The sequence below is a fragment of the Erinaceus europaeus genome, chromosome 2 (assembly GCF_950295315.1).
Source record: "Erinaceus europaeus chromosome 2, mEriEur2.1, whole genome shotgun sequence".
NCBI classification, from domain to species: Eukaryota; Metazoa; Chordata; class Mammalia; order Eulipotyphla; family Erinaceidae; genus Erinaceus; species Erinaceus europaeus.
Window position 1 is genome coordinate 149211920 of NC_080163.1, and position 288358 is coordinate 149500277.

The window sequence follows — 288358 nt, forward strand, 5'->3', positions numbered from 1 at the left end:
TAACCATAAAAGATTTGGAACTATATCAAAAATGTTATTGCAAGCCCCCACACCTATGGACATCTAATCTTTGACAAAGGGACTCAGACTATTAAATGGGGAAAGCAGAGTCTCTTCAACAAATGGTGTTGGAAACAATGGGTTGAAACATGCGGAAGAATGAAACTGAACCACTGTATTTCACCAAATACAAAAGTAAATTCCAAATGGATCAAGGACTTGGATGTTAGACCACAAACTATCAGATACTTAGAGGAAAATATTGGCAGAACTCTTTTCCGCATACATTTTAAAGACATCTTCAATGAAACGAATCCAATTACGAAGAAGACTAAGGCAAGTATAAACTTATGGGACTACATCAAATTTAAAAGCTTCTTCACAGCAAAAGAAACCACTACCCAAACCAAGAGACCCCTCACAGAATGGGAGAAGATCTTCACATGCCATACATCAGACAAGAGTTTAATAACCAACATATATAAAGAGCTTGCCAAACTCAACAACAAGACAACAAATAACCCCATCCAAAAATGGGGGGAAGACATGGACAGAATATTCACCACAGAAGAGATCCAAAGGGCCGAGAAACACATGAAAAAATGCTCCAAGTCTCTGATTGTCAGAGAAATGCAAATAAAGACAATAACAAGATACCACTTCACTCCTATGAGAATGTCATACATCAGAAAAGGTAACAGCAGCAAATGCTGGAGAGGTTGTGTGGTCAAAGGAACCCTTCTACACTGCTGGTGGGAATGTAAATTGGTCCAACCTCTGTAGAGAACAGTCTAGAGAACTCTCAGAAGACTAGAAATGGACCGACCCTATGATCCTGCAATTCCTCTCCTGGGGATATATCCTAAGGAACTCAGCACACCCATCCAAAAAGATCTGTGTACACATATGTTCTTGGCAGCACAATTTGTAATAGGCAAAATCTGAAAGCAACCCCAGTGTCCAACAACAGATGAGTGGCTGAGCAAGTTGTGGTATATATACACAATGGAATACTACTCAGCTGTAAAAAATGGTGACTTTACCGTTTTCAGCCGATCTTGGATGGACATTGAAAAAATCATGTTGAGTGAAATAAGTCAGAAACAGAAGGATGAATATGGGATGATCTTGCTCTCAGGCCGAAGTTGAAAAACAAGATCAGAAAAGAAAACACAAGTAGAACCTGAAATGGAATTGGCGTATCGCCCCAAAGTAAAAGACTCTGGGGTGGGGGTGTGTGGGTGGGGAGAATACAGGTCCATGAAGGATTCAGAGGACCTAGTGGGGGTTGTATTGTTATATGGGAAACTGGGGAATGTTATGCATGTACAAACTATTGTACTTACTGTTGAGTGTAAAACATTAATTCCCCAATAAAATAAATAAATAAATAAATAAATAAATAAATAAATAAATCTGCAGCATGGATTTGAAGTAATTATAAACATGACATGTGCAAGCAAAAAAATGTTATTACAAATTATTAAAATTACTATATATTTTTTAAAAAGGTGATAACTGAATATATAGAAGTGTAAACATAGAGAGATTTTAAGGGCTACACATAGTATTTTCCATTTCTATTTTCACAGAACGAAGATTTATCTGTAAAGGAAGGCCTACTCAGTTGACAATATTAAGACCTAAAAATTAAAATTCAAACATTTACTTAAACTTTTTAGGGGAAAACTGAGTACATTTTTCAGCACTTGTTATTCACCAATTATTATTATTTTTTAACTTTTTTATATCTATTTAGTTATTTTCCCATTTGTTGCCCTTGTTTTTTATTATTGTTGTAGTTATTGTTGTTGTAATTGATGTTGTTGTTGTTAGATCGGATAGAGCGAAATGGAGAGAGGAGGGGAAGACAGAGAGGGGAGAGAAAGATAAACACCTGCAGACTTGCCTCACCCCCTGTGAAGTGATCCCTCTGCAGGTGGGGAGCTGGGGCTCAAACCGGGATCCTTATGCTGGACCTTGTGCTTCGCACCACGTGTGCTTAACCCGCTGTTCTACCGCCCAACTCCCTCACCAATTATTTTTAAAGATTTACTTACCAGGGCCACCCGGTTAAGCGTACACATTACAATGTGCAAGGACCTTGGTTTAAGCCCCCGGTTCCCCACCTGAAGCGAAAAAGCTTTATGAATGGTAAAGCCGCGGTGCAGGTATCTCCCTGGGTCTTTCTTTCTCTATCTCCCCCATTCCCCTCAGTTTCTCTCTATCAATCATAAATAATTTTTAAAAGATTTATTTATTTATCTACATGGGAGAGAGGGAAAAAATAAGAGAATCAGAGCATCATTCTTGCACATGTAATGCTGGGGATTAAATCTGGGACTTCATACTTTTAAATTCAGTGCACTAGACAGTATGGCATTTTCATTCACTAATTCTGGAATCTAATTCTTTTATCCAGCAAAAAGAAAGCCCGCTGCCTTCTTTAGAATAAAATACTGGAAAGACATTTTAAGACATTCTCTTGAAGACAGTCTTAAGGAGTTAGGCTGAAATGTTAAATTTTATGCTCCGTCTATCTTTGATGGACAGTTTTGAGAATCAGTAATATAGGAATTCAGCTGTTCAGAAGAAGAGAGAATCTACTGTAAAATTTTAAGATCTTATTTAAAATAGTCATGGGGCATAATAATCAGAAATAAAGAAGAGTATAGTACTGATACATGCTTCAGTCAGGTGGCTTACCAAATAGAGCTGACATGTCACCATTTATAAGAACCTGGGTCCATGTATCTGCAAGGGAGGAGTTTTATGAATGGTAGAGCAGTGCTATCTATATATGTTTCTCCTCCTTCCTTCTGCCTCTCATGGTTTATCCAAAAAAAAAAAAAGGACGGTAGGGAGGATTGGGAGTGCTGGTGTCATGCAGGCTCTTGAGTCCTGGAGTTAAGCCTAGCAACAACAAAAAATTAACACAATAATAGCATAATCAACTCAGATACAAAAGAACATTGTGTAATTGTATTTTATTAAAAGTTCAGAATATCAAGTCTATAGAGACAGAAAGTACATTAATAGTTTCCTTTTTTAATTTTTTAAAATACTTATTGATTGATTCCCTTTTGTTGCCCTAGTTGTCTTCTTCTTGTAGTTATTATTGTTGTCGTCATTGTTGGATAGGACAGAGAGAAAAGGAGAGAGGAAGGGTAGACAGAGAGGGAGAGAGAAAGATAGACACCTGCAGACCTGCTTCACCACCTATGAAGGAATTCCTCTGCAGGTGGGGAGCCGGGGCTCCAACTGGGATCTTTAAGACAGTTCTTGCACTTTGCGCCACATGTGCTTAACCCACTGTGCTACCACCGGACTCCCCTACATTAATAGTTTCTTAGGTGACTAGAATAAAGCTCTACTACAAACCAGTATGAGAGATCTTTTTTGGATGATTAAAATAAAAAACTGGACTATGATGATTGAATAAGCAAGTAAATATGTTACCAAAATTGGCAGCTTCAACAAAGGCAATAATAATAAACATAACAAGGCTACAACAACAAGGGCAACAAAAGGGGGAAAAAATGGCCTCCAGGAGCAGTGTATTCATGGTGCAGGCACCAAGCCCAGCAATAACCCTGGAGGAAAAAAAAAAATTGGCAGCTTACACACTTAGATTTAGTAAATTTTATAGTAAGTAGACTGTATCTTAAAATACTTTGTTTAGGGGAGTCGGGCTGTAGCGCAGCAGGTTAAGCGCAGGTGGCGCAAAGCACAAGGACCAGCATAAGGATCCCGGTTCGTACCCCAGCTCCCCACCTGCAGGGGAGTCGCTTCACAGGCGGTGAAGCAGGTCTGCAGGTGTCTATCTTTCTCTCCTCCTCTCTGTCTTCCCCTCCTCTCTCCATTTCTCTCTGCCCTATCCAACAACGACAACAACAATAATAACTATAACAATAAAACAACAAGGGCAACAAAAGGGAATAAATAAATAAAATAAATATTTAAAAAATGCTTTGTTTAAAATTAAAACTAATGCATGAGGGATTTGGGCAGTATTGCAGTGGCGCAAAGCACAAGGACCGTATCCCAGTTCAAGCTCCCGGATCCCCACCTGCAGGAGGTTCACTTCACAAGCGGTAAAGCAGGTCTGCAGGTGTCTGTCTTTCTCTCCCCTTCTCTGTCTTCCCCTCCTCTCTCCATTTCTCTCTGTCCTATTCAACAACAATGACATCAATAACAACAATAATAACTACAACAATAAAAAAAAAAACAAGGGCAACAACAACAACAAAAATCTAGTGCATGAGAAACATAGGTTAGAAAGTCAATGAATACCTTTTTGATGAACCTTAGAGAAGAAATTGTGTTACTTATATAAGAAATAACAACCTGTAGATTCAATGGGCTTAGACCTCTAATTAAAGATCCCTTTCTCCACCATCACTGGACACTTCCATCAGGAACATCATTATAAGCCCTCTTGTGGACTTCTTCAGATCCTGTGTTCACTATGAACTACCAATGGTGAGGGCTGCCCCATTCTCTGAAGGGTGGCTGGGTTATACTACTCTTCCACTCGAAGAAAGCTGGTCCTGAAATGAGTGCAACCTAGAATGTTCCCATTTGTGACCATGGACTGAAAGCACAGACTGATAGGAACTCAAAGGTTATATGCAGAGACTCATGCTAAATATGAATAGATAAGAACCCTGGGTCAGATTGATGTCGTAAATAGTTAATTGTACTTTTTTCAAGTTTGGGACTTACTCTCTGACCTGATCCATTTTCAACTCTGACACCATCTTCCCGGACAATATTTTTAGTCCACCTACAGGGTAGCTATCAAGATTTAGCAAAAATTACCATAGTTATGGGCCCCTAGGAACATACCTAAAATTGACTTCCTATCTTCTATCCACCCTAAAATCCATATTCCCATCTGCTCAATTCCTATTTTATGGTTCTTGTTCAATAAACATTTTCTCCTGTTTTATATCCTACTGCACTTCAGTCACCAAGTTGAAGATGCTACTATGATTTCATTCTGAACTCCCTGGTCAGATAATCTCACCAGTGCTCACCAATGTGTTCCTGAACCTCACCTCTTTAGAGCCCTAAGCTACTAGGGAAAGATAGAAACAAGCTGGGGGTATGGATCGAACTGCCAATGACCATGTCTAATGGAGAAGCAATTTCAGAAGTCATATCATCCACCTTCTGCATCCTCTAAAAAATTTTAGTCCATACTCCTAGAGGGATAAATGTTAGAGGCAGATGACCAGAGGGCTCTGAACTCCACTTCCATAAGAACCAAATAGAGAAGGCAGGGGCGGGGGTGGGCTTAGCACTCAGAAGTAGTTAGGTGTGCCTTAGAAATTAGAGAAGGCTGGATCATAGAAAAAAATTGGAAAAACTACAGATAGTTATAGTAATACTAGTCAACCCATATCTGTGACCTTAGGAGAACTAATATGGTTTCCAATGGAGGAAATGGAGACATAGAACTTTAGTGGTTGAAAAGGTGTGGAGTTACACCCCTGTAATCTTATAATTTTGTAAATCAATATTAGATCACTAAGAAGAAAAAGAAAAAGAGATGACAAGATTATGTTTGTCATAAGCAATTCCCTTTTTCCTTCTATACAAAATGATTTATTCTTATTATTCTATAGTTTATGGCTACCTTGTTTGAACTGCTGTTTTTGGGCAATTTCCAGAGTGAAGATTTTCTGTTTTATTTGTCAATTAACTTTTTAATTCTTAAGGTCTTGACAACGGAAAGTCAATATGTGGTAAAGATTCAAAATCTTTTAGGTGAGACAACTCTTTGATGCTAAATTTCAATGAAATCAGAGCTAGGTGGATTTAAGGTTAATATTGCTACAAGTTAAAATTGAAAAGAGTGTCACTCAATGTTTTCTCTAAAGTAGTTAAAACATTGCATGGCTTATCCTTTTATCTTTCAGGCACAAAAAAACTAGTGGGCCCACAGCATTATAATAATACTCTTATGCTTTCTAAATAAATCTTAAGGCAACACCAAACTACAGATAGCAAGTCCAAGGGGGACAATGTCAGGGAAATCAGCTCAGTGATTCTCAATTGGGGATTCCAAGAGAAGTAGCAATAGGCTCCCGTGGGAACACATTCAAATGCAAATTATTTGGCCATACTCAAGATTTAAGAATCATAAACCACAACTACAAAATACTTAGAGAGGAAAATACTGGTAGAACTCTTTTCCATTTAAATTTCATAGGCATCTTTAATGATACAGACCCAATTGCAAGGAAGATTAAAACAAAAATAAACAAATGGGATGACATCAAATTGAAAAGCTCCTGCACAGCAGAAGAAACCATCACCCAAACAAAGAGACACCTTACATAATAGGAGATCTTTCTTTACATGCCATATATCAGACAAAGGCTAATAACTCAAATATATAAAGAGCTCACCAAACTTAACAACAAAAAACAAATGACCCAGTTCAAAAGTGGGGAGAGGATATGAACAGAATATTCACCAAAGAAGAGATAAAAAAAATTCAACAGACATATGAAAAACTGCTCCAAGTCACTGGTTGTCAGACAAATGGAAATAAAGGCAATGATGACATAACACTTCATCCCTGTGAGAATGTCATACATCAGAAATGACAACACCACCAAATGCTGGAGAGGTTGTGGAGAGGATAAAGAATCACTCCTGCATTGCTGGTGGGAATGTAGGTTGGCCCCACCCCTGTGGAGAGCTGTCTAGAAAATCCTCACAAGACTAGAAATGGACCTTTCTTAAGACCCAGTAATCCCTCTCCTAGGGATATATCCTAATCTCTACTCCTATTACCTTGTAGTCTTACAAATCACTGTTTATTCACTATGACAGTGAAATGAAAAACCCGTGGGCTACTGGTGGACCTCCACTTCTACATATCAGTATCTCTAGTGGCAGGCTCTGATTGTAGCCAACATGTTTTCATCTCTATTGTCAACACCTTGATGGACTCTGTAATCAATCAGCTTATATTGTGCCCAGTTTGAAGCTGATAAAATCTGGGTACAGTGGTACAAATGTGTACGGGTTTGGTAACAACTGGCCTAAAAATCTACATAAAATAAATGTAACTCCCTGCCCTCCATAATGCCTCAGGTCTCATTCTTTAGTTACTTTTGAGTTATATTATGGATTTTTTTTTAAATTACTACAACAGGGGGAAATATAATGAATGTCTCAAGTTCTTTAAATTTGGAGATTTTAGTTCTGAGTATGTATTTCTTTAGTCTAAACATTTAATGTTTTGGATTTTTAAACTGGCTAAGTTCTGACATTGGGCTTAACTTGTTAAGGCATTTGTAATAATAACTTTTTAAATATTTCATTTATTTTAGTTTTTATATATTTTTATATTTATTTATTTTCCCTTTTGTTGCCCTTGCTTTATTGTTGTAGTTATTATTATTGTTGTTGTTATTGATGTTGTTATTGTTACATAGGACAGAGAGAAATGAAGAGAGGAGGGGAAAACGAGAGCAGGAGAGAAAGACAGACACTTACAGGCCTGCTTCACTGCCTGTGATGCGAATCCCCTGCAGGTGGGGAGCCAGGGGCTCAAACCAGGATCCTTACGCCGGTCCTTGCTCTTTGCACCACCTGTGTTTAACCCACTGCACTACCTCCAAACTTCTTCTATTAATAACTTTAAAAAATATATTAAATCACCTACAATCTTAGACCAGAACTAATTGGTCCTGTCAGTATCTAAGATACAGTTATTTGTAAATAGCATTAAATGAAATAAATCATGGTGAGACGGGATGCATTGGATCGACCTTCCCGTGGTGCATCCCGTGAGTACCCATTCATTGGGGAAACTGACGATCCTTCCTAGCTGACTGAATCCACATGGATCCCAGTCACTTTCAAAGCCAGCATTTTGACTGGCTACGGAAGAAGGGCAAACGCTAGAAGAAGAATGGTGAGGTTATGTATGATACAATAAATCCTAACCATGGGATTTTCAAAATAAACCAAGCTCCCAAGTAACTTGGCTGTAATAATAATTATCTGTTGCCTTCTTAAATTCTAAGACAGCAAGGAACCTTTCTCATTCTCTATAAAACTCCTATTTCTCCCAGTCTCGGGACCTCTGGATCTTTGCTTGTATTTCTTCATGCCTCTTATCTTGATCCCCTACCATGTGATACTGTATCTGCTGGCCTCAATGAAATCAATACAACCACTGCCACCATGCCACATTTCACTTCAGATTGTATCCAGAGATGACAAGCCTGAGATGTCACCCTTCCAACTCCAATAATCTGGTAACACCTTTCCTAACATATGGGACTTCCTAGTTTTCAAATGGCACATTCCATAACAAAGTTACAGAACCTAGATATAGACCAGGGCTTAAGGGGCAGGGTACATGTGCACATGTAGCCATAGTTAGGGGAAAATATATAGCTTAAAGTAAAAGTGTATAATACACTTTTTACAGTGAGTAGATTTAGACTCAACAAGTACAGTGAGCAAGTAGAAAACCTAAATAAGACACTATAAAGTACTTAATCAACTGAGGCCTAGATACCCTCCTCTCCTAACCCCTAGTTTACTTCCCTCAATCACTCTAAATCTAACCTTGTTAGATAAAGTACGGACTACAAAAGCTGGGTAAGGGCAAGAGACTGGCACACTTTAATGATGGCCATTTTTGGTCATTACCAGGCCACCCAATCATCTGGGACACCAGTGAGGGAATACTTGTATTCCTACCTAGATATTATGGACCTAGACTTCTAACAGATCTCTTTCTCCACCATCAGTTATCACTTTTTTTTTTTTCTGCCTCCAGGTTATTGCTGGGACTTGGTGCCTACACCATGAATCCACTACTCCTGGACGTCATTTTTGTTATTTATTATTATTATTGTTGTTGCTATTGCTGTTGTTGTTGCTGGATAGTACTGAGAGAAATCAAGAGAGGAGGGGAAGATAGAGAAGGAGAGAAAAGGATAGACAGGTGGGCTGTCTGGGCCTTGAACCGGGATCCTTACGCTGGCCCTTGGGCTTTGCACCATGTGTGCTTAACCCGCTTCATTACTGCCTAGCCCCAGTGGTCACTTCTATTAGGAACATTATCATAAGCCTTCTTGTGGGCCTCTAAAGGACTTGTCTTCAATGTAGAACAAGAGTGGTAAAAATTGCCCCACTTTCTGAAGGGAGCGTGGGTCAACATACTCTGCCCCTTGAGGAAGACTGGTCCTGAAAGAGTACACCCTAGAATATTCCTAGCTATGATGAAGGAATTGTGTGCTCAGACTGACAGGGATGCAGAAGTTACACAGGCTCCTGTACTAAATATGAATATATATGGGCCCTAGGTTAGATCAAATGGGGTTTACAGTTAATGGTATAATGACTTCATCATTCTTAACATCTGATAGTACCTTGTGTATATATACCACAATTTTCTTAGGTATAGAGATATATAGGAAGGAATGGAGTACAGGAGCTGATTAAACACCAACTTTGTGGTTCCTTGAGAAAGGCAGTAAGAGACTAAGAATTGTCTTTCCCTAAAGCATTACAGAGAAAACCTCTTTGGGTAATTAATATGGCCAATCTAATTCTCGAAGTTCAAGATCCATTAATTTCTTATCATAAAATCTAGAGGTGACTATAGCTGGACTCACTATGGCTGGATCAAAGATAGTGTCATAACAAAAAATGAAATTTGTTGTTGAAACTGAAGGATAATATTATAGGGTACAGTCATGGGTGAGATGAAAAGACCCATAACTAGTGTTTTTTTTTTTTTCTTTTATCAGAGTTAGATTTTCCCAGGCCACTAACAAAAGATGACTTGACCTGAATGTCTGTGTTTTGCACTATCCAGCCTCTCATAAAACTCAGGCAGATCTGAGGAGTTATTTATTGACAGTGGAAACAATTTCCTTTGCAATCTTTTAGTTTACATTTACTCAATACAGCACACACACACACACACACACACACACACAAATACACACACATGAATAAATATTAAAAGTAAAATATAAAATGAAGACCATATTGTAAAATAGAAAAATTTGCATCATATATAGCTATATATATATATATTCATTATATATATAATTTAAAAATAATATGTAAAATAGTGGATTTTCACAATCTACTAGCTAGATATATCCACTCCAGGGGGAGTCAATACTACTTTTTTTTAGACAACTATTTTTTCTGATTATTATTTGCAAATTTATTTTTAAACTCTCAAGTCATATACTCACAGATAAAAGTGAATTTCCTCTCTGGGATATGCCCCAAGGGTCTTATGTCTCCAGTCCTTTTAAAATTTTTGGCAAACTATGTCCCCTTTGTCTTGTTATTACTTTCTGTTTTTAAACATATTTAATACATTTACTACCAGAGAAATTGACAAAACTTCTCTTTTATCTCAAATTTAAAATTATGATTTGCTTGTTCCATTATTACATGTATTAAATCTTTTTTTTTTTAGTTTTTTTTTATTATTGGATAAAGACAGAGAGAAATTGAGGAAGGAGGGAGAGATAGAGAACGAGATGCAGAGACATCTGCAGCCTTGTTTCACCACTCATGAAGCTTTCTCCTTGCAGGTGGGGACCAGGGGGCTTGAACCCAGGTCCTTGTGCACTGTAACATGTGCATTTAACTCTATTAAATATTTTATTTGCTGTATATGACACTGGAGAATGAACTGCAGATCTCACACATGTACTACATTGCTGAACAGAGTATGGATGCAGCTTCTGTGTTCCTTTTGTCAAGGAACACAGACAGCACCATTCCACTAGCCTTAATGCCCACCATTTGTTGCCAGGATTCAAACAAGGTGCTTGCAAATGGAAAATTGCTGTGCTTTACCAAATAAGTCATCTACCAGTCTCTAAATGGACTTCTATTGAAAAATTTCAATGGATTGCTATCATTTCATAGGTGTGCGTTTTACATAATTTATGCAAAATGGATATATGCATTAAACTCAAAAATGCATTAAACTTTGAGGCAAATATAGAAGAGTAACATACACTTGGAGTTACGTTATTTTCTAACATTTTCTCTGTGTGTGTATGATTTATACATCTTTCTTCCTTTTAAAACTGACACTGTGAAATTGTTATAGTTGTTACAAATGTTCATTGAACATTTAAGTATGTTATACCTTTTTGCTATAGCCTTTTCTAAGCATAAACATCTAATCAAGAAAGAATGAACTTTTTGACTTTGTGAGGTTTATGCTCAGCACCTGGAGATGTCATAATATCATAGGAAATAGACAAACAAGAACACCAATTTTTCTTGTAATTGCCTGACTCCTCATTTTAGCCATTTGCAAACTTGCCATTCATCATTGGGTTCTTACAAAGTGATTAATCCTGTATTGACAGGGCGTAGTTAATTCACAAGAGCAAACCTACAAGTTTGGTTTTGGTACATATGCTGGTACTACTCCAGGCAGATTGCATTTACCAAGTAGTACATTCTTTTTTTATTTTTATTTTTTTGAAATTTCTTTATTGGGGAATTAAATGTTTTACATTCAACAGTAAATACAATAGTTTGTACATGCATAACATTTCCCAATTTTCCATATAACAATACAACCCCCACTAGGTCCTCTGTCATCCTTTTTGGATCTGTATTCTCCCCCCTACCCACCCACCCCAGAGTCTTTTACTTTGGTGCAATACGCCAATACCAGTTCAGGTTCTACTTGTGTTTTCTCTCTGATTTTTGTTTTTCAACTTCTGCCTGAGAGTGACATCATCCCATATTCACCAAGTAGGACATTCTTTTCTCTATTTAAAAAAATGAACACTGAGTCAATCATATAATTTGGAAGTCCAAGATGATCTATTTTCCAATTTCTTGTCTGTTGCCTCTGTCAGGACTTAATGAATCACATCGTTGAATACATATTGCTATACTTACTTTAACTGAAGAGTATCTAGATATAACAGAACCAAGGACTGGAAAACCTCTTCTCTAGCTTGGGACCCTGAAGAGGTTATTCTGGGATTAGAGCAGGAAAGATAAACTGTTTTCTACATTGAATGAATTAATCTATTTTATTGAATGAATAAAGTCCTTACTAAATAAAAGCCTTATTTCAATCCCAGTGCTCCCCAGGAAGGTAAAAACATCTACAGGATGGCCGAGAAAGGCCACTTGTTAATGATCAACTCTTACAATTGATGAGGCTTATTTCTCATATGCATTAAAGTATTCAGAATTGCATTGCTCACTACAGGTTTATTTAGTGTTCCCACACTGACTTCGCCAGAACACCTAGATATGCCAAGATAGCAAGTCTGGGGAACTGACCTATTGAAATGAGGAAAATACACTCTCAAGTTTCCATAAATGACAAATCACAAATTTTTCATTTATTCTCTGTCCCCTTTTCAGCTTTCATTTAATATCAGAGGAGCGTCCCATCAGTGCTTGAGATCCATATTGATGATTGCAGAGGTACATTGCGTGCTCTGCTGCTTCTTGATTATAATTGAGTCACTTACACAAATCTGAGTAAAGGCAGGAAATCAACCATTTGTGATGAATAATTCCTTGAAAATTGGAAGCAAGACTACGTTTTATAAATGCAGATTAGATAATAGTTCAAATTCTCAAGAAGAACCCTACAGGTAGATAAATATATTATATGATCTCAATAACACATTCATTATATACTGTAAGGGTAACTGCATGTTCTGATTTGTTAGGAACAGACTTAATTCAAACTTGCCCCATTTAGTATTTGTTCTGGGCAAAAATATCTTGCCTAGGAAGGAAAATTATGTGGTTGTCCTTACTAAAAACAATGTATATAGTACTCAAAAGGCAGTACAGCCTTTTATAACTTGCTGAAGTTTCAAAATTGGGCAAACAAAAGTTTAAATTTGATCTCTTTTAATTATTAATTATAGAAAAATTTAACTTCTTTGGAGTTCTGCCTCTTTATAAGTAGAAGGTAAAAAGCTAGCTCTGACTTCCATATTTAGATTGAGATAAAGAATAATTAAATTCTGCATGTACAATGTCTGAAATATAGCCTGATATATTTGGCTTTCAGTAAAAGGTAGGTATGCACATACAAATACATTAAAAATTTAAACATCATATATTTACTATTCCCTCTGCCTGTGGCACTTGATAAAGTGTTGACAAGTCTCCATTGCCTGAGATGGAGGAGGCTATTCGTGGATAGGTTTAGGCTGAAAAACATGCTCTAGTGTTACCTTGTTAAAAGCATTTTCCAGAGTAGTACTCATTACATCTTAGCAGGTGAAGATATGAAACACCAGAATCTCTCCTTCCATTAAGATATGTAGCTCCCATAAGGTAGGAAACTAGATTCCTTATGGCCATGCCATTAAAGTTTAGAATACATCCTGTCATAGAGTAAGTGTCCAATGACTGTTAAATGAATAAATGTTGGCAAGAGACTCAAGTAATAATAAAGTAATAAGAGGTTCAGTGCATCATTCAAAGTTGCGTTGCGAGGAAATGGTAAAACTGTTATCTGAAGTCACCAATTCTAGTTTATTATTTTTTAATTTAAACATATTTTATTTTTTAATGAGAACAACTGAGAAAAAGAGAAAGGGGGGAGAAAGAGAGATACCAGAGCAATGCTTAGCTCTGGTTTATCGTGGTGTGGTACTGGGGATTGAATTTGGAAACTTCAAACCTCAGGTATGAAATTCCATAATAATATTGTCTTCAGGCCCTACTTTATTTTAACTTCTACTTTTCTTTTTAAAGATATATAGAAAAAGAGAATCAGACAATCACTCTGGCACATATGATGTCAGGGATTGAACTCTAGACCTCATGTCTGAGAATCCAACACTTAATCCACTTCACCATCTCAAAGGTAATCCAAATTCAGTTTCTTAACCACTACCCTATTGTAGTTGTAACATATTTTTGGTTTTGTGTTAATAATAATAATAATAACAATTACTAATACTATTATTATTATTACTATTATTATTATTATTATCCCTATCGCTGGAGATTCCACCACTATGGGCTGATAGAGAAACACACACACACACACACACACACACACACACACACACACACACACACGCCACATCACTGAAGCTTCTTCCAATGCAGTAGAAGCTGGTTTGAAGTCTGAATCTCAAGTAGGCACACTATCCAAATGAGTTATTTTGCTAATCCTTATTTGCTATATTTTGAGTAGAAAATACACATTTCTTCCCTCTTCTGTCTAGATCTTTCTTCTTTGCCTATTTTCCATGAAAAACAATCACTATTTCTCTAGAACTTATAAATTATATTTTCTTTTTTTTTCATCCTTACTCCTTGTACAATATGCTGTTTACTTGATAGTCCTCAATTTTCTGATAATTTGAACGGATTAAAATAAACAAAACAGCAATGAAGACAGACATTATACTTAGTGTTACATTAACAACAACTTAAAATCCAACTATAATAACCTACATTAATGTAAGAACTGTTATGATAGTTAACTTGTCCCACAAACCTGCAGAAACTCATGAGAATAAGGAAATAAGAGAATAATGGAGGAAAGCATTAGTCTAATTCCATAATCAGAATTTCTGAAAGTAAACTATTAGACCAATTCATACTATTATTTCAAAGTCTTCTAATACAAAGCTAGAATATTCATTTACCAAGTGAAGGGATTTAACTTATTCTTATACATCTGAACTTTCACAATATCATCAGTTAACACTCCTGCACTCATCCCATAAAGGTACCTGATTGGTGCTAGGCAGTCCTTTTCTACCTAAACAGCTCCTGAGAGAGGAATCTTGAGTTTTCTTTTGCGATATGAATGCTGATAATACATTGCAGTCTTTTTATTTAAAATGTTTATTTATTCCTTTTTGTTGCCCTTGTTGTAGTCATAATTGTTGTTGTTGGATAGGACAGAAGGAAATGGAGGGAGGAGGGGAAGACAGAGAGGAGGAGAGAAAGACAGACACCTGCAGACCTCTTCACTGCCTGTGAAGCGACTCCCTGCAGGTGGGGAGCTGGAGGCTTGAACTGGGATCTTTCCACTGGTCCTTGCGCTTTGCATCACCTGCGCTTAACCCATTGCACTACCACCCAACTCCCACATTGCAGTCTTTTATTAATCATATTTTGGAGTCATAATGATAAGAGCTTAAAAATAATATTTTTATCATTTTACTGAAGACCATAAAGTTTTCTTAATCACTGACAACAAAGATGAGTATCCCTGGTTTTCTACTGTCTATACATGGTTATATTCATTGAGAAAGTGAAATTCAAGCAAATCAGATAAAAGAAATTCCCCAAGGAACTAAAAATAAATATGATGAAAATTCATCCTGATATATCCTGACAAAGAAAGTGATATTTTGTTATAAACACAGACTTAAACACATATACCCACTTACACACACACACACACACACACACACACACACATCCTAATTTATATGCAAGAGGCTGAAATCAGAATAAATAAATTTAGTGAGAAGAAGCAAGTAAAATTATCCTATGTGAGGATGATATGATAGTTGCTTTTGGTGCCCCTCTTGGATCATTTTAAATGAATGTACCTATCACATGATATCTTTAGAAAGTATGAAACATAATCTATAGAGAACACTTTGCAAATTTCTTTACATATATCTCATCTATAGTAATTAGTAACATTGCTGGGAGCCAGCCCCAGCAGGTTATTAAGGTATCCTAGAGGAGGGGCATCGGCAAAGAATGAATGAGAGATGAGTGAGTTGCTGAATCAATGTTGTTGAGCCAGATGTTGTTGTGCGCGGGCTGCGGAGAAGAGAGAGGGGGTCCGGAGCGAAGAGGAAACACAAATCTTTATTTGCACTGGCACCTCAGAGTTGGGTGCTAGAGAAGCAGGTTGGGCCACGTGGAGGTAGCGAAAATGGCCGCCTCACGCAGTAACCTTTCCTGCGTCTGAACACCGGAGTGAAGCGCTGGCAAGAGAGCGAGGTGCGGAAAAAGAAGGGTTTTTATAGGAGTAGCTTTCACGAGAATGGGAAGGGGGAGAAGTAACCATAGCACTCCAGGATAGGATGATAACTCTCATGAGAATGGGAGGGGGGAGGAGTGACCAAAGCACTCCAGATATCGCAGGGATATAGACAATGTCCTGAGGGCATAACATGGCGGAACAGGCACTCCGAGAATGTCCCAACTCTCGTGGGAACTAGCAGTAGCCTGAGGGGACAACATGGCAGATGTGACTGCATTGGCACAATTTCCCAGCAAATCAAGCTCAAGCAGGCATCTCTGACAGACTTAAGCAGAACTTTATTATTATAGTCTCATAAGGCTTAGATCATTAAAACAAAAATCACCAAGATATAGATTACTAAAACAAAAATCACCAAGGTTTTGGTCACTAATACAAAAATCACCAAAGCTTTACTAATACAGAAATCACCAAGTAAGAACAGCACAGGTAGGGAACACCTCCTGCATTGTGGAACATTCACATTCCAGGGGCACTTTTCTTCCTAGAGATCACATCACAGTTTCTATGTCTTTTGTTATTCCTGTACCTGTGTGCTAGGCAGATGTCCTATTAATTAAGATTAATAACCTACCTATATGTTTATGCCATTCTCTTGCCCCTATGCATCAGAAGCCAATTGTTCTTAGAAAGTTCAAGCTTGTTATGTTTCTAGGGGCCTTAAACAAATTGAGCAGTCCATTTTTCATAAAATCTGTTCCATTGTTTGATCAAGGAGTTTTGTTTTGTTCTTTACTGAGAAGTCACCAAGGTGGTGCTGACCTGGCCAGCCTCTCCATACAGGTAAGCTCTCTAGCTGGAATCCATCTTCTGTGTATGCTCACTATGTGACCTAGGTTCTCATGTGCTATTCCTGCATAAGGAAGTGGGAGTATAGTGGTGGGTGGTAGATTAAAAGGCCCATTGTATCTAGGCAGGTACCATAACTTTCCATTTATTAATTATGTTATGTAAGGTGGCCCTTCCACTGTGGGAACCACTGATATTTCTTTATATTTTAGGGGGAATACTAAAGAAAGTGGTGTAGATAAAGGGGAAAACTTTTTTCTTATTGGAGCCTCCTGAAAAATTCTGTATTACTGATATTGCTTGCTCCATTATGATAATGTTACACAGTGCAGTGCAGGTTTTGTCATTATTTTTGTCATTGGTCAGGCTCTGAGCCTGGCCAAAGGTAAATATTACTAAGACCACACAGAGCTTAATCCCAAGCCTTATACATGGCAAAAGGCAAGATGGTTTGTTTCAGTTTGGCCTGGAGACCCCAGCCGTGCTGAACTTCCTGAGAAGCTGGTATCATGTCAAGCAGCTCGCATGGTGGTGCCTGCAGCATAACATAGTGTTTTTTTTTTTTTTTGTATCCTACTATGACATTACAGTTTTGTGTGAGTGTTGTTACCAGTTCTGATTCTTATAAAGCTCAAGGTTTTACTGCCTATGTCCTTGTTGGCATCTAATTCTCAACTTCTGGCCTCAACCATTCATGGTTTGGTAATAGCATGTATTATCATTATATGTAATATATATAAGGCTCTAGGGATTCTTAGCACATGCTACACCATTTTAGTATGCTTATAAAGATAGTTGTGCACTAAGATTTGTCCTTTTAAAAATGACATTTTAGAGTTGTCCCCTCTTGTCCTATGGTTTTGTTAATGTCTCCTTTTTAAAATAAATGAATAAATAAGTAAAAAAAATGACGTTTTATTTTTATTTATTTTTTCTTGATAGAATAGAGAGAAATTTGACAGTGTAAAGGGAAATAGAGAGGGAGAAAGAGACACCTGCAGTGCTGCTTCACTGCTTGTAAAGCATCCCCCCATGCAGGTGGGGATCAGGAACTTGAATCCTGATTGTGCACAGTAACACGCATACTCAACTGGGTGCACCACTACCTGGCTCTGTGTTTTATGCTTTCAAATGACAAGTTCATTCTTTTTTTTTTAATATTTATTTTATTTATTTATTCCCTTTTGTTGCCCTTGTTGTTTTATTGTTGTAGTTATTATTGTTGTTGTCGTTGTTGGATAGGACAGAGAGAAGTGGAGAGAGGAGGGGAAGACAGAGAGGAGGAGAGAAAGATAGACACCTGCAGACCTGCTTCACCGCCTGGGAAGCGACTCCCCTGCAGGTGGGGAGCCGGGGTTCGAACCGGGATCCTTATGCGGTCCTTGTGCTTTGAGCCACCTGCACTTAACCCGCTGTGCTACAGCCCGACTCCCGACAAGTTCATTCTTTAAGAAACTGAGTGATTAGTATTGGATTTCAAGGGTGGGAAATCCCCCCCCCCCATGCTAGACTAGTTTAAATTTGGTTTAATAAAAGTATGTAATATAAATATATTTTTAATCTAACATCATCAGACTCATATGTAGCAGGAAATCCTAGACATAAGAAATGATACAGCAGGGAGTCGGGCGGTAGTACAACGAATTAGGTGCACATGGCACAAAGCGCAAGGACCAGCGTAAGGATCCCAGTTGGAGGCTCAGGGTCCCCACCTGCAGGGGAAGTCGCTTCACAGGCGGTGAAGCAGGTCTGCAGGTCTGTCCTACCCAACAACGACGACATCAAAACAACAATAATACCTACAACAACAATGAAAAACAAGGGCAACAAAAGGGAAAATAAATAAATATATAAAGAAAATATATATACAGCAACAAAGGGACTTTCTTCAACAAGGCTAGAAAAATAAACAAGCACCCCTAGAATTCTGAAAGCAACAACAACAACAACAAAAAAGTGAAGTTGAATAGAAGAAAAATGTTAACAATCCCAGCTAGGCCAGGTAGTTTTGGTAGAAGTTGTTGTTATTGTCTATCATATTAAAACTGAAGTTTGTAAAGTGAATTCAAGATGAATCGACTTTGGACAATGTATTAGAATTCTATTACCTTTTATCATAATTCTAATGTTAAGAGTTCCTAAAATATAAAACACGATTTTGGAAAGACCTGTCTTGGGATGCTTGAAGTTTGCACCTATATCCTTACATTCACATTACCAAGTTGTTTCAGATAGGTTCCACTTGCCACTCTAGCCTCATTTCCTGTGTCACCTCTTTTTCATACTTTTTTTTTTCTTTTTTTTTTTATTTAAGAAAGTATTAATTAACAAAACCATAGGGTAGGAGGGGTACAACTCCACACAATTCCCACCACCCAATCTCCATATCCCATCCCCTCCCCTGATAGCTTTCCCATTCTCTATCCCTCTGGGAGCATGGACCCAGGGTCCTTGTGGGTTGCAGAAGGTAGAAGGTCTGGCTTCTGTAACTGCTTCCCCGCTGAACATGGGCGCTGACTGGTAGGTCCATACTCCCAGTCTGCCTCTCTCTTTCCCTACTAGGGTGGGTCTCTGGGGAAGCGGAGCTCCAGGGCATATTGGTGGGGTCTTCAATCCAGGGAAGCCCGGCCGCCATCCTGATGACATCTGGAACCTGGTGACTGAAAAGAGAGTTAACATACGAAGCCAAACAAATTGTTGAGCAATCATGGACCCACCTGCATATCAGATTTAAGGTTGAAGGGAAAAAGAGAAAAAAAAAAAACTAGTATAGCCACAGACCCTTTGGAATATAACTAAAATTTGCCTACTAGCTATCTACAAATGGAGGACCCCCCCCCCCCACTCTTCACCTGCACTATTCCAGCCTTTAGGACCATGACTGTCCAACAATTTGTTTGGCTTTGTATGTTAATTCTCTTTTCAACCACATGGTTCCAGATGCTAGCATGATGCAGACCAGACTTCCCTGGACAGACAACCCCTCCAGTGTGTCCTGGAGCTCCAATTCCCCAGAACCCCACCCCACTAGGGAAAGAGAGAGACAGGCTGAGAGTATGGATCAATTTGTCAACGCCCATATTCAGCGGCAAAGCAATTACAGAAGCCAGACCTTCCATCTTCTGCATCCTACAGTGACCTTGGGTCCATACTCCCAGAGGGATAAAGAATAGGAAAGCTATCAGGGGAGGGGATGGGATACAGAGTTCTGGTGGGGGGAATTGTGTGGAGTTGTACCCCTCTTATCCTATGGTTTAGTCAATGTTTCCTTTTTATAAATAAAAAAAAATTAAAAAAAAGAGAAAGAGAATCCTTGAACCACTAGATCCAAATACTTTTCATATTAAATTTATTCTATTAAGGTACAGCCTTTACATAATTATGGTTGGAGACAATTTTTGAAGAAGCTTATAAAAGGGACAAACTCCTTTACTTGTGAAGTTGTCCCAAACTCATAGTTTCTATTTCTATATGCTCTTCATCCTTGGCTGACACCAAAACTGTCATGAAATAAGGGGACTAAGGTTCTGATAACTTTGCTTTTACCAGAGTAGTGCTAAACATATCATTTTCAGTTTAATTTAGGCTTAGGAATATGAAGAGATACCTCACTGGACTGCTTAAGCACAATTCATGTTTCCCTGAAAGCATTACATAGCAGCAGTTAGCTAAAATATTGTAAACTTTCTCTTCACTGATTTTCTGTGTCACAGCTATGAAGTGGTACACATGGACATAGCACTGAGCTGTGTTAAACACTATTTATTTTGATAGATGGAGTTCCCATTTGGACTTCCATACATTCAAACTCACAGAGCCTAGATTTGGGGAAGTATCAGGATGTCCTAATATCTCAAGTGATCAATGGAATGGATGATGAAAGTAGTTAGCCTATTCTCAAGCCTTATTTTCCAAGTCTATTTTTCTACCTATTGAAGTATCTGTCTCAATTTACATTCTGTTTCCTGAAAAATACAGTTCATTCAGTGAGTGACATACTCACATTGATACCTGTGATGTATAATTTTCAGTTCATTTTTTCAAGGCCAAATCCCTGGGTGGTGTAGTAAGAGCTATAACAGAGAATTTCTAGGTCATGTTCCCCAAGCTGTTTATTATTTGGCTTAAAATGGGTTTCTCGGTCCAAAGAAAGATTATATAATTTACCATGTCAATAGGTCAGAAACTGAATATTTTATTATTGCTTAGGCACTAGAACAGGAAAAACACACATGGAGAAAATATTCGTACTGATTAGGGTAAGACATTGCCTTTCTTGTAATAGAAGTCCACTGTCATCAACTTTCCAATAAGGGACTTACCTTCCTTGAAATATAATGCTATATTAGGAGCACAGGGTGGGCTTCCTTTGCTGACAGTTTTAACATTTTATCATAGAAGGAGCAGAATCAACTTCACTTTGGAGAACACCAACATAAAAAAAGACAGAAATAAGTGCTAGCAAGCTTAAGGAGAGAAAGGAACCCTTTTATGCTGTTGGTGGGAATGTAAGTTTGTGTAGCTTCTGTGGAAAAACAATTTGGAAATTTATGAAAAATTAAAAATGAACTTATCATATGACTCACCAACTCCTCTATGCATCTATTCAGAAAAAAAAACACATGAGAAGATTATTATAGTAGCATTATTTGCAATAGCTGGTATTTGGAAACAACTCAAGTGTCGAACAACAGATGAATGAATAAAGAAGTCCCGCTATCTACAAACACAATGGAATACTGCATAACTATAAGAATTTACAACATAGTCTCCTTTTCTACAACATAAATGGAACTGGAAGGAATTACGATAGAGAAAATAAGCCAGAAAGACAAATACTAGAGGATGTCATCTATAATGAAATCTCTGAAATAAAGCAAAGGCAATACAGGGTGAATCCTCAGTGAACTGTAGTCTGCTATATCAGATTTGGCAACACAGAAGGGGTAAAGGAAGAACATTGACCTACGTTACTATGGTGAAACAGGATGATGGTTTGGCGGAAGATGGAATGTACTGATACCTACCTTGAAGACATATGGAAATATTATTGTATGACAATAACAATATTGTAAACCAAAAGTCCTTCAATAAAGTGAATTTGGAAGAAAAAAGCTCTAGATAAGGCATTCGCTGTTTTAGGGCAGTTCTCTGCTACTGTGACTATATCCATAATCTCATTTCATAAGCAATAGGGTATCAAAGGACAGAGAAGACATTCTTCCATTAAGTCATCCTATTTGTACATTTTAGATGGTCTCTGGTAGGCACTTTCATGTGATATAAAATTCCTACAGTGTAACAGTCCTTTTAAGTCAATTAATACCAGCCTGTTCTTTTCATTTCTTTTTCCTAATTTCCCATTTTTGCTCTATAGTAATACTATGTTTGCAACAGAGAGCAAATAAGTTAAATAAATGGAACAAATGAGATGTATCAGAATGCAGTTGAAACGTCCATTAGAAAGAGGGGAGACAAAGAAATGGGTTAACCAGTTCATAAAATTTTAGACACTGGAATTGGTCTTCATTTTATTAATAAAAATAATTTACATGGATATTTAAGATTTCAAAGGGGAATAGTATAGAACTGAGTAGTGAAAGATTTTCATGCAACTAGTATTGGACTGGGAGATAGGACAACCATTTGAATAGAGAGTACAAGGTAAAAAATGGCTTGTGGGGGACCAGGTCATGGCACACCCAGTTAAGCATACTTAGTACTAAGTGCAAGGACCTGGGTTCAAGGCCCTACTCCCCACCTGCTGGGGGGAAGCTTCACAAGTGGTGAAGCAGGTCATCAGGTGTCTATCTTTCCCTCCCCCTCTCTATCTCCCCCTATCTTCTCAATTTCTCTCTGTCCTATCCAAAAAAAAAAAAAGGCTGACATGAGCTGTGGATTCGTATTGCTGGCACTGAGAACCAAGGATAACCTTGGAGGAAAAGAAAAAAGAAAATGCAATGAGAGCATTAAAATGAAATTGAGATAGTTGAACCCAGAATTTGGAATTCGGTGACTGGTTGGGAGGCAAATTTTGGTGGGGATATAGTTCCAAAAGTTTGAACCTTGTCTAGTCTCTTAGGATATTAGGATAATTTTATATTCAGCACATTAAGAACACAAAACAGAAAAATACAGACGGTGCTCACACCTGGTATTTAAAAGATCTTTCTTTCTATAATTATCACATTATGTATGTTCCCTAGTATTATTCTTGATAATTGGTACAGTATTGTTGAATTAGTTTTTGAAATGTGTTTTTAGTTTCAAAATACACTAAACTACTATAGCTTCAGCTGCCCTAATTTTTTTTCTCCTCTTCTGGAAGTTAATAAAGCTCCTGAAAAAGCAATTAAACTGAAAAAATAAAACTTCATTTTGAAGAATAAGCAGCTTGCAACCTGGTTTAATGCTGAGATGGCACTAATAACACAGCACTTATGATCTAAGGGAGAAAAATGAAAAGTCTTTATTATTTCCCCAAACAAGGAGCAACTAGGGCCTAAAGACACACTATCACCATTTATTGCATTAGATAACGTGCTTTTTTTGTAAATGAAATGCTTACTTCTGAACATTATATCCTACACTTTAGTGATCTGGCTAAATAGTTAATGTGATTTCCAAACATAAAGAGCACTAATGTCATGTCAAGACTCAGAAGCCAAGTGGAAAGGTGAGAGGGAAAGAGAACTAAGCAGAACCAAAGAGGCAGCCTGTACTTGGTGCATGATGGGGCATGAGTCCTCATTTGATTTAACCCAGAGAAATTGATCTTTGCATTTTAAGATAGGATTATTTTAAGAAAACCTTCTTTGTCATTCCCACTGTTTTCAACCATGAGGATAAGACAGGGAGACTATTTCAAGTAAAATAAAAATGAAACGACTTTTAACTGAGGGTTTTAAGCTTTGATTCTTTGTTCACCTCAAGAAATAAAACCTACTCTTGAAGCTGGAAATACTTTTGGTGGTTTCAACATGGAGAAAAGCTTTTCACAATCCTAACATCCCAGAAATCAACACATCTTTGTTTAACTTGACCCATGAAATTGGAAATTGCTGTCCTACAGAGATAGCTCCGTCTTTAAAGTAAAAATCGTATCAACAATGATTTATACTTAGTAAAATGTCTGACATAACTTCTAGTAACAGTACTAACAGAAGCAAAAGGTGGTCTGTGCTTACTTCTCTCTGACAGTGGGCATCAGATCTTAGAAATGAGAGTTTATGCCTGGAAAGAAAGCAGGGTTTCCAAATTATTATGCAGTACTTAACACCTTGTGGGGCTCCATTGATTTTTGGACCAAGTGAAAAATATATAAATTTGCTTTCTCTCCAGAAGATGATTCAAATTTGAAGTTAATGGGAAAGAGGAAATTCATACCTCATTCTACAGTCTTATTTTTTTTTCCCCCTAATGGCTGCTAGGAATTAACTTTTTTTTTTTCCCAGATGCTTTCTAAATACAACTCTTTTCTCTTTAAAACATTTGAGTTTATTTTTTTTGCTAGTAATTTATGGAACTGTTTTATTTTATTGTTTTTGGTTTTATTTTTAGTGCAATTCTACTTTCAACCCTTGTGTATATTAAAAAGTATTTATTTCACCTATTATTTTTGAAAGCAGTAAATTCTTATAAATTACTAGAAGGGTTAGAAGAGGAAAAGTCAGAAGGACATATTTGAAGAAGCTAAAAAATAAAAAGATAAGGAAACTCAATCTGAACACTAAGAAGTTATTATTAACCTGGAAAGAAATTTATAAATTTCAACCTAGCGCTTCCTTCTGTTTTCTAAGCAGTATATTAGTTGTTTGGAAATGCTTAACCCAGTCATTAGAGAGGGTAAATTATAAAATAATGAATATAAAGTTAACAGAAATAATGTGTAATCTGGCTAGGTAGAAAATGTTTTTAGAGATCTGTATGATAAATTTTTAAAAAATTGTTTAATAATGGTTCACATATTTAAGTAAAAATAATATTTTAAAATCTAACATACGAAATATCCCAGTATCTATTTAAAGTCATGCACATGCATCAACAATGATGATTTGTTCTAGTACTTTATTGAGATTAAATAGGAGAAGAACCCATACATGTCTTAAAGTAGGACTATGATTAATTAAATACTGGTATATATCCAATCATGGCATTTTACCATAGTATAATAATTTCATGTAAGATGAATAAAATCTTCAAAATACATCTTGAATGAGAAAATCACAGAGAAAATATGTAATTTTAGCTACATAAATGTCATCATAAAATCTTCCCTTTCATGTAAAGCATAGAACAAAACAAAACAATTTTCCTTTAAGTTGCTAGTTATGCGAAAGGAAATGAGAAATATTAAGACTAGAAGAAATAAAGTACTCACATTTTATTCTATATGATTCTACTTTTATTATTATAATATGATGAATTTTCACATTTCTTAAAAAAAACGTTTTTGGTATTTTTTTTTTCACCAAACCCGGTCCAAGTTAGCTTTGTGTTTTCTTATTTTTTTTAAAGTATTTTTGCAAGACAATATTTATTTATTTATTTACTTATCTTTACTTATTTATTGGACAGAGACAGTCAGAAATCAAAAGGAAATGGGGAGGCAGAGAGGGGGAGAGACACCTGTTAACACCACTTTACCACTTGCAAAGCTTTCCCCTTGCAGGTGGGAACTGGGGGCTTGAATCTAGGTCTTTGTGCATTGTAATGTGCACTCAACTAGGTGTGCCACCACCCACTCCCAAGACAAAATTTATTGATTTGTTGTCAGTATACCTAAGTTCTTTAATTTTGAGTGAAATATTTCTTGAGTACAGATCTCTGGGGAGCCAGAGACGACCTGAACTGCCCCTGCGGCTACAGACAGACTATGACCCACATAGTCAACGACTGCCACCTCTCCAGATTCAAAGGAGGTCTCAAAACTTTACATCAGGCTCAACCTGACTCTGTTGACTGGCTATGGAAGAAGGGCAAACGCTAGAAGAAGAAGAAATTCAGATCTCTTATTATTTAGTCATTTTTTTTCTCAAAGATTCATTTATTTACTTTATTATACATATGGGGAGGGGGGAGGCAGGTGGGGGATAGAGTAGCATTCAGCTCTGGTATATAGTTGTACCAAAAAATTGAACCGAAAGCCTCTGGATTTCACATATTCAAGTCCTGATCTTTAACACTGAGCTATTTCCTCAAGTAGTATTTTTATTCCAGAGAGTATTTCAACAAATGGTGATGTTTCCTTTTTTAAATACTTTATATATTTTAAAGAGAGAGAGAGAGAGAGAGAGAAGTAGAGAGAGACCAGAGCACTGTTCAGCTCTGATTTACAGTGATGCTGAGGATTGAACATGGGATTTCAGAACCTCAGGCATGAAAGACTTTTTCATAACCACAGTACTATCTCCCCAGTCTGTTATTTTTTTAATGAAAGATTTTTTTAAAAACTTTCTATTTTCATTTCCTCTTAAACTTCCTTGCACCAAGATAATTACAGATTCACATGGAAATACAAGAAAAATTATAAGGTGCTTCTATATATCTTTTGTCTGGTTTTCTCAAATGGCAGTGATATCGCGTACAGAGCAAAACCCCCTCATGTAACCTTTGTAAATCCCTATTTTTCTCTCCCCTCCACTTCATGTGGCACTGTCAAAACTAATTTGTTCTCGATTTCTATAATTTTGTCATCTCAAAATATTATCTGAATGAATTTGTGCTGTTTACCAGTGAAGATTAATGTTATTTTATTTTTTCACTCATAATATTCTCTGGAGATTCATTTAGGTTGTTCTATATATTATATTATTAATCATTTTTACTATTAAGTTCTATCACATGACATGAATGCACCAATATTTGTTTAAATGTTACCTACTTAAGGCTAGGAAGCTGGGTGGTTTCAGGTTTTGGTTTTATTGCAAAATGTACAAACTGATTTATTTCCCAAGATTTCCATATACTTATTTATTTATTTATTTATTTATTACAATGCAAGCCAAGAGGGGCTGGGGAATCAGCCCTTGAACTCTAACAACTTTCCTGAATTAAACCTTTATAAGCATTTGTGTATAGGTTTTTATGGTGACATAGATATACAAAAATGACAATGGAAAATACATTCTTGGTTTTAGAAGTAAGTTGCCAACTTTTATCCAGATTGGCTATATAATTTCATTGTTCATTGAGGAATATATACAAAGTCTGGTTTCTTTGTATTTTTACCAGTGTTTATATTCTAAGTCTTTTTTTTATTTTCAAAAATTTTGACTGTGTACCTGTTTTTAATTTGCATTTCACTACTGTCCAATGATCTTCAACATGCTTATTTTTTTGCATAATTTGTAGGGGTTATTTATCTTTGTTGAAATTTCTCTTATGTGTTTTTGTTCCATTTTTTAAAAATACTTTATTTATTTATTAACTAGAAAGATAGGAGGAGAAAGAGAGAAAGAGAGAGAGAGAGAGAGGAATAACCAGACATCACTCTGGTACATGTGCTGCCAGGGATTGAACTTGGAACCTCATGCTTGAGATTCTATGCTTTATCCACTGCACCACCTTTGTGACCACTTTTTCCCCCATTTTCTATCTTTTCATTTTTAAAGATACAGACACAGTGAGGCAGAGATAGATGATAACGAGCTAGAGATAGACAGACAGATATCATAGTACTGAATGCTACTTTAACATAGCAAAGCAGCATACAACCCATTTCATCTATTTTACTGACCCATATTTTGCCCATTTTTTTTAAACTGGACTTTTTGTTTAACTACTGTTGGGCTTTGAAAACTCCTATATACGCTAGGCAACTGTTCTTTCTTAAATATTGACTAGTGTATAGTATGTAAAAGGAAGTCTTCAACATCCAGAAATCAATTTCTTCACTATAGTAGCAAAAACAATAATTTAGGAATAAAATTAACAGTGGAAGTGAATGAAAACTACATGTCATCCTTCAATAAAAAAAAAAAAATGGAAAGATAGCCCATGCTCTTGGATATGGATAATTAACATTGACCATCCTACCCACAGCCTTATACATATTTAATGCCATCCTTATCAAGATACCACCAAATTCCTTTAAAGGAATAGGACAAAAATCACAAAAATTTATCTGGAAACAAAAATTCCCTAGGATTGCCAAAGCAGTCTTGTGAAAAAAGAATAAGACTGAAGTCATCACACTTCCTGACCTCAAATTATACTGCAGAGTTACAGTAATCAAAATACTCTGAAACTGGAACTAAAAACAGAGAATTGAAAGCCCAGAAATAAGTCCTCACTACTTTGGACAACTGATTTTTTTAAATGAGGGCAGTCAAACCATTAAATGGAGGAAGGGGTCTCTTCAACAAGTGGTGCTGGGATAATTGGATTGAAACATACAAACAAATGAAATTAGACCACAACATATCACTGTGCACAAAAATCAACTCCAAATGGATCAAAGACATGGGGAATATAACAGAAACTATGAAATACATATAAGAAAACATTGGCAGAACACTTTGCAATGTATGCTTCAAAAAGGCCTCCAGAGACCCAAATCCAACACAAAGAAAATAAAACCAGAAATAAATCAATGGGATTACATCAAACTGAAAAGCTACATAGCAAAGGATATCATCAAATCTAAGTAGAAGACACCCTACACTGTTTGAGAGGATCTTTGTACAACACACATCAGATAAAGGACCAATAATCAAAATACATACGGAGTTCAGTAAACTTAACACTAAAAACAAAAAACAAACAAACAAAAAAACCAAAAAACAAGCAACCCCATTAGAAAACAGGGAGAGGACAGGGACAGAAACTCCACCAAAAAAGAGATCCAGAGAGCCAACAGATATATGAGAAAGTGCTCAAAATCACTGATCATCAGATAAATGCAAATAAAGACAACAATGAGATAACACTTTATAACTGTGAGAATACAGTGTACTAGAAAGGACAGAAATGACAAATGTTAGAGAGGAAGTGGGAGGAAAGAGACACTTCTGTATTGCTGGTGGGGGTGTATATTTGTCCAAGCTTTGTGGAAAACAGTCTGGAGATTTCTGGTACACTAGAAATAGATGCACTGTATGACTCAGTAGTTTCTCTCCTGAAATTTACCTAATGGAAACAAAACACCTATCAGAAGAGATCTATGTATACCTATGTAAATACTAGCATAATTTGTAATGCCCAACACCAGGTAAGTGGCTAAAAAACAAAAACAAAAAACAACCAAAAAACTATGGTATATATACATGATGGAATACTATTCAGCTGATAAAGTTGGGCAGGGGTTGATAATATAATGGTTATGCAAAGAGACTCTCATGTCTGAGGCTCCAAAATCCCAGGTTCAATCCTCTGCACTATCATAAGCCAGAGCTGAACAGTGCTCTCTCTGGTAAAAAAAAAAAAGATGAAGTCATTTTCTTTGCATCATCTAGAACTAGAAAACATCATGTTAAGTGAGATAAGCCAAAAAAAAAAAAAAAAAAAAAAAAAGAACAGATACTAAATGGATCACTTATAAGCAGAATGCAATAAATAGAGACAGGGAGGGAGAACATAAAATGAAATATGGACCTGACATGTTGTATTGCATCAAAACAAAAGATTCCAGGGAATGAGGGTGAGGGAAGGGTGGAAGAGATCTGTGGGGGTCTTGGTGCATAATGAAATTGTACTCATATAACAATGATGCACTATAATGAGTCAATACCCTTAATAAAAATGAAATCTTCAAATATTTTAAATATTTTATTCCATTCTACTGTGTGTTGCCTTCACAAATATGAACAATATCTTGTAGGACATTTTTAGTTTTGATAAAGTTATTTTTTATAAAGTTCTAATTATTTTTTCTTAAAGGGATATTTAAAATATTCTTATTTATTTAGTCTTTAATGAAAGAGATACAAACAGAATAAAAGGAGGAAAGAAAGAGAAGGAGGGAGGGAGGGAGGGAGGAAGGAAGGAAGGAAGGAAGGAAGGAAGGAAGGAAGGAAGGAAGAAAAGAAGGCGTACTGAGCAGAACACTGTTCACCTGTTCAGCTCTTCTGTTTTATGGTGGTGCTGACCTCAGTGCCTCAGGCTTAAAAATTTTTTTTTTTTGCATAGTTATTATGCTATCTCTTCAGCCCTTAAAGGGCTATTGTTTAAGCATTTAGTCCAAGATATTTTTGGAAGAAATGAATATTTTAAATTTTATTATCTTTATGTATTGATAGAGACAGCCAGTTGAGAGGGAAGGGGGAGATAGACAGGGAGCGTGACAGAGAGACACCTGCAGCACTGCTTCACCACTCACAAAGCTTTACCCCTGCAGGAGGGGACCTGGAGCTTGCAACATTGTAGATGTGCATTCTACCAGGTATGTCACCATCTGGTCCCTAAGATTTTTTAAATTTTCTTTTGGCCAGGCCCTAGCTTTAAAAATCTTCTATCTCTTTCTCCAAAGTTTTATAGCATTGCCATTTTCATTAAGTTCATATTTATCTTGAATTAATTTTTGCATAAAATATGAAACCTAAGTAAAAAATTTTCCTTCCCCATTTCATGAATGGTGCTGTTTCTCCAGATCATAAACTGAAAGGTTTTCTTTCTCTGCTTCATGGAATTATTGGTTTTGTACTTATACATATACACACACACACACCTAATCAGAATTTTGGAGTTTCTGAGTTTGATATTCTGTTCTACTGATTTATGTCCCTTATCTATCTACCAGTATCATACAATCAATAACTCACAATTTTGATTACTGTAATTATATAATTCTTATAACTAAATAGAGCCATTTCATTTTCCTATTTCAAAATTACTTTTATTTGTATTTCTCCTGATTTCCCATATCAATTATGAAATAATATTGTCTCTCTTTATAAAAGTACTGTTTATATTTTGATATAAATTATACATACACACACATATTAGGAAACTGACAACTTTATTATTTACACGGTATTCTCCCATTTATTATTTCTCTAATTTCTTTTATCTAGAAAACTCTCTCTTTTAAATGTCTTTGTTGGGGAATTAATGGTTTATAGTAAACAGCAAAGTACAGTAGTTCATACATGTGTAACACTTCTCAGTTTTCTACATAATAGTTACCCCCCCCACTAGGTCCTCTGCTACCACCATATACCAGGAACTGAACCCTGCCCTCACTCCAGTATCTTTTACTTTGATGCAATACACCAACTCCAGTCCAAGTTCTGCTTTTTATTTTCTCCTCTGTTCTTATTTTTCAACTTCTGTCTATGAGGGAGATCATCCCATACATACCCTTCTCTTTCTGACATATCTCATTTAAACATGATTCCTTCAAGTTTCATCCAAGATGAGGTAAAGAAGGTATATTCACCAGAAAAGTCTTAGGGCTGTCTTAGGCAGTTCTGGGACTTGTTTTATTTGTTTCTGTCACTCAGAGATCCCAATAATTCTTGCTTGTTTTTCAATGGAAAGATATAGCTGATCCCTGTTGTTTCATCTTAGGTAGGAGAACAAGTCTTGTCAAATAATTTTAATAGTACACTGTACGTTTTTGTATTGTAGGTAAATGAAAAAAAAGCCTTTTGAGTAGATGAATTATGTCATGATGAATGAAGCCCAGATGAATTTTCTAACATTAGATTATAATTTAGTCCTTCAGGGGTCTGGGCGGTAGTGCACAGGACTAAGCGCACATGGTGGAAAACACAAGGACTGGGGCAAAGTTGCTGGTTTGAGTCCCCAGCTCTCCACCTGCAGGGGGGTCACTTCAGGTGTCTTTCTCTTCCTCTCTCTGTCATCTCCTCCTTTCTTGATTTCTCTCTGTCCTATTCAACAACAACAGCTATAACAACAACAAGGGTGACAACAAAGGCAACAAAATGGGAAAAATGGCCTCCAGCAGTGGATTTATAGCGAAGGCACTGAGCCCCAGCGATAACCCTGGAGGCAAATGATAATATTATTTATAATAATAATAATATCATTTAACTTTCATAATCTCCATCTACAATGAATCCTACATTCTGGAAGGACACAACTATGTTTTCTTCTTTTTCAACATAAGTACCTGAATTATGCATTTTAGATAATAGATGTTAAAATATTTAGGTCCATTGTTAGTATTATTATTGTGTTGAATTTATTGAACACTTACCTGTGTCCTGGCAATACTCTACTTAATAATTACATGGGATTACAATTTTCACATTGCTTATTTTATGTTGATTAAAAACTACATCTGCTATACACAAGAAGAAACAGAAAGCAGAGGTGAAGTGTTTCATATTGGGGAAACAAAACTAACACAAATATCTTCACTCCAGAGTCTGTACATAACTACCATAAAAAAATGAGATTACAATCAAATATTGCTTAAATAACTGGGAGAGATTTTGAATATTCCATCCTTAGACTCATGCCTATTTGTGAATAGCACTGTTATATTATTCAGACCCATTGCCTTATTGACTTCTTTGTCAGAAAGTCTTTCACCCTGTTTTCTCCACAGGTGGTTATATTAGGTCATTGTTACCATTAAAAGCCAGTGGCTATGCATTTGAGGTAGCATCTTTGCCAACAGTTACCCCAAATTCCCTATTTGGACATTTCTTACATAAGTAACACCTGAGCCAAATTTGAATGAAATGTGAAGAACTCTGGACGAGGGGACTGTGGGTGGGTGTCCTCATTTCACAGTCTGCTTTTTCTAGTAGATAAGCCCAGATAACAACCGACCATGACTTGGGCTCTTAGTCCTTTCCAAATCAGTGACTACCCAGAGAAATTCATTAAAGTTTCCCAAGCAAACTGAAAAAAACAAGCAAACAAACAAACAAAAAAACTAGGTGTCAAGCTCCTTTTGCACATGTAGTTAGGGCAAAAGCAGAGCAACCGAAAAGTAGAAAATCTAAAACAGGCTGATCCCAAACCACTCATGCCTGGATATGTAACTTCTGAGTCTGAATACTTCCAATCATGCACCATATTTACCAAGATAATTTCTTTGTATTCCTGGAAGATGTTAGTCTAAGTGAACAAATAAAGTTTGATAGGCTCAGCTGTTTTCAGAGAGGAGGGAAAGCTACAGAGAAAAAGTAATTTGTCCATTGCTAATTGTAATTTATTTTTTTTTCATATTGCTGTTCTGACAAAGCAGTACTCTTGACTTGTGGTCAACATGTAAATGGTTCAAACATCAATTTGATAGGACTTCCATTCCAGCCCCCCTTTTCCCTCTTAACCCCCAAAGTCTGCTATATTGAAAAGCAACTTTGTGCTCTATAAGAAACAGAAGACTAACTGAGGACATTTAAGAAGTGGATGGTGAGAAAACAATCCACTCACAACTAAACCTGAAGCCCCCACTTACACATAATATGCATTGATAAGGAAAGATGGGGAAATTGAAAGGAAACTATGTAGACCTTGCTTTACCAAAACTAGGGATTTTTTTTAAAAGCACACTTGAAGACTGATTATTCTAATTGCTTTAGTAAATCAAATATAAATGTTTCTTTGCAATTGAGACTTGTATTTAATCCCACTTTTTGAGTGGTGATTACCTATTTGGAAATACATGTATGAACACTACCAAATCACCTTTCTCCCTACTTTATTTCTTGAGAGCTTGTTTAGAGGTTCTAGCAGGGGAGCACAGCTACTCCTAAACCCTCCACCTATCAGTCTCTATTCGGGGAAGGCCATCCTCTTCCACCAAGCTCGTAATTTCTTCCTCCTATTGCGACCTAGCGCACAGCCATGAGGGAGGAAGAGGACACCTGCCTAGCCAGCCAGATCATCCTAATCAACCCTGGCGATCAATGGGATGACAGATGACACAGCCAGATCGCCCTCACATCCCCTACTTTATTTCTTTATTGAACTTACATATATAACTGTTTTAATGCCTTTGGAAAGCAAAAATGTCTACAGGAGTTTTAAAATGGTAGTTTATTGTTTACTTGTTTATTTGTTTATTAGGTAGAGATAGTGAGAAACTGAGAAGGGGAGATAGAGAGGGAAAAGAGACAGAGAGACACCTGCAGCACTATGTCATCATGAAGCTTTCTTCCTGGAGGTGGGGACCAGGGGCTTGAACCCGGGTCCTCGAGCACTGCAATGTGTACCAGGTGCACCACTTCCTGACCCCCCAAATGATAGTTTATTAAAACATAACAATTGTGAGTTGTAGGGGGGCAAACTAAAGATGTTCACTTTAAAAATGAACACTGAACAGTATTTCCTTTTTTTTTTTTTTTCCCCGAGCCTGAAATCTCATATGCAGGTGGATCCAAGTTATCGTCTGGGAAGATGATGTCATGGCTGGAAAAGGAAGCCACAGGCCCTTTGGAATTTAACTAAAATATGCCTACTAACTATCTACAAAAGGGAGTAACCCCCCCCCACACTCTTCATCTGCAGTATTACAGCCTTTAGGTTCATGATTGGTCAACAATTTGTTTTGCTTTGTATGTTAACTCTCTTTTCAACCAACAGGTTCCAGATGCTAGCATGATGCTGACCAGACTTTCCTGGACAAACAACCCCTCCAGTGTGTCCTGGAGCTCCAATTACCCAGAGCCCCACACCACTAGAGAAAGAGAGAGGCAGGCTGGGAGCATGGATCAACCTGTCAACACCCATGTTCAGCGGGGAAGCAATTATAGAAGACAGACCTTCCACCTTCTGCATCCTACAGTGACCTTGGGTCCATACTCCCAGAGGTACAAAGAATAGGAAAGCTGTCAGGGGAGGGGATGGGATACAGAGTTCTGGTGGTGTTCCACCAGGTGGTTGTGCAACGTTGTACCCTTTTTATCCTATGGTTTTGTCAATGTTTCCTTTTTATAAATAAATAAAAAAAGAACACTATTGTTGAACTTTTTTTTTTATGAAATGTTTCATAGCACTATTCAAGATCCATTTTCTTATCTTTGAAGAGACATCTTTTTTTTTCCCCCAAAGGGAAAATCAAATCACTGGACTTCTAAAAGTCAATGCTTCAGTATTGGCTGGATGGCAAAATGATAAAGACAAAATATGTACTTTTAGTCAGTTTATATAAGTTTTATATGAATTTAGAGGAGACACTTTAAAGGTTACATTGGTATCTCTCTTGCTTAGAGCCGTGATTTGACTATAATGTTGATTTCTGTGTGCATAAGTTAGAGAAAGCATTTGAATAACTGCACTGCCTTCATTAGAAATAGAAAACACCACACAGTAAAGAGATTCTGAAGTTTACATGTTACTGCGTCTAAACAATCTATAACCAGTACAGCAAGGAACAAATTGATATTTTTTTACTTAACAGATTATATTTCAAACACTCTAGTTGACATTCTTTGATATTGCTTGTTAAAGAGAAAACAGAAAAACACTGCAAATTGACTTATATTACAGATTACGCCCATCTATATTTATCATCTATACTGTATGATTTAAATTGACACATGTCTTCTTTCATCTGTGAAAGGACTTATTACCTTGTCTTTTCCAGACTCACTCTAAATTTTATTTAAAGATAGTAGAGTCGGCAGGAGAAGCTTGTAAGTTCAATATGCAATTATTTCAAGAGCCATATCTTATTACCAAGTGGTTGTTGGAAAATAGTACTAATAAAATTCCTTTCTATATAATAACTTTTAAATAAAAGTTGATATGTGACTAATCATGGCAATGGTGTTTACTCAGGTAGTTAGTATTTTGAATGTATGAATGTTATCAGTTTGGATGTATGTTGTCTATAAAGAGAATGTACTAGGGAGCTGGGCAGTAGCACCACAGCAGGTTAAGTGCACATGGTACGAAAAACAAGGACCAGCATAAGAATCCCAGCTCAAGCCCCCGGTTCCCCACCTGCAGGAGGGGTCGCTTCACAAGTGGTGAAGCAGGTCTGCAGATGTCTTCCTCTCTCCCTGTCTTCCCCTGCTCTCTCCATTTCTCTCTGTCCTATCCAATGACAACAATAAAACAACAAGGGCAACAAAAGGGGGGGGGGAGAGAATGCACTAATTTTATTTAAAATGGGGACTACTTGACAGAGAAAATGTTTTTTATTATCTCATAATGAATAATTTTAAGCATAAGTTTGGAATTATGAGTTAGAAATGTCCAGAGTACTCATGAGCTCTGGTTTATGGTGGTACTAGAGATTGAACCTGGGACCTCAGGCATGAAAGCCTTCTGCATAACTATTATCCTGTCTCCATAGCCCTTAAATTCCCTATTTTTCACAGAATAGAATAGTCTATTAAAGGACATAAATTTTATGCAATTATATACTTTGGAGTAAATTTTCAGTTTGTTAGCTTCATTGCAAATGATTTTTAGGAAAGTTCTATATTTAGTAATTAAGTATGAAAATTCTGAAATATGGAGATTTTTACAGTATCAAATTGTCTTGATGACCTTTTTTCACCTATTAGGATGGACAAAAGTATAAAAGAAAAAAATGTCAGGTTTCTAATACCTATTTTGCTATTAGAAACCCCACTAGTAGGACCAATTTAAAATATGGCAGTGTTTATAATATTTGAAGTAGTTATTATTTCCTTACTGGTAACTGATAGTTTTGCTTTGGTAACCTTTGGTTTCATGATTCTAAAAACTATTATTTATCTCAGTATTTTCATTTAAAAGAGATGTAAACAGATGAGAGAAAATTTGGCCTTATGTTGTATGAGCCCACAGTAGAAAACAATATTCTTATGTTTTATATAGTGCCTTGTCAAAGCATCAATAATCTTTGGAGTATTTTCTTCCTCCCTTTTCCTTTTCTCCTTCCTTCTTTCCTCCCTTCCCTCCTTTCTTTATTTTTTTTACTCTTTTCTTTCCTTTTCATTTCCCTCTTCCTTTTCTTCTTCCCTCCCTTCCTCCTTCCTTCCTTCTTTTTACCCTTTTCTTTTGTTTTCATTTCCCTCTTCCTTTTCTTCTTCCCTCCCTTCCTTCTTCCTTCCTTCCTTTTTTTTTTTTTAACATTTTATTTATTTATTTTCCCTTTTGTTGCCTTTTTTGTTTAACATTGTTGTGGTTACTGATGTCGTTGTTGTTGGATAGGACAGAGAGAAATGGAGAGAGGAGGGAAAGACAGAGAAGGGGAGAGAAAGACAGACACCTGCAGACCTGCTTCACCGCTTGTGAAGTGACTCCCCTGCAGGTGGGGAACAGGACTGGAACCAAGATCCTTCAGCCGGTTCTTGTGCTTTGCGCCAAGTGCGCTTAACCCACTGCGCCACCACCGAACTCCCCCTTCCTTCCTTGTTTATCCTTTTCTTTCCTTTTCATTTCCCTCTTCCTTTACTTCTTCCCTGCTTCTTCCTTCCTTCCTTCCTTCCGTCCTTCCTTCCTTCCTTCCTTCCTTCCTTCCTTCCTTCCTTCCTTCCTCCCTCCCTCCCTCCCTCCTTCCTTCCTTCCTTCCTTCCTTTCAATTTGTTTGTTTGTTTGTTTGGTCATTATGGGGCTACACTGCCCTAAGAAAGGACAACACTGAAGCTCCCTTCAATGGGGGGTGGGAGGCTGGACTCAAACCAAGGTTGTACACAAGACAAATCCAAGTGAGCTATTTTGCCAGCTTGGTAATTTGTTAATTCAGCTGAGTTAGTTTCACAGTAACAAATGCTCTCTCCTCTCCTGACCCCGCTGCACTTGGTGGCTGAGTTACTACTTTGTTTCAGTGAGTTGAGTTCAGCAAAATGGATTACGTAATGGTATCTGATCATGTGATTATTTTTCTACAAGGAATTATGAGAAAGAGCAAGTTATTTTAGAAACTCGGGAGGATTAAAATATGACTCAACAGATGGAATGCACACCATCCATAAGTGAGGTCTTGGGTTTGAACTTCATCACCATGTGAGAGCACAAAAGGTGGTTGTGGTGGTGGTGGTTGTGGGGGACAGGTGGAACTCCAGAAGTGCTGGTACTTTTTCTCTAAAAACTATAAAATAAAAATCAGGTTTGAGGCAGCTAAGTAGTATAGTGTATGCATGAGGCCTTGTGTACTGCTCTAATGGCAGTGCATTAGAGAAAATAAAATAATAAACAAAAATAGATATGTCAGTGCATTGATGTTTTAAAAAAGGGCCCTAATTGACTTTAAATTATTAGGAGAAATCAGGAGATATATGTCACCATAAATATAAATGCAAATATATAATCAATCAGTTCAGATATAGTACTTGACATTTAAAGTTGATTTACCCTAATCCAACCACATAATATTTAGTTATCTTTTTTTAAGTTGGTTCATATAAGGAAACTAATATGAATTTATCTAGATATAATGAAGACACTTTAAAATGAAGTCTTATAAGATTTATTCCAGAGAAAGGTCCAGCAGTCAAAACAGAGAAAATCAAAGAGGTAACAGACACAAATAAAGTGCTTCATTTAAATTATATATCTTTTTCAATGAGTTAAATATATATGATTTTTGCATGTATACTTTTTAAAGAAATATGCTGTTGACAGAATTATTATTTTGATTTATTACAGATAAATTTTTTACTCTATGTGAACATATATTTCAAGAATTTTTTATTTATTTTCAGAGAAAATTCCTTTATTCTCAACTTAATATCTTCCAGTTCTAACCTGAGATGTTCAACTGGACCAGATAATTGAGAACTTTAAAAAGCAGAAAAACTTTTGTTTTCATTTTTAGAATAATTTGATGGACATTATTGAGCAATCTTTTATTTTTGTGTGCAAATATTCTTTCTTCACTTAGGAACAATACCCTAACCTCTTTCTCATTGCACACAAAGCTGGGTTTATTCCTACTGTTTACTGAATATATATATTTACTGAACATACAATTATTGTGGTGTTAATATTTTAAAAAATCATGTATACTTTTGTGGTGTTAACATTTTAAAAATCATGTATACTTATTTGTATAGATTATTTCTTAAATTGAACTGATTTCTTGTTTTAGAATTCTGCAAAAAAGATCTTATTCTGATTTGTTTGTTTATTTCCACAGGAGGTTCACTGCTCCAAGTTACTTTTGTTCAGAAAGAAACCCAGAGAGGGAAAGACTACAGAACCAGAGCTTCCTCTAGTGTGAGGGCTCAAAGCTGGAACAGGGGGGGTGACAAAGCAGGTACTCTGTTGGGTGAACTTTCTTGCCAGCCCTTCTGGCTGCTTTTTAAACAACTATTAGTTTGAATTAACAGTTAACAACTATGACTTTTAATAGCTATTAGTCTTTTATGCAGGTAAGAGTTAATTTTCCTCTCACAGCTGAAGCTGAAGGGAACACATTGAACCAATCTCTCATATTACAGTTAGAGGTAAGTATGTGCACTAGAATCTGCAGAAATCAGAGCTGGCCAGCTGAGAGCACATGTTAAAATGTGCAAGAACCAGGATTCAAGCCCCCAGTCCCCACCTACATGAGGAAGCTTCCATAAGTAGTGAAGCAGTGCTGCCGGTCTCTCTATCTCCTCCTTCTCTCTTAATGTCTATCTAATAAACAAATGAAAAAGTAAATAAGATATTAAAAAAGAAAGTGGGAAAATACTTGACTTTACCTGACTTCTGTCAGCTCTTATTTGTACCATTTCTGTTTGCTTATCTGTACTTAGAAAACATAATTACTTTTTACCTATATTATGAAAATAAGTTTAATTTTGAAGAACTTTTTGTATTTAGAGAAATACTGGAGACAGAATAGAATTCTAATATAGACTGTAACAATACTCCCATGCTATTAATGCCCTATATTAATATTATACATATGTGACAATTTATGAACTGATACTTATTCATAATCTTAACAATTAATAAAGCCATGTTTACCTTGATTAGTCACTAAAATATAGGCAACGCTTTATTGAGATTCCTGTATTATTCTGTATAGTCTTTTTTTTCTGCTCTAAGATCCCATTCAGTATACTATATTATATTAGATTGTTATCTATCCTTAGGTAATCTGAAGTTTGACAGTTTCTAAGACTTTCAAAGCCTTGACAGCTTTGAGGACAACCACTCAGTTTGTAGTGTATCCTGTCATCAGACTTGGTCTGACGTTTTCCCTTATATGTAGACTGTTTTGGAGTCAATGGACAAAGTTCGCAGATCTAAAGTACAGGGGCCTGCTGGTGCCACACCTGGTAAAGCACACATTATTACCATGTGTGAGAACCTGTATTCTTGTTCTTGTCCATCTCACTTTTCAGATGGAACTTATTTTTCTAAATCAAACAGATTAAAGAAAAAAAAAAACCCTTAGTTTTTCTAATCAAACCAGACTTCCTGGTCCATTTGGAAAGTTTTGTGTATTTTTTATTTGCCACCAGGATTATCACTGAGCTCCCGTGCTGCAAGGGGGCACATTTCACTATCGTGGGGTGTTATTCAGGTGTTTTTCCTTCTCTCTCCCTCTCCTTTTCCTTCCCCCTCTCTGTTTCTATTGGGGGAAAAAAGGGGAAAAAATGGCCACAAGGAGCAGTGGGATTCTTCATGCAGGCACTGAGCCCAGTCATAACTCTGGTTGCAAAAGCAAAAAAACAAAACAAAACAAAACCAAAACAATGGAGGGGATGGGATACAGAACTCTGGTAGTGGGAATTGTGTGGAATTCTACCCCTCTTATCTACCCTTCTCATCTTATGGTCTTGTTGATCATCATTAAGTCAATAATAATAATAATAAAAAATCCATTTTCATCATGTGTCCTGGAACCTCACTTCCCTAGATTCCTTGCTTCACTAGGGAAAGTGAGAGACAGGCTGGGAGTATGGATTGACCTGTCAATGCCCATGTCCAGTGGAGAAGCAATTACAGAAGCCAGACCTTCCACCTTCTGCAACCCATAATGATCCTGGGTCAATACTCCGAGAGGGTTAAAGAGTAGGAAAGCTATCGGGAGGGAGTGGGATATGGAGTTCCGGTGGAGGGAACTGTGTGGAATTGTACCTCTCTTATCCTATGGTCTTGTCAGTGTTCCCATTTTATAAATTAAAAAAAGAAAATCACTAATCACAAAAAAAAAAAACTACTACCTACAAGTATTTAAAACAACATATTTTTATTTTCATGTGGGAGTCACATTTTTAAAAATTATTATTATTTTTTCTTTATTTGTTCCCTTTTGTTGTCCTTATTTTATTTTTGTAGTTATTACTGTTGTTGTTTTGGATAGGACAGAGAGAAACAGAGATAGGAGGGGAAGACAGAGATGGGGAGAGAAAGACACCTGAAGACCTGCTTCACCACTTGTGAAGTGACTCCCCTACAGATGGGGAGCCAGGGGCTTGAACCAGCATCCTTAATGCTGGTTCTTGCTGTTCTTTGAGCCACATTCGCATAACCCACTGCGCTATCACTGTACTCCTAGAAGTCACATTTTAAGACTATTTAGAGGAATGGTTCTAGATAAATGTTGAATAGAATCAAAGAAAACTAGACTTCCAACTGGCTGTGAACTTACTTTTCATGTCATGTTGGTGTGCTTAACTTATTATTTTCTTCTTATAAAGAAAAAAATCCTTAAAACACACACACACAGAAACACACACACACACACACTTTCATAGTGTCACATTGTGGTTGCACACTGGAATTGACTGGGATTTTGAGCTTCCAGCTAAAATTCAAAGGTTTATTAATATAACCTTTCAGTGAAAAAAAAAAACCTCTAAATGTAGGGACACAAGGTTGTTCACCCAATAAAGTGAACACCTAGCAGCTCAAGGCCTTGGGTTTGATTCCCAGAGTCACATTGTAGCACCAGGCACCAGAGGGAGAAACACGGTTAGGGGAGTGATGATATAGTCAGTCTTTCTCTCTCTCTCTCTCTCTCCCTCTCCCTCTCCCTCTCCCTCTCCCTCTCTCTCTCTCTCTCATTTCTGAAATAGAAAGAAGGAAGTAAAGGAAGAAAGAAAAAAGAGAAAGAGGGAGTCGGGCTGTAGCGCAGCGGGTTAAGTGCAGGTGGCGCAAAGCACAAGGACCGGCATAAGGATCCTGGTTCGAACCCCGGCTCCCCACCTGCAGGGGAGTCCTTCACAGGCGGTGAAGCAGGTCTGCAGGTGTCTATCTTTCTTTCCTCCTCTCTGTCTTCCCCTCCTCTCTCCATTTCTCTCTGTCCTATCCAACAACGACAACAACAATAATAACTACAACAATAAAACAACAAGGACAACAAAAGGGAATAAATAAAATAAATATTAAAAAAAATTAAAAAAAAAAGAAAAAAGAGAAAGAAAGGAGGAAAGAAAGAAAAAGGAAGAAAAGGGAGTCGGGCTGTAGCGCAGCGGGTTAAGCACAGGTGGCGCAAACCACAAGGACCGGCATAAGGATCCCGGTTCGAATCCCGGCTCCCCACCTGCAGGGGAGTCGCTTCACTGGCAGGTGAAGCAGGTCTGCAGGTGTCTATCTTTCTCTCCCCCTCTCTGTCTTCCCCTCCTCTCTCCGTTTCTCTCTGTCCTATCCAACAATGACGACAACAATAATAACTACAACAATAAAACAACAAGGGCAACAAAAGGGAATAAATAAAATAAAATATTAAAAAAAAAAAAAGAAAAAGGAAGAAAAGGAAAAGAATTGGCTCAGGAGTGGTGGAATAGCACATGCATGAGGCTAAAAAAAACTAAAACTAGAAAAAAGGTTAAAATAAGCAAAGTAAGTACATGTTTCAATCATTCTACTTGGCCTTATTTCCTCATAACAATCCAAATGCTAACCTCATAAACTCCATTGTTTGCATAGAGGCAAGTCTTATGAACCTTTCTTCTTTGTTCTCAGTTTCTTGGAAGCATATGGCACAGCAGAAGTCTTTCTTCTTCTTTCCCAGAAAATGCCATATTAGTATCTTGACACTTCTGTTAACCTTCAAATATTCTAACCTTTAAATCCCAACTTGTTGGAATTGGATGAGCTATATTCTTTCCTTATCTGTTGACTCTATAATTTTAAATAACATATATATATATATATATATATATATATATATATATATACATATATGTACTATGTCACCTAATTCATATCTGGGTCAGAGTTTCCCCTTTAAGTTCAGGCTAATAAATACAACAGTTTGTTAAAAATTTCATTTTAGTGTTTCGTAGATATCCGATTAGGCCACCCAACATGTGCCAAAGTTATATACTGATTATTTTGGATTAAAGAAGCGGTCAGTTAGTGAATCGTAACCTACACCTTCTTTTTTTCTTAACAATAGGATTTTTTTTTCTAACCCTACTTCACTGTTTTCATAAAAGTAGGAAATTATTATCTAAGTAAAAAGTACCCCCACAGATATTGAAATAGAGACAACATCATCAGACAGGAATGGAAGCCAAGTAATAAACTCAGCTCAGCTCATTAGGTTAGTTGTGCAAACCAACATGTATGTATTCATACTAAATTTTTTAAAATAAATTTAAAATAAGTTCCTATGCTTATAAATAAATATGTAAAAGCATCATATTAATAGTATCAGGAAGAAGAGTTTAAAATAATTATTTTCTGGAGGAATAGAAACTAATTAGCCACCAAGAATATGGTAACATTTAATGCAAACACAATTTTCATCAGTATCATGTTCGTGCCCTGCATTCATACAGTGACTAAAAAGTGTATAACAACTCTTCCCAGGAGAATGACTTTCCAGTTTGAGAGGCAGTGAGAGAGAGAGAGAGAGAATCTGGGCAGACAGAAACTAGGGGTAAGGGCAAAACACGGTCTGGAGTAAATACAGTGATTATTGAGTTCTTTCTTTCTTTTTTTTTTTTACTTTCTTAATTATAATCTGCTGTTGATGTGGGTGAGTTACATTTTCATTACATTATAGCATCTTTTTTAAAAAAAAATTTTATTTATGAAAAGAAAACATTAACAAACCATAGGATAAGAAGGGTACAAGTTCACACAGTTCCCACCACCAGTCCTCCTTATCCCATCCCCTCCCCTGATAGCTTTCCTATTCTTTATCCCTTTGGGAGTATGGACCCAAGATCATTGTGGGATGCAGAAGGTGGAAGGTCTGGCTTCTGTAATTGCTTCCCCGATAAACATGGGCGTTGACAGGTCAATCCATACTCCCAGCCTGTCTCTCTCTTTCCCTAGTGGGGTAGGGTTCTGGGGAAGCAGAGCTCCAGGACACATTGGTGGGGTTGTCTGTCCAGGGAAGACTGGTCACTTCCTGCTAAGCATCTGGAACCTGGTGGCTGAAAGGAGAGTTAACATACAAAGCCAAACAAATTGTTGACCAATCATGAACTTAAGGCTGGAATAGTGCAGATGAAGTGTTGGGGAATCCTATAGCATCTTTTTTTTTTTTTCTTGTGAAGAAATGAAAAAGGTGTTTACTGAGGATAATTAGCTCGATGTCATAAAATCACCTCAATTAATATTCAAAACCATTCTGTGTATTAGGTACTGAATTAAGGATTACACAACTAAAGTTAAATATGTGCTGGGTTCTCTTTCCATGCTCATTGTTGACTTTGCTGAATCAGAAGAAGCATGATGAGTAAAAGATTTCTGTCTCTTCTGAAGAGGGATGATGTGACAACAGGAAACATGTATCAATGCACCTGGAGAGTCAATGACTTCAGCTAAGGATAAGATAATTAATTACATTATATGTTACTTTTCAAATAAGGTTTATCTATGCATAAAATGTGTTGTTTTATTGTCTGTCTACTAGCAAGATTTAGTACCTTTCTATATCTGTCCACATGATTACTGCTGCTGCTATTTGTATGTGAAATGCCTTTGGTCATGATAGCCTTTTTTTTTCCTTATTTATTTGAATTTTCTGTATATTCCCTATTGACAAGAAGTTCTATTTATATGTTGGTAATCGACACTTTGTTCCTTACAAAATCTGTATTTATTTTCTTCATTGCATTGCTAATCTGTTATCAACACTTATATTGCATTTAAGCATATATTGGTTTAATGTTTTTTAAATTTTACTCAAATTCCTGATGTCTTGAGTACTGCACCTTAAAAGACTAATCTACCACCTTATGTATTTTTCTTTAGCATGTTATTAAATATATATATATATATATATGCACATTTCTATTTATTTATTTTATTTTTGTGAGGCTGGGATCTTATACATACATAATTTCTCTATTCTTTTTTTTAAATTTTTTTAAAATTAAATTTTATTTTATTTATTTATTCCCTTTTATTGCCCTTGTTTTATTGTTGTAGTTATTATTGTTGTTGTTGGATAGGACAGAGAGAAATGGAGAGAGGAGGGGGAAGACAGAGAGGGGGAGAGAAAGACACCTGCAGACCTGCTTCACCACTTGTGACGCGACTCCTCTGCAGGTGGGGAGCCAGGGCTTGAACCGGGATCCTTATGCAGGTCCTTGCACCTTGCACCATGTACACTTAACCCGCTGCGCTACAGCCCAACTCCTAATTTCTCGATTCTTATCTGTTATTTCACTTACAGACAGAGAGAAAGATGGAGGGGGAGAGAGAGAGAGAGACAGAGAGAGAGAGAGAGAGGGAGAGCTACAAGCACCAGAGCTTCCTCTTTTGACATAATACCTCCCATGTGGTACTAGGGTTTGACAGGCTCATGGTAAGACATGCACCCTATCTAGTGAACTCTTTCTTTTGCTCCCACATTTGTATTCCTACCATCAAATTTGGACCAGGTGGTGGTGCACCTGGTTGAGCGCACATGTTACAGTGAGCAAGGACCCAGGTTCAAGCCCCCAGACCCCACCTGCAGAGGGAAAGCCTCACAAGTGGTGAAACAGGGCTACAGGTATCTCTGTCTCCCTCCCTCTCTATCCCCTTATTCCTCTAGATTTCTGGCTGTTTCTATCTAATAAGTAAAGATAAAAAAACATGAAATTTTACATGTGGTGAGCTGAAATATCAGCATGAAAACATTATTTCAATAAATATAAACTATGCATTTTTCTTTATTAATCTCAAATGTCAGTTATCAATTAGCAATCAATTTTTTATGGAACAAGTGATAGGCACTTTTGACTCTTTCTTGACCTTCTCAAATCTTATTTTTTTCTTATTGACTTGCTGATTCATCAGTACTCCTAGTAAAATATTGTATTATGGAATTGAGTGGTCATATTTTTCTTATTGTTACCTCAGCTAAAATATCTTTCCACTTTGATCTTTATAACTGATCTGCATACTCCATTGCTAAAAGAAAAAAAACCTGTCTAAAATGACACATGAGTATATTAAGACAACATATCTACATATTTTATGCTATAATTACCAAAGAAAACAGTTGCATTTTTAATGTTATCTTATGAAAAAGAAAATCCTTATTTCTGTGACTTGGTAAAATAGAAAGAGCTTATTCCACCTAAATTTTTTCCATTCTCTCATTGTAAATTATGTTGGCTTCTGCCTACTTAGTGATATAAATACAGAGTTCCAGAAAGTTTGCTTAAATAAGTAAATCTTATTTCACTGCTAGTGGTAGCAATCCCTTTTGATTTGCAAGTTAATCTGAGCTACTCCTGTAAGAGTAACCACATGTCATTATGAATATCTATTGGGCCAGTCTTGCTAGTAAACCTTGTCTACCCAAAGAAATGGAGAAGAATGAATAAAAAGGGACAGAAGATTTCAATTTATCATCCATGTCACATTGCATGCCTTCACATCTCTTTTAAAGTTAGAGGTTAATTTTTTTTCCCTTTAGCTTAAGAACTCAGAGAGATTTTTGTGGATATATAGCCATAATTTAGTAACAGAAGTGCCTGGCACTTTTGCAAATTAATTAGATCTTTTTGGAATGTATTCTATGCTATGATAATGAGTCTATTCATATTGTTAAGAGGTTTTTTGCATGATAATCTTATACTTTAATTTAGCATTAATTTATTAAAAGAATGTTGATTTCTATTTCCATATTTTCCCAAGATAATGTCTGTACATTTCACCTTCCATCAAACCATTATCCTGCTCCACAACAGGAATTTCAGTCTCCACCCTTCTTTTAGTGCTCCTCTCTTCCTCTTCAGTCCCAAATTTGCTGAAATAGACCCTTGGCTTTTTATTATTTGATTCTGTTCTTTTCTGCACAACTCAGTTTATATAGAATAGCGTTTCCTTCCAATGTATTAATTTTAGTGCATACTAGTATTTTACATCAAAATATTTAAATGTATAACCTTCATTTACTATTATGAAACTAAATTAATACAAACATTACATAAATAATGAGATTTTCTGAAAGGAATTCTTTGGTCTAATAGAATGCTTAGAGAATCAGAGAGGCTATTGGAATCAGAGTGACATAAAAAAATCTCGGTTCCAGGGGCTGGGTGGTAGCACACCAGGTTAAGTGCACATAGCGTGAAGCACAAGGACAGGAAGAAGAATCCTGGTTTGAGCCCCTGTCTCTCTACCTTCAGAAGGGTCGTTTCCCAAGTGGTGAAGTGGTCTGCAGATGTTTATCTTTCTCTCTTCCCCTCTGTCTTCCCCTCTTATCTCATTTTCTTTCTGTCCTATCCAACAATAGCAGCAACAACAATGGGAGGAAAAAAAAGAGATGACTGCCAGGAGCAGTGAATTCATAGTGCAGGCACACAACCCCAGTGATAACCCTGGAGGTGAAGAAAAAAAAAAAAAAAAGAAAAGGTTCCACATTTTACCATATGAATGGCATATATAAGTTCTTAAGTTAGAATCAAAAACTTATGATATTTAAAATATGGGTCCTTATATCTTCATTGGATGTTTCAAAGGTGGACTGAAAATTAATAAATGAGATTTGAGACTATGCATACAGGTGCTCAAAACTTCTTTATTTTCTGTCCCTTTCTCTTGTATATTTATATAATTTTGTTTGTTGTTTGTGCATAAAAACTACCTTCCAAAAGCTTATAGTTTCATCTGAAAAATGGGACATAACAAACAGATATGAATAAATATGCAAGTAAACACATAAATGTGTATTGTAAGCGTGAGAGTGATTTGAAGATGATGAAAGGTGGGAAACAGAGTTTAGAATTAAGCTCTTAAGTTAAATTAATAATTACAACTATTAACTTAATAGTTACAATTATTACAATCATATACAAATAATTATACAATTAAGTGTAGGGAGGGTTACATTTTAAGAAGAGAGAAAATAAACAGGAAATCAAGGGTAACATACATAAAGTGAGTTCAAGAAAAATAATATAATGCTTAGCTCATTCCACAGATTAATTTGAGAGAACAGTAGATGAGAAAGGAACTGAAAGTAGAAGTTATTTGGAAAATGTGTTAGAGGTAACAGTCAATGATAATTAAAAAAATGTTTGCACCTAATTAAGGAGTTAATAGTCATTGATACAAAACATGAAGACTAAAAGAGCTAGGTTGAAAGATACTAAGTTATATTTCTCAACTTCCATATACTAATTTCTATTATTTATTTATTTATATTTCTCAACTTCTAGGTACTACTTTTTTAAAAAAAGATTTATGTGTTTTTATGACAGAAAGAAGAGAAATAGCAATACTATTTTAGTGTTTAGCAGCACAGACCAAATTTCCCTTTAGGTTCTTTCCTACCATTAGATGTAAACAAATAAATTCTTTTAAAAAATATTTTCATTTACTTTATTTTTTAATGAGAAAGAACAGATACAGAGGGAAAGATACTGAGAGAAAGAGGCCAGAACACTGCTCAGTTCTGGCTTATGGTGGTGCTATGGATTGAACCTGAGATCTCAGAGCCTCAGGCTTTTAAGGCATTTGTATAACTATTATGCTATCTCCCCAGCCCATAAATACATTCTTTATTTGTCTAAATTTTTTTCACTGTACTGAAGAAATGCTGATTTATAGGACTTGTCACAGCGATACATTTTCATATCTCTGAAAAATAGCTATTAGCACTCCTCACCCAACGTCAAATCACCCCCTTCCATGGGAGTCACTCATCCCCTAGGCCCCTTAAAGTGTCTCTTTTTAACATTCAGAATGGAGTTATAACATGTTAAGTAAAATAAGCCAAAAAACAGAAGGATGAGTATTGAATGATTTCACTCATAGATGTAACTCAAGAAATAACAGTAAGGGAAATATAAAATGGAAACTGGACCAAAACAAAGGGCTCTGTGCAGGAGTGGCAAATAATACCCTAGAATACAGCAGAAATCTTTTCACCACTGAAAAGTATGAAACCTGTGGCTGGGGAGAAAACGTAGTGATCATATACAGGAGCTGCATGAGAAAGGTACCAGATTTGATTCCCAGCATCACTAATACCCAGAGCTGAGCAGTTTGGTCAAATAAACATGTTATCTATAATGATTGGGGAGACATCTTTGCAACAGAATGTATGATTTGCATGCCTTGGGGCCGATATGTGCCAGAGCTCTTTCTCTGATTTCTCTCTCTCTCTAATAAGATAAATCAGTAAATCTCTATTTTTAATGTAAAGTCTGGTTTCAGGTACTCAGATGATTAAAAAAAAAAAAGGAGTTTCTTCCAATCAAACCTCCATGTCCTCTAGCCAAGCTATCTCCTTCTAGTTTGGCAATTTCTCGTGAGAAAAGAGAAACCTTCCACAAACTGTTAAGCAAGATAATTAGAACTAGCTAATAATAGGCAGGGGGATTTTTCAAGGGCATCCATGTCAAAACTTTATTTAATACAGATTCAGGGCTTGTGAAAAATTGTACAAAGGAAAACGTTGCCACTTTGGATCCCTGAGGAGTTCAGTCCTTTGCAACATGAATGAACTTCATTGTGCACAATCTATTGCTCTATTTCTAAGCAAAACTCTAAAGTGACCAGTGTCAACCTGATTCTTATATCTTCACAGTTTTAGTAACTTAAAAAAGAAAAATAAAGAAAATGAAATGAATTGCAAGTATTTAATGTTATACATTCAGAACTCCAGCATGGGAATTTTTCTATCTGAAAGAGAAAAGCATGGTAGTTAAATTATTATGTAAATCAGAACTTCTCAAGGGGAACAAGAAAACATTCTACAATTGTTGCATGTCATATATTTTTAAAATTTTTGGTTAGAAGAAATTTTTTCTCTTCTTTCTTTTATTTTTTTGACAACAGGGTTATCACTAGAATACATGCATAATTCCACTGCTTCTGGTAGACTTATTATTTTTACTAGACGGAGAGTGAAAGACAAAAGGATAGAGAGGTAGAGATAAAGAAAATGAGAGACACCACAGTACTGTTTTACCAATTGTGAAACCTGCCCCTCTGCATGCTCTCCCATGTGGTGGTGGGGCACCTGAACCCGAGTCCATCCTCATAGTAATGTGGGTACTGTACTGGGTGAGCCACCTGCTAGTTCTCCCTCCTCCCAATGACTTTATTAATTTATTAGTCAGCTCATCATTCAAAAACAAAAATCAGTGAAAGAATGAAAACTCATATAATAAACAGATGAAAGAATAAGAACACCAACCTGTTGTTTTCATCACTGCATATCCACTAATGATAAAAATCTTGAGTCTGCATTTACAAATACCTTGGTATATATGTGTGCTGGTTGAGTACATTTAACAGCAAAAAGTGATTGCAGTGAAATGTCCACAGAAACTTTCTGCTAAGGAACAGTCCAGCAAAACTTCAGTACATTTTCTCTCTTCTTTGGTGATCGGAGTTAACTTGTAAAATTATTTTAATCATTTCAAAGAAAGAATATGCAATGTATGAAGTGAGGCATGATTAAATTAAATTCTTTGATGATACTTGGCTTTTTTTTTAATTACTTCACCTATACTACAGTTCTAAACCCAGCCCAGAAGATTAAGATTATAAAAGTGAGTTTTAAATCTTCAAGGTCTCATCTGAGATCTGTCTCTTACCATAACCATTATGCTGAACATGCCATGTGAACTCTGACAAATCCTTTAGCATCATTTAGCATCACTGAAGTTTCATTTTGTTAAGTCTGACAACACTTTGTACTTCCAGGTCACATAAATATTCAAGACCTGCTGTCTTATAAGAAAAAGTATTCATTGGTGTATAGCACCAAAGTAAAAGACTGAGGTGCGGGGGTTCAGGTCCTGGAACATGATGGCTGAGGTGGACCTGGTGAGGGTTGTATTGTTATGTGGAAATATTAAATATGTACACACTATTGTATTTTACTGTCAGCTGAAAACCATTAATCTTCCAATAAAGAAATTTTTAAAAGTATTCATGTTGGTCATGTAATTTAGCTCTTCTGCTTCAGTTAATAAAAAATGACTTCCTAAAGGAGAGACATTATTTTAGGCATGCTGGATAGGTTCAGCAAAGTTCAATGGCAAGTAAATATAATTAAAATGAATTTTCCATTCTGGTGAAGATAAGAGTTATGGGTAGCCCACATACACTCCAAACATAAACAACTATATCAATGGGTAAAATGTATGAAGCAGATATTTATAGGTAACAGCCAACAAAAAGAATAAAAGTAATTAATGTGACTTCCTATATACCCTAGTCCATCAGTCTAGAGCCATTTTCTAAACATTGTCACAGGGGGACAGTAGTCACACAGAGAGCAACAGTTTTATTGAACAGAAGAAAAAGAGATTAGAGTTTGTTGGTGCCATTGTGAAAAAGAGAAAGAGCCAAAGATACATGTAGTGCTTTCCTTGAATCTTAGGCTAAATACTATCATGGCATTTTCAGGATAAGGCTTTGACTAACACAGGACATCTTTCTTCATGGAATCAAGTACTACTGGGAAGGATCGGAGTACGAGTCATTCATACCAACAGATATCACTGAGTAAGCAGTTTATGTATAGATTGACAAAAGAAAGCTGAAAGTTTTTGCAAATGAAATCACATTAATCACACATGAAGCATTTAAAACTGTTATAACACTTAAGTAAGAAAAAGCATTCAATAAAAATAGGTTGAGAGATGCCACTAAGGATTACTAGAGTATTGCTACAAAGAAGTCATGTAAACATGTTCAGGAATGTAACAGAAAAAAAATATATAGTAGGTGAAAGACTTTGGAATCTTTTTAAAAGTCTTCATATTTCGCAAAATGTAATCTGTTGTAATCAAATAACTAAAACCTTGTGTAACTCTGCATCTCTTTCTTGTCATAGCTAAGCTATATTTTCTATGATTAAGGAATCAAAAACCAAATGAACACATAGCAGACGTTTGCAGTTTGGATAAGCTGACAACTCCTCCCTGGGAGATATTCCCTTGGTTCTGATTGGGCAAAGAAGTACCTTTATAGTGATAAAGCACCCCAGGCACTTCATGCCTATTAGTGTAATGATATTTATTTGCCCAGTCAAAAATCAAAAGGAGAATGTGGGATGACAGTAAAATGGTTATGCAAAAGACATGTCTGAGGCTTTGGTATACCAGGTTCAAGCTCTAGCATAACTATCAGCCAGAGTTGAGCTGTGCTCTCGTAAGAAAAGAAAAAAAGAGAGAGAAGAGAAAAGAAAGAGAAAAGAAGAAAAGAGAAGAGAAAGAAAATTGGGGGGGGGGGCGGGTAGATAGCATAATGGTTATGCAAAGAGACTCTCACCTGAGGCTACAAATTCCCAGGTTCAATCCCCCACACCACAATAAATTAGAGCTGTGCAGTGCTCTGGTGTTTCTCTTTGTGTCTTTCTCTCTCTTCATCTCTCTCAAAAATAAAATAAATAAAAGACTTAAAAAAAAGAAAGAAAATGGGAAGAAAGGGCAGGGCCGGGGCCAGGGCCGGGGCCGGGGCTGGGGCCGGGCAGGGCAAGGCGACAAATAAAAAGAATGTTATCCAGAACTGGTCACTGGAGTCTATGCAATAGATAATTTCTTAATCAACAAGTCACCTATCTCCTCAGTACCATGAGCAAGCCCCTATGATCTTTCCCCATTTATTTCTTTTAAGTCTTATTTAGGAACATGGTATACTACCACCAAGCTTGAACCCAGGTCTTGCACACTGTAATATGTGCACTCAACTGGTTGTGCCACCACTTGCCCCCAACTTCTACAAATTTTTAATGAAAAAAAAAATACCATTAATCTTAAAAACAAAACAAAAAAACAAAAAACCTCACGTGCATGAATTGTTTGGTGATAGAATTCCTGTCTGCCATTCTTTTAAAATTCAGAAAATAGTAGAGAGAATTAATTTTAATATATTACTAAAACCTTGATAGGAAAACTAGACAAGGATATATAACAAACAAATACATTTCAAACTAATAACTTTAGACATAATAATATTGAAAAAGTTGAATCCATATATATATATATATATATATGAAAAATATTATAATAAAATCAGGTTTATCCCTAAATGGAAATTTCCTTTAATATTTGAAAATGAATTGATATAGAGTTCAAGAAGAGAGCATAGTGGTTATGCCAAAGACTTTCAAGTCTGAAGCTCTGACATCACAAGGTAAATCCCCAGCACCACCATAAGCATAACTGAACAGTGATCTAGTCAACAAGTAAAAGAGAAGCCAGGTAGGTGACTAACTCAGTAGAGCACACATGTGAGGACCCAGGTTCCAGCCCTGAGCCAGCATATTGGAACATGTGGGGTGGGGGCACTATATAAGTGTCATTTTCTCTCACATCATCTCTATCTTTTTCTGTCTCTCACTATTGTATCTAGAAAAAAAAAATGAGGGTGGGTTGGAGGAGAGGGACCCCCAAAGATAATCCTGCTGGCAAAGCAAAGGAAGGAGGAAAGAAGAAGGAAGAAGCAAGGAGCAAGGGAGGAAGGAAGGAAGGAAGGAAGGAAGGAAGGAAGGAAGGAAGGAAGGAAGGAAGGAAGGAAGGGAGGAAGGAAGGGAGGGAGGAAGGATGACAGGAGGGGGGCTGGACAAAGAACATAATTTATCACTGTAGCAGAGTGAAGAAGACAAATGCCAAATAAGGTACCTATCTGCACGAAATTCTTTCTGCCAGGGGTAAGAGGAATCTGAGACCCAGGGAGACAGTAAAATAGTTACGCAAAAAACTTTCAAACCTGAGGTTTTTTTGAGTCCCCAAGTTCCCAAGTTCAATCGCTAGAGCCCCCATAAGACCAGATTGTTCAGGTCTCTCTTTCTGTCTCTTTCTATCTCTCTCTCTATCTCTCAGAAAATAAATAAAAGTAAAAACAAAAGAATTTGCACCTATAAATATAGGTGCAGACAAGCTGACACTTCATATATTAGAGTTTTTAAATATTTATTTATTTATTTATTTATTATTTATAATTTATAATTTATAAAATATAATTTATTTATTATTTATAATTTATTTATTATTAATTAATTAATTAATTTATTTATTTATTTATTAATATTTATTTATTTATTCCCTTTTTGTTGCCCTTGTTGTTTTATTGTTGTTGTTGATATTGTCATTGTTGGATAAGACAGAGAGAGAAATGGAGAGAGGAAGGGAAGACAGAGAGGGGGAGAGAAAGATAGACACCTGCAGACCTGCTTCACCGCCTGTGAAGCGACTCCCCTACAGGTGGGGAGCCGAGGTTCTAACCGGGATCCTTGTGCTTTGCGCCACCTGCGCTTAACCCACTGTGCTACCACCTGACTCCTTATTAGAGTTTTTTTTAAGTAATTTCAGACTTTCCCATGAAATTATTTCCTCCAAGTCTCAATAATTCAAGAAAAAAAATTACATTAAAACATTCTATAACTCTTTTTTAGCATTTTTTAAACATTCAGTGTTTTAATAAATTTAAATATATAATTGCATTCAAACAACTTAACAATCTAAGTGAATAGATATATTGACACTAATTTATTTTGTAATTTATTATTTTTATTTAAGTCAAGGAAAAACAATAATCTCCACAAAAAATAACGAAGTATTTTTGACATAATTTAACTTGTTCAATGTATCCTGTGAATTTTAGTTTATGGATGGATCTAAGATTTTGATTTGCCATCTAAAGTAAATGAATTATTTCCACTTTTCCCACTAATGCTTGAAAAGCTCTTTTTAAATCATTTAAAAATGTCTTGAGATTAGCTTTATGTAAATATATCTAAATATAAACTTGTTAATTTGCATTATGAGCTTTTAAATCATTTTCCTATTTTAGTGACAGTTAATAATAAAAAATTCTTTACACTTAATACTACTGTGTTAAAATAATCCTTTAGTTATCCCTTTTAACTATTACCACTCCTAGGTGCCGGGTGGTGGCGCACCTGGTTGAGCGCACATATTACAATGCTCAAGGACCTGGGTTTGAGCCCCCAGTCCCCACCTACAGGGGGAAAGCTTTGCAAGTGTTGAAGCAGAACTGCAGGTGTCTCTCAGTCTCTTTCATTGTCTATCACCTCCTTCCCTCTCGATTTCTGGCTGTCTCTATCCAGTAGATAAATAAAGATAATAAAAACATTAAAAAAACTATTACTACTCCTTTCCCTTCCTTCCTTCTTTCTTTCCTTCCCTCCTTCTATATGCATTTACTTATTTATTCATTTTTACTATAGGCATCATTCTAATATAAACATACTCTAGACAGAAAGCCAAGTGAGGAGAAATATTGAATATATTAATTATTGGGCACTTTCCAAAGAGCTGGTGATATACCCACAAATTTAGGAAGTGAGTTTTAATTGCACATGTTTCAGGTTCACTGGCAGAGAACACAATGCTACCATGGGCAGGGACCCAGCTTCAAGTCCCTGATTCCCACCTAGAGTACTAGCATGGTGTGGCTGGTGTCTCTACTTCTGTCTGTCTTCTCTCTCTTTCTCTCTCTCTCTCTCTCTTCTCCCTCTGTCTCTCACAAAGAAAAAATAAGGGCAAAAAAAAAAAAAAAGTAGCTGCCGGGAATGGTGGAGCTGTGCTGGAACCAAACACTAGTGATAACCTTGTATTTTCTCATTTCAGAACCAACCTATCAACAAGTCTATGAGACAGAATTTACAGGGTTTTTTTTTCTGCCAGGTTGCAGGTGACAAAATTAAGATCTGGACAAGTCATATTATTTGGCCAGAATCATACAGTATAGAGACAGAGAACTTGGGATTCAAATTCAGTTATTGCCCAAACACTGCTTGTCAGGCAAAGTGATCTGTAGACTTGTCATAAAATCATCTATGGGGCTGTTAGTATTAAGCCAACATTTCTTTTTCTCCATCAAGTCCAAAGAAATTCAGTTATAATAGACGCATTTACCACAGTTACATTTTCATCATAACTAACACAAGCTAATATTCTGTATAAAATTACTGTCATGAATTAACTTTATGTCAGCAGAAAATGGGATAGTATGTAATTACTGATTTCCATTCACAATAAAGTAAGCAAATTATCCTCACCAACATAAATGCACCATAACTTGTTTTGAGGCATAATGAAGAAATGAATTTCAGAAAGAAATATAGACTAGATCTGCCAAAGTATTGCAAAGGATAGCCCCTTTAAAATTAGGGCATGTAATTGCAATTGGAAAATGTTGTCCTCTATATGGTTACATTGCTATTTGGATAGACCATAATCCTCTTTGCTGGTGTTCTATTTCAGGAATATTGACAAATTTTACAGATTTTAATATCAAAAATGTCATCAAATTTATATCTAGAATGATTTACTGTTTTCAAGATTATATTTGCCATAATGAAGTGTCACCCATGAGTATAACATAATGACACTTTAATTGAAAGAAGATGCTTTGTTAAATAAAAAAGAAAACTATTTTCCTTTGGATATTTGTGAATTTGTTGACAATTTTCAGCTGCATATACTTTCAACTCAAAAGACTGTTCTAACATATGGCCATTTGCATTTAATCTTAATGAGTGAAAATAACCTTTACTATATGGCATTTTAAATCAAATAGAATAATCAGACTAATTTCAGCATAGTCTTTTATAACAATTATCTATTACATTTTTCACAAGTATGTAACATCTGCATCATAAAATGTCACAGATAATAAAGGTGGTGATCATCTCATTGTAAAACTCTCACATTATCTAATAGTTAGAATCATCTATGTTTTAGAGCCAATTATAGTTAACTAGTAATGTTCAATTAAAATGTTTTCAAATCAAACTTTCATTGAACTCACTGTAGCTATCAGTGATTTGAATGATTTTTCCATTCAATAAATTAACCAATATGTGACCCTTTTACACTGTTGGCTCATTTAACTAACAGACATCCATGCTAAGCTGCTTGTCACTTTGCTAGTATTTATCCAGTATTCATTTTCCTGATTTTTTAAAATAAAAGTATACATCTCTACTTCTATTTTTCCATCACCTATCTGTCTACTTATCAGTTACTCTGTTGAGCACCGAGTCACTGAAGAATTTTTTTGACAATTTCTATAAAGAAAGAATTTTTTAATATACATATTGGAATATTTTGATAAATTTTTAATTTATATCAATGTAATACACATATAGTCATAAAATGTAGTCATCCTGATAGAAGTTGAAGGAAAGGTTAAGGAATAGCTCAAGGGGTAGGACACATCCTTGCCATGCACTAGACCCAGGCTTGACACCTGCCACCACATGGAAAGGTGCTGATCAGAGGACGCTCAGGTACTGTTTCTCTTCCTCCCGCCCCCCTCCAACTTTCTCTCTCTAAATAACAAGACATTCTGGGTACCCTGAAACTATGAATCATGATATCAGGCTTATCAGGCTTATGAATAAAAACAAACTGAAATATTATTTCAATATGTTGAATAATGAGGAAAATATTGAAAAATAAAACAAAACATGATTCTCTCCCAAACTGCAGAGGAGACATTTCACGAGTGGTAAAGCAAGCCTACAGGTGTTTCTCTCTTCCTCTTTCTTCTCCACCTCATTCCCTCTCAATTTCTCTCTGTTCTGTCAAGTAAAGTAGAAAGAACAGAAGGAGAAGAAGAAGGAGGAGAAGAAGAAGAAGAAGGAGGAGGAGGAGGAGGAGAAGATGAAACAGAAGAAGCAGAAGCAGAAGCTGCCGGGAGAGCTTGAGGGCGCTTCTTCCGGAACAAGTGCTCTCTGGGTTGGAGAGAACTCAACTAGAGCCAACCTAGGCTGCTGCATGGGAGATGGATCAGGAACTCTAGCGTGACAGGAGATAGACTCTGGAACTCTTGGAGCCAGAAGGCAATCCCAAGTGTGTTAAAACAGAAGAGAAGCTTTATATATATACTCGCCAAGTAGGGTAGAAACAGGATGTGAGGTAGAGAGGGTGGAGCGAAAGAGACTGGTGGAAATCAGGGTGACTATGAGAGGGGGAGGAGCAAAAAGACATCATGAACCAGTGGGATTAAACTAGAGCCCTGCAGGCAGGGCGGTTCCTAGGTAACTGGTTATGTAAATACACCATAGGGATAAGCAGGGGGAAGCTGGCTTACTGTCCAACAAGAAGCAGAAGCAGAAGCAGAAGCAGAAGGAGAAGAAAAGGTGGATTCACAATGCCAGCACTGAGCTCCAGGGATATCTCTGGAAAATAAAAGTTTTGATTGTGATTTGTAATAATTACTAAGTGTTTCTATTTCATCTTTCTGTTTATGTGCTAAACTGCTGTTTTGGTGGGTGAGTAGATGTTTGAAATTCATAATAAACTGAATTTTGTTTCCCAAGTCTTTATTTTACTTGAAATCCCCCCTCCTAGACTGGCAGATAAACATATTTAAATGTAGGAAAATTTAACTAATGAAAAATTTAGTTTTAGTCACTGATTTTTTTTATTTCTTTATTGGGGAATTAATGGTTTACAATCAACAGTAAAAGATGAAAATATGATAGTTTGTTCATGCATAACATTTTCACATAACAATACAACCCCCACTAGGTCCTCCTCTGCCATTGTTTCAGGACCTGAACCCCCCCCACCGAGTCTTACTTTGGTGCCATGCACCAAACCCAGTTCAAGTTTTACATAGAGATTTCCATTCTGATCTTGTTTATCAACTTCTGTCTATGAGTGAGATCATCCCATGGTCATCCTTTTGCTTCTGACTTATATTAATTAACATGATATCTTTGAGCTCCTTCTAAGATGAAGCAAAGAAGGTAAATTCATCATAAACCTGAGACTTTGAGTCTTAGGAATGAGAGCCTCTTTGCATAACCATTATGCCATCTACCCCTGTTCATATTTCTCAGTTTTTCACATAATAATTCAACCCCCCTCTAGGTCCTCCTCTGCCATCATGTTCCAGGACCTGAACCCTACCCCCATACCCCAGAGGCCTCTACTTTGGTGCAATACACCAGACCTTATCCAGGTTCTGCTTTGTGTTTATTATTCAACTGTTGTTTGTTGTTGTTGTTGTTGTTGTTGTTGTTTTGTAATTAGATGTGTTTCATTGAAGATGCCTTTAAAATTTAGATGGGGGAGTCAGGTTAAGCGTACATGGCACAAAGTGCAAGGACCTGCGCAAGGATCCCAGTTCAAGCAACTGGCTCCCCACCTGCAGGGGAGTCACTTCACAAGCAGTGAAAAAGGTCTGCAGGTTATCTATCTTTTTCTCCCCAACTGTCTTATTCTCCTCTCTCTATTTCTCTCTGTCCTATTCAACAATGATGTCCTTAATAGCAAGAACAAAAAGCAAGGGCAACAAAAGGGAATAAATATTAAAAGTAATAATAATAAAATAAAATTTAGATGGGAGGGAGCCGAGCAGTAGCACAGCAGGTTAAGCGCATGTGGTGCAAAGCGCAAGGACCTGCATAAAGATGCTGGTTTGAGCACATGGCTCCTCACCTGCAGGGGAGTTGCTTCACAAGTAGTGAAGCAGGTCTCCAGGTGTCTATCTTTCTCTCCCTCTCTCTATCTTCCCCTCCTCTCTCCATTTCTCTCTGTCCTATCCAACAATGACAACAACAAAAATAACTACAACAATAAAAAGGGCAAAAAATGGAATAAAGAAATATTTAAAATTTAAAAAAAAAATTTAGATGAGAAAGAGTTGTGCCAATATTTTCCTCTGAGTATTTGATAGTTTCAAAAGTGTTGAAATGGCCTACTATTACTGTGTTGCTGTTAATATATTGCTGTAGCCCTTTCAGTAGATGTTCGATGTATTTAAATGGCCTCTCATTTTGTGTATAGATATTAATAATCATTAAGTCTTCTTGACTGACTGATCCTATGACTATTAAGTAATGTCCATCCTTATATTTTTAAATTTTAATTATTTTAAGTTCTACCATTTCAGACTGAGAATAGATGTTCCTGCCTTTTTTGGTGGTTCATTGGCTTGTATGGTAGTTTTCCATCTTTTTACTTTGAGTCTATGTTTGTCTTGTTGAGTTAGGCAAGATTCCTGCAGACAACATATGGTTGGGTTGTGTTTTATTATCCATCTTCCTATTCTGTGCCTGTTAATAGCTGAATTTAGGCCATTGAAATTTATTGATATTATAGAATGAAAATATTTTAATGCCATTATTCTAAAATTTTAGAGTGTTCTGATATATGGCACGTTTATGACAATGTTATTATTTATAAAGGATATTTCAGAAATTCTTGCAGGGCAGGATTTTTGATAGTTGATTCCTTTGCTTGTCAGAGAAACCATTGTTTGTCAGAGAAAGTGTTTATACCTCCATCTAGTTTGCATGACAGTCTAGCAGGATGTAGTAGTCTTGGTTAAAAGCCTTTCTCATTGAGCGTTCAAAATATATCTTGATATATCATTATACTCTGGTCTTTAATGTTAGTGTGGAGAAATCTGCTGCTAATCTTATGGGTTTTCCTTATGGGTAGGTGACTCTTCATTTTTCTCTTGCTGCATTCAAGGTCCTTTCTTTATCCTATTCCTTTTCATTCTGAATATAATAGGACTTGGTGTCCTTAAGTCTGGGTTAATTCTGTCTGGGAACCTCTGAGCTTCTTGAACCTTTATGTCTTTTATGTTGTCTACAGTAGGGATACAGAGGTCTGGTGGTGGGAAATGTGCGAAATTGTACCCCTCATCCTATGGTTTTGTTCAGAGTTTCCTTTTTATAAAAAAAGAAAAAGGAAAGAAAAATGAAACTTAAAAAAAAGAAAGAAACTTTTTTTTTTGTTTTGCTTACATTGGGAACTTCTCAACTATTATGTCCTATAGAATGTTTTCTTCCCCTCCCTCTGTTTCTTCTGAGTTGCCCAATCAGGTCTCTGTCCCCAATGTCAGCACAGGGTCTCCTTGATGCTGTTCCAGCCTCCAAGTGACAGTAGTAATGGAAACTTGCAGGTGCATTTGGTGAGCCTTAAGGGATTCTCTCCCCATCAGTAGTTTATTTGATGATAAAACTCAGACTAGAGGTGGTGCCTCAACTGGCAATCTTCCGGACTGTTAACAGTCTCTGTGGAGTAGATATGGGCTTTTGCCCTAGGAATCTCTCCTTAGGCCCCTCTGTCCATAAGCCACATGTATTTGCACTCATCCATGAGTTGGTGGGTTCCCAAAGTATTCAGAGTCTTGTTGTGTTCTCAGGTGATCTTTGTTATTCTTAGTTTACCAGGGAGAGAAGGGAGACACAGCTGCTGCTACTCTGTAGCCCTGCCTACGGAAGTCTGAAGTTCAGGCACTGATTTCTTATCTTCATTTTTCAGTCTTTTAAAACTATGGTAAGGTCATGAAGTACTGAATCATGAGAAATAATACTTAGCAAGAATATATATATATATATTTAGAAAGAGTAAGAACTTAATAAAAACAAGTTTCTTTATATTAATTCCATTTTTATTTTTGAGAAACAATACCTACGTCAGTGGAATTTCTAGAAGACTGACAACTAAAATGTATGATAAATAAGTGGCATGCCAGTGCTTACTTCTACAAGAAAACATCTGAGATCAACAATTTTAACTCACATACATTTTTGTGGAAACAAACAAACAAAACCCCAAATGATCGAAGGACAAATCATTGAGTTCTGATTTTCAGTGTTCCCAAACTATAGTTCTCTCATAATTTTCAAAGAATCTGTGCTTTGAATGAGTTAGTGTTGTGTTGTTTGGCATATGAAAGATTTAGATGAAAAAATAAGAAATGACAGTCATTGAATATTGACTGTAACATTTTTTGTTGTTACTTGATAAAAATAACTTCACATCATTAAGCAAATTCTTTCTTTCTGTTTTATCCCCCCATTTTAAGTTCAAAGTGATTTTTATTAATCTCAATATCTTTCCTAATGGTTTTGGCAATAACAGAATACATTTGACTTTCAGGCCAGGCTTATATGCTTAAATCTTCTTTCTTTTTTTAATTTTTTAATTAATTAAATTAATTAATTTATTTTTTCCCTCCAGGGTTATTGCTGGGCTGGGTGCCTGCACCATGAATCCACCGCTCCTGGAGGCCATTTTTCCCCTTTTTTGTTGCCCTTGTTGTTGTAGCCTCGTTGTGGTTATTATTATTGCCATTGTTGATGTTGTTCATTGTTGGATAGGACAGAAAGAAATGGAGAGGGGAGGGGAAGGCAGAGGGGGGAGAGAAAGATAGACACCTGCAGACCTGCTTCACCACCTGTGAAGTGACTCCCTTGCAGGTGGGGAGCCGGGGGTCCTTACACTGGTACCTGCGCTTTGCACAACATGTGCTTAACCCACTGCGCCACACCGCCCGACCCCCCTTAAATCTTATTTCTAACATCTAAAATGTACATATGCTGCAGTGATGGTTGAATTCTTGAAAAGAAATAGTTCTCTCATAATTTTCTATTGATGTCGTTGTCAGGACAGAGAGAAATGGATATAGGAGGGGAAGACAGAGGAGGGAGAGAAAGACAAACACCTGCAGACCTGCTTCACTGCCTGTGAAACGACTCCCCTGCAGGTGGCGAGCCAGGGCTCGAACCCTCAAACCGGGATCCTTAGGTCCTTGTGTTTTGTGCCATGTGTGCTTAACCTGCTGCACTACCGCCGGACTCCCAGATTTCTACATAAACTACAAATATATAGATACTACACTTTATAGTTCATTTAGAACCATACTTAATAAATTATTTTTTTTAATGGATTTTACTATGGGACCTCTCTTGAAGAGACATTTTTTGACTTTATCTTAATAAAAGATTTAGAGATAAACCTAGGGGACCTATATATGTGTTGATTTTAAATTAAAGACAAATCTTGAATCCCAAATAGTCTCAAAAGGTGCAATGAAGAATGATAAGTAGGAATAAACTGAAATGACAAATTTTATTTATATGTTTGATATTCACCACTACCACCCCCATCACATATGAACGTCAGGGAAAGATTCCTTTTCAACACTGCTTTTTTTTAAAAAAAATTCTTTATTGGGGAATTAATGTCTTACAGTCGACAGTAAATACAATAGTTTGTACATGTATAACACTGAGAAATGTTATACAGCATTGCTTTGTATTAGGTCTGACATTTTCACTTATTTTGCACTTGAATTTGGTGGCCTGAAAATTAATCTAGAATATTCAGGGACCATCTGTGCCCATTATAGTCCCTCTGCAATTCAGTCACAATTTCACAATGTGAAAGAAGGTGGTAGGCTTGATTCTAAGTCCTGATCCTACTATCTACTACTTCTATATCCTTGTTTGAATTAATTAAATGCCCTAGTTTTCTAATTAGAAAAGTAGGAATTAGACTATCTAATATTTAATTAGAAAAGTTGGAATTAGGGGCTGGGTGGTAGCTCACTTGGTTGAGCACATATGTTACAATGCACAAGAACCCAGCTTAGAGCCTCTGGCCCCTACTTGCAGGGGGAAAGCTTTGCAAGTGGTGAAGCAGGGCTGCAGATGTCTCTCTGTCTCTCTTCCTCTCTATCTCCCCTTCTCTCTCAATTTCTGGTTGTCTCCATCCAATAAATAAATACAGATTTAAAAAGGGAGACTGTAAAAAAAAAAAAAAAAGAAAAGTAGTAATTACACTATCTAATATTTGAAGTTCCTTGTTAGAAATGCAAAAGATTATGACCTTTGTTTAATTGCTGTACATGTAATCATTTACTGGGCATCTTTGGTAATACAGAGGTAACATGATTATCTTTCTATTTAAGTGGAAAAGAATAATCAAGAAAATGAAGTCCCCAAGATTCCACAGTTCAGTAAAACCAGAATTAGAGCATAAATGTGGCATCTGAAGTGACACTCAATTTAGAAATAAATAAAAATCTTTGTTCATTTTGAAGAGAGAAAGCACAGGAGAACTGGGATTTTTTTTTTTTTTTTAGTCAACTGTAAAGTGACAGTTCTTCAAATACTTGTTTTATTCTTAGTGCTTCTTCATAAGTGCTAATAATTCTACTTTCTAAAGCAACAATTTGGGCTCATTCTAAAGATATACTTTAACAATTAGAGCTGTCCAATTGTTCTATTGACCTCCTATTAACACTAAATATTCCTCATCACAGTAACTCGTACAGAATAGAACTTTTCCATTTATTTATCTCTCTCACACACATATATACACATACATACAGGCTATTTTCTTTGAAAGAATACCAATGACTTTTTCGTGGAAGACATTCCGAATCTACAGAGAAATCTCTATTATTTTTTCTTTGCAAATTGCAATTTTACTCTGGTGTTTCCCTCACAGTCCTACACCAGGAATCTCTGAATACAGAACTGGAAGGGAGGCAAGGCAATATTCCCTAGGCACATGCACACAAAGAAGCATATGCTTGAACTTGTGTACACACAAGTACACACACATTTAAAACAATGACAAAGGACAAAGAAAGTCATTGTGTCAGTAACTAATATAGAGATGATTAATTTAGTATTAACAAAGTATTATGGTATAAAGAAAAGGCAGTAGAAATTGGTGCCTTTTACTAAAAGAAGTGAGAAAAGCAGTTAATAGAGGAATATCCAGTATATGTCAACACACATACACACAAATTAAAAAAATCTGATAAATTTTAAGTCATATGCTAAAGCAAGTGAGGAAGGATAGAGCTGGGATTCAGACATAAGTATGTCTGACTTCAAAGCTCATGCTTGTTCTCATACATAAGGCCTTATCCATTGTAACCTTGCCACTAGAGACCTCAGATTTGTAATTTGTTAGTATCCTAATTCTGTTTCATTTTGGTTCTGTTCTCTAACCTCAAATTTTATTGGATTTGGAAACTTTATTGTAATTCATGAGGTATTTTTTATTTTCTATACTCTTCTTATTCATGTGAATTCAGAAAATGACCAATGTCTGATTTAAATTTCTCTTCTAATTTTTGCACATAATTTAACTCTAACTCAACTAAAGTATCAGAGGGCATGTTATACAGACCCTATAGGGATTCTTATGGCTAGAAAATTATTTTGTAATCAGAAAAATAAGCATTCACCATAATGAACATAAAGAATATGTTGACTGCCCCAAGCAAGAGAAAAAGCCCCTGAAATATTATGTTGGGACAAAGTTAAGGGGATACCAAGAAAAGAGAAATAGCACACCTCCAGGAATGCATGTTCAATATTGCATTAAGAATTTGGAAAGGTTCTCTCCCTCTCTCTCTCTCTCTCTCTCTTCCTTTCTGTTTTTTTTTTTTTTTTTTTTTTCCCATTTTAAGTTCAAAGTGCTAATGTGTTGTTAATCTAAATATCCTTCCTAATGGTTTTGGCAGTAATAGAATACAGTTGACTTTCAGGCCAGGCTTATATTCTTAAATCTTCTTTCTTTTTTTAAAATAAATTCTTTTTTTTTAAATTTATTTTCCCTTTTTTCTGTTGCCCTTGTTGTTTTATTATTGTTGTAGTTATTGTTGTTGTTGATGACCTCATTGTTGGATAGGACAGAGAGAAATGGAGAGAGGACGGGAAGACAGAGAGGGGGAAAGAAAGAGAGACACCAGCACACCTGCTTCACCGCTTGTGAAGGGACTCCCCTGCAGGTGGGGAGCCAGAGCTGGAACTGGGATCCTTACACTAGTCCCTGCACTTCATGCCACATGCGCTTAACTCATTATGCTACCACCTGACTCCCTAAATCTTCTTTCTGTCAGCTAAAAATGTATATATGCTGCAGTGATAGTTGATTTTTTGAAAGAAATAAGTGTTGTCCCTAGAGAAAACAAGGATATTTCTGAAATTTACTTACAACATAATAGAACTCTAAAAGCAGAGAGAAAATACCGGCACCTTGTTATTTATTTAATTTTAATGTAAGTACAATATATAAAAGTAAAGTAAAACATAATAATAATTACACAAAGGCGTAAAAAAAGAAATCACTTCATTTTACATAAAACCAGAAGTGTTATACTTTGTTAAGGACAATTCTAAAGGAAATGTAGTAGTCCTTTTGTGCCCTAGTTCTTTACATGCATTTAAAGATGTCAGTAAATTTCATTTTGACACATGGCATAATTTTATTAGAATATCTTGTCAAACATTTTTTTTTTAATATTTGCGGGGTCATCCTGGGAGACCGGGGCAGCCTCTGAGGGCCCTAGGGGGGCCTCTAGTGATGCGGATGATATGCGTGGAGAGGGAAGAAGGAAACACACGACCAACCAGCTCTGGGAGAAGCCTCTTAGGACACCTCGTTTATTGGGGGATACAAGCAAGTAGATATACCCATAGTTCAGAAAGAAGGTTGAGGTACTCATTAATCCACACATAATGCATAATTACACCTTGACCAACCAAGTATTTGATCACAACTGGAAAGTTACCATCTAAGGTCTGATCATGAACTCACAAAGCCTAGGTAAGCATTTTTCTCTAAGGGTAAATTACAAGCACCTCAGGGCAAGAGGAAAGGGACAGTTTGAGCAAAGCCAGGATATTTGCAGTGAGCTTCAAGTTGGCCGTACACAGTAATTTTTCATGATCTTTGTTCAAAAGGTATGGCGTAGCATGTACAGGAAGGTGCCTCATCTGGAAAAGCCCATCCATCATAAGTTCATGAGGCCAGGAGGGACCAACCTAATGTCTCTTCCACTTGGGAGTGAGAGAACTCAGGGTCAACCCGCTCAGACTCTCATGGAAATAATGGCTTGAACTTCCCAGACAGTGGGCCCTTTTCCCACAAATATTTATTTATGTATGTATTTATTCCTTTTTGTTGCCCTTGTTGTTATATTGTTGTAGTTATTATTGTTGTTTTTATTGATGTCGTTGTTGGATAGGACAGAGAGAAATGGAGACAGGAGGGGAAGACAGAGAGGGGGAGAGAAAGATAGACACCTGCAGACTTGCTTCACTGCCTGTGAAGAGACTCCCCTGCAGGTGTGGAATTGGAGGCTCAAACTGGGATCCTTACTCTGGTCCTTACTTGCCAAGCATTTTTTACTGGCTTTATAATATAGTTTCTGAAAGCACAATATGAAATTGACCATAAATTAGTCTTTAAAAAATTTAAGGTGTTAAAATCTTCCTTAGAATTTCATTAACATAAAATACTAATTATAGACTTAAAGTTTTAATAGATGCCACTAGTATCAAGGAATAAGTGTACACATAACTGATTACCTTCCTCATTTAGTTTAAGGGTAATGACAAAAGTTGTTCAAAACTGTTCAAAAGTTATTTCTTTTTGGAATTATTTTATTAGAAAATGCAAATTTGATCATGAATGAGTTTTTCATTTACCTTCTTCTAGTGTAGCTATCATTTCCTCTTCTAGTCATGAAACATATAAGAATCTTATCAAATATTAGAAAAGATAATCTTGATCACTTCTTATAGGCTAGAATTAAGAATAAAACACATGTACACACACACACACACACCTAATATTAGGAAAACATGTATTGACAATTCATCAGCACTAAATAACAAAGTCTCAGAAAAAAAATCTTTTCCTTTTATCCATCCAGCCTTCCTTCCTCTACCTCCTCTCTCTCATTTTTTAATACAGAAAGACAAAGAGAGAGAACCAGAGTTTCCTTCAGTCACAATGCAAAGCAACACACTATCCAAGTGAGCTATTTCACTGGCCCAAGGAAAACTTTCATAGCTCAAATTCTTTGTTAATTTAATAATTATAATGTTTTTTAATAATAGGCAAAAGGGCTACTGCTAAAATGTCTCTCTCCTGCCATCTCATAAAGCTTTTACATGTTTCATTTAAGGGAAATCATCCTGTATGGGAATGACCTGTGTAATACAGAAACAGAAAGAGAAAAAAATGGACTGGGTCCTGAGAAAGGTGGGCAGAGATGAAAGAAGAGACTGTGTTTAAACCCACCATACCCATCAAAACAGATTTGTATATGCCTATGTTCTTAGCAGCACAATTTGTAATAGCCAAAACCTGGAAGAAACCCAGGTGTCCAACAACATATGAGTGGTTGAGCAAGTTGTGGTATATATACGCAATGGAATACTACTCAGTTATTAAAAACAGTGACTTCACCATTTTCAGCCCATCTTGGATGGAACTTGAAGAAGGCATGTTAAGTGAAATAAGTCAGAAACAGAAAGGTGAATATGGGATGATCTCACTCTCAGGCAGAAGTTGAAAAACAAGATCAGAAGAGAAAACACAAGTAGAACCTGAACTGAAGCTGGTGTATTGTATCAAAGTAAAAGACTCTGGGGTGGGTGAGGGGGGAGAATACAGGTCCAAAAAGGATGACAGAGAACCTAGTAGGGGGGTTGTATTGTTATATGGAAAACTGAGAACTGTTATGTATGTACAAACTACTGTATTTACTGTTAAATATAAAACATTAATTTCCCATTAAAGAAATTAATATATTAATTAATTAATATATATCAACTTCAAAAAATAAAGTAAAAAAAAAGAGACTATGTGTTTAGATGGTGGTATAAGTATTAACTGTAAGATGACACTATCACCTTACAAGGATGGTGGAGCTAACTGGAGTCATTTATTAATACAATTCTTGCAGGGATAGAAAATTTCACAAGCTTTCCTTCAGTACAAGAGATGGAAATAGAAGGATTTGGAGAGAGAGACATATAGAAAGAGAGCAGAAACCCACAGAGAGCTAGGGAAACAGAGTTACTTAACTTTGTAAAAAGGTCCCATCTATCTACTGAGACAGTGTGTGTGTGTGTGTGTGTGTGTGTGTGTGTGTGTGTGTGTGTGTGTGTGTGTGTGTGTATGTGTGTGTGTTGAGGGGGAACTACTGATTCAGGAAAGGCAGTGTCATCTGGGAAGCAGAGCTTAAAGTTATCACCTATGAATCTAAGGTCAAACATTTTTGCATATTTAGAAAAAGGGGAGGGACTTTTTTCTAGTTTCCTCTATTCTACGTAATAAAACAAATAACAACAATGTTTTCATACACTTAAGAATAGATGACAGTCCTTTTCCAATCCCTGAATAAAGATACATAATTTTTCAGTTACTGATGAAAAATATTAGTTTCACCATCTTTTTTTTTTTTTTGCCTCCAGAGTTACTGCTGGAGCTTGGTGCCTGTACCACAAATCCACTGCTCCTGGAGACCATTTTTCCCCTTTTGTTGCCCTTGTTGTTGCCCTTGTTGTTACTGTTGCATAGGGCAGAGAGAAATCGGGAGACGAGGGGAAGACAGAGATAGGGAGAGAAAGATAGACACCTGCAGACCTGCTTCATTGCTTGTAAAGTGACTTCCCTGCATGTGGGGAGCTGGGGGCTTGAACTGGGATCCTTATGTTAGTCCTTGTGCTTCCTGCCATTTGCGCTTATCCACTGCGCTACTGCTCAGCCCTCTCAGCAACTTTTTTGTCTTCCTTCCCTTCTTTTTTTGTTAAGTGTTAGGCACATTTTATCTCACTAGTTTTCAATTAAGAATACAAATTTAGAATATTTAACTTTCTAATTTAACAGACCTAGCCTAATAAGAGATCAAGAATCCAAATACAGATGACTCACACCAGAGGCCATGGGTTTTGTTCTGTTCTTTTGTATGTGACAAGACAAAGTAACAATTACAGTTATATAAGCAAGAATTATAGAATGTTTTTTAAAGATTTCAGTCCTTACCTATGAAAATTATTCTTTCCTGTAGTAAGATTTCTAAGAGTACCATAATTAAAATATGAAAACGCTAGCTCTTAGTACAATTTCTGTTGGAGCTTTCCTGATTGAAAGTTGACCAAAACAAAAATTGATGAGAAAAATGGCTTAATCCACCAATTTTATCATCTAAATGAGTGAACTTGAAAAATAAGCTCAAAGACAATAAAAGATACTCTACCCTCTTAAGAGTTAGTATAATATCAGTGACCTTGGGACATCTATCATAGTTTCTAAAGGAGGGAATGGGGACACAGAACTCTGGTGGTGGGAATGTGATGGAATTATACCCTTGTGAATTCATAATTTTGCAAATCAATTTTTAATCACTAGTAAAATCTTTAAAAAGCATTAGTAATATTGAAACTCCTGAGTGAGGGATTTCTTCTTCTCCCACAACCCACATACAAATGTAATATTTTGGACAGAAATAAGACTCGTTCTGAAGCATCTATTAAAGTCTTCTGAAGAAGTACCACTGACCTTCCTAATATTTGTTTAGGGTTTATATAGTTACTTTCATCTTCTGGGATTAAAAGTAATAAAATTTTAGTGGGTTTATTTCTGCTTTATCATTAATAACTATTATCCAGTGCATCATGTAAAAGAAAAAAGGATTGTATCCAGTGTTAGCTGTTGATTTTGATTTTGTTTGCTTAACAATATATTTTACTGTAGAAAATAACATTTTTCCCTAGTCAAAAAAAAAAAAAACAGTTACAAAAGAGGTAGTTTATGAGTGACAGATTGTAGAATAAAATACCATAATAAGTGAAAATGTATTATTTAGGGAAAGTAAATTCCTTCAGTTTCTGGTGGTTGCTCTAATCATTTGAATAAAATTACAGTATGCAAATGCCAGCAGTACGTTTGAGGAGACTGTCACTTCCCCTTATCAGACACAGTGCTTTATCACAATACAGTGGAAAGAAAGGAGGAAATGAGGTGGAAAATATTATTATAGGATATTTAAGGTACTTTGATAGAAACTAGAGACACCTGTTGAAACTACTGTCTTAAAAGCAAATGTGGGTAATGAACTGCAAAGTGAAATATGGAAGGCAGGGAAATATTTCTGGCAATACATATGGGCTAATAGAAATTTTACTTACAGGGAGTCGGGCGGTAGTTCAGCGGGTTAAGAGCATGTGGCGCAAAGTGCAAGGATTGGTGGAAGGATACTAGTTCAAGCCCCAGCTCCCCATCTACAGGGGTCGCTTCACAGGCAGTGAAGCAGGTCTGCAGATGTCTGTCTATCCCCTCCCCCCTCATCTTCCCTTCCTCTCTCCATTTCTCTCTGTCCTAGCCAACAACAACATCAATAACAACAACAATAAAACAAAACAATAACAAAACAACAAGGGCAACAAAAGGGAATATATATAAAGAAATTTTACTTATGTGTGATGATGTTAAAAAGTGGGCTACGTGGATGTGACGTTGAACCGGCAGTCAGCACTGCCACTCTGTTTATACAACAGTGCTTGTTAGAACTTTGTAAAGAGCTGCAGGATTGTCTTGTGTCATGTAATTATGACTGTAATTTATCTCCTTTCCACCTCCTTTCCTTCCATCCCTCCTTGTCTTTCACTCTTTCCTTCTTTGCACCAGCTACTGGGGAACACAGAGGGTAATAAACTGAGCACATAATCATCTCTGTCTCCTATTACAATCATCACTTTCCTGGTATTTCTATTTTTCTCTGAATCTCTCAGCCCATTTACGGTGGTATGAAATTAACTTTTGTTATTCTGTAAGTAGAATAAACAAAGTGCATTGTTAATTCTAAACAAATATGAATTTTGGTGGAGTTAAACATTTTAGTTTCAGAGAAAATTCAATGAATACACTGATAGGCAATCTGAGTTTACTCATATTGTTTATCCTGTTTTTTCACTTTAACGTAGGAGTGTGTTACCAACATTGAGAGCCTATCACATTGTCTTAGAAGTCATTGTTAACAATGTTTTTGAGCAAATATACAAGTAGCAATATGAGTTGTATTGATTACCATTGCAATTTTTTTTCTGTTACAGCTTTTTTCTCTCTTCTGGAACTGTCATTGGGAAAATAGATTATTTTATAGAAAAAAAATATGCCTATCATTTGGCTATGTATTTGTCTCCCTCTCTCAACAGTAGTTTGAGGTTTGTGTAAAATAAATATTTAATACCTGAAAGAAAATAGTACTGAATTGGAAATATGCATTGTGGCATATAAACATTTTCTACTGATAATGAGTTATGCTATAGATGGCTAACAATGAACTTTTCTCTTATTTAGTTATCATTTTGTGTTCAGTAGTTTAAACTTTTTGAAATATTTGTTGTGTATTAAGGGAAGATTAAGACAAGGACTGTATTAAATTGTTTACTAAACCTCAAGGAGAATATGAGATTGTGGTGAAAAGAAACTCATACTTAAGCAAGTAGATTTATTTATTTTCAAGCCAGTTAGTTTTCCTATGAAAACAGCTGCCATACAAGTCTCTGCATTTGAAGGAAAAGAGGCAAGAAATCAAATCTGCCCAATATTATAAAAAATAAATGCGATTTTTAGCCAAATAGCTGCCAAATCTTTCCTCTCTCTTAAAGGCAGAAGGCAGAGGCCATAGAACACCTCCTATTTGAACTGAACAAAATGCAGTGAACATATTTTCAACCTTTTGCAGTGAAAATGAGAAGACTCTGGAAAGAAATGGCACTTCAAAATCAAAAGTATATACTTGTCTTGCAGGAGTCAGAGGTTTGAATGCTCCTCTGGGGTGGGCTGTCACTTGTTCCTAGAAAGCAATCTGAATTGTGCTTTGGAGGGGGCACAAATGTGAAAGCAGCTAGCTCTCAAGAGGAGAGCTTGTATCTCTATCATGCTTATCTGTCTGCTAGATATGTATGTGTGTGGTCTACATAAACATCTTGTGTCTTTTTTAAAAAAATATTTATTGTTGTGTTATGACACAGAGAGAGAGAGAGAGAGAGAGAGAGAGAGAGGAAGAGGGTAGGAGAGAGAGAAAGAGAGAGAAAGAGAGAGAGAGAGAGATTAAAGCAACCTTCAGTTGTTGTATATACAGTGCCCAGGTCAAACTTGGCATCCTCAGGCATGCAAGTTCTGTGCTCTACACTGAGCTATGTCCTAGGCCCTATTTTCAGTAAATATATACACATCTACTAATAAGCAAGTATTTTTACCAATAAGTAGGTAGAAAAATAAGTATGCATATGATCTACTTTTAAGGGGGCTATGGACTTTTTTTTTTTCCTTCTGGATAGAGACTGAAAAGCAGAAAGAGATGTTGAGGTCCCTTACTATGACTGTTGCTGTTAATATTTTGCTGTAGCTCTTTCAGTAAATGTTTGATGTATTTAAATGACTTCTCATTGGGTGCATAGATGTTAATAATTATGTCCTCTTGATTGACTGATCCTCTGAGCATTAAGTAGTGCCCATCCCTATCTTTTTAAATTCTATCTACTTTAAAGTCTATCATGTCAGATATGAGAACAGCTGTTCCTGCCCTTTTTTGTGGGCCATTGGCTTGTATGATAGTTTTCCATACTTTCACTTTGTCTGTGTTTGTCTTGTTGAGTTAGGTGGGTTTCCTGTAGACAGCATATTGTTGGGTTGTGTTTTCTGATCCACCTTCCTACTCTGTATCTTTTAATAGGTGAATTCAGGCCACTGACATTTATTGATATCAAAGACTGAAGATATTTTAACACCATTCTTGTAGAGTTTTAGAGTGTTCTGATATATGGCATATTTACGGTGGTCTGACTCTTTATAGGGGAACTTTCAGAACTTCTTTCAGGGCAGGCTTGGTGATAGTTGATTCCTTCAACTGTTGCTTATCTGAGAAGGTTTTGATTCCTCCATCTAGTCTGAATGACAGTCTAGCAGGATATAGTAGTCTAGGTTGAAAGCCTTTCTTATTGAGATGTCTTGTCATTCTCTTTGGCCTGCAGTGTTTTTGTGGAGAAATCTGATGCTAATCTTATGGGTTTTCCTCTGTAGGTGACTCTTTGTTTTTCTCTTGCAGCCTTCAGGATCCTTTCTTTATCCTTATTCCTTTCCATTCTAAATAGGATGTGTTTTGGTGTCTTTATGTCTGTGTTAATTCTGTTTGGGACCCTCTAGGCTTCTTGAACCTTTATGTCTTTGATGTTGTCTAGACTAGAGAAGTTCTCAGCTATTATGGCCTGAAGAATGCTTTCTTCCTGTCCCTCTCTTTCTTCCTCTGGTAATCCAATAATGTGTATATTATATCTTTTGAAGTCATCCTATAGGTCTCTGTTGTTGTTTTCTGTATCTCTTAATCTCTTTTGGAGATCTCTTACTTCATTTTAGTTATTTCTAATTTGTCCTCAATCTTGCTAATTCTGTCTTCAGCCTCATTGATTCTATTCTCTCTTCCCTCTACTTTTTTCTGCAGTTCATCTATTTTGTTACCCTGTTCTGATGCTGTTTTAGCTTGTTTAGCTAGTTCTGTTCTTAGCTTAGCTATTTCAGCTTTCAGGTCTCTAAAAACCTTGAGATAATTAGTGTTTTCTTCCAGAGTCTCATTGCTTGTTTCTGCATTTCTGATGACAATTCTTTCAAACTCTTTACTCACTCCTGTGATTATTTCCATAACTAGTGTCTGGATGTTGACCACATTATCTTGTGTTTCAACTTTTGAGGGGTTTTTAGCTTGACTCTTGTCCTGGTTCATATCTCTAATATTTATCCTTGTTGGTTTAGCCATTTTATATAATATGTTATGAGGTCCTTCTCTCAATACTTTTCAAATTGCTGATCACTCTTGCCTGTGTTGAGTTGTGTCTAAGTAAGGTACTTAATGGGTTCACAGTTGTAGAAATTGATAGTTGTTTCAAGAGTATTTTAATCCCTGATTTGGAGCTCAGTGGCTTAAAAGCCTCCTTTGTTCTTTTTCTTCCCTGTAGGATATGAGAGCCTGAGTCCTTTGTTTAAAAGGACTTATAGTTTTATAAGTCTTTATAGTTTTATAAGTAGGCCACTTAGCTTAATTCCTCACTGCTGTCCAAGAGATAAAGCAGGGTGGGGTAGAGATAATCCATTGCTTATGAAAAGAGACTCTCACAGCCCCACTACTAGGCCACTGAGGTATAGATCTTCTCCTGAATTTCCTGGTTAGATCTCTGTCCCCTGGTGTCAGCACAGGCCCCCCCCCCCCCCCCAGTGCTCCAGATTCTGAGTGCAGTAGCAGTGGAGACTCACAGTTACATCTGGTGAGTCTCAGGGGATCCTCTCCTCCCTTCAGCCGTCTTTTTGTTGGTGAAACAGACTGGAGATGGTGTCTCAATTGGTAAACTGTTACCAGACACTTAATCTCTCCCTAGGCTCCTCTCTGTCCATGAGCCACAGGTGTTTGCACTCACCAGTGATTTGGTGGGTTCCTGAAGTTGTTCTAGTCTTGTCTTGTGTGGTCCCAGGTGGTCTCCTTTGGTATTCCTAGTTGATCAGGGAGAGGACAGAAACACAGCTGCTGCTGCCTTGTTGTCCCACCTCTGGAAGTTCCTATTATTTCTTTATTACTGGATTACAACAAAGCTTTCTTCAATGCAGTGCGGACCAAGCTTGAACCTGGGTTGTGTGCATTGCAAAGCAGTGCACTATCCATGTGAACTATTTCACTGGATCAAGGTGAAACCCAAACCCAGATATGTTTTGAGAGTCAAACAGAGCAGTATTAAACATGAAGGAAGCAGTGACAAATTAGAACTATTGAAGAGTCTAACTTTAGTTTGTTGAAACGAAGCTTACACTGTAATCTAGTTACCATCATGATCACTTTACGTATTAACAGAAGATTCAAATGAAGTGGCAAGATTCCAGAGTGAGGACTTTGTCCCATTTTACCCGACAAATGGTCTGAATGGACATTGGCTGGTTCAGGATTTAGTGCAAGTTATGATTCAAATACTTAGCCTTACAACTTAATTACAAAAGGATGAGAGGCTTTCTTTAGACTCGGGCTCATAAAACTTACATGCATATATGATTTCTGTATTTTTTTTAATAAAATGCAAGCTATGAGGGAGTTGGGCAGTAGTGCAGCAGTTTAAGCGCATGTGGCGCAAAGCACAAGGACAGGCATAAGGATCCTGGTTCAAGCCCCTGGCTCCCCCCCTGTAGCAGAGTCGCTTCACAGGTGGTAAAGCAGGACTGCAGGTCTCTCTCTTTCTCTCCCCCTCTCTCCATTTCTCTCTGTCCTATCCAACAACAATGCCATCAATAACAACAACAATAATAACTACAACAATAAAACAACAAGGGTAACAAAAGGGAATAAATAAATATTTAAAAAATAAATAAAATTCAGGCTATGATTAAGTAAATTTTGGTAGGATCTAGCATTCTAAATTTTTAACAATCATCCACTGTTAGTCTGAAGACTCCACACTGATTAGTAAAGTTCTAAATTATTTTGATCAGTTCACAAATCTCATTTCTCTCTCTCTCTCTCATCCAAGTATTCTTCCTCCTTTGTTTGAAGGAGGTAACCCAGATCTGAAGTTTCAGGGCCAATGTCTCTTTTCTGGAAAAGTACTTCAACAACACAAAGCTCAGTAGTTATGGCAAAAATTCAAATATTTAATGCTCTGGCTATTACACTTAGATCAAATCTGGAGGAGTGGTAGCAGAGAAGACAAAACTGTATCAGCCTGGGTCAAAGGACTACCAATTAGTCATGTACTGGTTAAAATGGTAAGCCATATCTGCAGACAACTTTTGTATAAAGTACAAATCCAAATGTTTAGGATTCTGCCCCAAGACTGTAATGCCTCTACATTTTTTATATAGAATCTAAATTAACCTTGAATCAAGTTAAGTCATCTTTTAATTAGGATACTCTAAAGCATAATCTTGAGAGCATATTCATAATCTTTGTCTCTGACCTTTTAAGCAACAGAGTATTGAAAAAGTAAATTAACGTTAAATAATTTTCTTTCTTTTCTTTTTAAAATAATTTTCATATACTCATCCCCCTACATAATTGCTGTTAATACATTCTGAATTTTCTCAGTCAAAAAATTTGATACTATGTGTCCCCATTCACTATTATAAGACTAAAGAGATCATTTATGTATATGTGTGTGTGTGTGTGTGTGTGTGTGTGTATTCTAGAAAGGGAACTGTATATATATGAGAAATCATATACAAAACGCAAATTACATATAGTGTTAGTTTTAGGAAATGAGTTCCTCATTCATCAAGCATTTATTTAGGTGTAAAAAGAAATAGCTGAAATATCTTTAGTCCAGGTATCTCAAAAGAGTATTATAACAAAATGACAGATGAAATAATCAGGCTGTTTTCTAGATTTGATTGTCAGATCTCCCTCTAGCTCAGTTCTAGCTCAATGTCAGAAGCACAAAAGTTGATCATATAGACTATTAAGAATCTTCATGTAATTATACCCAGAACGCTTGAATTTTCCAATATACCATATTCTGCACATTTTAAACACATATTACCTATTTTCTTTTTCCTTTCTTCCACCCTATCCTCTCCCCTCCCCTCCTCCACCTCTTTCTCCTTTTCTTCTCCTTCTCCATCCCATTCTTCTTCTCCTTCTCCTTCTCCTTCTCCTTCTCCTTCTTCTTTTCTTCTTCTTCTCCTTCTCCTTCTTCTTCTCCTTTCTTTTAATTTTTAATTATTTTTAATTTTTTAATATTTATTTATTTATTTATTGGATAGAAACAGCCAAAATCAAGAGGGAAGGGATGATAGGGAGGGAGAGATATAGACACCTGCAACACTTATTTACCATTCACAAAACTTTCCCCCTGGTGGGGACCAGAGACTCAAACATGGGTCCATGCACACTGTAACATATGCGCTCAACCAGGTGCACTACCACCGCCCCCACTTCTTACTGGAGCATCAGTAAATGAACCCAAGACCTTGCACATAAGTGAATCTATCACTAAACCAATTTTCTTGTTCTTTATTTTAGAGAGTGAAAAATGAAAGAAACAAGAAAGCAATAAAATAATAGTGAAAAAATAGACACCAGAGCATCATTTCACCATCTACGTAATTTTCTTGATGCTGTCAGTGGTGTTCCCACATGGTAATGGAGTCTGAACTCAGGACTTTGTATAGGATAAGGTGCTTGTTTACAGGGTGAGCTATTTTCTGGTTCCATTACCTAATATTTCTTAGCTTAGGCTTATTTATGGAATCTTAAGGTAACTGAAAACTATTTTCCATTTATTGTTCAGTCACTTTTGCTCACATGTAAGAGCCATGAATGGCATCTTGCATATATATTGCCTTTGTGTAAACATATTTTCAGTATATCTATTAAAAACTACCCTATTAAAAGTGAAGAAGAGACACCCAGGAGTTTTGCCCATGCAGTAACAGGGAACAGAAAGGATCCCTCCCCAAAACAAGAAGCACAGTTGTCCTTCACCACTGCATGCTTCAACTTAATTGACTTCACTCTATTACAGTTTTTTCAAATATATTAAAAAAGTTTATTGAGACAGTGAAAATGATACAGCACATGCTACTTTGTCTGAGTCAAATATACACCCTTGTATTATAATTAAAATTAAAATGACTGTCTGTATAGACTGTCAGACTAGGTATTTGAGCATACTGAAATTCCTTCAGTGCCAGGTGCAGCCGCTCCACCACTCCTCGTATGTGTGTGTTCGAAATCAGGTGTGGTGAAATCGTGCCAACCAGAGTGTGTTTCTCCTTACGCACTTCTACATCACTAGGCATCAGAACTATCTTTGCTCTTGTAAGTGTTTCTGATTTCTGAGAATGTTTATTTAAGCCTCATATAGGCTCCTAAATGTGCTGCTTCTTTTAAGTCTTCTGATGATGAAACTAAGCGCCAGAGGAAAATGCTTACTCTCCAGGAGAAGATGAAACTCTTGGATATGATCAAAGATGGCAAGAAAACTGTGGGGGTTGCCCACCATTATGACTTGAATGAGTCTATCATTTGCTCCATCTGTAAAGATGAAATGAACATCTGTGCAAAGGCTGCTGTTTCTTTCAACAGGGAAACAAAGTTAAAGAGGTGCTATTTCATATCTAGAGGGCTCTAATAATGTTAAAAACCACATTTAGAATGTCATAAATAGGTTTTCTTTTTTAACTAATTATTTATTTATTTATTCCTTTTGTTGCCCTTGTTTTATTGTTGTAGTTATTATTGTTGTTATTGATGTCATCGATGTTGGATAGGGCAGAGAGAAATGGAGAGAGGAGGGGAAGACAGAGAGGGGGAAAGAAAGATAGACACCTGTAGACCTGCTTCACCAGCTGTGAAGCGACTCCCCTATAGGGGGGGAGCCCGTGACTCAAACCAGGATACTTATGCTGGTCTTTGCGCTTTGCGCCTTGTGTGTTTAACCAGCTGCGCTACCACCGACTGCCATAAATAGGTTTTTAATGCTCTAGCTAAAAAAATATTCGATTAATAAATAAAGAATCCTACTTCGCAAAATTAACTTATCTCAGTGGAGTCTGGAACTGATTAACCTTGGTAAACGAGGGATAACTGTATTAACAACGATAGACTCAGCAAAGCCAGCAACTGCAACTGAGACAGCTGCAGCCACAGATGGGTGCTCACCTGTGTGGCTGGGGTGAGGAGGTCCATGAGTTTGTAAGCAAATGCAGAAATTTTCCACTCCAGGTGACAGGGCTTGGCGCCATTTTTGCCCTTACCCATAACTGCAAGCCCGTGGCAAGAAAAAATAGGTTACTACATTTTAACCCTTGATTGTGGGGTTACAGCCTTCTAAATTTCATGCAGGTACATGCCCCTGACCCTGCAAAAAAAAAGCAGGGAACATTGACCACGATAAGAAGTTCAGTCTGCTGTCTAAATTTAAAAGTAATTTGCAGCAGCTGGTGGCGATAATAACCAAATTGCTAAGAGGCAGTTTGTCCTGCTTATATGAACATAGCTAAAGCCCAGCAGCAACCGCCCTGAGGTGTGATTACAGATCAAAATCATACAGAGTAACTATATACATGCAACACAAAAAACAGAGAACATTAAAAAAATAATAAATAAATAAATAAATAAAAAGCTCTCAAACCCAGCCGCCAGCCCCTAGCTGCTCAATTATATAAACAAAGGCTAGCGATCACAACAATAGCACCACCTGCTGGCCCACAATAACCAGCACAATAAATGCATAAGCAAAAAAAAAAAAAAATAGGAGCAAGCAACTAAGTATACCATTTTGACAGAAAGAAGTGAAACAGAGGAACTCCAAGAAATTCCAGATACAGAGACATTATCAGAGACAGACTATTATAAGCTCATTATGAGAACTCTCCAAGAATCTAAGCAAGAATAGAAAAGAGCTTTTTACTACAGAATTAAGACACACAAAAGAGGAAATCAGAACAGAGTTTGCTAAGAAACTACAAACCCTAGAAGAATAACTTCAAGCAGAATTTACCAAGCAGGAACCATGAAAGAAAAACTTCAAACAGAACAGTAGGGAGTGAAAGACACTATGAATGCAGTTCAAGCTCAGGCAGAAGGCTTAGGAAGTAGACTCACACATGCAGAAGAAAGAATTTCCAATTTAGACGATACAGTTAGTCCACTCTTTGAATTCAAAGATGAGGAAGAGGAAAGGTTTATAAAGAATGAAGCAATTCTCTGTGAAAGTTCAGACTCCATCAAAAGGTTGAATGTAAGAGTCATAGGGATACCTGGGGATGAAAAATGGGTCAAGGACCAGAGATAATTTTCAGAGAAATTTTAGCTGAGAATTTCCCTCACCTAGGCAATCCTGAGAACATACTTATTCATGAGACAGACTGATCACCTAGGTTTGTAAATCCCAAATGACCAACAGCAAGGCATATTGTTGTAAAACTATCAAAACTCAATGACAAGGAGAAAAATTTTCAGGCTGCTAGGGAAAGGAAAGAAGTTACATACAAAGGCAGAGCTATAAGACTTTCATAAGATTTCTCCTCACAAACCCTAGAGGTAAGGAGGGAGTGGAATGACATTCAAAGTACTAAAGGAGAGGGAATTCCAGTCAAGAATTTTGTATCCTGCAAAATTATCCTTCAAATATGAGGGAGAAAATAAAGATTTCTCACATATTCAAAAGTTAAAGGAATTTGCCACAATCAGTCCCACCTTACAAGAAATACTGAATGGAGTCCTACAAGAAAGAAGGAAGCAAAGGAATACATGTTCTAAGTGGGGTGAACAGCAGTAGAACAGAAATAAGAGGAAAAAGAGAGTGACATTTAAAGGTAGTAATGGCATCATGAGTGCTTTGGAGATGAAGACAGGACTGGACCTGGAAGAAAAAGGGGACAATTATGTACAAATGTAGACAGTTGTAGAGAGGAGGGTTGTTTTTGGCCCATATCTATAATCTTAGTGGAACTAAGATGGCTTGTAGTGGGGAGACTGAAGATTCAGAACTCTGGTGGTGGGAACAGTATGGAATTACACCCCTGTTGACATGTAATTTTGTGTATCAATATTAAATCACTAATAAAATTTTAAAAAGTAAAGAAGAGATAACTATCAATCAATCTTCTTCTTTTAGCGTTTGCCCTTCTTCCGTAGCCAGTCAACAGCATCAGGTTGAGCCTGATGTAAAGTTTTGAGACCTCCTTTGAATCTGGAGAGGTGGCAGTCATTGACTCTGTGGGTCACAGTCTGTCTGTAGCCGCAGGGGCAGTTCGGGTCGTCTCTGGCTCCCCAGCGATGGAACATAGCAGGGCACCAGCCATGGCCTGTTCGATAGCGATTGAGGAGGGCTCAATCATAACATGCTAGGTCAAAGCCGGGTTGACGCTTGCAAGGGTCTGTGATGAGGTGCTTACCTACTAATAAAATCCACAATAATTTCTGAAATATGAATGGGGTGTTTCAAAAAACAGATTAAGTGAACAGAATTCAGTCTTCATTATGTAATAATAAGCAAACACTTAATTTGTCTTTTATTTCCTCATAGTACAGTTTACTGTGCATTTCCTACTAGTATTAATTGCATAAGCAAGAGAGAGGCAAAAAGACTATCATTTATTTTATATTTTACTAAGCCCCGCACATGGTGAAATATTCCTGTCTAATGTTTTTATTATAGTAATTGATAATTATGATTACAAAGTAGAAGATATTTTCCAGTAATAGCTTTAAACTACCGAAGCCCTCCCATATTCCCAAAAGTTAGGGAATGACTCATTTAAGATACTCTTAGCTAAGTTTCGTTATTCTCACTGAAGCTCAGTGAAGTTAAGTATCATTTCCACATCTAAAAGCTTGTTAATGTTAGGTTTTAGAGTCAATGAACTCCTTGAAAGCTTGTTTGGAGGGTCTAGAAGGGGAGCGCAGCTACTTGTATACACTGAAGACCTGTCCCTCTTTATTCCAGGAAGGCTGCCCTCTTTGACCAAGCGCACAGCTTCGGGAGGGACTCACATGGAGCCCTGAGCACGTAGCTTTGGGAGGGACGCACATGGAGTGGTGAGGGAGGAAGGGTATACCCACCTAGCCAGCCAGATCAACCAAATCAACCCTGGCAATCAATGGGGTGACAGATGTCACAGCCAGATCTCCCTCACCTCCATAGAGTCAATGAACTCCTTATCTGAATAAAAAATTCATATCCTTCTCATAACATTTATATTTTCTTGGGAAATATATATCTTGAATGCACCTAGTTCATTTTTAAAAAGTATTTTATATATTTATTAATGAGAAAGACAGGAGGAGAGAGAGAAAGAACCAGACATCACTCTGGCATACGTGCTGCTGGGGATTGAACTCAAGACCTCATGCCCGAGAGTCCGATGCTTTATCCACTGTGCCACCTCTTGGACCACACACCTAGTTCTTTTATGTTGTTCATATGTGTGTATGCATGAATGATTTTTTTGTTATATGTGTTTTTATTTGTCTTTAATAGTTTGTTACAAGACTGTAAGATTACAATATATAGTTCTGTACCACATCCACCACCAATGTTCTCTAACCTCACCCACCTTTCTGTTTTGTTTGGATATATATATATATTTTTTTTTTGGTAAGTTCATGTGAATTAGATATCTAGATTCCATATATGAATGAAGCCACATAGTGGTTGTTTCATATCTTTAATTATTTCACAAAGCATAATCACCTCCAATTCCATCCATTTTGTCCCAAAGGACACATTACTGTCTTTGTTGATTGCAGAGTCGTATTCCATGGAATATATATCCCATAACTTCTTTAGCCAGTTGATGGGCATTTAAGCTGCTTACATTCTTTGGCAACTATGAATAATGCAGCTGTGAATATAGCTATTGTTGTTGTTTTCCTGGTTCTATTCTAAGACTGATCACCTCATTAAAAGTTGATATTCCTTTGTCTCTTCTTTTCATGTAGGACTCCTCTCAGTAATTCTTGGTAGTGGCAAATACCTACACAGTTTCTGAATGTTTGAAAATATCTTTATTTCTCCCTCATATTTGAAAAGATAATTTAGCAGGATGCAGAGTTTGTGGCTATTAATTCTTATCTACTAATACTTTGAATATGCCATTCCACTCCCTCCTTTCCTCTAGGGTTTGTGATGAGAAATCTGATAAAAGTCTGATTGTTCTACCTCTGTATGTGACTTTCTTTCTTTCTCTGGCAGCCTGAAATATTTTTTTCTTGTCCCTGGTTTTGGATAGTTTTACAATAATGTGTCTTTGTGTGCATCATGTTGGATTAAAAAATCTAGGAATACGTTCACCTTCTATATTTTGAACATTGCCATGTGTCTACTCACCTGTAGCTTGAGTGTGTTTCTGAAGAAGTCCTGGTCATATTTTGTTAAGTTTTCAGGTGATTTTTGTTGCTTTTCTTAGTTGACCAGGGAAGGCAAAAATGATGCTACTCCACAGCCATGCCTCTGGAAGTCCTCCTCTGCATGAGTGATCTTTAAAGTCAGACAACTGAGATAAATAAATTGTCTATGCTCAACTATAGAGGTTATCCTTGGGGTGGGATGTCACAGAACTTTGGTGGTGGGAGTGTAGAACTATACATTATCTTATAATTATCTTATAATATTGTAAACCACTATTAACTCACTAATAAAAATAAATTTGGGGGTCTGGGTGGCAGCACACCTTGTTAAGCACACACATTGCTATGCACAAGGATACTGGGTCAAGCTCCTGGTCCCCACCTGCCGGGTAAAAGCTTCACAGGCAGTAAAGCAGTGCTCAGGATGTCTCATTCTCTGTCCTTCTCTATCCCACATTTCCTCTTTATTTCTGTCTCTATTCAATAAATGAATAGTAAATCTTTTTCTCTCTGCTCAGAAATATTTTTTCCTACATGCTAGGCATAGATCTACTTAAATTTTGCTTCATACTTTCTTCTTCAAAATTATCCTTTCTGTTGTTCCATTTGTTTCAAAATCTTTATGGAGGGGGACCTCACAAATTCTGAATTCACTGTTCCAAGGTCAGTTTCCATTCAGATAGAGAGAGGGAGAGATACCACAACACTGGAGAACCTAGCATTTTCCAAGTGGTGACAGGGCTGGAGCTTGGACTGTATCCATTGCAAGCCTCATTCTATAGCTTTTGAGTTATTTTTCCAATGCAGTCTCATCAAATTAAATCACTAATTTATCAACATCTTTTCTACAATTATTCCTAAAATAGTTACTTCTTTTATTTATTTTTAAATATTTTTTATTAATTTTGGATACAGAAAAAAAATGGAAAGATAAGGGGGAGACAGAAAGGAAGGGAGAGACACCTGTAAGTAATATATAAGGAATTTTGTACTAGCGTATTCTATGTATTATAAGATATTTAGAAAATAAAACATCACAGATTATAAATATATAAAAATAAATTTTAATCATTAACTTTCCAGAACTCAATAAACCCTATCTTTTCCTACTTTGGCTCAGAAGACTATTTAATCTCTGAACTTGAGCTTCCAAGGTAATGTGATATCCACAATACCAAGACATTGCCCCAGTTCTAACTTCTCTTTATCCTTTGTCATTCCAGATAAACACATTTCCCTTTGCATGTAATTTGACATTGTTTAAAGGTAGGGTAATACTCCCTGTGTAACCTTAAGCATTAATAACCTTTGAGTAAAAGTATGTTTGACAAAGATCTTTTAAAACATTTTAAACTATAAAAATGTTCACCACATTTTTATCAAATATTAAGAACCTCAAAGGATATCTGTAAATATACTACTTATTGTAAATAAGTAGTATATTTGTATTTTATCTCTTCTACAAATAACTTAAAGAAATTCTTACATCCAGTGACACCTACACAGTTTAGTAAAAGACTTTTTAGAATGGAAGGGAATGATCTCATTGAAAAGTCTGTGAAAAAACAATTTCCTTATAATTTTCTACCAGATTTAAAAAAACATGATTAATAGAACATTAGAATTATTTTGAATGAGTGTCTTATTTCACATTTAAAAAATTAAACAAACAATAATTTATATCCTTTAGCTTTCTATAAATGTCATAAAAATAGGTAAAATATTATGCACAGATGCCTTAAGTACTTTTGATTTCTACATAAAGGAACATTAGTCTGAAAATAAAATAAACTTTAAGAACAAGGTACTTCAAAATAAGATCTTCCTTTGGTAAGTGCCAACAAAGAACACATTTTACATTAATTGGTTGTCTCAGTCCAGACCATCTGTCTCTCCAAATGTAATGAATGCTGGCATTTGTATTGGTATGTACTCAGTAGCTCAAATTGGGTCTGAAATAAACCCTGCTCCAAGTCTTGTTATAGTAAGAGCTCGTGAGTTATGGAACACATGTTAAGATTCCTCTTATTAAGGGACTCCCAGTGCAAAATTTAAGGTCTATTCTATTTCGTCAAAACATGAGGTTCACATAGACACAATTTTGCATAGTTGTACTTTACATCTTACTCTCCCTGAACACCCATGCATGTCTGTGTGATACACAACATGACTGTCTAGTATTTTACATGTGGATAAAAACAGGCACCAGATTAGATTGATGGAGTTTACAGTTAACAATATTTATATACTTTTCCCATATTTTGGAGCTCATCTCTGCCCCGATCCAGCTTTCTAGTCCTATTTCAAACTCTGACACCATTTCCCCAGACAATACCATTAACTCACCTGCTAGCTGTTGGGCTCAGGCAAAAATTAGTAAAATCATGGGCCCCCTGGAATATACCTAAAATAAACTTCCTAGCTTTTTCCAAAACAGAGACCCCCAAATATCATCTGCTCTATTATTACCTTTAGGTTCCTGATTACTAATCAAATTTTTCTGCTTTATATCTTAACACTTTTTCAGCCACCAAGTTACAGATTCTACCATGACACCAATCTGACTTTACTTGACAGATGACAACATCAATGTACCCTGGAACCCCACTTCTCCAGAGTCCTGCCCTACCAGGGAAAGAGAGAGACAGGCTGGGAGTATGGATCAACCTGCCAGTGCTCATGCCCAGAGAAGAAGCAATTATAGGAGACAGACCTTCTACCTTCTGCACCCCATAATGATCCTGGGTCCATATTCCCAGAGTGATAAAAAACAGGAGAGTTTCCAATGGAGGGAATGGGATATGGAACTCTGGTGGTGGGAATTGTGGGGAATTGTACTTCTCTTATCCTACAGTCTTGTAAATCATTATTAAATGAATAAATATTTTTTAAATATATATTTTCCTATATGATGAATATTCCACTGGTGTTTCTGGTGTTTGACTTTACCAGATATGTAGGAAATCACCATTAGGATTCAGTGCAAATAGATGTTATAGAGAAGGAAACTGAGAGATAGCGATAGCCTCTGTTGTAAACCATAACTATTTTGGGGATCAGGGCTTAAGCACACATAATAGAATCCCTGTTCGAGCCCCCAGCTCTCTAGCTGTAGGTGGGGGTGCTTCTCAAGTGGTGAATCAGGTCTGAAGGGGTCAATCTTCTCTCCCTTTCTCTACCTACCCTCCCCACTCAATTTCTCTCTGTCCTACCGAGAAGAAGATATTTCCCTCAGAGGGAAGCTTCATGAGCAGTGAAGCAGTGCTGCAGGTGTCTTTCTTTTTTAAGCTGTTTTTAGATATTTTGATAATTTTTATTTATTTATTATTATATAGAGACTGAGTGAACTTAAAAGGGAAGGAGGAGATAGATAGATGATAGATAGATAGATAGATAGATAGATAGATAGATAGATAGAAATCTGTAAGCTTGAACCTGGATTTCTTCATGCTTCTTTCTGAATTTCTCTATGTCAGTCTCTAAAAAACAAACAACCAGAATACCAAAATGGCGAATTCATCATGTAGGCACCAAGTTCCAGAAATAATCCTGATGGCAATAAAACTTTTGGGAAAAAATGAATAATAAATAGGCATAAAGAGGTCATAAGTGTGCATACATGAGACCATGGGTTCATTATCAGTGCTGAAAAATATATAAATAAATATAATTAAAATAATAGACATATAAGTGTGCTACTTTAGGTAGTAAATTCCAGGGAGAGACACCGTGGCACTGTTGTACCATCTGTGGAGGTCTCTCTACTTTTATGGTGCTCCCAACTGGTGCCAAGCTTCTGTCAAGTGAACAATCTCCTGAGAAATAATATTAAATAGATTCTGTTTGTACTTGACATGAGAAACTCAGGGAATTTAATAAGTAACTAGAATAAATAGTGACTATGTAGGTGAAAATTGGACAGGGATTAAGAATGTTCTAGAGGGAGGGAAAAGTAAATGCAAAGGTCTTGAGAGTGGAAGGAATGAAGCACACCAGCATGTAAAACCTCCTAAAATTTCTAGTAAGGCCACACCTACCACCTTATATAATCTTCACATCTATCCTTTAAAATAGATTCCCCTTTCACCTCACAGTCCAATAAGGAGACAGATACATGGTAAGAATTAATAATTTGCTCAAGGTCACATAGCTACTAAACTCAGAGTTGAACTCAGATCTCATATTTCTTATTGAAATTAAACTCAAGCTCATTTGAAACAGGGAATTAACTAGGAAGTTATCACAGGAAGTTTCCTTGGGCAGTTTGAACTACACACCTGTCTGATGAATAGGTAAAATGTAAGCATCTGGATAAATCAAGTTGTTCTGCATCTAGAAAGTCTAAATTAACTTCCAAAGCACTTTTGTTCCTTATTCACTTGTAGAACTAGAATTAAGTGATGGTATTAGAAAAGAAAAAAAAAAAACATCTAGCATCCTACACTTCCCTTGCAAGCAAAAAATTTCTTTGAAATTATTTAAGAAAGCTGACAGACGCTTCAAGATTATTTACACCTGTTCCAAGAAGAGGAAAACAGACACCACATTCCATTTATTTCAGTTCTACATATTAAGCTCATTCTAAATTTAACGACGAAATATCTACCTTTGAATGTGGAACTATTTGTTCCAAAATGTCATGCTGGCACATATGGTTTATATCAAATAGCCTTTTCTTCTACATAAAAATAGCAGAGGGGGGTAGTGGAATCGATTCCTAGAAGCAGTTTTCATACATGTCATAGTGGTTGACAACTCTGAAGATAATGATATCGTAGGGAAAAGTTTCAGCTTTCACAGCTAAATGTCTTATCTAAAGCTTTAAAAATATAAAGGCAGAAAAAAAAAACAACAACATTTACCTTTCAAAATAAAATAGCAAATTTCCTGTGTATTTTGTAGTCTTATTGGATCAGCAATTCCTGTTACAACATCCATGATAAAATATTGAGTCTCTTTAAAGTCTCAAGATATTTCCAAATCCTAGGAACTGGAAACTAAATGTGACAGTGTGTATTCCATGCTGCTACCAACAAATGTTTGCCCAGTCATGTTTCAAATAGGCTTACAACCTGGGAAAGTGGTACTGGGCCCTGCCTCTATATTCAGATACTATTGTAGTCTGTAACGGGAGGCCAGTTGCAGGACACTACACATTGAATTTCTCTCCCCATGTTGACTCTTATGGAAATGCACTTATAAATATGTTACAAAATATCTCGGGAAGACAGTTCCAAAAGCCACGGTCATCATTTATTAAAGTACATGGCGACAGGATCTCAGCTATGATAACTAAGATTCCATTTAAAGCACACATTCCCACTGGGCTTTAAAAATACTTTTAATTTGTAGTGTCACACAGACTAAGGAACTTTCTAAAACCCTTCCTACACAGAAGGAACACAGTTTTTACATTTTCTGCTTCCCTGTTTAATTCGGTAAGCTGTCTCTTTCTTCTCATTTGAGCAGCTCTAACTCTTCTCTGTTGAGACCCTTTGGGTACAAGCAACAGAAACTTAATTTGGTCAGCCTAATCTTTCTAAGCAATTGGTTGAAAGGTACTGGAGAGTCAAAAAAAAATGTATAACTGTATATGTGGAAAAGTCCTCGCCTGTTGAAAAACATTAACAATCAGTACGTCTGCACAATCTTAGTACTCCTGTACTTAACATTTTTCTAGACAACATGATTTTGCTAGAATTTAAACAGTCTAGGAACTGTTTCAGCTAGAGTTCTGAAGTCACTTTGCTTGGGAGGAGATATAAAGCATTATTATGAAGAACTCTAACGGCACAATATGAAATGTGGGAGAGGTATCTCAAACAATCACTGAGATATCATTACCCAAAGTGGGAAAAAGGAAACAAATGCCAAGAAACATTGTTTGGCTTGGTTTGTTTTCTTTGATTTATTTCCATTTGTTGCTGTGTTGTTAAACCCATGTTCTTTTTTAAAAATTTTTTAAAAGCTTTATTTTCCCTTTTGTTGCCCTTGTTGTTTTGTTCTTATAGTTATTATTGTTGTTATTGATGTCATTGTAGTTGGATAGGACAGAGAGAAATGGAGAGAGGAGGGGTAGACAGAGAGGGGGAGAGAAGCAGCTCCTCTACAGGTGGGGAGCCAGGGGCTGGAGCCAGGATCCTTATGCCAGTCCTTGTGCGCTTAACTGGCTGTGCTACCGCCTGACTCCCCTCACATGTTCTTTTTTTAAGTTGCTTCAGGAAACTTCAAACGCCATCAGTAGTAAAATGAATAAAGTAGGTTATAGTCATACAGTAGAAGGATGTCTAGCAATGAAAATGTGCCTTCTATAAATGAACACAAATACATATAAATTTTAAAAACACAAAGTTGAGCAAAAGAAGTCTAGACCAAAAACAGACATATCATTTGACTCCAATTATATAAATTTAAAAAATATGTGTAACTAATTTATAATGTTAAAAGACAGGCTTTGGGGCTGGTTAGATAGCCCAAAAGCCTTTTCCTGGGAGTGTCCCTGCTTTGTCAAACAAGTGACCTAGGTTACAGCTCAGTCTTTCCACCACACCGTGGGAAACTTCAGTGTTAGTGTATTTCCTTATCTCCTTCTGCTTTTCTGTCTCTGTCTTTAATTTCTTTTCATTTACTTTATTTTTATGAGAGAGTGAATACAGAGGCTGAGATAGAGAGGGAGAGAGAGACAAAGAGACAGAGAACCAGAGCATAGTTCAACTTTTAAAAAAATGTTTAAGTATTTATTTATTTATTTATTCCCTTTTGTTACCCTTTTTGTTTTATTTTTGTATTTACTGATGTTGTCCTTGTCGGATAAGATAGAGAGAAATGGAGAGAGGAAGGGAAGACAGAGAGGAGGAGAGAAAGATAGACAGCTGCAGACCTGCTTCACTACCTGTGAAGCAACTCCCCTGCAGCTGGAGAGCCCGGGGCTCAAATCGGGATCCTTCTGCCTGTCCTTGCACTTCATGCCACGTGCATTTAACTCGCTGCTCAACTCTGGTTTATGGTGGACTGAACCTGTCTTTGGAGCCTCAGATGAGTGGCTGAGTAAGTTGTAGTATATATACACAATGGAATATTACTCAGCTATTAAGAATGATGAAGTCACTTTCATTTCCTCATCTTGGATGAAACTTGAAGGAATCCTGTTAAGTGAGATAAGCCAGAAAGAGAAAGATGATACAGGATGATGTTACTCATGTATTTAAGTTGAGAAATAGAACAGAAAGGGGAAACACAAAGCAGAACTTGAACTGGGGTTGGTGTATTGCACCAAAGTAAAAAGAACTCTGGAGAAGGGGTTCTTTCAAGCCCTGGTGCATAATGGTGGAGGAAGATCTATGTGAGGGGTGAGAGTGCTTTGCTGAAAACGGAGAAATTTTACACATGTACCAATAACTGTATTTACTGTAAACCATTAATCTCCTCAATAACTCTTCATCTGCACTACTGCAGCCTTTAGGTTCATGATTAGTCAACAACTTGTTTGGCTTTATATGTTAACTCTCTTTTCAGCTACCAGGTTCCAGATGCTAGCATGATGACCAATCCCCCAGAACCCCGCCCCACTAGGGAAAGAGAGAGGCAGGCTGGGAGTATGGATTGATCTGACAATGCCCATGTTCAGCGGGGAAGCAATTACAGAAGCCAGACCTTCCACCTTCTGCATCCCACAATGACCTCGGGTCCATATTCCCAGAAGGTTAAAGAATAGGAAAGCTATCAAGGGAGAGAATGGGATATGGAATTCTGCTGGTGGGAATTGTGTGGAGTTATATCCCTCTTATCCTATGGCTTTGTCAGCAATTCCTTTTTATAAAGAAAAATAAAAAATAAAAAATAAATATATATGAAATATACTATTTAGTTTTTTCCAAGATGTTTAATTTTAAATCCATCAGTGATTTCCTAATATTAATTATCTTCCTCAAGAGAGATTAATGATAAGTTAATCATCAAAAAAAAGTTGTAAAGCAAAGAGTGCATGATTTTCCAATTATTGCCTCATATGATTTTTTTGCCTTTTCTTTAATGATAAGATATACTTAATGTAATTTGTTTCTTTCTCTTGACACTTCAAAAGTCTGTCAAGTACTTTGGTTCCTTCATTTCACTGTGCTTTTGCTTTTGGATTGCCTATTTGTGATTAGCAGAAACTTGAAAGTCTCTTATTTGGTAGTCAATCAGAATGTAGCTGTTTAATAATGGTACAGTGAGTAGTTGACACTTTGCTGGGCTAACATCTTTTCAACAAAATGATTACATCTACTGCACATCAATCACTTGACATAACCAAAATAAAGCTAGTTTAATAGAACAATATCTCATGATAAATACCTCCCCTTGAAACTTCCCATCTTTGCCTCCACAGTTATATATTGATAAATGACGTTCCTTTACCCTGGTGCTCTTTTTCACTAGGCAGGAGGCCCATTGTCCTATGACAGCATCCTACTGAATACATTACATTACCTAGATGTTTAAGGCTGTTTGCAAACAGAATCTTCTCTGTCTCAGTAAATTGCCAGTTAAATCAATAAGTACTGAGATATAGCCCAAAGTTTAGAAGGGCATCTACTTACCCCCCCTCTGAGAGAACTAGGTAACATGACATACATTTCTCTCTATCATCTTTACAGCCATGAGCAGAATTATAGTTTGATATCAGAACCCTACCCTTTCTTAGCATTTTTACAGGTCTCCAATGGATCTGAACTCTGTCTAAACTACCATTTTCAGTAGTTTCTTCCCTTAGTGGAGTGGGACAAACAGTGTTTAGTTCTTGAATACTTTCAGTAAGAAAATCAAAAGCCACTGTTGGAAATGGCACAGGCTTGATAGTTACTATTTTATATTGATAGTTACTATTTTACTTCATAAATCTCTTTTTGCTTTCCTCCTGGATGAGTTCACCTCTTCTCCTATATACATTCTGTGCTAGTAAGCTCTTGTAAAATAAATAAATAAAAATCCACTTTCAAAATCTGCAGCTGTAAAGAATAAGTATTTGTTATTGTTCAGGAACCCATAGTCATCAGGTTGATTAGGGCCAGGCTCTGTCATGTGTCAGCACTCTGTGGCAGGTCAGGTGGGGACTGACTGGACTAGACTGGCTTCACTTACATGGACTGGATGGCAGTCAGCTGTGGGGATAAGGTGACTGGGTTATTATCTGTCATCACCTCACAAACTAGCTTCAGCTTATTTACATGACAGAGGTCAGGTCCCCAGGGGGTAAAAGAAAGCACATGGTAAAACAATGCATTTCTGGTGTATCACACCAAAGTAAAAGATTGGGGTTGGGGGGGGGGAGTGGGGTGGAGAGCTCAGACCCTGGAACATGATAGCAGAAGAGAACCTGATGGGGGTTGAATTGTTATGTGGAAAACTGGGAAATGTTACACATGTACAAGCTATTGTATTTTACTGTCAACTGTAAATCATTAATTCCCCCAATTCTTCTAGCGTTTGCCCTTCTTCCGTAGCCAGTCAACAGCGTCAGGTTGAGCCTGATGTAAAGTTTCGAGACCTCCTTTGAATCTGGAGAGGTGGCAGTCGTTGACTATGTGGGTCATAGTCTGTCTGTAGCCGCAGGGACAGTTCGGGTCTTCTCTGGCTCCCCAGCGATGGAACATAGTGGGGCACTGGCCATGGCCTGTTCAATAGCGATTGAGGAGGGCCCAATGATAACGTGCTAGGTCAAAGCCGGGTTGACGCTTGCAGGGGTCTGTGATGAGGTGTTTGTTCTTTACCTCAGCTGACTGCCAACTCTGTTTCCAAGAGACTGGAACAGAGAAGTTCAGTGTAGGCGTAGGGGACCAGATTGGGTGACGAGACGTCAAGCGTTGGACAGGGTGGGAGAAGATATCCACGTATATTGGCAGGTCCGGTCCCCCAATAAAGAAATTTTAAAAAACAACGCATTTGGTTCACTGTTATAATCACAAAGATAGCACAGAATTATGGGATAAAAAATAGCAGCTTACCCTTTAATGATAGGAGCTTCATGGCCATGGAAAAGAAAAAATATATATACATCCCATCTTGTAATTAAATTCACAAGTTCTCAAATAAAATGCATACATTTATAAAATTTAGAAATAATTAAAAATTAGCATCTAATTTAATTTTTCAACTAAATTTTTGAGGAGCCAGCTAAATGAAGTTATTTTATTTATAAGATTTTTTTTTTAAGTCTCTTCTGACTCAAACTATAGAAGGAATTCTAGAAACGAGACATTAAGACCCAAACCTTCAAATTCCATATGAACCATGAATCCAATTCTGTTTCTGATAGAACTGCCTACTGACATTGAAGTACAGATATCAGATGGGGAATTCATGGCTCTTTGCTATGCAATTTTTTTTTTAATTTAAATTTTATTTTATTTTTGCCTCCAGAGTTATTGCTGGGGCTCAGTGCCTGCACCATGAATCCACTGCTCCTGGAGGCCATTTTTTCCCCCTTTTGTTGCTCTTGTTGTTGTAGCCTTGTTGTGGTTATTATTGTTATTGATGTCATTCGTTATTGGACAGGACAGAGAAATGTAGAGAGGAGGGGAAGACAAAGAGGGGGAGAGAAAGATAGACATCTGCAGACCTGCTTCACTGCCTGTGAAGCGACTCCCCTGCAGGTGGGGAGCTGGGGGCTCGAACCGGGATCCTTAACGCTGGTCCTCATGTTGGTCCGTGCACTTAACCAGCTGCGCTACTGCCCAACCCCGTGTTATGCTAAATTTTAAACATTTCATTGATGGTCTTATTTTAACTATTGGCTATCTATTATAGAGAAATTGACATTTTTGGTTTTGAACTTCGTGTGCATTTTTATTTTGATGATACCACTTCAAGTTCATATAAAAGATATATGAAGTATATTATTGTTAGCATTAGAAGTTTAGAATTTTGAGGCTGGGCAGTGGCTCATGTGGTTTAATACACACATAATGTACAAGGTTCTGAGTTCAAGAGTCCAGTCCCCACCTGCAATGGGAAAGTTACACTAGGGATGAAGTAATGCTGCATGTGTCTCTATTTCCCTCTCCTTCTCCTCTCAGTTTCTCTCTGTCCTATCAAATAAATAAAATTAGAATAAATAAATAAAATGTATTCAAAATAAGAAGTTTAGGATTGTATGTTATCTCTATCTGAGAATAACTACAACTGTAATACATATTTGATTTCAAGTAACACAAACCTTGATGTAAAGTGTGAAGTGTTCATGCATCATATGAGGCAAAGTAAATATTCTACTTGTTTCATTTGGTCATCACACAGATGTTTTTGGCTTGTCTTAGTGAAGTCTCATGAACATGCTACACTCTGATCGTCCTAGAAACTTTGTAGAAAGCAGTTTGAGATAATATCATTCACATCAAGGAATTCAGGGCTGGGGAGTGAGCACATTGGTAGCTCACTAAACTTGAAAGTTTATGATCCCAGAGGTTCTAGGTTCAATCCCACCATGGTCATGTGCCAGAACCAAGTAGTGTGTTGCTTCTTTCTCTCTTTCTCTTTGCTTCTCTCACTGATGAAAATAAAATAAATCTTAAAAAAAACCTTTATTTATATGTTAATTTGATGGGGACAGAGAAGAGGGAGGGGGAGGTAGAAAGAGATAGAGAAAGACACCCAAATCACTGATTCATCACTCATAAAGCTTCTTCCCCCCCTGCAGGTGGGGAGCAAGGGTCTGAACCCTGGTCCTTGAGCACAGCAACATATAGCTCTACAGGTGTACCACCATCTAGCCGCCAAATAAATCTTTACCAAAATTTAAAAAAAGGAAGGGCAGGGCAGTGGGGCACCCACTTAATCGCACATAGCACAAAGCATAAGGACACATACAAGGATTCAGGTTCAAGCTCCCAGCTCCCCACCTGCAGGGAAGAAAGCTTCACAAGTAGTGAAGCAGGTCTGCAGGTGTCTATCTTTATCTCTTTCTCTCTATCTCTGCCTCCCCTCTCAATTTCTCTCTGTCCTATCCAATAAAATGGAAAAAAAAAAAAAAAAGGTCTCCAGTGATTTGTAGTGCCAGCATTAAGCCCCAGTGGTAACCCTGGAGGCAAAAAATATAAAAATAAAAAAAATAGAAAAAAAATACAGGAATATAAGGGGTTGGGTGGTGCTGTGCTCAGTCAAGTGTATATATTATCATATGTAAGATCCTGCATCCACGTCCCCAGTCCCCACTGTAGAGACGAGGCTTCATGAGCAGAGGAGCAGTACTGCAAATATCTCTCCTCCTCTTTCTCCCCACACACCATGAATCCCCTCCTCTCTTGCCCTCTATTAAAAAAGAGAGAGAGAATGAGAGAGAGAGAGACAGAGAGAGAGAGACACACACACACACACAGAGAGAGAGGAAGGAATGAAGGAGAGAAGGAAGGAAAGAAGGAAGAAAAAATGGCCACTGGGCTTTGTAGAGTCTTTGTACAGGAACCAAGTTTCAGCAATACTCTTGATGGCAAAACAAACAATTAACAAACCAAACAACAAGTTTAGAAAAGGAAATGTAAATAGAGGAAATGCTTAATTATTTGACTTATTAAAGTACAAAATTAAAACATGCATGAAAAGAACTAGTAGTGAATACATAGCAATACTTGTATGCTATAATTTTGCATAATATTTATTACTTTTTAGAAGCTAGCATAAATGTTTGAACGAAATTCGTAAAAAAACATACATATATCACTGTGATAAATTTCTTATATTTATTTCTAACAAGTAAATATCCTTATAGTCTGACATTTAATTAAGCCATTTTTACTATTGTTTGTAGGCATTATTTGCTATCAGTTTAACTTTTAGAAGACAACGTTTCTTTTTCTTTTTTTAAAAAATTTCTTTATTGGGGGATTAAAGGTTTACAGTTAGCAGTAAAATACAATAGTTTGTACATGTATAACATTTTCCAGTTTTCCAAATAACAATTCAACCCCCATGAGGTCCTCCTCTGCCATCATGTTCCAAGACCTGAACCACCACCACCCCCACCATACCCAGAGTCTTTTACTTTGGTGCATTATACCAACTCCAGTTCTGCTTTGTGTTTTCCCTTCTTATCTTGTTTTTTCAACTTCTGTCTATGAGTGAAATCATCCCACATTCACCCTTTTGTTTCTGACTTATCTCACTTAACATGATTCCTTCAAACTTCACCCAAGATGAGGTAACAGAAGTGACTTCATCATTCTTAATAGCTGAGTAATATTCCATTGCATATATATACCACAACTTTCTCAGCTAATCTTCTATTGTTGGACACCTGGTCTGCTTCCAGATTTTAGCTATTACAAATTGTACTGCTATGAACATAGGTATACACAAATCTTTTTGGATGGGTGTGTTTGGTTCCTTAAAATATATGCCTAGAAGGGGGTCGGGTGGTAGCACAGCACAGCAGACTGACCACACATGGCATGAAGAACAAGGACCAGTGTAAGGATCTGGGTTGGAGCCGTTGGCTCCCCACCTGCAGGGGGATCACTTCACAAGCAATGAAGCAGGTCTGAAGATATCTCTTTCTCTCCCCATCTCTGTCTTCCTCTCCTCTCTTGATTTCTCTCTATCCTATCCAACAACAGCAATAACAATAATAATAATAACCACAAAATGATATAACAACAAGGGCAACAAAAAGGAAAAAAAAAAAGCCTCCAGGGGCAGTGGATTTGTGGTGCAGGCACCAAGTCCCAGCAAAAACCCTAGAGGATATATATATCCCTAGGAGAGAAATTGCAGGGTCATAGGGTAGGTCCACTTCTAGCCTTCTGAGAGTTCTCCAGACTGCTCTCCACAGGGGTTGGACCTACTGACATTCCCACCAGCAGTGCAGGAGGGTTCCTTTGTATCCACAAACTCTCTAGCATTTGTTGTTGCTACTTTTTCTGATATATGACATTCTCACAGGAGTGAAGTGGTATCTCATTGTTGTCTTTATTTGCATTTCTCTGACAATCAATGACTTGGAGCATTTTTTCATATGTCTGTTAGCCTTTTGGATCTCTTCTGTGATGAATATTCTGTTTATATCCTCTCCCCATTTTGGGTGGGATCATTTGTTTTCTTGCTACTGAGTTTTGTGAGCTCTTTATATATTTTGGTTATTAGCCTCTTGTCTGATATATGACATGTAAAGATCTTCGCCCATTTTATGGGAGGTCTTTTTGTTTGGGTGGTGGTTTCTTTTGCTGTGTAGAAGTTTTTTAAATTTAATGTAGTCCCATTGGCTTGTTTTTGTTTTAGTCTTCTTTGTAATTGGATTCATATCATTGCAGATGCCTTTAAAACTTAGACAGAATTGATCTCATATCACAGTTAGGCTTCACTCCTACCCACACAGATGCTTTAAGTGTAGCTGACTTAAATTTAATTTTTTTTCCCCATGTACAGGGTCGTAGACAATTAAAACTGCTCATGGTCACAAATTAGATGGTGGAGAGATACAATGATAGCACATCTTTCAGTTAGTACTTTCTGTATACCTGTCTTTTCCAAAGCAGTCTCAGAAATTTTATTTTTACACAGAGTTGAAGGTTATTTCCAAGCAAACTATATTCTCTGGCTCATCACAGAAACATTTACTTTAGCATTCAAAATTGTATAAGAAACCAAAGTCAGGAAGTCATGATTCCCCTACTTAACTGTCTGCCTTACTACTTTTTCTGTTCTAGAATAGAGAATCAACACCCATGTGCTTCTCTGAGTTCTTTTGGAGTTGACTATTGTCATGTCTCTTAGGTATAAGGTTAGTTAAGGGAAGAAACTGCTGATTGAACTTGCTTTGCAGTATACAAGGGAACAGAGCTAAAAAAGATACTTAATCAATATTGACTAAGGATGATAATTTGAGAAGTGAAAGAAAATCTATGAGGATTTCTTTGGAAAAGCCTGAACCATCAGAAACAAGACGTCAATTTAGAGCTTAATTTGTTGTAACAAATTCATAAGAAAATAATGTTTCAAGTACTCTACTATCACATCAGCATTTTTTTTTTGTAACACAGCAAGCTGGCTAAGTGCTTTTTGCACGCAATATAAGACACTCCTTTCTCTTCTGGAAGAAGGCTTCAGCAGGGGAACAGTCTATGGTGGCATTTTCGGAGATGTTAACATTTTAAAAAATTCAAGAAGAGTAAAAGGAATTGATTTATGATATATGAATTGATATATGAATGAAAATGTAAGCACAAGCTGCATGTAAATCACATCAAGGCAATTATGATCCACTCATTTAACATGAAAATGCACTAATCAATTGAAAAAAAATCTACACTTTGCACTCATGTGCTTATTCTCTTAAAATTTTAATGTAGAGGAATGTAGTGATAATTAGAAGTACAAAGCTACAGGTGAATTTCTAGAATTGAGCCATCTTGCATAAGTGAAACAAGATTTTTCAATGAATCACAGAGTACCTTGGAATCAAGAATAAAAGTGTTAAGAAAAATAACTGAATATCCTTTGAGGAGGAATCTGTAACCCAGGAGAGAGTTTATATTGCTCATATCTGTGCATTTCCCCCTTTCCCCTCTTTCACAATTTTACAAGATCTTCCCTCTGACATCTGCTATAAAGACACCTTGCTTAGCAAGGTGGCAAGACCCTTATTTCATTTCAAGACCACTAGCTGGAATTGGTACAGTGGGGAGTCCTTCATCCAAGTTCCCTATGCCACTCCCTAAACTGTTCCCCAAGAAATTTCTCCCAAAGTAACAGTTGTGCTGCAGTGTCTTCCCATCCTGCACCTTATAAAAAAAACCTACTATAACTCCCTTTCTGGGGCCTTTGATTTCTTTAATCTTTGGTGCTCCTCTTCTTCAGTGGAAATAAATTTCTAATTTTAAAAAATTTACTTATAAAATAGAAAATATACAAACTATAGGATAAAAGGGGTACAATTCCACTTAATTCCCACTAGTAGAGTTCCGTATCCCATCACCTCCATAAAAAAAACTCTCCTATTTTTTATCCTTCTGGGAGCATGGACCCAGGATCATTATGGGGTATAAAGGGTGGAAGGTCTGACTTCTATAATTGCTTCTCTGCTGAACATGGGTGTTGGAAGGTTGATCCATACACCTAGCCTGTTTCTATCTTTTCCCAGTGGGCAGGGCTCTGGAGAGGTGGGGTTCCAGGATACATTGTCCTGGGAAGTCAGCTTGGCTTCACGGTAGCATCTGCAACTTGGTGGCAGAGTACTGGAGCTGAAGGGTTGACATCGCAGGCCTGTCATCTGTGGATACAGTCCACAGTGAAACATGTTGAGGTGGTGCTGGTTGTATTGATTAGGCTGAGGTCAGCAGATGCAATATTGGTATGGGTCAAAAGAAGCCTGCTAGGAAACGAGCCCCATTGTTGAGGTTCGTGGACTGGGAGAAATATGGGTTTTATAGAGAATGGGGAGGGTTCCTGTTGTCTTAGGGTTTACAAAGGCAATAGATAGTTATAATGATAACCAAATTTTTTGTAAATTTGGTTGACTTTAAAAGTCCCACTGTTAGGATTTTCTGTATCATACAAGTCTTCACTGTGATTTATGTCATTTAATGCTATTTACATATAGCTGTAGCTTATATAGTGACACAGACAATTGCTTCTGGTCTCTCTGTTCTCAGATTATAGGTGATTTAATATTTCAAAGAAAATGTCATTATTAGAAATGTATTAACCAATTAATCCCACTGTTAAAATTCAATCAGGTTGCCTATCTGAAGGCTTAAGTGCTTAGATTAAAGGAATATATATGCAGAACTGGGGTCTATGCATTAAAAAGTTTGAGACATACAATCTATTTCTCTCATTGATTAAATAATGATTGATAAGAATATAGGTTAATAGGAGTGTATAGTAACAGTATTACCACCACCGAAAGGGAAAATTTCTAATTTTAAAACGTTTTCCTTGTCTAGCTACTTTGTCTTCTTGCTGTGTCACCCCATCATTTACCAGTAAGTATTTAAAGGAACATTTTGCATATTCAAAACAATAATCTACTAACTAGTCCTTAATTATAGTGCTCATTTTTGTGCAAAACAACAACAACAAAAAGTAGAGAGGTAAGAGGGTTTTTCCACTTGAGTCAGTCAGTACCTTAGATCTTCACAGAGTTTAAGGAACTACTCTGCTAATACCATATCAACTAGAACATAATCTCTTGACTACGTTAGGCAAAGTGGCACATTGACTTTGAAAAATATCATGGTTTACTTTTTAAACTTTTTAATCCTTTTTGTTGTTATTTTGTGTGTGTGTGTGTGTGTGTGTGTGTTTATTTATAAAAAGGAAATATTGAAGAAAACCATAGGATAAGAGTGGTACAACTCCACACAATTCCCACCACCAGAACTCTGTATCCCATTCCCTCCCCTTTAAATAAAGCTTTATATAATAGCTTTCCTATTCTTTATCCCTCTGGGAGTATGGACCCAGGGTCATTATGGGGTGCAGAAGGTAGAAGGTCTGGCTTCTGTAATTGCTTCCCCACTGAGCATGGGCATTGACAGGTCGATCCATACTCCCAGCCTGCCTCTCTCTTTACTTAGTGGGGTGGGGCTCTGGGGAAGTGGGTTCCAGGACACATTGGTGGGGTTGTCTGTCCAGGGAAGTCTGGTTGGTATCATGCTAGCATCTGGAACCTGGTGGCTGAAAAGAGAGTTAACATATAAAGCCAAACAAGTTGTTGACTAACCATGAACCTAAAGGCTGGAATAGTGCAGATGAAGAGTTGGGGGGGGGGTCTCCATTTTGTAGATAGCTAGTAGGCCTATTTTAGTTATATTCCAAAGGGCCCATGACTATACTAGGTTTTTTTTTCCCCCTGAGCCTGAAATCTGATATATACAAGTTATTGTCTGAAGAGATGATGTCACGGCTGAAAAAAGGACCAGAAAGGTGGATCAGGGAAGAGAATAGTTTCCAAATATGGGAAAGGTACATAAATATTGTTGACTGTAAACCCCATTGATTTGATTTGATTTGGGGCCCATATTTAGCTTAGGAGCCTATGTGACCTCTGTATCCCTGTAGATCTGAGCTCACTTTTTTTTTTGCCTCAAGGGTTATTGCTGGGGCTCAGTGTCAGCACCATGAATCCATTGCTCCTGGAGGTTATTTTTTTCCCTTTTGTTGCCCTTGTTGTTTTATCATTGTTGTGAGTATTATTATATTATTATTGTTGTTATTGTTGGATAGGACAGAAAGAAATGGAGAGAGGAGGGGAAGACAGAGGGGGGAAAGATAGACACCTGCAGACCTGCTTCACCGCTTGTGAAGCGACCCTGCTGCAGGTGGCGAGCCCAGGCTTTGAACCTGGATCCTTATGCCAGTCCTTGCACTTCTTGCCATGTGCACTTAATGCGCTGCGCTACTGCCCAACCCTGTTTGTATGTTTTAACCAGAGCTTTGCTCTGCTCTGACTTCAGGTAGTAGCTGCCACTGAACCTGAAACTCTAGAGCCTCATTTAAACTACTTTGCATTTAAACTACTTTGCATAATCATTGTGCTATCTCAACTTACATATAAAGACTATTTTTCTATGAAGGAAGTAGTTTGAGGAGGCCAGAGGAAGGGGACCTGAAGACATTATTAACTCTACCCAACAAATCCTATCCAAAGATTTAAGAAGAGAAATCAGGTCGGACTCTTAAAACTACCAGATTTTTCTCTTTTCACTCATTTTTTCAGGTAACCAAAGCTACTATCTTTTTGTTTTTTAATCCCTTCTGTTTCTTATATAATATCCTGGAGATAAGGAATACAGTAGCCCCTTTTTAGAAGAGGGACTCTTCTTTCACACAGTTTTCAGTGCTATAAAGGAGACTGATTAGAGAATAGGAAAATAAAATACAATTTGTTTAGTCTGTTAAAGGCCAAAGAACTGTGATGACAAGTAAACAATACCTATTCAGCTTAGTGGCTACTATTTGGGAAAACTATGATCAGTTAAGAGTACAGATGACTAGAGTTGGCCAAGTCAGATTTGGAAATACAAAAGAATGCTTCAGTAAAAGGATAGCTCATAGATCAATTTAAGAACACTGAGGTCCTGATATTTGAGGGATTTAAAATTAAATGTGACCTTTGTCATAGGAATATAACAATACACATGGCAATATATATATACATACAGGATTTTTGTTTATTTTTGTCTACAAGGATTTAAGTCTGTAAGATTCCACTGAAAATATTCAGGTGGGAGGGGAAAGGGAGAGAGTAGGAGAGGGGAGAGGGAGAGTGAGAGAGAGAGAGAAGTGCACTGCACTACACCACTATTTATAGAGCTTTTCCCATGCTGTGTCTGTTGTGCCCATGTGTTGCTGGTGGCTCAAACCCAGGTCCTCGTACATAGCAAAGTAAGCTATCTTCAGATCATCATAAATTGAATTCAACAAACCATTGAGTTAACTCTGGTTTTGCTTTAAAGTTGAATAGTACAAACAGAAGTATAAGCTTTCCTCTAAAGTATTTAGCTTCCCAATGAATGGTAACTGATATACTAACTAAAAATCTTATCTGTTTTGAATCCAAATTTAGAGACTATCATGAAAAGTAACTGAGATTGTGTTTCTCTTAGAAAATCTAGACTTATTTATCAGTTTTTTCCCTTTATTTTTTTTAGGGCTTTATTTCATATGATATGTGTACTCTTTGGAATAATATACAGGATTTATCACTACTTCTAAATTCAATTTAGAAAGTTCTTAAAATAATTTCCATATCTTTAATGAGTTTTTTTGTATATCACCTCTGAGAACACAGAGACTAATATTCTTTGTGAAGCTTCTGGAAGAATGATACTCATAAAAAAGGAAACTATGTTAATGAGTGAATTGTATCAGAATATTCTTTTCAGTGTATGTTTTCCATTATTTTAATCAAGCAAGTAACAAAAAGAATCTCCATGCTTATTGTGCAACAAACAACAGCAACACCTGCAGAAAAATGAGAGCTGTGACAGCTAACAAATGTAAAACATGAAGTGTGTTAAAGTGAGCTATATTTTATCAGGATTGAAAATAATTCCTCAGCACTACAGTAGAAAGAGTTTATATTGTCATCCACAGCAGTTAAGCATATAATTATAACAGACCTTGAAATATAGTCAACATAATCACTATCTCTTAGTTATCGGCAGTTAAAAAAAATAAGAAGGAAAAATCTATGATTATAATAGAAAATATTTTTGTTCAGAGAGAATTATTAATCAGAAAAAATATCCTCAGCTGAAAGAAAAAAATGCTCTACCTAAAATGGAATAATTATTGTATTAATTATTCCCATTGAGACTTCCTTACTGATATAAAAATGCACATGCTTATGTGCCAGATAATTATAATGTCCTCAAGAATGAGACATATGAAACTTATTCAATACGTGTTCTAGTATCAAAGAATCAAGGCATCAAAATTATTTTGGAGACTCCTTACTTTAAGAAATACGTGTCCTTTATCCAACTATGACACCATCTCCCCAGAGAATAACCTGGGTCCACCTGCATATCAGATGTTAGACATAGGCAAAAATGAGTTAAGTCATGGGCTCTTTGGAATATACCTTAAATAGACCTACTAGCTTTTTCCAAAACAGAGACCCCAAATCTTCATCTGCAATATTCTTGTCTTTAGGTTCATGATTAGTCAATAATTTTTTCTGCTTTATATCTTAACACTTTTTCAGTCACCAGGTTCCAGATGCTACCATGATGCCAACCTGACTTCCCTGGGTAGATGACAACCCCGCCATGTGTCCTAGAGCCCTGCCTTCCAGATCTCTGCCCTACCTAGAGAAAGAGAGAGACAGGCTGGGAGTAAGGATCGACCTGCCAATGCCCATGTTCAGTGGAGAAGCAATTACAAAAGCCTTCAATTACCTTCTACCTTCTGCACCCCATAATGACCCTGGGTCCATGCTCCCAGAGGGACTAAGAATAGGGAAGCTATAAAGGGAGGGGATTGGATATAGAGCTGTGGGGGATGGGCATTGTGTGGAACTGAACCCCTCTTATCCTATGGCCTTGTAAATCAATCTTGCATCCCTGGGATAAACCCCACTTGGTCATGATGGACAATCTTTTAAATATACTGCTGTATCCGATTGGCTAGAATTTTGTTCAATATTTTAGCATCTATGTTCATCAGAGGTATTGGTCTGTAGTTTCTTTTTTGGTTGTGTCCCTGTCTGCTTTTGGTATCAGAGAGATGTTGGTTTCATAGAAGCTATGAAATATTCCAGTGTCTTCAATCTTCTGGAAGACTTTTAAAAGTAGAGGTATTAGTTCTTCTTTGAAGGTTTTGTAGTCCCATTTATAGTCTATAGGTTCTGAGGCAACTATTCACTATGTTGTTCTCAACAGAACAATATGGAAAGGCTCCCACTACACAGCCCAACCGCTAGGCCACCAAGGTGTAGATCTTCTCCTGAGTTCCTGGTTAGTTCTCTGTCCCCCAGTGTCAGCACAGGGCCTCCCTGCTGCTGCTCCAGCCTCTGAGGGCAGTAGCAATGGAGATTCACAGTTGCATTTAGTGAGTCTTAGGGGAGTCCTCTCCTCCCTTCAGCAGTCTTTTTGTTGGAAAAACAAACGGGAGGTGGTGCCTCAACTGGTAAACTGCCAGACTGTTACTAGCCACTTAATCTCTCCCTAGGCTCCTCTGTGTCCACGAGCCACACATATTTGCACTCACCATTGATTTGGTGGGTTCCTGTAGTCCCTTCTCGTCCTGCCTTGTTGCAGTCCCAGATGATTTTAGTTGACCTGGAGAGGAGAGAAACACAGCTGCTGCTGCTCCATAGCCCTGCCTCTGGAACCCTCATCCTTCTCATTATGGTTTATCTAACTTAACATGGTATCTTCAAGTTCCATCCAAGACGAGGCAAAGAAAATCATGACATCATTTTAACAGCTGAGTAGTCTTCCATCATGTGTATATACTCCATAGACTGTTTTCTCTCTCTTTTTTTAAATTCTAGCCTTCCTTCCCCCCCACCCTTCTCCCCATTTTATTAATGGGATTAATGACTTAGAGTGCAGTTGTAGACACCAGGGTACAATTACTCATCTCCTTATGCATCATGCAACAGGACCTCAAGGTTCTCTTCACCCTGTCCTTCCTTCTCCTTCCCTTTCCTTTCCCAGAATTCTTTTGCTTTGGTGCAATATACCACACCCAGCCCAAGTTTTACTCTGTAATTTCCTCTATGATAGCTTTTCTAACAGGAGTTAGTTAACATCTATTTAACATCTATTTCACTCTGGTTTTGATTGAATTTTTCTCATGAATAGCAATGGTATATGAGGACAGGAATTCATTCTCCCTTAATTTTCTAATAAAATTTACCAGTGAAAGCATGAGGACCCCAGCTTTTCATTACTGGGATGTTTTTGATTACTGACTCAGTTTCCCAACTCATCTATTGATGTGTTCAGATTTCCATTTCTTCATAATTCAGTGTTGGTAGATCGTGTGCTATTAGGGGAATTTATCTATTTCTATTATGATATCTGTTTTTTTGGCGATGTGACTATCTTCTGTTAGATCAATGTGTATATATATAAATATATATAAACATATATATATATACATATATATTTTTCCCTACATATTTTGAATGTATATGAAGCACTATTCTGAGAATGTATTTGAGTTTCTCTTAAAAGGCTTAGTTAATTCATGGCATTGATAAAGCTCATCCTGCCTAAACCTGAGTAGGATTGGAGTTTTGGGTAAAGAACAGTTTCTTTCTGGAACATAACAACAAATATTTAGGAAGTTGAATTATTAGTAGATTAAAAGATAATGGCTCTTCTGTCATAAAAATTTGTCCTAGGGCCAGGCGGCGGTGCACCTGATTAAGAGCACACATTACAGTGCACAAGGACACAGGCTCAAGCCCCTGGTCCCCACCTGCAAGGGGATAGCTTCACAAGTGGTGAAGTAGGGCTGCAGGTCTCTCTTCCAGTCTCTCCCTCCCATCTCAATTTCTCTCTGTCTCTACTCAGTAATAAAAGGTAACTAGTATCTGACTTCTGGTATTTATTTAACACACATATAAGCATCCATATTGTATGATAAAGACCATTTGCTTTGGGTTTTCTTTGTATGGTTTAGGAAATGAGGCAACTGCATATTCACATAGCTCTTGCATTGAGTTTTAAAAGTAAACTTTTAAAAGCTTACTGCTTATAAATCCTTTAAACCATAAAGTGTATTCTGTGCTGTTCCTTCCAAATGCTGAAATAATTATTTTTAAAAGAATAAAAGTTCATTTTAAAGGGCAAAGTAATTAGAATAAGAAAAGTGATATACAAGCTAGCATACAGGGCTGGGTGATAAAAATGAACTGTGCTAGGAAGGCAGAAATCAGAATGTAAGTAAAGCATAAAGGTTGGTTGAGTCTGGGATTGTGATGGTGGGAATAAACCAGAGATGTAAGTGTCAATGTGCATTAAGATTGAATACAGCCTACAGCTTTATTAGTAAGTAATATATCCTGTGATACTACTCAAGGAAGACTCATCATGCTAAGTGTGAAGTCACACTAATTTTGACTTAGCTATAGCCATTCTCCTTAATTTTTTCTAGAACAAAATGAATGATGGCTATGAGAAATAAATTCTTATGATATATTCTCTAATATGTATGTTAAGGCCTGGGGAGACAGAATAATGTCTATGCAAAAAGACCTTAAGCCTGAGGCTCCAAGGTACAAGGTTCAATCTCTGGCACCACCATAAGCCAGAGCTGAGCAGAGTTCTGTTCTCTCTTTCTTTCTCACGTTAAAATAAAATAAATGAGGAGTTGGGTGGTAGTGCAGCGGGTTAAGCACATGTGTTGTGAAACGCAAGGACGGCTTAAGGATTTCGGTTTGAGCCCCGGCTCCCCACCTGCAGGGGAGTTGCATCACAGGTGGTGAAGCAGGTCTGCAGGTGTCTATCTTTCTCTCCCCGCCTCTGACTTCCCCTTTCTCTCTCCATTTCTCTCTGTCCTAACAATGGCGACATCAATAACAACAACAACAAAACAACAAGGGCAACAAAGAGGGAAATAAATATTTAAAAAAAATAAATGAATTAAAAATATGCATGTTAAGTAGTTTTGATCAATTTCTCTTCTAATCAATAAAGCATAAGTGAGTGGGAATTATATTAAAGGTCTTATCTGATTTTGAATTACTCTATTAGAAAAAGAAATAATCTTCTTGTTAGCATGTTGCCGACCAGACTTCCCTGGACAGACAGCCCCACCAATGTGTCCTGGAGCTCCACTTCCCCAGAGCCCATCCCCACTAGGGAAAGAGAAAGACAGCCTGGGAGTATGGATTGACCTGTCAACGCCCGTGTTCAGCGAGGAAGCAATTACAGAAGCCAGACCTTCCACCTTCTGCATCCCACAATAACCTTGGATCCATACTCCCAGAGAGTTAAATAATAGAAAAGCTATCAGGGGAGGGATTTGGATATGGAATTCTGGTGGTGGAGATTATGTCAAGTTGTACCCTTCTTATCCTATGGTTTAGTCAATGTTTACTTTTTATAAATAAAAAATTAAATAAAAAAGAAGTAATCTTCTATTGAAGGTACTACTGTAACTAGCCATCACTTTCTTCATGACTCTCCTCATTTAAAATGCTATAAGCTGGGAGGGCACCCACTTTGCCATGTGTACTGTGCAGTTTCAAGCCCCTGCACAGGACACAGGAGAGCTATGTGACTTCGATAAGCTTCGATGCTATGGAGTCTCTGCCTCCTTCTCTGTCAACTGGCCTGGAGCAGTAAAATTGTTCATGTACAACCCCCCACAGATTGTGTGCATAAAGAAACTTCCTACATAGTTAAAATATAGTTCTACATAGAGCTTGTTCTATGTAGTTGGAACAGTACACCTAGTTAAAATCTAGAGTTGAAAAAGGAGAACATTAAGCAGGTATCTGAAGACTCAATTTAATAAGCACATTAGAATGAAAATGATCACAAAGCCCAGTGCCTGGCAGGGAGTCTGGCACTTAGCAGGAACTAATAAATGCATGTTGAAAATGAAAACTCCCAAATTTTAAAACTGGATGAGATCCAAAAACATTCCCACAGCAGCAGACTTAATGCAAAACTGGAAAAACTAAGCATTTGATTTTTTTTTTTTCTTTCTGAGATTTAGAATACACTTCAAAACTTAAGACTACAGGATGGCTTATCCACTTATTTACTCAATGATCATGAGCAAATTATTAAGTTCTATAAGCCTTACTCTCTTAAGCAGTAGCAAGTGTTTGAAGTTATATCTATATAAAGTGACAAAATTCCTGACTTGTTGCGACACAGAGTTTCTAACACACCAGAGGATAGGATTTCTGTATTCTATGTTCATCACTATTTATAACTCTGTTTCCAAATTCTAATTGAGCTAATATTTATTGTGTTTCTATGAATACATGTTAATTTCACATATGATTTTCTATGGTTATGTCAAGCTGCCTGAATATCAATTTTCTGCTAGAATTGATCTGTAATGTAAAAAGACACTACATTCAGCTCATTTCCTAGTAATATTTCTGTTATAATTTTTGAGCACTCCAATTCATCTATGTTAAAGATAATTTCCTCCCCTCATAAAACATTAACATCCCTTTTTGTATGACTAAGAATTGTCTTCAAGCAACTTCTTCCTGCCATTAATTAAAATAATGAGTGGTGTAACACTAAATGTGTAATTCTCTGACAAGCACTCAAGTGTTTGCTGAGAAGTCCCTTTCTATCAAAAACATCTGGAAAATAATATGGTAAATTAAAAAGCTGATACTTTAATATACTACAGGGTAATCCTCAAGTCTAGGTAGGCAAAGTGCCAAATTGGCAAAGCGTTCACTCCTGGCATGGTGCCATGGCTCCCTCATTTTTCTTTTCTTGGTGTGTTATATGAGAATTTTGCTCAGCCCCTCTCTATTTTCACTTCTTTACTTATCAGATAAGAAAAATCACAACAAACACATTCTGACATAGGTTAGCTCTTCTGCTTGTAAAAGAATATCACACAGACCCAGCTATCATAAATATTTTAGGTCCTCCAATAGACTTGGGAACAGCTGTAGTTAGTAAAAATAGTTGCATGACTCCTGCCCCAGCAGTAAAAGTAAATTGCTCCTTCTCATTGGTTTTATGTCCTCTGCTAGGTGCATTTTAATGGGTATTCAGGTCCCGTTCAAAGAGGTGGTAGTCCTTTTCCTACTTTTTCCCTTCTCTCAACATTATATGTTCAGTGTGTTGAATAGTATATTAAGAGCTTAAGCTTTAAAATTCAGTCATCCAACACTTTGTGAAATGAGTTACTTGATTTGTCCAGGACTTTACTGTTCTGACTCCTAGCCATGTAATGTTTTACAGTTTGTAGAAGACAGTCATATTCCTAACACCTTTGAGCTTCAGATTTACAAATAGAAGGATTAATGTTCCTACTTTTCTACCGAGAAACTCAAAGTTCAGAAAGACAAGTGACTGCTCCAAAAACCAAGACACAGAACATACAGATGTGTTTAGGCGAGTATAAAACTTGCAACACAATCATAATTCTAAGTATTATATACAGGTATGTGGAAGGACAAAAGCCTGGAACTAGAAAGCAAGTCATCAGACTCTGTCTAGAGAGCTTTCTGTGGTAGCACGTTGTATTACAAAATCCAGGTAAGAAGAAGAGAAGCAGCATACGCAAGTAGTACCTGTTAGACTTTCATATCATATATAAATACCTCTCACCAATCAAGTCTCAGGGAAAATGCTATCGAAGAAGACAAAATTACTTGTATACTATCAAAAGGAAGTCTTCAGTCATAATTTTCATGAAACTGAATGGGTGGGATATATTTCATTGTTTCTGTGAAACTTACTGTGGGGGAGATATTGCACTTAATATGAAAATCTTTTCATATCTTCTTTTCTTTTTAATAGTAATTTTTGATTATATTTTAATTATGATAGAGATAGAGAGAAACGAGGAAAGAGATGGTGAGAGAGGGAGAAAGAGAGACACCTGCAACCTACTCCATGCTATAATGCCTCCCTCTTGCAGGTGGAGACAGGGGGCTTGAACCTAGGTCTCTGTGTATGGTTAACTTGTGTGATTTACCAATGTGTCACTGCCCTCCCCTGTCATATACTATTTTCAATGCCTTTATGTGGGTCTTTTCTCTTGAAGTTTGCATCTCAGATATATTTTTTTTTATAACAGAGGTAAAGAGTGAGACAGAGGGAAAGAGTGAAAAGACACTGCAGTAGCAAAGCTTCCTTCAATTTAATAAGGACTAGGACTCAAACCAGGATGGCAGTGCACATGGCAAAGCAGTGAGCTATCCAAGTGAACTATTTTGCCAGCCCTCATCTCAAATAACTTTTAAAATTCTGACAGCAGACACTGCAACCTCATTTTTTCACATACTGAAGTAAAATCTTTTACAAGTATTTTTTCTTAACACAAAAAATTTTTAAATTTTAATGATAAAAATTTTATAAATATTTTTGAAATAAAAATTATATATAAAAACTGCAGCAATGGAAGAGGAAACAGAACTAGGATCAACTATAACCTGTGTGGCTGTCAGTGGCAGTAACTTCACTGGTCTCTGTCCTCTTGACACATATCATAAAACAAACAAACAAAAAACTATAATGACCTAGTGTCCACAAGTTTAGTTTTGACTTCTTCACAAGGCTGTAAGCTCTACTTTATCCATTTAGCCATGTTTCTGTCTTTTTCTCTAATTCTATACAATAAAACTGCTTATCCATACTCTTGAATCTCTGTGATATAGTGAACAAAATTCTCCCTTTGTATCTTAGGTAAAGTTCTCTAGTGGACTTTACTTGGACTATAGGAGGATTATTTAGAAAAACTCCAAAACAGGAGGTTTATTTAGAAAAACACAAAAAGAAGGGAGCAAACAAAACTGAACTGTGAAGCCGCTGATACAGAAACCCAAGCTAATCAATGCTGTCTTGAATAAGGCAAAGAATGTAGATTCTGGTACCCCAAATTGACCTGCTTTTGAATGTGATCTGACTCTGAGCAGGGTCAACTATATTTCTGTGGCTGAATGAAAGTAATAATAAAAGGCTCAGCTGTGACCTGTCAACAACCAACACTGATAGCAGATGAAAGAATGAAAAATTCCATCCTAAAGAGACATCAGAATGTCCACTACATAGTCTGTAAAGCCATTCTATTATCTTCAATAGCTGATACAAATACTATATCCCCTTCAAAATTCGAGGAAAATAGCTTTGCTTTTCAGATCTTTCTGTAATCACTGGAATTATTTTCATCATCACTATTCTATTATATTGTACTGTAATTCTCTGGAACAGCATTTATCATAAACTCTACTAGTTTGAAGCTACTAGTTCAATAAACATAGGCAGTGTCTAATTTATTACTTTTGCCCCAGTGCCCAGCACAACACCAGGCTCTCATAATTAATAAATATTGAATTAAAAATACACACTGAGGCAGCAGTATGGGTCATCTCTAAAATGCTTTCCTCTTATCACTCCCCAGGAGGTAGTAAAAATTAAGTCATAGACATGTATAGCTTGAGAATACCTGCTGATGTTTTGTCCTGAGTTTCTTGCATGAAACATTTTATTAAGGAAGGATTTGTATCATTTACACCTGAAGTGAAGTGAAATAAAAGAGACATTTTCAGAGGGAATTACACACAACTTAAAATTAGGAGAGTTAAAATCTAGTTCAAATATTGCTATGTAGTAGTTGGGCATTTTAGCCAGTACTAGTTCTCTTTGTAGTATGATCTCCTAGAAAGTAAATGGGTAAAATTTCATCATAGATGCCAACTGGACCTCCCTGGGCAGATGACCCCAACAATGTGTCCTGGAGCTCCTCTTCCCCAGAGCCCTGCCCCACTAGGGAAAGAGAGAGATAGGCTGGGAGTGTGGATCAACCTGCCAATGTCCATGTTCAGTGGGGAAGCAATTACAGAAGCCAGACCTTCCACCTTCTGCACCCCACAATGTCCCTGGGTCCATACTCCCAGAGGGATAAAGAATAGGAAAGCTATCAGGGGAGGAGATGAGATATGGAGTTCTGGTGGCGGGAACTGTGGAAATATTATCCTATGGTTCTGCCAATTTTCATTTTTATAAATAAAAATTAAAAAAAAAATCATCATAGAACGTTTGAGCTAGAAGGAGACTCACAGAACTTTCACTTCTTTTTATTCACCACTTTTCTTCCATACTAGTACTTCATTGGGATTCCATGCCTGTATGATTCTCTTTTTTCGTTTTCTTAAATTTCTTTATTGGGAGATTAATATTTTACATTTGACAGTAAATACAATAGTTTGTACATGCATAACAGTTCTCAGTATTCCACATAACACAATAACCCACACTAGGTCCTCTGTCATCCTTTTTGGACCTGTACTCTCCTCCTACCCACCCCAGAGTCTTTTATTTTGGTGCAATACACCAAATCCAGTTCAGGTTCTATTTGTGTTTTCTCTTCTGATCTTGGTTTACAACTTCTATCTGAGAGTGAGATCATCCCATATTCATCCTTCTGTTTCTGACTTATTTCGCTTAACATGATTTCTTCAAGCTCCATCCAAGATGGGTTGAAAACGGTGAAGTCACCATTTTTAGTAGCTGAGTAATATATATACCACAGCTTGCTGAGCCACTCATCTGTTTTTGGACACCTGGGTTGCTTCCAGGTTTTGGCTATTACAAATTGTGCGTCTATGAACAAATATTTTTGCATGACTATGTTGGGTTCCTGAGCATATATCCCCAGGACAAGAATTGCAGGATCATAGGGTAGGGACATTTCTAGCTTTCTGAGAGTTCTCTAGACTGCTCTCCACAGAGGTTGGACCAAGTGAAATTCCCACCAGCAGTGCAGGAGGGTTCCTTTGACCCCACAACCTCTCCAGCATTTGTTGCTGAACCTTTTTTGAGGTATGACATTCTCACAGGAGTGAAGTGGTATCTCATTGTTGTCTTTATTTGCATTTCTCTGACAATCAAAAACTTGGAACATTTTTTTCATGTGTTTCTTAGCCTTTTGGATCTCTTTTGTGGTGAATATTTTGTCCATGTCCTCTCTCCATTTTTAGATGTTGTTATTTTTTTTTCTTGTTGTTGAGTTTGGCAAGCTCATTATATATTCTGGTTATTAAACTCTTGTCTGATGTGTGGCATGTAAAGATCTCCGATTCTGTGAGGGATCTCTTGGATTGGGTAGTGGTTTCTTTTGCTGTGCAGAAAGAAGCTTTTTAATTTGATGTAGTCCCATAGGATTATACTTGCCTTAGACTTTTTTTATAATTGGATTCATTTCATTGAAGATGTCTTCAAAATGTATGTGGAAAAGAGTTCTGCCAATATTTTCCTCTAAGTATCTGATAGTTTCAGGTCTAACATCCAAGTCCTTATTCCAAATGATTCTATTTTTTCTTGATGGACTCTCTTGACCTTTTTTCCACAAAGGTGAAAGACACAGAGAGAGAGAGAGAGAGAGAGCAGAAACTTCAATATTGCTTTACTATTTGTGAAGCTTCTAGAACCTTTATTGAGGTGTTCCCATGTGGAGGCTTGGGTCCCAGACCCAGGTCATTGTGCATGGAAAGTATGTGCTCGGGGGTTGGGCGGTAGTGCCGTGGGTTAAGCGCACGTGGCACAAAGTGCAAAGACTGGCATTAGGATCCAGCAACCATCCCTGGCTCCACCTGCAGAGGGGTGGCTTCACAAATGGTGAAGCAGGTCTGCAGGTGTCTGTCTTTCTTTCCCCCTCGCTGTCTTCCTCTCCTCTCTCGATTTCTCTTTGTCTAATCTAATAACAATAATAACAACAACAATAAACAAAAAGGGCAATAAATAGTCTCCAGGAGCAGTGGATTTGTAGTGCAGGCACCAAGCCCCAGCAATAACCATGGAGGCAAAAAGAAAGAAAGAAAGAAAGAAAGAGAGAGAGAGAGAGAGAGAGAGAGAGAGAGAAAGAAAGAAAGAAAGAAAGAAAGAAAGAAAGAAAGAAAGAAAGAAGGAAAGAAATTGTTTGCTCTACTGGTAAGCTATCCCCCAAGCCTTGGAACATTGAATTCTTATTTATCCAAGAGTAGACTGATAAAGGATGAGGTATATTTACAAATAAAAGCCTTTTCAGAAAACAATTCCATTTACTTGAAGAAGAAATGAAGATGTGTATTTATACTTTAGGCAAAAGAAAATGAGCAAAGAAATGATAGCAACAATAATATGAGACACAGAAATTTTAGGGGCATTTCCTAAAAATCCGTTATACTTAAATTTACTCTTTAAAAATAGTATTTGGGTGGCTAAGATATAGTTCACCCTTTATACATTAGCATGAAAAAGCCTGGGTTGAATCCTCAGTCACTATAGGGAGGCACTATATAAAAGCTAAACACTGAGGAGGCACTGTGGTGTCTCTCCTCTTTTTCTGTCTCCCTCTCTGTCTCTTGTTCTTTTATCTAGAAAAAAATTGTCTTCAGAGTCTGATAGACTCCTAAAAAGTTTGATAGAAACAGTGGCATTGTGGAGGTACAAAGCGCCAGTGAAGCCCAAGTGGAAATAAAAAAGGTATCTCCTAGAAACCTCATCTTTCACATATCACTTTTATCTTCTCAAAAGACATGGCAAATCTATGGAAAGACATACCAGCCAATACTGTCATTTGCTTGGGTGTTAACAAGTTTTTGGCTATAAGCCAAAGATATTTGCTGACCAACTGGAGCAATATTTGAAGGGCATTTGAAAATTTTGAATTTTGTTCATTTTGAAAAGATACATAACCATGGATTTAGCTTTCTAGCAAAGAGATCTATATGAAATGTTTTCCCACTCTTTTGAGATATTTTCTGTTTCTGTCCTGAAATCACAGGCTATTGTTTATTTTTAAAAGTTAAAAGGGTGGTTTTCAGGGTTTAAGAATGATGACTTGATAGCGCAGCGGGTTAAGCACAGGTGGCGCAAAGCACAAGGACCGGCATAAGGATCCCGGTTCAAACCCCGGCTCCCCACCTGCAGGGGAGTCGCTTCACAGGCCGTGAAGCAGTCTGCAGGTGTCTATCTTTCTCTCCTTCTCTCTGTCTTCCCCTCCTCTCTCCATTTCTCTCTGTCCTATCCAACAATGACAACAACAATAATAACTACAACAATAAAACAACAAGAGCAACAAAAGAGAATAAATAAATAAAATAAATATTTAATAAATAAATAAATAAAACTTAAAAAAAAAAAGAATGATGACTTGAAATTGGAAAAAAAAAACTGCATCAAAATCATGGGCTGATTCTTCAATCATGGAAGCAACTAGTGGAATTTCAAGTTAAAAAAATATCAGTTTAAAGACTAGAAAAAATAAATGAGTTTTAGCTATCACCTCCACTACACTTGAGATTTGATTTTGTCAATTCAACTAGATATTATCCAGTCAAATACTCTACCTCAGAGGAAGATAACCAAACCTAGCATCTCTAAAAATGTGATATCCAACATGTTTAATATATAACAAAAATATATAGAAACACATATTAAAGATCATGTGGACTAAAGTTAAGAGAAAAATCAAGTAGAAGTTGTTCTCCAAATGATACAGACACTGTATATTTCACACAAGATTTTAAAAGAGCTACTACAAATATTTTATCAAAGTTGATCACCATGATTGGACACATAGAGAACATTAGTAGAAAACAATCAAAAGACAACAAAATTGGAATGTTTGTATAATATATGAGATGAAGTTTATTTGAGATGAATTTTAATTATAAAACACTATAATTATTATAAAATAGTTTAATTATGGGAGTTCGGCAGTAGCACAGTGGGTTAAGTGCACGTGGCACAAACCGGCGTAAAGATCCTGGTTCGAGCCTCAGGCTCCCCACCTACAGGGGAGTTGCTTCACAGGTGGTGAAGCAGGTCTGCAGGTGTCTATCTTTCTCTCCCCCTCTCTGTCTTTCCCTCCTGTTCTATCTAACAATGATTACATCAATAACAACAACAACAATAATAACTACAACAACAATAAAAAAACAAGGGCAACAAAAGGGAAAATAAATAAATAATTATTTTTAAAATAGTTTAATTATAAAACGGAGAAAGTAGAGGAATGACAAAGTGAGGAAAGGGGGGAAGGGTAGTGGTATAGCAATACATATAAAGAGGTAATGAATGCTGACTAATAAGCATATAGGAAAAGCTGGATTTTGAAATTTTTAACAGAAATGTCCAATATTCTCCCAAATTCTCAAGGTTAATAGATTCAACGAAGTGTTGGAAAAGTGATATAGAAACTAAAGTTAGATGATAACTACAGAGGCCATAGGTGTTTTCCCTGGCACTGCCATATGCTAGAGTTAAATGGTGTCTTGGTCTCTCTCTTTGGGAAAAAACAAATAAGTAAACCTTTAAAAGTTCTAGATATGTTATATAATTCTAAATAGAATCCTAGACTAGGAATTAAATGCTTATATATAACATTACTTATAAAAGTCATCAATTTTAAGTATTGGACTGTGGTTTGTTTGTATATTACTATTTTACCAGTGTACATTTTGCTAAATTTGACCACTCTACTGTGCATGCACAAGATTATGCTTTTGTGTCTAGGAATTACTGAAATATTTAGAGGAAAGGAGGCATACCATCTATAAATTGGTCTCAAAATTACTCAGTGCATATGTAAAATGTAGATCATCTAGCTTAATTTTACGTGTATAACATAAATTTTGCACATACATTCATTCACACACAGATTCAAAACAAGTAGTTGGTATCCAGGATACAGAGTTTATAACTTTCCTGTAGGCATGGAGCTATACAAAAATAAAAAGCGATAAGCAAAATATTTTACAGCATGGAAAAATGTCTGTTCAGCAATTTGTATTACATAAAGCTTGGGTGTAGACAGCTTTCTGCTGTGCACAAACATATATGGGTTAAACAGGCTTTTACATCTAGAAAAGTACATTGGCTAGTTTTAAAACAATCAGTAGGCTATTTTATTTTCACATTTTATCCTTCCCAAATAAAATTCATAATGAATTAATAATGTGTAGAATATGATTACTCAAGTATGGCAAGATCAGACGAATCCTCTCAAAACAAAACAAAATAAAATCTTAGACTCAGTGATATTGGTGGTTACTAGATGGAAAAGGCAACTGGGTGGGAAGGGTAGGAAGTAGGGGCTTTTTGAGAGTGAGTTGGTACTAAGATCTTGTTAGTGGGTATGAATAGACTTATATACATATAAAGATGTACAGCTGCTGACATTCTATTGTGCTGTAAACCAATGTTAAAGCCAACTGAAAATATCCTTCTGGTAATTCATGTATCAAATATCCATAAATTTAACTCTAGTGATATGTCATATGGCTTTTACCTTGCCCTGTCTACTTCAGTATTAAAGGCTTGCCTTATACTCAATCTGTCAAGGATGTCTATGCTACATTCATTACATTTCCAAGTATCATATATTTAATCCACTAATCGTTTACTATTTAACTAGAAGAGACTCTAGGTAAGATTTAATTAAATTAACTTTGAGAAGGTCAAATTAAACAAAAAAAAATAGCTGTACACATACAAGGTTAAAATTGCTGCTACTTACATAAACATGTCATGGGAGTTTTTATTGAATTCAGTTCAAAGTAGCTTGAAAGTATTACCCTCTATTTGATTTCATTCCTCCAGGCCTTAGATTATGCAGTTTAGGTTTGTAGAGTACCCTGGACCTTAGACTCATTGTGCTTTCATTTCTTGTTGCCCTAGTAACATATATTTTCTTTCAAGGTTGAATTCAAACCTCTCTTTTTCCAAAACATCTTATTGGGTCCTCTCAGTTAGCATGCACCATTTTCATTGGTGTGTATCTAAAATCTGCAGATACATGAATTTCTTTAAAAAATTTTTAAAATATTTATTTATTCCTTTTGTTTTATTGTTGTTCTATTATTGTTTAGTTATTATTATTGTTGTTACTGATGTCATTGTTGTTAGATAGGACAGACAGAAATGGAGAGAGAAAGAGAAGACATAGAGGGGGAGTCGCTTGTGAAGTTGCAGGTGGGGAGCCAGGGGCTCTAACCAGGATCCTTATGCCAGTCCTTGCGTTTTGAGCCACCTGTGCTTAACCTACAACTCTTAACCCGCTACACTACCACCCAACTCCCATTATATGAATTTCTATAGTATCTTAAATCCACACATTAAGTTGCATAATCCACACATTCAAGTTGCATAGAGTTTAAATATATTAATAGATGCAGAGCATTTAGAAAAATACCTGGCTCATACTGTTATATAAGTGTTTGCTAGTAATGTACTAAGCATCAGTATATTGCATGTAGGTGTTCTACAGAGAAGGGTCTGGTTATTTTGATTCATGCTCTCTGAGGAATTACTGAAAATAGTATAATGTTTATAAGAACTAGACTGACAGAATAGAATGTGAATCCTCATTATCCTTGCTAGCTTTCTGACCTTGAGCAAGTCTCTTAATGAATTTGAGAAAAGAGATGGTTAGGATGGAGTGATAAAGACAAAGAAAGCTTGTCCATAATTTCAGTGGAGAGAGAAGACAGTAAAGTGAGAAGAATCAATATGAAGACAGAGGTTGGGAAGATATAGAATAAAGTTAGCCAGTGCAGGGTACTTCCAGGTAGTTAAAAGACAGTATGAGAAAAAGAATGTTAAGGGTTCAGTTTGAAGTAGAAGCAACATTACTGACAAATAAACCAGACTTCTTTACTACTGTATTTCCAGATCCCCAATCTCTAAATCATGAGTTAAATAGAAATATGGTGAGACATAACACCAGGAAATATGGTAAGACATAATACCATATGCAAAGATATATGCAAGAACCAGGGTTTGAGACCAGCAGGGACACTTCTCTAGTGGTTAAGCAGGTCTGCAGGTGCAGGTGTCTATCTTGCTCTCCCTCTTGCTATCTCCTCCTCCCCTGGTCAATTTCTCTCTTTTTTAAGAAAAAAAAAATATGATTGGACAAAGACAGTGAGAAATTGAAAGGGGAGGGGAAGATAGAAAGGGAGAGAGACAGAGAGACATTTATAATTCTGCTTCATCACTTGTGAAGCTTTCCCCCTGCAGGTGGGAACTGGGGGCTTGAATGGGGGTCCTTGTGCATTGTAATGTATGTGCTTAACTAGGTGTGCCATCACCACCGCCAGGCCCCTCCCTGTCAATTTCTCTTTGTCACATTGAATGAAAAACAAAACAAAAAAAGGCCACCAGAAGCAGTGGATAGTACTGGCACCAGCCCCAGTGACTGGAGGTACAAAAGGAAATAAAGTAAATACTGAATTCATAAGGTAAGTACTGATTCTACTGACTAATGAAAGTTGGAAAAGCTTCCAAATATAAGTGCCCTAGTCAAACTATTGCAGAAAACCATAGAATTCTAGAAATGTTGGTATATTTAGACTTATATGGAATAAGGGGTAGGAGTTGATGGTTGAGATAACACATGGGACCCTCAAAGGAGCAGAAAACCTAACTTGTCATCTGAGCCACACTATGTTGATGAGAAATAAAACACTGTACAGGATACTTTACAATACAATAATGTAGCAACAGAGCAATTTTATTTTGCTTTTTTTAACTCTCTAGAAAACATAGGAGTACTTTTTTTTTAATAAAGCTTACAAAGAGACCTATTTCATTTCATTAAAATGAAGATATATTGACAATTAATTCCATAAAAATCATTGGGAGGTTGAAAATTTGTTTCTAATAACCTGTTGTTTCCAGGAATTCTTTAAACATTATAAAAAGATCAGGCTCAGGCAAAAACTAGTAAAATCATGGGCCCCTTGGTATATAACTAAAATAGACCTACCAGCTTCTTTTAAAATGGAGATCCCAATCTTCAACTGCAATATTCTTGCCTTTAGGTTCATAATTAGTCAACAATTTGTTCTGCTTTATATCTTAACTTTATTTTTCAGCCACCAGGTTCCAGATGCTACCATGATGCCAGCTAGACTTCTCTGGGCAGACGACCTCACCAATGTATCCTGGAGCCTCACCTTCCCAGACTCCTCTCATACTAGGGAAAGAAAGAGACAGGCTGGGAGTATGGATCGACCTGCCAATGCCCATGTTTAGCAGCGAAGCTATTACTGAAGCCAAACCTCCCACCTTCTGTACCCTATAATGATCATGGGTCCATAATCCTAGAGGGATAAAGAACAGAAAAGCTATCAAGGGAGAGGATGGGATACAGAGTTCTGGTGGTAGGCATTGTGTTAGAATTGTACTCCTCGTATCCTATGGTCTTGTCAATATTCCCATTTTATAATTAAAAATTATATAAATAATAAAAGACAAGAAAAGAAAATAATAAAAGACCACTAGCTAGAAATAGCACAGAGAAAGTTTAATCTTGTGACAGGAAAATGTACTTGATATTTATTTTAATGAGAGAGACACAAAAAGAAAGATACAGAGAGATTAGAGCACTGCTCAACTCTAGTTTATGTTGTCCAGGGGATTGAACCTGGGCTTTGGTAACTCAAGCACTTCTTCTTCTTCTAGCATTTGCCCTTCTTCCATAGCCAGTCAACAGCGTCAGGTTGAGCCTGATGTAAAGTTTCGAGACCTCCTTTGAGTCTGGAGAGGTGGCAGTCGTTGACTATGTGGGTCATAGTCTGTCTGTAGCCGCAGGGGCAGTTCGGGTCGTCTCTGGCTCCCTAGCAATGGAACATAGCGGCGCACCGGCCATGGCCTGTTCGATAGCAATTGAGGAGGGCCCAATCATAATGTGCTAGGTCAAAGCCGGGTTGACGCTTGCAGGGGTCTGTGATGAGCACTGAAAATCTTGCATAGCCATTATGCTATTTTACCTACCCAGATTATTTGACTTTGGAGGCTCTTCCTAAAAATAAATGCAAAGACATAGGGAAAAACGACAACAAAGAAGTATATAAGTAACATTGAGAAAGAACAAGTTCTGATCTGAACACGTTTATTTGAGAGTACAGTAAGTATGAAAGACAGCAGAGGAAGAATTTTAATTTCAGAAAATTCTGAAATAACTTTTGCATAGTAATGGCGCAGAAAGGGAAATTTTAATTTTTGACACAAGGAAGTGCTTGTAGTCTAATGATGCCCTTAGGGCTGATTTTATGGTGTGATCATCAAGCTTGAAGTTAATAAAACAAAAATGTACAACAGAAAAATGTGAAAATAAAATTTAAGTTGTCCTATATCTATAATGTGGTTGAAGTAACCATGTCTATATATTGTAAAAGAGATTCAGAATCTCACGTAGTATCACTCAAAAGTTACTTGAACCAAAAAAGTTTTGTGTCTTTCATAGTTTAAACAACTATATAAGCACATGACCATATTATTATTTGGTAGTAACAAACATATTTAGTATTTTACTAGAGATGCTTCAGAGAAAATACTTCCCCCCATTTTTCTGACAAGACTGTGGTTTAGCATCTTCTTGGAATTCTTTATCTGAGAAGTCAGAATATAATAAAATATTTTTAAAATCCTAACTATTCATTTTTGTATTGTTTTGGATTCTGTATTTACAGGACTCTCTTATCTCCCTCGGAAATCTTATTCTATAAAATTTTTGTTATTCTAGTTTCTTTCATTTCTTTCATTCTTCCCTCCCACTTTCTCATTCAAGTAACAACCATAAACAACTCCTTTCATCTTTCCACATTTTCTTTCTTCCTCAGAATGAATAGCTTATTCAAATACCCCTATTCTGCCTCCTGTCACTTCATAGATTGGTAAATATTATCCAGTCATTCAAACTTCAAATTAAATATCACTTTCTTAAAAACTTCTATGACTTTAAGACTATATAATTCTTCTTTCTTAATTTTCCATATTCTGCATAATACTCATTGCACTGCAACTCCTTTTTGGAGTTTGTTGCATGTTCTAGTGTGTCAAAGAAGTCAAAATACTAACATGATAGTTACATTCATTAACTTTACATATAATATTAATTTAATATGAAAAATGTTGAGAAGCAAGAAATTAGTTCAGCAGTAAGGCATATACCTTGCATGTACGAGGCTTTGGGCTTGATCTCTCTCTCTCTCTCTCTCTCTCTCTCACACACACACACACACACACACACACACACACACACACACACACACGGATTGTAAGTGATAAAATTGTACTTTGATTTCTCTTACTCATATAAAACTGTTAAATATAGATGACAAATTAATATTTGAATATCCAGAAGGATTAATGGGTACATAAAAAGATAAATGAATATGTATAAATCTACCAGATACTACTAGTAGTATTGATTATGTAAAGATGATATGTAGAGGGAGTTGGGCGGTAGCTCAGGGAGTTAAGCGCACGTGGTGCAAAGCGCAAGGACCGGCATAAGGACCCTGGTTCGAGCCCCTGGCTCCCCACCTGCAGGGGAGTGGCTTCACAAGTAGTGAAGCAGGTCTGCAGGTGTCTTTCTCCCTCTCTGTCTTCCCCTCCTCTCTCCATTTCTCTCTGTCCTATCCAACAAAGACTGCATCAATCATAACTACAACAATAAAACAACAAGGGCAACAAAAGGGAATAAATAGATATTTTTAAAAAAAAGATGGTATGTAAATATGAATAGAGCTTAACCCTTAACCTTAAGATGCCTAAGAGTTAGAACAAGAAATACATATGCAAATTACTAACGACAGGGTAATAGAATACTTCCTGTTTCAAAAAAGGATGAGCAAAGTGTTGCTAACAGACAGCTAAAGTGACTCTTAACAGGGAGCCTCAGGCAAGGAAGGTATCAGAGAGGGGATGGTTCTGACTTCAGCTTTGAAGTAAGGGCAGGAAATTGAGACCAAGGAGATGATAGTTCAATATGTTATGGCATCAACTTGCATGTCTGAGACTTCAGATGTTACAGGTTTAATCCTCAGGACCATCATAAACCAAAGATGAGTCATATTTTCATATCTCTCAAATAAACAAACAAAAAATGTTGTTCTTTAAAGAGTAGGAAACTGGTAACTATGGAGACAGGGAAAATTTTCACAGTTCAAAGGTTCAGTCAAAGATAACATCACCAACTCTGTGTAGTTTGAGCTTTGTTATTGTAGAGGCCCATAAAATGACTTAATAAGAAAGAAATCAAGAGCATTGAACAGGACATGGATGGTTTTAGAAACTAAGCTAATGAATTTAGAACACTGTCTAATTTAGAACACAGGAAGTGAGAACCTATCAAATATTTTGGGAAAATTAGTAATTTGTTAATTTCAAGATAGTAACAGTATTAAGGAGATTTCCCTATAGGGATTGAAAGTACTCAAGTGAAATAGCAAGTTATTTAAGTAACAATGGCAAGGGATAATAAAGGTAATGCTATGTCAAAAGGGCCATTAGTATAAAGTTTATATGCCCTATAATACCTGAATGACCACCCTAGTTATATTTGCAACATGCACAGCTGCTTAAATGAAATATTGATAAGCCTACAGAGAAAGCACTAAGTAAAATTTACCAAAACATGTAAAAGTCAAATTTGAAAGAAAACAGGTATTCAAACATATATTAATGCAACTGAGCGCACTATAGGTATTTATTTGTTAATTAGATCAATGTTAAATATATAAGTGTGTACGCATGTTATATATGAGGTTTAACCATGTTAAAATTTGGTTTTAATGCTATCAAAACTAGTTTTTATAATACTGTCCCATAAAATGAAATGACATGTTATATTTGTAGCTTAAAAAAAATTTAATGACATATATTGATTTGGGAACTTTTTTTATTTAGTTTTTGACTGTTTAGATTTTCCAGGTTATTAGGGAAAAAAGAACTAAAGAGAATGTAATTTAAAAGGCTATATTTGTTGTGAGGTCCTGGATGTGTTTATCTGTTTGTTTCATCCTGATTAAGCTGCAGCTTGTGAATGCATATCTTTTTCCTGATTTAATTGCAATTGCCTGGAGCTTCAATCTGCATCTAGTGCTGTGACAGCTTATAAAACAATAACAAAACAAACCAAAATTAAAGTCAGTTAAAGAGGAGGAAAGTGAAAAATGGAAGATATTCATTTCACTGAATCTCATGGACTAAATGTTTGTACTTGCCCTCCTCAAATTCATGTGTTGAAACTGTAACCCCTGTGGTCCAGGAGGTGGTGCAGTGATAAAGCTTTGGACTCTCAAGCATGAGGTCCTGAGTTCGATCCCTGGCAGCACATGTGCCAGAGTGATGTCTTGTTTCTTCTCTCTCCTCCTATCTTTCTCATAAATAAATAAAATATTTTAAAAAATTAAAAAGAAACTGTAACCCCAATGTAATGGTATCTATAGGCAAACCCTTTTGGGGATAGCTAGGTTTAGATGAGGCCATCAGAATGACACCCACATGATGTGAAAAATTATTTTGTTAGAAGAAGAAAAAGAAGAAGGCGCCAAGTGGTAGTGTATCTGGTAGAACACACATTACAATGTGCGAGCCCCTGGGCCTCTTCTGTAAGGAGAAGCTTCATGAAGTAGTGAAGCAGAACAGCAGGTCTCTCTCTCTCCTTTCTACCTCCTTCTTCCCTCTCAATTCCTCTGTGTCTATAAAAAATAATTTAAAAAATAAAAATATTTTTTAAAAAGAAGAGATCTCTCTTCAGTGCCACCACTGAGGAAAGGTCACGTGAGGACACAAGAAAGCAGCTCTCTACAGGTTATAAAGTGGGTCTTGCTCAGACATGTAGACATTGAATTGGCTGACACTTTGTCCTTAGTCATCCCAGTTAACTGAAGAGTGAGAATTAAATGTCTATGTCAAAGTCATCAAGCATATGATATTTTGTTATAGCAGCCTGAGATGACTATAAAGTGGTTATTGTGTATATTATGTTAGTGACCTAGCTTCGAACCCCTAAATCACAGGAGAGTATTACCATGGTTCCAGAGCTATGGTGACTTTTCTTTCTTTTTTCTTTTTTCTTATTTAGCTTTTTTTCCCTCCAGGGTTATTTCTGGGGCTCAGGGCCTGCACTAGGAATCCACTGCTCCTGGAGGCCATATTTCCCATTTTGTTGCCCTTGTTGTTGTTGTCCTTATAGTTATTTTTGCCATTGATGTTGTTGTTGGATAGGACAGAGAGAAATCGAGAGAGGAGGGGAGACAGAAATGGGGAGAGAAAGATAGACACCTGCAGACCTGCTTCTCCACTTGTGAAACAACCTACCTGCAGGTGAGGAGCTGGGGGCTTGAACCTGGATCCTTAAGCTGGTCCTTGCACTTTGCGCCATGGGCACTTAACCCACCGTGCTACTGCCCAACCCCTGGTGACTCTTCTTTTCTTTGTCTTTCTAACTGAATGAAAAATTTGACCTAAGGGTGGTGAAATCCTGCTTGTGTGAGGCCATGCTGCTCTGAAAACATTGAAATAGAAGCTTATACTTTGCTGTCAATTTCCACTCCAAGTAATCACAAACAAATCAGGCATTCTGTTTGTCGCAGTTCTCTGAGCTTAGATAATTCCTCACCTGGGTTAATAATTGCTACCTCATAAGCTGTTGTAAAGTGTATGGGGGGGAAGCACTAGATGCAGAGTTTCTAAAAAGTTGCCTGAGATCCAGTAGGCATTTCAGAAGCATTCTGGGCAGTGCTGTTACTGTTATAGCACTATAGCACATATGCTTATTCAAACATGAATGACTCTGGGAATGATTCTAGATGCATGAATATTGACACCAGCAAGGAAAACCACAGACAAGAAGTCAAACTCGTAACAGTCCAAAATGATGATGGTGATTAAAATAAAGAGTTTTAAAGACACAGTGTGTCCACTTAGCATAAACAAGACTGGTTTTTGTATATTAATGCCCACCAGTGAAACCCATTTCATCATGGTCTAATTATTGATAAAATAAGATCTGTGTCACTTAGCAAATAAATGTAAATTAATCTTAACTCTACTTGGTCTAAGAAGGCAACGAAGCATACATGCTTAAGATCACTACAGTTTTATGATTTAAACAATGCAGTTCTATACAACAACTTAGCAGATGGGGCAGGGGAGGGATGGTGTCCCTAGAGAAGTGTTAACACCGTAAAAGAATGGTACATTTGAAAAAAAGGAAAAAAAAATAGTAAATTGGAGCCATCTTGCATTTCTACAAACTTTTTGAGACTGCTTAGTATGCTAAGACCAGGTCACAGTCAGAGGTGGAAGTAAAAGGAAATAAATGTTTATATAATAATATAATAATTACTAGCACACGTGTGGTAAATACCTTTGTGAGAGTCTACAGTGAAGATGCTGAAATGCACAACAGACAGATCAAGAGGTGGGCCAGACTGTGGCACACCTGGTTAAGTGTTACACATACTACAGCGTCAAAGACCCAGGTTCAAGCCCGCGTCCCCATCTGCGGGGGCAAAGCTTCACAAGTGGTGAAGTAGGGCTGCAGGTCTTTCTCCGACCTCCCCTTCTACCCTCAATTTCTCTCTGTCTCTATCCAATAAATAAAAATAAAAATTAAACAAATTTTAAATCGATTTTTAAAAAGAGAGAAAGAGGGAGTCGGCAGTAGCGCGGGTTAAGCGCACGTGGCACAAAGCCAAAGACCTGCATAAGGATCCCGGTTAGAACCCCGGGCTCCCCACCTACAAGGGAGTCACATCACAAGCAGTGAAGCAGGTCTGTAGGTGTCTATCTTTCTCTCCCCTTCTCTGTCTTCCCCTCCCCTCTCCATTTCTCTCTGTCTTATACAAAGACGACAATAATAACCACAACAATAAAAAAAAGAGAGAGAGAGAAAGAGGTAAAATTCTCTCATTTTTTAACCTTTCATAGTATGTAATCCAATGTACATGTTTCATTAATTGGAACAGTCACTTGCAAGGCTGTGAAACAGAAGCTTCTCGCTGATGTGCTCTATTTCTCCTCAACCCCTGCTCACTTCCAATGTGAGGCACTCAGGATCCTCTGGGGTGCATGCCAAATTTCATTACCATGAAAAAAAAAATCTTCTCTAAGCTTCTAGTTTCAAAAAAAATCAATTATGCATTTCCTCAACAAGTCAAAAAACTATAATCAAGAAGTCAACCATCACAATCAATTATAAAAACAAGTCAATAATTCTGAGAAAATGTCCCACTATTAAACAGACATATGTAGTGGATATTTCACACCTAGTTTACTTTAGTGATTCTCCAGGTAGAAATTTGATCTCAGATGCACTGTTCTAATGGGTCTGGAATTGGTCCCAACCATACACTCAAAAATATTCTCTAATCAGATCCTGCTTTTAGTTTTAGATCTGATTAAATCCAGAGCAGGGCACCAAAGTAAAAACCCTGTGGTGAAGGGCAGGGTGGCCATTGGGCTTCCCGGTGCAGCGGGTGGTGTGGAGGTGGGGGTGGGTGTTTGGGATGGGACACAGTCTTTTGGTGGTGGGAATGGTGTTTATGTATACTCTTATTAAAGTGTAAACATATAAATAACTATTTAATTAATATGAAAGGGGGAAAATTGATCATATGTCTAGAACTTCTCAAAACACAGACTGAGTCTTTTTAACACATAGGCTGAGTCTTTGATATGTTGACTCTCAAAAGTCTAGACCAGGGAGAACAGAAGCAACCAGTAGCACAGCTATATACAAGATGCTGGGTATTATACCCCAAATCCTAACAAAGGGACTTTCCAAAGTTAACCCAATCACCAAATAATGTGATGATAACAATAACTATCCATTGTCTTCTTGAACCCTAAGACAGCAGGAACCTCACATTTCCACTATAGAGCCTGTATTTCCCCTAGTCCTGGAACCTTAGGGTGGGGCCCACTTTTCTGAATACTTCTCTCAATTCAAATAAAATAATATTGCATCCGAGGATTGCAACCCAATCAACGCAATGAGTGCCACCCCAGCATGCTTCACTTCAGACCGTGTCCAGAAACTTCAGGTGTGGCATGACAACCCTTCAGCTTCATCACTCGGGTGAGACCTTTCCTTTCATAGTATTCTAACTCCATTCCAGATGTTCCACTCCCCAGTAAAGTCCCCAAATATAGAGATACAGTCCAGGTCCCCTGAGATAGAGTATATGTTCACACGTGCCCATAAACTAGGGAAAAATATATACCTGAAAGCAGAAGTACACAAGAGCCTGCAGGGAATACCCCCCAACACTTCATCTGCACTATTCCAGTCTTTAGGTTCATGATTGTTCAACAATTTGTTTGGCTTTGTATGTTGGCTCTCTTTTCAGCCACCAGGTTCCGGATGCCAGCACGATATTGACCAGACTTCCCTGGACAGGCGACCCCACCAATGTGTACTGGAGCTCCGCTTCCCCAGAGACACACCCTACTAGGGAAAGAGAGAGGCAGACTGGGAATATGAATCGACCAGTCAACGCCCATGTTCAGCGGGGAAGCAATTACAGAAGCCAGACCTTCCACCTTCTGCAACCTACAAGGACCCTGGGTCCATCCTCCCAGAGAGACAGAGAATGGGAAGGCTATCAGGGGAGGGGATGGGATGTGGAGATAGGGTGGTGGGAATTGTGTGGAACTGTACCCCTCTTATCCTATGGTTTTGTTAATGTCTCCTTTCTTAAATAAAAAAAAAAAATGTTCTCTAGAATTCAGTACCATCCGAAGAATACCTGCTTTAAAGCTACTCTTGAAGTATGCAAATTGAATAGGAAACAGGTTTTAAGAATGCTTTTGAGATTGAAAATAGGGTCGCATATATGCAAGGCATGTACTTTACCACCACAATTAGAAGTGTCTTATACCTTCAGTTCCCAAAACTACATGTTTGGCCAGTTTTACTATGTTTTTCCTTCTGCATACAAGGGCACAGTATTTACATTACCAAAACGTGTAATCTAATGCCAATGAGTAGAATGGAAAAAGATGTTTTGAAATGGTAGCTGTATTAAAAGAATATTTTTTAAGACTGTTTTCATTATACTCCAGAACATTCCCTTAGATACTATTTGACATTGGGGAAATTGGAACACAAATGGCTTCTTTCTGACTACAGTGTTTTTGTTCATTGTCCACTTTTCACTTTGTTCCTTCATATGAACTGAAGACATTTTTTATTTTCTACTTTGGTGAAAGAAAGGTTAGAACCCAACTTACAGCCCATCACTGAACAACATACAAGTTTTTCAGACAAACTAAAGTAACTAGTGTCACCTGCATTTTCACTATTTGTTCTAATTTCTTTATGCACTTATTTTAGATTTATTGTTATTGTATATGGCAAAAGCGTAAATATCTTCAAGATACTAAAAGAGGGAAAGAAATGGGGGACTGGGTGGTGGGACACCCAGCTGAGAGCATGCATTGTCATGCACAGTGGCCTGGGTTCTACCCCCCACTTTCTTCTTCTTTTTTAAATTTCTTTATTGGGGGATTAAGTGTCTACAGTTGACAGTAAAATACAATAGTCTGTCCATTTATAACATTTCCACATAACAATACAACCCCCACTAGGTCCTCCAACTCCTCACTTTCCACCTGCAGATAGGAAGCTTCAAGAGTGGTAAGACACTGTTACAGGTTTCTCTCTATCCCCCTCTCTGTTCCCCTTTTCCCTCTCAATTTCTCTCTGTCCTAACAAATTCAATAAAATAAAATAAGTAAAAGAATTTAAAAAAACAAAGAAATGACTTAAGTCTTTACCTTTCCTTCTCCATTTCATCTCTTCCCATAAGTAAATGTGCTGTAAGATAAGTCATCTCCACCCTCCACTCTGTCACGCCTATCTATCACCACACTTTGCCACCCAGAAAAATAAGATCAATGGCATAGCAAACAGTCTTGTTTGTGAAATCTCTCAGAAAAAGATGCTGTGACTTCCCTGGGCAGAGGACCTCACCAATGTGTCCTGGAGCCCCACCTCCCCAGAGCCCTGCTCCAGTAGGGAAAGAGAGAGACAGGCTGGGAGTATGGATCAACCTGCCTTGCCAATGCCCATATTCAGTGGGGAAGTCATTAAAGAAGCCAACCTTCCACCTTCTGCACCCCGTAATAAAAGCTTTTAAGGGGTGGGGGTGGGGGCAATGGGATAGGGAGTTCTGGTGGTGAAAATTGTGTGGAATTGTACCTCTCTTATCCTATGGTCTTGTCAATATATCTCCATTTTATAGATAAAAAAAAGTTAAAAAAAAAAAAAAGAGATGCTGTACACATCTCAGCCAGAGTGTATTGCATTTAATTTTCCCCTCTCAGTTCTTAAGTTAAAATTTGAAACTGAACTCACTTATGGGTTAGAGGTGCTGGCAAAAGTATCACCAAATACTATGCAGCCCAGAGAGGCAAGATGTTGATACAGTTTTAAGAGAGGAAAATTTTTACCCTGTGAACCCAGTGAGGAGGAAACAGCCTGAGGCTCTATCAACAGGGAATTAATGAGCCACAGGACATAAAGTCTAATAGAGAGCAAAGCATATTAATGAGCTCAAGGCTCATGTTCACCCTCAACCAATTAGTCTAAGAAGACCTACCTCATGTCCCTGTCTCTGACTCCTCTTCAATGAATCACTCGTACTGTTGCTAGAAGGTCAGAGCCCTCCACATTTCAGTTCTTCATCACCTAGAGAAGGAAATTTAGATAATCTTGTCTGGAAATCAAAGTCACACATAATCCCCCCCCCATTCAAAGCTACTTTCTTAATCATTAAACAGCTTTTCATATGCTTTCTAGACACATAATTTTGTCATATCATCATTTAAATAAATCATTCAATTACAAATTCCTTTGAGGCATTTTGGGTACAAATTGGTCTTTCATCCTCAAATACTCTCTTCATCACACATTGCCTTTTCAGATTCCAAGAAGACACAGCTCAAATGTAAAATCTTTTCTGAAATCTACCACGGTGCCATCAGTCTGTGTCTTCACACATACAATTAACAATTTGACTGTGGAGAATAACAGCTAGATTTGTGGGTAGCCAGCAAAGAAAGAGAAACAAAGTAAGTTGAAAGACTAAGTATTAATGCTTACTTAAAGAGGTTATTTGGAAAATTTCACAAGACAATTAAGCCCTTGGTATTTGGTAAATATTCATTACTTTTAATATTTTTAATATTTATTTATTTATTCCCTTTTGTTGCCCTTGTTATTTTTTTATTGTTGTTGTAGTTATTATTGTTGTTGCTTTGATATCGTTGTTGTTGGTTAGGACTGAGAGAAATGAAGAGAGGAGGGGAAGACAGAAAGGGGGAGAGTAAGAGAGACACCTGCAGACCTGCTTCACCGCCTGTGAAGTGACTCCCCTCCAGGTGGGGAGCCGGGGGCTCGAACCGGGATTCTTGTACTGGTCCTTGCACTTAGCACTATGTGCACTTAACCTGCTGGACTACCACCCAACTCCCACTCTCCTCTCTTTTTAAAAATTTTTTTTGGGCATTCTCTTTATTGGTCAGCCAGAAATGGGGAAGGAGGGGGAGATAGAGAAGGAGAGATGCAGACATTTGCACCCCTGCTTAAGCATCATGAAGCTTCCCCCCTATAAGTGGGGACTGAGGGCTTGAACCTGGACCTTGTGCATTGTAATGTGTGCTCAGCCAGGTGAGCCACCACCTGGCCCCTCTCATTCTTAAATAAATCTTGTGTTGAAGGGGCAGGTGTAGATATAATGGTTCTGCAATGAGACTCATCCCTGGGACTCTGAGGTCCCAGGTTCAATTCCACAGCACCACCATCAGCCAGAGCTGAGAAGGACTCTGGTCTCTCTTTTCTCTATCTATCTATCTATCTATCTATCTATCTATCTATCTATCTATCTATCTATCTATCATCTATCTATCTATCTATCTATCTATCCTAGTCTATCATCTATGTCTCTCATTAACTGAATAATTAATATATTACAATGAAAGAGATTCCAGCCCAAGGCTCTGAGGTCCCAGGTTCAATCCAAGCACCACCGTCAGCCAGAGCTCAGCAGGGCTCCAGGAGAAAAAAAAAAAAAAAAAAAAGTCAATCTTGTATGCACCTACTGGGTGGCACAGTGGATAATGAGTTGAACTGTCAGGCATGAGGTCCTGAGTTCAATTCCAGGCATCACATGTGCGTGAGGGAGGCACTGAGTGCTGCTTCAATCAATCGATCAATCAATCAAAATCAATCTTCACAAAAAAGACTTTTTGAAAGCGACTTTCTTCCGCAGAGAGAACTACTGATGTTATTTGATTTTAGTTTGAATAGGGCACTGCTCAGCTCTGGTTTGTGGCAGGGCAGGGGATTGAACCTCTACTTTAAATATTGATGTTATTTAATAAGTGAAAATTCATAAACTCTAAATGTGGGCCATCTGACTCTAAGAGTAGTGCCCAGGTAAACATATCTGTATTATAAAAGTATTATGCTATTCCAGTACCACAAACTGTTTTTAGGTTGGTTTATTTACTCTTGGCCTCTTTAAAATTCACTTTTAAAATGAACATGCTGAAGCTCCTTTTTTTTTTTAAACTATATTTCAGAGACAATTATGAGATCATCCAAGTCTGAAAATGGAGATACAGATGGTCATGGAATAAGGAAGAATTAAGTAGTGAAAAGCTTGTAGTGCTTTACCAAGCCACAGGGAATGGCTCGCACAAGATGGAATTTATCAGATTGGTTTGGAGTTTTGACTTTGCCATATGGGTTCAGACGAAACTGAAATGCAAAACAGAATTGTAAATCATTCAAAGCTGTGAGTGGAAATTGCCAAGTTTTACAGCCTCAACTATGAGGTGGAAAGACCATGGGAGGAGGGAAAAGTAGTGCCCTACAGAAAGAAAATAGTATCTACTATGTATGAGAAAAGTGCTAAAGATGGTGGAGAAAGCAAAGAGGATAATACAGAATTCAGTCTACAGCCATACCACCCTGAACACGCTCAATCTCGGCTGATAATAAAGAAGCAATCTTTCTCTTCTTCAGCCATACAAGGATTTAAAGTATGCTGAGAAGAGAATGAGGACATGAATTTGATTCTCCTTAATCCATTGTACAATAGTTGTGATACCCTAAGAAAAAATTTCCTTCAATAAGCATTAGTAGGGTGGGAGAGATAGCACAATAAAGGGTGGGATAGATAGCATAATAGTTCTACAAAGAGACTCACATGCTTGAGTCTCCAGAGTCCCATGTTCAATCCCTGGCATCAATATAAGCCAGAGCTGAACAGTGTTCTGATAAAAATAAAACAGTTAAAAAATAAAAATAAATAAATAAATAAGCATTACTATACCTTTTTGAGTCAGGAGCCTGGGTAGATTTAGCGATATGAAAATGAAGTATCATGATAGCTGAGTTTAGTGTGGTCACATAGGACAATTCCCATAAGTATTTATTATTGTAAAACTTTCTTAAGATGAAACAAATAAAAGTGAATGTTAGTTTCTCCATTTATTTATTCAGATTTTTGCTTTAAAAGGAGATGGCTCAATGGTAGTGATCATATTTTGGTTTAATCCCTGATACTATGTATTATGGAAGTGTTTTAGTCTCTCTCTCTCTCTCTATCTCTCTCTCTCATACACAAAAATTAATTTAATTGAAAAATTCAGATTTACAGAGAACTTTTTGATTAGAGAGAATTGACACCCTATACATGTCAGATCTTATGTGTCATTCACCTACTTTTATTCAATGGCAATAGTTTGCAAATCTACAGTAATAGATCACAACCAAGTCATCAACATTGATAATCAAGATACAGAGCATTTGCATCACTACCGGAATTTATTATTTGATAGTCTTTGTACCAGAAACCAGACTTTACATTCTATCTATATGACTCTGTTATTTCAAGAATGTAATATACGGGGTCGGCGGTAGCAGTGGATTAAGTACACATGGCGGGAAGCGCAAGGACAGGCATAAGGATCCCGGTTCAAGACGCCCGGCTCCCCACCTGCAGGTGGGTCGCTTCACAAGTGATGAAGCAGGTGTGCAGGTGTCTATATATATATATATTTTTAGTGTGTTTCACCTGTATTTAATAAGTATTGTATCTTACATTGATATTACATTTGTCTTTATGTAGTTAATTTTTTAAATTTTTTATTTATAAAAAGGAAGCATTGACTAAATGATAGGATAAGAGGGGTACAACTTCACACAATTCCCACCACCAGAAATCTATATCCCATCCCCTGATAGCTTTCCTATTCTTTAACCCTCTGGGAGTATGGACCCAAGGTCCTTATGGGATGCAAAAGGTTGAAGGTCTGGCTTCTGTAAGTCCTTCCCCACTGAACTGAACATGAGCTTTGACAGGTCGATCCATACTCCCAGCCTGTCTTTCTCTTTCCCTACTGGGGAAGGGCTGTAGGAAAGCAGAGCTCCAGGACACATTGGTGGGGTTGTCTGTCCAGGGAAGTCTGGTTGGCATCCTGCTAGCATCTGGAACCTGGTTGTTAAAAAGAGAGTTAACATACAAAGCCAAACAAATTGTTGACCAATCATAGACCTAAAGGCTGAAGTAGTGCAGGTGAAGAGTTGGGGGGGGGGCTCTCTGTTTTGTAGATATCCAGTAGGCATATTTTAGTTACATTCCAAAAGGCCTGTGGCTATACTAGTGTTTTGTTTGTCTGAGCCTGAAATGTGATATGCAGGTGGATCCTAATTATTGTCTGGAATGATGATGTCATGGCTGGGTGAAGGACCAGAAAGCTGGATTAGGGAAGAGAGTAGCTCCCTAATATGAGAAAGGGGTATAAATATTGTTGACTATAAACCCCATAGATTCATGATATTGATGTGATATTCAGCTTAGGAGCCTATGTGACCTCTGCATCCCTGTAGATCTGAGCTCACATTCTGTGATCATAAGTAGGAAAGTTCCAAGCTGCCCCAATATCAGGACCCATCTTCCTCAGGGCAGATGTCTATCTTTACCCTCCTCTTTGTCTTCCCCTCCTCTCTCCATTTCTCTGTCCTATCCAACAACAATGTCAACAATGACAACAACAATAATAATAACAACAATGATAAACAAAAGGGAAAAATATCCTCCAGAAGCAGTGCATTCATGGTGCAGGCACTGAACCCAAGCAATAACCCTGGAGGCAAAAAAAAAAAATCTGTAATATAAACAGTCCAGGGAGCTGGCACACAGAACTTGCATATATGAAGTCCTAGGTTTGATCTCTGAAGCCACCAATATTCAGAGTGGATCAATACTCACTTAAAACAAAAAAGAAAAAGAAAATGGAAGAAATATGATATAAACAGAATCAAAGAAATAGGTAATCTTTAGGATTGGCTTTTTTTTTTTTATTTAAGAAAGGATTAATTAACAAAACCATAGGGTAGGAGGGGTACAACTCCACACAATTCCCACCTCCCGGTCTCCATATCCCATCCCCTCCCCTGATAGCTTTACCATTCTCTATCCCTCTGGGAGTATGGACCCAGGGTCATTGTGGGTTGCAGAAGGTAGAAGGTCTGGCTTCTGTAATTGCTTCCCCGCTGAACCTGGGCGTTGACTGGTCGGTCCATGCTCCCAGTCTGCCTCTCTCTTTCCCTAGTAGGGTGTGTCTCTGGGGAAGCTGAGCTCCAGGACACATTGGTGGGGTCTTCAATCCAGGAAAGCCTGGCTAGCAACCTGATAGCATCTGGAACCTGGTGATTGAAAAGAGAGTTAACATACAAAGCCAAACAAAATGTTGAGCAATCATGGACCCAAAGCTTGGAATAGTGGAGAGGAAATGTTAGGGAGGTACTCACTGCAAACTCTAGTGTACTTCTGCTTTCAGGTATATATTTTGCAGTAGTTTATGGATACGTGTGAACATAAGCTCTCTCTCACAGAAACTGGTGTATATCTAGGTTTTTGGACTTTGTTAGAAAGTAAACCACCTGAGATGAAATTAGAGTGTACTATAAAAGGAAAGGTCTCACCCGAGTAATGAAGCTGAAGGGTTGTCATTCCACACGTGAAGTCTCTGGACACAGTCTGAGGTGAAGCATGTTGAGGTGGCAATCGTTGCATTGGTTAGGTTGTGGTCGGCGTATGCAATATTATTTGATATGGATTGGGAGGGGCATACGGGAAAGTAGGCCCTATCCAAGGGTTCCAGGACTGGGGGAAGTAGGGGCTCTATAGTGGAGATGTGAGGTTCCTGCTGTCTTAGGGTTCAAAAAGACAATCGATAGTTAATGTTATCATCACATTATTTGTTAATTGGGTTAACTTTGAAAAGTCCTTTTGTTATGGTTTGCTGTACAGTATCCAGTATCTTGTATATAGCTGTGCTATTGGATGCTTCTAATCTACTTGGTCTAGGCTTTTGAGAGAGTCTGCATATCAAATACACAGCCTATATATTAAAAAGATTCAGTTTGTGTTTTGAAAAACTTTGAGACATACAATTGATTTTCCCCCTCTCATATTAATTAACTACTGATTTATATGTCTACATTTTGCTAGGAGTGTACATAAACACCATTCCCACCAGCAAAAGACTGTGACCCATCCCTCCCACACACTCCCACCCCCCACTGGCCCAGGAAGCTGCATGTCTACCCCTTACCACAGGGCTTTTACTTGGGTTGTAACATGCAGAAGAATGAAATTGAACCACTTTCTCTCACCAGAAACAAAAATCAACTCCAAATGGATCAAAGACCTAGATGTCAGACCAGAAACCATCAAATACTTAGAGGAAACATTGGTAAAACTCTTTCCCACCTACACCTCAAGGACATCTTTGATGAATCAAACCCAATTGCAAGGAAGACTAAAGCAGAAACATTCCAATGGGACTACATCAAATTGAAAAGCTTCTGCACATCCAAAGAAACTATTAAACAAACAGAGAGACCCCTCACAGAATGGGAGAAGATCTTCACATGCCATACATCAGACAAGAAACTAATCACCAAAATATATAAAGAGCTCAGCAAACTTAGCACCAAAAAAGCAAATGACCCCATCCAAAAATGGGCAGAGGATATGAATAAAACATTCACTACAGAGGAGATCCTAAAGGCTAACAAACATATGAAAAACTGCTCTAGGTCACTGATTGTCAGAGAAATGCAAATTAAGACAACACGAAGATACCACCTCACTCCTGTAAGAATGGCATACATCAAAAAGGACAGCAGCAACAAATGCTGGAGAGGATGTGGGGACAGAGGAACCCTTTTACATTGCTGGTGGGAATGTAAATTGGTCCAGCCTCTGTGGAGAGCAGTCTGGAAAACTCTCAGAAGGCTAGACATCGACCTTCCATATGATCCAGTAATTCCTCTCCTGGGACTCCATGGACTACCCCAAGGACTCCATGACACCCAACCAAAAAGAGGTGTGTACTCCTATGTTCATAGCAGCACAATTCATAATAGCTAAAACCTGGAAGCAACCCAGGTGCCTAACAACAGATGAGTGGCTGAGAAAGCTGTGGTATATATACATAATGGAATACTATGCAGCTATCAAGAACAATGAACCTACTTTTTCTGACCCATCTTGGACAGAGGTAGAAGGAATTATGTTCAGTGAGCTAAGTCAGAAAGATAAAGATGAGTATGGGATGATCCCACTCTTCAACAGAAGTTGACTAAGAGGATCTGAAAGGGAAACTAAAAGCAGGACCTGACCAAATTGTAAGTAGGATTGGCTTTTTAAGAAATTCATGATAAATTTCTGGAGATTGATTTTGATTATTGGATAGGTGAATCTACCATTAATTCCACTTGTTGCTTAATAGGATTTCATGGCTGAGAAGTACCAACATTTAGTCAAACATTCATGGATATATGGATTGTTTCCAATCAGAACTTGGAAGTGGAATTACCATCAGAATAGTAGAGACAAATCTTAGCTATAATTATACATTTTAGAGTCCACCAAAAGTTCCAGTCTCAACATTAAAGTGAAGTAGACAGCTCATGTATTTAGCTGTATGATAAACGACTTCACTTAGGAAGATTTCCACGACAGTACTGAAAGTGCATTATATTATGACAAAAAGGGAAATGTCAAAACTGTTTCCCGGATTTGAGGAGAAAATGTGCTACATCATATGTCCTGATCTGTCTATATTTTACTGAATCTCTGAGTATTGTCTAGGCTTGTCTAGTCTTTGCTTCATTAAGTGTATTTAGTTCTGGGACTTCAAGAATATTTCAACATAGCCTTGACTCTGAAATCTCAGGTTTTTAGCTTATGTTGAAAATTCTTATATCTTATATCCCAATCGATCTGGCTAAGAAGCCTATATTGAAAGCACATACCTGAAGGAAGACTTTAGATTTGAGCCACCCATCACAATATGATGTTGCCCAGTAACAGCCCATCAGAAAGGAGAAAGAATGTGTGATTTAGGATTAAAATTATTATTTTTTATTTTATTTTACTTTATTTTTCCTCTCTCATATTAATTAAATAGTGATTTATATAATTATAAATTGATAGGATTGTACATAAACACCATTCCCACCACCAAAAGACTGTGTCCCATCGCCCCCGCCCCATGAAGCTAAACATTCACCCTCATCCTCCACTCAGGGTTAAAATTATTAATCACGATTTTTGAATAGATAGTAATATAAAATTTCAATTAACCTAAGTAGTTATGGATATAGTTGATATTTAATTAAAAAATGAAAAGAAAATTTCTTTCTTTTTTTAGAATTTATTTATTTATTCCTAAGAAAGATAAGAGAGAGAAAGAACCAGACATCACTCTGGGTACATGTGCTGCAGGGGACTGAACTCAGGACCTCATGCTTGAGAGCCCAGTGCTTTACCCACTGCACCACATCCTGGACCACAGAAAATAAAATTTCTTTAAATGCCATAATGATTATGCATCTAACTTTGTAACAGAATTTTAGGTCACAGAAGTCAGCACATCTGTCAGGAATGACAACCAAGACAAGCTAGAGGTAAAGTTCTTATCAAACAGGACTCTGAAGTATTGGGGAACTTTCCAAAATCAGCTTCTTTCAAATCTCAGGTTCTGAGCACCTCCTTTGTGTCTTCACCACTTCTACACTTACAGGTGCTAATTGTCCTCCATTTTGCAAATGAGTATTAAGGTTTTAGGAGTTGTAAAAACCAAAATGTTCACTCCTATTTCTCCGCTTTCAAGAGCTAAGCACTGTTCAATATAAATCTACTATCTTTCTGGCTTGCTTTTCCTTAGTTTGAATTCTGAACCAAATGTCCCATTAGCCAAATTGATACAGCTTTTAAAGAAACTTTGGAAGGAGCACAGTGCATCCCTGTGGCTAGCACAATAAACAGCAAAACTCAAACTGAGATTTCAGAGGAAGAGAACATGTAGTGTTGGCTGCCTTATAAACACTGGAAATAAGTTGTCCCAAAATTAAGATCCTAAAAATTAAGAAGGAGGTTTACTTCCTAGGAGGTTAACTTTTTATTATTTTTTAAAATTTTTTTGGCATATGTGCAGGCTTGTGTGTATATGCGTGTGTTCTCATGTATGTTTTATGGTGTTAGGTTTTTAAAAAGTATTTCCTATGTAACAAAATATAGTAAAGAACCTTTTATATATATAATCTCATTTAGTCCAAACAATAGCCCTATAAGATTGGTGCTACTAGGGAGTCGGGTGGTAGTGCAGCGGGTTAAGCGCACATGGCACAAAACTCAAGGACAGGTGGGTGTAAGGATCCAATTGCCCGGCTCCTCAGGCTCCCCACCTGCAGGGGAGTTGCTTCACAGGCAGTGAAGCAGGTCTGCAGGTGTCTCTCTTTCTCTCCCCTTCTCTGTCTTTCCCTCCTCTATCCATTTCTCTGTCCTATTCAACAACGATGACATCAATAACAACAATAATAACTACAACAATGAAAAACAAAATAAGATTGTGCTACTAATCACCATCACTCATCAATCTATAATTGAGTTTTAGAACTGCTATGTAACATGACTGGTAAGGTATGGAGTCAGTATATCAGTTCAAACCTAGTGATTAATCACTCTGTATTTCTCTATCACCATTTTTCTCTCTACTTAATGGAACAGATGGAGACAACACAATTATCTGAAATTCTCATAAAATTAAGAGTTTTGTTATATATCTGACATAACCTGAATATTGATGGCATCTCTTTGCACCTTGATTCATATTTGATATTGGCTAGCTTACTCCATCTTTGAAACCCTTCAAAGTTCATCCAGGTTCTAGTCTAGGCCCCAATGCATTGATGGAAGCTTTGGTGTTATGGTCTCTTTCATATTATCTCTCTCTCTCTCTTTCTCCCTTTCTAGAAAAGAAAAAAAAAAAAAGTCATCCAAGAATATACTTTTAAAATTTGTCCTTTTTATTTATTTCCTTTTACTCCTCTGTAGAAGTTCCAAAATAGACTCTCAAAAGATTCTAAGAATTTCTGCAACCTCTACTAATAAACTAAAAATCAAGACAAAATAAAACAAAACAAGAACAACACAAAACAAAAACACCATTGTACCATTGGTTATTTTAACTGTTTGTCAACATAAGTAAAATTCTATTCTTCCATCCTCTTTCAGATATAGAAGCTAAAGACACACAACCATGTTATGCATGCATCCCAAGCAAAATGATGGAGTGACTGTGTTACTGAAATGTAACTTGCATTTATGGGAATTTCAGGTTAGACAGGAATTACTTGCGCTAGTTTTAATACTAGGTTACACACCAATTTTCTTTTTTCAATACAGTTGTGGTTATTTATTTATTTATTTATTTATTTTGCTTTAACCAGAACACTACTTAGCTCTGACTATTGGTGTTCAGTATTGAACCTGAGGGTCTCTCCTATGCAATTCCTGTGCACTCCTCAGTCCACCAATTTTCATTCATCTAAGTAGTTAATGGAGTGGTAAAAGTTTCTTTTAAAGCTGAAGTTAATATGGTTAACATTAGATTAAAATAATCAATGCCAAAGTGACACATTTTGGAAAAGACTGCTCTGAGATGTTTAGGAAGATCTATTCTGAAAATCCTGGCAAGGTCAATCCTGAACTTCTTGGAAAGAACTACATTTATAAACTAGTCAATACAAGTTCCTTGAAAAAGAGACTTTGACCCACCTGCAGGGGAGTCGCTTCACAGATGGTGAAGCAGGTCTGCAGGTGTCTTTCTCTCCCCCTCTGTCTTCCCCTCCTCTCTCCATTTTTCTCTGTCCTATTCAACAATGACATCAACAATAACAATTCTTCTTCTAGCATTTGCCAACAATAACAATAAAAACAACAAGGACAACAAAAGGGAAAATAAATAAATATAATAAAATTTTTTTTTAAAAAAGAGACTTTGAGGGGCAGGATGGCTAGCTCATCTGACATGGTGCTACCTTACCCTGAATGTGAATGAACCAGGTTCAAACCCTGGCACCACATGGGGGTGTCATGGTAACAAGGGAAGCTCCAGTGCTATAGTGTATTTCCTCTCTCTCTCCCTCTCTCTCTTTCTGAATAAAGGAGTTTTCTGAGGAACGGTGAACTGTAAAGTGAAAGGGCCCAGTTCCTCCAAAAAGGAAAAATGAACACTGTTTTGGACAAATGTCTCAAAACTGGAGAGGAAAGAGAAATTTAAAGACTAAGGATTGAACTATTTGACCAATGGCTAAGATAAAATTAAGGTTAGTGTATAAAACTGGAGGCTAGTATGCAAAGAAGTATAGATACAGGCACACCGAAATATTCAAGCTAGAAGGAAGTAAAGTTTGAATTTGTTTTCCACTACCTCAAAAAACAAAGTAACCCAGAGAGATCAAGTCCCTTGCCTGAAGATACACAGCTCATAAATAATAAAATTGAAATCTCAGATTTCTAAGCCCTCAGTTCTGTTATGGAAACTATTCAGTTTTCTTAGCTTCCAATTATACTTCAGTATAAGTGCTAGATAATCAAATTTAAAAAAATGAAAAGCTCCAGCAATTCAACCAGACATAAAATCTTACTATGTATTTTCCCTTCCTTCACTGCCTTATTTTTGTCCCACTTTCATTATTCTGTTTGTCATATTTTTATTCCACATTGTGATTTCCCTTGTTTCTCCATCTGGCAGAATTCTTGAATATCCTTTTTTATTTAGTTAAAAAATTCTTTAAAAAATCATGCTACAGTGTTGGCTGGAAAAAAAAAAAACTATTTTAACTAGACGACAGTCATAGAAACTTTTAAACAATTAACAGTATTCACAGATTCAGTTGATTCTGCCACATATAGGCAATGGATCAGATTCTCTACAATGTGTTTCCCATCAGCCCTCTACAAAGTTCCTATAGAGAAAGAAAATAAAAGTCGGAAAAGATAATTGCCATATAACCTCAGGCTGGATATTCTTTTAGGTGGCAGTTTCAGAATTCAAACCCAGATCTCAATGCACCAATAAGTACATCCTGTTGTAATGCAGAGTGCCTTGTGATTAAAATTTTGCATTTTTAAACCTTTGGAGGTTATGAATTTATAAGTAGATAAGGGGATGGCAGTAGATACTATTTTCACTTTACTTGTCCATTCCTATCTTATTAGAATTTTAAACATTAATTGATATTCATTAGAGAAATCTAGATGACAATCACATAGATCTAATTTGCCCAATATTGGAAGGAGAGATTGTAAATTAGAAATGATAATGAAGTCATCACAAATGCTTGGAGACTGGAAGAAAAAAATTAAGGGAAATAAAGTAGTCAGGAGTTAGATTAAAAAAAAAGAAGCTGAATTATTACAGTTATTGAATATGTTGATGGAAGACAAAACACTTTCCCAGTAGAGTCTTGTTGCAGTTCTGGTAAAATCATCACAATACTAGAAATATCCTTGGATATTTTAACACTTTAAACTTAATGGTGTGTGAATATTAGTTTTCCAATGCATAATCAGAATTACAAATTGATTTTCAAGGTCTTTCTTGACTTTGCTTTCTTCTATGAAAAGACATACACTACTTCATAGCAAGTCTTTTTTTAAATCTCTTGTCCCTATTTCAATAATATAATAATTCAATAATACAAATATCACAGATAGACACAAGTAATAAATTCATTATAATGTTACATTATAATGGGACAGAAGTTTAGATATTAACATTAGTAAGACTATTAAGCCTATCCTAAAAAATATATTTCCACTTTTCAATATATTATATAAAATCATCTTTATAATACTAAATAAATTATATTTGTTTGCAAATGATCTAAATCTAATTGGTTGATATGTAAAAGACTTAAATATTTTAAAGTTTGATGATCTTAATTCTTTGTATTCTACATGAAAAAAAGAAAAATTTAAAAGAAGAAAAAAATAATGAAATTCTTAGGCAAATATGTAATAAATAAGAACTGATTTCTTAAAAAAATCTATATACAAGATATACAAAAATGTATCTTGTATTCAAGATTCAAGATTTTTCTGATCTGAGTTTTATGGATCCGGCAATCCATGCCTTTTTGACATTTAAGGACTCTTCTCATTACAGGACTCATCATTTCCCAGAAATGGTGTTCAAATAACTCTTTAAATAGTGGCTTTTCATTATAAATTTTGCATATAAACACTTTGCATGTTCTGATTTAATGAGGCCATTCAATGCTTTCTTAATATCACTGAAACTTTCTCCCCCCAGGACTCATTTGATTGCTCAGAAATATCTTTGATTCATTTGCATTTACTAATTCAGGGAACCATAAGAATATTTTCTGAGCTCCAACTAAATTCCTGATAGTAAGCCCTGGGGATACAGCAATAAACAAGACAAATGTGGGCCTTGCCTTCACTAAGCTTGTAATCCACTGACCAAACAGATTTCTGAGAAAGTAATTACAAGACCAATGAATTTCATAAAGCAGCTTGAGGCACAATGCACATGTAAATATTTTATAAAATATAAAATGAACATATGTCAAAATATTTTATAAAATTGTTAATTAATATGGGAGGATATATATTAAAATAGTTTCAATGGGAATCTAATTGGCAGAGATTTATATTAATATTTATTTATTTATTTGTTTGTTTATTTATTTTTACCAGAGCACTGACCAGCTCTGGCTTACAGGGGATTGAACCTGGCACTTTGGAGTCTCAGGCATGAGCGTCTCTTTGCATAACCCTTATGCTATCTAACCCTGTTCCTATATTAATAATTTCTATCAAGTGAAATTTGCATCAGTACTATGAACAGGAATAATTTTGTCACTCTGGACAGGAAGCATTTATATTACTAAAACAATTTTCTTCTATCACTATATAGCTGTAAAAAAGAAACCTTTCTTATTTAAAGACAGTCCTGTGGAAGCAATTAATCCCCTGAAGATTCATCAATTAATATCCAGCATTGTTGCAAAAAGATACTCAGCATCTCTTTTCCCTACTTCCAAGTCTTTGACAGTTTTCTCTGGTAACTTAAAAGGGAGAGCTAGGGAAAAATTTGGTAGTAATTGGTACAAATTGATAGTCACATATCTTAATGATTACAACATAATAGGAACACTGAAGGAACTAATGGAATATAAAACCAAGGGGGACAGTAATCATGTACCTGCTAAAACTCTTTCCTAAAATATGTCACCTTTTGTTTCCAGAAAAGACTTTCAAAGAAATCCATGCTTTCTTAAGTTCAACCAGAAATGTATTGGAACTACTCATTTTCTTTCTTCTTTCCTTCCTCTCTTTTTTAAAAATATTTTTTATATTTGTTTATTTATTCCCTTTTGTTGCCCTTGTTGTTGTACTGTTATAGTTATTATTGTCATTGTTGTTGGATAGGACAGAGAGAAATGGAGAGAGGAGAGGAGACAGAGAGGAGGAAAGAAAGATAGACACATGCAGATCTGCTTCACTGCTTGTGAAGCGACTCCCCTGCAGGTAGGGAGCCGGGTGCTCAAACCAGGATCTCTCCCTTTCTTTCTTTTTCATTCTTTCTTTCTTTCTTTCTTTCTTTCTTTCTTTCTTTCTTTCTTTCTTTCTTTTCTTTCTTTCTTTCTTTCTTTCTTTCTTTCTTTCTTTCTTTTTTCCCCTTCCTTCCTTCTTTCCTTCCTTCCTTTTTTTCTCTTTCTCTCTTTCATTCTTTCTTTCTTCTCTCATTGTTTCCAGGATTTTTGCTTGGACTTGGTGCAGTACTGCAAATCCACTGCTCCTGGCAGCCATTCCCCCATCTTTTTTTTTCTATTTTATTTAATAGGGAAGAGAGAGATTGATAGAGGAGGAGGAGGAGGAGGAGAGAGAACAAGAGAGAGAGGAGAGAGAGAGAGAGAGAGGCAGCAGACCACTCATCAAGTATTCCTCTCTGGAGGTGGGGAGTGGGGGCTCAGGCTTGGGTCCTTAAGCATGGTAATGTATGAGCTTATCAGGCTGTGTCATTGTCTGGCACCCAAGCTACTCACTTTTCAAATTCAAATGCCCAAATATATAGTCAATTACTATACTGTGTAAACGTTTCTATGAGAGTCTGAACAGCAAACATTCATGTATTTTTTTTTTAACAACTAACATTTAAATCAATAGACTGAGTGAAACAGTCCTAACATATGTGTGGGCTATACCCACCAAATGGCAATCTGAATAGTACAAAAGGCTGGAATTTCCTCAAACCTGACTACCTAAAGTCAGAACATCATTTTTTTTTCTGTCTTCAGAAAAACAAACATTGGCATCTTCTTGCATCTTGAGTCTACCAGCTTTCATACCAGAACTGCACTTTTGCTTCTCTTTATCTCTGCCGTTTTTACTGCTCATTCTGAACTTTTCCCCTTCTCTTACCATCTATCTAAAAAGAAAAAGTAGGTCTCCCTAATTATAGGAATCAATTTCATAATTTCTTTCTTTTTGTGTTCTTTTTTTCCAGAACTGGGGATCTGTATATAAAGTACGGTATCACTCTGGATCATGGTTTTATTTTTGTTAATGCTGTTGTTTGTTTCATTCATGTAGAGAGACAGAGAATGGGAGAAATGTCCCAGCACTAGAGCTTCCTTCAATGCCATAGCACCTCTTATGTGGTGCTTAGGTTGAACCTGGAATGCACACATGGAAAGGAATATGTCTAACTTCTGAGCTGCCTTTCAGATCCCCAATATCTTGTATATCTATCTACTGGGCTGTAAGAAAATCTGTAACACATTTTTTTGCATAGAAAAATAGATTACAACTTTTCCTACAACCTAATATATAGAGAGATGATTATATTTATGGTTATAATCATAAATAGAGAACCACTTAGTTACTATTATAAGTATTTAAGGATTGCAATTTGGGGACTCAGAGATAGCTCACCTTGTAGAGCACACATATGCCATGTATGAACACCTAGGTTTGAATTCTGATGACCACATGGGAGTATCATATAAAGGGAAAGCTTCATGTATGATGGAGTTGTGCTATTTTATCAAGCATCTCTTCCTCTCTCTGTGCCTCTCATCTTATTTTATTTTGTTTCATTTTCTATTTATTATTAATAGTATGTTACAAGAGTGTAAGATTATAATGTACAGCCACCACCACATTTCTGTATCCCCATCCTTCTACCTCCCAAAGATAATCACCATAGTTCTCACTAGTCTCTTAGTTTGCTTGAGGGGCTGGGCAACAGCACACCTGCTTAAGTGCACATAGCACTAAGCACAAGGACATGAGCCCTATTCCTCACCTGCAGGGGAGAAGCTTTGCAAGTGGTAAAACAGGTCTGTAGGTGTCTACCTTTCTCTCTAATTCTTTTTATCCCCATCCTTTCTCAAATTCTGTCTGTTCTAGCCAATAAAGTGGAAAAAAAAAAAAAAAGCTTCAAGAAGTGGTGGATTCCTAATGACAGCACTTAGCTCCAGTGATAACCCTGGAAACAAAAATAAAAGCAAAACAAAAACAGTTTTCTTGCTTCTGTTTTGATTTTTTTTCTTTTTGGCAAGTTCCTGCGAATAAGTTCTCTAGAGGGATGCATTGGATTGACCTTCTCGTGGTGCATCCCGTGAGTACCCATTCATTGGGGAAACTGACGATCCTTCCTAGCCGACTGAATCCACATGGATCCCAGTCACTTTCAAAGCCAGCAACAAGCAGCTCCTGACAGCTTTCAACCTGACGCTATTGACTGGCTACGGAAGAAGGGCAAACGCTAGAAGAAGAAGTTCTCTAGATTCCATATATGAGTGACACTATCTGGTAGTTGTCTTTCATCTCTTTACTAATTTTGCTAAGCATAATTACCCCAGTTCCAAACATTTTGTCCCAAAGGACACAATATAATTTTTCATCTATTTTCCATCTATTCCCACTTTTTTGTAGTGTTTTGATCATAAAGGGATGTTGTATTTTGTCAAAGGCTTTCTCTGCATCTATTGATATGACCATGTGGTTTCTGGTCTTGCTTTTGTTGATGTGGTGGATCACGTTGATTGATTTATGTATATTAAACCAACTTGCATGCCTGGGATAAACCTCACTTCGTCATGATGAACAATATTTTTAATATACTGCTGTATCCTGTTGGTTAGAATTTTGTTCAATATTTTAGTATCTATGTTCATCAGAGATATTGGTCTCTAGTTTTCTTTTTCGGTTGTGTCCTTGTCTGCTATTGGTATCAAAGTGATTTTAGCTTCACAGAAGCTGGAAGGGAGTATTCCAGTGTCTTCAACCTTCTGGAAGACTTTTTAAAGTAGAGATATGAGTTATTCTTTGAAGATTTTGCAGAATTCATTTGTAAAACCATCTGGTCCAGGACTTTTATTTTTGGGAAGATTTTTGATAACTGTTTCAATTTCATTAGCTGTGATAGGCCTGTTCATGTTATCTACCTCCTCTTTACTTAGTCTTTAAGATGTGCAATCAGGCTGTTTATTTGTGTTTTTTCTTCTTTCCTTATGTGTGCTTGTATGGCTATGAACTTCCCTCTCAGTACTGCCTTAGTTGTGTCCCAAATATTTTGATAGCTTGTGTCTTCATTTTCATTGAACTCTCAAAACATTTTGATTTCTTCCTTGATTTCCTCTTTGACCCAGTAGTTGTTAAGAAATGTACTGTTGAGCTTCCACATTTTGGAACTATTACTAATCTGTTGTTGATTGTTAAGTGTTAGTCTAACACTTAACAGGGCAGGCTTGGTGATAGTTGATTCCTTCAACTGTTGCTTGTCTGAGAAGGTGTTTATGCCTCTATCTAGTCTGAATGATATTCTAGCAGGATACAGTATTCTTGGTTGAAAGCCTTTCTCATTGAGCACTAGATAGATATCTTGCCATTCTCTTCGGGCCTGTAGTGTTTGTGTGGAGAAGTCTGCTGCTAATCTTATGGGTTTTCCTCTGTAGGTGACTCTTTGTTTTTCTCTTGCAGCCTTCAGGATCCTTTCTTTATCCATATTCCTTTCCATTCTAAATAGGATGTGTCTTGGTGTCTTTAAGTCTGGGTTAATTCTGTTTGGGACCCTCTGGGCTTCTTGAATCTTTACGTCTTTGATGTTGTCTAGACTAGAGAAGTTTTCAGCTATTATGGCCTATAGAATGCTTTCTTCTCCTCCCTCTCTTTCTTCCTCTGGTAAGCCAATAATGAATATATTATTTCTTTTGAAGTCACCCATAGGTCTCTGTTGTTATTTTCAGTATCTCTTAATCTATTTTTGAGATCTCTTACTTCTTTTTTAGTTGTCTCTAATTCATCCTCAATCTTGCTAATTCTGTCTTCAGCCTCATTGATTCTATTCTCTTTCCCCTCTACTGTTTTCTGAACTTTAACTATTTTGTTACCCTGTTCTGATACTGTTTTAGCTTGTTCAGCTAGTTGTGTTCTTAGCTCAGCTATTTCAGCTTTCAGCTCTCTAATAACCTTGAGATAATTACCCTTTTCTTACAGAGTCTCATTTGTTGTTTCTGTATTTCTGATGACAATTCTTTCAAACTCTTTATTCACTCCTGTGATTATTTCCTTAGCTAGGGTTTGGATGTTGACATCATTATTTTGTGCTTCACTCTTTGGGGGGCTTTTAGCTGGTCTCTTGTCCTGGTTCATTTCTCCAATATTTCTTCTTGTTGGTTTAACCATTTTATATATTATGTTATGAGATCCCTCTCTCAGCACTTTTCAAATTACTGATCACTACTGCCTGGATTGACTTGTGTCTAAGTAAGGTAATTAAAGGGTTCACAGTTTTGGAAGTTAAGAGTTGTTTCAATAGTATTTTAATCCCTGGTTTGGAGCTCAGTGGCTTAAAAGCCTCTTTTGTGATTTTTCTTCCCTGTAGGCTATGGGAGCCTGAGGGCTTTTAAACTATAAGTAGGCTTCTTAGCTTAATTACTGACTCCTGACCAAGAGATAAAGCAGGGTGTGGCAGAGATATTCTAGTGGTTATGAAAAGAGTCTTTCACAGCCCCACCTCTATGCCATGGAGGCATAGGTCTTCTCCTGAGTTTCCTGGTTAGATCTCTGTCCCCTGGTGTCAGCCCAGGGCCTCCCTGCTGCTGCTCCAGATTCTGAGGGCACTAACAACGGAGACTCAGATTTACACTTGGTGAGTCTCAGGGGAGTCCTCTCCTCCCTTGAGCTGTCCTCTTGTGTGGAACAGACTGGAGGTGGTGTCTCAACTGATAAACTTCAGGACTGTTACCAGCCACTTAATCTCTCCCTAGGCTCCTCTCTGTCCACCAGTCACACATGTTTGTACCCACAGATGATTTGGTGAGTTCCTGAAGTCATTATAGTCCTGCCTTGTTTGGGTCCCAGGTGGTCTCCTTTGGTATTATTAGTTGATCCAGGAGAGGAGAGGAGAGAAACAGATCTGCTGCTGTTTGTATCCCTGCCTCTGGAACCCATACTTCTTTAGACAGTCATCAGTTGATGGACGTTTAGGCTGCTTCCTCTAATAATAATATAGCTATGAACATATGGGGACATATGTCCCTTCTAATTTGTGTTAGTGTGTCCACTGAATAAATGCCTAAGAGTGGTATTGCTTGGTCATAATGTAATTCCATTTGTATTTATCTAAGGACTCTCCATATCATCTTCAAAAAACGTTTGCACCAGTTTCCATTCCCACCAGCAATGTAGCAGAGTTCTTTCTTCTCCACAATCTCTCCAATACCTGTTATTACCTGGTTTGCGAGATTTAAACCATTTACTCAGGTGTTTCACTTACTAAATTATCCTTATTTATTGGATAGAGACAGACTGAAATTGAAAGAAAAGAGGGGAGATATAAAGGGAGAGAGACAGAGACACCTGTAGGCCTGCTTTACCACCTGAGAAATTTTCCCCCTGCAGCTGGGTGCTGAGGGCTTGAACCTGGGTCCTTGTGCACTGTAACAGATGCACTCAACAACCTGGCCCCAGGTGTCTCACCTTTTTATATGGGAAAGAAATATTCACTGGGAGCAGATATGAAACCCCAGTGAAGTCCTGACAGGGAGAAAAGACAGAGATTTCAGTTCTGCTTTGCAAAGAGAACATTTAAATCCCTCCTCACCCTATATATAAACATTTCTTTGCCTTGTCTCTTTTTCTCTTTTGGTAAATTGAGAGAAAGATCATGAAGAATGTGAATGTTAATAATTTAAAGGAACCCAAAAGGGAGAAAAATAGTCTACTTAATTTAAAATGAAAAGGTGCATAACCACCAGAAACACTTTACTAGCAAGATAAAAATAATTTAAATCATTCCAACTATAGAATAAAGAATACAGATCACTTTTTAATGCTTTTTTGAATGGTGCTTCATAGTCTCAATAACTTGAGAGCTGAGTGGCAAGTAGCAAAAGAGACAAGACATTAAGTTGCCTAACTTTAGAATTCAATTTTAAAAAAGTGTTTTGAGAGCAAAATAGATCAATACTAGGTATATACAATGCAAGACTGCAGTTTCTTTCATGGAGTTATTTACACAGAAGTGTTTTTTCCTCTTAATAATTTAACATGTGATACTAACTCCTAAAATTATTTGTCATCAGCAATGTGCATGGTCTATTTGGTTATAAATTAAAATAATGAACTTCACATATGCATATTTTCCAAGTGGTTAAATTTAATGCTGTATTTTTAATTTATCTCATGTCAGATATCCCATCTTCATTTTTATTAAATCTACATCATAAGGAACCACTGAATTATTAGACTATAGTTACACACTTAATTTTGCATGTTTCCATTAACATCTCATGCTTTTTCTGTACAATGATTTAAGGGGCTAGAAAATAGCTTACTTGGTAAAGTGAACATTTTACAATACATGAGAGTCTGGTTTAAGGCCCCAGCAGTACATGGGGATATTCTACAAACCAACAATGGGAAGCTCTATGAATGGTAGAGCTGTGGTGTTGCTATCTCTCTTCTCTTTTGACCACCCTATCTCTATTTAAAAGTAAAAAACTTCTACTGGGATTTGAGAACTTGGGCAGGTAGTGGTGTGTGTGAGTGGGAATATTCTCACATAATTAACAATATTAAAAAAGAGAGAAAATTAGTAAAATAAGTGATGAAAAATGTCCAGTTATCAGGAATATAGCATTCATTAAATTACTAAGTATTAAGAAATACAGTTCTGTATTCATAAAAATAACATCAAAAAGAAAGTTTTTAAAGTTATATGACCCTCATTTTCTAGAAGAAGACATAAATATCTGGTATATATATATTTTTTTCTGACACTGATGTCTAGAAAAAATTAGTAATTAAGCTTTAGTTAAGAAAGATTAGAGGGCATGCTCAAAAAGCACTTAACAAGATCCAACATCCATTTATAATAAAGATATTACAGAAATTGGGAATACAAGGACAATTATTCAGCATTATAAAGGTCATAATAAACCCACTTGCAAACATCATTTTTATGGGGAAAAGCTGAACTGCCAAAGCACTGTTTAGATAAAAAGGGATAAATATGGAGGTATCATGCTTCCTAGTTTCAGTTTATGTTACAGAGCAACAGTAATAAAAACAGCATGCTATTGAAATAAAAATGGACACTTGTATCAATGGAACAGAATAATGAGCCCAGAAATGATCCCACACATATACATCCACATAATATATGATGAATGGGGCAAAACCATTTTATGGTGCTGGGAAAATTAGACAGCCACAAGTAGAAAAGTGAAACTAGACTCCCACCTAGAACCATACACCAAGGCCATATCAAAATGGATTACAGATTTAGATATTAGACTGAAAACTCTAAAATGAAATGACAACAAGAATAAATAAATAGGATGATACGAAACTAAAAAGCTTCTACACATCAAAAGCAAATTACACAAGGATAACCAGGCAAGCCAGTAAATGGAAGAAGATATTTGCACATCATACATCAGTCAAGTGACTGATATCAAATATTGATACAGAATTGGTACAGATCTACAAAAGAAGCAAAAATAACCCAATAAGAAACTGGACCAAAGAACTAAAGAGGCAGTTTTCTAAAGAAGAGATACTGTATACCTTGTAACCCTACAATCTTGTAACTTACTATTACTCACAAATAAAATAATAAAAAAAGAAATTTTAGGAGAAGTAGTATAATGGTTATACAAAAGGACTTTCATGCTTAAGACTCCAAAATCCCAAATTCAATCCCCTGCACCACCACAAACCACAGCTGAATAGTGCGATGATAAAAGTGGATGAATAAAAAATACGTAAGTTTTAAAAAAGAAATATTAGAATGTTTGTGTCTTATCCACATTAATATATTAAAATTCCATGTCCCATAGTTGATGGTGTTAGGAGATAGATTAATGCCTATGACTTTAAAAGAAGAAAGATAGGAGAGACACAACAACACTCAAGTTTCCATTGGTGCCATAGTGCTACCTGTGGTCATGAGGACTCAACCATGGGCTTTGTGTATGGCAAGACAGGCACCCTATAAGGTAAACTATCTCACAGGTACTCCAATTCTATTGTATTTAGGATCAGTCTCTCTCCTCTCCCTGGTCAACTAGGAATAGCACAGATCACCTGAGATAAAGATCACAGATCACAACCAGGTAAGACTAAGACTATTTGGGAACCCACCAAGTCACAGGTGAGTGCAAATACTTGTGGCTCATGGACAGAGAGGGGCCTAAAGAGAGATTCCTAGGGCTAAAGCCTGTTATCTACCCGGGAGCAACTGGTAACAATCCAGCAGTTTGCCAGTTAAGGCTCCACTTCCAGTCTGAGTTCTACCAACAAAAAGACTGCTAAAGGGAGGAGAGGACCCCCCCTAAGGCTCACCAAATGCAGCTGTGAGTCTCCACTGCTACTGCCCATTGGAGACTGGAGCAGCAGCGGGGAGGCCCTGTGTTGACATGGCGGGGGCTGAGAACTGGCCTGGAAACTCAGAAGAAGATCTACACTCCTGGTGGTCCGGAAGTGGGGCTCTATAGTGGGAGCCTTTCCACACTGTTCTCCCAATGAATTGGGAGACACGGTGAAGTACTTGCCTCAGAACCCATGGAGTACAAACAGGATTTTATTTATTTATTTATTTTGAAACTCACAGGGCCAAGGAGTGCTGCGTAACTTGGTGCTGGCTGTTGTCAGAGCAGCCAAATTAGGCCTAAGGCTTTGGACCCTTGGGGTGTAGGAGTCTCTTTGCATAACCACTGTTCTATCTATCCCCTACCATTTTATGTTTTATCTCTTGGTCAGGAGTAAGTGATTAAGCTAAAAAAAAAAAAATCTATTTGTAGTATTTATGATTAGCAACCTCATAACATTTTGGTATTTTTACTTTAACATTGATATTTTAAATACATTTTTAAGAATTAGAAAAAAAAATCTCCTCTAAGATACCTAATCACCATTTCTGTTGCTTTTTATTCATTTGTGCATATACAAGGCTCAGTCTGTAATCTTCCTCCTTATTTTATGATATGCCTTACAGACTTCTCAGTTCTTTGGATCTATAAATTTATATTTTTTATGAAGTAATTTTTAAAAATTATACTTTAGTATTCCCTCCTTTCCCTTCCTTATATTCTGATTGCACACATTTCAGATTACTTTATAGTTTCCTACATACTGTGTTCAGTTTCAATAGGTCGTATAATTGTTTTACCTTGTTCAATAAGTCCCCCACCCCTAAAGAATTTTATTCACTGTTAATTCAAGGACTTTACACTTGAGTACTATAATTTTCATCTCTAGAAATTCCTTTTTATTTATTTTATATTCATTTATTTTCCCTTTTGTTGCCCTTTTTTACTATTGTTGTAATTATTGTTGTTGTTATTGATGTCATCATCGTTAGACAGGACAGAGAGAAATGGAGAGAGGAGGGCAAGATAGAGAGGGGGAGAGAAAGACACCTGAAGACCTGCTTCACCTCCTGTGAAGCGACTCCCCTGCAGGTGGGGAGCCAGGGGCTCAAACCGGGATCCTTAAGCCAGTCCTTGCACTTTGTGCCACAGGCGCCTAACCCGCTGTAATACTGCCCGGCTCCCCCTTTTTATTTTTATCTTTATTTTTTTCTTATTAAATTTTGCTTTTGGGGGGAGTGGGGTGGGGAGGGTTCAGGTCATGGAAGACAGAGGAGGACTTAGTGAGGTTTGAATTATTATGTGGAAAACTGAGAAATGTTACACATGTAAAAAGTATTGTATTTTATTTTACTGCTGACTGTAAACCATTAGCTCCCCAGTAAAAAAATTAAGAAAAAAGTTTTCATTTAAATTCTGGAGAACATCTTTAAATAAATCCTCTCCTAGCCATAGGCCACATCCCTCCCCTCCTTTAAAAAAAAATTTTTTTTTTTTAGTACATGCTGATAGGTTGCTGGACATAATAATTTCACATGGTTATATAATATATTTTACTGTTTTCTCTTAAAATATGGTGAAACATGATTGACAGGCAGCTAAATTATCTAAGGATCAGTTTTATGCACTACACTTCAAAAAAATCTCTGCAAACACAGATTGAGAATATTCTTTGTTTTGAACAACGCTAGTCTTTTGTTTTTCCTGATTTTACTGGGAGGGTTAATAGTTATATTATGGTTGCTGATACATGGGTAGATTTTCTTATCTCCCCATGGGAGGTCTCTGCAGAACATTCTCCCTCCCAACATAGGTCCTTTTCTATCATCATCCTATACCAAGACCCCAGGCCCTAACTTTAGTCATAATGAGCTGTGAACCTTCTGATTATCTACTGGATTCCCTATTTCAGTTTGGTTGGAGCACACGTAAATACCTAACCCTTTGTGGGAGTTCTGGTTTTAATATGTAGACCCCTGACTGCTTTTTGTCTGCCCTTATGGAAAGTTGCTGATATAAGATGGACTTACTATTTGGCAAAAATCAGTTTTGCAGGCCTATTTTAAATCCTCTTTCTCTGTATAGCTGCCTTTTCTCAGGAACTCTACAAATACCAGTTGCCTCCATCTTGCTAAACTATCTCTGACACCCTACAAAGACCACCACACTCTGTTGGTAGGAGTTTCACTCCTAGCAACAAGGTCTAGAAAACCCTGCTGGGCAGAAGACTGAATTGACTGTAGGATTCACCCAACAGTCCATTTCCTTGAGTATCATAGTCCTGATTCCTAATATTTTCTGCTTTCTTGAAGTTGTTGTTTCATATATTTTTGTCTGTGTTCTGCAAATCATGCCTTGAGGGCAAGTTCAGTATTAGTAATTCCATCATGTCTAGATAAGAAAATCCAACTCAATTTCTTGTATTTCCCCAGAGCTAGATTCATCTCAAAGTTTATAACAGAAACTCTTCTAGGAACTGTGTTAACAGTATAGTCAGAACATAAGGAATATCATTGATCCACAGATAGCTATAATGGTCTCATTTGCTTAAAGAATACATGAGAAAACCAGTTTATCAGCAAAATATTATTTCTACTAAAGACATGAGTGAAGTGCTATGACATTTTATCTCAACATTACATGTCAAAATACCTTATGGTTTCTCAAATCTGTGACTTCTTAAAATAATATAAAAATTTGCTGTGTTGTCTGAGTCAACAAATTACCTTTATAGTCACATTTTTCTAGAAGATTATCATTAAGAGAAACTTAAAGTTATGTTTTTTAAATAGCCAAGGAGTATATGTTCCTGTTTGTAAGATTGTAAGATATGAAATATATAATATATACTTTATGCAATATATATAAAATCAGGAGGCTCATACCTCATTAAGATTAAAGTTAGGACCTTGGGGTATTCCTGCATGATGATGGAAAAGTACCTCAGTTAGTGTGCAGACAGTTTTTATAGGTATATAGGAAACTGTACCTCTGTGCCAAAAACTGTCCTGTAAATCATTATTTCCCTAATTCTTCTAGCATTTGCCCTTCTTCCATAGCCAGTCAACAGCGTCAGGTTGAGCCTGATGTCAAGTTTCGAGACCTCCTTTGAATCTGGAGAGGTGGCAGTCGTTGACTATGTGGGTCATAGTCTGTCTGTAGCCGCAGGGGCAGTTTGGGTCACCTCTGGCTTCCCAGCGATGGAACATAGCAGCGCACCGGCCATGGCCTGTTCGATAGCTATTGAGGAGGGCCCAATCATAATGTGCTAGGTCAAAGCTGGGTTGACGCTTGCAGGGGTCTGTGATGAGGTGTTTGTTCTTTACCTCAGCTGACTGCCAACTCTGTTTCCAAGAGTCTGGAACAGAGAAGTTCAGTGTAGAGGTAGGGGACCAGATTGGGTGACGAGACGTCAAGCGTTGGACAGGGTGGGCGAAGATATCCGCGTATATTGGCAGGTCCAGTCGAGCGTAGACGTGGGAAATGAACTTAGATGATGCCGCATCCCGACGAATATCTGGCGGGGTGATGTTGCTAAGAACTGGCAGCCATGGAACCGGGGTGGAACGGATGGTTCCAGAAATTATCCTCATGGAGGAATATAATTTGGAATCAACCAAGTGGACATGGGAGCTACGGAACCATACTGGGACACAGTATTCTGCAGTGGAATAGCATAATGCCAGAGATGATGATCGTAGTGTGGAAGCGCTCGCGCCCCATGAGGAGCTGGCCAGTCTTGCAATGATGTTATTCCTCGCGCCCATCTTTGCTGCAGTTTTTATGAGATGTTTGTGAAATGACAGGGTGCGATCGAGAGTAACGCCAAGATAGACTGGCTGGGCTTCATGCCGGATTCTCATATCGCCAAGCTGCACATTAAGCTCACGCGAGGCCGAGGCATGGTGTAGATGGAAAACAGATGATACCGTTTTTGCAGTGCTAGGGATTAGTCGCCATTTTTTACAGTAATCAGATATCAGAGACATGTCTTTCGTGAGTGTTTCCTCGAGGATGTCAAACTTGGATGCCTGAGTTGCACAGCAGATGTCATCAGCGTAGATGAACTTCCTTGAAGAAGTTTCTGGGAGGTCATTGATGTAAATATTAAATAGCGTAGGAGCCAGAACAGAGCCCTGGGGGAGGCCACTTGAGACAAGTCTCCATCTGCTAGACTTGTCACCCACATGCACCCGGAATCTTCTGTTTTGGAGAAGAAACGATATAGTGTTGGCCACCCATGGAGGCAGGCATCTTGAGATCTTGACTAGGAGACCACGGTGCCAGACCGTGTCATAGGCTGCTGTGAGATCAACAAAGACAGCACCCGTCTTTAAATTCTTCTGGAGTCCATTTTCAATGTAAGTTGAGAGGGCCAGGGCTTGTTCGCAGGTAGATCTTCCTGGGCGGAAACCAGCTTGGGCGGGTGATAGGAATTTCTCTGTAAGAGGAGAAATTCATAACAGAAGCAGCCTCTCAAGGAGTTTGTAACACACGGAGAGGAGAGAAATTGGTCTATAGCTGGTGGCCAGTGTTGGGTCTTTCTTTGGTTTCAAGACTGCTATTATCTTTGCATGACGCCAAATTTTGGGCATAGATTCAGATTCCAAGATGTGGGACAGGAATGAAGTGAGCCACTTCTTTGCCGTGGGGCCCAAGTTAAGAATGAGTTCTAGGGTGATGTTATCATAGCCAGCAGCTGTTCCCGGTTTAACGCTCTTCAAAGCATCTTCCAGTTCAGACAGTGTAAAGGGAGAGAGTTTTGGAGATGGACAAGATAAACGGAAGTGGGATGACCACTCATGGGAAATTTCTCTTTTCCAGACTGGGTCGATCTTAGCACGTCCAACTTTAGTTAGGTGACTGGCCACTGAGTTTGGTGATACGGGAGGATGGGAGACGGGAGGGGGTTGGCTTCCAGGCCTTCCTACTTGAGTGGGTGAAGTTCAGACTTTCTGTGAGTTGTTGCCAGCGGGCTTGGCATGCTGCATCCAGGGAGGCAATGAGATGGTCAGCCACATCTGGGTCGCCCGACTCATCATACTGCTTTAGTAGTTGCTCGCATTCAGCATCAATGGGATGCATTGGATCGACCTTCTCGTGGTGCATCCCGTGAGTACCCATTTATTGGGGAAACTGACGATCCTTCCTAGCCGACTGAATCCACATGGATCCCAGTCACTTTCAAAGCCTGCAACAAGCAGACATCAGGCTCAACCTGACGCTGTTGACTGGCTACGGAAGAAGGGCAAGCGCTAGAAGAAGAAGCATCAAGACAAGGTGTATAGTTAGCACGTCTCCCACGAGGAATGGCTTGGGAAGCTGCTTTGAAGATGGCTTGGCGGAAGCGCCTGTAGGAATCTTCAGAGGGGATAGAGTTAATTGGAATTGCAGGAATAGATTTGTTGGTAAGATCACAGAACAGAAGCCAGTTTGCTTTCCGAAAGTTCCATCTTAGTTTCCCTAATAAAACTATATAGGGCGGGTGGGGGAGATAGCATAATGGTTATGCAAACAGACTCTCATGCCTGAGGCTCCAAAGTCCCAGGTTCAATCCCCCATACCACCCTAAGCCAGAGCTGAGCAGTGCTCTGGTGTTTCTCTGTGTGTCTCTCTCTGTCTGCATCTCTCTCAAAAATAAAAATAAATTAAAAAAAGTATATAGGGAAAAATAACTCATTGGGCAGGGGTAGATAGCATAATGGTATGCAGAGACTCTCATGCCAGAGGCTCCAAAGTCCCAGGTTCAATCCCTGCCACAAATCAGAGCTGAGCAGTGCTCTGGTAAAAAAATAAAATAAATAACTTGTTCATGCTAATTACTACTTTCACTGACTCTCTTAAAGCATCCTTCTTGAGATTTTTTAAAGTCATTTTTGAAGTGAATGATTATTTTTAAAAATATTCCTTTAAAAATATTTTATTTATTTGTTTCATAGAGATGGAGGTAAATTGAGAGAGGATGGGGAGATAGGGAGAGATGCAGAAGACATCTACAGCACTGCTTCACCACTTGAGAAACTTCTCCCCTGCAGGGGGGGACTGGGAGCCTTGAACTCAGGTTCTTGTACATGGTAACATGCGCGCTCAACCAGGTGTACCACCACCCAGCCCCTTGAGATTTTATTTTTTATTTACTTGACTGATACACATAGGTTATTAATTCTCATTCTTTTTACAGACTCATAAAGTTTACCATCCTGTCTTATGACCTAAGAGTACCCTAACTTTGTATCTTCTTCCTTTTATTATACATCTATCTCTAAGTATCTTGCCAACCAAGCTTCATCCTTCTTGTCAACTAGGAAAAACTCATCTGCTTTACTGATTTCAAAATTTTCCTATTAATATCATACGATCCAGCAAAATCACTCCTAGGTATTGATCCAAAGGATAGGAAAATATTAATTTGAAAAAATATCTCTTCCCTTATTTTTACAGCAGCATGGACTGCAATATTAAATTAAAAAAATATATATGCCCACTGATAGATGACTAGATAAAGAAGTTGTGCTCATCAGTGGCATACCCAGTAGAGCACACACATTATCATGTGTAAAGATCAAGGATCAAGCTCTTGGTCTGCACCTGCCAAGGGGAAGACTCATGAATGATGGAGCAGTACTGGCTCCCTTTCTCTCTCTCTCTCTCTTCCACTCTCTCTCTCTCTCTCTCTCTCTCTCTCTCTATTTATTGGAAAAATAAAGAGAGAAAGTGGAAGAAAACTTGCCACTGGGAGAAGTGGAGTCATCATGCGGGCACTAAGGCCCAGCAATATCCTTAATGGAGAAAAAGAAAAAAAGTTGTGATGTGATGTATACAGTGTATATATACTCAGTGGAATACTATTTCATTATTTAAAAGAAAAATGAAGTTATAACTCTGCCATGACATACATGCACAAAACCTGAGCTGATTATGCCAAGTAAAACAAATCAGCAGGAAAAAGAAACCTAGTGATTTCACTAGTATGTGGAATATGAATAGACAATGAAGGGGGCAGGCGGTGACACACTATGTTAAGTGCACATGTTACCTTATGCAAGGGCCTAGGTCCAAGCCACTACTCCCCACCTGCAGAGGGGTACACTTTAGGAGCTGTGAAGCAGGTCTGCAGGTGTTTTTCTCTCTCCTCTATTTCACCCACCACTCTCAATTTCTCTCTGTCCTATTTAAATATATATATGGAAAATAATGGCTACTGGGAGTAGTGGATTCACAGTGATTGTCATCTAGCCCGATCAATAACCCTGGTAGAAAGACATGATGATGATGGTGATAATAATAATAAAATAACCAAAGCAAACAAAGTGAAAAAACACAACAAAAAGAATTCTTGGACTCTGAAAAATATGGTGATTATCAGATAGGAAACAATGGTAAAGTAAGTCACTTGATAGTGTGATGATACTGGTATTTTGAAGGCAGATGTAATTAAGTCTGACACAAAGACAGAGGTGAAAGTTACCACTCCTGAAATTGTATTGAAACCAATGTTTAAATTACTAAGATTTGGAGGGTTGCCGTATGCCCGTTAGTAGATGAGAAGCCTTGGGACTCTTTTTATGCCTGGTTTTTCCTGAATCTGAGATGCCACCCAAGACTCCCATCCCGGAGATATATAAGACTGCTATGAATCACCTAGCATCTTTTGAACTCCTTGCCAGCAATGCTTATTTGTATATGGCCTATTACTACTATGGAGACACAGAACCACCTATTTTTGTATCATTCTTTGAAGACCAAATTGAAGTAAAAAAGCACCATGCACAGTGGTTCATCAGATATCTAAAAGCTAAGATCTGCCTTCCAGTGATCAAGTGGCCTGATTTAGTTAACTGGGAACCTGGTGTGAGAGCTCTAAGGCTTGCTCTGGAGTTAGAGGAACATTTAGGAAAACTTCTAAAAGAACTGAAGGACAGAAATCTCAAAAAGTTCCTGGTAGACACCCTGAGTGCACAAACAAGGAACCTAAGCAATCTGGGAAAACAGATTTTCTATCAGGAGAGAAAAGATAAACTGGCCCAAGAAGAAGCAGAGAGGATGACCCAAGAGAAAGCAGAGAGATTGACCCAAGAGGAAACAGAGAGACTGGCCCAACAGGAAGCAGAGAGGATAGTCCAGCTGGAAGCAGAGAGGATGGTCCAGCTGGAAGCAGAGAGGATGGTCCAGCAAAAGGTTGAGAGTCTCTACCAGGAAGCAGAGCAGCTGGCCCAAGAGGAAACAGACTGACCTAGCTGGGAGTCTTCTGCTAGAAGTAAGCTGAAGAGTCCAGGAAAGAGACTTCATCTCTACAAAAACATGGCAAGTCCTAAAGTCAATGGAAGATTTTGCCTTTTCTATTTAATCAGCCTTTTTATCTACTGTCCAAATCCTCATTGTTGTGAATAAACCTATTTTGCATTGGAAAAAAAAATAAATTACTAAGATTTGATTAGAGAAAAAAGATCCCTTTCACTAGTATGATAAGATTACTATCTCCAGACCCACATCAACATATGCAACTTTCCTTACAAAATACATTTCTTTAGTTATATATTTTAAAGACAGTACTGTATTTTAAAATAATAAACTTTAACTTGTGAAAACTATGGCAATTATCCTTGTGGGGAGGTGTATCAAGACTGTGGTGGTGGATTCAGAGTGTAATTATACCCCTATAATCTTGGGATTTTTGTAAAGCATTATTAAATCACTTATAAAGAAAATAATGAAAAATGAAACAGCACATTTTATTGACAATACTTAGGGAAAATTCAAGTTATTGGTTTAAAATTTTTTTTATTGTTGTCGTTATTGTTGATGTCGTCATTGTTGGATAGGACAGAGAGAAATGGAGAGAGGAGGGGAAGACAGACAGGGGGAGAGTGAGATAGACACCTGCAGACTTGCTTCACCACCTGTGAAGTGACTCCCCTGCATGTGAGGAGCGTGGAGGGGGCTCCACCCAGGATCCTTGCTGCAGTCCTTGTACTTTGCGCCACATGCGCTTAACCCACTGCACTATCACACAAATCCCCTTAAATATTTTTTTATTATTTGATAGAGACTGAGAGGGGAGGGAGAGACAGAGAAATAGAGACACCTGTAGCACTACTTCACCACTTGTAAAGCTTTCACCCTGCAAGTGGGGACCAGGGGCTTAAACCTGCATCCTTGTGCATTGTAATGTTTACTCTTAATCAGACATGCCACTACCTGGCCCACTGTTATGTGTTTTTTTTTATTTTTAATTATAAACTCTCTTATCTTCAAGTATTTTTTCTCTGTACACTCAAAAGTGAAGCCTGTAATTGTAATGTTAATATTCAAGTATTTCATAGAAGAGTAACTATTGTTTTATTTCACACAACAGACTATTTTTATGCAGCTTGAGGTGACTCATTAGATTAAAATATAAGACAATTATAGCTCTTCAATAACAACTGAGAATGATGTGAGGAATACTGATAATGATATAAAGAGCAAAATAATAATATGATGACTATTAAAGTTTCCGAGGGAAAACGTGGCATTTTATACATGGTGGTATGTTTATAGCTTACACAGACTGATTTCTGTGACACTTAATGCCTGAGCTGTCATCTACTCACCACTGAACTGTAACGTGGGAGACTGGGAGTCAAAGAGAAAACTCAAGTTTAAACCATGCTTGCTGGTAACACAGATTCAATATCCTATAGTACTGTTCAATGCTGTTTGTGTGGTAAAAGCAACTAGAAACTTAGTTTTTATTATTAAGCATCTAAAGTTAAAATAGATTTTGTTTTTGTCACAGACATGCCACTAGGCATGTCTTTTGTCAGTTATATAAGATCTATAATAGCTTTTTTTTCCCTTCTGTTTTGCTCACTGTGAGTCCTAGTACAATGGCTGGTACACAGAAGTTATTCATTAAATATTTGCTAAATGAATCAACCAATTTTGAAAAGTTATGATATATCTCTTTACTGTCTCATTTACTCTCTGAACCTTTTTCTTTCTTTTTCTTTCTCTTTGCTTTTTGGTCATTACTGGAGTTGCATTATTCTAGTGTAACCTTTTTAGATATAAAGAACTTGCAACAAAAGAGGCAAAATCAGCATGTCATATCAAAGTGTTCAATAAGGTATGAAAATAATGCCTTTATATGCAGCTATGAAGAACAATGAACCCACCTTCTCTGACCCATCTTGGATAGAGATAGAAGGAATTATGTTAAGTGAGCTAAGTCAGAAAGACAAAAGATAAGTATGGGATGATCCCACTAATAAACAGAAGTTGAGAAAGAAGAACAGAAAGGGAAACTCAAAGTAGGATTTGACTGAGTTTGGAGTAGGGCACCAAAGTAAAAATCTCAGGGTTGAGGGTGAGGGTGGATGTACAGCTTTACTGGGGTTGGGGGTGGTGGTGGTGGAGGATGGGATAGGACACAGTCTTTTGGTAGTAGAAATGGTGTTTATGTACATTCCTATTAACTTGTAGTCATATAAATCACTATTTAATTAATATGAGAGGGAAAATTTTTATTGAATGTCTCAAACTTTTCAATTAACAGACCATAGACTGAGTCTTTGATATGTTGACTCTCTTAAAAGCTTAGACCAGGGAGAACAGAAGCAACTGGTGGCATTACTCTATAAGACACAGCTATATACAAATAATGTCAAAGGATATAAAGTATGGTGATGTTGTGTATGACACAGAAAATCCTAACAAAGCAATTTTCAAAGCTAACTCAATTTCCAAATAATTTGATTACAGCAATAACTATCTATTGCCTTCTTAAACCCTAAGACAGCAGGAACTTCCTGCTTCCTCTATAGAGCCTAGATTTTCCCCAGTCCTGGAACCTCTATGGTAGGGCTCATTTTCCTGCATGCTTCTTTCAATTCATACCAAATGATATTGCATCCGCTGATCCCAACTTAATCACCATGCTCAGCATGCTTCACTTTAGATTGTGTCTAGAGATGTCAACCTCATTACCACCTCAGCATGCTTCACTCTAGATTGTGTCTAGAGATGTCAACCTCATTACTCGGCTGAGACCTTTCCTTTCATAGGATTCTCTAGTTACATTCCAGGAGGTTCACTTCCTAACAAAGTTCCAAAACCTAGATATAGACCAGGTCCCATGAAATAGATCATATGTTCACATGTATCCATAAATTAGGGCAAAATATATACCTGAAAGCAAAAGTACACAATAGTCTGTAGTGAGTCAGTATCAAGTTCATAATGAAATAGTGTCTACTTAGACTTAGATACCCTCCTCACCTACTTCACAGTACAGTTCTCTCACTCACTCCAAAGCTAAACTTAGCAAAGCAGGGACTGCAAAAGCTGAATAAGGGCAAGACACTGGCATACTTTAAGGATGACTTTTTAGTCACTATCAGGCCACCCCATCAGCTGGGGCCCTAATCGGGGAGTACTTCTTCTTCTAGCGTTTGCCATCGGGGAGTACTGAGATTCTCAAACAGACATGATGGGCCTAGACCTCGAATAAATCCCTCTCTCCATTGTTACCAGTCATCTCTTTCTATAACAACACAATATAACCCTTTGTGGGCCACCATAGGACCTTGCCCTCAACTTGGATCAACAATGGCAGAGATTGTTCCATCCTCCGAAGGGAGACTGGACAACATACTCTATGTCTCACCTGAGGAAGATGGGTCCTGAAATTGGGGCAACTTGGAACATTCCTACTGATGACCACAAATGTGAGCTCAGATCTACAGAGATGCAGAGGTCACATAGGCTCCTCATATTCATATGGGTCTCAGGTCAAATAATGGGGTTTATAGTCAACAATATTTATATACCTTTCCCATATTAGGGAGCTACTCTCTTCCCTGATCCAGCTTTCTGGTCCTTTTTCTAGCCATGACATCATCTCCCCAGACAATAACTTGGATCCACCTGCATATCAGATATCAGGCTCAATGATAAAACAAACAAATAAACAAAACAAAACAAAACAAAACCAAAATCAACTAGTATAATCATGGGCCCTTTGGAATATAACTAAAATGGGCCTACTATCTACAAAATAGAGACCCCTCAACTCATCATCTGAACTATTCCAGCCTTTAGGTTCATGACTAGTTAACAATTTTCTTGGCTTTTTATGTTAGTTCTTTTTTCATCCACCAGGTTCCAGATGCTAACATGATGCCAACCGGACTTCCCTGGGCAGACGACCCCACCAATATGTCCTGGAACCCCACTTCCCCAGAGTTCTGCCACACTAGGGAGAGAGAAAGCCTGGAAGTATGGATCAACCTGTCAATGCCCATGTTCAGTGGGGAAGCAATTACAGAAGACAGACCTTCCACCGTCTGCACCCCACAATGGCAGTGGGTCCATACTCCCAGAGGGACAAAGAATAGGAAAGCTATCAGGGGAGAGGATGGGATATGGTGTCCTGGTGGTAAGAGTTGTGTGCAGTTGTACCCCTCTTATACTATGGTTTTTATCAGTGTTTCTTTCTTATAAATACAAATTTAAGGAAAGAAAGAAAATAATGCCTTTATAGAACTGATAGCATAATGGTATGCAAAAAGACTCTTATGCCTGACGTACCAAAGACACCAGACTCAATTATCAGCACCACCAAATGCAAAGCTGAGTAATGAGATGGAAAAACAAACAGATAAACAATTCCTAATATAAAGAGAATAACATGCAGAAGACACATACACACATAAAAAAATACACTTATTTATGACCACAGAACATGAGTTTAGACCTACAGGGATGCAGCGGTTATACAGACTCCTGTGTTGAATATGGGCCCCAGATCAGATGGATGGGGTTTACAGTTAACGGTACTTACATACTTTTCCCATATTTGGGAGCTACTCTCTTCCCTGATCCAGATTTCTAGTCCTATCCTCAACTCTGCCACCATCTCCCCAGACAATACCTTTAGTCTACCTGCATGTTTACTTTTGGACTGAGGAAAAAATTAGTAAAGTCATGGGCCCCTTGGAATATAGCTAAAATAGATGTCCTAGCTTTTCCCAAAAATGGAGACCCCAAATGTCATCTGCTATATTCTTACCTTTAGGTTCCTGACTATTAAACAATTTGTTCTGCTTTGCATCTTAATGCTTTTCAGCCACCAAGCTGCAGATGCTACCATGATGCCAACCTGGGCAGAGGATTTCACCAGTGTCCTAGAACTCCATCTCTCCAGAGCCCTGTCCCTCTAGGAGAGAGATAGGCTGGGGGTATGGATCAACCTGTTAATACCCATGTGCAGTGGAGAAACAATTACAGAAGCCAGACCTTCCACCTTATATAGCCATAATGATCTTGGGTCCCTACTCCCAAAGGGATAAATAATAGGAAAACTTCCAATGGAGGGGACGAGATGGAGAACTCCTGTGGTGGGAATTGTACCCCTATTTTCCAATCTTCTTGTCAATCATTAAATAAATCATAAAAAGCATACATTAGTGTACATCAATTCAAGATCAGTTGACAGATTTGAATAGATTTCTTTGAGGAAACATTCAGACTTAAAACATGTGTCTTTTTACTTGAACTGATCCAAAAATTCTTTGTCAATTCAGAACTGAAAATAGAAACTATGAAAATGTATTTTTTGAGTCAAGGAGGGGAGGAGGTGTGGTTATTATACAAATAGCTAAATACTGGCATCAGGCAATCTGCATTTGAGAACTGGCTTTTATCATCTGTTAACCCTGTATCATATTGTTCATTCTACTTGAAAGGACTGTTCTGTAAAATGAAGTTAACACATAATAACATAACTTATTTTTAAACTAAGATATAACAATATCAGTTAGTTTTTATTTTATTTTTGTTCTTCATATATTTTATTTTAATGAGATAGATACAGGGTAGAGGAGATAGCATAATGGTTATGCAAACAGACTCTCAAGTCTGAGGCTCCCAGGTTGCAGGTTCCAAGTTCAACCCCAGCACCACCAAGCCAGAGCTGAGCAGTGCTCTGGTGAAAAGAAAAGAAAAAAGAGAAGAAGAAAAAGTTTTGTTTTTGTTTTGAAGAGAGAGAAAGACACCAGAATACTGCCCAGCTCTGGCTTATGTAAGTGCTGGGGTTGGAACTTGGGGTCTTGAAGCTTCAGGCATGAAAATATTTTTTACATAAACATTATGTTGTATCCACAGCCCTCAGTTGTTTGTTTGTTTTTTCAACTAGGTAAGTTTTCTATGGGAAATTTTTCTTCCAGGAAATTTAATTGAATTTATATATATATCACCAATTTAAAATATAATCAAATTGGAATAAAATATATATATCTGGAGAGAGAGAAAATGCCATAGCTTTTTGTTTATTTTCTCAAAGGTCCTTACAATAATATATAGATCATAACTCCATTATTTTCCCTAGATGAAGTCCAACTGAAGCATTAACTGGCTTTTTCTAAAAAGAAAAAAAATAACAATTTGCTTTCCTCTACAATGAATTTCACTCTTTATTTTTGCTGAGCAAGATTGAAAGCAAAGGAGAAAAATATGGATTAAGAAAATTTCAAACATCCACTGGATGCTTTGATGGTGAGTGTAAGTTTTATGCCTGCAGATGGAATGCCTACTGACAAACGTGGCCTTTCCAATATTTATTTTGAAACTAAACATTGCAGTACATAAAAATCCTGTAAAATCTTTTTGAAAACATAAGCATTTAAAACAAATATGTCTCTTGCTTCAGTGACGACTCAATAGCCTAAATGTTATAATTGCTTTTAAGTGCCAAGGAAGTTGAAGAAATAAAAGATAAAATTACAGTCACTGCTTCCCTCATGAAAAGTCAATTCTTTTAGTATTTCAGTAAACAAAGGCACTTATATAATCCTGCTCATCTGTGAAAAATACTTTATGACAAAGATGTCTCTGTGATAAGAATTAATTAAGATCAACCATCTGGTTTGAAGAGTTTTTTTCTCTAAGAGAAAAAGGAAAAAGTACTTGAGTTATACAAAGAAGACAGCATTATTTAAAGACAGAAAAATTAATAATAATACTGTTTTAGTTAATTCAAGCAGAAAGGCATGTTTGTACTTAGGAAAGAAGGAAGTTACCTGATTGGAAATAAAGTTCAATAAATATGCTGTATCTAATTGTACATCTGTCTATCAACCTAACATGACATGTGGCTTCGATTACTATAACTGTTAATTCAGACTTCATGTACAATATGTAGGGCTTTGGAAAACATATTTTTTAGAATAAATAATTCATCCCTATTCTCTTCTACCCCTATCCTGAAGTAAATTTACAAAGCCTTCTGCTTAGCTGAGTATTTTAATCATATCTTTCTTGAATTTTACCATTAAATTTCACAGAAAAAAAGAAAAGCCATTTAAGCTCTATCACCTAAAAAATTATTTTTCTGTCCTTAATTTTTATTATCTTATTTTAAATTAATTTTTTAAATTATCTTTATATATTTATTAGATAGAGACAGCCAGAAGTGGAGAGGAAGGGGGAGACAGAGAGGGAAGAGACAGAGAGACACCTGTAGCACTGCTTCACCACTTGCAAAGCTTTCCCCCTACAGGTGGGGACCGGGGACTTGAATCCAGGTCCTTGAGCATTGCAATGTGTGCTCAACCAGGTGCACCACCACTCGGTCCCTGTGTCCTTAATTTTAAGCCTTTACAGCACACCTACATTATCTTGCTCCTAATAGGGAAGACAATGTTGTTTTCAGAATGATTGTAATGTTAGTGTTGCACCCATATTACCTTTAAGAATATTTATGGAGTGAGTTTATTGACCTGGGTTGGTAAGAATAGGATAGTTGGTCTTCAATGTTCATAAAATTCCCCATCCACTGAAAAGAACTGGATTTAAATCTCTGTGTCATTTATAAGTCATGTGGCCTTGGGCTCTTTTATAGGGCAGTTTAAAAATAAAGTTCTGTGTTTTTCTCATAATAGCTAGATACTTATAAAATGTCTAGCACAACATCTAGCATGGAAAGATATCCAATCAATAAAAGTCATACAAAAGTGACAGGTTCTTAGAAGAACCTTTAGAAGGAATTTATAGTCCTGTTTCTGGATCTCAAAGAAACTTCATGAAACTAGTTGATTGTGAACATGATAATTATTATGTGGGGGACACGTGCTCTCTCATGTTGATGTAATATATGCAGAACTTCTTTTACATTATTCCGATTATATATGTGTGCATATATCCACAGAGTAAATCTATCTAAGATCTATCTATGGAGGCAAATAAATTGTGTATTCTGGAGATGTGATTTTATAATCTGAGTATTCTAGACAATGCTTACTCAGCACCTTAACAATTCTCCATTATTGGAGGATACAATTTCCAGGCGAATTTGATCTATGAAGCTGAAGGTCTTTCTTCCTTTCTAATATGAGGTAGAAATTTTTAAGTAAAACTGCACTGCTCAACATTCAAATCGAGTAAGAATAATATGAAATTTCTGGCTTTGTGTCCAGAATGCACACATTCCAGGTACAACAGTCAAGCCGAGTATTCATCACAGGCATCTGAATTTGTAAGTATCTGAGAAGGCGTGATGTGAAGTGAAGCAACATTGGGAAAATCATTATTATTTTCTAGACATAGATCATTAAAGACACAGATTTTTTATCATGTATAAAAATTCATGATAGTGTACCAGGTATAGGTCAGTTAAAGCACTAGCTTGCATGTCTGAAGCCCTAGAGACCATAAATTCAGTCCCTACCAGCACCATATGCCAAACTTGGGCAGTGCTGTAGACTCAATCTCTCTCCTTCTCCTTCTCCTCCTCCTCCTCCTCCTCCTCCTCCTCCTCCTCCACCTCCTCCTCCTCCTCCTCCTCCTCCTCCTCCTCCTCCTCCTCCTCCTCCTCCTTTTTCTGGCAGTGCTATAGACTCAATCCCTCTTCTTCTTCCTCTTCTCCTTCTTCTTCTTCTTCTTCTCCTTCTCCTCCTTCTCCTTCTTCTTCTTCTTCTTCTTCTTCTTCTTCTTCTTCTTCTTCTTCTTCTTCTTCCTCTTCCTCTCCTTCTCCTTCTTCTCCTCTTCTTTCTCCTCTTCCTTCTCCTCTTCCTCCTCCCCCTCCTTCTTGTAATTCTAATTCTTTTCTTTCTTCTCCTTTTTCCTCTCCAATTAATTCATAATAAATAATAGTTTTTTTAAATAGTACATAGTAGGGACTGGGGAGATAGCATAATGGTTGTGCAATACACTTTCATGACTGAGGTTCCAAGTTTCAATGCCTAGTTCCACCATAAGCCAGGGCTGAGGAGTGCCCTAGTCTCTCTCTCTCTCTCTCTCTCTCTCTCTCTCTGTCTCTCTCTGTCTCTTTCTCATTGAAATAAAATAAATATTTTAAAATTATATTTTAAAATAATATATAATAAAAGAATATATACATACATTATGATTTAATTCAGTATAAACTACTTTTAAAGTAATTACAAAATGAAAAGGAAGAAAAAGAAGACACTCAAGTATAGAGAAAATAACTTCAGGAAGCAGGCATCTTTCTTGGGGGTGAAGGACAAGGGTAGAGTTGTTCAAACACAGAAGCTTGAAAGTAGGATCCTGCAGAGCTGGGATTGAGGCCTCTGAGGGGGGTGTCCCACTGGCCAGATGGTGCTGATATGTGTCAGATCACAGGGTCCATGTACTTGGGATCCAGATGGTGCCAACCAGTTGGATCTGCTGCCTCTGAAAAGGGGTGACAAGACTGAAGCTGCAAGTGTTATAAAATCTAAACACTGGGACCTTCTCAGGCTGACATTGACATAAGAAAACAAAGAAGAAACAGAATCCCACTCCTTCCACTTCCTCCATCTTCTAGCTTCTCTGTACTGACAAGGGAACACAGCCTAACAAGTCATCCATCACCTGGATATAGAATAAGTAAAAATTATTTGTACTCCAAAGAGCATGGCTAGTGACAGGATCAACATCAGCATTATAATTTAACTTTGAGGACATTGTTTAGAGATGAATGATATATAAAAAAGCACAGAGGGGGGTTGGGCAGTAGCTCAGCGAGGCGCAAAGTGCAAGGGCCAGTGTAAGGGTCCCAGTTCGAGGCCCTGGCTCCCCACATGTGTGTGTGGGGGTGGTCACTTCACAAGCAGTGAAGCAGGTCTGCAGGTGTCTATCTTTCTCTTCCCATCTCTGTCTCCCCTCCCCTCTCGATTTCTCTCTGTCCTGTCCAACAACAATAACAACAACAAGGGCAAAAAAAAAGCACAGAGAGGAAAATGACACCATTTAAAATAGGAAAACTTAAAAGCCAAGAATGAAGGGATGACTGAAGAATGGAGGAGTTAAGTAAGTGGAGAATTTCTAATAATTGAGCGCTAACAGTGGATACTTCCTGCTGTCTGCCCAGAATAGCGTCATGCTTTCCTCAAAGGGAAGTCCTTGTCCTGTACTGCAGAGTTGATGAGCTGTGGGGATCATGGGTGAAGGGTGTGTGTGTACCAGTTCCATGCATTATAAAATACTTGAATATAAATATTAACCGAGTTCAACATTCAGAATAATTTACCTTCTTAGACCCAGCTGATGGACAAATCAGTCCTCTTTAGTTATTGTTATCACGGTCATGACTCTTTTTTATTGCTGTTCTCATGGGAGTTTCATCCCTTTAAGTCAAGTTTTTTTTTCAAATAGGAAGACACCATAGCACTGACATGTTCCTTAGTGTGGAACACCATTCAAGTGAGATATCTTTCTGGCTAGCATCATTATTTAAATTTTATATCAGAGAAAATACTGAGTTTCAGTGTCTCTCTTTTGCTTAATAAGCTATGAATATAGGTTCTTCCAACATCTATGCAACTCATTCAGAAGTTAATCAGAGAATAATAATTCTACTCCAAATGAAAAAGAGGAGTGGCTTGGTGAACTATGTCCCTTCCTCTGGTATCCTTGATATCTTGGCCTCTTGCAGTTCCTAGGATTTGGTGACTTTAACAAATAAACTCCACTTTCCACAGAATCTAGTTTGGCTTTGTGCTTTTTTTTTTTTTTCCCTCACCAGCTACAGTTCTTACTGGAACAGGGTATCTTCCCTGATTTAAAGCCTGACAACTTCTATTACAAGGTCTATTAAACACACCCTCCCCTTCAACACTCTTTTCACTAACTCATACCCTGACATACCCCTTTTTGGGAGAGGCTAAACCTATTTTAAGAATAACCTTGATTTTGTTCTCACATAGTTAAATAAGAACGCTTCACAGATCTAATATTACAATAAAATTTTTTTGTGTGTGAGTTACTTTAGGGAAAGCTTGTGGTATATTAAGATGATGCTTGAAAACTTTCTTTTTTAAAGAATTTATTTATTTATTAATGTGAAACATAGGAGGAGAGGAAAAAGAGCCAGACATCATTCTGGTACTTGTGCTGCCACGGATTGAACTCAAGACCTCATGCTTGAGAGTCTGATGCTGTATCCACTGTGCCACCTCCTGGACCATGATGCTTGAAAACTTCACTCAAGCTATTAGTGCATTTCACTCATTCCACTTCAATTTCTATACACAAGGATACTTTTTTTTTTCTCTGCTTCCAATTATGAACTGACTTTGAAACACATAGAAAACCTAAACATGCAAATGCCACCTGCTCCATACAATCTTCCCAGATTTCTTCTCCTTTTTCTTCTTTTCCTTCTCCTTCAACTCTTTCCCTCTTTCTCCTCCTCCTCCTTCTTCCCTCCTCCTCCTTCTTCTAACCAGAGCACTGATCAGCTCTGGTTTATGGTGGTGTGGGGGATTGAACCTGGGACTTCAGAGCTTCAGGCATAACCATTATGCTATCTACCCCCACCTACTGATTTCTTCTCAGATCTGAAGTGTATTAGTTCTCTCACCTCTTTATTTGATTATATAAGGTAGGCCATACCTGAAAATTTAGCTGTATATTTATACAAATAACATCTCATTCTTATGCAACTGTAAGTTTCTAGTTGTAATTACAAGTTTTTTTTTACCATTAATTCCTATAATTAAGGTAATGGTGTCAGATAGTATATCCATGCAGAACAGCTTTGTACTTTGTAAATTATTTAATTTTAGGAGTCCTGAAATTCTCTAGTATATATGAAATAGTTTTTTATATATTTAGATTTTATTGCTATTACTGCTTTCATTATCTAGATTGGGTAAAATTTTGCAATTTAAGGATATACTTGATTTAAAGGGTGACTCTACTATTCTATTTCTTTTTATTTTTCTCCTCTGTCACTATCCTCTATCTCAGCTATATACCCTATTCTCCCAACTGTTTCTAAACTGTTGATTATTCCTGTTTCCAGGTTGTCTGAAAGACATCTGAAAGCCTTTGAATAATTGGCAAGAGTTGTTTTGCTCCTGGATATATGAAACCACTTTATTTCAAAGTTGTTATTTTATTATTAATTAACAGCATCCTGAAAGTCACGATGCTCTTAATTATCCATATTTCTTGCAATGTTTTGCATAGTTAATTTTTTTCCGCAGCAGTTCAGGAAGCTCTTAGTTTTCAATTGACTAAACATAGTGCTTTTGATTATACATACCCATCCCTGAAGACAGACCATATGTCATGCTTTGACATCCCTGGTGCTCAAATGTAAAATGAGTGCATGCTGATGCTGGGACTCAGCAAGTCCTTTAACTGATGAGTGAACTTTGTTGAAGACTTAGATTTCAGATTCCCACAGTAGTTTTACTATAATAGCACTTAATATACAAATTCAACTTTGTAGAAAACACTACTTTTTAATATTATTATTACAACTACATTATCACAACTACTACTACTACTACTACTACTACTACTACTACTACTACTACTACTACTACTACTACTATTTTACCAGTGCACTACTGAGCTCTGGTTTATAAAGTTGCCAGAGCTTGAATCTGAGACTTGCAGTTTCAGGCATGAAAGTAATAACTTTTGCCTAACAACTGTGTAGTCTCTGTGACCCAGAGAATATTCATCTTAAGAATTCTTATGTTCTACTTTCTGAAATGAGTAGTTATTGGAATTTAGAGGAAACACTTCTGAAATATGGATTAAAAAAAAAAAGAAGAAGCTCTTAAGAGGGGCCATGTTCAGATTTTAGTGTTAGTACCTTCTTGTGTCATTGTGAGAAAGATGACCTTTACTTAATTTGTATTCCAACTTACAAAGCACCTTAGAGGTTAGCAGAGAAGATTAAATGAGACAGCAAATGCATGCTAACACTGGCATATAGTAGATCCTTAACAACTGAGAGAATTTTTTACAACATTTTATTTTAGTTTTTTAGCCAACAACATAGTTTATCTTATTTAAAAATATATATCCTCTATACTTTGATTTTGAATGTTTGGCATGTTTATTAGTTGATTTTCCCAGGAGACATTATAGAGGATGGTGGAGGTTTTCTCTTTCCTGTGTGACTACACTGTCTTCTAGGAGTCTTTAAATGAATTTCAATTGATTAGTAGCCTTTTTGAATTCTAACACTTCTTAGAATAAAACTCAATTCAGAATTGAAAATTATCACTATTTAGTTTAAATTTTCAGGTAAACCGATTTTTACATCAGAATCTTTAGCAGTGAAAATATCTTTTTTAAAAGACCTTTTATTCTTAAACTGTGTCTTTCATTGACTTCATAAAGATTGCTCTTTAAATGCAAAGCAGGCCCTCTAGTTGTCTAAAGAGATTTTGCTACATTGAAGTTATTTTCCATTCCACAGTTTCCTTGCAAAATAATTCCTATGACATTGAAACATATTTAACAGCCTTTTTGAGTTATAAATGATACACAAAAACTGTTTATAATTAATTTGTACAATTTGAGAATTTGGGCAGATGTGAACACATACAGTATTACCACAATCAAGCTCAGGGAAATATATATAATATATGTATGTATTATATATATCCACAATTTTTCCTTTATTCCTTTGTTTTTTTTAAATTTTAAGTAGATATAATTATTATACAAGAAACTAAACAATTTGAGTTTGGCTATATGCTGAAATTGTTACAAAAAGTAACTCTCGTGGCAGGAAAAAGAATTCAAATGGTGGAGGACTGGACTTGCATATCAGAGGTTCCTGGTTTAATGCCTGGTGTCACATGAACAAGAGTGGTGTTCTGGCTTGTCTCCTCTCATTTTCTCTATCTCATATGCAACTCTCAGATAACTAAATAATTAAAAAATAAAATAAAAAAGCCACTCCTTCCTATTTTTTCTGACCTTATTTAGACTAAGGAAGACCTTTACCACTCAACCTTATAAATTTTGATTTTTGCAACTACTCTTCCTTTCTCTCTCCTCCCTCGCCCCCTGCCCCCTTCCTCTTTCTCTTTTCCCCCTCCCCTCTCTCATTCCCTTCCTTTCCTGGTTTAGCAGTCTGCTTCTTCTGATGTTTGACTATGCTAATTTATTCAAAGCTTTGTGCCTCGAGGCAGAAACTAGTCCTTCCCACAACACACTGACATCAGGGAACTGCAGAATTCCATTCTACTATCTCCATCCTAGAAAAGAAACTTCATTTTCGTACCTGCTTGATGCAATACTCAGAATATCAAGGTGACTGTAGGAAGTTACTCTTTCCCCTCATTGTTAAAGACATCTATCCAAGTTTAGCCATTCCTCCAGAAGTACAGTGAAATGCTTATGATGTTGGACATTCACATTATTCTCTCTCCTTTTCTTTGAGAGATGTCATGATCTAGAGACGTCATGATCTCGGGGAGTACCACACTTTGCTGGCTTGGGAAAGGTCCTGATATATGCAAAGTTCATTTACTTTTTTTTATGTATTACAGAGCAGCTGATCTCATTCTTCTGGGATGTTAAAACTTCTAGGATATCCTCTCACACACATTATAGATATCATCTGGAGTTCAGCTGGTATAGGATTTTCCTTACTTGTCTTTTATATACACCTTTGATGACTAGTGGGCTTGCCTGACTATGTTCCTTTCATTGTGAAAATAGATATAGAAGGAATTTAAAAGGCTTCTTATTCCCTAGACTCAGACCTCACACAATGTCAAGGATGAAACATTTATAATTTAAAGAGGGGAAGTGCAGATTAGTGTGATTATTGGAAAGCATATGGCCACAATATTCTTATGACTAGATATGAAGTAAGCAAGCACATTTGATATGAATATTATAAAAAAGGGAGTCTAAAGCACTCGCAGTTTACTGAACAGGGTGATCGAGTAAGTAGATCAGGAAATGATATCCTAGAACACATTTCCATATAGTCATAATCAGAGTCAGTTTAAACTAGGATTTCATCAGTGGATTATCAATCCACTGATTTGTAGTACAGGTATGACCAACGTCACTTTAATTCAGAAAAATAAAAGTCTCAAAGCTTTTATTTGAGTTTTTTAAAAATTGACTTGTTATTTAATTATCAGTGACTTTCTAATTTTTTTAATCGACATGGTGCTGAGGATATTCTGCCATCCAGGAAGAAAGACACTTAATATAATGAAAAAAGAAATGAAGAGATCAAGGTCCGAGGCAACCACATCCGCTGCGCCTCATGTTGGGCAAGGTTTTTCACTTTGTGGCAAACTTAATTTTCTCAGCTATAAAGTGAGGATAATTACACAGTATTGTTGTAAAGCTCAATTAATGTACTTTATGCACAAAAGCTTTATGAATGGCTAAAACATTATGCAAATACAAAAGACTCCTACTATACCATAAACTCGAGTATGATATTGTCATGCTGGTTTTATTGGGCAATAAATGCTGTGGTTTGACTACATGTATAGAAAGCTAGAAAAAGATTTTACTAATGCCTTTTTAGCACTATCACCACCACATTCAGAATCATGGCCTTCACAGACTGCTACAATCTCATAAAGAGTGACAAGATTGCAGGGATGAGAAGTGGTGATGCAGCAATTCTCTAAGGTTTGCTGATCATGGGTATAGTAGAAAAGGACTATATAGCACTTTATTTCTGGATTAGTTTATAACCTAGACAGGGCAGAGTATCTTCTGAAACTTTTTAAATTATCTTTACTTATTGGATAGAGACAGCCACAATCTAGAGGGAAAGGGGGTAACAGAAAGGGAGAGAGACAGAGAGACACCTGTAACTGTTTCACCACTTGCAAAACTTTCCCCTTGCAGGTGGGGACCAGGGGCTCTATCTGGGGTCCTTGTGCATTGTAGCATTTGCATTCATCCAAGTGGGCCACCACCTGACCCCCCAGAGTATCTTTCTTTCATCTACATTGTAATACTTCTGTCCTCAACATAAAGTATATTCTCTATTGTAAAATGATGATAATGAATAACTAATATTAAAATATACTTACTTACTATTTTTGATATTTACTAGTCTACAGTATAGGCATTTATTTCATAATTTTATATTATATTAATAATTGTACCTGCTTTGTGAAACTACTATAACATAAGAATAAATTACTATTTCATTTTACTAGGTATTATATATAAGATAACCCAATTGGGAATGAATTATTACCTGCATTGCAAACTGAAACATGGAGAACTAAGGAGTTTAAGGAATACCAAGCAAATAGCCAGGCCAAAGTTTGAAACTGGGTTGTCTGAGTATTAGGTTCATACTTTTGAAATGTCTATATACCTATTTCTTTTTTTTCTTTTTTTTAAAGATTTTCTCTCTTTTTAATTGTTGTAGCTATTATTGTTGTTGTCATTGTTGGATAGGACAGAGAGAAATGGAAAGATGAGGGGAAGGCAGAGAGGGAGGACAGAAAGTTAGACACCTGCAGATCTGCTTCACCACTTGCTTGTGAAGTGACTCCCCTGTAGGTGGGGAGCCAGGGGCCGGAGCCTGGATCCTTACACTGGTCCTTGCACTTTAGGCCACCTGCACTTAACCAACTGTGCTACTGCCTGACTCCGTAGATACCTATTTCTACCTCTCTCTGATTGAAGTATTTAAGCCACCCACTTGAGCTGATATAACACTAATTTTTACAGAATATTATGTTCAACAGTAAGCATTTCAAATTAATCCCTATAATTTATGGGACACTTTGACATATAGCTCTGGGAAAATTCTAATGTGTCGAATTAAATCTAGTGGGAACAGATATGAATATCCTTGATGATCTTTCCACCAGTAGTCTCTATTAGTAAAGACTTTTTCAAAGTATCTCTGATCCTATTAAGTATTTTTAGATAGCACCAAATAAAAAAAGCATCTTTCTTCCTTGAGACTAGTAAAGAATTATACATACCCCATTTCTTTCTGGGTTTTGGTCAGAACTTTAATAATGTTTTAATACAGTCATATACATTTAAAGAGGTTCACATTTAATGATTAGTTGAATTTACCCTAGACAGGAAATCCCTCAAAAAAGAAATAAAGAAATTCAAGTACTTATTGAAATATGTTTTTACAGAGATCAATTCAAACATGTGTTTTTTCACTTCTTTTCACTACATTAGTCATTCCCTCCCTTGCACTCACATACATTTGTGTGTGTAGAACTAACACATTTCTTGATAGCACTTTGAGACTTTGGGTTATAATGAAGACCCTTTTTCACTATTAAAGCCCCAAGAGGCATTCTAGGAAAATCATATTATTGGGTGGTGGTGGGGATACTATTCATACAGGTACGTATCAGGAAGCAAGAAAAAAAAAAAACTCATATAAACAACCTGACTTCACACCTAAAGAATTTAGGGGAAAAAAATCAAAGGAGAACAAAAGCAAGTAGGAGTAAAATAATAAGAATTAGAGGAGAAATAAATAACATCAAACACAAACAAAAAGCAATGCAAAAAGTGAATGAAGGGAGTCGGGCTGTAGCGCAGCGGGCTAAGCGCAGGTGGCACAAAGCACAAGGACCAGCATAAGGATCCCAGTTTGAGCCCCTGGCTCCCCACCTGCAGGGGAGTCGCTTCACAGGCGGTGAAGCAGGTCTGCAGGTGTCTATCTTTCTCTCCTCCTCTCTGTCTTCCCCTCCTCTCTCCATTTCTCTCTGTCCTATCCAACAACGACAACAATAAAACAATAAGGGCAACAAAAGGGAATAAATAAATAAAATAAATATTAAAAAAAAGTGAATGAAAGTAAAAGCTGGTTTTTTGAAAAAGTGAACAAAACTGACAAATCCTTCACTAGACTCTCTCTCTCTCTCTCACACACACAGAGATAGAGAGAGAGAGAGAAAGAGAAGAGCAAAATAATATTTTTAAAATTTTATTATTTATTTATATATGTATATATTTTAAATATTTATTTATTTATTCCCTTATGTTGCCTTGTGTTTTGTTGTAGTTATTATTGTCATCAATATTACATAGGACAGAGAGAAATGGAGAGAGGAGGAGAAGACAGAGAGGGGAAGAGAAAGACAGACACCTGCAGACCTGCTTTACCGCCTGTGAAGCAACTCCCCTGCAGCTGGGGAGCCGGGGGCTTGAACCGGGATCCTTGAACCGGTCCTTGCGCTTTTTTAAATAAAAGGTGAGAGATCACAACAGACACTTTAGAAAACCAAACTATCATGCTAGTCTTCTATGAACAACAATATGCCACCACACTAGGGAAACTGGAAGAGATGATTAAGTTCTTAGAAGCATACAACCTCCCAAGACTGTACCAGGAGATAATGGAAAGCATGAATAGACCAATGACAGCTAAAGAAATGGAGACAGTAATCAAAGCCTTTCCAATAAGATAAACCCAGGCTCAGACTGTTTTAAAATGAATTATACATAATCTTTAGGGGGGGCTAATATCTATACTTTTCTAGCTCATACAAAATATTGAGGATACTGGAATACTCCCTACCAACATCTATGAAGCCAACATCACCCTGATACCAAAAGCAGAGACAAAACAACAATTAAAGTTACATATATCCCAGATGAACATGGATGCCAAGGTAATAAACAAACAGGGTACTAAAAATTGGGTTGAAACATGCAGAAGATTGAAACTGAACCACTATATTTCACCAAATACAAAAGTAAATTCCAAATGGATCAAGGATTTAGATGTTAGACCAGAAACTATCAAATACTTAGAGGAAAATACTGGCAGAACTCTTTTCCATCTAAATTTTAAAGGCATCTTCAATGATATGAATCTAATTACAAAGAAGACTAAATCAAAAATAAACCAATGGGACAACATCAAATTAAAATGATTCTGCACAGCAAAAGATACCACCACCCAAACAAAGAGATCTTCCTTGGGGGTCAGGCGGTAGCACAGTGGATTAAGTGCACATGGTGTGAAGTGCAAGGACCTGCTTAGGGATCCTGGTTGCAGCTCTGGGCTCACCACCTGCAGGGGGGTTGCTTCACAAGCAGTGAAGCAGGTCTGAAGATATCTCTCTTTCACTCCCCATCTCTGTCTTCCTCTCTTCTCTTGATTTCTCTCTATCCTATCCAACAACAGCAATAACAACAATTATAATAACCAAAACAATGATAAAACAACAATGGCTACAACAGGGAAAAATAAGCCTTTTGGTGCAGTGGATTTGTGGTGCAGACACAGAGCCCCAGTAATAACCCTGGAGGCAAAAAAGAGAAAAAAAAAGACCTCCCAGAGAATGAGAAAAGAGCTTTACATGTCATATATCAGACAAGAGGCTAATAACCAAAATAAATAGAGTTCACCAAACTCAGCAACAAGAAAACAAATGAGCCCATCCAAAAATGGGGAGAGGCTACGAATAGAATATTCACCACAGAAGAGATCCAAAAGGCCAACAAACATATGAAAAAGTGCTCCAAGTCATTGATTTTCAGAAAAATGCAAATAAAGACTACAATAAGATACCACTTCACTCCTGTAAGAATGTCATACATCAGAAAAGGTAGCCAGAATAAATGTTGGAGAGGTTGTGGGGACAAAGGAACCTTCCTGCACTGCTGGTGGGAATGTAAATTAGTCTAACCCCTATGAAGAGCAGTCTGGAGAACTCTCAGAAGGCAGAGGAGGACCTAGCAGGCGTTGAATTTTATGCGGAAAAGTGAGAAATGTTACACATGTACAAACTATTGTATTTTACTGTTGACTATAAACCATTAATCTTCCAATGAAGAACTTAAAAAAAAAGAATTTATCTATTCTAGGGTTTCTATTCTAATACATTTTATCCCTATTCTTTTGTTCCTGCTTATTAAACACTTTGTTCTGCTTTATATCTTAACACATTTCAGCCACCAAGTTACCTATGTAATTACAAGTCTATCCAGATATTTCTGGGCATATGATCTTGCCAGTATATTATCCCAGGACCTCTCCTTTCCAGAGTTCTACCCAATTAGGAAAATATAAACAGATTGACCTGCCAAATCCATGTCCAGTGGAGAAGCAATTGTAGAAGCCAGAACTCCTTCTTTCTACACCCCAAGAAGAATTTTGGTCCTTATTCCTAGAGGAGGGATATGATGTTAGATGATCACCAGAGGGCTTTGAACCCCAGTGCCACCAGGACCAAAACATTTGTCACCAGGAATCTTTTTCTTCTTTTTTTTACTATCACTGAGAGGGAAATGAATTTGGAAAACACCAAAGGAAGTCAGACACAGTTTTGCTGCTTATCTGTGAGAGAAGAAGGCAGAACACTTGTAAGTCGTAATAGGCATAGGTGTGACTTAAAAAGGAAGTGAAGGGGATCAGGCAGTGGCAAACCTGATTAAGCACACACACTATAGTGTATAAGGACCCAGGTTCAAGCCCCTGGTCCCCACCATGCGGGAGGGAGTTGGGGAGCTTCCTAAGTGAGGAAGTAGGACTACAGGTATCTCTCTCCCTAGCTCCCCTTCTCTCAATTTCTCTCTATCTATATCTAATAAATAAAAATATGAGAAAAATATTTTAAAAAAATAAAAAGGGAAGTGAAGTCAGTACTATAGAAAAAATGAGTAGAAAGCATAAATTGACAGATATTGACAGACAGACAGACAGACACACAGACAGACATGGACTGATAGATATAGATATAAAATCAACCCATATCTGTGACCTGCAGTTTTAAATGGTGGGGAATGGGAAAACAGAACTCTGTTGGTGGGAACGACGTGGGATTATACCCCTACTATCTTATAATTTTGTAAAAAAAATAAAAAGGAAAAAAATCACATATGTTATGCCAAATGACAGAATGTTCTTCCATGTTAAGGTTGAATTATACTCTGTTATATGGATATGCCATGTTATATTTCATTATTCATTCCTTAATAGACTTTAGGGTTGCTTTCACTTCTTGGCCATCTGATCAACATTACTATGAACATGAAAGTGTAAATATCTCATTCAGATACAGTCTTCAGTTATTGTCTGTTTTCTCATAGTATCACTCTGATATTAACTTTAAAAATCTTTTTATTTCTCCCCCCGTCTTCCCCTCCTTTCTCTATTTCTCTCTGTTTCTATCCAACAATGATGACATCAATAACAACAACAATAATTACAACAATAAAACAACAAGGGCAACAGAAGGGAATAAATAAATATTTAAAAAATGCTAAAAAATCCTTTTAAGAACTACTTGAAATTTTTTAAGTGTATCTTTTACTTATATGTTTATATGTTTCAAAAATCAACTGCTTTCCAGTACGCTTCCTTCTTCTCAGATAAGCACAAAACCATGCCTGACTTTCTCTGGTGTTTTCTAGATTCACTTCCCTTTCAGTGATGTAATACAATCAAAGACTCCACTTAAAATCATGCAAAAACGGATTGTATAAAGGTTTTTTTGTTGGTAATAATAACAATAACAACAATAATAACTACTTGGAAAGTTATGGTTGAGAAAATGGGTTCAATCAAAATGATTCCTTTGGAAGATGAGAGATGGCTCACTAGGTAGAGTACACACTTTACCAAATGTAAGAATCTGGTTTCAAACCCCAGGCCACCGCAAAGGAGTGATATGCACAAAGAAAGTTTTGTGAATGGTGGTGTGATACTGTCTTTCTGTTCCTCTCTGCTTCTCACTTTCTACCTGAATAAAAGGAAGAAAACAAACAAAAAAATACTCAGATGATATCTTTGACCAGTGATTTCTAGACCTATTATCTGATTTCTGTTTCATATCATATTCTGTGTCTCAAATCATTTGTTTTATTTGCAATATACAACTTTATACTATGCCTGTTGTAGGGAGATTTCATTGTTTTCAACCATCTAATGTTCACAGATTCACCATTTAATGTTTATAAATGCAAATAGAAAGTCCTAAATCACATTCATTCAACCTGTTGCAAACATGGAACTATACATATTTACGCTGAGCTGACTTCCCAATGTCAAAGGCAGAAAATGCCTGCTGCAATCTGCTTTCTACTGAGCTCGAGTTCATACTGTTTTGAGAACTCTCTGAAGTTGAAGTGGCTACTGTAGATTCTGACTCGTAAGAAGAATGGCTTCTCAGTTGTATGTGTGTGACCTGAAATAAGGCTCCCCCACTGAACAGAAGATACTGACATTTATGTTTCCTTCTAGATTGCAGTATCCAACATGCTGTTTGTCAGTAGCACCCTGTGGCTTCTTTTTTTGGAGGCAGTCATTTCATACGCTACCCATTTTCTCTTACCCATTCTAAAGTGCTGTTTAACTTTGTCTTAGATTAATATTTGCCCAGTCATTTATTAACCAAATTGAGCAGTGGATGCATTATTTCAGGTATGAACTAATATTTGCTAATACAATCATTTGCTATATTTTTGAGCTTAACCATGACATAGTTTATAACTTTCAGGCTTAAAGTAAAATAGGTCATCCTCATCTGCCCCCAGTCCCATGATGGAAAAAAGGTTTAGTCATCATTAAATAAGAGATGCCAATCACAAAACAATGATTCTAAATGGAAATTCATCAAAGAATAACAAATATATAGTTAATGAGTTATATCTAGAATCTTAGAAAAATAGAGTATCAAGGATATCAAAGATTAATCACTAGTAATTCTGTGTTGAAATTGCTGGAGAATAATATCACTATTGGCTGAACTATGTAATGCCCTTAACGAAAAGCTTGTCAGGACTAATATAATCAAGTACAAAATTGATACAGGGAAACATGACCCTACATCTCAAACACCACACTGGGCCTCTCCCATCCAAAGAAAGGTAATTAATTAGTTTCAGTTTGAGACTGTCTGCCAGTCTGTAATTAACAACTTGTGCACCTACTATATTCTAACCCTCCACTGTGGTAATGATATAGAGGTGATCTAATGAAGGCAAATTGCACACACACACTTCTTGGTTATTTCTCATTACACTTCAAACTCTCCAAAATGCCCATCTAACCCACCTTCCTTAACACACTTTAAATGGAATCTAAAAATAATTGAAGCTTCAAATACCTATTCCACCTCTTTCTTGATAGAACTATTCTACTTCATAACTTGAGTTGCAACTCAAAGTGAGTTTCATTTTGGTTTATTAATGCAAGACATATTAAAATTAAAAAATACAGGGAAGCCAGGTGGTGGTGCATCTGATTAAGGGCACACAGTATGAAGCTTATGGACCCATGGAGGAATTCAGGTTCGAAACCACTCCCTCCTCAGCTCTCCACAGGCGGGGGTTGGGGGGGTGGCAAGTCCCGCTTCACAAATAGCAAAGCAGATCTGCAGGTGACTCTCTCACTTTTCCTCTCTATCTCTCCCTTCTCTCTCAATTTCTCTGTCCTTTCCAATGAAATGAAACAAAATAAATAAATAAGTCTTCCAATAGCAGTGGATTCATAGGCACCAAGCCCAAGCAATAACCCTAGAGACAAAATAAATAAATGAAGAAGAAGAAGGGGAAGGAAAAGAAGAAAACACATATGCCATGTGTTCCTGTTTTTAACTTGTATATGAGAGATAATATTTATAAATATAAAATAAATATATTTCACACACTTATGTTCTTCTAGATTGTAGACTTGGATCTCTGTAATGCAGTAAACTTAATAAAAATAAATGAGTAATGTGCCCAGGGAGGTGGTGCAATGGATAAGATATTAGATTCTCAAAAACGAGGTCTTTGATATCAATCCCTGGCAGCACATGTGCCAGACTGATGATATGTTTCTCTCTTAAATAATTAAATAAATAACTTTAAGAATTAATTGGATAAGTGGAAAAATTGGCTAAATGTGGCATATATATAGCAGGCAGTTAGAATTAATTCAGAACTTGACTTTTCTACCTCTTAGTAATGTAATTTGGGGTACACTGCATAGTTTCTCAGTCATTTTCTTATTTTTCCCATGGAAATTTGTCACCTGGTAATACTATTGAGTTTGTGTAGATGCGTATTAAGTATAAACATATGAATGTACATTTCATCAATGAAGATATACACAGAGAAAATAAGTATCCACAATATGTTCAGGGAAGCAGGAAAATGAGTGGTTTTTGTACAAGGTGAGAACTAAAGAAGCAGAAAAATGAACATTTTTTCTGTAAATTTTACAAGTAAAACTGCAAAGCTTACAGGAAGGTCATTTAATAATCTCAAGTTCCCAATATTCTATGCACAGCAGTTTCTTTTAAAGGGTCTGAGACTAGACTAAGAAATGTTTACTTGTTTATTTCAGTTACACTTTTAATTAGTATTGACATTATTGCTTAAATGGACTCAGATTTCCTAAGGAAAAGAAAATTGACATGCCTGTCATCATATGTATTAGCCTGATATACCTAACACTTGTTCTTTTAATGTAAAATAATACAAGTACTATGTTCTTTAAACAGCATTACTGTAGTCTCAACAAACCACTGTTGGTATAGTTTTATTTGGGAGAAAATTTGAAGGAACTATTGGATAACTAAAAATGCTTAGCTTTGTAAATGAACATTGTGATCCATAAAGCGATATATATGGTGCTAAATTACTAGTACATTATCATTTATTTGGCTGTAGATATGCAGAAGAAAAGTTGAGGTTGTCAGCAGAAGACTATGCATAGAGGAAAAAAGATAAATAAGAAACATTATTTTGTCATATTGAAGTATGAAACTTTAGGTAGTAGGAACTAATTTTATTGCTCTCCATTATTCTGACTATAATATTAATGCAGAGAGCAACTAACTTGGCAAAACATTTTTCTGTAAAAATATCCATTCATATATTACCTAGTGAACTCTTAGGAAGAGTTTGCTGTAAACTCACTATTATTTAATTAAATAGAACTTGTTCAAGATCATTTATTTTGAATTGAGACTTTTTTAATATTTATTTTCCCTTTTGTTGCCCTTGTTGTTTTTCATTGTTGTAGTTGTTATTGTTACTGATGTTGTTGTTCTTAGGAAATGGAGAGAGGAGGGGGAAGGAAGAGAGAGGGAGAGAAAGATAGACACATGCAGACCTGCTTAACCATCTGTGAAGGGACTCCCCTGCAGGTGGGGAACCAGGGTCTCCAACCAGGATCCTTATGCAGGTCCTTGCACTTTGCACCAAGTGCACTTAATCCACTTTGCTACCGCCCGACTCCCTGAATTGAGACTTTTTTAAGTGGTCTATATCAACCCAAGACTTAGATCTTCCTACATTTAAAGTCATTCACATTATTGTACACTCTGTTATAATAATAAAAACCCCTCTGATTTCAGGATCTTTTATATTCACTCTTTCTTCAATTAGAGAAGATAGTGTCTTTTAAAATAGTATAATGACAGGCTAAGAAATCTTTAACACAGTTACATTAGAACTGTATTGAACTGCTTGAAAAAACATATTATTATTTATTTTTTTAATTATTTATTGATGAGAAGTAGAAAGAAATTGAGAAGGAAAGGAGAGGGAGAGAGAATGGGACATATTGTAGTATTACTTCACTGCTTGTATAGCTTCCCCTTCACAGGTGGGGGCCTGGGGCTTAAACCTGGCTTTTTGTGCATTGTATGTGCACTTAATTATACTAAAGAAGAGGAGCAAAGCCTCTAATCACCTGTAACCCAAACTGGGAAATGAGTGGTTAGTTGTCTTGGCTTGAGGTTTCAGGTCAGAATAACCTTAAAGCATTATCAGAAGTCACGAGAACAGAAGTTGTTATAGTCAGTTTTTTTTTCTTCCTAGAGCTTCACACCCAATAAATTCTGTATAATCCTGAAGATCGTTTTCTCCTCTAGTACAGGGATACAGACAGGGAAAAGAGAGGTAGAGAGAAAAGGGGAGAGCGAGAGAGAGTGAGAGAGCGAGAGAGCGAGAGAGCGAGAGAGAGAGAGAGATGGAGAGAGAAAAGGAAAGGGAAGGGAAGGGGAGGGAAGGGGAGGGAAGGGGAGAGGAGAGGAGAGAGAGAGAGGAGAGGAGAGGAGAGGAGAGGAGAGGAGAGAGAGAGAGGAGAGGAGAGGAGAGGAGAGGAGAGGAGAGGAGAGGAGAGGAGAGGAGAGGAGAGGAGAGGAGAGGAGAGGAGAGGAGAGGAGAGGAGAGGAGAGAAGGAACAGCTTTGCCCCATCTCTAATGAAGCTTCCACTTTGCATATTGCTCCCATGTGGTGGTAAGGAACTCAACTCCAAGTCCTCATTCATAATGAATTGTTCACTCTAAAGGGTGACTTATACGTATCTCCTACCCTTTTCCACAGTTTTAAAAGAACGAAATATTAATAGAATTTTAGGAAATGAGCATTGTGAAATCTATGTTTAATTCAATAAATTGATGTTATATGAATCTATGATACAGAAAACTGGATATGTAAGAATCTTAGAATATTAAACAGAGCTGAATTTCTGGATTGTACAATCTTTTAAAAATTTCATCTAGAGGGAGTCGGGCTGTAGCGCAGCGGGTTAAGCGCAGGTGGCGCAAAGCACAAGGACCGGCATGAGGATCCCGGTTCGAACCCCGGCTCCCCACCTACAGGGGAGTCGCTTCACAGGCGGTGAAGCAGGTCTGCAGGTGTCTATCTTTCTCTCCTCCTCTCTGTCTTCCCCTCCTCTCTCCATTTCTCTCTGTCCTATCCAACAACGACAACAACAATAATAACTACAACAATAAAAAAAAAACAACAAGGGCAACAAAAGGGAATAAAATAATAAAAATAAAATAAATATTTTAAAAAAAGATCTTTAAAAAATTTCATCTAGAATTCAGTAGAGATAAAATGAGAATAACTGAATGACATCTAGAATTGTATTCTAGGGACTGAGGAAATAGCTAATGGTTATGCAAAAGACTCACGTCTGAGGCTCCTAGATCCTAAATTCATTCACCAGTACCACCATACGCCAATGCTGAGACACCTTTATCTCCATCTCTCCATCTCTCTCCCTTTCTGTAGGAAAAATAAAAAGTACAAAAGAATTTTATTCTGAGACTGGCTGGTGGTTCAACTCATAATGCATGTAAGTTAACATGCAAGAATTCCTGGTGCAAGCCTTAGTCCTCACCTGCAGGGAAAAGCTTCATGAACAGTAGAGCTGGAGTGCAGGCATTTCTCCTCTCTGTCTCTCTTTCTATGCATTTTAACCTCAATCAAAAAAGAAGAAAGAGGAGAAGGAGAAGGAGGTGGAGAAAGAGAAGATGGAGGAGGAGGTGAAGAGCCTCTGACAGAAGTGGAGTTTTGCAGGTACCAAACTCCAGTGATAACTCTGGTGGCAAAAAAAAAAAAATTAACTTCAGCACTCTAGCCTATATATCACTCTCCACACTGCAAGAATTAAATTCTCAATATAAATTCATAATTATAGGGGCTGGGCAGTGGTGCACCTGGTTAAGTACAAATGTACAAGGACTCAGTGTCAATTTTTTTTTGAATTTTTTTGTGGTAAGGTTGAAACTATCTACAAATTATTTGACATTCCTCCATTATGGGGTGGTATCCATTTCTTTTCCTAGTGACTATAGATAAGCCCATGATTCTTTTGAACAATGAAATACAGGAAAGTCAGTTTTGCACTGAGCCTTTATAATGATGAATTATTTCCCCTTGTTGATCAGAAGTCTTGAACTTCCATCTAAGGAAGCCAAGTACTATGGTGAAGAACCCATTTAGAAGAACTCTTAGATTATATCAAGAAAGTGACCTGGTAGAAGCCAGTTTTCACATCAACTCTGTCAGGGCACTAACCTGAACGGACCTGCCAGATGAGACTAGTCACTAACTGAGTATCACCATGTGACTGCTCTGTGTCACATGGAAATAAAGTATCACCCAGCTGGGTTGTAGGAATAGTAAAACTCCAAATCATAAAATGTCATTTTAAATGACTGGGTTTTTTTTTGTTTGTTTGTTTATTCTTTCCAGAGCACGGCTCAACTCTGGCTTATGGTGGTGCAGGGGATTGAACCTGGGACTTTAGAGCCTCAGGTATGAGACTCTTTTTGCATACCCATTATGATATCCACCCTTGCCCTACATTTTTTCCTTTTTCAATGTTATTTTTATTTATTCATTTGGATAGAGACAGAGATAAATTGAGAGGGGGGAAACACACACACACACACAGAGAGAGAGAGAGAGAGAGAGAGAGAGAGAGAGAGACCTGACGAACCATTTCACCACTTGTGAAGCTTCTTCTCCCCTGCAAATAGGAACTGGTGGGGGGGGGACTTGAACTTGGGTCTTTGTGAACTATAATGTATGTACTTAATCAGGTGTTCCACCTAACACCTAGCACTTAAATAACTGGTTTTGAGTCATAATATCTTGAGGTGGTTTTTAATGGCAACAAATAGATTCTTGGAGTAGAAATGATTGGCAGAGAATTTTCCAAAGTGAACAGAACATGAAATCTTAACAAGATGAGCACAGCAGTTCACCAGAATAGTGTGTTGCTTTGCTATCTACAAGACTCAGGTTTGAGTCTGGATCCTACTTCATTGAAGAAAGCTTCAGTACTATGGTTGCTTTCCCTCTGTTTCTTTGAATCTACTTAAAAAACAAACAAACAAAAAACATTAAGTTGTTCAAGAGCTGGTACATACAGTGGTTGGAGGTTGGAGCATTGTACTTGTAAGCACAATGTCACCCCAATTCAATTGCTAGCATCACATATGTCAAAATTGTGTTCTATTTATCTCTCTCTCTCATTAACAAAACGTATTTTTAAAATAAAAATCACAAGGTTTACTCCCCAATACTACCAACAATCATTGCTGAGAAGTACTCTGGTAATGCCCCCCCAAAAAATCACATTAAATTTTAAGTTAGAGAATAAAATCTATCTGGACTGTTGTGGACAGCAAAATATAAGAGAAAAGTGATGTCTTCAATAAAGCAAAAGTAAAGCATAGATTATACACACACAATGCTAAAACTAAAAGCAGATTTTTTAACAGCAACTAAAGAAATAAGGAGATACTGAAATACTACCTTTATACTAATGTTTATAGCAGTCAACCTGCAATTCTATTCATCACTGATAGTTCCATAGGAATAAGAACAAAACATTTGCCACTAACAAAGCATGTTCAAATGAACCTCGCAGTTGTATCTCCTAAAGATATCTTTTAGCAGAAAGGAAATTAAACTTAGAAGACAACCAGAATGTATGAACCAGTACCATGCATATAAAAATAAAAACCAGTAAAACACAAAAACTAAAAAAATTGACAAAAAAAAAAAGAAATTGACAAAATGACTTTTTCTTTTGTTTTCAGACATCACTACTAGTGAGTATTTATGTATGGTAATTATTATTATTAATTATTTTATGACACTTTCAGCATGACAGAAATCATACTTTGTCTCATTTAAGTCTCTCAGCAACAAGTGAAATGTTGAATACGTTTAGTATCCACATACAGTACAAAAGAAAATAAGGATTAAATTACTTGTAATTTGAAAAACTAATAAATGTAGAAACAGGAGTTTGAAATGATACTCTAGCAAAAGCAGTGAGCAGATTGCCTACACTACGTAGTCTCATATATTATTTTAGGTGTTTTGTTTCTTGAATTTGTTTCTTTATTGCAACTGACATGGCTCATTTGTTTCCCTTCTCCCACATTCAATATCTCACCCATTTCCATTTGTATCATGTACCACTGACACCATAGCAAACACTGTTCACTCTGCAGAGAATTACCAGTCACTGGAACAAGGTTCCCCATAATAATGATGTCAACTTATAATCACCCTATATAAGAATGCTATGGAGATAGTTATAGTTAGCTATGTCTGAAGTCAGAGATGTGAACTACTATGGATTTAGTATGGAAAGTATTGCTGTTCACATTTTTTAAGTAAAGAAAAATTATTCTCAGACAGGCTATGTAATCAAATCAAAATGATAGAGCTATTAAAGAAACAGAAGAAATTTAAAATAATGTCTTATGTCTCTGAAGATAATACATCTACCAGCTATGTTGACTCTCCTAGCATAAAGGAATCTATTATGTGTCTGATATGGGAATTTGTTGCCATAAATGATTTGTGGTAAGCCCTATTAGAATGACACGATGTATCCAAGTAAAACAATTCCAAATGACAGTAGCCAACATTTATTTATTGACCACTTAGAGTTTTCTGTTCCATGAATGATTACTTTACAGAGATACTATAATTGACACATCTCTGGAATGTAAAGAAGATGTAACTTGTGCTACTTTCAACATCTATTTATGAGAAGGGGTATGGAATGTGTGAGGATTTTCAAACTACATATATCCCTTTACTGTTTTTATCTATTTTATTTTATTGTTACCATGGTAATCACTAGGGCTGGGTGCCAGCACAACAAATCCACTGCTACCAGTGATCTCATTTTCTTTCTTTTTTTTTTTTATGTGTTCCTCTGTTGTATATGATAAACAAAGAGATATTAAGAGGGGATAAAAGAGGACAGAGAGGGAGAGAAAGACACTTGGATCACTGTTTCACCTGTGCATTTGGGGACCAAGAGCTTGAACCCAGATTCTTGCTTCTGGCAATGTATGTGCTCAGCCTAGTGCACCAGTGCTAGATATAGAGAAGAATGGGACATTTGCCAGGCAGTAGTGCACATGGTTAAGGGTACACATTCCTGTGTACAAGGACCCAGGTTAAGCTCTTGGTCCTCATTTTCAAGGGGAAAGCTTCACAAGTGGTAAAGCAGTGCTGCAGGTGTCTCTTTTCCATTCCCTCTCATTTTTTCTCTGTGTCTATCCAATAATAAATAAATATTGTTTTTTAAAGAATGGAACATTTTGTCAAACTAATAAAAGTTGATTATTGTAGTGATGTCAAAGGGTGTCAAAGTGGTGGATGGGAAGAAACCCAAAAGTTGAAGCTAGGAGAAAGGTTTAAATCTAACTATCTCTTTGACTCATCACTCCACTACCCATTGTAAGTTTTATTTACTTGTTAGTTGTATGAAATAACACCTACATTTAAGTAACACATTAGACTTAAAATATTACATGAATATCTTATTCACTGAAATATGTTATATTGTGTGACAAAGGAACATAGTAAAGAAAATAAACGTGGGGAGTCGGGCGGTAGCACAGCCAGTTAAGTGCGCAAAGCACCAGGACTGGCTGAAGGATCTCGGTTTGAGCCCCCAGCTCCCCACCTGCAGGGGGGTCGCTTCACAGGAGGTGAAGCAGGTCTACAGGTGTCTTTCTCTTCCCCTCTCTGTCTTATCCAACAATGACGACATCAACAACAACAATAAAAAAACAACAAGAGCAACAAAAGGGAAAATAAATAAATATAAAAAATTAAAAAAAAAAAAAGAAAAAAATGTGGGCATTAAAGCTGTCTATTTAAGAACTGAGTATTTACTTCCACAAAAGAAGAGGAAAATGTACTTATTAAATTTTACCATACTGATTTTTTTCCTATTAATTTTAATTAGATTCTATTAAATATTCAAGGATACCTTTTAATGGCTACTAGATTTAATTTAGATGCATTATTAATTATAGAGGAAATTTCCCTTGGTTAGATGTGCTATCCTTTGAGGAATTTTGCTTTAAGCATTGTCCTACTAGGGAATCCCGAAGTATCTCCTCATGAAAGAAAGTAAAAAACTGTAAGTATTGTATACAGAGCACAGGTATTTCTCTCCATAAGAGATTTGTTCTGAATACTGCTACACTGGTAAGAATAAAAAGTTCAATGAATCAAACATCTGGAGCCATACGTTAAGAGTTATTACAAGCTTGAATTTTACACAAGTCACTGAAACAAAAATGATCTCTTCAGATAACTAAAGAATATTCTTTCCCAATCATATCAACAGTTTATGTGTTGTTTCTTTTTGACACTTTAAGAACAATCCTATTAGCGCTGGCAAAAGAGTTCACTTGGATACTGTGTTCTTTTGCCTCGTGCTCAATCGAGTTTTCAAATCAGGACCCCCACAACATTAAAGGAAGTTTCAATGATGTTGTCTGTCTATCATCTATCTATCTACCTAATATATATATCAAAGGAAAGAACAGACCTTTTAAATAGGTAACTACTTCATTAAAGATAATACATTTACATGTAAAATGATTAAGGGAGACTAAAATCTAAAAATCCCATCCCATATATAAAGAGAGTGCTTAAAAACTGACTTAACACTCTGACTAATGCTAGGTTAAAAGTGTTCTGCTTGAAATTTTATTCATTTATATTTTACTTATGTATTTTTCATAAAACATGCACAATTGATATATCAAAAATACTGATGTATCAGATTCCTGAAGAAAATGGTAAACATACTTTAGTGAGTGGGACAAAGAGAGAGAGAGAGAGGGAGAGAAATGGGGGTTAATACATTCCTAGTACCTGTACAAGAGAGCAGTTTGAAATGGCTTATCTTTAGAAGCTATAAGAATAACTTAAAGCTCAAAGGAAAATAAAAATAAAAATTAAAAAAAATCTGTGCTAAGTAGCTAGAAGTATGACCACAAATCTGTGTAACGATAGATAATGGTGGGATTTTCATGCTAAATGAAGTTTGTAATTTCTTCAGAAATTTATAAAGAGCTATTAAAATTATAACTATATATGTTGATGGATGTTAACTAGACTCATTATGGTGATGATCACTTCGCAATATGTACAACTCATATTGTACACCTGAAACTAATATCAATTAAACCTCAGTTAAAAATAAAGAACAGGGAGTCGGGCGGTAGCACAGCAGGTTGAGCACACATGGCGCAAAGCTCAAGGATTGGCATAAGGATCCCGTTTCCAATCCCCTGCTCCCCACCTGCAGGGGAGTCGCTTCACAAGCAGTAAAGCAGGCCTGCAGGTGTCTGTCTTTCTCTCCTTCTCTCTGTCTTCCCTTCCTCTCTCCATTTCTCTGTCCTATCCAACAATGATGACAATAATAATAACTACAACAATAAAAAGGGCAACAAAAGAGAATAAATAAATAAATATTAAAAATGATAACAAAAAATAAAGAAAAATTTGCAACTGAGGAAATAGCTCAACTGGTAGAGCATTTATATGCTTGAAAAGATACATGGAACAAAGTCATGTGGGGAGCAGTATGGAACTTTCATGCTATCTCTAAACACACCACAAAAAGAGAAAAAAATGTTATAACATATACATGTATGTGTGTAATATATTTTTACCTTTGCCTGCTTCTATTTTATAAAAGTTTGATAAATATTAGCTGCAAATCATTCTCATGTTATTTACAGTAAAAGGGAAGATTAGTAGTACAAAGTAGCCTAAGGGGGCTGGGTGGTGGCGCACCTGGTTGAGCACACGTTACAGTGCACAAGGACTGGTATTCCAGCTGCAGTCTCCACCTTCATAGGGAAAGCTTCAAGAGTGGTGAAGCAGGGCTGAAAATGTCTGTCTGTCTCTCTTCCTCTCTATCTCCCCCTTCCTTCTCAGTTTCTGACTGTCTGGATCCAATTAATGAATGAATTAATTTTAAGTACTTATGTATAATCACAGGTGCATATTTAAAGTTGCTTAGAAACCTATGGAAAAGAAATGACAGACAGACATGGAAAGGAGGAGAAAAAGGAAAATTTAAATTAGAATGTTATCTTTGGCCTCTTTAACCATCTTATTTTTAAAATGAACTAGTTGCATTAAATGATGCCTGATCTTAATTATTTGAACTCATGTAAAATGTTTTTGACAAAGGGAAATAAATATTTTCAAGTTCCATTTGTGGAAATTATTTATCTACTCAATATATGTATTTAATTTAACTTCAGCTGATTTGAGGCATCCAACACTCCATTGGGAGACACTTGGCTTTTCTCATAAATGTGTAATTTTCAGCTCGAAGAAGCACTTGCACCTTCAGGGAACAATATATTCTCTTCTCCCAGTAGTTCCTTATTTTATTTACCCTGTCAAGTTGCCAACAAGAACATTTTCTCATACTGTATCAGGCATAAATGAAGTTCAAGCATTCAGTTAGCCAACTTTAGAAGGAAATTAGAAAATACTCTCTTGCAAAATAATTAATAGTAGGTTTTACTGATTCATAAGACACTTGTTTGGGATTATCAATCAAATTAGCTCCTAGAATAAAGAGTGATTATTTCTGAAATAATATGAATTTCAAAAGGTTTTCTTTCTGATTTTGATATCTCTGCAAAGTGTTGGAAGAAAGGAGTCTAAACCTTGCTGGAGTCTAAACCTTGCCACATTCGTTGATTAATTGTTTCATTTTGTAGTAACCTAAGCATGAAAGAGTAAAAGTGCTTTATTTATTATTGGTCATTTAGGGAGCTACTTAAAACTGAATATGGAAGGTTCTGATTCTTGAGATTGTTATTTGTTAAAAATGCTTCATAAATGAAGCTATCAGAAATGTTCTTTCTAAATGACTATTGAATAGAAACTAGTGGCATTTTTCCAATAAAATAATTTCTTCCTAATTTATAATGGGTTTAGCTAGAGAAAAAAAATCCTATTTCAGTGCTATTTTTCCCTTTGCTCATTTATGCTCAAAGTATATTGTATGTAGAAATATTACACCATGGACCTGGTAATAGTTCTGCTGTAGACAATTTCCAACTGACTGAATTTCTATTACTGTGGATAACCTTCAACTCAGGCACAGCATTCACAATTTATAAAGAATATTGAAAAAAGAGGTTTTCCTGATAAATCCAGAACTCTCTATGAAGTATGGATGGACCGCATACCTTTGGAAGTGAACGTGAAATTCTTTTGAGAATGATTCTTATGGGAAGGATTTCTAGATTGTCACTTACCCTGAAAGTTTCCTGACTGCACTATTATTTTTTTTTTCCTAAGCATCATATGCTTGCAAAGACATGTCTCTGATCTTTTCCCTGGGGCATGGAGAATCAGTCTTAGTTTAAGTAGAAGACACTGAAATAAGAAATCTATATTAGTGTGAGATCCTGTCAAAGACTAAATGCTCATTAGTTTTGTTAACCTGGATAAGGCAGACCAGAAATTGATTCAAGGACTCTGGCTCAGTGAGGAAGCATTAAAAAGAGAATAAAATTAAGCAGATAGTACAGAGTATCTCAGCACTGGGCATAGCAGATCTGGGTTTTGTTGTCTCACTAGTAGTGTACTGTGTAAACTTTACCGAGTACATTACCTCAGCTTTATATCTTTTTTTTGGGGGGGGGATTTTATAAAGTGATTTATGGTCATGAATAAAACACAGAGATAATGTATGGTGCTTGCATGTAAGAAGCTTCCAGTTCAATAAGAGTCAGAGCTATGCTGAGCTCTGGTCTAAAAATTAAAACAACAGCAACAAAAAACGAATATTACCCTTAAAAAGTGATTTAAACATGACTTAAGCATGATTCATAACACTTCTCTCAACTCAAGTTTGTCAGTATGAAGAAAGAGCAAGATAAGTGAGCGTACAATAAAACAGTTTTATGAATACTGAGCTGAAAGTGTATGTTCTTGAACTTCTTTCCCATCCCACCATCATATACAGATATAGCAGCATATACATATATCTGTATCCACCCAGAAAAGGAAAGAAAATAGTCACTAGATCTATTTATTGTCTTCTTAAACCCTAAGATAGCAGGAACCTCCCACTTCCACTATAGAGCCTATATTTCCCCCAGTCCTGGAACCTTTAGGGTGGGGCTCACTTTCCTGCATGCTTCTCTCAATTCATACCAAATGATATTGCATCCGCTGATCCCAAACTAATCAACGCAATGAGTACCACCTCAGCATGCTTCACTTCAGACTGTGTCCAGAGGCATCAGGCATGAAATGTCAACCCTTCAGCCTCTTTATTTGGGTGAGATCTTTCCTTTCATAGGATTCTCTAGTTGCATTCCAGGAGGTTCACTTCCTAACAAAATCCCAAAACCTAGATATAGACCAGGTCCTATGAGATAGAGCATATGTTCACATGTACCCATAAATTAGGGCAAAATATATACCTGAAAGCAAAAGTACACAATAGTCTGCAGTGAGTCAGTATCAAGTTCATAATGAAATAGTGTCTACTTAGACTTAGATACCCTCCTCACCTACTTCCTATTATACTTCCCTCAGTCACTGCAAAGCTAACCCTATCAAAGCAAGGACTGCAAAAGCTGAATAAGGGCAAGAGACTGGCATACTTTAAAGATGACTCTTTAATCACTCTCAGGCCACCCCATCGCTGTGGCCCTAATCAGAGACTCCTGAGATTCCCAAACAGACATGATGAGCCTAGACCTCGAATAAATCCCTCTCTCTATTGTTACCAGTCATTTCTATCAGGAACAACACAAAATGTCAAGATCTGACAGAATCATATTGTATCCAAATTCACATTGAGTTAGCTTTGGCTGGAAGTTTCCTCCATCTATATATGCATGTATCCATCCATCCATCTATCCTGCACCAAAACAGTATACTATGTGCCTACCATCGTCAGGCTCTGTGCAAATTCTAGCAATACACTGGGCAAAAAGACAGGTCTATACCTTCTTCACTGAACTGAGTGTAAATCAGGGGACATACTATACACACACAATTAGTTACACTAGTGAAAAGTATTTATTTTATTTTATTAATCCTTTTATTAAGAGGTTTAATGGTTTATAATATAGTCAGTGAGCTATAAGTCTGATTTCTCATACCCCCATGATATATATCTGCAAAAAACCCCCACCCTCCAATTTAAATTCCTTCTCTACCAACATGCACCAGAACACCAATGCCCCCTCCCCACATCTAGTCCCCTACTTTCTCCAGAATTCTTTACTTCAGTAAAATACAATGTACAATCAGCTGTATTTCTCTTCATATAAGAATAGATCTCTTATGCCCACATAAACAAGCCTCTTTACTCAAAGGAAACTAGAGAGGAAAGTTGATTTAAAAGTCTAGAGTGCAATTCATTATTTAATGTTCAAGTATTTAATCTATTTGCAAGATCATATTGTCACCACAACACACATAGCACTGACTCTCCATGTCTTTTATTACTTCCAAAACTGTCTTGGGAAGGGTTTCACCCTTGTGAAGTCAAAAAGAAGAACAGTAGCCTTTAATATCAATTTGGTATTCCAAATACACCAAGATAATGAAGAACAATAGCAACTAAATCCTGAAGGAACTAACAGAATCAGCCTTTATTTGGCAGAGAATGGCAAGCAATTATGAAACTATCAAGACTTCAAAGCCATAAATTTAATTAAAAGTAAAGATGGGTGAGTATGGAAATACTAATTAGAAAACTTGAGTTTTGCTTCAAATGGAATTATATAATTATGATACAAAGACCTCTTTCTGGATTATAGAGACCAGCGCTAGTATGTCTGAGGCAGAGAGTATTCTGGAATGCAGGACTAATTTTTAAAAATCATTTTATTCTTTAATGAGAAAGAGAGGTACACACAGAGAGAAAGATAGATAGATAGAGAGAGAGAGAGAGAGAGAGAGAGAGAGAGAGAACAGAGCGCTGTTCAGCTCTGGCTTATGGTGGTGCCAAATGTTGGACCTGGATCTTTGGAGCCTCAGGTATGAAGTCTTTTACATAACCATTATGCTATCTATCCATCCCAAGACTTGAATTTTTAAACTGGTGAAGTCTTGGGAAATTCAAGGAGAACGGTTCTGCATATCAGCTATAAAGTAACAAATAAGCAATACTCCTATTATATAAGTCAAAATTTCTCTCATCTGTACCCTATAAACAAGTCAAAAAATCATGATAACATGCTCTTGGGGAAAGAGTACTTTAGATTCTACTAATCAGTCAAATTAGTTATATTCTTAGTTGGCCTGACTTTACCCAAACCAGTACTGAGACATAGTTCTAGGTAACCACCATAAATAGAAATATTTATTTTCACCTTTGTAAAGCCTATACTTCACATAATCAAGTGACTAGTGAAATATAAGTATGTAAGTATAGAAGTATATAAATAAATGCCTTGCGGGGCTGGAAGGTGGCATACCTGGTTGAGCATATATATTACAATGCACAAGGACCCAGGTTCAAGCTCCCATCCCCACCTGTAGGGGGAAAGCTTTGCAAGTGGTGTAGCAGTGCTGTAGGTGTCTCTATCTCTCTCCCTATCTTCCCTTACCCTCTTGATTTCTGGCCATCTCTATCCAATAAATAAAGATAATAAAAATATAGATAAATCTCTCTCTCATATATATGCTATCCTACTGCATGCTTTCACAGGCACTGCAGTCTAGAACTATTTTATTTTAGTTCTATTTTCCAGTTTTCTTCATCTAGTCATCTCAGCTAGAATATGTTAACTGTAGTTAGTCTTTCTAAGCTTCAGTTTCTTCAGCTGTAAAAAAGTTTGATTACTCTAAGAGAAAAATCTCTTCTATTTAGGATAGCATTTGGTAAATGAAGATAAGAATGCAAATTAAGTTGTCATCTAAGTGTGATACACAGATGTAGAGAGTGTATAGTTTAATTTTTTTATATATAAAATGAAAACACTGATGAAAACCATAGGATAAGAGAGGTACAAGTCCTACCACAAGAACCCCATATCCCATCCCCTCCCCTGGTAGCTTCCCTATTCTTTAAACCTCTGGGAGTATGGACTCAGGGTCATTATGGGGTGCAGAAGGTGTAAGGTCTGGTTTCTGTTATTGCTTCCCCACTGGTTTAATTTTTGATAAAATTCGATTCACTAATACAGTTAGATAATAGATAATACAGTTAAACTACTGTGCTTGGCATGTAAAAAGAACTGCATATATGCAATAACCTAAGTTTATAGACATGCATGCATCTGTAAAAACACCATAACCATAAGGTCATGGACACATCAGTGCTCAATATTTCAGTCCACTTCAGTTATCACATCAGTATTAACATCTGTTCCACATTATAATGCAACATATAATAATACCATACATTTCTATATTGCTACTATTAAATATTATTATTTTGTTTATGACATGAACTTTTCAGGATATTTACTCTCAAAAGATAATATTAAGTATAAAATATATTATTTGGGGGGGGCAGGCAGTGGTGCACCAGGTTAAGTGCACATAGTGCAAAGCATAAGGATCCCAGTTCGAACCCTTGGCTCCCCACCTGCAGGGGTTTGTTTCATAAGCAGTGAAGCAGGTCTGCAAGTGTCTTTCTCTTCCCCTCTCTATTTCTCCCTCCAGTTTCTCTCTATCCTATCCAATGAAAAATACATGTCCACTAGGGGCAGTGGATTCATAGTGCAGACACTGAGCCCCAGTGATAATCGTGAAGGTAATAAAATAAAATAAATATATTAACTATTATAGGCACTAAAGTATATAATAAGGTTCTAGATTTATTTATCTTGCATAATTGAAACTTTGTAACTTTGTCCATTTGACTCTCCCCTTAGACCCATGGCAAAAACTTGTATTTCCTGCTGCTCTTAGTTTGCCTATGATAGACCTCATAAACAAATGAGGTCATAGAATGGTTGTCTTCCAGTTTTTTACTTATTTCACTTAAAATAATGTCTATTCATATGGTCAAAAATGGAAATTTTTCCCTTATTTCTTCCCACTGAATGCATTAACTGAGTTTTCCTTATTAATTCATCAGTTCATGGCCACTTAGAATGTTTCTATATTGTGTCTATTGTGAATAATGCTGAAATTAATAAAGGCATTCAAATATCTTTACAGTTTCTCATTTTAAGTCCTCTAGACAAATAATCAGAAATGGGATTGCTAGAACAAATGATATTCTTTTTCAAGATTTTAAGTAATATCCATATACCATATATAACTTCCTCAGCAATAATGGACCAGGGTACTCAACTGTAAGAAATAAAGGCTTTCTCTTTTGCTGTGACTTGAAAGGAAGTTGAAGGAATTGTATTATGTGAATTAAACCAGAAGGAAAAAAACAAATAGCTGCTAATCTCACTCAGAGGTGTGGTTAACAGAACAAAGAAAAGAAAAATACAGTTTAAACTCAGTTGAATATGATCTAATTTCAACAGATTCAAGAACTAAAGAAGGGAAGCTAGAGAGTTCTGAAAAGATTGGGTGGGTTTCTGTGTTCTGTTGTTAAAGGAAAAGGACAAATTGGCAGATGATGTAGTATCCTGACACATACTGCAAGGAGCCGATGAGTATAAAATACTCAGATATAGTTATTTTCTATATCACTTGTACTTTAACTTGTTCCAAGAAGACAAAAGTGTTGATTGGTGAACAGAATTACTTCTAGAACTTTCAAAATATAAGAATAAAACAGAATATCTCATGCAAGAGGTTTCCATCACTTAAATATTTAAAGCAAAAGTGTATTGCTTGTGAATACTTGAGTGTACTGTGTGAAAATGCTCCCCTCCCCCTTAATTTTATTGGGGGCGGTGTTGTTGTGACACAGTATACCAGCCAATGATAGGAAGCTGGACTCGGTACACGGCTGACATCAGCCTGGAGACAGAGTATGCATACAACAAACTGCACAAATGAAAAGGTATGGAACGGACCTAAGCACAGCCAAGGAGAAGTTCGGCCCTTTTGGCCCCTGCTTCTTCTCCTACTCAGATGGATCCCTGTTGAGGGTGCTCTGGGTGCTTCCCATGGCTGCCTCCCCTGGGAACTGAACGCCTATGGCTCAGCTAGCCGGTTGGGATGCATTGGATCAACCTTCTTGTGGTGCATCCCGTGGGCACCCATTCATTGGGGAAACTGACGATCCTTCCTAGCCGACTAAATCCACATGGATCTCAGTCACTTTCAAAGCCAGCATCAAGCAGCTCCTGAAAGCTTTCAACCTGACCTGTTGACTGGCTACGGAAGAAGGGCAAACGCTAGAAGAAGAAGAAGCTAGCCGGTAAACTCTAAGACTCCTAGATACAGCCATATGAGTAGCCTATACCTCTTTAGGTAATTGCTTATCTTGTGGATAACTTTTGTTAACTAATTCATGGGCTTATGAGACTGGTTTATTTACCCTTGCCTATAATTTCTTATTTTGTGGTACCTAAAATATTACGTCCCATACTACTGTACCACCATAATAAAACTGGTTGTTTAAACCCACACCCAGCTTCACCACAGCCAAATCCATTATGCCGCACGACAAAATCTTTTTTATTTTAATTACAACAGGTTTTTTTTTTAATGTTTTACAGTACAGTTGAGATGTGGGTATGATTTTTCTACCAAACACTCTCACCCCTCAAATCTAGATTCCAATCCCATCCTGCTCTACACTAGCTCCCTCCCTCCCCATTACGCTTATGTTTACAAGGTATATGTCAGAGAGTGCAAAGACAGGGTAGGTTAAAATAGGTTTTTGAAAAGAAATCTGTCATTTAATATAAAAGGAAAGTACTGAGTTAAATTAAATCAGATTTTTCAGTTGCAGGAGCTTATCAAAGCACTGCAAATCATAGTGTACATTCTTAAGCAATCATAGGGAGGATGGGTAAAAGAAGTGAAAGTATTAATAGTTCTAAGGTCTCAGGATAATTTTCCCTCTTGCTTAAAGCTAGTAAAGACAATGCTTTTGAGGCTGCAGAAAGAGTTCATCATGTGTCAGAGTACTGCTCTGAATTGTCTCTCTTCTTCTCTATTTATAAATAAATAAATCTTTAAAAACATTGCTATATTAGTATGCTATAGGAAACAAATTTAATAAACTATGGGAGATATAACCATATTTTTTTCTTTTTAGAATCTTTTTTTATATATATTTATTTAATTTATGAGATGGAAAGAGAAAGAAGAGAGCCCCTTTCCTTCATAGACAATAGCATGGATTGAACCTGAAGACTCACTCCCCCATATGTGGCAGACATAAACTCTATTGCTGAGCCACCTTCATGTTTGTTCAAGTTCAGAGAGATCTCCAAGTTCCTTCTGAATTCTGGTTCCTGACTACTCACTGCTGTACTTGGGAGATATAACCATACTGATGTTTCACAGAACAGGAGTATCTAGTGTCCTATGACTATATGGGATTATTCCAAAACTATAACATAGTGAGAGTAAAAATGCCTAAAATATGGTGACATTATCTAAATACATTTTCCCAGTTGGGAATGCCTAAGTAATTAAACTCACAGTGACCACTGGCAGTAAATTTAAGAGATCTTAGGATAACTTATTCACTTAACTGACAACAGTGATAAATATTACTTTTCTATATTTAACAGCTAAATGGACCTAGACCAGCCCATGACTTGCCTATTTTCAGATATATTCCTCACACTTTTCTGCTGTTATTTGGGTGGCAGGAAAGCTGACCTCTGTAGGATACTAGGTCCCCTGATTTTTGACTAGGTTCTATTAAAAGGACATGTTAGTGAAAAACTGAAGAACAAGAGGAAGAAGAGAACCAGGAATATCCTCATCGTTCTCTGCCTCAGATTGGGCCTATATAGCTTCAGAATTGTTTCAGTGGTTCTGATTCTTAAGATTAATTCTGTTTCTTCCTACTACGGTGGTAGAAACTCACTGCATTTACTCATTTCTGGTTTGTGCCAAAGTATTTTTTTGACTTTATAGTCATTCGATCATCTATTAATATATAACAAGTTTTCAATATTTGTTTTCTCCTGTGGCTGAAACACTTTTAGTAGTTTCTGTTTCCTAGTTGGTCTGTGGTTAATACAGAAATATATATATGTGTGTGTGTGTGTGTGTGTGTGTGTGTGTGTGTGTGTGTGTGTGTGTAATCAAAGGGCTAGGCCATGGCACACTTAGTAAAGATGACATGTTATCACACCAAGGACTAAGGTTCAAGTTCCCAATCCCCACCTACAGGGGGAAAATTCGCAAGTGGTGAATCAGTGTTCTCTTTCTCTCTCTCTCTCTTCCTTCCTCACTACCTTTTCCTTTCCTCTCAATTTCTCTCTGTCCCTATAAGAAAAAAGAAAGACAGAAAAAAGAAAGAAAGAAAGAAAGAAAGAAAGAAAGAAAGAAAGAGGAAGGAAGGAAGGAAGGAAGGAAGGAAGGAAGGAAGGAAGGAAGGAAGGAAGGAAGGAAGGAAGGGGCTACCAGGAATGGAGGATTTGTCATGCAGGCACCAAACCCCAGAAATAACCCTGGTGGCAGTAAAAATAAGTTTTAGTGTTAAAGACCATAATTAGTAATTATTTTATATTTGCTTTTTGTTACCACTGAAGCTTCATTACTTAGGGGGTGACTTTTTTGTTTTTTAAGAAACAGAGAGAGAAACAGAGAAGGACACCACATCAATGAAGTTTCTTCCAATGCAATAAGGACTGGGCTTGAATATATGGGTTGAGTACATGGCAATACAGCAGGCACACTATCCAGATGAGTTACTGTGCAGTCCCAAGGACCATGCTTACAGAAATTCAACTTTTGTTTTCTCTTAATGGGTCCTAGAGATGAAAAGCATCTGAGAGAATATTTAACCAGATAGCAGGATGCAACGTGTGGCAGGGAGAGGGGGAGAATTAGATGGACAATGGTTAAAGGATATAAGGAAATCTTATCCTTTCTTCAATAAGACCGTTGTGAATATTTACCTAATTACTTGTACTAGTCTTATGTTATAAAAATAGGTATTCTACAAATATACTAACTTGCCCTAAAACTGAATGAAAAGTCCAGGTAAGGATTAGTTTTTATTTTATTTTGTCCAACTTATTTTTCATGAGAGCCTTGCAGATTTACCAACAGCAAGTCCTGTTTCCTTTTTTTTTTTTCTTTCTTCCACACATTGGGAAATCATTTATGTACATTCGTTTGTTGTATCTTCCCATAAGCACTTTAAAAGTGGAAATATTAGGTAGAAGTTGAGTTTTAGGAAACTGAAATGGCTTGCCCACACCAACATAGTAAATAAGCATGCAAAATCAGACCTAAACACCAAATTAAGGTTTTTCCACAACATAACCCTGCTTCCTTTGATGATTAAATACTTAGTTGATATCAAAGTTACACAAAGAGTTTTAAGGAGTAAAATGGGGAGCCGGGCTGTAGCGCAGCGGGTTAAGCGCAGGTGGCACAAAGCACAAGGACCGGCATAAGGATCCCGGTTCGAACCCCAGCTCCCCACCTGCAGGGGAGTCGCTTCACAGGCGGTGAAGCAGGTCTGCAGGTGTCTATCTTTCTCTCCTCCTCTCTGTCTTCCCCTCCTCTCTCCATTTCTCTCTGTCCTATCCAACAACAATGACAACAATAATAACTACAACAATAAAACAACAAGGGCAACAAAAGGGAATAAATAAATAAAATAAGTATTTTAAAAAATAATAAAAAAATAAAATAAAAAAGGAGTAAAATGATGAGTTTAATTGTGGAGACATCAAATAAAAAGCAAATGTATGTGTCTTTTAGCAAAAGCTTTATCTACTGTCTGATCTACTCCTGATATAGTACTTATACCAATGCTCTTGTTTTTGTTTAAACAATGTCTTATATTATATTCCATGCCCATGAGACAGTATGAATATGAACATCTATAAAACTTTCCTCTAGCCTGCCACTTGTAATATGCCTTTCTCACAAATTATTTCACCCAAGCTACTCAATTAATATTGTAAATCTCATCATCATCCTCTCCAGAATAATTTCAGTGCACAAGCTTTGTCTGATGAGGGAAAGAAGAGACAAAAATCTTTAACAAATTCACATATGGGAGGGAAAAACCAATTAAAGATTATCTCTGAACCAGGACTGCCAATATGAAATGAGATGCATAACTAATCAGCCCAAGACATACAACAGGTGAAGTGATGAAAATGTGATTGTGAGAAATGTAACAACAGTCTGATGTGCATAATTCATTTTTCCCATGGAGCCCCTGCCCATCTGCTGTGGCTCAATTGAATATCAGAAAATGGAAGGAGGCCATCATTCATTAACTCACCAAACTCCTCCAGGGCCAGCGTTTCCTTCATTTTGTTTTTGTTCCTGCACCAAAGACTTGGAACCCCCTAATATTACTCTAAGTTTCTGAGCTTTTCAGGATCAGATTTAATCATCTTCTTTTCTAAAGGGAACAGAGGTGTGAAGTGCTTTATACAAAAAGGAAAGAAAATCTAATATTTGTTAAAGCTTGAAAGAGCTGCTTTCTCCTCTGCTATAATGGATTAAAACCAGGAAAACACAGGCTTACTCCTAATGTTCTTGGAAATAATCCTGACAGGCTTTTTATTTTTCCTATGTTTATGCAGAATTTCAACACTAAGGAGTTCTAGTCAGCCTTTGGAGTTGTAGCTCTAAAGAATTTCTTTAAAAAAAAAATATATATATATATATATATATATATATATGTCTTTACCTCTCTGGGTCAAGTTTTTCAGATAGAAGACAAAGACAAAGACAGAGGGACACAAGGGGAAGGGAAAGACACCATAGCACCTGTGTATGCTTCAGATTCTTCCACACTCAAATCTGAGTCACATGCACAGCAAAGAGGCAACCACCCAGTTGAGCTATCTGGTTGGTCCAAGAATTTCAGAATTTTAAAGCACACATGGAATGAATAGATGATTTTAATCTAGTTCTCCATGATACACTGGTCATTTATTTCAAGGATATTTTTTCTAAGGGCACTTTGTATGGAAATGCCATTAGTAAGCCTTTGTGACTTAAGAGTAGTACAGTAGGTCTCTTTTTCTCATTCAGACAGGTAGTTATTTGACCGCCATGTGAGGAATGCTTTCTGTGTCAGACTTTGTCCTATATATTAGTGGCTCAGTAAACACCAAGCCTCAGTCCCTTTTCTGTAAGGTGCTCAAATCTTGGTTGATGCTCTTCATCTTTGAAATGAATTCTATAGCAAAATGAGCATTACTTTCCCATTTCAGAATATCCTTCTCTCTGTATCTCTAAAACCTGTCCCCATCCCTCAAAATCTTTCTAAATTACAAAAGCTATAAAAAAGGTGACTAAGTCTGATTCTTTTCACCAATTTTTTTATTCCCAATACTGATAATGCTTGTCACGTTAGGCACCCAACATACACCTGACTCATTTTTATTTTAATAAATATACTTTTGTAAAGTAATGATTTTCTATTTCTCTAAACATTGCTTCATCAGACAAAGCATTGGTATTAGATGTTTTCTAAAGTGTATGGCTAATGTTGTAATATTTATTTATTTATAAGAGAGAACCAGAACACACTCTAGCACATGTGATGGTGGGGATCGAACTTAGGACCCCAAACTTGAGAGTCCAACATTCCACCCACTGTACTACCTCCCAGGTCAATGAGTAGTTAGTTTTAGCAACTAGCTGACATAAAAGATACACTGCCCCAAAAAGTAAAATATCTTCATTTCAGTCTTAAACATGTGTTGTTTGTGATCCTTATATTTTCTTCTCTTTGTTGTTATTATCATTTTTGATGGCTGACATTCTCACAGGAGTGAAGTGGCACCTCCTTGTCTTTATTTGCATTTCTCTGACAATCAAAGACTTAGAGCATTTTTTCAAGTGTCTATTGATTTCTTCTTGGTAAATATTCTGTCCATATCCTCTCCCCACTTTTGGATGGGTTTGTTTGATTTTGTTTGTTGTTGTTGTTGCTGCTGAGCTCTTTATATATTGTGGTTATTAACCTTTTGTCTGATGTGTGGCATAAAAAGATCTCTCATTCTATAAGGAGTCTTTCTATTTGGGTTGTGGTTTCTTTTATTTATTTATTTATTTGCCTCCAGGGTTATCACTGGGACTCAGTGCCTGCACTATGAATCCACTGCTCCTGGGGGCTATTTTTTTTCCCTTTTGTTGCCCTTGTTGTTATTGCTGTCATTGTTGTTGGATAGTACAGAGAGAAATCAATAGAAGAAAATAGAGAGGAGGAGAGAAAGATAGATACCTACAGACGTATTTCAATGCTTGTGAAGCGACCCCCTGTAGGTGGGGAGCCAGGGCTTGAACCCAGATCTCTACTCTGGTCCTAAGCTTTGCACCATGTGCATTTACCCCCCTGGGCTACCACCAGGCCCCCACACCAGGGCCATGTGCTTTTAACCAGCTGGCCACCGCCCAACACCCTGGGTTGTGGTTTCTTTTGGGACTTTGGAGCCTCAGGCATAAGAGTCTATTTGCATAAGCATTAAGCAATCTATCCCCCACCCCATGCAGAAGGTTTTCAAGTTGATGCAATCTCATTGGCTACTTTTTGTTTTGTTTTCCTTGCCAATGGACTTGAGTCATTAGATGCCTCTAAAACTTAGATTGGTGGAGTAAGGTACCAAAGTAAAAACCCAGGGGTGAGAATGAAGGTGGATGTGCAGGTTCCCCTGGCAGCAGTAGGGGTGGAGGGGATGATATATATGGGATGGGATGGGATGGGATGGGATGGGATGGGATGGGATGGGATGGGATGGGATGGGATGGGATGGGATGGGATGGGACACAATCTCACAGTCTTTTGGTGGTGGGAATGGTGTTTATGTACACTCCTATTAATTTTTAGTCATATAAATCACTATTTAATTGATATGAGAGGGAAAAATTGATTGAATGTCTCAAACTTTTTAAAGCACAGACTGAGTCTTTAATACATAGGCTGAGTCTTTGATATGTTGACTCTCTTAAAAGCTTAGACCAGGGAACAGAAGCAACCACTGGCACAGCTATATACAAATAATGTCAAAGGACATAAATCATGGTGATGTTATGTATGATACAGTAAATCCTAACAAAGGGTTTTTTCAAAGTTAACCCAATTGCCAAATAATGTGATTGTAGCAATAACTATCTATTGTCTTCTTAACCCTAGGACAGCAGGAACCTCCTGCTTCCACTACAGAGCCTATATTTCCCCAGTCCTGGAACCTCTAGGATGGCGCTCACTTTCCTGCATTCTTTTCTTAGTTCATACCAAATGATATTGCATCCACTGGCTGATCCCAACCTAATCAACACAATGAGTACCATCTAAGCATGCTTCACTTTGGACTGTCCAGAGACATCAGGCATGGATGGAATGTCAACCCTTCAGCCTCACTACTCAGGTGAGATCTTTCCTTTCATAGTATTCTCTAGTTACATTCCAGGAGGTTCACTTCCTAACAAAGTCCCAAAACCTAGATATAGACAAGGTCCCATAAGATAGAGCATATGTTCACATGTATCCATAAATTAGGGTAAAATATATACCTGAAAGCAAAAGTGCACAATAGTCTGCAATGAGTCAGTGTAGAGTTCCTAATGAAATAGTATCTACTTAAGACTTAGATACCCTCCTCACCTACTTCCTATTACAGTTCTCTCACTCAGTCCACAGCTAACCTTGGCAAAGCAAGAACTGCAAAAGCTGAATAAGGGCAAGAGACTGGCATACTTTAAAGATGACTCTTTAGTCACTATCAGGCTACCCCATCAGCTGGGGCCCTAGTCAGGGAGTCCCGAGATTCCCAAACAGACATGATGGGCCTCAACCTCAAATAAATCCCTCTCTCCATTGTTACCGGTCATCTCTATCAGGAACAACAAAACAGACCCCTTTGTGAGCCCCCCCCCCATAGGTCCTTGGCCTCAACGTGGATCAACAATGCCAGAGAACGTTCCATCCTCCGAAGGGAGGCTAGATAACAATCTCTATGTTCCATCTGAGGAAGATGGCTCCTAAAATTGGGGCAGCTTGGAATGTTCCCACTCATGACCACAGAATGTAAGCTCAGATCTACAGGGGTACAGAAGTCACATAGGCTCCTAAGCTGAACATGTGCCCCAGACCACATAAAATCGATGGGGGTTACAGTCAATAATATTTATACCCCTTTCCCATATTAGGGAGCTACTCTCTTCCCTGATCCAGCTTCTGTTCCTTTTCCAGCCATGACATCATCTCCCCAGATAGTAACTTGGATCCATCTGCATATCAGATTTCAGGTTCAGTGAAAAAAACAAAAACAAAACCTACTATAGCCACAGGCCCTTTGAAATATAACTAAAATATGCCTACTAGCTATCTACAAAATGGAGGACCCCCCCCCAAATCTTCATCTGCACTATTCCAGCCTTTAGTTTCATGATTGATCAATAATTTGTTTGGCTTTGTATGCTAACTCTCTTTTCAGCCACCAGGTTTCAGATGCTAGCATGATGCTGACCAGACTTCTCTAGACAGACAAATCTACCAATGTGTCCTGGAGCTTCACTTCCCCAGAGCCCTTCACCACTAGGGAAAGAGAGAGGCAGGCTGGGAGTATGGATCAACCTGTCAATGCCCATGTTCAGCGGGGAAGCAATTACAGAAGCCAGACCTTCCACCTTCTGCATCCCACAGTGACCTTGGATCCATACTCCCAGAGGGTTAAAGAATAGGAAAGCTATCAGGGGAGGGGAGGGGGTACGGAGATCTGGTGGGGGGAATTGTGTGGAGTTGTACCCCTCTTATCCTATGGTTTTGTCAATGTTTCCTTTTTATAAAAAAAATTAATTAAATAAATAAACAAAAATAAAACTTAGATTGGGTATATTGCACCAAAGTAAAAGACTCTGGGGTGGTGGGAGGGGGAGGCTTCAGGTCCTGGAATGTGATGATAGAGGAGGGACCTAGTGGGGGTTGAACTTTTATGTGAAAAAGTGGGAAATGTTACACTTGTAAAAACTATTGCATTTTACTGTTGACTATAAACCATTAATCCCCAATAAAGAAATTAAAGAAAAAACTTAGACTGATGCTTCTCTTGATCCCCGCCATTTGATACTGCATCTGCTGACCTCAAACAAATCAAGCCAACCAGTACCAACTTGCCACGTTTCACTTCGGAGTATATCCAAAGATGCCAAGACTGATGCTAACCTTCCAGATTCAATACTCTGCCACTAAGCTGGGTCATGTGCATTACAAAGTAAGTGTACTCTCCCAGTGAGCCATCTCTCAGGCCTTCGTTTTTTGAAATAACAAATCAGGCCCAGATAGATAATACATTGGCATGTACTTTGCCATATTAATGGCCTAGCTTCAAACCCTGACATCACATGTGAGTATCATGGAACTGAAGAAAGTTCTGGTGCTGTCATGTCTCTCCTTTTCTGTCAATCTAAATGAGAGAATCTGTATGGGAGTAGTGAAAATATGCATGTGCAAGGCCCAAGATTCAAAATCAAAAACAAGATATACCAATGTTGGTGATATAAATAAAATAAATATTTTTCTCTAATAAAGGAAACTACATAAGAAAATTTCTAAATATCTTGGGTAAAATATACGTATTATGTTTTGTAGAGAATACAGGTTTTAAAATGCAAAGCCTAATTTTTCTCATTTATTAAGTGTCATACTTAAAACTGAGGTGTGGTCAGAGTACAACATCTGAGGCTCCACAGGATAGTAGCCAAATATATGGTTTATCTATAATTGCCAAAAGCATTTTAGAACTATAAAGACTTTACAATCTGCCAGTGGACTATAGAAATTATATAGTTTGAGATTATATTTACATATGTCTACCAAGATTCTCAAGTTATGCAAGTTTATATGTAGTCGGAAGACTGAAAGTTCTGCTTTCCTGTCAGAAATCATAATAGACTGAAGCCATTGGCATGTCCACAAACAATAAACAGGATTAGCAGAAGTTACACATCCTACTCATTTTAGTTTTGTTGAAGAGTCACACAATTGAGAGAATAGTATTACAGAAGTTATTTATACCAATGTGAATAATTTGGTCCAAAACAAGTGAGTAATGACCTGTTAGTTCAGAAGATTTAGAAGCTAAACAGATGTTTCACAAGAACAAAATTAGTCAGGGGGAGAAAAACAGAAAGCAAATCCATATTTGTCACTGGCTTTTTGAGCAGAATGGTGCTAAACAACTTGTGCTTGTTGAGTAGGATTTTTTAAAAAAAAAACTTGTGCCAGTTTTTCTAAGAACAATTTAGAAAGAATTCAAAATCCTTTTGAAAAAAATTATTATTATTAATATTTTTTCAAAGGAAGTAGTGCTTGCTCCCAATTTTGTAAAATACAGCCAAATACCTATTCTGGATTGATATTTCTAGCCTAGGGATTGATCATTTCTATCTGTAGTTCACTGCTCCTGGGATCTGCTACAGTAGACAATGCCATATTCTGTATAATGGTATTTGTGCTGTCAGGACATAAAAAGAAACCTCTTCCAGGATGACAGAGAAAGATGAACAGAAAAGTAAAGTTCAGAGAGATGAAGAAAGATAATCTAGGGCTGGGAGATATCATAGTAGTTATGCAAAAAGATTTCCATGCTTGAAGCACCGAAGGTCCCAGGTTCAAATCCCAGCACCAACAGAAATCAGAACTGAGAAATGTTCTGGTTACGTATCTAACTAACCAAATAAATGAACAATAATCTGGTGATAATGTGATTTGAGGATTTATAGGAATCTAAGGTTGGTAATTTTGTGCTTAGAAAAACAGGAATTGCCTTTGTACAATAATAATTTCACTAAACAAAATACCGGTGATACAAAGACCTACTTCCTGCTACCCAGAAGTCGACTACTTCAGTGAAAGAGCCTTACCATTTACTAACAGATTTTTTTTATTCTATATTTCTCAATGTCCTAAGAGGTAATGTTTATCTTATTATTATTATTATTGATTTAATATTGAATAACAAAATAACAGGGGTATAATTCTGTGTTCCCACTACTTCCAATGGAAGCTGCAGTAGTTCTCTCAAGGTCACAGATATGAGTTGACTATTCTTTCCATAAATTATATATATATATATATATATATATATATATATATATATATATATATAATTTATATATAAACTATATATATAATTTATATTTATATATAATATATTATATATATTATATATACATACATATATATTTTTACCACAGATTCAATTTTAAATATATATATATCCCATTTTTCCCCCTATGGTTTTGCTTTCTCTTTCTTTCTAAGCCACACCTACACTTATTACTACTTCTGAATGTGCTTCCTTTCTTCATCTTTTTTTTCAGGGTCGTGATGGAATTAGAGTTCAGAGCCCTTTGCTCATATTCCCTACTATTTCTCCCCTTCTCTGGGGGTATGGAAAAAAATTCTTTTAGGGTGCAAAAGAAGGTGGAAGTTCTGGCTTCTATAATTGCTTCTCAACTGGACATGGTTATTGACAGGTTGATTCACACCCACAGCTAGTTTTTTTTTTTTTTTTTTTTTAATCTTTACCTAGGTGTGTAGGGCTCTGGAGAGGTGAGGTTTTGGGACACATGAAGAAGACTTGGTGTAGTTTTCTATCCAGGAAGTCAGGACGGAATCATGATAGCATCTGCAACTTGGTGGCTGAAAGGCAGTAAGATGTAAAGCAATACAAAACAATAAAATTAAATAACAAACAAGAACCAAACAGTAGAATTAGAGAAGATGAGAATAGGGATCTTAGGGTGGAAAGAAGCTAGGACGTCTATTTTAGGCATGTTCCTAGACTTTACTGATTTTTGTTTGAATTCAATAGCTAACATACAGGTTGACTAAAAATATTTTCTGAGAAGATGTAGTCAGAATTGATGACAATAATGCTGATGCTGTCAGAAGAGATTAGGAGATAATATCTTACTTTCTTTTTTTTTTGTAGTTGTTTGATTAGATGGAATGATTGGGGGAAGTGAAGTAGGGGGTATGAGAAGAGGGTGTCTAGGTCTAAGTAGTTAATATTTGATTAGGCTATTTACAGTGCATTTGTGAGACCTTTACTTGCCGAAATTATTAGGCCTAAATCTAATCACATCAGACTATTGAGCACTTTTTATTTGAAGGTATATAGTTGCCCCCAACTTATGGATACATGTTTATGTGTTAGGATCCTGCCTAATGTCAGATGGTCACTTTGTTCAAGAATATTAAAAGCTCAGTGGGTTAAGTACACATGGAGCACTTCACAGGCAGTGAAGCAGGTCTGCAGGTGTCTATCTTTCTCTCCCCCTCTCTGTCTCACCCTCCTCTCTTGATTTCTCTCTGTCCTATCCAACAAGAATGACAGCAGTATGTTGGTATGCTTTTAGTTCTGCTTCTGGGATCTAGTTCTGCTTCTGTTACATTGCTTGACATTGTGGTCTATTTACATGGTCTTTTCTGTTACATTGGTTTGGTCTCACTCACCCCACCTCGGGGAGATTTGGTTTAGCCCTTGCTAGTTTCACGCTTCTTCCTTCTCCCCGCCCCCTACCCTACTTACTTCCTGAGTTCCTGCAGCTGCCCCTGGAGGAGAAAGATGGAGGAGCACATTGTGTGGTGATTAGGTGTTGGATTGTTTGCCCGCTTGTGAATAAAGATTAAACTGCGTTCTCAGCTCAGCCGTGTGTTTCTGGTCATCTATTACCCGCCCGTGAAGCCAGCCCAGCGAAAACGACAGCAGTAAAAATAGTAATAACAACAACAACGATAAGTAAGAAGGGCAACAAAAGGGAAAAAAATAGCCTCCAGGAACAATGTACTCATAGTGCAGGCACTGAGTCCCAGTGACAACCCTGGAGGCAAAAAAAAAAAAAGAGAAAAGAAAAAGAATATTGAAGATGTGGGATGAGGTAAAGTCATGGATTTACATTAATCAAAGTATCTGATGTTTCCTCTTGGAATCTCAAATGGCTATATTTTTAGAGAAAAACAACAGCCTTTAGTTGAGTAATACCAAGTGCTGATAATATAACACTATTTTTATCATTTTGCATAAGTATTGTGCATTAGTTAAATATTGCAACCTTGATTTCTTTTTTGGTGAAGAAATCTAACAGGCAAAGTGTTAACAAAACTGTGGAAACTTCAACTGTAAGGGATATGGCCAGGATTAAAAGTTCAGGTAGATGAGTCCAATTTAATATTTTTACCACAGATTCAGTGTTAAAGGGTCTCTATTTGGACAGTGTATGAGTCAAATGGAGGGATTTCCAAATCATTCAAAATATATATATCCCACCCTTGTGATACCCACATGCTTTTTAAAAAATATACCACCTTCTAAAATATTTTATTCTTCATGAAAGATGTGCTGACTTCATGTTCAACATGCTTCAGATTGTTTAAATAGGCAGACTATTTGAAAATCATCTAACTATGAAAACTAATACATCATTGGAATACCCCAATTAAGAACAACCTACTCTTCTCAATGTAATTTAACTATGCCTTTTAGTAAAACCTTTAAAGCTGCATGAGTATCAGGAAACTTTGAACGCATTTGCCAATATGCTGATTATATAATCAATGACACCGATCATGTAGTAGGCTAAATTACCATTGACTTTGAACTGACTTCAAAATCCCCAAACATAAATTACCATAAATTTTTAATTTGAACTAACTTTGCATCTAAAAAAAGCACTATCACTTTGTCTATGTATTTATTTGTAATTCATTGACTATCATTAGTGTTCTTAATATATCAAGTGAAGTCTCTTTAATTTTTTTATTAACTTTATTTATTGTATAGAGATAGTCAGAAATCGAAAGGGCCTACCTGCAGGGGAGTCACTACACAGGCAGTGAAGCAGGTCTGCAGGTGTTTATTTTTCTCTCCCCCCTGTCTTCCCCTCCTCTCTCCATTTCTCTCTGTCCTATCCAACGACGACAACAGCAATAACAACAATAACTACAAAAAAAAAAAACCACAAGGGCAACAAAAGGAAATAAATAAATAAATGTTAATAAAATAAAATAAAATAAAAAGAAAGAAATTGAGAGGGAAAGGACGGATAAAGAGAGAGACAGAGAGACACCTGCAGCACTGCTTCAATACTTGTGAATTTTTTCCCTTGCAAGTGGAGACTGGGGGCTTGAATCTGGGTCCTTGTGCATTGTAATATGTGCTTGTCAACCAGGTCTGCCACCACCCAGCCCCTTTCAAGTGAAATCTTCCAGCTGAAAATTTTCCTACAAAAGACATCTAAGGGACACTTGCATTATCTCTACCATACATCATGTACTTAGGCCATACTTAATGAATACCCTCTAATTCCTTACACATTCTATCCTGATAAGTTCTCTCTTATGTTACCTTGGTAAACATCAGAAAAATTCTCCTCGGAATTACTACAGGGTAAGAAACAAAAATTTGATGGATGTATTCTTTTTTCATTTTTCATTTGTTATCACTAGGGAGTTACAGGGCTTTAAGGTTATAGTATATAGTTCTTCACTAAAGTTCTGTGTGCCCCCATAACCATCTCCTAAAGATAACCACCATTGTTTTCATAAAATATCAGAAACTGTTCAAGTGCATCAGTTCTCTATAGTCCACATATGAGTGAGGCCATCCAGTATTTGTCTTTCATATCTTTATTATTTTGCTAAGTATAATAATCTCCAGCACCATCCACTTTTTCCCAAATGACACAGTATCATCTTTTTTTTTATTGCCAAGTATTATTCCATGAAATATATATCCCATAACTTCTTTAGCCAGTTGTTCATGGGCATTTAGGCTGCTTCCACATTTTGTCTATTGTGAATAATACAGCTGTGAACATAGGGCATACATATGTTCCTTTGATTTAATTTCCATACATATTTGAATTAATTTCCATACATGCATATGTCCCTTTGAATTAATTTCCATACATATTTGAATTAATTTCCATACATACATATGTCCTTTTGAAATTAATTAATTTTTATTATGTCCCTTTGAATTAATTATGCATTGTAATATGTGTACTTAACCAGGTGCACCACCATCTAGCTTCTTGTTTTCATTTTCTATGTCCATGAGGTTGAGTCTCCAAATATATCTTTGATGTGAAGAACCTGCAATATTTCAGCAATATATTTTTTTGTAAATTTTAGTTTCTGGACTACTAGATGTTCTTTATTATCTTGAAGAATTGTCCTTCTATTCCCAATTTCTTCAGGGTTTTATCATATATGAATGCCAGATATTGTCAAATGCTTTCTTAGCATCAACTGATCTGATGATATGATTCTTTTGTTTTGTCATAAAAATATTTTTTAATTTATTTATAAAATAAAAATATTGACAAGACCATAGGATAGAGGGGTACAGTTCCTGCCACCAGAATTCTATATACCATCTCCTCCCTTGAAACCTTTTCTATTCTTTTCTTTTTTAAAAACTTCTTTATTGGGGAATTAATGTTTTACTTTTGACAGTAAATACAATAGTTTGCACATGCATAACATTTCTCATTTTTCCACATAAAAATACAACCCCCCGTAGGTCCTCTGTTACCCTTTTTGGACCTGTACTCTCCCCCTTCCACCAACCCCAGAGTCTTTTAGTTTGGTGCAATAAACCAACTCCAGTTCGAAAGCTTTTCTATTCTTTATCTCTCTGGGAGCATGGACCCTGGATCATTATGGAGTACAGAAGGTCCTGAAATTGGGGCAGCTTGGAATGTTCCTACTTATGACCACAGAATGTGAGTTCAGACCTACAGGGATGCAGAGGTCACATAGGCTCCTAAGCTGAATATAGGTCCCGGATCAAATCGATGGGGTCTTTAGTCAACAATATGTATATACTTTTCCCATATTTGGGAGCTACTCTCTTTCCTGATCCAACCTTCTAGCCTAGCCCTTTTTCCAGCCATGACATCATCTCCTCAGACAATAACTTGGGTTCCTGCATATAAGAGGTCAGGCTCAGGAAAAAAACTAGTATAGTTATGGGCCCTTTGGAATATAACTAAAATAGGCCTACTTGCTATCTTCAAAATGATATGATTCTTATCTTTCTTTTTTGTTGTCATGATGAATTACATCAATTGACTTGCAGATGTTGAGTCATCTCTGTTTCCCAAGGATCAATCCCACTAGGTCTTGGTGAACTGTCCTCTTGATATGTTGTTGGATTCCATTTGTCAAGATTATTGTTTAGGATCTTTGCATTAATAATCATCAGGGATACGGGTCTATAGATTTCTTTTTTGGTAGAGTTCTTTCCTGCTTTGGGGATCAGAGTGATGTTAGACTCATAAAATGTTTTTGGGAGTGATTTCATCTCTTTAATATTCTGGAAGACTTGGAGGAGAATCAGTTTTAGTTCTTTGAAAGCCTTATAGAATGTGTTAGTAAAACTACTGGGACTTCATTCTTGGGAAGGTTTTCAATGACTGATTCAATTTCTGTATTAATTACTGGCCTGTTCAACTTATCTACTTCCTCTTGAGTTAAGGTTGGCAGGGGGCATGCTAAAAATGTATCCGTTTCATTGAGGTTTCCCAACTAATCTGCATAGAGGTGTTCATAAAATTCATGTAAGATTTTTTTGTATCCCCCATCTTTGATTGTAATTTTATTTTATTATCTTTTTTTTTTCTCCTTCTTTTCTCCCGAGTGCTCAAAAAACAAGTGGGATTATTTTCCTAGCCAAGTGCTAAAGTATGAGCAGCTCCCTCACCCCATTTCCATTCACTGACCACATATACCTACATGTACTTGTGGACAAGTGAGTTTCTTAAGGAATTCTAATTGGTGACTTTTCAGGTGATTTTTTTTTTTTTTCATTACTTTAAGTTGTTGCTCAGAGGAACAAAATTAAGCAGTTGCTACTCATTGGCAATGTTACTTGATGTTGACCAGGATTTATTTTCCTAGCCAGCTACTGGGACCTAAGTAAATCATGGGTTTTTAGTTCTTAAACAGGTTTTTCCTAAAACACTGTTAAACCCTTCTGGGCAGTTCAATATCCTCTTGCCCTTGAGTTCACAGGTAAAGCACCCAGACCCATCTTTCTGTCATCAATAATGTGTTCTTCTATACAACTCCCCAAATGGCACTAATTGCCACTAAATCTGGTTTTTTTAAGTCCTGAAAAATCTCTCCCTTGTCTCTTTTAAATCCACAGACCATATGCATTTGCACACACCTGTGGCAAATGTTGTTGATAGTTTATGACTCTTGCTATAAGTGCTGTGTTATAGTGTCTTACTACTGTGATGCTGTCAATGCAGCCCTTAAGTTCACTTAACAATAATTTTGTTAGGGCTAGGAGATAGTGCCCCTGCTAGAGCATACACGTCACTATGTATGGGGTTCAAGCCCCTGGTCTCCACCTGCAAGGGTGATACCTCATCAGTGGTAGGGCAGTGCTACAGGTGTCTTTTTCTCTCTCCCTCTTCCTCCCATTCTCTACCAAAAAGATAAAGAAAAGAGAAAAGAAAAGGTCACTAGGAGCAGTGGGGGTATGGCACAGATACCAAACCCCACTGATAAAGAGTGGTAGTTAAAAAGAAAAAAATTGTGTGTATGTACTCGTGCCCCACAAATTGAGTGCCTATATACTGATGTATCTAAAGGACATGAAGACACTAAACAGTAAACCCCTATGTTCATAGCTGCACTACTTTTAAAATACACAAAATTTGGAAGCAACCTAAGTCTTCAATGACAAGCAATTGAATAAAGAAGTTATGGGCTATATATATCCAATGGAAAGCTGCCATGCAACGAAAATGATAATACTATATTATTTGGAACAAAATGGATCTAAATGAAGGTGGTTATACTAAGAGAAATTATTAAAGAGGTGACAGACTCCTACTGAATTATTTGGATCATACATAAAATATGGATGAAGACTAAAGTAAATGATTAGAAAATGGTAAGCAAACTCTCTTGGATTTTGTAAGAATTATGGTAGCTATACGGGGGGGGCATTGACAGAACTGTGGTGAAGGGTGAAATTCTATAATCTTATAAAATACTGTTACATGATTAAAATGGAATATAATACAACATATTAGCAATGCTTTTCTCTATGCCATAGAAGAAAATATTACATTGGACAAAAACTATCTTGCAACTCATTATTTCCACCAAAACAGTGATTTTAAAAACAAAAAAATATATAATAAAGGTAGTTAAAAGCACTGGCCCCCACAACACTGAAGGAAACTTTTTCATTCTTTCTCTGTATTCTCTGTCTCCATCAAAAAATGAAAAAGGAGAGAAAGAAGGAGAAGGAAAAGAATAGGAAGAAGAAAAAGGAAGGAAGGAAGGAAGGAAAGAAGGAAGGAAGGAAAAAAGAAAAAAAAGGGGATAATGGAGGGAAGATCTGGGAAGACAACATAATAGTTATGCAAAAGAGTTTCATGCCTGAGGCTCTGAAGTCCAAAGTCTAGTCCCAAGCACCACCACATTTCAATAGTGTTTTGGTGTCTTTCTCTTTTATGAAAAAATAATAAAAATGTAAATAAATAGATGAAAATTAATAAATTAAAAATAAATAGCACTGGAGTAAATTATGGTTATAAAAATAGACTCTCATGCCTAAGACTCTAAAGTTCCAGGTTTAATCCCCCCCCACACACACACACAACCATAAGCCAGAGCTGAGCAGTACTCTGGTTAAAGAAAATATAAATAAATAAATATTTTAAAATAAAAGGAGAGATAGAGTATATAAAAACAATATAGATGTCCCTAGCATGAGCCATCTAAACTCATTATGTAAAATATTTTTCTCCATTCATGGAGACTAACAGAGGAGTTTTCTTGAATAATCTCTGCAACAATTTATGAGATTACTTGGGTAATTATTTTGCTTATAACTCCAGCCACTTACGTCTCAATCGGTGAAATAATACAATGTAGCTTCTTGTGATTTCCTTTTATGTAGACTGGCTTATCTTCTACCTTGAATTCAGGCACTTTAGAATAAACTTCAGCATCATGTGACAATTTTTTTCTAATATGCAGGTGCTAACGAAAGAACCCAGGACCTCACACATACATGCACTATAACATGAACTCTCTTTCTGACTTCATTTTTTTCATTCTGCATTTTTTTTTTTTGATATGAAGAGTGAAGGAGAGGAAAAAAGGAGAGTGCAAGACACCAAAGCACCAAGCCAGGGTTTTTACATATGAATGACATGTGTTCTACCAATCCTCCTGGGTTCCAAGTTTTCATAGTCTCATTTATTTTTTTAAATATTCATTTATTTTTTAGAAGGTTAGAGAGCAAAAGACAGCGAGAGATTTAGTGTTACGTCTATATATGCATGGTTGGGGATTGAACCTCAGATCTGAATGCAAGGTTGGTGCTCTCTCTACTCCCTGATCTAAATTCTAAACCAAAAACATCACTGTTAAAAAAAAAAAAAAGCACACTTGATACCTTGATTCAGAATTTGACTGATTTAACTTTATATTTACATGTTTTATTTTATGTTAATGGACATGTAACATTTTGATGTAGTTGCAGTTTTATAACTAATTATAATAATATCCTACATTAGAAACTATTAAATTTTATAACAAATTCTTAGACACTAGTCCCCATGAAAGGTCCCCTGTGACAGGTCCCTCCCATGAACTCTGACAGACTTATGGTTGCTTTGATCATTAAAATAAGACAGAAGTAGTCCATTGTTACTTCTAAGGCTATGCCATAAACTGTCATATACCCTCTTCCCTGTTTGTCAGAAAATTAATTCTTTAAGCTTTGACTTGGAACATCCAATGACTCTGAGGTTACCCTGATAGAGATGTGAGTCATCTCTGCTGAGGCACCAGATTTATAAATGAAGCTGCCCTTGACCATTTGCCATTAAAACACCACCAGAACATGATTACCACCACAGTGCAGGACAGAAGAATCATACAACCGAACCTTGTCTATTTTCTATCCATAAACCAAAGACATGACAAAGCTGTCATAGTCATCTACAGGAGCAGGTTAATCAGAACACATGTCATTATCGCTCAAGAGTTGAAGAATGCAAGGAATTTCACAAGGCTAGAGATATTACTCTGTTTGGAAGAATTAATTAAAGTTTTGTCTCTTTTGCAAATTTCAATTCACCATGAATATGTGATATATATATATGTGCATATATATATATATATATATATATACATATATACATATATTACATATATACAATTTTTTTGCCTCCAGGGTTCTTACTGGGGCTCAGTGCCTGCACCATGAATCCACTGCACCTGGAGGCCATTTTTTCCCCCTTTGTTGCCCTTGTTGTTGTGGTTATTACTGTTGTTGTTGATGTTGTTCATTGTTGGATAGAACAGAGAGAAATGGAGAGAAAAGGGAAGACAGAGAGGGGGAGAGCAAGATAGACACCTGCAGACCTGCTTCACCACTTGTGAAGTGACTCCCCTGCAGGTGGGGAGCCGGGGGCTCGAATCCTGGCCTTTACACCTTGTGCTTAAGCCGCTGCGCTACCGCCCGACCCCCAGATATATATATATATATATATATATATATATATATATATATATATATATTAAAAGAACACTTTCCCATGTAACAAATCTGGATGTAGTCAGTAAGAAAAATGAATATACTTTTAAACTATTTTATGTAAAACAGACAAATTATCATCTTAGTATTTTTTTAACCCTTCCCCTCATCTTAGTATTAATGCAATCAATAATTCACTCTTGGGGGCCAGGCTGTGGCACATTTGATTAAGTGCTCACATTAAGTGCAAGCACCCAAGTTCAAGCCCTTGGTCCCCACCTACACAGGGAATGCATCATGAGTGGTGAGGCAGGGCTGCAGGTGTCTCTCTGTCTCTCTCCCTCTCCCCTCCCTATTTCTATCTCTATCCAATACTAAAAATAAAAAAAAAATTTTAATTCCATCTTCATAGTAGAGAATAAATTGATTTAGTCACTGATACTTGTTACTTGTTACTGTGTTATATAAGAGATATAGCAATAAAGTAAAGCAATAAAATATACAAATACTACATTACCTGAAGCATTTTTCAGTTTAGAGAGAATATTATTGAAATATCTTTAATATTTTGATACTTTGTGAGGTATTCCTGGTCATTACATTTTAATCTAAACATCTGTATCAATTTTGAAGCTCATATATAATCATGAAAACACATTTTAATAAAATAGTTTATTAAAAGATGGATACAACAAAGTTATTAGACAGTGGTAAGTGATTTTGATATTAATAGATACAAGATGTATTTAACTAAAGGAAAATGGCTCCTGATAAAAACTGAATTCTCTAAAACAAAAATATATTAAGCAAGAAAAGCTTTTCTATGAAAATATTTATCATATTGAGTACATATTTTTATTTCATATGCTTCTGTTGTGTGTGTCTTGCACTTCTGTAATTTAAAAATCCTGAAAACCACTGTCATAAAGTCAATACATTATTTGCCTTTGTAACAGAAAAGATATAAACTCAAGTGAGAGAAATTTAATTGACTCCATTTTTGAAGTTATTTTTATAAAAATAAGCTAGGAAATTCATATTAAGTGTATAACTTTACATTACTAAGTGATACCTCAGTAGCACTGCACAGGACTTGCACACATGAAGCCCCAGCTTGGATTCCCTGTACCACATATGTTAGAGAGGTATTCTGGTCTCAGTCTCTCTTAAAATAAATACATTTTTTAAAAAGGCATAACTTGGGAGTCGGGCATTAGTGCAGTAGGTTAAGCACAGGTGGCACAAAGTGCAAGGACCTGCGTAAGGATACCGGTTCAAGCCCCCGGCTCCCCACCTGCAGGGAGTCGCTTCACAAGTGGTGAAGCAGGTCTGTAGGTTTCTTTTTTTTTAAATATTTATTTATTCCCTTTTGTTGCCCTTGTTTTTATTGTTGTAGTTATTGATGTTGTCGTTGGATAGGACAGAGAGAAATGGAGAGAGGAGGGGAAGACAGAGGGGTAGAGAAGGAGAGACACCTGTACACCTGCTTCACCGCCTGTGAAGCAACTCCCCTGCAGGTGGGAAGCCAGGGGCTTGAACCAGGATCCTTATGCTGGTCCTTGCGCTCTGTGCCACATGCACTTAACCCACTGTGCTACCACCAGATTCCCTGGTCTGCAGGTTTCTACCCTTCACTGTCTTCCCCCCCTCTCCATTTCTCCCTGTCCTATCCAACAATGATGGCATTAATAGCAATAATAACTACAACAATAAAAACAACAAGGGCAACAAAATGGGAATAAAAAATAATTTTTAAAGGACATAACTGTTGGTGGATTCTGGAAGAGGCAGACTGAGAAGCTGCTAGTAGCTTGAGCTCTGACAACATCTACTGGAAATGGTAGGATTTTTTTGCCTTTAGCAGGACAGTCAATAAGGGGTCCTAGCAGTGACACCAAGGAGGTGACTATAACTCAATTTGGGTTAGAAAATAGAGTAAAAAGAAAGGAAAAAAAAATTTAATTATTATTATTTAAATTATTATTATTTTAAATTATTAGCAGGCGCACCCCTGACCCCCTACCCCCCTTAACCAGTCCCTGGGGGCCAGAGATCTGCTCCTAGCAGGCTTCCCTGCTGAGCTTCTTTTCTTACCAAGATTCCTGTCCCACCAGGGGGTGTCATTCCAATTCCAATTCTATTCCTTTCTGAAACCCTTGGCCTTTTTTCTTTCTAAGTGGCCAATTCCAGCTACAAATATTCCACCAAGCAGAGCCTTACTCAGACAAAAAAATTGTTCATCACAACCAAGTGGGATTCATCCCAGGAATGCAAGGCTGGTTCACCATATGTAAGTCAATCAATGTCATTCACCACATCAATAAAAGCAAAGCCAAAAACCACATGATTATCTCAACAGATGCAGAGAAAGCCTTTGACAAAAGTCAACACCCATTCATGCTCAAAACTCGACAAAAAATGGGAACAGATGGGAAATTCCTCAAGATAGTGGAATCCACATATAGCAAACCTACAGCCAACATCATACTCAATGGACAGAAGCTGAAAGTATTCCCCCTCAGATCAGGGACTAGACAGGGCTGTCCACTGTTGCCATTACTCTTTAACATAGTATTGGAAGTTCTTGCCATAGCAATCAGGCAAGAAAAAGAAATCAAAGGAATACAGATTGGAAGGGAAGAAGTCAAGCTCTCACTATTTGCAGATGATATGATAGTATATATAGAAAAACCTAAAGAATCCAGCAGAAAACTACTGGAAGTTATTAGGCAAGGTGTCAGGCTACAAAATCAATGTACAAAAATGAGTGGCATTTCTTTATGCAAACACTAAATCTGAAGAAAAAGACATCCAGAAAACACTCCCATTTACTGTTTCAGCAAAATCAATCAAATACCTAGGAATAAAGTTGACCAAAGAAGTGAAAGACTTGTATGCTGAAAACTATGAGTTGCTACTCAAGGAAATAGAAACTGATACCAAGAAATGGAAACACATTCCATGCTCATGGATTGGAAGAATAAATATCATCAAAATGAATATTCTCCCCAGAGCCATATACAAATTTAATGCAATACCCATCAAAGTTCCACCAAGCTTCTTTAAGAGAATAGAACAAACACTACAATCATTTATCTGGAACCTGAAAACACCTAGAATTGCCAAAACCATCTTAAGGAAAAGAAACAGAAATGGAGGCATCACACTCCCAGACCTTAAACTATATTATAAAGCCATCATCATCAAAACAGCATGGTACTGGAACAAAAATAGGCACACAGACCAGTGGAACAGAATTGAAAGCCCAGAAGTAAATCCCAACACCTATGGGCATCTAATCTTTAATAAGGGGCCCAGAGTATTAAATGGAAGGAGGCTCTCTTCAATAAATGGTGCTGGGAAAACTGGGTTGAAACATCCAGAAGAATTAAATTGAACCACTTAATCTTGCCAGAAACAAAAATCAACTCCAAATGGATCAAAGACCTGGATGTTAGACCAGAAACAATCAAATACTTAGAGGAAAACATTGATAACACACTTTCCCACCTACACCTAAAGGGCATCTTTGATGAAATAAACCCAATTGCAAGGGAGGCTAAATCAGAAACAAACCAATGGGACAACATCAAATTGAAAAGCTTCTGCACATCCAAAGAAACTATTAAACAAACAAAGAGACCCCTCACAGAATGGGAGAAGATCTTCACATGCCATATATCAGACAAGAAACTAATCACCAAAATATATAAAGAGCTCAGCAAACTTAGCACCAAAAGAGCAAATGACCCCATCCAAAAATGGGCAGAGGGTATGAACAGAACATTAACTAGAGAAAAGATCCAAAAGGCTAACAAACATATGAAAAACTGCTACAGGTCACTGATTGTCAGATAAATGAAAATTAAGACAACATTGAGTACCACCTCACTCCCGTAAGAATGGCATACATCAAAAAGGACAGCAGCAACAAATGTTGGAGAGGCTGTGGGGACAGAGGAACTCTTATGCATTGCTGGTGGGAATGTAAATTGGTCCAGATTCTGTGAAGAGCAGTCTGGAAAATTCTCAGAAGGCTAGACATGGACCTTCCATAAGATCCAATAATTCCTCTCCTGGAGTTATATCCCAAGGACTCCATAACACCCAACCAAAAAGAGGTGTGTATTCCTATGTTCATAGCAACACAATTCATAATAGCTAAAACCTGGAAGCAACCCAGGTGCCCAACAGCAGATGAGTGGCTGAAAAAGCTGTGGTATATATGCACAATGGAATACTATACAGCTATTAAGAACAATGAGCCCACCTTCTTGAGTAAGTTCTATTGTTACTACATGGGCAATGGCACAGTGAATAAAGCATTGCATTCTAAAGCATGAGGTCCTGAATTGGATTTCTGGCACTGCAAGTACCAGAGTAATGCTGTCTATCTGTCTGTCTATCATCTATCTATTTATCTACCTACCATCTATTTATCTATCTGATGTATATATATATATATACATCACATATATACAACACATTATATATGCATACAAGTAAATATTTAAAAATATATTGTCTATGTGTATCCAGATTCTAATCTTTCCCATCTGTGTAACTATATCCCTTCTCAGAGTCACCTTCAGCTCTCATCTCAAAGAGCAGTATCTGTTTATCTCCCTCATAATCTTTCCACAAAATAACCAAGTAATCAATGAAAAAATGCTATTGTGTCATACAACTATTTTATTCAGAATTCTCCATTGTCTCTCCAGTGTACTCAGAATAGGATTCCATCTTTTTATTAGAGTTTGCTGGTTATAAGTTAGATTTTATCAAATCTTATCTTGGCAAAATGTGTTCCTGAGAATAATATATCTTGATTACCAGACGTTTCGCTCATATATGGAACAAAGAGAACTGAAACACATGAACTTGAAGGGGGGAGAAAAAGTGTAGCCAATCCATCTCTAAGACCTTGAGAGAAATACATTGGTTATCCTTGGGAGTACCTGTGTAGGGTCGGATGGTGGAGGATGGAGCACAGAATGTTGGTGGTGGAAATAGTATAGAACTATGTCCCAGTATATTATATTATAACTTTGTAAATAGCTATTAAATAACTAATAAAATAATATTGTTTTAAAAATATTTTTTATATTTATTTATTTTCCCTTTTGTTGACCTTGTTTTTTATTGTTGTAGTTATTATTGTTGTTATTGATGTCATTGTTGTTGGATAGGACAGGGAGAAATGGAGAGAGGAGGAGAACAAAGATAGACACCTGCAGACCTGCTTCACCGCCTGTAAAGTGATTCCCCTTCAGGTAGGGACCTGGAGGTTTGAACCTGGATCCTTATGCTGGTCCTTGTATTTTGTACCACATGTGCTTAGCCTGCTGTGCTACTGCCAGATTCCCAATATTACGTTTTTAAGAAGTTTGAGTACTGATGGAAATATCTTCAGTTAAATTAGGATCTGCTAAAGTTTGCTAGACATTGCTGTCATTTGAAATTTTTGAGCCAAGTATGTAATCCTTTAAATATTAAAAACAGATAGATGATAGACACTAGACAGATTATCAATAGACAGACCATTACTCTGACACTTGCAATGGCAGATTTCAAACTCTTTAGAATGCAATGCTTTATTCACTCCCAGGCTGATGACAATAAAATTTGCTGAGGGGGATTAGTTATAAAATCAGATTCAGTAAGGAGGATAAATATTTGTCTTGTTATTAATACAAAGTTTGAAAGTATTACCCATTTCTGGATTTCATTATTTACCAGTTCTCCAAGCACAGGGTATGATATTCCTCATAAAAGGCTAAAATTCTCTGGTTTAAACCAGAATGAAACATCCCAAATGACAGGATACAGAAGCAAAGAGAGACAAGCAGATCTCATGCATTCTGTTATCACCATGCTCCCAAAGCTCTCTGTTTTTCATTTCACATCATGTATCAGTAAAAATATGGCAATGACAAGGTAATAGAGGGATGATTAGCTTTAATGTACTCCCTTTCATGTTTGTAGTTAGAGCAAATAAGAACTAATTTATAGTCTGAGCAATTTTTCTTCTCCGTGTGTATTGTAACAAATGTGAAAATTGCTGGTGTAAGTGCAATCGATCAACTGAGATAAATGCAAGTCAAGTTCGATGAGTCCTTAACAAATTTTCATAAGCTTACCTTTCTTGGTAAAAAAAAAACCAAAACAAAAAAAAACAAGAAAATAAACAATAGGAAAACTATTAGTAATTCCTATGTCAGCATAAACACTGTAAAATACTGGGAACTCCAGGTTCCGGATGGTGACAGATTTTTTGATTAAGCAAGTGACTCGCATAGCAACAAATCAAGTTAGCAAACAACTGGGTGGTTCAGAACAAAAAAAAAATCAGAAAAATCACAAAGTTTATATTTCATACTAAAGCTCCATTTTATGTTATCAGCAGTACAGTCAATCAATATTTTGAGAGAACTAGGACAACTGTAAGATGATACAGGCAGCCAATTCTAAATAACTCTAAACGAAATATACCTACAAACCACAAGTTACTCCTCTCTCTCTCTCTCTCTCCTTCACTCCCTCCCTCCCTCTCTCATTTTTTCTTACCAGAGAAATGCTTAATTCTGGTTTATGATGGTGCTGCGATTGAACCTGGGATTTTGGATTCTCAGGCATAAATGTGTCTTGCGTAAACATTAGGTTATCTCTCTGGACTTTCTATCTCTCTGGATCTTCATTTTGGATTCTTATCTTGATGTCCTTTATATAGAATCAAATAAAGAGATAGCAAGACAGCTCACCTGGGAAAGTAACTGCTTTGCCATTGGTGTGGTCAAGGTTCAAATCCAACCCCTGCTACACTGCAGGAAATCTTGATACTGCCGTGTCTTCTTCTCTTCCACTTTGTCTGTCTGTCTCTATCTCTCTATCTAAAAACAACCTTCCAGAGCAGTAAATCCTAGCAATGAAAAAAAAAGTGAAATCTAATTAGAATGATAAATAGAATCTTTATGAAATCAATTATGTACTTAATATATCAGTAGTGAATATCCTGAGTTAGTTTGTAAGGTCTATGCAAATATAAATGGATAAAAGATTCTATTTATGAAAATAAATATTAATATATAAATATATGTGTATGTATACCCTGATATGCAGATAGACACACACACACACACACATATAGATATTATTCCAGAGAGATTAGGAGAAATTTGGAAATAAGTATAAACACTAAAAGTCATTCTGACTTAATAACTTCTCTGGAAATTCTAAGCAATCGAAATGCAGAAAAAAAAGTCACAATAAAATCTGCAGAGGAGGGCTATCTAGAAAGATAGCTGAGATTGGTTACCTGGAGCAGAATTACTGAAATCATAAACTTGTCGGTGCATTTGGTAATTTTAACAAATGAATGGATACTGAGAGTGAGTTAGCATGCATCTGTTGACTGCAGTCATGGGAAGGAGTCCATTTTCATGGATTCCAAGGAATCCTATCAAGCTTTCACAGTGAAGCTCTGGCACAGATACCTTCCTGAAAAGAAGAGGAAAGAGCAACCATGTAGTTAGAAAACAAATCATAAAACATAACATAAAGTTAGTTCTTTATTTACTCCAGAGTTTTATTTTGATTACCAGAAGAACATTTCCACAGCTTCTTGCCTCCTCTAATGTAAAGTAAGTGGGACAAATATTTAGTTAACACTGAAGAGTTCTGACTTCAGTGAAGTTCCTTGGGAAAGCAGGTGTACTATTTAGGCTACTATTTTGCTGGTCCAATAATAATTGTTGGAAATGCTGCATTCACGAAAAGGATTACACTATAGAGGGCAAAGCTAAACCACTGAATATTTGTAAATGTCATAGATCCATGATACAGCTCCAGTTAAAACACTGGATGTATGGAATGATTTTCTTTAAGGGACTGGGAAAATAAGATTGGAAATGGGTCGAGTATGTAAGACTAGAGGTAAAATAAAGTATACATAAATGGTACTCTAATTGATAAAAGCTATTTCACACTGGAACATAGGTTAAGACTCTTGAAATCACTATATATACACTTAATATAATGAAATTAAACAGAGGGGAGACGGGCCACCATGGGGGTCCTGAGGACACTGCTGATGAGCGCAAGCACATGGAGTAAACCATCACTCCAAGAGAAGCATCAGGAAGACATCTCATTTATTTGGGTGTACAAGCAAGTACATATACTCAAGGGTTAGGAAAAGATTAAGGTAACCATTAAGCCACACACAAAGCAGGGTTAAATTTTGACTTATTGGGTGTTTGTTCATTACTGGGAAGTTACCATATACGGTCTGATCATGAGCTCACCACGCATAGGCAGGATCCTCTCTAAAAGGAAATTATGAGCACCTCAGGGAAGGGGGGAAGGGGGCAGTTAAGTAAAATCAGGATATTTGATGTGAGATTCATTTGGCCATATATGGTAACTTATGGCCTTTGTTCAAAAGGAACAAGGAAGTATGTGCAAGAAAGTTCCTGGTCTGGAAAACTCCATCCATCTTAAAGTCATGGGGTTGAGTGGGGACCTGTCTACCATCCCTCCTATGAGGAGAAGGTTTGGGGTTGACCGTCTCAGACTCTCATGGAGATAATGGCCTAGATTTCCAGACAGTGGGCCTTTCCCCACATTAATGTACTAGCATAGTTCAGCAAGCTTAGAAATCCAAGAAGCAACACTCCAATACTCTTGAGCTCACTTAGCACCAAGATCTTGGTTACTACTACCATTAAAAAGAAAGCTGAGGAGGAGGAGAAGGAAGAGGGAGGAGGGAGGGAGAGAGCAGGGAGAGAGGTAAGGAAGATGTAAGGGGAGAAAGAAGGGAGGAGGAAGGGCAAAGGGTGGAAGAGGGGAGGGAAGAGCAAGAGGAGGAGAGGAGGGGGACTGTAAAGATGAGGGGAAGGAATACAGGCTCCTTGGAGAAGTAGCTGATTCTAGGAATGCACAGGAAATACATAAGATGAAGTTGGAGTATTTTCTAGTGCCAGAATCTAAGGAAATGAGAAAAATTACAGGTCCATAATAGTGGGGATGTATTATAGGGTCCCAATAGCCACAGTGGAAAGCTCTGGTCTAATAGTCAAAAATCAAACAATTTCAGCAATGTAATAAATTAAGTAGTAATGGAGTATAACCCAAAATGTAAAAGAGGTATTTATGAGTCTTTCCTAACATGCATAGATGATAAAGAAGACGATGTCCTTGCAGAAGAATTATAAACAGCTTATAGAGAAACTCGTCCTCAAGAAAGAAAGCACTAGTCTCCACTCCTAACTCTGAGGTATACAAGATGATTTTCTTCTGAGAACAAGAGTAAAAAGAGTTGTTGGAAAAGAGTATCTTTGTGGTGAAGTCAGGTGACAAACATTATTTCAACCAAAGTGATTAAGGCAAGTATCAACAGTGGTAAGTCATGTTGATGCTACTCATTTTGATAATTATTAAACATTATTTGATGATTAACTACATGATTAAATCATAATGTCCCCTTATCTCTCTGATGCTCCTGCTCAAATCTCATAATCTCAATCTAATAATGAGTAAAACACCAGGGGAATTAAAAAGAAAATCAAGGGATATTCTCTAAAATATTCATCAAAACAGTCAAGGTCACAAAACAACAAAAAAAGTTAAGTATGAGAAATATTTACAACTCACAGGAAACTATAGATGCATGATTCTAAATATGATATATTATCCTGGGTGGGCTCCCAGAAAAGAGGAATGATCTTAAGAAAACCCAAAGGAAATCTCACAATATAGTTGGTAGTGGGAGGCAAGCTGCGGTGCACTCGATTAAATGTGCATATTGCCAAGCAAAATGACCAGGTTTGATCCCAGCTCCTCACCTACAGGGGGCTCAATTCATGAGCAGTGAAGCATGCCTGCAGCTCTCTTTTTCTCTCCCTCTAACTCCCCATCTTCTCTCAATTTCTATCTAATAAAAATATTAGGAAAAAAAGTTAAAATAAACACTGGGAGAGGTAGAATCATAGTGCCAGCACTCTGCTGGTAGAAAAAAAATATGTGTATATATGCATATGTATATATAGTTTTTAATAACAATGCATAAATATTGTGTCATTTTTTGTGACAAAATATGTCATACTAATAGACATAAAGCAGCTGGATATTGGGTTTTAAGTGAACTCTCTGTACTATCTTTGTAAAATTATTATAAACAAAAGGTTTGGATGTTAGACTAATAAACATCAAATATCGAAAGCAAAACAATGTCAAAACTTGATGACTAACCACAAAGAAAATAAAAACAAAAATAAAGCCATAGAAACATATCAAATTAAAAAGCTTCTGCATAGCAAAAGGAAGCACCACCAAAATAGAGACTTCCTATGGAGTGGGAGATCTTTATGTAATATATATTAGACAAAGTGCTAAGAGCTAAATATAGAGAGCTCATCAGGGGCCAGGCAGGTAGTGCACCTAGTTAAACACACACATTATACTGCACAAGGATCCAGTTTCAAGTGCCTATTCCCCACCTGCAGGGGGAAAGTTTCATGAGTGGTGAAGCAGAACTGCAGGTGTCTGTTTCTCTCCCTCTCTATTTCCCCCTCCCCTCTCAATTTTTGTCTCTATCCAATAAAAAATGAAGTAAAATAAATAAAAAATAGGAAATTAATTTCATTTAAAAAATTAAAAGAGTTTATCAAACTCAGTAATAATAAAACAACCTCATTAAAAAATTAGGAGAGAATATGAACAGAATCCTCACCAAAGAAAAGAATCAAAGGGCCAACAGACTTATGAAAAAAATGCACAATCTCACTAATTATCAGAGAAATGTAAATAGAGTAAACAGTGAGATACCAATTTACAACTTCAAGAATGTTGATGAGACTGTGGGGAAAAGGAACATTTACTTCTACATAGCCGGTGGGAATGCAGAATGGTCCAATTCCTGTGGAAAACAGTCTTGGGATTTCTCAGAACTCTAAATCCAGAAATTCTACTAGAGAATTTATATCCAAAAGATGTAAATACATCCATACAAAAAGATCTATATACACCGATTATTATAGCAGCACAAATTGTAATAATCCAATCTTGGAAGCAACCCAGATACCAGACAACAGATGAGTGACTCAGAAAGATGTGGTATATATACACAACAGTATACTATTCATCTATTAAAAATGAAGACATCATCTCCCTCACCTCATGTTGGGTAGAATTTGAAAGAGTCTATTTAAGTGAGATAAGTCAAAATGAGAAGAACGAACACCAGATGAGTTCACTCATAGGTGAAACTTAAGAAACAAGAACAGAAAAGAAAACAAAACGAAATTTAGACTGCATTTGCTATATTTCACCAAAGCAGGAAACTGAGGAAAGGACAAATAGGGAGAGTTGGCCCAGGGGAAGGGGAGGACGGGGTTCTATTCATGATGATATAAAGGAACCTTAATTGGGAATGGGAATGTTTTGAGGATATTTACCATGCAAAAATGAAAAACTGTGCCCATGTGCTAATAACATGAGTAAGTCCTTGGGATCTGCTGTATAGATCAGCACTTATAGCATACAACATACCTAAAAGTTTACTAAAGGTAAATTTTGTGTTACATGTTATCACAATAATGATAATAATAAATCAAAAAGGAAGGAGGAAAATTTTAGAGGTGATAGTATAGAATATGATAATAGTTTTACAGATTTATACTTATCTTCAAACTCATCAAATTATATATACTTCTAAAATAAGTTTGACAATTTGCCTGTCAATCACACCTCAGTAAGGTGACTTAAAATGAAAAGATAAACTAAAACAATTGGCAGTGTTAGAATACCATCACTGTAATTCTGATTGCCTAAACTCAAAATTCATTCCTTCTGAGAACAATGATTTCCCTAGACAGATAAACTCTTCCTATTCTCCAAATCTCCATATCATTTTATTGTTTGATTTTGTCTCAACAAAAAAATTATTCCTTCTCATACATACAGAAATTGGTAAAGTGATATTTATCTCATTTCCATTTAGTATGTGGAGCTATATAGTTTTAGGACAAAATTATTTATATACGTAAATGTGGTCCTGTGATAGTTAAAAATGGTAAAATATTTTCTTTGGTATTTGTATACTCAGTTCATGAAATGCATAATCTTGTTCTGGAAATATATATATCATATTTTAAATAGGAATATCAGAATTTTAATGAAGTCTGCAGGTATCTGAAATAACAGCACTTCATAATATATTAAGATAAACGATTTCTTTGCTTGTCATTATTTAGCATGATTCACCAAATACTTCTGGGGTTTCTTACATTCAGATGGTAGGATTGCATTTCTCTACCACAAAGTTACTGTGGTGATGTAATTAGCATTGGAGAATGATATATGGGTGAGATAATGTGTATTATAGCTAAGTGGAAGCTTGAAGAGTTAATGTATTCTCACTTATATTTAATTATTATACATTAGAAATGATGAAATCGACTTCACACCAAGTCTCTGAATGAAGATGATGTAGAGCAGAGACCACAGGCTACTCTGTGATTTTTATGCTTCATAAACAAGAAATCAAATTTTGTTATTTTAATTCATGACATTTTTAGGGTTATTTGTTACTGCAGCACAATCTAACCTGTCCTGGTGGATTCATGATGCATTCATCTCATTATCTTTGTTCATGAGAAAAAAGAGATGAAACATATGCTTATATTTCTTGGAGCAATATGTTAAAATGCTAAATATCAAATGCACATAATTAAACATAGAGTGATGTGATATAGTCTTAAAAATTATTTCACCAGTTTGCAGGGCATATAATAGTCATCTGTTCACTAATTGTCACTTTGATCATGTAAAAAGAAAGTTTCTTTATGAAATATTTCAATTTAAAATGCTTAATTATTAATTTATCCAGAATCCTATCTGCCTTACTCAGTTATGACACCAATCAAAAATTAAAAAATTATACCGATCAAAAATAGAGATTATGATGACTTGACAGCTAAAGGTATCAAACTTTTAAGACTTATGAAAGTTCAAAAAGTTGGTAAGTATGCTTTAAAAATGTACAATTTCTGCAGCAACTGTCAACTTTCTGAAAAATTAATTCACTTCTTTGTGATTTGCATATTAGATAAGCTAACATAAAATTCACTTGAAATAAATAAGACCCTAACAGTTAAAAAATGTCTTTTTCCAATTCTTTCACTGTCAGATGGGCTCATATGACAAGGTTTGATGTAAAAAGTATGAGGAAATTTGTTATACGTTATTTTCATAAAATCTCTGCTTAATTTCTCAGTCTTGCTTCCCCGTTCCAGCAGTCAGAGAAGCCTTAAGTTCCATGTATGGCAAGTTAAAGGGAATTCACCTTTAGCCAAAATGTATGGTCTGTCTTGGTTCTCTCACATTCTGCTAACACCTTAGAGAATCGCCATATTATTAAATATTTATTAAATTATATTAATTTAAATATATCATTCACTTTTGCAGGACCCATAAATTTTAGAATCAGACAAGACCTCAAAAACAAACAATATCCCATTGCATTTTACCCATCTCACCTGCCAAGAAGAAAAAAACATTACAAATTAAGCTATTGGGATCTGAGAAGTTAAGATTCTTTTATTTTAAATTTTTTTATTATCTTTATTTATTAGATAGAGACAGCCAGAAATCAAGAGGGAAGGCGGTGATAGAGAGGAGAGACACTTGCAGTCCTGCTTCACCCCTGTGAAACTTTCCCCCTGCAATTGGGGAGCGGAGTCTTGAAACTGGGTCCTTGTACATTGTAATACATGAGCTCAACCAGGTGAGCCACCACCCGGCCCCACAGTTAAGATTCTAAACCTAACCTAATCTGACAAATACACCTCTTTGAGTCAGGTCTTAGGTAACTGCTCTCTGGAAATCTGTGCTGGGTGACATGGGTGGATATAAGAAGGCATTAAATAAGGTGGGGTGGAAGGCAAATTGGGGGTAGTGTTAACCTGATCTGTCAAGAGGATTCTGAAATGTGAGTGGCAATTCAGAGTATGTAACAAATGGAGGGAAAAGAGTTTTGAGTTTCACACTTAATAATCATTGATAAAGCTTTTCTTATACCTCTCATATAGTCTTGTAGTCACAAGGGTAGTTTTCAGAAGAGTGCTAAAAAGCTAGTAAAGATTAAATAAAACACAAATAAATAGTATCTACAAGAACAACTTTCAAAATAGAACACATTCTCATTCTCATCAGTTAACATTATACATGTCATATAATTAGAAGGAAGAAGAATACTGGTTATAAAGATGATAAATAAATGAAAAGTATATGATCGCAACAGAAAAGAAAATAAAAAAGTGGAGGCCAAAGTTTGTTCCCTCAAAATAAAAAAAGTTCATCATGCATTATCTCAACAAAGAATTGAGGAGAGAGGATGATTTTTCAGGTACTTTATTCAGAAAAATTGAGAACATTCACATTAGGGTATGAGAGGAGGGAGAGGGAGGGGGAGGGGAAGGGGGAGAGAGAGACAGAGAGAGAGAGTAAGGGAGAGAGAGAGAGAAAAATAAAGACCAAGCTACCACTTATATGATGGTATAAACCCGCTTTGTGCCACCTGCGCTTAACTCACTGTACTACCACCCGACTCCTTCTTTCTTTTTCTTTGGCCTATTTTTTGTTTTCCTTATCACATGAATAGAAATGTATGGGAATGAATCTTGGTAAAAACTGGTCAATCTGTTATCTTTCCATACCTTAAAGACCTACTACTTACTCCAAATACAGGGAAAGAAAGCATAGACAACTGTCTTACTGGGAGGGGGAAATTTTATTTCCTTAAGAACTGTTTCTTTAAAAATAGAACCCAGGAAAGGGATTACCATGGTCTGTGACAGTGCTAGAAAATAAAACATATATTTTGCTTTGATCATTTCTCCCTAACCAGTACCGTTATATATATTACCAGTCTTTATTATTCCTTCTCTCAGCTGATAATCGTGCCTTCACATTAGGGTGGAAAAGAACAAAAAACAACCTTTTGACATTCTTTATTGTGGTTTACATAGACCTTCAAAGCAGATTAAAAACGTTTTTTTCAGTTATTCCAGTCTATATCACTAGCATTCTTCCTAGGCTGTGGGGACAAAATGTCAACCTGTAATAAAGTTTTACTCTGCCTGCTTCATCCTTTGTGCATACATCTCCCTAGAAGAACTCAAGAGAGAGAATACTGGCCAAATGCCATCTCAATTTCATCTCAGTTTATTATTTCCCAAAGAGCACACTAGATAACATTTTAATGCTCAGTAAGGAAATTAATTTATGTGGATTCAAAATAGAATGCAAATGACCCAAGACCAACAAATGAGAAAAAGTTTTTCTAGACATTTTTGAAATCTGGTTTTGAAAGTCCTTTTCTTCTTTAGCACTTCTTATTAATAATTTATTTAATACATTTTACATATGCTTTACATATTGTGGATATTATCAGCACACAAGATTGGCCTCCACTTTTTCCCCATAACATGGTAGACAGGTGTAGTAAGGTGTTTCCCTCTCTTCTCTCTGCTGCTGCCTCATTCTATCCTTCTCTAGATATAAAAATAAAATAAAATAAAATAAAATAAAATATCACCCAGGCCAGGAAGCTGCTCAGTGTAACTGTGTATGTGGTAGGCTCTGAGTTCATTCCCCAGAACTATGTAAAAAGGAGAAGATACACTGATTCTCACCATATAGTCTCAACATAATAAGTAGAAACTTTTATTCTATTGGCATATTTCCTAGTTTGTCAAAGAGTTTTTATCATGAAAAGATACTGAATTTTGTCAAGTGATTAAATGCATCTATTGAGGTTAACATACTATTTTTATCTTTCATTCTATAAATGTGTTTTTGTCACATATACAAATTTTTGCCCGTTGAACTCATCTTGTATCCCAGAGATAAATCTTATTGACTATGCTTTATGTGCTATTAATGTATTTTTGAATTTAGTTTGTTAGCATTCTGTTGAGATTTTTTGCTTCTATATTAATCAAGAATATTAACCCACAGTTTTCTTTTTTTGTAGTGTCAGGACAAGTGAGTATGTGTAGCTTGTCATTAAGAATCTAAAAATGTGTCTGTTAACTTAATTTATGTACTCGCTAATATTTGTATTATATTTAAGTTATAAATAAAATTTAATAGAATTTAAAGATTGGTACTTGACAGTAATTATAGTAATGAAACAGTTTTAGATGAGTATTTGACCTATCTAGATGCCTCTTGAGCTCATTCTCTGTGATTCACATTTTGTGCATTTCAATGTATCATACTACTACTTAATAACTATTCTAAACAAGTACACTTATGGTGCTCTAACTCAGTTGCCCTCCACTTAGTTAAAAGTGGGTTTCTGGTCATTTTAACATGAGAATTAATTTACATGTCCACTCTTTAACAAGCTTCTTTGTCCACTAGAGCTAGTCCCCCACATCAAAGTAAGTATCTGTCAACATTAAAGTAGAAAAAAAAATCCTAAAAAGTCATGACACTTAGTCTTTTCTTTGTTAAGCCAGACAGTATTTAGAAATAGCTTTTCCAGTACCTAAACACTTCCATGTAAATATTATCACTGCAATTTCAAGGTATAGCAATTTCTTTAACTAACTAAATTAAAATAACCAACCTTTGCTAGATTCTTCTTGTATTCTTTTTTAGAGTACTTAAAACTGACTTATACTATAAATCAACATAATAAGTAAAAAAAAAAAAAAACCTCTTGGGGTCTGGGTGGTGGCACATCTGGTTCAGCACACATGTTACCACACACAAGACCTCAGTCAGATTCAAACCCTGGGTGCTTTATGAGTAGTAAAGCAAGTATTCTAGTGTTTTTCTCCTTCTTTTTCTATCTATTCTTTCCCTCTCAAATTCTCTCTGTCCCATCTAATAAAAAAAAAAAAAGCAAGGGGCCTGTCAATGATGCACCTAGGTAAGCCCACCATTATCATAGATAAGGACACGGGTTGGAACCTCTGTTCCTCACCATTAGAAGGGAAGCTTCAGGAGTGTTGAAGCAAGTTTTACAGGTACCTCTCTGTCTTTCTCTCCTTCTCTGCCCCCCCCCATCTCAATATCTCTGTTCTATGAAAGAAAAAAAAAAAGTCTGCCAGGAGCAGTGCAGGAACTGAGCCCTAGCAATAACCATGGTGGCAATAATAGTTATGGGAATTGTATAGAATTGTATTTCTTTTATCCCACAATCTTGTCAACATTATTAAATCATTGACTATATGTATATATAAAAAATTAAAAAGTTAAAAAAAAATTGGAAAAAATGGTTGCTGGGAGTGGTGGATTCATTGAGTAGACACCAAGCCCCAGTGACAACTCTGGTAGCAATTAAAAAAATTGGTAAAGATAAAATAAAAATTGTTTGCTTTCCAAAAAAAGGTTTAAATGCAACTTGAAATATGTAGGCAGAGCCAAGATGGCAACATGGAAGCAACACCTGGCATGAGTTCCAAAAAAAGAGGCTTACATAATCCAACACCCTTTCATGAGCTAAACACTGCAAAAAAAAAAAAAAAAAAAGGGAAAAATGGGAAATTCCTCAAGATAGTGGAGTCCATATACAGCAAACCTATAGCAAACATCATACTCAATGGACAGAAGCTAAAAGCATTCCCCCTCTGATGGGGGACTAGACAGGGCTGTCCAGTATCACCATTACTCTTCAATATAGTATTGGAAGTTTTTGCCATAGCAATCAGGCAAGAGAAATAAAACAAAGGAATACAGATTGGAAGGGAAGAAGTCAAGCTCTCACTATTTATAGATGATATGATAGTATACATAGAAAAACCCACAATGACCATGGGTCCATGCTCTCAGAGGGATAGAGAGTGGGAAAGCTATCAGGGGAGGGGGTGGGATATGGAGATTGGGTGGTGGGAATTGTGTGGAGTTGTACCCCTCCTACCCTATGGTCTTGTTAATTAATCCTTTCTTAAAAAAAAAAAAAGAAAAGAAAAACCTAAAGAATCCAGCAGAAAACTACTGGAAGTTATTAGGCAATATAGCAAGGTGTCAGGCTACAAAATCAATGTACAAAAATCTGTGGCATTTCTTTATGCAAATACTAAATCCGAAGAAGAAGATATCCAGAAATCACTCCCATTCACTGTTGCAGCAAAATCAATAAAATGCCTAGGAATAAAGCTGACCAAAGAAGGGAAAGACTTGTATACTGAAAACTATGAGTTACTACTCAAGGAAATAGAAAATGATACCAAGAAATGGAAAGACACCCCATGCTCAAGGAGTGGAAGAATTAATATCATCAAAATGAATATTCTCCCCAGAGCCATATACAAATTTAATGTGATACCCGTCAAAGTTCCACCAAGCTTCTTTTAGAGAATAGAACAAAAACTACAGTCATTTATCTGGAATCATAAAACACCTAGAACTGCTAAAATAATCTAGAGAAAAAGACACAAAAATGGAGGCATCACACTTTCAGATCTCAAACTATATTAATATAGGCCATCATCATCAAAATAGTCTGGTACTGGAACAATAGCAGTCACACAGACTAGTGGAACAGAATTGAAAGCCCAGAACTAAACCCCCACACCTATGGACATCTAATCTTTGATAAGGGGGCCCAAAGTATTAAATGGAAGAAGGAGGCTCTCTTCAATAAAGGGTGCTGGAAAAACTCGGTTGAACCATGCAGAAGAATGAAGCTGAACCACTTTATCTTACCAGAAACAAAAGTCAACTCCACATGGTTCAATGACCTGGATGTTACACCAGAAACTATCAAATACTTAGAGGAAAACATTGGTGGAACACTTACCCATCTAAATCTCAAGGACATTTTTGAGGATACAAACCCAATTGCAAGAAAGACTAAAACAAAAACAAACCAATGGGACTACATCAAATTGAAAAGCTTCTGCACAGCCAAAGAAATTATCACACAAACAAAGAAACCCCTCACAGAATGGGAGAAGATCTTCACATGCCATACATCAGACAAGAGACTAATCACCAAAATATACAAAGAGCTCAGCAAACTTAGCACCAAAAAAGCAAATGACCCCATCCAAAAATGGGCAGAGGATATGAACAGAACATTCACTACAGAAAAGATCCAAAAGGCTAACAAACACATGAAAAATTGCTCCAGTTCACTGAATGTCAGAGATATGCAAATTAAAACAACATTGAGACACCACCTCACCTCTGTGAGAATGGCATACATCAAAAAGAACAGCAGCAACAAATGCTAGAGAGGCTGTGGGGACAGAGAAGCCCTTCTGCACTGCTGGTGGGAATGTAAACTGGTCTAGCTTCTGTGGAGAGTAGACTGGAGAACTCTCACAACTAGACATGGACCTTCCATAAGACCCAGTAATTCCTCTCCTAGTGATATACCCCAAGATCTCTATAACATCCAACCAAACATATATGTGTACACCTATGTTCACAGCAGAACAATTCATGATAGCTAAAACCTGGAAGCAACCCAGGTGCCCAACAACAGGTGAATGGCTCAGAAAGCTGTGGTATGCATACACAAAGGAATATTATGCAGCTTCCTCTATAGTGCCTATATTTCCTCCAGTTCTGGAACCTGTAGGGTGGGGCTCTCTTTCTTGTAAGCTTCTCTCAATTAATACTAAATGATATTGCATCTGCTGATCCCAACCCAATCAATGCAAGGACTACAACCTCAGCATGCTTCACTTTGGACTGTGTCCAGAGGCGTCAGGTGTGGAATGTCAACCCTTCAGCCTCATTACTTAGGTAAGACCTTTTCTTTCATAGGATTCTCTAATTCCATTCCAGGTGGTTCACTTCCTAACAATGTCCCAAAATCTAGATATAGACTAAGTCCCATGAGATAGGGCATATGTTCACATGTATCCATAAATTAGGGCAAAAGATATACCAGAAAGCAAATATACACAACAGTCTTCAGTGAGCTAGTATAAGGTTCATAATGAAATAATGTCTACTTAGACTTAGATACCCTCCTCACGTACTTCCTATTACACTTCCCTCACTTACTCCAAAGCTAACTTTATTAATACAAGCATTGCCAAAGCTGAATAATGGCAAGAGACTTCTAGCTATCTACAAAACAGAGACCCCTCAACTCTTTATCTGCACTACTCCAGCCTTTAGGTTCATGATGAGTCAACAACTTGTTTGGCTTTATATGTTAACTCTCTTTTCAGGCACCAGGTTCCAGATACTGCCAGATGCCAAGCAGACTTCCCTGGACAGACAACCCCACCAATGTTTCCTGGAGCTCCGAGTCCCCAGAACCCCGCCCCACTAGGGAAAGAGAAATGCAGGCCAGGAGTATGGATTGACCTATCAATGCCTATTTCAATGGGGAAGCAATTACAGAAGCCAGACCTTCCACTGTCTGCACCTCATAATGATCCTGGTTCCATACTCCCAGAGGGATAAAGAGTAGGAAAGCTATCAGGGGAGGGGATGGGATATAGAGTTTTGATGGTGGGAATTGTATGTATTCGTACTTCTCTTATGCTATGGTTTTGTCAATATTTCCTTTTTATAAATAAAACATTTTTAAAAAGAAATATATAAATACAATATTGAAAATATAGGATACAGTTTTACTGTATATATTGTAGACAAAACAACAATAGCATTAAGCTAATATTCCAATCTTGGTAACATTTATGACAGAAAGCTACTCATTCTTACATTAAAATACTTTTGGAAGTAACATGATCAACACATATAGATTATGATATTTAGAAATATTTTTCTATATGTTGCTTTTGCTCAATGCCTTTCTGCGGGTCGCTCTGGGTCCCCCACCTCCCTGGCCACTGGTGACAGAGGTCAGAGCAGCCCCCTGGGTGATCTAGGGTAGCTCTGTGTGACAAGGGCGTAGTGCGCAGTGAGGAAGACGCCACATTAGACATAGCCAGCTCTGAGAGAAGCCTCAGAGGGTCAACTCATTTATTAGTGGGATTCAAGCAATCAGATATACCCATAACCCAGAAATAAGGTTGAGATAATCATTAACCCAAACACAATGCATAGTTACATCTTGACGTACAAAGTATTTTATCACAACTGGAAAGTTACCATACAAGGATTGGTCATGAGCTCAACAACGCAATTTTCTCTAATGGTAAATTATAGGCACTTCAGTGCAAGGAGGAAGGGAGCAACTGAGTAAAATCAAGATATCTGTGGTGGGTTACAAGTTTGGCATAACACAATGCACAGTTCTTCTTCTAGCGTTTGCCCTTCTTCCGTAGTCAGTCAACAGCGTCAGGTTGGGCCTGATGTCAAGTTTCGAGACCTCCTTTGAATCTGGAGAGGTGGCAGTCGTTGACTATGTGGGTCATAGTCTGTCTGTAGCCGCAGGGGCAGTTCGGGTCGTCTCTGGCTCCCCAGCGATGGAACATAGCGGCGCACCGGCCATGGCCTGTTCGATAGTGATTGAGGGGGGCCAATCATAACGTGCTAGGTCAAAGCCGGGTTGACGCTTGCAGGGGTCTGTGATGAGGTGTTTGTTCTTTACCTCAGCTGACTGCCAACTCTGTTTTTAAGAGACTGGAACAGAGAAGTTCAGTGTAGGCGTAGGGGACCAGATTGGGTGACGAGACGTCAAGCGTTGGACAGGGTGGGCGAAGATATCCGCGTATATTGGCAGGTCCGGTTGAGCGTAGACGTGGGAAATGAACTTAGATGATGCCGCATCCCAACGAATATCTGGCGGGGCGATGTTGCTAAGAACTGGCAGCCATGGAACCGGGGTGGAACAGATGGTTCCAGAAATTATCCTCATGGAGGAATATAATTTGGAATCAACCAAGTGGACATGGGGGCTATGGAACCATACTGGGGCACAGTATTCTGCAGTGGAATAGCATAAAGCCAGAGATGATGATCGTAGTGTGGAAGCGCTCGCGCCCCATGAGGAGCTGGCCAGTCTTGCAATGATGTTATTCCTCGCGCCCATCTTTGCTGCAGTTTTTATGAGATGTTCGTGAAATGACAGAGTGCGATCGAGAGTAACGCCAAGATAGACTGGCTGGGCTTCATGCCGGATTCTCGTATCGCCAAGCTGCACATTAAGCTCACGCGAGGCCGAGGCATGGTGTAGATGGAAAACAGATGATACCGTTTTTGCAGTGCTAGGGATTAGTCGCCATTTTTTACAGTAATCAGATATCAGAGACATGTCTTTCGTGAGTGTTTCCTCGAGGATGTCGAACTTTGATGCCTGAGTTGCACAGCAGATGCACAGTAATTCATGGCCTTTGTTTTAAGGGGATGGAGTGGCATGTACAGAAAGGGTGCCATGTCCAGGGGAGCCATCCATCATTAGTTCATGAAGTCAGGGTGGACCTGCCATTGTGGCTACCTTGGGAAGGGGGAGAACTTGGGGCCGACCCACTCATATTCTCATGAAAACAATGGCCTGAACTTCCCAGACAGTGGGCCTATTTCCCACATGTCCTCCTTTTTCCTTTTATAAAATGTAGGGGCTGATATGATAGCAGAGATATTTAGAGGTCGGAGTCAAAATAGGGTTGCTGAGAGTCGGTAGGCAGTGGTTTATAGTGGTGAACAAGAGTCTGATTAACAATTACTCTGCTCATATCAGGAATGCAAAGCTGAATGAACTTAAGCAGGAAGGGGGCAACAAGAAAGAGCAAACAAATCAAAATCAGGCCTCCCACAAGGAGGAGAATCCAGGTAATCAGTGAGCCTTACAGCCATGAGGAGGAAGACCCAAGGCGGTAGCGGCTGCAAAGGTTATCACTTAGTTTAGTCAGAGTCTATATATTTTGTTCAACCAGTCTAGATTCATTCATGTAAAAACAGTACTCCTCTTGTAGGAAGACACAGGTCCCACCATTTTTCGGCTGTCAGCAGGTCTAATGTGTGGCAGTTCTGGAGAGTCACTTTAGCAAGAGAGGTGATCTGATGCTGGGGGGAAGCCAGAGCGTCTATAGTGGAGTCCACGATCTGCTGGAGTCTCTTGGTGAAGTCTTCTGTTGTAACTAGACTATGACCCAAAACACCACAGGCCAAGGCCACAGAGGCAGTTAAACCCAAGCCCACCAGAATGGGGGAGAAAAACTGCTCTGGGGGCCCTAGGGGCCAGAAGCAGCCAGGCAAGTTCTGCCTCTCCATAGAGTGTGAATTGGGGGACCACAGTCACCAGTATGCATGGACCTGTGGTGGAGCTGTTAATGCATGGAGAGTGTCATTGCACCAGAACTGTGTCAGTTAAGTAGCAGCAGTTGTACCATTAATTGTATGATTACGGAGGCATTGGAAGGGGGCGTTAAGAGGGTTCTGGTGACATAGCATGTAAGCTGTGTCCCTTCCAGGGACCTAATTTCTCAAAGTGGAATGTTATGAAGAGGTTGGGAGGAACAGAAAGAGCTGCTGGTAGAGACAGGAATAGAAGAATTAATGGGTACAGCAGCAAGGATAGGTTGTTAGAAAAAAATTTTAAATATAAATTTTTGTAAATATTGAAAAGATTAAGTGTAGTTAAGGCTACAGCTAATTGTTTGTTGGGGGGAAATACCTCTCTTTTTAAATAAAAACTAGGAATATGAGTGACTTTAGGGGTCAGTATCCAGCCATGAGCAACACATAGGAACATAAATTGGACTACATATAGGGGAACCTCTATAAGAAAGATATCACCATATGAGAGGTTGTTTCTTCATGTGAAGGCTTGTCACAGCTGTAGTTGCTGACTTGTGAAGACATACACAAAGCCAGGAAAAATAAAAAACTTGTACCAAGTTAGGAGTTCATTAGTATTGATAACCCAATAACTAGAATTGGCTTTAATATCTTTATATAATTTTGGAAGGCCTTTTTTTTAACAATAAAATGATTATCATCTTTTTAGTATGATTATGAAACTGCTTAAACAAATAATTAAGCATAATATTAGAACTTAGTTTACTGTTAGGATCTTAGTAATTTACTCATAAATTTATCACAAGTTTATTTAATTACTTATTCACACTCTTATATTTAGCTGTATTGTATCTCTCATGTAACACCCTTGGAGTGGCTATGAGTAAGGGTGGATATAAACTTCACTAGATTTTACAGTTTAAAACTCTGATATGGCAAGTACGGGCACACCTGTTGGAATAGCAGTGGCGAGTGGTAGGCCTTGATGAGGGTGCCCCAGATATTCATAGTCTTATTAATAGCCCTTAGATCTTGAAGTAGTCGCACCAAAAACAGGAGCCCTGAAGACCGAGAACAGGAGCCCTGAAGACCGAGAACAGGGCTCGGGAGCCACAGCTTAAAAAGTTCGGGGCTGGGAGTCAGGTGGTAGCGCAGCGGGTTAAGCGCACTTGGCGAAAAGAGCAAGAAACAGAATAAAGATCCCAGTTCTGGCGCCCCGTTTTGAGCCCCGGCTCTCCACCTGCAGGGGAGTCGCTTCATTGGCAGTGAAGCAGGTCTGCAGGTGTCTATCTTTCTCTCCCTCCCAGTCTTCCCCTCTCTTTCCATTTCTCTCTCTGTCCTAACAACGATGACATCAATAACAACAACAATAATAGCTACAACAACAATGAAAAAACAAGAAGGGCAACAAAAGGGAAAACAAAAACAACAAGTCTGGGGCTTTTCTTTAACTTGCAGAGCTCCAGCCCAAGGAGAGGGTGCAGTCAGGGGAGTGGCTAGGGAAGGTCCTGGCCAGGAAGTTGAAAGCTTGTCAGTCATTGGCACTGGGGTAGGAGTGGAAGCTCCTGCCCTTCTGATGTTGTAGGCAGAGAGGAGCCGAGGAAGGAGCAGGTAAGGCTGCAGCAGGGGCAGACAAGTGGTGGCAGAAACAGGAAAAAAGTCACCAAAAACCCAGGCCAGAAGACTGTAGTCCTGGCTGCACAGCTGTCAGCACAGGGGGAGTTCTGCCACATGGATGGTGGGAGTGTCAGCAGTACAGCCCACTGCAGTGGTCTGAGCAGCAGGGGCTAAGGCAGAGGTTGCGGGGAGCTGACAGGAAAGGTTTTGGAAGAACTGGTGAAAGGGAGTCTGAGGAAGATAGCTTAAGATCTTCTAAATCTGTATTTAGCTGCCCAAAGGTTGACTGCAGCTCTTTATCTGGGTCCTGCACGGGGGCTCTGACTCAGGGGCCTGGGAAAAACTTGCAGTGCTGCCCCTTTGGTTTCTAATTGAGCCGTGGACTTCTCTACTGCCTCTCCCATTGGCTCAGGTACTCCTATACTCAACCGAACAGCTGACACCACAGCAAAAAAGTGCAGGGACAGAGTCAGCCCACCATGGATTTCTGCAAGTCTGGTGAGAAAAGCTATTCTAGCCCAGACTTCCATATCAAAAATACGAGGCAACAGTAAGAACTCTGTCTCAGAAAGATTCAGCTTGTTTTCTGGACAGTTTTAGATCTCTAGTTTCAAGCAGAGTCCGAAGATGCTGCAACTGGGGATCTCTCTGACTAGAGGGAACATTACCCATAATGACAGATTGTAAAACAGAAATGCTTTAAACACGGGACAACGTTCCCAGAGGCAAGGCCCCTGGGGGATTCTCCTGTGTATCCCCGTAAGCCTGTCTGAATTACGATGACTGGCAGTCCCCTTAATGACTTTTATTTTGGCCGTCGGAATAACCAGTGTTTAATGATAGATGTAAAGAGAATAAATCACACTTTCCTGACACCCTGACAGAAGGCTGAGAGCTGAGCAGTGGATGTAAAGCCTTTGGGTCACACCAGAGTGTCGCTCTGGCCAGAAACCCAAAATTACTTTACACCATAACTCAATTCCACATGACAGGATGGTCTGAGGAAAATAAAGTGCATAGATCAAAAAAGAAGTACCTGGGTCCCTTCTTTTTGGGGACTCTTTACCCAGGCATTCCTCCTATAGGAGAACAGTCACCTGAACTCCTATTATGAATAGTCACATCAGAGTCCCAGGTCCCTGTTCGGGCGCCATGCTGTGCATTGCTTCAGGTCCCCCACCTCCCTGGCCACTGGTGACAGAGGTCAGAGCAGCCCCCTGGGAGATCTAGAGTGGCTCTGTGTGACAAAGGAGTAGTGTGTGGCGAGGAAGAAACCATGCCAGACTTATCCAGCTCCGGGAGAAGCCTCAGATGGTCAACTTGTTTATTAGGGGGATTCAAGCAAGCAGATATATCCATAGCCTAGAAATAAGGTTGAGGTCATCATGAACCCAAACACAATGTTTAGTTACATCTTGACCTACAAAGTATTTGATCACAACTGGAAAGTTACTGTATAAGGATTGGTCATGAGCTCAACAACACGATTTTCTCTGTTGTCCTTTCTTTGTCTTCTTTAATGATTTTCACTTTGTTGGTTTTTTTTTTATTAAAACAATTTTAATGTTATTTTAAATTTTATTTTCCTTTGTTATTATTATTGTTGTTATTGATGTCATTGTTGTTGGATAGGACAGAGAGAAATGGAGAGACAAGGGGAAGACAGAAAGGGGAAGAGAAAGATGGCATTTACAGACCTTCTTCACAGCCCGTGAAGTGACTCTCCTACAGGTGGGGAGCTGGGGGGCTCGAACCTGGATCCTTACACCAATTCTTGGGCTTTGCACCATGTGCACTTAACCCACTGCACTATCACCAGACCCCCCCCCCCCAGTGATTTTCACTTCTACCCTCAACCTCAGTGTGTCTGAGTCCCATTTATGGACTATTATTTCTTCTTAATCTGAACTATTGAGTTGGCATGAAAAAGTCACAATGCAGCATCTGCTTGATATGGCAAACTGTGTGTCATTGCTAGCTGTATATACTTATCAAATCAATTGTGTAATGAGATAAAGTTTCAATATTTGAAGACTAGATTTTGAACTGAAAAATAGAGGAGAATCTGATTTGCAGCAATGATGATAGCCTTAATGTAGAGTCTTAATTTCTGGAGAAAGCAAAAAGAACTCCCTCAATTTGAAAGTTTGGAGTCTAGCAGAAAGCAAGAGTCTATAGTAAATACTTGAAATCATATGTCTATGTATACCTATATTCATAGCAGCACAGCTCATAATAGCTCAATCTTGGAAGCAACCCAGATGCCTAGCAATGAATAAATGTATAAGAGAGTTGTGGTATATATACTGGAATCCTACTCAGCTATTAAAATGATGAAGTCATCTCTTTTTGCTTCATACTAGACAGAACTTGAAGGAACCATTTAAGTGAGATGAGCTAAAAAGTGAAGTAAAAAAACAAACAAACAGGTGATCTCACTAATAGGTGGATCTAACAGACAAGGACTAAAAAGGAAAATATAAAGTGACCTTTGGACTGGGTGTGGTGTATTGCACTAAATGTCACTGGGAAATGAGGAAAGGGAGAGATGAAGGGATCATAGTGCATGATGGTGGAAAAGGACCTAAGTTGGGGTGACAGAGGTTTTTTTAATTTATTTTTTTTTGCCTCCAGGATTATCACTGGGGCTCAGTGCCAGCACTACAAATCCACTGCTCCTGGGGCTTTTTTTCTCATTTTGTTGTTATTGTTACTGTTGTTATAGCTGTTGTTGTTGTTGGACAGGACAGAGCGAAATCGAGAGGATAGGAAGACAGAGAGGAGGAGAAAAAGATAGACACCTGCAGACCTGCTTCGCCACTTGTGAAGTGACCCCCCTGCAGGAGGGGAGCTGGAGACTCGAACCTGGATCCTTATATCAATCCTTGGGCTTTGTGCCATGTACATTTAACCCGCTATGCTACCACCTGGTCCCCTGAGAGAGTTCTGTAGACACCCACGATGGGGAGATGAGAAAGTTCACTCATGTGTCAACAACTGTATTGAAAAACCTTAACTCATCAATAAAATAAAAAATTTAAAAATAAAATATATCAAACTGCACAATAAACCATTAACTCCCAATAAAATGATAACCACCCCCCTTTTTTTCAAATGTTTCCCCTTCTTTTTGTAGAAGCACAAGAATAACCTAGAAAAAGAACTTGAATGAAGTCAATAATATATATAGGCTCCCTGTTTTGGTTTCTGAAGTTCCGGTATTGCTGCTTGATCTTGAACTGAAAACAAACTTATTGGCTGGTAGCATTACTTATTCTATACCTGCTGTTTGCAATATATGATTAGAATGGACTCCTCATTATATTTAAAGGCATATTAATTTAAATGTTTTATGTTTAAATTGGCTTTTGTGTTAAATACAGAGAGACAAATGTGAGGTAGAAAAATAAAATGTTACTATAAAAACACACAATTGTAGAAATACTGTAACTTTTGGAAGCTTCCTAAGTTCAATAAAAAGACACAATATGATCAACATGGAAACACTTGTTAGAGAAGGTAAAATCTATTAAACAGCGGCAATCTGATTCTAACAATTCAGACTTAATGAAACATTTAGAATATGCTATTACAGATACTGTTCATTTAAATATGCTATTACTGATATTGTTTCATTAGGTATACAATTTCTTGCTCAGTGTTTTCATGCCTAAGTGACCTCTAAATTGGTCCGCTGCAAATCACTGCTAATGGCCTCACAACAATTTACACCACTCAACCATTTACAGAGACTGAATGACACAGGAAATTGATTCAGATTTCACAGGAGAGATGAATCTTCAAAAACATAATGATGCTTCTTTTTTCCCTGTGATATTCCTTGCACCCAACCACCACCTTTTACTTTTCCTTCCTTTCTTTTCCTTCTATCTCTCTGTTTTTCCTACACTCTATTTTTCTTTTTAGTATCTCCCAATACTTTCTTCATCCAGATCCCTAGCATAGAATGAGACCTAGTCTGGAGTGTTTTTGCTTTCACCAATAACAGTGTCCATTGCTTAAAACTGTGCTTTACAGAAATGTGAAAGTGGAATTTCTGATTGTTCTATTCCAGGTGGCATTCATGTTATAATGCATAAAACCAATACTATTATAACTGAAAATGAAAGGGGGGTATGACTTCTGAAGTCAGATCAAGAGTGTTCAACTGTTCAAATCCTGGACTTCTCAACATATACAATGTTTGAGTAAATAATGTGTCTCTGCAGTGTTTTCTTCTATCAATAGATGATTTGGGATTATAATATGGGTTACTGCTTAGACTTAGTTTTAATTTATTATTATTATTATTATTATTATTATTATTATTATTATTATTATTTTACCAGAGCATTGCTCATCTCTGGCTTATAGTGATGCTTAGGATTGAACCTGGGACTTTTAGTGCCTCATGCATGAATGTCTTCTTGCATAACCACTATGCACTCTTCTCAGATTTTCTACATGACTTAAATCAGTCATTTATTTAACAAATATTTATGGATGCCAATTCTGATCAGAAATATATCCATGGACTATTTACATAGAAGTAGGCAAAACCCTTGTCCTATTGGAACTTTCAGGATTTTTTTTTGTTATTGTTGTTGTTATGGATGTCATTGTTAGGACAGAGAGAAATGGAGAGAGAAGGGGAAGACAAAGAGGGGGAGAGAAACATAGACACCTGCAGACCTGCTTTCTCTACTTGTGAAGCAACTCCCCTGCAGGTGGGAAGCCGGGGGCTCAAACTGGGATCTTTACACTGGTCCTTGTGCTTTGCGCCACCTGCACTTAATCCGCTGCCCTACCACCCAACTAACTTTCAAACTTTTTAAAGGAGACAGATCATAAAGAGATATGTGAGTTAATGGTAAATGCAATAAAGACAGAATGCAAAAAAATACTTAGCAACATGGTAACAATGTAGTAAGTGTTCAATAAATGTTCACTCACTTGATAAATCTCAGAAATATTTGCCTAGCAGAAAGACAGTATTCATAATGAAATGAACATGGTTCATATTTTTTTGCTCATATTTTTAATTATCTATTTATTTTAAAAAGGAAATATTGACAAAACCATAGGATAAGAGGGATACAACTCCACACAATTCCCACCACCAGATCTCTGAATCCCATCCCCTCCCCTGATAGCTTTCCTATTCTTTAACCCTCTGGGAGTATGGATCCAAGGTCATTGTGGGATGCAGAAGGTGGAAGGTCTGGCTTCTGTAATTGCTACCCCGCTGAACATGGGCGTTTACAGGTCAATCCATACTCCCAGCCTGCCTCTCTCTTTCCTAGTAGCGTGGGGTTCTAGGGAAGCAAAGCTCCAGGACACATTGGTGGGGTTGTCTGTTCAGGGAAGTCTGATGGGCATGCTGCTAGCATCTGGAATCTGGTGGCTGAAAGGAGAGTTCACATACAAAGCCAAACAAATTATTGATCATTCATGAACTTGAAGGCTGGAATAGTGAAGATGAAGAGTTGAGGGATCCTCCATTTTGTAGATGGCTAGTAGGCATATTTAAGTTATAGGCCAAAGGGCCTGTGGCTATACTAGTTTTTTTTTTTTCTTTTTCTCTTTTTGTTTCCCCTGAGCATGAAATCTGATATGCAGGTGGATCCAAGTTATTATCTGGGGAGATGATATCATGGCTGGAAAAGGAACAGAAAGCTGGATCAGGGAAGAGAGTAGCTCCCTAATATGGGAAAGGTTTATAAATACTGTTGACCGTAAACCCCATCGATTTGATGTGGTCTGGGGCCCATATTCAGCTTAGGAGCCTGTGTGACCTCTGCATCACTGTAGATCTGAGCTCACATTCAGTGGTCATGAGTAGGAACATTCCAAGTTGCCCCAATATCAACCCATCTTCCTCAGGTGGAGCACAGAGTCTGTTGTCCATCCTTCTTTTGGAGGATGGAACATTCTCTACTGTTGTTGATCCAAGTTGAGGGCAAGGTCCTATGGGGAGCTCACAAAGGGGTCTATTTTGCTGTTCATGGTTCTTATTAATCCTAGTGCTGGCTAAATACATAAAGGCGAGGACTACCTGGAAGCAAGGAAGGATCCATCAGCTGCCTGAACACAGGGAAATATGACACATTACTTCTCCCTTCTATATAGCCAGGCACTCAACGGCCCCAAAAAGGTGAAAATAAAGGCCATTTTGTTCTGTCCATAAAATAGTGTGCTCAGTTTCAGAGAAAAGGAAAGTTGTTATTTTACTCTGACAAGGTCTCTAATAAAAATAATATATAAGGATCTATTGATTTTTTTCAGTCAGGTTTTTGTTTTATTTTCCTTGAAGTTTTATGTTGACTATGCCCAAGTAAAAGGAAATTCATTTTGAATTCAGACAAGTTCCATCAAGGAGTCATTTCAGAGGCTCCTTTGAAAATAAGTGCATGGCAATGAGATGACCTATATGTTCACATAATTGCACACCAGCTGCAGGAAAGGGGAGCAAAACCAGTGAAGCTTGGGACCATCTCTCTTATAAACAGGTGAGAAAAAGAACAGCGTGGAGACAGGAGAAGGAACAGCAGGGAATGGTGAGGCAGAAATATTCCTAATTAAAAATCAGAGGTCCCTATACTAAAGACCATTTGACATTTACATGCATATGAAATTAAGGAACAAAGCAATGTGAGATTTGATATTTGGGAGGTTTTTCCCTATCTGTCTACCTCCAGCAACTTTAGAGCAATAATAATATTACATAGGGAGATTGCATCTCTTCTCTGGTGTATACTTATATTTAATGTGTCATTGGGGCCATTAGTCCCCAAAATAGCAATATTTGCATTGCTCCACGATGTACTGGCATTGCCAATGAGTTCTTTCATGAGGGAAGTTTAAGTTATGCCCCTTAAAACTCGATGTTTAGAGGTATAAATACAATAGGCCATTTATGACATAATGATCTTCACCTGTTTGGTCTGTATCTCCTAGGATTATTAAATCACTGTTAGGGTTTATTATATATCATTTTAGTTCTCCAGCATAAACTATAACATGCCACTACTGCTTCAGGGATAAAGAATACAGACATGATTTTATAAAAAAAAAAAAAAGAGAGAGAGAGAGAGAGAGGAGAGAGAGAGTGTATGTGTTTAACTACTCATCACATTCTGCCTTGGGATAGAAAAGAGAAACAGGAAATAGTTGCAGCAATTTGCTACAGGCTAAAGATATTTGTAAACCACTATTATAAATTTAACATATCCTGCAAGAGTCAAAGTTTATTTGTACTGAAGGCTAACAGGGACCTGGAGGTACTGTTGCTTAAGAGTGGAGGTACTGTTGCTTAAGAGTTTTAAATTTTGAATAGCCACATCTACTTTCCTACCCCACTCCGTTTGTTTTATAACGTCTACAGTTTGACCCTTCCTCCTTTGCCACTGCTGTATTTGCCTGGGCAGTCTCTACATAGCTAAGAATTCTTGATATGCCAACTGTTTTCCCTATGATACTGAGAAAAAGTATTTGAGCATCACAGTGCTAGTCTGAGAATGAATGAAGTATTTGAAAGTGTCAGAGCATAGAAAAGTGACAGACAAGTTGTGGAAATGTTGGAGAACAAGTAATATAGCTTATAAGCTCAGATCTGGAGTATGCTGAGTTGAGGAGAACAGGAGGCAGAGAGAAGTCAGAAAAGCATCATTCCATAAACATACTGGAGGACAGAAGTTGATATTTAATGGTGGTTGATTGGATAACTTTATAGCAAAAATGAAAGAAGAATGGAGGGGAATGAGGAAAAAAGGCTTAAATTTTTTTTTTTACTACAATGAATTCAGGCTGTAAAATGTTGGAGCTGGTATATCTCACTTCTCATTATTTAGTTTCATATCACACCCCTTCATATCACACTTTTAGGGGAGGCGCTTCACAGGTGGTGAAGCAAGTCTGCAGGTGTCTTTCTCTTCCCCTCCTCTCTCCATTTCTCTCTGTCCTATCTAACAATGACAACATTAACAACAACAACAACAATAATAAGTACAACAACAATAAAAAACAACATGGGCAACAAAAGGGAAAATAAATAAATATAAAAAATAAATAAAAAGTTCTAAGCCACCTATATTACTCACCAATATTAGTGTATTGCATTTCTTGTTTTCATTGAATTTATTTATTTCATTTTTAATAAATTTATTTTCATTTATTTATTTTGGATAAAGTCAAAGAAATTGAGAGGGAGAGAGAAAAACAGCTGTAGTGTAGTTTTACCTCTCATAAACTTTCTCCCTGTTGGTCAGGACTAGGGGTTTTAACCTAGGCCCTTGTGACTGTACTGTGTGCAGTCAACCAGGTGAGCCATTTCCTGCCCTTTATTTATTGTCTTTTTTTTTTTTTTTTAGTGCCATTAGGGTTGTTGCTGTAGCTTGTTGGCTAAATACAAATTCCCTGCTCCTGGAGGCCATATCCCCCAACCCCCACCTTTATTTATTTTTTTCTTTTTGATAGAGACAGAAGAAAAAAGAGAAACACTTGCAGCACTGCTTCACCACTCATGAAGTTCCCCCTTATAACTGAGGACCAGCACTTGAACCTAGGTCCTTGCATATAGTAATACATGTCTTGTACCAATGTGCCACCACAAAGTCTCTGAGCTTTCTTTTTCTTTTCTTTTTTTTCTATACATTCTTTAGTATCCCAATTTTCTCTGATCTTTTGTTGTTGTTGTTGTTATAGAGTGCTGACTTCAGGATTTTTCAAGGCTTCTATATCCACTATACCTAAATCTTATGTTCTCTGGGAACACTGAAATTTGATCATATGCTCATCTTTTAATGAACCAGTGTAGTATATTCTTGGAAGCTGTTAAGGAAGGACTATAATTTTATGTAGGATTATGTAAAAAAAAAATGGAAAATTATCCTGTGGTATCCCCCAAAGAACAATTTTTCGTAGTGGTTTAATGTTGATTTACAGAATTATGAGATAACAAGGGTATAATTCCATACTTTTTCCCACCACCAGAGTTCTGTGTTCCCAATTCCCTTCATTGGAAACTGCAATAGTTCTCTCAAGGTGACAGATATGGATTGAGCATACCTATCTATATTTATGTATATTTACCCATTTTTCCCCCTGCCTTCTCTTCCTTTCTAAGTCATACCTACACCTACTACTGCCTTCACATGTTCTTCCTATTTCCCTCTTCTCTATCAGGGTCTAGAAGAAATTGGAATTCAGAGGCTGCTTCTGGTCATCCTCCCCTAACAATTTTCCCCCTCTGAGGTTATGGACCAAAATTCTTTTTTTTTTTTTTAATTTTTAAAAAAAATTTATTTATTTTATTTATTTATTCCCTTTTGTTGCCCTTGTTGTTTTTTTTATTGTTGTAGTTATTATTGTTGTTGTATAGGACAGAGAGAAATGGAGAGAGGAGGGGAAGACAGAGAGGAGGAGAGAAAGACACCTGCAGACCTGCTTCACTGCCTGTGAAGCGACTCCCCTGCAGGTGGGGAGCCGGGGTTCGAACCGGGATCCTTATGCCGGTCCTTGTGCTTTGCGCCACCTGCGCTTAACCCGCTGCGCTACAGCCCGACTCCCCCAAAATTCTTTTTTGAATTTTCTTTATTGGGAGATTAATGGTTTATAGCCAACAGTAAAATACAATAGTTTGTACACGTGTAACATTTCCCAGTTTTCCACATTGCAATTCAACCCCCATTAGGTCCTCTTCTGCCATAATGTTGGACCAATATTCTTTATGGGGTGCAGAAAGTGGGAATTCTGGCTTCTTAGGGATGCTCCTGTGCTGAGTAGGGGACCCAGATCAGATTGATGCGATGAGGTTTACAGTCAACAATATGTGTACACTTTTCCCATATTTGGAAGCTACTCTCTTCCCTGATGCATCTTTCTAGTCCTTTTTCCAACTATGGCTCCATCTCCCTAGACAATAACTTAGGTCACATTACATGTCAGGCTTAGGCCAAAACTAAGTAGGGTCATGGGCCCCTTGGAATATACATAAAATAGACATACTAACTTTTTAGAAAATAGAGATGCCAAATCTTTATCTGCAATATTCTTGTCTTTAGGTTCAGGATTAGTCAAAAATATGTTCTACCTTGTATCTTAACACTTTTTTAACTACCAGGTTCCAGATGCCGTCATGATGCCAACCTGATTTCCGTGGGCAGACCCCCCCACTGATGTGTCCTGGAGCCCCACAGCTCCCCAGACCCCTAACCCACTAGGGAAAGAGAGAGACAGGCTGGGAGTATGGATCAACCTTCCAATGCCCATGTTCAGTGATGAAGCAATTACAGAAGCCAGTCATCCCACCTTCTACACCCCATGATTCTGGGCCCATACTCCCAGAGGGATGAAGACTAGGAAAGCTTCAAATGGAGGGGGATGGGGTGTGGAACTCTGGTGGTAGGAACTGTGTGGAACTATACCCTTCTTAGCCTATGGTCTTGTCAATATTTTAATTTTATAAATAAAAATTAATAAAAAAAACTTAGAAATAAGTTATTATCTTTGAGATGAAAATGTCTCAAAATGTACCCAAGAATTATTGGAAGTGTCTGTTCAAAATGAAGATCCATGGCCCCATTACCAACATACTGTTTCATATTCTAAGAATTTGAGACTCAAACACTGCAATCAAATTATTTTCCAGGTGAATCCTATGTAGACTTAGCAGTCCACATGTGGTGACCAATATGAATAAATTAGAGATCTTTCTGAGTAGCACATATTTTTCTACTTTTTAAACAGTACTAAATCCTTACTAACTGCGTACATATGATACACCCAGTGTTCAGTCAGGCATTTGCCTTGAAGAGGCTCACTGATTCATCATAGAAAGGCCACAAAATTTTTTTTCCCTGGGCAGACCCCCCCACTGATTTTTCTTCCCACTTTCCAGATGAGTGAATAGAATCTCAACAAGATTAAGCTACTAAGAGATTGGCCACACATCATGTAGGTGGTAAAATACAGATTTGTCTGGCTCAAAATCAACACTATCACATTTCAGTAGTTTGTGCCCTACGTTACTTAAGAAATACCCACATAAAGTCCTTTTAAAATAAAATATTTTCTTTGTCCTTCCCATAATTTCTGTTCATCAAATGTAACTGTTTCCAGTAGATGCAAGCTTTTATGACTTTTTTTTTCTCATTTATTACTGACAATATGTTTTTCCTACAGTTCTTTGGTAGTTAAAATTCACATGTTACTATCTTCTGGCCTTTTAATAGAATGTACTTATTTGCACAATCAGTTCCCTGTATGGTTGTTTATTTCTTGGCCCAGCTGTAGATTAATTATAAATGCCCATATTTATGTTCTTATGGGTGCTGTTCTAAAAATCATTTGTTAAGTCAGTTATTTAAAATGCTAGATGACATAAAATGGTTGTTCTTTTCCCTTCTCATGAAAAATCTCCTAGTTTAAAATTCTCAAGTTCTAATTCAAGGGCAGATATTAATTTTGTTGTGTAAGGTTGGGGCAATTTATGGAAGCCAGTGGAGATAAATAAAACAAAACTTTGTTTTCTAAGTTACATGTGATACTGCTTTATTAAGTCAACAACTGCATTTTAAAACAAACAGCAAATACTGTCACACAACTCTTATAATAAATCAACTGCTGTATGTAGAAAACTTCTAGAGTTAAGCAACCCCATCATGATCTGCTGAGTTTGACCTCTCTAAAGGGGTTGAATTACAGTTTAACTCCTTGTCCGTGTGTGATGAAACACATGGGTTTTTGCTGGGGCTTGGTACCTGCAGTACTAATCCACTGCTTCTGGTGACCATTTTATTTCCTTTTAATTGGATAAGACAGAGAGAAATTGAGAGGGGAGGAGAGGAAGAGAGAAAGACAGACATCTGTAGACCTGCTACTCAGCTTGTGAAGCATCCTTCCTGAAAGTAGGGAGTGGCAGCTTGAATCTGGATCCTGGAGCACATTCTATTCTTCATACTATGTGCAATGAACCAGGTGCGCCACTGCCCAGCCTCCCTGACATATGCTATCTTGATGTGGTGAAATTGAAAATGTCTTCAATGGTATCATTTCAAGTTCTCTTCCCCATTCTGCTTCTGTAAGTAAGCTATCTAGCCTGAAATTACTCTTTATTAAAAGTCCAAGGGAAAACTCTGAATATCAGATTTTAGCTTTTTGACAACTTGGAATTCTTAAAGCAAATCAATCAGATACTCCCCACAGGGTAAAAGGCATACACTGTGTTGATACCATAAAGTCTGCTTCCCGGACTCTGTTGAATCTGTTCCTAAGTTTAACTCTTATGTGTCCCTGCATGGCTTCTAGTTGTCTTCTTCCCCCAGGCTATAAGTACATATAATTAATACCTAAAAACATCACCTGTCAAGATTTGGGTTCTGCTGTTTTTATAACCCTAGGGCAAGAACCCTTCTGTCTACAATGGGAAAAACACAAGACAATTGAAACACCATCTGGCCTGTGAACTTTTATGGTCAGATCTGGTTAACATCTATGATTTAACATTTATGAGAATTTCAAAGTAAGAGTTCATAGGTTCACTAGGGAAATAGCTCAACAGGAAAAGTGTGGGACTTGCATGTGTGAGGTTCCTCATTCTTTTTTTTTTTATATATTTATTCCCTTTTGTTGCCCTTGTTTTATTGTTGTAGTTATTATTATTGTTGTAATTGATGTCGTCATTGTCAGATAGGACAGAGAGAAATGGAGAGAGGAGGGGAAGACAGAGGGGGAGAGAAAGATAGACACCTGCAGACCTGCTTCACGGCCTGTGAAGTGACTTACCTGCAGGTGGGGGGGGTTCCTCATTCTATCACCAATGTCTCACAGAAAAGAGTGGTGCACTGTTTTTGTTTGTTTGTTTTTTTGCTTTTTTCCCCTCCGCTCTATATAGAACACTGTAACTAAGATGAAATAAAATAAAAATTAAAAATTAAAATAAACTAAAAAAAGTTAATAGGGATACCGTATTTTGAAAGAAATTTTATATAGGTCAGAGATGCTTAATAAATCATTTTAAAAGTCACTCATTCACTTTGCCAATGAAAGTCTAAATGAAACTTGAAATGGGGAGTTTGGAGTAGGGTCTTTCTGAGATATTGCTCTCCAAGAATAATGTCCTCAGATATTGCTTTATGATTACTGCCTTCAATGGAAACATTTGCTAAATTTCACTTTACTAGAAGTATGCAAAAAGAGTGGTACACTTTGTTGAGCGCACATGTTATAATGTGCAAAGACTGGGGTTTGAGCCCTGTTTTCCATCTGCAAGGGGAAAGCTTAGTGAGTGGTGAAGCAGTGCTGCAGGTGACTCTTCTTCTCTCCCTCTGTATTTCCCTTATCCTTTGGATTTCTGGTTGTCTCTATCCAGTAAATACAGATAAAAAATAGAACACAGTGTACTTCAAAATGTACTGGGAAAGAAAACAACCCTAAAAGTAAAGAACATTAAGAAAGAAAAAACACAAGTTTAGAAAATTTTGTTGTTTTTGTCACTGGGGGTTCACAGTTCTGGTCAGACTTCTTTTCTTTTCTCTTTTATCTGTTTATTTTTATATTACAGAATTACATGTCAACAAGGGTTTGAATCCACACCATTCCCACCACTAGAGTTCTGGATCTTTACTCTTCCCACTGCAACCCACCACAGTTTCCCTAAGGTTGTAGACACAGGCCAACCTTTATCTCTACAACTATCTGTCCACATTTATACATAGTTGCTCCCCTTTTTTTGTTCTGGTTCTGGAGTTAAAAACCCTCTTATCTTACTTAATCCTACCACTTCTCCTGCCTGGGGAGCAGATAGTAGGAGTTCTGGCTTCTGTAATTGCTTCTCCACTGAGCATGAGCATTGACAGGTTGATCCATACCCCCAGCCTGTTTCTATCTTTCCCTAGTGGATCAGAGCTCTGGAGATGCAAGGTGTCCACTTATAGATGAAATTTAAGAATAAAGAACACCATGAACAACTAACTATAGCATCAAGCTAGAGAACATGAAAGAAATGGAATGTGAGAGATGATTAGGTCTTCTCTTCAGAGGAACATGAACAGAACAACTATTTAGTACAAAAGTTCATTTTATAAATTGTTATGTATGACCACCTCTGGCTAGTCGTTTTGTATTCTTTAGGTCAGATAATAGTTCCTTGCAGTGTTTTCTAACCCTCCAACAGAGACCCTCAGACTCTTTTCCTTTCCTTGTCTAGACAACAGAAAATGAGAGATTTTGAGCTCTGAAACCCAGCCCAGGGGTGGAGGAGGCAGTTCTGTGTCAGGTATATAAAAGATGGGAAAAGGGTGAGGGGGGTGGCTGCTGGCTGATGGCCACTGTTGGCGGCACACGCTTTTGCAAAAGAATAAATGCCTTGCTTCAGCTCCTTATTTTTTGCCTTGACAAGTAATTTTAATTGGATGTCATTTACAACAGAATCACTAGAAACATACCCTTCCAAAACTGAACCAGGAAGAACTGCAAAACCTAAATGGACTAATCACCCACAAAGAATTTAAACAGTTATTAAGAACCTTCCAAACAATAAAAGTCCAGGACCAGATGGGTTTACAAGTGAATTCTACAAAACCTCCAGGGAACAGTTAATACCTCTACTTTTAAAAATATTTATTTATTTTCCCTTTTGTTGCCCTCATTGTTTTATTGTTGTAGTTATTATTGTTGTTGTTATTGATGTCATTGTTGTTGGATAGAACAGAGAGAAATGGAAAGAGGAGGAGTAGACAGAGAGGGGGAGAGAAAGATAGACACCTGTAGACCTGCTTCACCACCTGTGAAGCGACTCCCTTGCAGGTGGGGAACGAGGGGCTCGAACCCGGATCTTTACACCAGCCCTTGCACTTTTTGCCACATGCACTTAACCTGCTGTGCTACCACCTGTCTCCCAATACCTTTACTTTTAAAGCTCTTCCAAAGGATCAAAGACACAGGATTCCCTTGCAACTTCTATGAAGCCATCATCACCCTGATACCAAAAGCAGATAGGAAACTAAATAACAAAAAAGGAAAACTACAGACCAATATATCTGATGAACACAGATGCTATCTACCCACACCCTAAAATGAATATTCTGCCTAAAGCCATATGCAAATCTAATGCAGTACTGATCATGGTCCCACCAATGTTCTTTAAGAGAATAGAATAAAAATTACAATCATATATCTGGAACCAGAAAACACCTATAATCTCCAAAACAATCTTCAGAGAAAGGAAGGCATCACAATCCCAGATCTCAAACTATATTATAAGGCCATAGTAATCAAAACTGCATGGTACTGGAACAAAATTAGATACACAGACAAGTGGAGCAGAATTGAAAGCCGAGAAATAAGACCCTACATTTATGGAATCTAATTTTTGATAAAGGGACCAAAATATTAAACTGAGGAAGGAGGCTTTCTTCAATAAATGGTTCTGAGGAAAATAGGTTGAAATGTGCAGAAGAATGAAACTGAACCACTTTATCTCACTAGAAACTAAAGTCAACTTCAAATGGATCAAGGAGATGGATGTTAGACCAGAAACTATCAAATACTTAGAGGAAAATATTGGCAGAACACTTTCCCATCTACACCTAAAGGGAATCTTTGATAACACAAGCCCAATTGCAAGGAAAACTGTAACAAAAACAAATCAGTGGGACTACATCAAATTGAAAAGCTTCTGCACAGCAAAAGGAAACATCACACAAACAGTCTCCTCACAGACTGGGAAAAGATTTTTACATGCCATACATCAGACAAGAGGATAATAACCAAAACATGTAAAAAGCTCACCAAATTTAGCAACAAGAAAGCAAATGACCCAATTCAAAAGTGGAGAGGAGATGTGAACAAAAAAATCACTAAAGAAGAGATACAAAAGGCCAACGGGCATAACTAATATTGCTCCAAGTCACTGACTGTAGAGAAATACAAATAAATACAACAATGAGATACCACCTCACCCCTATGAGAATGTCACACATCAGAAATGACAGAAACAACAAATGCTGGAGATGTTGTGGAGACAAAGGAACCTTCTTGCACTGCTGGTGGGAATGTAAACTGGACCAACCCCTGTGGAGAACAGTCTGAAGAATCCTCACAAAACTAGAAATGGACCTTCCTCATGACCCAATAATTCCTCTCCTAGGGATATATCCTAAGGCTCAAGCATACCTATCCAAAAAGATATGTGTACAGCTATGTTCATAGCAGCATAATATGTCATAATAGCCAAAACCTGGAAACAACCTCAGTGCCCAACAAGATAGAAAGGCTGAAAAAGTTGTGATATATGTACTCAATGGAATACTAATCATCTATTAATAGTAATGAACCCATCTTCTCCAATCCATCCTGGATAGAGCTAGAAGGAATTATGTTAAGTGAGATAAATCAGAAAGAGAAAGACAAATATGAGATGATCCTACTCATAACCAGAAGTTGAGAAAGAACAGAAAGAGAAATGCAAAGTATAATTTGACTTAGTTTGGAGTATTTCACCAATGTAAAAAACTCTGGGGGGAGGGAGAGGGTAGATTTTCAGTTCCACTATAAGGGGTGGGTATAGGGACACAGACTTTTGGTGGCAGGAATTGTATTGATATACACTCCTATTAACATATAGTCTTATAAATCACTATTTAATCAATATGAGAGGGGAAAAATAGATTGAATGTCTGGAACTTTTGAATGTACAGCCCTCAGTTCTGAGTATATATTCCCTTAATCTAGCTATTTAAGGTTTCAAATTAGTAACCTGATCAAATTTTAACCCTGGGCTTAAATTTTTAATGCATTTCTAATAATGACTTTCTGAAATATTAAATCTCCTATAATCTTAGACCAGGGAGACCAGAAGCAACTGCTTTTGTTTATATATAAGATATAGTTATTTTTAAATAGCAATAAACGACATAAATCATGGTATGTTTTGTATATGGTCTTGTATGTATAGTACAGTAAATCCTAACCATGGGGTTTTCAAAGTAAACCAAATCCCCAAATATCTTGGTTATAATAATAATTATCTATTGCCTTCTTAAACTCTAAGACAGCAAGGAAGTTTCCTCATTAACACATATTTCTCACAGTCCTGGAACTTCTGGAGCTTTGCTTGTTTTCCTTCCTGCTTCTTTTGATCCCTGCCATTTGATACTGCACTTGCTGATCTGAATCATATCAGTGCAACCAGTACCACCTCAACATGTTTCACTTCAGATTGTGCCCAGAGACACCAGGCGTGCAATGTCAACCTTCTAGCTCCATTACTCTGGTGAAACCTTTCCTAGCTCATAGGACTTCTTAACTCCATTTGGGGTGGTGCAGTTTCTAACAAAGCCACAGAACCTAGATATAGACCAGGGCCCATGAAATAGGGCACATGTGCACAAGTATGCACAAATTAGGGGGGAAATCTATACCTTAAAGTAAAAGTTCACAATAGTGTGAAGTGACTCAATAAGTGCAGCAAGCAAGTCAAAAGACTTGAAATTGATACTTTTTTAAATTAAGTATTTAATTGTGGGGATATTGTAAAAGCATGGTAAGAGCATAGGGGAACTCCCATCATAAAGATGGAGGTCTGAAAAGACACCCCACCTATCAGCTTCTCCCTTTCAGGGGTCGAGCATGGAGAAGAAAAGCTTTCCTGACTCAGTTTCCCCTTGTCAGTCTCCTTTTCTTTTTATTAAGTACTTAATCAAATAGTTTCTACTTAGACCTAAATAGCCTCCTCATCTACTTCCTATTTCATTTCCCTCAGTCACTCTAAGGTTACCCTTGTCAGACAAAGTAAGGACTACAAAAACTGGATAAGGACAAGAGACTAGCACACTTTAATGATGGCTCCTTTGGTCACTACTAAGCTACCTTGTCATCCAGAGCCCTAGTCAGGAAATCCTTGGATTCTCATATAGAAATGATGGGCCTTTGACCTCTAACAGATCCCCCTCTCCACCATCACTGGTCATCTCCATCAGGAACAATATCATAAACCTTCTTGTGGGCCTCTATAGGACCTTGCTCTCACTGTGGAACAACAATGGTAGGGACTGTCCACTCACCAAAGGGATGCTGGGTCAATATACTCTGCCACTCATGTAAGACAGGTCATGAAATTAGTGCAGCCTAGAATGTTCCTTGTTAAGACCATGGAATGAGAGCTCATACCCACAGGGATTCAGAGGTTACACAGGTTCCAGTATTGAATATGAATAGACATGGGCCCCAGACCAGATTGATGGGGTTTACAGTTAACAATATTTATATACTTTTCCCATATTTGGGAGCTACTCTTTGCCTTGATTCAGCTTTCTAGCCCTATTAAAGTCATGGACCCCTTGCAATATACATAAAATAGACTTCCTAACTTTTCCCAAAATAGAGACCCCCATTTTCATCTGCTATATCCTTACCTTTAGGTTCCTGGTTATTAAACAATTTATTCTCCTTACATCATTTTTCAAAAAAATTAAATATCTATTTATTTATTCCCTTTTGTTGCCCTTGTTGTTTCATAGTTATTATTGTTGTTGTGTTGGACAGGATAGAGAGAAATGCATAGAAGAGGGGAAGACAGAGAGAGGGAGAGAAGGAAAGTTGTCTTCAGACCTGTCTGCTTTATATCTTAATGCTTTTTAGCTACCAAGTTTCAGTTGCTATCATGATGCCAAACTGATGTCCCCGGGCAGAGGACTTCACCGATGTGTCCTGGAACCCCACTTCCCCAGAGCCCTGCTCTACTAGGGTAAGATAGAAACAAGCTAGGAGTATAGATCAATTTGTCAACGCCCATGTCCAGAGGAGAAGCAATAACAGAAGCCAGACCTTCCACCTTCTGCACCCCATAATGATCCTGGGTCCATACTCCCAGAGGGATAAACAACAGGAAGGCTTCTAAAGGAGGGGAGGGGATATGAACCTCTGCTAGTGGGAATTGCACCCTTCTTATCCTACAATCTTGTCCATCATTATTAAATCAATAATAATAATAAAAGAATAAAGAACAGTACACACTGTGAGGCTCATTACATCAAAGCAAAAAAACTCTAGGGAAAGAGAGAAGATGAAGGAGCACTGGCGTCCTGTTGTGTTTCCTAGACACCACTCAAGGGGAGATGAGAGGTTCTGCCTTTCGTCTATATTGTAAGCCACTAGTCCCTACAATAAAATTTTTTATATCTCCATATTATAAGATTTTCAATTATATACATTAAAACAAAGTCCCATCCTTCCTCCAAAAATCTCAATTCCAGAAATTTGATATACAGTCCTCTTTGTTTTTCTCATGACTTCAAATGTCCATCTGTGCATTCATATGTATATTATATTTGGCAAAAATGGGCAAGTGGGATTTATTTATTTTAATGTCACCCTCATAAATCTGTCGGAAGCATCAAGAAAGTAAATACTAGTATTTATAATCTAGATAATTCTGTATTAAAATGAATTGAGTACTTTAAATTCTTACTCTTTTATGGCTGGGGATGTAGTTCAACTGGCAAAGCATTAGATTTGCATGTCTGAGATTCCTGCTTTGATCCCCACCATTTCATTTACCAGAACGGTGTTCTGGATTCTCATTCTCTTTCTCTTTTTTTAATACAAATTATTTTTAAAGATCCTTTTATTTATTTAATTATTATTGGATAGAGATAGAAACAGAGTAGAATTGGAGATAGAGAGGTAAAGACACAGAGAGACACCTGCAGCCCCCTGCTTTACTGCTAGTGAAGCTTCCCCCTGCAGGTGGAGACCAGGGTCTTGAACCCAGATCCTTGCACATTTTAATGTGTATGCTTAACCAGCTGTGGTGCATCAACATTTGGCCCTTCTCTTTCTCTTATATGAAACTCTCTCAAAGGTAATTAAATAAAATATTTTTTTAAATATCACTATTCACACTGTTCTACTTAATACTACTTGAAGATTTTATATATATATATATATATATATATATATATATATATATATATATATATACACGACTGATCAGGAGTTATCCAATTCAACTGTCAAATGATTTGTTTTGAAATGGGTTTCTGCATTTTGGTCAGCAGTTCTGCATTTGTGGATCTGTGTGCTAACAGCACCGTGATATCAAAGTGATATTTCTAGTCTGGAAATGCTTTACTTCAGTCACAAATCAATACTTTCAAAGGTGATTAACTGTGTCACCTTAATAGGTAAGGTTGTTCTTTCTGCTTGCCTGTACAGAAGTACTCACCTAGTGTAAATGCTGCTGTATGAAGGGATAGAAAAGTGAGATGGACAATCTAGTAGAGGAAAAAGTAAAACAGTCCATTAGCCTACCCAGTGCATGATTTTAAAGTTAAGTTGAAGTTCAGCAGTTTGGCATTTCAGATATTACTTAACTACCCAGAAACTGAATTAAACCAAAGAACCTTTTCTTAGTGACACAGGAATTTCTTGGGTGGAGTAAGGGGGTGGGGCAGCAAATTGAAAGAGAGGAGGCTGCTTCTAAATCTTCTCATGTTGAATACAATTCAGGTTGCTTACTTCATATATTATCTGTATTAAACATATGCACTAGTGTTTCTAAAAGGTGTTTGTTTGCTTGTTTTAGGTAGGGACAGAGTGACAGAGCAATAGAGATAGAGAAATAGAAAGAGAGAGAAGGGGGGGAGAGGGAGAGGGAGGGGAGAGAGAGAGAGAGATAACATCAATATTTCTTTCAATGTTGTGGGGTAGGCTTTAAACCTCAATTTTACATGCATGGCAAAGCTGAACACTAAGTATGCTATTTTACTGGATCAATGTTTTTAAAGTTTAAGATACATAAGACATAACTAGACAGAATTAACTGTGTGAAATATATATGATTAAAATATTAGAAATCTCAGAAGAAAGGTCCTGGACTTTGTGAGAAGTGGTTGCGGGGCAGTGGTACAGAGAACTTTGGTGAAAGGTATGGTGATTTACATGTATTTATGTGAGTATACAAACATTCTGGAAATCTTATAATTTTGTAGAACACTGTTCAACAAATAACAAAAATCTATAAAACATAATCTAATAATTAAATATGATGTGTTTCCCCCAGAAACAGGCCCTTCCCTTCCACTCATATACCTTAAAAACAAATCTTATGCTCAGCCTTTAGTAATGGTAGTATAATGACTTTCTAGTATTTATCCCTTTATACTATTCTTGGGTCCAATACTGGATTTTTTTTTGATTTTTTATAATTTGAGAGAAAATCTAGAGTGACCAAAGGATTAAACAATAATAACAAAAACATTTGTTGTATATATGGTTTCTTTTAAAAAAGAAAGGTAGAAAGTATAATTAGAGTTTCTGTAATAACTATTGTGTTACTTAAGTATAGGCTTGAACCAAGAGTTAATTGACCTTATTCCTGTAACCAATATGGCAATATGGTAGAAATCACGAGTATAGTAAAAAATATGTGAACTACTCTTAATTCTTTTATGAAACATTCATTCAAAATATTGTGAATATTAACTTCAGGTTAGATTTCTCTGAAAATAGTCTGTGAAATTTAACTCACTTTGTAGATAAAGAGATCAATGCATGGAGAAGTGATGTGAAATTTCTAATGTCAATTATATGATCAAGCCTGCAATTAAGACATACCTTTAAAGTTCCAGGTATATATATCATTCGTTCTTTCTCTCTTTTTTTTTCCTTTTACATAAAAGTTAACTCTTTCTGTTAAATATGATCAAGAGATGAAATGCAAACTTGTTTATTTAGTTTTAAAAGTCAAGGTACTTTTCATAGTCATGTACATTATAAATGCTGTTTAAAAACTGTAATAAAAATAAATACACAATGGAATACTACTCAGCTGTAAAAAATGGTGACTTCACCGTTTTCAGCCTATCTTGGATGGACCTTGAAAAAATCATGTTGAGTGAAATAAGTCAGAAACAGAAGGATGAATACGGGATGATCTCACTCTCAGTCCGAAGTTGAAAAACAAGATTAGAAAAGAAAACACAAGTCGAACCTGAAATGGAATTGGAGTATTACACCAAAGTAAAAGACTCTGGGGTGGGTGGGTGGGTGGGAAGAATACAGGTCCATGAAAAATGATGAATGAAATAGTGGGGGTTGTATTGTTAAATGGGAATCTGGGGAATGTTATGCATGAAAATAAATAAATAAATAAATTGAACAAAGCAAGTGTAATATGACTGTACATTATAAGTTAGGGGAAATTATATATGTTCAAACAAAAGTGTACAATAGTGTGCAGTGACCCAAAACAGCAAGCAAGTAGAAAGACCTTAAAAAAAAAAAGATACCATAAAATCATACTTATATACCTTTCCCATATTGGGAGCTCATCTCTGCCCAGATAGATCTTTCTAGTCCTATTTCCAATTCCTCAGACAATTCCTCTGGTCTACTTCCATGTTAGCTGTTGTATTCAGGCAAAAATTAGTAAAGTCATGGACCCCATGAAATATATCTAAAGTAGACCTACTAGCTTTTTCCAAAATGGAGATCCCCAAACTCATCTTCTATATTCTTGCCTTTAGGTTCCTATTAAACAATTTGTTCTGCTTTATATCTTAATGCTTTTTCAGCCACCAAGTTGTAGATGCTACCATGATGCAAACCTGACTTCCCTGGGCAGAGGACCTCACCAATTTACCCTGGACTCCCACCTCTCCTGAGCCCTGCCCCACTAGGGAAAGAGAATAGGCTTGGAATACGGATCTACCTACCAACCTTCATGTTCAGAGGAGAAGAAATTAAAGAAGCCTGACCTCCCATGAAGCCTTCTGCACCCCATGGACCCAGGGTCCATGCTCCCAGAGAGGTAAAGAATAGAAAAGCTTTCAAGGGAGGAGAGGGGATGCAGAACTCTGGTGGTGGGAATTGTATCCCTCTTATCCTGTTACCTTATAGATATTTTTATTTTATAAATAAAAATTAATTTAAAAACATGACTGTACAACAGGATTATGATAAAGGTATAATTTAATCATTTAATCAAAAATGACTCTGAGATTCTTCTAACAAGAAAGAATGAATAAATGAAAGAAAGAGAGGAGAGAGAGAGAGAGATGTATAAAGTAAACAGAAAATGGTCCCTTAAAAGAAGCACGGATTTCACGGAACTAAAGACTGTGGGAAATTTCTGATAGTCAGTCTGATGTGTAAGGAGCATATACTTTACAAGATGGATAAAGCTAACAGAAGTAAAAGAAAGTTCTTTTATAGAAAAAAATCCAGAAATTACAGAACAAACTGCTGTCTTCCCCATGAGAGAGATATTTGTAGATTCAGCCTATAAAATATTAAATAAATGAAAAAATCAACAAAAATTATTTATAACAAGAATTAAATACAATTTAAAGAAACAGAGTAAAAATCAACACCAGACTCAGGTATGACAGAGAAGTCAAACCTGTCATGACCAAAATAAAAAACAAACAACAAAAAAAGAAAAGCTTGGAAATATCTGACTATATGGAGTAAAAAGACAACCTACTTTCTACAAGTAGAAGATAATATAAATACCTTAAAATAAGTTTAATGTATAAAAGTACATTGTATGATATTAAATCCTCTCCTAAGTAGCTAGGATCTCCACAATTCCAACAATCCATTCTCAAGACACAGTTTTATAAAATAATTGTTTTTTCAAGACTAGAAGGGAAAACACAAAGCAGAACTTGGACTGGATTTGGTGTATTGCACCAAAGCAAAAGACTCTGGGGTGGGGGTGGGAGTTAGAGTCCTGAAACAAGATGGCAGAGGCAAACCTATCTGGGGTTGAACTGTTATGTGAAAGACTGAGAAATGTTACACCTGTGTAAACTACTGTATTTTACGGTTGACTGTAAGCCATTAAACCTCCAATAAAGAAATTTTTAAAAATTACAAATAATATTTGTTTTCTGTTGGTATACAGTGGTCAGGTCTTGCACTACTATTGGGCATATTCCCTTTCTTCTGGCAAGCCCAACATTTGCCCAGTCAAATTATATTATTTGATTCAGCTTATCAATCTGATTGTCAACAGAAGAGTTATAATAGAACCTTAACTGGATTATTTCTACGATCCTACAGGTAAAGTTCTCTGTAATTTTGTCAAGGAATAGCGAATGATTTTCTTAACAGATACAGTAATTCATTTCTGTGTATTTCTCTAAGCCCAGAGCTTTGTAAAGCAAGTGGGGATTTGAGATATAGGTAACTAGCTATCCCAAAACTCATCTTGTAATTTTTCTATCTATCTATCGATCTATCTACCTATCAATCTATCTATCATCTATCTATCTATCATCTATCTATCTATCATCTATCTAATTCAGAGACAGCAAAGCAGAAGAAGAAAGAGGCCAAAAAATAATAAAATAAAATAACACCAAAGCTTCCTTTAATATGACCAGGACTGGACTTAAGCCAATATCAATCATAAGGCAAAGCATGAGATTATCCAAATGAGCTATTTTCATCTCATATTTTAAAAATATTATTATCTATACAAATTTAGTTGAGAACCCTGGCATAATACTGAGATGGAAAATTTATCATCAAATATTCTATATTTTATTTACTTTCCATGTCTAGTGTTATTTACCCTCAATTTGTATCAGAAAAAGTTTCTCTATATGATGCTAATAATATTTTATGAATCAGACCTTTAGTTTTAATCTAGTTCTATTAAATACTACCACCTCTGCAAACATTTCCAAATTCCTGAGATATTGTCCTTACCAGGGCATTTTCATTCACTGATGTTAGTTTCTACCACAACTGAAAAATGTTACATTGGAACAAGTTTTGCATGAAAAGCACATTCCATATTCCACGTGCCACTATAGAATGATTGATAGCTATTGGTGACTACTCTAGCTCTGAAATATTGTGTCAGAGGTTAATTTCTCTTGGTACTACATACCTTATGCTAGGTTTCCAGAATCAGATTCTAAGGGGATTTATATATAGAAATGGGCAAGTGATGGGCAAGATCAAATAGAGGGCTGGAAAAATTTAATTATAATGAATTTGTAGTGAAAGTATAAGTTGATTTTATAGGGAGCTGTAGAATTGGGATGGGTTTTTAGAATTTTCATAATGAAAATTTTAACCATTTAATCTAACTTCCTGAGTAAAAAAATATGATGCTTTCTTTGTTGGAGAGTGACTGATGCACTGACGTCAACTCTGAGGAAATGTGGGAAAGTGCCCTTATAACAACAGTTCAGAAAGAGCTGGGAGATGGGGGGAAGAAAGGCTGAACACAAATTTCCAGAAAGAAATTCATTTCTCAGTAAACACTCCAGGTACTAGGGAGATTAAAGGGGTGACTGATTTCTAATGGAGAACTATGTAGGACCATTATGTTCTCTTTTCAGAGTCTGTATTAATTTCTTGTCCAGCTAATACTTATGATACTTATAAGTGGTACTTATAAGTATAAGATGATACTTATAATATGTGTCTAGCTAATACCTATATAGAGATACTGTATATTTTCTTTGTAAAGCCAACACATATTCTTTGAAAAATAAGTCAATATCTTTATGTCAAAGCTTTATTATGAAATGTAGAAATATTAACATCTACTACTAAAATATTATAAAAAGGAAAACTGAAATCATGGGTAAAGACAGATTTGAGCTTGTAAACAGGATTCAAATGAACTTCTACTCTTGTCTATGTTTGGATCCATGTCTGTTTGTGGTGTCTTCATATTACAGAGCATCAAAAGCTGCTATTTCAGTGAAATTAAGTGTGTGAAAATTTCCTGACAAAGAAGGACATAAACATCATATGAAAAGTCATTTATTTTCACTTGGTGAATACCAGCACACATTTTACTTTAATATACCAAGAAATCAGCAACAAAATATGTATATAGATAGGCACATGGACATAATCAGTCGAAAGATTTTTTTTGACTGGCAAGCAACCAACAGGTGACATCTTCTATTTTGACTTTAGGAGAAATTCGAAACCTGTTTTAAGACTTACCAATCTATCATGAGGAGGTGTGAAATTGTACTCATGTGATAATGACTGTCATGGAAATCACTACTTCTCCCAGTAAAGTGATTTGAGAAAAAGAAACTACTAACCTAAATACCTTGATACACTGAACAAGTACATAAAATGTTATTTCCTTGCTTGAATCAGAAATTTAAAAAAACAAAAATTAAAATGTGTGCTCTTCCAATCCACTCCAGGCCATTAAACAAAAAGTAAAAGTGTTTCCATTTCATGCCAAGTTATGCAAGTATTAGATAGAGATGACTCAGACCTCAGCACCACCCACACTACTTAAGTAGGTTGCCAGCAAGGCAGATGGAACAGCTTGTAAAATATCTTTAGATGATCCCAACCATTTATTGCATCTGCTTTTATGATGTGAATAGATAAAAAAATATTTGGCTCCCATGATTTTTATTGGTTTTAGAAATCAGGATATGTTATTTAAAAATTCTGTAGAAGGAACTTCATTTAACTAAATCTCCTAGTGGTGACTGTACTGGATAGATGCTCTTCACAATAATATCTGAGTACCATCTTTTCAAGGCTAATTTCTTCTGATGAGACAGACTTTACCTTACATGGGCCCCTTCTGAATTTGAAGAAAAGTAGCTTGAGGAACAATGCCAATTCTAGACCATGCTGGACTAGAAAGATACCTAATGACACCAAACCTCTGGTTAATTAGTATTGATGTATATTTATGCTGGGACGTGTGTATAAGACTTCAGAGCAGTGTGACATGACTTTTTTTTTTGTCATTGCTAGGGCTTCACTAATCTGGGTTGGCTTTCTTCAGGTAGAGTGGGAGAGACAGAGGCAGAGAAAAAGAAGAAGAAACTATAACATCAAGACTTCTCCAAATGTAGTGATGGTCACACTCAGTCCAGGGGTATATGTATAGCTATTTTGTTTGCCCTGAAATAAACTTTCTCCATTTTGTTTGTCATATAGCATTTGTTTGTCATATAGCATTAAGTACAAACACACAAAGGCAAGGAAAGGTATACTAGAAAAAAGCATTTTCAATATCTAGATAGAAATGGCATCAGTATATTGGGTTGTCAGGAAAAGACATACTTTTCTAAGTTTTTCAATAAAAAAGTACATTATCACTTTTCTGACAACCCAATAATACACCAAACAATATGGGTTATAAGTCATTCTCTACTATTTACTAACCATATGACTTTGTATCAATTACGATCTCACCTAGGATAAATGGGAGCATCTATTATTATTGTTGTTGTTGTTATCGGGCTTCAAAACTCCAGAGTGACTTTTTCAGATAGAGACAAAGAGGGAAAGACACCAAAGCTTCCCCCACTGCTGTGGAGGCAGGGCTCAAACATGAATTATGTGCATGACAAAGCAAGTATACTATCAGAAAATGTCATTCTTATAGAAAATTTGGAGCAAAAATATGGTAAGTATATGTGGAAAAAATCTTTTTAAAGTTATCTAAGGTGCTACATAGTATGCTATTTTAAACATAATATTTCAAGAATTTATACTAAAAGTTTTATTAGAGTTATGCCAAGAAAATGACTCCGAAGTGTGAAATGTGTGTTTGATTATATGATGATTTTACATAAATAAATGAAACAAAGCTTTTGTGCCATACCTAAGGCCCTGGTCCATCCTGGATACTAATATAATCACAGATAATAATTTTGATTAGAAAAAATAAGCACAAAATGTAAGTTAAAAAATCCTAAATAATGCCTTTACTATAAAGCCATCCTCAGGACATTAGAGAATAAAAAAAATATTTCATTTGTAAAGCCACATTTACCTGACAGATTTGATGGGCTGAATTTGATTTTCCATTAGGAAAAATGACATAAAGTGCTTAATTCTTCCATCAACTGCCATAAATGGAATTAAATTGTCTTAAAGGGATGTTTGACAATTTTTTAGAGATCAAACTATTAAATTTTTCTACAGAATCATATTTGTTATATGTGATAAAATGTAACAATGTATAATCAATACCAGAATTATATTACTACTATTCAATTATTTATCATATATCTAAAATTTTATTTATACCTTGGAAAAAATAATCATAATAAATATAATATAATACATATTTTAGAGACTATAACTATTCATTGACATTTACAATATCAGTGATAGAAAATGCAAGTGAGGTTAATCAGCCACAAGATCATATTAGAATTGGATTGAAAAAATTAGAATCATGACTTGAGAAGGGTGAAAGTCACCATTTATTGATAATTCATTATTTGGAAAAGACTTGACATCATGACTGAATTTAATCCCTGCAAAAGCCAGTGATATCAGAACCATTATCCCAGTCTTACAGATGACAGTTGGGATACATAATTAATTCATGATCACACAGAGAGCAGACAGGAAAGAAAAACTCACAAACACATCTGTATAACACCAAAGTTCATGGTCATATCCATTACTATGTGCAGTCTTGGAAGTCAGGGGGCTTGTGTTATCACGTATAACAAAAATATTCTCATGAGATAGGGCATATGTTCACATGTATCCATAAATTAGGGCAAAATATATACCTGAAAGCAAAAGTACACAATAGTCTACAGTGAGTCAGTATGAAGTTCATAATGAAATAGTGTCTACTTAGATATCCTCCTCACCTACTTCCTATTATACTTTCCTCACTCACTCCAAAGCTAACTTTAGTAAAGCAAGGACTGAAAAAGCTGATTAAGGGCAAGAAACTGGCATACTTTAAGGAAGACTCTTTAGTCACTATCAGGCCACCCCATCAGCTGGGGCCCTAGTTAGGGAGTCCTGAGATTCCCAAACAGACATGATGGGCCTAGACCTCAAATAAATCCCTCTCTCCATTGTTACCAGTCATCTCTATCAGGAATGACAGAATGGACCCCTATGTGGGCCCCCACAGGACCTTACCCTCAACTTGGATCAACAATGGTAGAGAATGTTCCATCCTCTAAAGGGAGGCTGGACAACATACTCTATGCTACACCTGAGGCAGATGGGTCTTAATATTAGGGCAGCTTGGAACATTCCTACTCATGACCACAGAATGTGAGCTCAGATCTACAGGGATGCAGAGGTCACATAGGCTCCTAAGCTGAATATGGGCCCCAGATCACATCAAATCGATGGGGTTTACTGTCAACAGTATTTATACACCTTTCCCATATTTGGGAGTTACTCCCTTCCCTGATCCAGCTTTCTGGTCATATTCCAGCCATGACATCATCTTCCCAGACAATAACTTGGATCCACCTGCATATCAGATTTCAGGTTCAGGGAGGGAGAAAAAGAGAGAGAGAGAGAGAGAGAGAGAGAGAGGCAGAACACGTATAGCCACAAGCCCTTGGAATAGAATTAAAATATGCCTATTAGCAAAACAGAGATTCCCTCAACTCTTCATCTGCACTATTCCAGCCTTTAGGTTCATGATTAGTTAATAATTTGTTTGGCTTTTATATGTTAACTCTCTTTTCAGCCACAAGGTTCCAGATGCTACCATGATGCCAAGCAGACTTCCCTGGACAGACAACCCCACCAATATGTCCTGGAGCTCCTCTTCCCCAGAACCCCACTCTACTAGGGAAAGAGAGAGACAAGCTGGGAGTATGGATCAACTTGTCAATGCCCATGTTCAGCAGGGAAGCAATTACAGAAGCCAGACCTTCCACCTTCTGCATCCCACAATGACCTTGGGTCCATACTCCCAGAGGGTTAAAAAATAGGAAAGCTATCAGGGTAGGGGATGGGCTACAGAGTTCTGGTGGTGGGAATTGTGTGGAGTTGTACCCTTCTTATCCAATGGTTTTGTCAGTGTTTCCTTTTTATAAATAAAATAAAATGAAAAAAAAAAGAGATTCAAGAGTTTGAATGAGAGAGGTATTGGCTTAGATGTTGTATGTGGCACTTGGATATTTCTCACCATGTTTATAGAATCCTATAAACTGATATTTAAAATGCAAAATCTAAAAATTTTCTAGAAAGATTCAAATAATTATCATGCTTAGTGAGGCATTATCTGTCATACACAGGCAAAGATCTGGTAAAAACAGATTATCAGTATAAGACCATGATGATGATGACGATGATTTTGTAATTACCAGGACTTCACTGCTTCAGACTTTTTCAGATGATAGATAGATGATAGACACACAGATAGATAGATAGATAGATAGATAGATAGATAGATAGATAGATGATAGATAGGACTTCACTGCTTTAGACAGACTTTTTCAGATGATAGATGATAGATAGATAGATGATAGATTATAGATGATAGATAGGACTTCACTGCTTCAGACAGACTTTTTCAGACGATAGATAGATGATAGATAGGACTTCACTGCTTCAGACAGATTTTTTTCAGATGATATATATATAAATAGCTAGATGATAAACAGATGATAGCTAGACAGATGATAGAGAAATGGAGAGATAGAAAGGAAGGAAGGAAGGAAGGAAGGAAGGAAGGAAGGAAGGAAGGAAGGGAGGAAGGAAGGAAGGAAGACTGAAGCTTCCTCTAATGTGGTGGGGGAGGCCTGGGTTTGAACCTATTAGCATACATGGAAATGTAGATCCACTGTCCAGGTGAATTCTTTTTCTGGATCTGGATGCTTATTTTAATGGATTACACTTTTTAATGGAATATCATATTCAGCAGTTCACTTTTATTTTGCTTGCCCCTTAACCCCAACCACTAGTGCCTTGCTCATTCATGATTTGACCAGTCCCAGGAGACCTTTCCATTTTAATTTCAGAAAGAACAACATAAAGCAGGAGAGAGCTACCACAGCACTGCTAGAACATTCATGGAGCCTCCCCTGGCGCTGTTCATGGTTACTTCATGTGGTGGCAGAAACAAATACCAGGGTTCTGTAAGTGCACTGAAATACTGGACAGGACCAGGGAGGTGGCAGAGCAGTAGTACCCTTAGTTTGGATGTCTGAGGCCCCAGAGTTCCAAGGTTCAATCCCTAGCACCACCATATGCCATAGATGAACAGTGCTATGATCTATCTTCCCTCACCACTGTCTATATGTGTGTGTGTCATAAAAATAAATGTTAAAACTTTAAAAACAAAGTAAAAATTCCATCTCACTTAGAAGTCAGGAGATAGTACATCTGCTGCAAGGCCAAGGAAGATAAAGAGTAGTGGAGTAGATCTGTAGGTGTCTCTTTCTCTCCTCAATTTCTCTATTCCCTCAACTTCTTTCTTTCTGTCTCAAAAAAAAAAAAAAAAAAAAAGGAAAGGGAAGGAAGGAAGGAAGGGAAGGGAAGAAAAAGGAAGTAAAGAATAGAAGAGAGAAGGAAAATATTAAAAACTATGATGGAGCAAATCTAATCCAATTAGCTAATTCTTTTGTACCTTCATCTGGCCCTATAATAAAGTAACAGAGATTCAGTGTCCCTGAAAATGGAAACCAAAAGAACATAAAAAGGATCTAGGTTCAAAGCTTTCTCTCTTCAACTGCCACAATTTCTTTGCTATTATCGACAGTAATTATTAGAACCTTATATTGTGGTAGGCACCATGCTCAGCATTTTACTGCATTGACTTATGAATTCTTCTGAAAAGGTGAGAAGGCTGAACTCCTTTTACAGGTAAAGGAACAAAAGTTACATGCTTTATAATTCACATTTAATTACAAAGTAAATGGAGCCAGAAGAGAGGTGCAAGACTAAGCCAGTTGTGTCTCAGGACCTAAATTATCAAATGATAAAATATTTTGGGGGAAGTATCTGCATCAGAGTAAATATTTAGATTCTGCTCCTGCTAATATGTTTCATTCCTAACATTACCTCACTGAATCCTCCTAACAACCCTGTTGTGTAAGTATGATAATCTGCACATCTATTGGCAGATAAGGACAGTGAGTGTATGAAAGAAAGTAAATGTTATTCACACAATACACTTATAGACTTTCACCTGATTTATTTATTTTTCTTCTTCTTCTTCTTCTTTTTTTAAACTAGAGCACTGGCTCATCCTGGAGCCAGGTACAGACACCTGGTTTCTAACAGAAAGATACTGAGAAATGAGTCTTTGTCTTTCTAACAATTATCCAAACTTTTCTAATCCCATTCTATTAAAAATAAAAATGTACATACCGCACACATACCATATATAACACATATATTTATAAAGTTATACATTTCAACTAAATAAAAATTTCCTCAGGTTTAATCATGTAGACATGCTCATCTTTTTATATATGAAAAAGAGGAATAAATACTCATTAACACTTACTCATTACTCATTAACCCCAAGAACTTAAAATAAATTTTTACTCTGAGATAAAAAATTAGTATGGAAAGACAGATGCATTAATTACTCTATCCACTTTTCCCACCCTTCTCCATCAAAAAATAACTTATGTAAGTAATCATCTTAAGAGACAAAATTAACTTAGAGGATACATACTTAATTTACCATATAGAATTTTAAAAGCATCACTTCATAACAAGTTGTAGGTATACAGTAACTCTCCTCTTTGCCTAGTTATTTTTTTCCATCTTAGCATTCCAGAGGATTGAGGGGTTGGGAGAGTAGCATGGAAAGTTAATTCTGCTTTATGCATTAATCTATATATGCTGTTACATGTGTAGGTATTTTTTACACATATATGTACTAGAAAACATGTAACTACACAAGTTATAAAATTATTATGCTTAGGATAATGAAATAAGACACATATTATGAAGTCCTGCAATCCAGAGATAGCCAAAAAAAATTTTCCTTCCTTCATGAAATCTTTACCTCTAGGCTACCTTGGAAATGTCTTCAGGCTGTGGGTAAATTTGTTCAGTTTATAATAACAGAATTTATGTGTACAACTTCACAATTAACTTTGGTAGAACTGGGAATTTACAGAGATGTAGATAGATGTATATTTCTTTGTTAGAAGTAGTATCCAAGTAGATCAGAAGCAACCAATAGCACAGCTATATACAAGATACTGGGTACTGTACAGCAAACCCTAACAAAAGGACTTTTCAAAGTTAACCCAATTAACAAATAATGTGATGATAACATTAACTATCCATTGTCTTTTTGAACCCTAAGGCAGCAGGAACCTCACATCTCCACTATAGAGCCCCTACTTCCCCCAGTCCTGGAACCATTGGATAGGGCCCACTTTCCCATATGCCTCTCCCAATCCATATCAAATAATATTGCATCTGCCGATCACAACCTAACCAACACAAGGATTGCCACCTCAACATGCTTCACTTCAGACTGTGTCCAGAGACTTCACATGTGGAATGACAACCCTTCAGCTTCATTACTCGGGTGAGACCTTTCCTTGCATAGTATTCTCTAATTCCATCCCAGGTGGTTCACTTTCTAACAAAGTCCCAAAACCTAGATATACACCAGTTTCTGTGAGAGAGAGCATATGTTCACACGTATCCATAAACTACTGCAAAATATATACCTGAAAGCAGAAGTACACTAGAGTTTGCAGTGAGTACCTCCCTAACACTTCCTCTCCACTATTCCAAGCTTTGGGTCCATGATTGCTCAACAATTTGTTTGGCTTCATATGTTAACTCTCTTTTCAGTCACCAGGTTCCAGATGCCATCAGGATGCCGGCCAGGCTTCCCTGGACTGAAGACCCCACCAATGAGTCCTGGAGCTCTGCTTCCCCAGAGACCCACCCTACTAGGGAAAGAGAGAGGCAGACTGAGAGTATGGACCGACCAGTCGACGACGCCCATGTTCAGCGGGGAAGCAATTACAGAAGCCAGACCTTCCACCTTCTGCAACCCACGATGACCCTGGGTCCATGCTCCCAGAGGGATAGAGAATGGGAAAGCTATCATGGGAGGGGGTGGGATATGGAGATTGGGTGGTGGGAATTGTGTGGAGTTGTACCCCTCCTACCCTATGGATTTGTTAATTTATCCTTTCTTAAGTAAAAAAATAAATAAAAAAGAAGTAGTATCCAATATATTTAGCTATAACAAAAATAAAAGAGGATAACAGTTGGAAAGGAAACAAAAATCATGGTCCTATAAGATATGCTGTTGCCAGTAAAATCACAGAGAATAAACTGTACAGAATTTTTAAACGAGGTTCATTAAGGTGACCAGCTATAAAATAAATATACAGAGTCAACACAAACTCTTAGAACTCTGCTGGAAGAAGACTAAAAGAAAGAGATAGGAATAGTATTCTTACTGAGGTACATTAAAGAAAAAATGCTGAGGGGGCTGGTGAGTAGCTTTTCCAGCAGAGTACACAGGATACCACGTAACATGATACATGATACATGTAGCCTGGGTTCAGTCTTCAGGGGGAGGGGACTTCATGAGTAGTGGAGCAGTACTACATGTCTCTCCTTCTCTGTCTATCTCTCTTTCTCACTTTACATTTAGAAGATAGAAAGAAATGACCATCAAGAGCAGTAGAGTCATGCAGGCAATAATCCCCACTAATAAGTTTGGTTTTAAAAAATAAAGTTGAAATAAAATGTGAAACTATGTTCATTCTACCTTGATTTAATTAACATACTTTTTTCAATTCAGATGCTATTTTTAGCAAGATTTCCTAGTTATGAGCTCCTGCAAAATCTGTGCTTCACCATAACCAGTAGGTGAATTGTAGTATTAAAATTATAAAAGTCTCAGATTGGTGAAATTGCAGAAAGCAAGGTAAGTTGAATTAAGCTTTCTGTTGCTGTGAATCATCTAGTGGGTGGATTTCTCCATAGATATAATATTTTTGGATTTTATAAAGAATTTCTCCTGGGCTTCCATCTGTTGGCAAACCATTATGGGAAGAAGACCAGGAACTTCATTTTACAAAGACTGTTTAGAGTAGAAGTTCTCTACAATTCTTAACAGAGGAGTGTATCCACTGATAAAGTCATGCCAATAGATGAGTTTGTGATGAATCTGGATGCAAATAAGGGGCAGCATGACACAAAGAACAGTATGAGTCTAAGGAGAGGTATAAACCTCCAGTATCCACAGTAATTTAAAAGGATGGGAAACATATTTCCTTTTTACAAAAGTAAAAAATGCTCTAGTGAAAGGATAACTATTTTTTTCTTTAATTTGCTTCCTTCCTCTCCTCCCTTCAGGCTCAGGGGAAAAACAACAACAACAAAATAGTATAGCCACAGGACCTTTGGAATATAAAATATGCCTACTAGCTATCTACAAAATGGAGGACTCCCCCAACTCTTCACCTGCACTATTCCAGCCTTTAGGTCCATGATTGGTCAACAGTTTGTTTGGCTTTGTATGTTAACTCTCTTGTCAATCACCAGGTTCCAGATACTAGCTGGGTACCAAACAGACTTCCTTGGACAGACAACCCACCCCACTAATGTGTATTGTAGCTCCGCTTCCTCAGAGCCCTTTGCCACTAGGGAAAGAGAAAGACAGGCTGGGAGTATGGACCAACCTGTCAACACCTATGTTCAGCCAGAAAGCAATTACAGAAGCTGGACCTTCAACCTTCTGCATCCCACAATGACCTTGGGTCCATACTCCCATAGGGTTAAAGAATAGGAAAGCTATCAGGGGAGGGGATGGGATAAAGAGTTATGGTGGTGGGAACTGTGTGATGGTGTACTCCTCTTATCCTATGGTTTAGTCAATGTTTTCTTTTTAAAAATTAAAAAAAAAAAGAATTTGCCCCAGAAATTTGCAGAATCCACGACTTGGGTAGAACATAAAGTATCTTTTAAGTCAATAAAGAACTGCTTTTCACTATACATGTTCTTCATGTAGGTGAGCCAGTAGTACTCAGTAATGACCCTGGAATCAAACTCTACTACCTTTTAGTGGTAGAAATTCCAACTCTACTATATTTTGGTGGTGTATACTTAAGCATAGTAAGCTACCATTATTTTAGTTGTAAAAATAAAGATAACAGTATTTCCTAATGAAAAAGGTTCTCAGGATTAAATATAGTAATCTTAAGAAAATTGTACAATACTTTCTAATAAATACTAGAAATACTTATTTCAGTATTTATAAGTTGTTAGAAATAAATAACAATAATTTATTTTTTACTTTGTTGCCATTACTGTTGTTGTCGATGATGATGATCTAGACAGACAAACTGAGGAAAGAGAGAGAGAGAGAGAGAGAGAGAGAGAGAGGCATCATCGATTTCATCTACATCATTAATTGCCCCTTGCAGATTGGGACCTGAGTCCTTGGGAGTGGTAGCACATATGCTCTGTGGGGTGGGCCACTTCCCAGCCACAAATAATTTACTTTTCATAAGAATTATTTCTTAGGACTAAGATTGATGGTCTCTGCTTATAAATATCAAGAAAACTAAATAAATAATAGCTTAAAATTATAGATAGTTTAGTAGGTCATATAATTTATTATTTTAAAAAATAAATGTATGATTTAAAAAATATTTATTGGGGGATTAATGGTTTACAGCTGACAGTAAAATACAATAGTTTGTACATGCATAACATTTCCATACAACAGTACAACCCCCACTAGGTCCTCCTCTGCAATTATGTTCCAGGACCTGAATCCTTCCCTTCACCCTCACCCCAGAGTCCTTTACTTTGGTGTAATACACCAACTCCAGTTCAAGTTCTGCTCAGTGTGTTTTTTCTAATCTTGCTTTTCAGCGTCTGTCTAGGAGTGAGATCATCCTATATTCAGCCTTTTATTTCTGACTTATCTCACTCAGTAAAATATCTTTGAGCTCTAGCCAAGATGGGGTACAGTAGGTGAATTCACCATTTTTAATAGCTGAATAGTATTCCATTGTGTATATAGACCACAACTTACTCAGTCACTGTTCTGTTGTTGGAGACCCGGGTTTCTTCCAGGTTTTGGCTATTATAAACTGTGCTATGAATATAGGTATACATAAATCTTTTTGGATGGGTATGTTTGGTTCCTTAGGATATATCCTGAAGAGAATAATTGCAGAGTCATAGGGTAGGTCTACTTCTAGATTTCTGAGAGTTCTCCAGACTGCTTTCCACAGGGATTGGACCAATTTACGATTTCTCCAATACTGCAGGAGGCTTCCTTTGTCCCTACAACCTTGCCATCATTTGCTATTGCTATTGCTACCTTTTATGATACATGCCATTCTATCTTATTATTGTCTTTATGTGCATTTTTCTGACCGTCAATGACTTAGAGCATTTTTTCATAGGTTTATTGGCCTTTGGGATCTCTTCTATGGTGAATATTCTACTCATGTCCACTCCCCATTTTTGGATGGAGTCATTTGTTTCTTGTTGCTGAGTTTGGTGAGCTCTATATATTTTGGTTATTAGCCTCGTGTCTGATGTATGACATGTGAAAATCTTCTCCCATTCTGTGGAATGTCCATTTGGGTGGTGGTTTCTTTTGTTGTGTAGAAGGTTTTTAACTTGATGTAGTCCCACTGGTTTATTTTTGATTTAGTATTTTTGTAATCAGATTCGTACCTCACTGAAGATGCCTTTAAAACTTATATGGAGAAGAGTTCTGCCAATATTTTCCTGTAAGTATTTGATAGCTTCTGTTCTAACATCCAAGTTCTTGATCCACTTGGAATTTTGTGTTTGGTGAAATGTAGTGGTTCAGTTTCATTCATCTACATGTTTCAACCCACTTTTTTAAACACCATTTGTTGAAGAAACTCCCCTTTCCCCACTTAGTAGTCTAGGCACCTTTGTCAAAGAATAGATGTCCATTGCTGTGGGTGCTTACTTCTGGGCTATCTTATCAGATATGAGAATAGCTGTTCCTGCCCCTTTTTATGTGTATGTGTGGTCCATTAGCTTGTGTGGTGATTTTTCCATCCTTTCACTTTGAGTCTTTGTTTGTCTTGTTGAGTGTGGTGGAGTTCCTGCAGACAACATATGGTTGTGTTGTGTTTTCTTCCTACTCTGTACCTTTTAATAGGTGAATTCAGGCCATTGACATTTATTGATATTTTAGATTGAAGATATTTTAACACCATTATTCTAAACTTTTAGAGTCTAAATGACAGTTTAGCAGGATATCCACTGTAGTCTTGGTTGAATGACTTTCTCATTGAGTACTCAAGATATGTATCTTGCCATTCTCTTCTGGCCTTTAGTGGCTGTGTGGAGAAATTTGCTACTAATATTATGTGTTTTCCTCTGTAGGTGACTCTTTGTTTTTTCTCTTGCAGCATTCACAATTCTTTCTTTATCCTTATTGCTTTTCTTTCTAAATATGATTTGTCTAGGTATCTTTTTAGGTCTGGGTTTAATTCTATCTGGGACTCCCTGGGCTTCTTGAACCTGGGCTTCTTGAACCATTATGTCTTTTATGTTGTCTAAAACAAAGAAGATCTCAGCTATTATGTCCTGTAGAATGTTTTCTTCTTCTCTTTCTCTTTCTTCCTCTGGTAAGTCAATAATGTGTATATTACCTCTTTTGAAGTCATCCCACATATTTCTGTTGTTGTCTTAAGTTTCTCTTAACATTTTTGGGGGGATCTCTTACCTTTTCCTTGGTATTCTCTAATCTATCCTCAATCTTGCTAATTCTGTTTTTGGCCTCACTTATTCTATTATCTCTCCACTCTGTTGCTTTCTGAAGCTCAACTATTTCATTACACTGTTCTGATACTGTATTAGCTTGTTCAGCTAGATGTACTCTTTACTCAGCTATTTCAGCTTTCAGCTCTCTAATTACCTTGAGATAATTAATATTTTCTTTCAGAGTCCCATTTGCTGTTTCCCCATTTCTGATGCTATTACTTTCAAAAGCTTTCCTCACTCCTGTGACTGATGCCTCAATTAGTATTTAGATTTTGTCCTCATTTTTATGTGCTTCTACCTTTGGAGGGCTTTTAGCTGAGCTTGTGTCCTGGTTAATTTCTCCAATGTTTCCTCTTGGTTTAACCATTAAATATGGTGTGTTCCAAGGTCCCTCTCTCAGTACCTTTCAATCCACTAATCTCACTTGTCTGGATTGACTTGTGTCTAAGTAAGGTAGAAAGAGTTCATTAGAGTTTTATTAATTAATAGTTATTTAAACATTATTCATCTCTAAGGTGAAGCACAGTGGCTGTTAATCCCTCTTATGTTCTTTATCTTCCCTGGAGGGTATGGGAGCATGAAGGCTTTTTTTTAACTCTAAGTAGGTTTCTTAGCTTAATCTCTCACTCCTCACCAAGAGATAAAACAATGTGGGGGAGAGATAGCACAATGACTATGCAAGAGACTCCCACATTCTGAGGGTCCAAAGCCCAATTCAATACTCTGTCAACAGTTAGAACTAAATTGGGCAGCAGTCCTTGACCCTGTGAGTTTCTTTAAAAAAAAATCCTGTTTGTACTTTGTGGGCTCTGAGTCCATTATTCATTGTGTGTCTCAATTAATCCAGAGAACAATTTGGGAAGGCTCCCACTATACAACTCCACCTCCAGACCACTAGAAGTGTAGATCTTCTCCTGAGTTTCCTGATCAGTTCTATGGCCCCTGATTTTAGCACAGGGCTTATCTGCCTCTGTTCCCGCCTCCAAAGGATAGTAGCAATGGAGACTCACAGTTGCAATTGGTGAGACTTAGGGGGTTCTCTCCTGCCTTTAGCAGTCTTTTTGTTGATAAAAACTTGGATAGAAAGTGAAGCCTCAACTCTCAAATTGTCAGGCTGTTACCAACAGCTCCTGAGTAGATCTGGACTTTTAGCCCCTGGAACATCTCCTTAAGCTCCTCTCTGTCCACAAGCCACAAGTGCTTGCATTCACCCATGACTTGGTGAGTTCCAAAGTAATCCTAGTCTTATCTAGGTGCATTCTCAGGTGATCCTCTTTGCTATTCCTAACTGACAGAGATCAAAAAATGCCTATATTTTAAATTTTTATTTTCACCAGAGCATGTTTTTGCTGGGTACTGAACCTATGATCCTGGAGCCTCAGGCAAAGAAGGCTATTTAGGTACCCAGTATTGATCTCCTGAGCTATTGTGCTATATAATTTAAATATCCAGATTGGTTTTAAGTATAATTGAATATTTTTTTGATATTTTTGTCATTAATTTTACTCAACTTGCTCCTACTGTTCAGTTCAACACTCAAAGTGACTTCCCTACTAAATGAAAAAGAATATTGGGAGTTCGGCAGTAGCACAGCGGTTAAGAGCATGTGGCACAAAGCATTGAGGACCTGCGTAAGGATCCCGGTTTGAGCTCCTGGCTCCCCACCTGCAGGGGAGTCGCGTCATAAGTGGTGAAACAGGTCTGCAGGTGCCTATCTTTCTTTCCTCCTCTCTGTCTTCCCCTCCTTTCTCCATTTCTCTCTGTCCTAGCCAACAATGATGACATCAATAACAACAACAACAATAACTACAACAATAAAACAACAAAGTTAACAAAAGGAAATAAATAAATATTTTTTTAAAAAGAATATCACTATATTTAAGATTCTGAGGAAAAGTATGATTTTCCTTATAATTAAACAATGAAAACCTACTAATATCCTAGAGGAAAACAATAGTAGTAGTTTGATTAGGACTAGACTAATTGAACCTGATACTATAACAAGTAGGATTAAATTAATCTCCTTATTCCAATCATGACTTG